Source organism: Tachyglossus aculeatus, chromosome 11 (genome assembly GCF_015852505.1).
Source record: "Tachyglossus aculeatus isolate mTacAcu1 chromosome 11, mTacAcu1.pri, whole genome shotgun sequence".
NCBI lineage: Eukaryota > Metazoa > Chordata > Mammalia > Monotremata > Tachyglossidae > Tachyglossus > Tachyglossus aculeatus.
Genome location: NC_052076.1, coordinates 34,664,246 through 34,925,477, shown reverse-complemented (window position 1 = coordinate 34,925,477; position 261,232 = coordinate 34,664,246). Strand labels below are relative to the sequence as shown.

General features: G+C 49.5%; 4 protein-coding genes across 4 annotated transcripts; 1 reads left to right on the top strand and 3 right to left on the bottom strand.

Annotated features, from left to right (window-relative positions):
• Nucleotides 1–7,443: 7,443 nt before the first annotated feature.
• On the bottom strand, nucleotides 7,444–15,095 carry TLCD5 (TLC domain containing 5). Its single transcript, XM_038754586.1, has 3 exons — nucleotides 15,056–15,095; nucleotides 10,196–10,395; nucleotides 7,444–8,525 (listed from the first exon to the last, which is right to left on the bottom strand). The coding sequence occupies exons 2-3, from the start codon at nucleotides 10,392–10,394 to the stop codon at nucleotides 7,987–7,989; spliced, it is 738 nt and encodes a 245-aa protein (XP_038610514.1). The 5' UTR covers nucleotide 10,395; nucleotides 15,056–15,095; the 3' UTR covers nucleotides 7,444–7,986.
• A 9,278-nt stretch (nucleotides 15,096–24,373) lies between these two features.
• Nucleotides 24,374–99,229, bottom strand: POU2F3 (POU class 2 homeobox 3). The gene is made up of 13 exons (XM_038754423.1): nucleotides 99,148–99,229; nucleotides 87,101–87,169; nucleotides 63,709–63,743; nucleotides 44,388–44,492; nucleotides 44,091–44,193; nucleotides 38,194–38,276; nucleotides 34,834–35,016; nucleotides 32,959–33,100; nucleotides 31,631–31,767; nucleotides 30,624–30,785; nucleotides 28,242–28,308; nucleotides 27,508–27,640; nucleotides 24,374–25,130 (listed from the first exon to the last, which is right to left on the bottom strand). The coding sequence occupies exons 1-13, from the start codon at nucleotides 99,173–99,175 to the stop codon at nucleotides 25,091–25,093; spliced, it is 1,287 nt and encodes a 428-aa protein (XP_038610351.1). The 5' UTR covers nucleotides 99,176–99,229; the 3' UTR covers nucleotides 24,374–25,090.
• A 14,485-nt stretch (nucleotides 99,230–113,714) lies between these two features.
• On the bottom strand, nucleotides 113,715–138,783 carry OAF (out at first homolog). Its single transcript, XM_038754421.1, has 4 exons — nucleotides 138,390–138,783; nucleotides 116,576–116,710; nucleotides 115,320–115,500; nucleotides 113,715–114,765 (listed from the first exon to the last, which is right to left on the bottom strand). The coding sequence occupies exons 1-4, from the start codon at nucleotides 138,630–138,632 to the stop codon at nucleotides 114,491–114,493; spliced, it is 834 nt and encodes a 277-aa protein (XP_038610349.1). The 5' UTR covers nucleotides 138,633–138,783; the 3' UTR covers nucleotides 113,715–114,490.
• A 50,585-nt stretch (nucleotides 138,784–189,368) lies between these two features.
• Nucleotides 189,369–211,907, top strand: TRIM29 (tripartite motif containing 29). The gene is made up of 10 exons (XM_038754459.1): nucleotides 189,369–190,184; nucleotides 198,177–198,272; nucleotides 198,679–198,912; nucleotides 201,559–201,757; nucleotides 202,390–202,392; nucleotides 205,971–206,057; nucleotides 206,755–206,844; nucleotides 208,752–208,847; nucleotides 210,714–210,790; nucleotides 211,845–211,907. The coding sequence occupies exons 1-10, from the start codon at nucleotides 189,369–189,371 to the stop codon at nucleotides 211,905–211,907; spliced, it is 1,761 nt and encodes a 586-aa protein (XP_038610387.1).
• The last annotated feature ends 49,325 nt before the right edge of the window (nucleotides 211,908–261,232 follow it).

Here is a 261,232-nt window from a genome sequence, read left to right as displayed (position 1 = left end):
TTATTTATTGAACACTTACTATGTACAGAGCACTATACTAAACTCTTGGGAGAGTACAGTACAACAGAGTGGGCAGTCACATTCCCTGCCCATAATGAGCTTACGGTCCCACCTGATTATCTTGCATGTACCCCAGGGCTCGGTATAGTGCTTGGCACATAGTAAGCACTTAATAAATACTATTATTATTATTATCCCACTACCTTCAGGAGCCCTCACCAGACTGGGTTCCATAGTTTGTCCACAACTATCCCTTTCCCCTACAACTCCACTGAGGAAGGTCTTCCTCAGGAAGGGACATCCTCTTCATCTAAATGCGACTGTGAGCCTTCCTGTGGGCTAATAGAAAGAGCACCGAGCCGGGAGTCAGGAGACTGGGGTTACTTTAATCATTCATTCAATCGTATTTATTGAGTACCTACTGTGGGCAAAGCACTGTACTAAGCGCTTGGGAAAGTACAATATAACAACAGACCCATTTCTTTGCCCCCAACAAGCTCACAGTCTAGAGAGTTCGAGTTCAGCCCTGCCTCTTACCAGCTGTTTGCCTGGGAAAGACATGTAAGCTCCGTGCCTCAGTTTCCTCATCTGTGAAATGGGTAACATCGCCTGTTCTCTCCCTCCTTAGACGGGAGCCCCTTGTGGTACAGAGGCTGTGTTTGATCTCCTTATCTTGCCTCCAGCCCAGCACTTTGCTGAGCTCTTGACACATAGTAAACTCTTAACAAATACCATCATTATTATTGTGCTAGGAGGAATAGCTATAAAGGAGAAGTTTGAGGTGGAGCCCCTTCTGTTGTTACCAGACTCTAAAGCTTGCCAGCAGAAAATAGAACTTCTAAGCTGTGGTGATTTCTATAGGCGTGACTTCTCTGTGGGGGGAAGAGAGGGTTGGCATGTGCTGTGGTATTTAAAAAAAATCAGTGTAAAGCAGTCCTAAGGGCTGTGTAGAAAGCATTGGAGGTTTTGTAAATACAATAATAGGCTTCAAATTGCAGGTGTGGAAACAAACCTTCATCAGGGAGATTAATGAGTACTATGTGTCCTTGCTTTTGCGTCTTCGAGTCGTTTGTTTTGTGCGTTATTTTTATAATTGCCCCACTTCTTATGTTCAAAATTATTGTGTGCGTGTATGCAGGTAAACAAAGGAGTTTCAGCATTTGGAGAATGTAAAATTGCATTTTCATCAGGAAATAGAAAAGCAGCATGACCTACTGGAAAGTGCACAGGACTGGGAATCATAGGACCTGAGTTCTAACCCTGTTGCCACTTTGCTGCTGTGTTACCTTGGGCAAGTCACTTCCTCATCACTCATTTCCTAAATTAGCTACCTCATCTGGAAAATGGGGATTAAGACTGTGAGCCCCATGGGGTCAGGGACTATGTCCAACTCAATTTGCTTGTATACACCCCAGTACTTAGTACAGTAACTGGCACATAGTAAGTGCTAAACAAATATCATTATTATTGTTATTATTATTATTAATAAGTGTTCAGTACAGTGCTCTGCACACAGTAAGTGCTCAATAAATACAATTGAATGAATGAATGAATGAACCCTGGCTCTGCCACTTTTCTGCTGTGTGACCAGCAGAAAAGTCACTAAATTTTACTGAATTTATCTATACCTCAGTTTTCTCATCTGTAAAATGAGGATTCAATACCTGTTCTCCCTCCTACTTAGACTGTGATTCCCAAATGGGATACGGACTGTATTATCAAATTAGCACTTAGTACCGTGTACAGCAATGATTATTAGTATTAGTAGATAACTACCTTACTTCCTTACAAAGCTTATAGACCCATGTCTTTGAACGCCCTGGGTACTCAAGATGGACCGGATTTAAGGTATTCAAAGGCCCAAAGTCCAAAGATGACTTTGTTCTGCTTGATTCTGAGATCAAGTGGAGGGCCAGCTAATTTTGTAATGTTTGAGCACAGGCCCGGGAGTCAGAGGACCTGGGTTTTAATTCCGGCCCTACCACTTACAGGCCGTGTGACCTTGGTCAAGTCACTTAACTTCTCTAGGCCTCAGTGCCCTTATCTGTAAAATGGGGCTTCAATATTTTTTCAATATCTTATTTAGACTGTGAGCGCCATGTGGGACCTGATTACCCAATAGCTGTCCCTGTGCTTAGTACAGTGCTTGGTATAGAATAAACGCTTAAAAAATACCACAATTATTATTGTTTGATGATGATGATGATAAAAGCATGGCTCACTGGAAAAAGCACGGGCTTGGGAGCCAGAGGTCATGGATTCTAATCCCTACTCCGCCACTTGTCAGCTGTGTGACTTTGGACAAGTCACTTAACTTCTGTGGGCCTCAGTTACCTCATCTGTAAAATGGGGATTAAAGCTGTGAGCCCTATGTGGGACAACCTGATCACCTTGTATTCCCCCCACCAGAGCTTAGAAGAGTGCTTTGCACACCGTAAGTTCTTAACAAATGTCATTATTATTATTATTATATAATTATTATAATATAATAATAATATAATAATAATATAATTATTATAATAATAACAACCAAATTACTTCCTTCCCTGAAGCGCTCATCAGGGCATACCGCCACCTGCTGGCAGGCTCCTGATTGACAAGCCCATCCTTTAAAGCAGTCACTGAACTACGGTGATAACTAAGGTCAAAAATTCACCTAATGCAATCAAACTTTCCTAAAATTCAGATTACAGCATCCGTTTGTTGACTCAGTGTGATGTTCTGAATAGCCCTACGAGTACTTTTTTTGCTACTGTGAAGCCAACGAATTTGACACCTGTCTACATGTTTTTTGTTGTCTGTCTTCCCCTTCGAATAATAATAATAATAATAATATCATTTATTAAGCGCTTACTATGTGCAAAGCACTGTTCTAAGAGCTAGGGAGGTTACACGGTGATCAGGTGGTCCTACGGGGGGCTCACAGTCTTCATACCCATTTTACAGATGAGGTAACTGAGGCACAGAGAAAAGTGACTTGCCCAAAGTCACACAGCTGACACGTGCGGAGCTGGGATTTGAACCCATGACCTCTGACTCCAAAGCCTGGGCTCTTTCCACTGAGCCATGAAGTCTTCTTTGGACTGTGAGCCCGTTGTTGGGTAGGGACCGTCTCTATATGTTGCCGACTTTTACTTCCCAAGCTCTTAGTACAGTGCTCTGCACACAGTAAGCGCTCAATAAATACAATTGAATGAATGAATTTGCCGACTTTTACTTCCCAAGCTCTTAGTACAGTGCTCTGCACACAGTAAGCGCTCAATAAATACAATTGAATGAATGAATGAATGAATATCCCCTTTTCCTCCATTTCAAACTTATTTGAGTGTCTGTCTTCTCACCTCACCACTAGATTGTAAATTCCTTGAGGACAGAGATCGCATCTATGAATTCTATTATACAGTAGGTGCTTAATGAAGACTATTGATTGATTTATTGTCATATAGTGGTGGACTAAATGTGTTTTTTGCCCTGAGAAGATGTGGAAATGTAGGTATCAGATGCATCAGACCACTCAGATCTAGTAACTTACTCTTGTAAAAATGGAATTCTTCTCTTTCTTCCAGCTTTCAGTGTTCTAGAACTAAATTGGGGCCCACAGAGCCCAACTAACGGGAAAAGTTCCTTTTCATATGCCCTAAGTATTCTTGGCTGTATCCTAGAATGGATTTAATTAAGATTAGAGTTCATATGCTGTAGAACTTCAATAAGGGGTGAACCTCTCCAAATTCACCCCAAACTCAGAGTTCAATTATATGGCCCAGGCCCCAGTTGAGAGGTTTAAATCTGCAGCCCAACTCTAAAATATATCAAACAGGCCTAAAGGAAATCAAACAGCAAGCCTAAAAGCAATCAACACCTTTATTCATTCGTATTTACTGAGAGCTTACTGTGCACTCAGGAGAGTACAATACAACAATAAACAGGCACATTTCCTGTCCAAATGGGCTCTTGTCCTATCCTAGGTTGGATTCAGGTTTTGGCTTGTGAAGCTCCTTCTAGACTGAAAACTTGTTGTGGGCAGGGAACCAGTCTGCCAACTTTGTATTGTACTCTCCCAAGTGCTTAGTACAGTGCTCTGCACGTAGCAAGCACTCAATAAATACCAGTGATTGATTGATTGTGAGGAAACTCTGGATTTTGTTGTAGGTAGACAGTTGTTTCTCAACTGAGGGCCAGAGAAGCCACTGGAGAAGAAAGGGAGGGAAAGACTGAGAAAAGCTGAAAGAGAAAATCAGAGACCAAGACCAACTTTTTTTTAAATTTACTGTTTGGAATATGTGAATACAAACTCTGAACTGATAAAAAGTTATTTTATTTTTATAAAACTTGGTACAAAGCTTATAAATCCTTCATGGGTGGGGAGTGAGGAGTCATTACACAGCAATCCAAATATAAATTTGTGTTTCTTACTATTCCCACAGCACACAGGTAAGTTAGCCCTTCTTCCCTGCGATGTAGCACTGCCCTATTGTTTGCCGAGCAGAGATGAAGGGAATTTCTGTTTTTCTACCCCCAATACCCAGGGGGCTGGAACAAAGAATCTTTTCCATTTTCCCAAAGAATCCCCAGCAGAAGGGAAGCAGTTTCACCTAGTGGTACAGCACAGGGTTAGGAGTCAGAAGGACCTGGGCTCTAATCCCGGCACCATCACTTGTCTGCTGTGTGACCTTGGGCAAGTAGCTTCACTTCTCTGCACCTCAGTTCCCTCATCTGTAAAATGGGGATTAAGATTGGGCATTCCATGAGGGACAGGGACTGTGTCCAAACTGATTATCTTGTATCTATCCCAGTGCTTAGAACAGTACTTGACACAGAATGAGCCCTTAACAAATACCCCTCTGCCCCAATCTCGTGCCACCGCCTCACAAAAAAGAGGGCCCCGGCCTGAGGTTTTCCACACATAGCAAGATCCCCCTCCCGGGACCTGGGTGGTAAACTCCTTGAGGACAGGGATTTGTCTACCAACTCTATTGTATTGTTCTTTCCCAAGAGCACACTTAATACAGCGCTCTGCAAACAGTAAGCGCTGAGTAAAGACCATTGATTGATTGATTAAAAGACGATGGAAACTCTATTCCCTAATGGATTCCCTGAGCCAAAAATTAAGGGCCAGATTTTCTTGAACTCCCCTGTCAATTCACTACTCTCCTCTCTCTGAACTTCTGCTGAAATGGTCACTCCTTCCCAACCTGCTTTGTTGCCCACTGTGAGGTAGCTATCTATTGTCAGCAGCAGTATCCGTAGTATTTATTGCGGGCCTGTTGTGAGCGGAGTACAGAACTAAGTTCTGGGAGAGTACCCTAAAAGCAAATGACATAGACACCCTCTGATCTCAGATGGCCACACGGAAGCAAGAAGCATTCATTTAGTCAGTGAATAGTCCCCTCTATACCATAAGCTCATTATGGGCAGGGACTGTCTGCCAATTCTGCTACACTGAGCAAGCGCTTAGTACAGTGCTCTGCACATGGTAATCAATCAAATACCATTGACCAACTGAATTTAGCATGTGCCCAACACAGCCTGGAAACCAGGGAAGCAGTGTGGCCTAGTGTGGCTCCGTGGAAATAGCACGGGCTTTGGAGTCAGAGGTCATGGGTTCAAATCCCAGCTCCGCCAATTGTCAGCTGTGTGACTTTGGGCAAGTCACTTAACTTCTCTGGGCCTCAGTTCCCTCATCTGTAAAATGGGGATGAAGACTGTGAGCCCCCCGTGGGACAACCTGATCACCTTGTAACCTCCCCAGCGCTTAGAACAGTGTTTTGCACATAGTAAGCACTTATTAAATGCCATTATTATTATTATAGTGCATATAGCACAGACCTGGTTGTCAGAAGGACCTGAGTTCTAATCCCAGTTCCACCACTTGTCTGCTGTGTGACCTTGGGCAAGTCACTTCACTTCTCTGTGCCTCAGTTCCCTCATCTGGAAAATAGGGGATTAAGACTGTTAGCCCAATATGGGACAGAGACTGATTAGCTTATATCTACCCCAGTGCCTGACACATAGTAAGCACTTAACAAATACCATTAAAAAAGAAGGGGTCGGGGGAGCAAAGGCGGAGGATCCAGGAGGTCCCGGATTTCCCGTCTGACTGACTCTGCTCACTGCCTGCCTCTCTGAGGGCTTATAACAAGCCATACAGGGCAGTTAGGGAAACTGGACTGAACTGGGATGAGTGAGAGAGGCCCTGGGGGGTGAGGGAGAGGGGTCTTGTTCACATCAAACAGAAAATTTTGAGTGATGGAGAAGTGTGAGCCGTGAAAGGGAGAAGAAGGGAGGATGGAGAGGGGAGATAAAAGGAGCCTAATCCTGTGGTCCACCAGACAATTTACTCTTATAGTAAGTGGCTACGGGAGGCAGGCCCGGATGTTAGAGGTGAATGCTATCCTCCATTTCAACCTCCGTGAAAGCCACATGGTAAATCCCCATGGACGCTATCCAGCCCCACTTAGCCTACAGCCTGAAACGCCTGCCTTCTAATTCACTGGAAAACTAAAGGTTGGGCAAGTCCTCTACACTCTAAGCTTATTTAGGGCAAGGGAACGTGTCCACTAATTCTGTTATATGATACTCTCCCAAGCTCTTAGTACAGTGTTCTGCAGAGTCAGGGCTCAATAAATATCATCAATTGACTAAACACGTCCTGCCTCTGGCCTGGAATGCTCTCCCTCCTCATATCCGACAATGACTCTCCCCCGGTTCAAAGCCTTAATGAAGGCACATCTCCTCCAAGAGGCCTTCTCTGACTAAGCCCTCCTTTCCTCATCTATGACTCCCTTCTGCATCACTCTGACTTGCCCCCTTTACTCTCCCCCTCATCCCAGCCCCACAGCACGTATGTACATATCTGTCATTTATTCACTGATATTAATGTCTGTTTCCCCCTCTAGATGGTAAGCTCATTATGGGTAGGGAATGTATCTATTTATTGTTGTATTCTCCTAAGTGCTTAGTACAGTGCTCTGCACACAGTAAGTGCTCAGTAAATGTGATTGACTGACTGAATAGCCTGGGTGCCAGCAGCATTCTTGCATACATTATCCTCTGGTCTTTAGGAAAGCAGCATGGCTTAATGGAAAGAGCACGGGCCTGAAAGTCAGAGGCCCTGGGTTCTAATCTCATCTCTGCCACATGTCTACTGTGTGACTTTGGGCAAGTCACTTCACTTCTCTGGGCCTCAGTTCCTTATCTGTAAAATGAGGATGAAATCCCCCCTTATTTAGACTGTAAGCCCCATGTGGGACAGGGACTGTGTCCAACCTGATTAACTTTTATCTACCCCAGTGTTTAGAATGGTGCTTGCCACCCAGTAAGCACTTAACAAGTCTCATAATTATTAGATATTATTATTAGGGGATGACTTTCTGGGTACATAGAGAATCAATCAATCATTCATTGAGCGCTTACTATGTGTGCAGAGCACGGTACTAAGCGCTTGGGAGAGTACAATATGACAATACAGTGGGACCAGCCCTTCTGGTGAGATTGTCTAGGGCAATTCCTCATCTCACAAACTCCCTATGGTGCCTAGCAAGGTCAAGGGAAGAAGCAGTCTCAGTTTCCTTAAAAAATGATAGCATAGGATTAAAGAGTTGCTTCTCAAAGTAACAGGGACAGAACAATGTTCAGCCTCTGAAACCACCCTCCTCCCGAGCCCCCTCCTTAACTAAACTTGGGATAAACTGGCATTTCAGCAATTCTGCTCTACATCAATCCAAGCCCCTTCTCCTCCCACCTGTACCTACCCAGCTACGACTGTGCACAGAGAGGTCATGTTCACACTTAATACTGGTAACTATGTGCTTTAGGACTCACCAAATTCCCTGACCAATAAGTTAAGCCCTTTCTAAAAAAAACCCTCACCCCTAAAGTGTACTAAGCTCCTCGCCTCCTGAGGCTCTCCCGGGGACAACCCGGCCCCCGAGCCTGATTTAAGAGCGAAGAGTGCTCACCCCTCCCACGGCCAGGAGCGAGGCCCGGTTAATCGTCCCTGACGTGCCCGTTCGTCTTCATCAGTCGCTCCTCACTTCTCCTGCTCCGCCAAGCTCGGTACTTCTTGCCGCTCTTCCTCCACGCGAAGCGCCAGATGCTGCCCATGAAACACCAGGACACGCCGTACATGGCCACGCCCCCCACCTTCACGAACCACCGAGGCTTGGGGGAGACCAGCTCGCAGAACAGGAGCCGGGCCCCCACCCCGATCCGCACGCCCGTGAAGATGGCTACGAAGAGGAAGTCCACCACATCGCCAGCGAAGCTGTGATAGCGGCCCGTCTCCCGGAGGAACCAGCGGGCCTGCAGCAGCGGGTTGGTGAGCTCGCTGCCGAAGAGGACCGCATTGACCTCAGTGCCCGACTCCCCGAGCACCAGGGCCATGATGATGCCCAGGATGCTCAGCGTGTGGTGGGCCAGCATCAGGGCTCCTTCGGTCCGGAAGTGGACGCACCAGGCCAGGTCGAAGAGGAAGTAGCCCAGGGTGACACAGAGCACGTGTACCTGGAGAGGAGTGTTGGCAGATCCTGAAAGAGATCACACCGGGAGGGCCGAGTCAGTGCCAAGACACTGGACTCAGTGTGGCCTAGTGGACAGAGACCAGGCCTGGGAGTCAGAAGGACCTGGGTTCTAATCCCAGCTCTGCTACTTGTCTCCTGTGTGACCTTCGGCAAGTCACTTCACTTCTCTGGGCCTCAGTTCCCTCATCTGTAAAATGGGGGATTAAGACTGTGAGCCCCTATGTGGGACAGGAACTGTGTCCAACCCAATTTGCTTGTACCCACCCAGGTGCTTAGAACACTGCATGGCACACAGTAAGTGATTAACAAATGCCACAATTATTACTTCCTCTCATCCAGCGCTTAGAACAGTGCTTGGAACATAGTAAGCACTTAACAAATACCATCATCATCATCATTATTATTATTGGGATCCCACCCACCTCTTAGTCACAGCAGGGGCGGGGGTTCTAGCCCAGCTCCGCCACTTCCCTTCTGTGGGACACGGGGCAAATCACTTTACTTCTCGGCACCTCCAATTCCTCATCTGTAAAATGGGGATTCAATACTTATTCTCCCTTCTACTTAGACTGTAAACCCCATGTGGAGCAGGGACTATTTATGACCTGATTGTCTTGTAGCTACATCAGTGCTTGGCACATAGTAGGTGCTCAACAAATACCACAATTGTTATTATTAAGTAAAGCAGATGAAGATGGGAAAGCCAGCCCACCCCCAGGACCCCCCTTCTTTCTTCCAGGTTCTATAGGAAGGCCTACAATAGGTATCAGTTGGTGCTCTTTTGGTAAAGCACTTATACTATGTGCCAGGCACTGTACTAAGCTCTGTGGTACATGTACAACCTAATCAGGTTGGACACAGTCCATGTCCCATGTGGGATTCACAATTTTAATGCCCGTTTTACACATGAGGTGAACTGAGGCCCAGAGAAGTGAAGTGATTTGTCCAAATTCACCCAGCAGACACATGGCAGAGACAGGATTAGAGCGTAGGTCCTTCTGATCCCAAGCCTGTGCTCTGTCCAGTAGGCCATGCTGCTTCTTATGTGGGACCTGATTATCTCAATCTACCCCGGTGTTAGAAACAGCGCTTGGCACATAGTAAGTGCTTACCAAATTCCACAATTGTTGTTGTTCTTGTTAGTATTATTATTATTTTGACACTGTCCTCAGCAACTGGCTCCCAGCTTTCAGCAGAGATGCAGCAGTGTCTTGGGCTCTGTTTTACCACATCCTTAAAACACCTCCTCTGCCCTCCCTGCTATTACTACTACTACCGCCAACTATATGAAAAGTTTCCTTTCTCCCCCAACCACTTCCCATAGCTAGTGGAAGTACCAGTATAGTCTGACTTTGTGGAAAGAGCACGGGATTGAACTCGAGAGACCCAGGTTCTAGTCCCAGCTCAGTTCCTGCCCTGCTGTGCCACTTTGGGCAAACCACCCTCTCTGTACCTCAGTTTCCCCACCTGTTCAAAAGGGATAGGATACATGCCCTCTCTCCCGCTTAAACTGTAAGCCCTACATCTCAATCGTTTACATCTTATATGATTACCTTGTATCTAACCCAATGCTTGGCACACAGTTTTCATTTAAGGAATGACATCATGAAAAAACTGTTATTATTATTATTATTATCTAGTCCATCAGCCCCACTGGGAAAGCCTCCCCAACCTACCTGGGTGGGTGAAAGGCCAGGGGCCATCGATAAAACCAATATAAGCTGAAAGGACGACAGAGAGGACTCCGTGGGTAAACGTAACCAAGCGGCAGTTCCACTCATAGCCGCGGTGCTTGTTCAGGAAGCAGAAAGAGATGTAGAGGGAAAACCAGCCACCCAGGCAGCCCGCCACCCGCAGAAATAGCTCTGCCACCATCCTGCAGTAGAGACAGCAGAGACAGAAGAAACACTCAACCGGAGAAAACCGAACCCACTGTCTTTGGGTTTCGACCCTGACCGACTCCACCACAAGCAGGCCAGAGGGCCAATGAGAAACCAACCAAATCAGTCAGACACCCGGCTGCACGGCCACCGTGTGATTCCACATCTACCAGTCCATCAGTGGTACTTACTGACGCTTATAATGTGCAGGGGACTATACTAAGCGCTTGGGAGAGTACACTATGACAGAATTAGCAGACACGTTCCCTGCCCATAATGAGTTTACAGTCTAGAGGGGGTGGCGGACATTATACCAATAATTTATAATGTATAATTTAAAAATATGTACAGAAGTGCTGTGGCGTTGGAAAGAATATCAAATGTCCAGAGGTCACAGAGCCATGTGCATAGATGAAGCAGGAGGGAGAGTGAGCCAGGGAAAAAAGGGCTTAATAGGGGACGGCCAGTTCCATAGGCACAAACCTTCTAGTCAAGGGGGGTTTGAATGCCATCTCTCCCCAAAGTACTTAGAGTCATGTCAGTGTCTAGAATTGAGGGCTGGGAGCCCCTGTGTCTAGATCTGGCCTGTAGTTTATGCTCAGTAAATGGAAATGTTTCCAACACTGCTACCCAACCATAAAGATGTCCAATTCAGCTGCTGATCCGGCCCTGAACAATTTAAGGAGGCGGTGTGGTCAAATCAGGGAAGTAAGAGACCTGGGTGGGCTTAGACCCCACCACACCACTGGCCTGGGTGTCCTTGAACAAGTTTACCCTTGCTGAGCTTCTTTTTTATGGTATTTATGTGTTGTTGTTGTTGTTGTTGTTTTTAAAATGGTATTTGTTCAGCGGTAGATACGAGCTCAGGTTGGACACAGTCTACGTCCCACAAGGAGCTCACAGTCTTCATCCTCATTTTAAAGATGAGGGAATTGAGGCCCAGAGAAATGAAGTGACTTGCCCAAGGTCACCTAGCAGGCAAGTGAGGGAGTCAGGATTAGAACCCAGGTCCTTGCTGGATCCAGGAGGCCATGCTGCCTCTCACATGCTCCTTCAAGGTCTTCAACTGTAAAATTGTGATAATGACCTCCCTACCTCACAAGGACATTGAGAGAAAATAAAATTTCAAGTACTAGTATTATTAAGCGGCCTTAGCTCCTCTGTGACGGACAAGGAAATTTACATTACCTACATTATCAGAGTGCTGATAGGAAAATGTAACCACGTTTGACAAACCACATTACAGTCCTTTCCTTATGAAACACACTAGATATGAAAGCTGCTGCTATACGTGGTCTCATTATCCAAATTATGTGAAATCTGGCAGTATTCCAGTGGTTTTTAACCAGTCATCAATCACATCCGGAGTTTCACTACAAATCACTAAGTTTATCTGAGCTTCGAAGTCAAAAATCAAAACTCAATGGAGAAGAAGGGGCCAGGCAAAAATCAAGATGAAGATGGAAAGTTCATAAAAGGTAGAATGCTTATAGATATCCTACCAGTCGCTCCTCACTTGCATTTGGAGAAGCAGCGTGGCTCAGAGGAAAGATCACGGGTTTTGGAGTCAAAGGTCATGGGTTCACATCCCGGCTCTGCCACTTGTCAGCTGTGTGACTTTGGGTACGTCACTTAACTTCTCTGTGCCTCAGTTACCTCATCTGTAAAATGGGGATTAAGACTGTGAGCCCCACATGGGACAACCTGATCACCTTGTAACCTCCCCAGCGCTTAGAACAGTGCTCTGTACATAGTAAGCGCTTAACAAGTGCCATTATTATTATTATTATCATTATTAATCGGACTGAAGTAAGATTTGGAGGGGTGTTTGTTTCAGATGTTGTGGAAACATTTTTAAGGAAATTATTTTGGAGAAACAAAAAAGCAGGCTAAAAAAACTAAACATGAGAATATATATATGTACATTCATTCAATTGTATTTATTGAGCACTTACTGTGTGCAGAGCATTGTATTAATATATATTTTTAATGGTATCTAAGCTTTCATTCATTCATTCATCCAATCATATTTATTGAGCACTTACTGTGTGCAAAGCACTGTATCAAGTGCTTGTACTAAGCTCTTACTATGTGCCAGGCACTGTACTCAGTAATGGGGTAGATACAAGCTAATCATGCTGGACACAATCCGTGTCCCACATGGGGATCACCATGTTATCCCCATTTTACAGACAAGGTAACCGTGGCACAGAGAAATGAAGCTGGCTTGCCCAGGATGACACAGCAGAGAAGTGGTGGAGTAGAACCCAGGTCCTATGACTTCAGACTATAAGGTCCTTATAATGGCCAGGGAAAGTGTCTGTTATCTCTGTTGCATTATACCCTCCCAAAAGCTTAGTACAGTGCTTGGCACATAGTAAGCACTCAATAAGAACCATCGACTGAATGATTGACTCACAGCCCTGGGCTCTTTCTGCTAGACCATGCTGCTTTTCATGTATTGCACTGTAAGTAAAGATAAAATCACTATGAGATATTACATCCGAGGGTTTTCATTCATTCATTCATTCATTCAATCGTATTTATTGAGTGCTTACTGTGTGCTGAGCACTGAACTAAGCGCTTGGGAAGTACAAGTCGGCAACGTATAGAGACGGTCCCTACCCAACAACGGGCTCACAGTCTAGAAGGGGGACAACAAAACAAAACATGTAGACAGGTGTCAAAATCGTCAGAATAAATAGAATTATAGCTATATGCATACCATTAACAAAATAAATAGAATAGTAAATATGTACAAGTAAAGTAGCGTAATAAATCTGTACAAATATATACAAGTGCTGTGGGGAGGGGAAGGGGGTAGCATGGGCGGGGAGGGGGAGGAGGAGATTTTCATTCAATTCTACCAGAGACCTTAAAATGATATATACAATTATTTATCAAGTCCATTTAATATGCGAGCCTCTCTCTCCCTCCCGCCCATCCCCACAAGTATGTTCTGCAGATTTAAATTCATTTCCTATTCCCAACCGAACAGGTGGATGTCTTTGGACCAAAGGACACAATTTGCTTTCTTCAAATCCATCAATTCCTGGAATGTAATCGGACCTTGAACAGGGGCCTTTAGAAAGTAAAGTCTCATCCTCCTCGTCTCATCCTGATTTTTGTTCAAGCCAAATATGGAAAAGCATCTGGTCTGTTTTGGGGGTTTTTTTTTTAGTGGCAGGGGGGCAAAAACAAAATATTAAATCGATTTTAGAGGAGGGTGGATGGGAGGTCGAAGGGGCAGGTCGGGGGAAGAAACAGGCATCCTGTTTAAGAGGTGGGTGGCCGGCGCCGACAATCTGCTGAGCTCCTTTGGATCTGAGTGTACTATTTTTATTTATAGAGCCCCCGGCTTCCAAGGAAGGCAGCGGACTAAATCCTTGGAGGAGGGATGAGCTGCCCTTGGGGCCCTGGACGAAGGCCTGAGCCCCGGAGGCCAGAGGGGAGGGAGGTTAGAAAGGAGGGAGGCTGGAAAGGAGGGAAGGCTGGGAGAGATGGTGGCTGGGGGAGGAGGATGGGAGGGAGAGATGGTGGAAAGGAGGGAGGATGGGAGGGAGGAAGGGAAGAAAGGAGGGAGGCTGGGTGGGGGGGGGGAGGGATGGAAGAAAGGACGGAGGCTGGGAGGCCAGGAGAGAAGGAGGATGGGAGGGAGGGAGGGAGGGTGGAAAGAGGGAGGCTGGGAGGGATGAAAGGAGGGAGGCTGGGAGGCCAGGAAAGAAGGAGAATGGGCGGGAGGGAGGGTGGAAAGAGAGGCTGGAAGGGAGGCAGGGATGAAAAGAGGGAGGCTGGTAGGCCAGGAGAGAAGGAGGATGGGAGGGAGGGAGGGAGGGAGGGAGGGTGGAAAGCAGGGAGGCTGTTCGGGGGGGAGGGAGGGAGGCTAGGAGGCCAGGAGGGAAGGAGGATGGGAGGGAGGGATAGATGTGGAAAGGAGGGAGGCTGGGGGCGGGGGAAGGGGAGGAAGACAGGAGGGAGGCTGGGAGGCCAAGAGAGGAGGATGGGAGGGAGGGAGGGACGGATGATGGAAAGAAGGGAGGCTAGGAGGCCAGGAGAGAAGGAGGATGGGAGGGAGGGCCAGACGGTGGAAAGGGGGTAGGGTGGGAAGAAAGGAGGGAGGTTGGGAGGCCAGCAGAGAAGGAGGATGGGAGGGAGGGAGGGATGGTAGAAAGGAGGGAGGCTGTGGGGGAGCGAGGCCGGGAGGGAAAAAGGAGGGAGCCTGGGAGGCCAGGAGAGAAGGAGGATGGGAGGGAGGGTGGGTGGAAAGAAAGGAGGCTGCGGGGGGAAGGAGGCCGGGAGGGTGGCTGGGAGGCCAGGAAAGGAGGATGGAAGGGAGGGAGGATAGGAGGGAGGGATGAAAGGAGGGGGCTGGGAGGCTAGGAGAGAAGGAGGATGGGACGGAGGGAGGGAGGGTGGAAAGGAGGGATGCTGCGAGGAAAGGAGGCCCGGAGGGAGAGGGGAAAGGAGGGAGGTTAGCGAGGGAGGGCAGAAAGGGGGGAGGCTGGGGGGGGGGGGGCGGAAAGGAGGCCGGGCGGGCGGGCGGTCCGGGGGTGGGAGGCCGGCCTCGGGTGGCGCTGGTCCTCCGGGGGGGCCGGGGATGGATGGGGAGCGGGGGGCGGCGGGGCCGGGGGCGGCGGGGCGGGGCGGGGCCGGTACCTTAAGGCCCGGAGAGGGGCGGAGGCGGGCGCGGGCCCGGGGCCCGGGGCCCGGGGCCCGGGGCCTGGAGGCGGCTGTGGGCGGGAGGACGGAGCGCGGCGGACCCAGGCGGGCCCGGCCTCCCTCCCTCCCTCCCTCCTCCCTCCCTCCTCCCTCCTCCCTCCTCTCTCCCTCTTCCCTCCTCCCTCCGCGCGGCCGTTGGCGGCCACGGCCGGAAAGCAGGGCCACCGGAGCGGGTCGCCGCAAGGCCCGGCTCCGGACACCGAAGCCCCCGCCCCATCCATCCATCCATCCATCCATCCATCCATCCATCTATTCATTCATCCATCCATTCATCCATCAATCCATTCATTCATTCATTCCATCGTATTTATCGAGCGCTTACTGTGTGCAGAGCACTGGGCTAACCGCCTGGAAAGAACAATTCGGTCACAGAGCCAGTCTCTTCCCAGCAGCGGGCTCCCAGCCTAGAAGGGGGGAGGCAGACAACAAAACAAATAGGCGTCAATACCATCAGAATAGATCAGTAGAATTATGGCATTAATAATGGCATTTATTAAGCGCTTACTATGTGCAAAGCACCGTTCTAGTCATTCATTCATTCATTCCATCGTATTTATCGAGCGCTTACTGTGTGCAGAGCACTGGGCTAACCGCCTGGAAAGAACAATTCGGTCACAGAGCCAGTCCCTTCCCAGCAACGGGCTCCCAGCCTAGGCGGGGGCAGAAAGACAACAAAACAAATAGGCGTCAATACCATCAGAATAGATCAATAGAATTATATATATATATATATATATATATATAATAATGACATTTATTAAGCGCTTACTAGGTGCAAAGCACCGTTCTAATCATTCCTTCATTCATTCCATCGTATTTATCGAGTGTTTACTATGTGCAGAGCACTGGACTAAACGCCTGGAAAGAACAATTCGGTCACAGAGCCAGTCCGTTCCCAGCAACGGGCTCCCAGCCTAGAAGGGGGGAGACAGACAACAAAACAAATAGGCATTAATGCTATCAGAATAGATAAATAGAATTTTATATATATATAGATAGACACATAATTCATTCAATCATATTTATTGAGCGCTTACTGGGTGCAGAGCACTGTACTAAGCGCTTGGGAAGTACAAGTCGGCAACATATAGAGACAGTCCCTACCCAACAATGTGATCACAGTCTAGAAGGGGGAGGATGATACTAATGATGATAATAATGATAATGATGGCATTTATTAAGGACTTACTATGTGCTAAGCACCGTTCTAAGCGCTGGGGTAGGTACAAAGTGATCAGGTTGTCCCACGCAGGGCTCACTATCTTAATCCCCATTTTACAAATGAGGTAACTGAGGCACAGAGAAGTTAAGTGACTTGCCCAAAGTCACACAACTCATAAATGGCGGAGCCGGGATTAGAACTCACGACCTCCAACTTCCAAGCCTGTGCTCTTTCCACTGAGCTATGCTGCTTATAGAGTAAGAAGTATGTACAAATAGACACAAGTGCTATAGGGAGGGGAAGGGGGTAGGGTGGGGGATGGTGATGGGGAGGGGAAGAGGAGTAGAGGAAAAGGGGGGCGTCTCCCACCTGGCCCACTGGCTCACCTTGCGGGGGGCGGGGGGTCACACTTCACCTGGCTGGGCCTCAGTCACCTCCTCTGGAAAATGGGGACCGAGGTGGGGAGCCCCACCGGAGACAGGGACTCCCTCCAACCCAATTACCTTCTAGCCACCCCAGTGCTTAGTAATAATAATAATATTTATGGTATTTGTTAAGCGCTTACTGTGTCAGGCACTGTTCTAAGTGCTGGACAGTGCCTGACACATAGCAAGTGCTTCCAGCACTTAGAACAGTGTTTCAGTGCTTAGAACAGTGCTTGGCACACAGTAAGCACTTAAATTCATTCATTCATTCAATTGTATTTATTGAGTGCTTACTGTGTGCAGAGCACTGTACTAAGTGCTTGGAAAAGGACAATTTGGCAACAGAGACAATCCCTACCCAACAACAGGCTCATAGTCTAGCAGGGGGAGACAGACAACAAAACAAAACATACCATCATTATTATCATTATAATTATTAACAAATACCACCATCATTATTATTATTATCTTTCATTCAATAGTGTTAATTAATTATTATTTTTATGGTATTTATTAAGCACTTATTATATGACAGGCACTGTACTAAGCGCTGGGGTGGATACAACTAGTTGGGTTGGACAGAATCCCTATCCCACATGGGGCTCACAGTCTCAGTCCTCATTTTACAGATGAGAGAACTGAGGCACAGAGAATTCATTCATTCATTCATTCAATCATATTTTTTGAGCACTTACTGTGTGCAGAGCACTGTACTAAGCGCTTGGAAAGTACAATTCGACAACAGAGACAATCCCTACCCAACAACAGGCTCACAGCTCCGCCAACTGTCAGCTGTGTGACTTTGGGCAAGTCACTTAACTTCTCTGGGCCTCAGTTACCTCATCTGTAAAATGGGGATTAAGACTATGAGCCCCACGGGGGACAACCTGATCACCTTGTAACCTCCCCAGCGCTTAGAACAGTGCTTTGCACATAGTAAGCACTTAATAAATGCCATTAAAAAAAGGTGGGGGGAGAAAGAAAACAAAACAAAACAAGTAGACAGACATCAAGAAGTGAAGTGACTTGCCCAGGGTCACACAGCAGGCAAGTGACAGAGCCGGGATTATGACCCATGACCTTCTGACTCCGAGGTCAGTGCTCTATCCACTTACTGTGGGCAGAGCACTGTACTAAGCACTTGGGAGAGTACACCACAACAATAAAGAGTGACAATCCCTGCCCACAAGTTATTCATTCATTCATTCATTCAATTGTATTTAAGGTCCTACTGAGAGCTCACCTCCTCCAGGAGGCCTTCCCAGACTGAGCCCCTTCCTTCCTCTCCCCCTCGTCCCCCTCTCCATCCCCCCATCTTACCTCCTTCCCTTCCCCACAGCACCTGTGTACATGTATATATATTTGTACATATTTATTACTCTATTTATTTATGTATTTTACTTGTACATATCTATTTATTTTATTTTGTTAGTATGTTTGGTTTTGTCTCCCCCTTTTAGACTGTGAGCCCACTGTTGGGTAGGGACTGTCTCTATATGTTGCCAATTTGTACTTCCCAAGCGCTTAGTACAGTGCTCTGCACACAGTAAGCGCTCAATAAATACGATTGATGATGATGATTTATTGAGTGCCTACTGTGTGCAGAGCACTGTACTAAGCGCTTGGGAAGTACAAGTTGGCAACATATAGAGACGGTTCCTACCCAACAGCGGGCTCACAGTCTAGAAAGCGGGCTCAAGGTCCAGACAGTCAAACCCCTCCCTGCCGCCCATGGGGTGCTTTCCCCTGGGCACCCATGGCCTCCAGTGCCATCTCCTGTCTCACCCACCTGCCTGGCAGAAACCAGGCCTGGCAAGCCGGAAAGCAATGCCCAGGCAGCAGCGAGCAATGGGCTCGGGGGCTTCTTTTTTTTCAATCATTAATCTACCAACAATCGGTGGTATTTATTGAGCACTTACTATGTGCAGAGCACTGAATTAAGCACTAGGTACACCGGAGTGGGTAGATAGCATTCCCTGCCCACAAGGAGCTTGCAGTCTAAAGTGGGAGACATTAAAATAAATTAAGCATTTGTACATAATAATAATGGCATTTATTAAGCACTTACTATGTGCAAAGCACTGTTCTAAGCGCTGAGAAGGTTGCAAGGTGATCAGGTTGTCCCATGGGGGGGGCTCACAGGCTTAATCCCCATTTTACAGATGAGGGAACTGAGGCCCAGAGAAGTGAAGTGACTTGCCCAACATCACACAGCTGACTGTTAGCGGAGCCAGGACTTGAACCCATGACCTCTGACTCCAAAGCCCGTGCTCTTTCCACTGAGCCATGCTGCTTCTCTAAGTGCTGTGGGCTGATTATCAAGTACTTAAAGAAGCAGTGTGGTCTAGTGGATAAGAGCCTGGAGCCTGGGAGTCAGAAGGTCCTAGGTTCTAATTCCAGCTCCACCACTTGTCTGCTGTGTGACCCTGGGCAAGTCACTTCACTTCTCTGGGCCTCAGTTCCCTCAGCTGTAAAATGGGGATTAAGACTGGAAGCCCTATGTGGAATAGGGACTATATCCAACCGGATTAACATGTATCTGAGAAGCAGCGTGGCTTAGTGGAAAGAGCACCGGCTTGGGAGTCAGAGGATGTGGGTTCTAATCTCGGCTCCGCCACTTGTCTGCTGTGTGACCTTAGGCAAGCCACTTAACTTCTCTATGCCTCAGTTTCCTCATCTGTAAAGTGGGGATTAAGACAGTGAGCCCCATGTGGGACAACCTGATTACCTTATATCTACACCAGCACTTTGAACAGTACTTTGCACATAATAAGTGCTTAACAAATACCATTATCCAGTGCTTAGAACAGTGCTTTGCACATAGTAAGTGCTTAATAAATGCCATCATTATTACCTACCCCAGATCTTAGAACAGTGCCTGGCACATAGTAAGCATTTTATAAATGCTATTATTATTTATTAAGCGGCCCAGCGACCACCAAACTGGGACCCAAAGCTGACCCAGGATGGAGGTCTTTGCACTCCATTATGCTCTCCCAAGCACTTAGTACAGTGCTGTCTCTGCACACAGCGCACATTAAATACCAGTGACTGATACATGTTGTAAGCAAATTGGGGTCAACACTTTCCATTCTTAGGAGAACTCAGTCAACCCTAAGGGAACTTGCTGGATTCATTCATTCAATCGTATTTATTGAGCATTCCCCGGAAGCTGAAACTCATCTAGGATGGAGGGTAGACAACCCCATGGTGGGGAAGATGGCATTCCCCATGGGCAGTAACCCCCAGGACCCAAGGAGAGGCCACCTTCCCCAACCCAGTCCATGCTCAGGCCACTTAAATGCACAAAACAGTGTGGCCTGGTGGAAAGAGCACAGGTCTGGGAATCAGAGGACCTGAATTCTAATCCCACCTCTGTCTATTTCTTGTTGTGCGACCTTGGCCAAGTCACTTCACTTTTCTGGGCCTCAGTTTTCTCAACTTTAAAAGGGAAATTAAGTCCTACCTCCTGCTATTTAGACTGTGAGCCCCATGTGGGACAGGGAATGTGTCCAACCCTATAAACTCATTAGAGAAGCAGTGTGGCTCAGTGGAAGGAGCATAAATACGATTGATTGATTTGGAGTCAGAGGTCACGGGTTCAAATTCCGGCTCTGCCAATTGTCAGCTGTGTGACTTCGGGCAAGTCATTTAACTTCTCCGTGCCTCAGTTACCTCATCTGTAAAATGGGGATTAAGACTGTGAGCCCCCCGCGGGACTACCTGATCACCTTGTATTCTCCCCAGCACTTAGAACAGTGCTTTGCACAAAGTAAGCGCTTAACAAATGCAATTATTATTATTATTATTATACCTACCCCAGTGCTTAGAGGCAGCATGGCATGGTGAATAGAGCACAGGTCTTGGAGTCAGAAGGTCATAGGTTCTAATCCCAGCTCTGCCACATGTCTGCTGTGTGCCCTTGGGCAAGCACTTCACTTCTCTGTACCTCAGTTATCTGTAAAAGGGGATTTGAGACTGTGAGCCCCAAGGGGAGAGGGACTGTATCCAACTCGATTTGCCTGTACCCACCCCAGCACTTAATACAGTCATGGCACATAGAGATTAACAAATACCATCATCATTAACAGTGCATGCCACATAGTAAGCAATTAGTAGTAATAATAATATTAAAAATAATGGTATTGGATAACAAATACCATTAAAAAAATGTTAAACAGAACCAAAGTGGCAAAGGATCACTTTCCTCCATTGTCCTGCTCCTGCTCTCCTGCTCTTCTTTATCCTCCCCCTCTTCTTCCCCCTCCTCCTCCCCCTCCTTCCCAGTATTGGCTCTCTGGTTCAGTGCCTGGCACTGCCACCGGTTACCAACGGTGGCTGCAGGCCTGAACTTAAACCCCACGTCCCGCTGATGGCGCTGCTGGATTTCTGACAAGCGGGACCGCCTACGCGTATGCTCGCTGCCCGTGGAAGGGCACGCATGTGCATGCACAATGGGTGGCGTGCAAACCCAGTGGCACCCATACACACATTGGCACGCACGCCAACATAGACACCCAAGACCTGAAGGAATGCTGGAAACCCCAAGGAAGCCAGGCTCCTGCACCCTACCACTTCCAGAACGATGGCAGATGGAGGTGGGGGGTTCCGGGAGAGACGTGTCCATGACGTTGCTCTGGGTCGGAGACGACCTGACAGACAGGACAAGAACTGTGTGGAGCACTGCGCTGGATACCTAACTGTGTGCTGAGCGTGGTACTAATTACAAACCATCTGCAGGTGCCACTGCTTATTGGCAGCAAGGAAAAGCAGCGGAATGTGAGGGTGATTGGAGAAGCAGCAAGGCGTAGTAGATCGAACACAGGGCTGGGAGTCAGGAGGACATTGGTTCTAATCCTGACTCCACCACTTAACTTCTGGGTGACCTTGGGCAAGTCACTTTGCTTCTCTGTGCCTCAGTTTCCTTATTTGTAAAGTGGGGATTGAGACTGTGAACCCCACATAGGACAGACTGTGTCCAACTCAGTTTGCTTGTATCCACTTAGTAATGATGATGATGGTATTTGTTAAGCGTTTACTATGTGCAAAGCACTGTTCTAAGTGCTGGGGAGAATACAAGGTGATCAGGTAGTCCCATGTGGGGCTCACAGTCTTAATCCCCACTTTACAGATGAGGTAACTGAGGCACAGAGAAGTTAAGTGACTTGCCCAAGGTCACACAGCTGACAATTGGCAGAGCTGGGATTTGAACCCATGACCTCTGACTCCCAAGCCTGTGCTCTTTCCATTGAGCCACGCTGCTTCTCATAGTACATAGTCAGCACTTCACGAATATTAACATTATTAGCCAAGGGGGAGGTGCAGGAGGTGGGGCTACCCTAATCTATGATAGCAGAAAGACCTAAGCCATGCCAACCCTTGTGCCCAATGTGCCCCAAGCAATTGAGAAGGAGTGGATAAACTAACCACCCAGGAATGGGCAGCCCTGGCCATTGGTTTTGGTCCTGATTCTGCACCCAGCTCCACACCCCCTATATTTTCTCATCTCCTTACGGTTCAAGGTTGCCTTCGGTCTGGATCAACTGGGTCAGAGTTCATCTCTCCTGGCCTCTTCCTCCCTCTGAGATTGAACCAGAGGCTGAACCAGTGAGTCGTGTGTCTTTTTATTTCTTTCATAAATAAAAAACAAATAGAGTTGGGTAAAAGCCAAATAATTTGTGAAGGGTAGCAGGAGACTTGGAGAGGGGGATGTGGTAAGAAGCAACCATGGGATTACAATTCCGAATTCCGTGACTTCAGCCAGAAGTGTCAGCATAGCCAGGATTGCCAGCTGAAGTGCCCGTGCCGGTGTTTGAAGCAGGCAGGGTGTTAGGGTGAGCTTCATTCATTCGATCGTATTTACTGAGCACTTACCGTGTGCAGGGCACATCCATTCTTATGCATGTATGGGCAGAGAAGCAGTGTAACCTAGTGGAAAGAGCACGAGCCTGGGAATCAGAGGTCCTGGGTTCTATTATCCCAGATCTACCAACTTGTCTGCTGTATGACCTCGGGCAAGTCACTTTACTTCTCTGTACCTCAGGTCCCTCATCTTCAAAATGAGAATTCAATACCTGTTCTCCTTCCCACTTAGACTGTGAGCCCCATGTGGGAACTGATGATCTCGTATCTACCACAGTGCTTGGCACAGAATAATAATAATAATAATAATGGCATTTATTAAGCACTTACTATGTGCAAAGCACTGTTCTAAGTGCTGGGGAGGTTACAAGGTGATCAGGTTGTCCCACGGGGGTTCAGAGTCTTAATCCCCATTTTACAGATGAGGTAACTGAGGCCCAGAGAAGTTAAGTGACTTGCCCAAAGTCACACAGCTGACAATTGGTGGAGCCAGGATTTGAACCCATGACCTCTGACTCCAAAGCCCAGGTTCTTTCCACTGAGCCACGCTGCTTCTCACATAGTAAGCACTTAATACCACAGCTATAATTATTATTATGGGCCGACAGGAGCATTGATACTCGTTCCGTATCCAAGATTCCTGCCACAAGGATTCCCAGGCCCATTCTGCCACCCCACAACCGATTTACTTTTTTTCCTGCCTTAAAAAGAGTCCTCCTTGAGTGGGATGGGCCTTCCCCAGGCTTTGGGACCCAGAAACAGCACCAGCTTCTATGCCCGAGTCCCACTTTCAAGCCATCCTCTCAGAACCTGTTGCAGAAGTTACCGAGTATCTTCTCTCACGGGAAAGCCAGAAGACTATTTCACACTTGGGTATCTTTTTTCACCTTTTCCTTTTTTTTCTTAAAGATGTTAAAACAGTACATAAAAGTCTTCAGAATTCATACCTGAGTTCCACACGTTGTTGGAAAACCTTCTCATTAAAGAGAGAAGAGCATGAGGGCGATAGTAGGGGCAGGGCTATTTATAGATAGCAGAGAAGCAGCATGGCACAGTGGACCAAAAATGGGCCTAGGAGTCAGAAGGTCATGGGTTCTAATCCCAGTTCCCCCACTTGCCTGCTGTGTGACCTTGGGTGAGTCCCTTACCTCCTCTGTGCCTCAGCTATCTCATCTGTAAAATGGGGATCAAGACTGTGAGCCTCACGTGGGACAAGGGACTGTGTCCAACCCAATTTGCTTGTATCAATCCCAGCGCTAAGTAATAATTATCATATTTGTTAAGCGCTTACTAGGTGCCAGTCACTGTACTAAGCGCTGAAAAGTTCCTGACACACAGCAAGTCGTACAAAATACCATAATTATCATTATTATTATTATTAGTCTCACCAGCACTAGTGAGTAGGTGCCAGAGGGAGCCAGATGTGCATTTTGGAAGCGGGGGCAGAAAGGAAGCTTGGGGCCGGGGTGGGCTGCAGGGAAGCCATCTAGTCAGAGAGATCTAACCCGGGGAGCTTGCCAGTACCCCTTGGAATCTCGGGGGTTTGGTCAGAGATATGGGGTCAGTGAGGATGGGGCCCCACCCCAACAGCCATAAGGGGAGCGGCAGTTTTGTCCCCCACAGCTCCATGGGGCTGATTAATGTCTGTCTCCCCCTATAGTTTGAAAGCTCCTTGCGGAAGGGAATGTGTCCATCAACACTGTGGTATTATACTCTCCCAAGTGCTTAGAACAGTGCTCTGCACACAGTAAGGACTCAATAAATATCATTTATTCATTGATTGTTTGACGATGAACATGTGTTACATTGGAAGTCTTCTGAAGCCATGAGAGAAAGAAAGCCATGGAGGCAGAGTGATGGAGATTGAAGGAAAGTCTTTTCCCAGGCCACAGGGGAAATGGTGATGCGGAAGCTTGCTCAGTGTCTGTGGGTTGGAGAGAAAGGGACAGGGTGGATCTGATTGAGGCGGACCAAGGTTTCCCAAGGAGCAGGGCTCATAATTAGGGAGAAGTGCGATTCACACCCCAAACTGTGTCGGGTGGGGTAAGTCCAGGGGACTGGATATCAGCTGGTTTGGGGCGGGGGAGTGCACCAGTTTCAAATTGAGACACAAGTCTCTGCTGAAATGAATTTGGTGACCTCGGCTCAGTTCAAAGTTCAAATCAGCGCCTCCAGGAGGCAGCCTGGGCAAGACCCTTCTCCGGAAAAACCTTCAAAGGACGTGGTACGGGGAAGTGGAAAGGGGGGCCGGGTAGGAGGTGTTCGGAGCCGGAAGGTCGGGGTTCAGGGAGGAAGCTTCCTTCGGCTGGTGATTTCACAGGAGGGGTTAGACTTTTCAAGCTCATTGAGTCAGGCCTTCGTTCCATCTTCTTTTGAGTCTCTGAAGGCAAGACTTGGGTGATTCTAGTGACTGCTCCTCCAGACATCTGGGAGAAGGAGGCTCCGTAACCAGGAGGCAAAGCCTCCCATAGGTGTGTCGACAGGGTGGGGGCCAAGAGGCGGGATGGCAGATTTCTTTAGGCCTTAATGGAGGTAGGTGGGGTGATTCCATCTGTACCAGGATCTGACAAAAACAGAGAAACACAAACAGCTGTCTAGCTTCCTTTTGGGTGGAAACTAAGAGCATAGCTGTTCCACCACCAGCCTGAGAGATTAACATAATAATGGCATTTGTTAAGCACTCACTATATGCCAAACACTGTACCGGGCACTGAGGGAGATACAAGATAATCAAGTCTGGACACAGTCCCTGACCCACATGGGGCTCACAGTCTTCTCACTCTGCCTTCTGCGTCACTCTGACTTGCTCCCTTTATTCATCCCCCACTCCCAGCTTCACAGCACTGATGTACATATCTCTAACATTTATTTATATTAATGTCTGTCTCCCCCTCTAGACTGTAAACTTATTGTGGGCAAGGAATGTTTCTGTTGTATTGGTATTTCGTACTCTCTCAAGCGCTTTGTACAGTTCTCTGCACACAGTAAGTGCTCAATAAATACAACTAAGTAAGAAGGAGACCAGGTATTGGATCCCCATTTTACAGAAGAGGAAACTGAGGCCCAGAGAAGTGAAGTGACATGTACAAGATTACATAGCTGGCAAGTAGTGGAGCTGGGATTAGAACCCAGATCCTCTGATGCCTTGCCCCATGTTCTTTCCACTGGGCCATACTGCCCGCTGCCTTGTCACTCTGCACAATGCTGGAAGAGGCCCTGGGGAGAGTTTCTGTGGGACCCACAGTGCAGAGTTCAACTGAATCCGTGTCTCTGGCCCCATGTTCTCCTGGTTTTCAAACCACTTGGGGTAGGTGTGATTTCCAACCTGGGGCATTTCTAGGATCCGAAGGTCCTAGAAATCTTTGGCACCCAGGTGGTGGGGAAAGAACTGATTGAGAGAATCTCCCTTATCTGCCAAACCCCTCCTCCCTCTTTTATTACTTATCTTAATTACTTAATTAATTACTTATCTTTATCATATTTTATTATTTATCTTTCCCCTCCTCCTCTTTCATTACTATTATTGTATTTTGTTGGTTTTTAAATAATATTTATTAAGCACTATGTGCCAAGCACTGTACTAAGCACTGGAGCAGCTATAGGATAATCAGGTTGGACAGAGTCTCTGTCCCACAAAGGGCTCACAGTCAATCCCCATTTTACAGGTGAGGTAACAAACACAGAGAAATTAAATGATTTGCCTAGCTTTTTTTTTTTTTAAAGCAGTTACTAAGTGCCTGCAGTGCTAGTGTAGATACAAGCTAATCCCATGTCCCACGTGGGGCTCACACTCTTAACCCCCATTTTACCATTGAGGTAACTGAGATGCAGAGAAGTTAAGTGACTTGCTCAAGGTCAAAGTAAACCTGGAAGAGCCAGATTTAGAACCAAGATCCTCTATCAGGCCTGTGCTCTTTCCACTAAGCTACACTGCTCCTCCAGTCTTCCCTGGTTCATCCCTAATTATGTCCACCCAACAGCCACTCCAAACACTGATGTATCTTATTCTTAGCCTCAGGACTCATGTACTTAGGCAGATTTATTTTTAGTGGTAATAGTGATAGTATTTATTAAACGATAGACTGTAGTCTGTAAGCTTCTTACGGGCAGGGATCACACCGACAAACTCTATTTTATGGTACTTTCTCAAGTATTTAGTACAGTGCTCTTCATAGAGTAAGTGGTCAGTAAATAAAACTGATTGATTGATTTCTGTATGCAGAACAACAAATTAAACTTCGGGAAAGAATACACAGGTAAGAATTGAAGCCAGTCCCTGTCCCACACATTCAGGTATTTCTTCCTGATACATCTGAACTGCTTCTTGCTCTGTCTTCATTCTTTCTCCTGCCCCAACTTTCATCTGACTCCCCCAATAGATTCAAAGCTCCTTGAGGCAGGGAATGCCTGTTGTGCTTCTGTTGTGCTTCCCCAAGTGCTTAGTACAGTAATCTGCACTCAGGCGCTCAAAAAAAAAACACTGATGAATTTGTTGATTGATTAATTAGATTGATTTTCCGTTTTCCCAGGAAGCGGCACTCCAAACTCTGTGTCATCCTTGGGTCCTCTCTTCAGGACTAATTCTAAATGTCCTCCGGGAAGCACTTAGTTTCTGACTTGTAGTGAACTGCTCTCCGCAGACCAGCGGGTGACCTGTCCCTTCCCCACAGGAACATTGGGCAATTCCCAGGTGGCGAGTAGGGATGGATGTCCGCCTGCGGCTGGAACCTCTGTCCTTTAGATTCAGCATCTGCCCTTGTTCCTTCGCCCTAGATTTTTTTCCGTGGGCTTGGGTCAACCCTGTCCACCCTCCTGTGACCACAGACATCTCTCCCCATACTCCCTCCAGAACTGGCTCCCCCAGCTCCCCCAGAATCATCCCGGCCTCTCCTTGCCTCGATCCCCTGAGATATCCTTCCTGACTGGCTCCCCCGCCTTACCCAGAGGAGTTAAAACTGGAGGAATTGACTGCTGCTTTGGAGTTATTCTGGGATGCACTGGGATTGCTGGCATGGAGTCCAGAGCAGGGAGACGAGGGTCTGCTGTCATTCCCCGGGGAACAGGATGAGGTGACTACAGATGAGGAGAGAAAAGACCAAGGATGAAATCCTCGTGGTCAACCCTGAGACCCTCCTCACTGCATCTCCCCATCTCCCCTCACCTTTCCACAGCTCCAATTCTCCGGCCTTGTCAGAAAGACCCTTGATGCCGGTCAGTTCAGGCCCATAGTCATCTCTCCCTCCGACTGGGACACACACCCACCTATCCACCTCCCGCCCCTTTCATGCCAGCGCCCCATCCCTGGGGGGCTTCCTGGGAAGGGGCCCTCCACCCTCCAGGCCCCAGGGAGCGGCTGAGCGGGTTCTTCCAGCCCAAGATGTGCCAACGCGCTTCGAAGACCGGTGCCAGATTCATCCCACTCGAGGGCCACACCCGGCCCTGGCTGGGCTCTACCAGTGCCAGGCCCCCCCCGCCCAAGCCAGAGGTGGGGCAGGAAGAGTGCCGAGGCACAGAGAAGGAGAGGGGAGGAAAGGGCGAAGCAGGAGAGGAAGGGGAAAGAATTCTCAGCGGGCAGTGGGGAGAATGGGAGGGCAGGCCCCAGCTGGTATTGAACCAGCCTCACCAGTCTCCCCATCAGAGGGAAGTCTAAACTGGAAAGCCCCATGGTGCTCACCTGCTCCGGGCACTGTGCTGTGGACAGGCATGGTCGTCAGGGGGCCCAGGGACCCTGAGGTAGAGACCTGAAAGGCAACGGGGAACCCTGAACATCCTCATTCCACATGGTGGTGGGCCCAGTGCCCCCCGCCCCGGATCTCTGTCCCTCCCCAGCTCCAGGCAAATATTCTCTGGCCCGGCCAGAAAGACCCTCAATGCTGGTCCTTCAACCTGGCTGGCTGAGCAGCAACCTCTTAATAATAATAATAATAATGATGGCATTTATTAAGCACTTACTATGTGCAAAGCTCTGTTCTAAGCACTGGAGAGGTTACAAGGTGATCAGGTTGTCCCACGGGGGGCTCACAGTCTTAATCCCCATTTTACAGATGAGGTAACTGAGGCCCAGAGAAGTTAAGTGACTTGCCTAAAATCACACGGCTGACAATTGGCAGAGCCGGGATTTGAACCCATGATGTGCATCTAGCTTTACTTCTATTTATTCTGATGACTTGATACCTGTTCACATGTTTTGTTTGGTTGTCTGTCTCCCCCTTCTAGGTTGTGAGCTCGTTGTTGGGTAGGGACTGTCTCCATATGTTGCCAGCTTGTACTTCCCAAGCACTTAGTCCAGTGCTCTGCACACAGTAAGCGCTCAATAAATACGATTGAATGAATGAATGAATGACCTCTGACTCCAAAGCCCATTCTCTTTCCACTGAGCCACGCTGCTTCTCCAATCAAGATGGCAGTCTTAACTCCAATTAAGATGGAAGTCTTAACCAACATGACTCCTTGAAGGGCTGACTTTGGCTGTGTCTGCCACCTTGAGACGCCACCCCTGCGCTGAGGTGATGATGGAAGCCGGATTGGATGGTGCCTGGGCTCGCAGATAGCTCTCTCCTGGGTGCTCGCACGGTGGCCCAAACCAGAGGGAGAGCAGCCGCCAACAACCCGTTTCAGCAGAGACATGTGGGTGAATGCCAGCCCTGCCCATGGGCACATCTCCTCCCCTGTTGCCTCGTCACCCCTGGATGCGCTGAAGACAGACTCTCGTTTTCCTCCTGAGCTAATGCTCCCTGGGGATGGGGGAGAGGAGACTACCTGTTCTCAGGGGGAACTCACTGCCTCCGCAACCCAACCCCTGGTTCTGCCTGGATCCAGGCTCTGAAGCCCCCACCCTGGCAGAAGGCAATCTGGATCCATTTCCTGATCGGAACTCATCACCTGGCCAGGCTGGGAGTACGAGAAGGGAGTGGGTGGACACGTTTGTCCAGGTAGAAGTCATCCTTTGGCCTCCCTGTTTCACCTCTCTCCAACCCATCTGCTTTCCCGAGCTCCCAGGCTGCATTTCCCAGCACCCCCACCTCCTCCCCTCTTGACTCGTGGGATCATGCTCACAGCAGATCAGAAGTCTGGGGCCTGCCCCTGCAGATGGGAGAAGATTTTCCCATCCAAAGAGAAAATTGCCTCTGATTCCCAAATGGCAAAACTGCTTTTCTGGCCTCAAAGGAAAACAGTGGGCAGACCAGACCACATAGGGAAACTGAGGCTCCCTGACTGGGGTTGCTCTGACTGTCAAACTACCTCCTTATTTCCAGTTTCCAATTAGAAATGTCTGGCCTGGCACTTAGAAGGAGTTTACCCTGTTGTGAAATGGGTGGCAGGGAAAACAAAGGACAGCTGTCCATCAAATTCCATAAGAGGCCACTGCAGAGGCCTGAAGGCAGAAACTTCCAAGGAAACAAAAGGAAACCTTTTTGCACCCAGCACGGGGTGAGCTTATGGAATCTGTTTTCAAAGGAAGCTGGGGAGGCAGAAATATCAGCAGGTTCTGGAAGGGTTTGGATAGATTTGGACAAGCGGTCCCTACTGGGTTGCTACAGGGAAAGTTAGGGATGGAGAGATAAGAGGTCAGGTGGATTGGATGTTCTACGCTGGGTCAACTGTGAGAGAATATGGAGGGAGAAGGGAAAATCAGGATCCGTGCTCGATCACTGTGGGGAGAGTCAGGGATGGAGATGGGAGAGTTAGGGGCATTGGGTGTTCTCTGCTGGGTCACTGGTGAGAGAGCAGGGATGGAAAGAGAAGAGTTAGGGGTGTTGAATGTTTTATGCTGGGTCAGTGGGAAGAAAGCAGGGATAGAAAGGGGAGATTCAGGGGTGTTGGATGGTCCATCTTGAACCATGAGGCTGGATGTCCAGGATGTCCTTGTGTCCCTGTCAGTGACAGAATCCTGGCCCGAATGGGCCAACCATGTAATTGACCCAAGATGAATTGCATTTCTATGAGGCTGTTACATTCCACCCCAGAAAAAGCTACCCATCTCCTTCCCCTACGTGGCGGAGATCCCGTCCTCTTGCCTGGTGCTCTCCAGGCTGCTGGCCCAGAGGCCACTCACCAGCCGTGAGCTGTAGACGGGCGATTTCACAGGCGGGGCAAGGGGGCAGTTGATCCTTTTCTCCTTCTGCCGCCGGTTGCAGAACCAAACGCGCACCACCTCCTTCTCCATGGACAGCTGTTCTGCGATCATGGTGATCTCCTCAGAGCTCGGCTTGGGGTTCTGTGGCATTGGGGTGGAGCAATGAACGGCCAATCCAGGGAGACCCCAATCAACCGGTGGGACCCTGTTCTCTTGCCAGTGGGAGCCGGCAGTGGGAAAGAGGCAGGGCCAGGCCAAGGGGGGTGGCGGGGCTGACTGGAAATCTGGTTGTGGAAGGGACGGTCTGGGGGAGATGCTTCATATTTAGGTATGGAGGATTTGAACGTGAAACAGGGCAATGGCAAGGCTGTGAAAAGGTAGATGGAGGAGTCTATGAAATACAGCCCTGCCCTAGCCCCAGAAACTCCAGCCCCAGGATCCCCAGCCCCATCTCAGGGCAGCTGGAGAAGGAGACCACCAGAGGGGCTTCCTGGACCCTCATCTCCTGGGACACGTGATGCTGTGGTGCTTGAACATAATAATAATTATTAATAATAATTATGGTATTTGTTAAGCATTTACTATGTTCAAGGCACTGTACTAAGCGCTGGGGTGGATACAAGCAAATCAGGTTGGACACAGTCCCCGTCTTGCATGGGGCTTAATCCCCATTTTATGATGAGGTAAATGAATACAGAGAAGTGAAGTGACTTGCCCAAGGTCACCCAGCAAACAAGTGCCGGGGTCAGGATTAGAACCCAGGACTTTCTGACTCCCAGGCCAAGGTTCTATCCGCAAGGCCACACTATTTCTGGGCATCTCAGCGCATTCAGCCTGACCACTGAGTTGAGCTCTATCTGTAGGTGGCTCTATCTGTAGCCCCCTCAGACCAACATAGATGGGGAGGTGAAGGGAAGGTGTGTGAGGGGGCTAAGGGGGGGCATTGGCTGGTTTCAGGGGGAGGCCAGGACCGAGGGATTGTTCACCTCTTGAAATCTCTTCTCCAAGGTCAAGCGGATGTTGGTCTCAATGCTGGTTCGCTTCTTTCTCTTCCGTCCAAACACCTCGCTCAGCGAGGGGTAAGAGTTGGGGGTGTTCACGGCAGAGTCCGAAGGAGAGGATTCTGCAGGAGAGGAGTCGGGGAAAACCAAAGCTCAGAGCTGCAGCCATGGGGCTAACTGGGATCTCAGTGGGCTGAACTCAGCCTACAGCTCCTGGTAGCCCAGTGGAGCGGTCCATAGTAATTATAATAATGGTATTTGGTAAGCACTTACTATGTACCAGGCACTGTACTAAGCACTGGGGTAGATAGAGGTAATTGGGATGGGCACAATTCCTGCCCCACATTGGGCTCACAGTCTTAATTCCCATTTACAGATGAGGTAACTGAGGCATAGACAAGTGAAGTGACTCACCCAAGATCACACAGCAGACAAAGGGTGGAGCCAGGATTAGAACCTAGGTCCTTCTGACTCCCAGGCCCGTTTTCTAACCATTAGGCCACGCTGCTTCTCCACAGTCAACAGCCCCAGGCTGCTGCCAGGATGGAAGGTGGGTAGAACCAATTCCAGCAGGGCCCTGCCCACCTTCCTTCCTTCCAGCCCAGGCCAACGATGGCCCCTGCCTCCCTGTAGCAAAGGCTGCTGGCGAACCATCTCTGAGCACATCCCTGGATGTGGCGGCTCAGCCCTTCCAGGTTTAGCCTGCTGGTCCTGGGACACGGGCAGCAGGAAGGGTGATTGAGAGGAGCTAGTGACAGTCGATTACCCTGAATTAGTTGGAGCCAAGGCCCTTTGACCCTTTCTATGTAAATTTATGCACAACATATGTAAACCACCCCAGGGAGTCCTACTAATAATAACAGTAATAATAATAATGATGGTATTTAAGTGCTTACTATGTGCAAAGCACTGTTCTAAGCGCTGGGGGGATAAAAGATGATCAGGTTGTCCCACGTGGGGCTCACAGTCTTAATCCCCATTTTACAGATGAGGGAACTGAGGCCCAGAGAAGTTAAGTGACTTGCCCAAAGTCACACAGTTGACAATCTGTGGAGTCAGGATTTTTACCCATGAGTTCTGACTCCAAAGCCCAGGCTCTTTCCACTGAGCCACATCCTAGCCATTTATTGAGCAGAAAGACAACACTGGTGCCAGGTTAGGCCTTCCCTTCTGCCCAACCCATTCCTCTAACCCTCGCCCACCACCTACTCGCAAACTCGTCTTCGCAAGCTGCTCCAGATTCTCCTCAGATACTGAGCTTCTTTTGGGCTCCTGGAGCCTCCCTCCCCTCTCGCCCCACCTTGCACACCCACCTGCATCACTCAGCCACTTTTCCAGCAATGGCTTCAACTTGCACATGTTCTTGAAGCTCAGGTTGAGGGCTTCAAAGCGTGAGATGGTGGTTTGGCTGAAGTCGTTGCCGTACAGCTTGCCCATGGCCAGCCCCACGTCCCCCTGCCAAGTCAGTCGGAGAGAAAATCATGAGAGCCTCCCCCTAGGATCCCTCGCCTCTCCTGGCATCCTGCTTCTCCCCTCAACCCTCCTGGATTCACTCTGTTCCCTCCCCCCGCCATCACCCAAGTCCCACTGCCCCGGCAGCCTCAGCCCAGTGGCTCCGCAGACCCTTGGAAAGACCAGAGGGCTGCTACTGTAGTGGTTATTGTGGCCGCAGTTATGACCGTGGACTCTGAGCTGAGAAGGGCCTGAAATTCTGCTCCTCTAACCATAGTGCCCTACTGAGCTTTAGATATTGCCTTAGTGTTTTGCATCATCTCTCCATATGTGTCTGTCTCCAGTCCCCTCACCCTCTTTTTATTTTAAGCTTGCGAGCCCCCTAAGGACCAGGAACTTTGTCTAATTCCCACCTGTGCATTCTTTTGCAGCACTTACTACAGTGCTCTGCAGACAATAAGTGCTTAATCACTACTACTACTACTACTACTACTACTACTACTACTACTACTACGACGACGACTACTACTACTACTACTATTCTCTCTTCAGTGGAGGAGATAGCAGCTTTGATGCTGTCTCTCCCTGCTCTGAAACTGTCCCCATCCACTCCCTTTCTCCACTTACAGATTCATTTGGTTATTATTATTGTTATTATTATTATCATTATTAATAATAATATAAAACTATGATATTTGTTGTGTGCCAAGTATGCTATGTGCCAAGCACTGTACTAAGCACTGGAGTGGATATGGCAAATTGGGATGGACACAGTCCCTGTCCCACATGGAGCTCAAAGTCTTAATCCCCATTTTGCAGATGAGGTAACTGAGGCCTAGAGAAGTTAAATGACTTGCCCAAGGTCACCCAACACACAAATGGTGGAGCTGGGATTAGAACGCAGGTGTTTCTGATTCCCAAGCCAGTGCTCTATCCTCTAGGCCATGCTGCTTCTCTTGGTCATGTTGTTTTTCAATCTAAGAGTCAGGGAGAGCAGGGAACTTGTTCTCATTTTATTGGTAAGGAAACAGGCCCAGAGAGAAGGTAAGTGACTTGTTAAAGGCCACACAGCAGGTCAGGGGCAGAGTTGGGGTTTGAACCTGGATCTCCTGATTCCAAATCCCAAACTCTTCCCACTTGGACCATGCTGCCAAATCCAGAGATTGCTCAGTTCCTGGGAGCCCCACCATTTCCCTCCTGGCAGAAAAATCCAGTTTTGAGGGGTTTTAAAATGGTGATTTTTTAAGTGCTTTTTTATGGTATTTGTTAAGCGCTATGTGCCAGACACTGGACTAAGCCCTGGGGCAGATATAAAATAGTCGGGTTAGATGTAGTCCATCTTCCGCATAGGGCTCACAATCTTAATCCCATTGTACAGATGAAGTAACTGATGTCCAGAGAAGTTAAGTGACTTAGCCAAGGTCACACAGCAGACAAGTGCCAGAACCAGGATTAGAACCAGGTCCTCTGACTCCCAGTCCCAGGCTCTTCACTGGACCGCACTCGCTCTGGAAAAATGAACCACTAGTCTTAGTCTTGGCCAGCATCAAGAACCCCAGCTAACTGGTACATCAGGAACCTGCTTCCTGATTTCCTGATCACTTTCAAATTATTTCCTCCTTCTCCACCTCCTCCAATGCCCATCTGCCCCCCCCCCACCCCACATACATTACCAGCTCCAGCCCCACCCACTCCTGTGAGGATTGTTTTTCTCTCCCTCCCACTCCCTTCCCCACCTGAGTGAAACCCAGCTTGATCCGCCTCTGTTTGAACGTCTTGGCAAACTTCTCCAGCTCCTCCAGGTCGCTGGGCTCATCTGTCCCTACGGAGCTGGGCATGTGTTTGGGGCCTGGCAGGTGCTGCGGGACCTCCAGGTGGGGGTCTAAAGATGAGCCTGGCAGTCCGGGGCGCCCCACAGCCTGATGGAAAAAAACAACAACAACCCCCAGACCTCCGGCCACTCCTGCTGCTTCGGGATTACACAGCCCGTGAGGCCCATAGGTGTCCCGTCGCCCCCAGAAGTGGCCACATTTCCAGATGGACACAGTCCAGGCTTCAGACATGGAACCACATGGGTTCAGTGACTGGTCTCCCCCAGCCGGGGTAATAGGCAGAGAGAACACAGAGGGGAAATTAGGATCATATCCAGCACTTAGAACAGTGCTTCACACATAGTAAGTGCTTAACAAATACCATTATTATTATTATCTGCAGAAATCACTAGTAAATTGGAGTGTGGCCTCAGTTTACCCCTCCTCAGTCAATCAACCGATTAATGGTATTTACTGAGCACTTACTGTGTGCAGAGTACTGCAATTAGATTTGTACCCTTTATTCACTCCCCCTCAACCCCATAGCACTTATGTCCATATCCATAATTTATTTATTTGTATTAATGTCTGTCTCCACTTTTAGACTGTAAACTCGTTGTGGGCAGGGAATGTGGCAGCCAATTCTGTTATGTTGTACTCTCCCAAGTGCTTAGTACAGGGCCCCGTGCAGAATAAACACTCAATAAATACCATTGATTGAGTGATGTACTGCGTGTTTAAGACAGCTTGGCAGTTTGCCAAAATGAGGTGAGAGAACAGGGGCTGGATTTCTTCCTGTTTTTTTTTACTCCATTGGGTACAGAGTGGGGATAAGCCAGGGCAGAGGTCAGCGAGATCCCCTGGCAAGGAGCCAACACCCCCTTACCCTGAAAGGTTTATCCTTTGGTTGGATAGAGAGCCCCATCCCCATAAAAATGATTTATATTGTGCCTACTAAAAACAGCTAATGAGGACAGTTAATCAATCAATGGTACTTACTGAGTGCTTACTGTGTACAGAGCACTGTACTGAGAGCTTGGGAAAGTACAGTACAATAGAACTGGTAGACACGATCCCTGCCAACAAGGAGCTTGCTGTTTAGCAATCCAGTCTAGTCTAGCCCCAACACCTTTCTGGTTTTAGCCAGTTTGTGTCAGGGATTTATTGTCTCAATTATACATTATAGGAATGAAAACAAATACCTCCGGTCTCTCTTTCTATCAACCCGGCTTCCTACAAAGGAAGCTCGGCCTTTCCAAGATGTTGTGACTTCTCTAACCTCCTGGTTACAGTTCAGATTGAGTCTTGAGGCCCCTGGGCTCTGTTTTTGTCTATGGGGATGACCACTAGAATTGCCTACCTCTCAGGCCTCCCGCCAGGGACTGTGGTCCTGATTCTCTCTCAGATCTGTGCTTTACGTGGCTGGATGGGAAATGCATGGAGAACATTTGGGAGTCAGAGGAGCCGGTCACTCAGGCTGGCTTTGTCCATGGCCAGGAATTCACTTTTGGGCAACTGAACCTACTGAGGGGTTCCCTCCCTCATTAGCCTTGGTGGCTTACTCCTGGGGGAAACTTCACTGGGGTGCTCAAACTGTCCTGGGTGTTGGGTGGGTGGGGACTGGGAAGCCTTGAGCTCATTTGGATCAATACCCACAAAATAGACTATAAGCTCCCTGTGGCAGGGATCATGTCTACCATTCCATTTTTTTCCGATTGTATTTGTTGCGCGCTTACTTGTATGCACAGCACTGGACAAAGTTGTACTGCACTTTCCTATGTGCTTAGTACAGCACTTTGCACACAGTAAATGCTAAATAAATACAAATCATTGACTGACTGGCTTCCTCAGGACCAGTGGGGATTTGGGTCAGCTACAGGAGGGTGCTTGTGGGATCTTTGCCTCTCTGGGGTGTTCAGAAACAAAAGAGATTCTTATAGGCTCAAGTGAGGGTCTGTTTGGATGCAGAGGGATGATCGGGATGACCTCTCAAAAGGTCTCCCAGCCTGGAGATTCTGGGATCCATCAAAGTGCTCCCCAAATTTCAACTCCCAAAGCCCCACTTGGCACTGATCACCAGGAAGCACTGTCCCCCATTCCCAGATATTCCTGGCCTCCATCCTCCCTAGCCAGCTTTGGGGGGACCTGAAGGAGCAGGGAAGACCTATTTCACCCTTTCAGTCAATCAGTAATATTTACTGAGTGCTTACTGTGGACAGAGCACTGTACTAAGCATTTGGGAGAGTACAAGGATCATCCTGTCCCTTTGTCCAGGTGCAGATTGTCCCTGTGGGGGTTCCCTGGTCTGACCGTCCCACTCACTTGCATAAAAATATCTACTTATTGGGACAGGAAGGGGGTCTGGACGCCCGGGTTATTTTAAGGGAAGGCCACTGATGGTCTCTCAGCTCACCCTCTACATGGCCAAGAGACAGTTTGGGTGACCAGGCCAGCCTGGCCTACAAATCTGGGGCTCAGCTGGGATAAATTCCAGACATTCCCCCGGTGGTGGGTGGTAGACTGTAAGTTTGTTGTGGGCTGGGACTGTGTCTGTTATATTGTTATAGTGTATTCTCCCAAACACTTAGTACAGTGTTCTGCACACAGGTAAGTGCTCAATAAATATGACTGGCTGGCTGATTAGATCAGGGGAAAACTCTTGGCTGGGAGTCAGGTCTCCTGGTATCCTGGCCAGACTCCACCCCCAGATCAGGGTTTGCTTCTCTAATACCAACCTTCTCAACGTGGCTCTATCTCATCTATCTCGCCTATCCCAACCCATAACCGACATCCTGCCTCTGGCCTGGTACACCCTCCCTCCTCAAGTCCGACAGACAATTCTTTCCCCACCTTCAATGCTTTATTGAGGGTGCATCTCCTCCAAGAGCCCTTCCCAAACTAAGCCCCTCCTTTCCTCTTCTCCCACTCCCTTCTGCGTCGCCCTGACTTGCTCCCTTTGTTCTTCCCCCATCCCAGCCCCACAGCACTTATGTACATATCTGTAGTTTATTTATTTGTATTAATGTCTATCTCCCCGCCATCTAGACTGTAAGGTCGTTGTGGGCAGGGAATGTGTCTGTTTATTGTTGCACTGTACTCTCCCAAGAGCTTAGTACAGTGCTCAGCACATAGTAAGCATCCAATAAATATGATTGAATGAATGAATCAGGACAAAATCATTTCCCCTGTCCCTGCCTCAGTTTCCCCCTGCCCTTGTTGCTCCCCCTTGTCCTGGATGGGATGGCCCTTGCACTTCTTGCAGGAAGCAGGAAGGTTGCTGTTTACCTGGGATCCCAGGCCAGGCCCAGTCTGTGGAAGAAGGAGGCTGCTTGGCTGCTGAGAAAAGGAGAGGAGATTGGGCTGGAGACCTGAGAGGAGAGAAAGAAAAAGAAGCTGAAATCTTTCCTGGGGTAGGGGTCAACCAATCAATCAATCAGTGGTATTTACTGGGAGCTTACTGTGTGCAGAGAACTGGACTAAACACTCAAGAGAGTACAATGCAACAGAATCAGTAGACCTGTTACCTGCCCATTAGGAATTTACAATCTAGAGCAGGAGATAATGATGATGATGATGATGATGATGATGATAATAATAATAATAATAGTGGTATTTGTTAAGTGCTTACTGTGTGTCAGACATTGTACTAAGCACTAGGAGGATACAAGGAAACCTGGTTGGACACAGTTCCTATCCCATATTGGGCTCAATCTTAATTCCCATTTTAATAATAATGATGCTATTTGTTAAGCACTATGTGCCAGGCACTTTACTAAGCACTGGGGTAGATACAAGCAAATTGAGTTGGAGATGAGGTAACTGAGGCCCAGAGAAGTGAAGTGACTTGCCCAAGGTCACATAGCAGACAAGTGCCAGATCTGGGATTAAACAAAAACTTCTCACTATTGGCTTCAAAGCTCTCCGTCACCTTGCCCCTTCTTACCTCACCTCCCTTCTCTCCTTCTACATCCTAGTCTGCAAATGCCGTTTCTCTGGTGCTTACCTTCTCACTGGGCCTCCATCTGCCTGTTCCGCCGTCAAACCCCAGCCCACGTCCTACCTCTGGCCTGGAATGCCCTCCCTCCTCAAATCCTCCAGACAATCCCTCTTCCCCGCTTCAAAGCCCTACTGAAGGCTCACCTCCTCCAAGAGGCCTTCCCAGACTAAGCCCCTCTTTTCCTCAGCTCCCCCTCCCTTTCGCATCACCTTGACTCGCTCCCTTTGCTCTTCCCCAGTCACTCTACAGCACTTATGTATATATCTATAATTCTATTTATTTTTATTGATGCCTGTTTACTGGTTTTGATGTCTGTCTCCCCCCTTCTAGACTGTAAGCCCGTTGTGGACAGGGATTGTTTCTATTGCTGAATTGTACTTTCCAAGAGTTTATTACAGTGCTCTGCACACAGTAAGCACTCAATAAATACGATTGAATGAATGAATGAATTAATGATTAGAATTCATGTCCTTCTGGCTCCCAGGTCTGTGGTCTATCCACTAGGCCATGTTGCTTCTCCTTGTGGATATAAGTTTCTTGTGGGCAGGGAACTTCTCTGCCAACACTATCATTTTTTACTCTCCCAAATGCTTAGTACAGTGTTCCACATACAGTAAGCGCTCAATAAATACCATTGATCGATTGATACGGATATGTACACAAATGCTGTGGAGCTGAAGGTAGGGTGAATATCAAGTGCTTTTAGGGAACAAATCCAATGGTGATGATGATGATGGTGTTTGTTAAGCGCTTACTATGTGCAAAGCACTGTTCTAAGCACTGGGGAGGTTACAAGGTGATCAAGTTGTCCCACGGGAGGCTCACAGTTTTAATCCCCATTTTACAGATGAGGGAACTGAGGCCCAGAGAAGTTAAGTGACCTGCCCAAAGTCACACAGCTGACAGTTGGTGGAGCCGGGATTTGAACCCATGACCTCTGACTCCAAAGCCCGGGCTCTTGGAAATGAGGGCTTAGAGAAGGCCGCTTGGAGGACATGTGACCTTAAGCAGCATGGCTTCGTGGATAGAGCACGGTCCTGGGAGTCAGAAGGTTCTGGGTTCTAATCCTAGCTCTACCGTATGTCTGCCATGTGACCTTGGGCAAGTCACTTAACTTCTCGGTGCCTCAGTTACCTCATGTGTAAAATGGGATAAGAGTGTAAGCCCCATTTGGGACAGTGACTGTGTCCAACCTGATTAACTTGTATCTACCCCAATGCTTAGAACAATGCTCAGCATATAGTAAGCGCTTAACAAATACTATTATTATTATTATTATTAAGACTTTGGAGGTGGCAATCTGCATCCCCCATTTCCCTCGGCCCCAGGCTGGAAGCCAGTACCCAGTTGTGCCCGTGTTCGGCCCTCTGCTGCCAGGGGAAGCCATCCCCGGGCGGTAGTGAATCAGACAGCGGGACAAACAGCCTAATCTGATGGGAGCGGCAGTGCCCCAACCAGTCCTCCTTCTCTTCTGGGTGGCCGTGGGGTGAGGGAGGGTCAAGTTCATCTGCTCAGGAAGGTGTAAACAAGGCCAGAGTCAGATAAGCCCCTGGGAAGAAACCAGAAGAGAGAAGGTGACTCCCAAGAACCAAAACTTGGGCCTCGGCTCTGGAATGCCCACTTCTCCCACAAAGGAAGTGTGTGATGGGCTGTGGAGATTCTGGGGGAGGCTTGCAGTTTCCGCAACTGGAACAAGAAACCTGGGGAGAAGAGCTATGGGTTATAAGATGGGAAGTCCTTCAAACTCCCAGTAATCCTGCTGGGGTTGGGCAGCACGGTGGGAGGGGGATTCTGGGTCTGGGATCTTTCTGTTTCCTCTAGGGAATTTCCCATGAAGCTGGTGACTGAGTTGCATCACAGTTGCTGAGATTTCCCACAGCCGGCCTCCCTTTAGACAACACTGGATCCTAACGAATCACCTCGAGGGCTCCCTCCCTCACCACACCATAGTGTGATCCGTCGTCCTGGCCCAGAGAAGGCCAGGGGCTTTGGCTGATGTTGGGAGTGTTTGTGTGGTCAAAACTCTTTGGCCTGGATGAGCCTCACCTGAGTCCAACCTGGTCCAAACTGGGCCTGAGGGTAGTATTGAGGACTGACCCCCAAGGCTTGTCTCCCTCCCCTGGCTGGCAGGGGAGTGTGGGGGGCTTGGTTATGCAAACACCAAGGTCCTCAAGAGGCTGGGATCAGACCTCCCAGGATCATTTGTTCATTCAATCATATTTATTGAGCGCTTACTATGTAAAAAGCACTGTGCTAAATGCTTGGGAGAGTATGATATAACAATGACCCAGATGACTCAGAAAACCTGGCTTTGTCACAGCCATGCTGGATGACTATATTAATTAAAGATTATAGTACTTGTTAAGGGCATATTGTGTGCCAAACATTGTTCTGAGCACTGGGGTAGCTACAAGTTAATCAGGCCAGACACAGTCCCTTACCCCGCCTGGGCCTCATAGTCAAAGAAGGAGAGATTAGCTAGCTCTCTTCCTCCCTTCAAGGCCCTACTGAGAGCTCACCTCCTCCAGAAGGCCTTCCCAGACTGAGCCCCTTCCTTCCTCTCCCCCTCGTCCCCCTCTCCATCCCCCCATCTTACCTCCTTCCCTTCCCCACAGCACCTGTATATATGTATATATGTTTGTACATATTTATTACTCTATTTATTTATTTATTTATTTTACTTGTACATATCTATTCTATTTATTTTATTTTGTTAGTATGTTTGGTTTTGTTGTCAGTCTCCCCCTTTTAGACTGTGAGCCCACTGTTGGGTAGGGACTGTCTCTATATGTTGCCAATTTGTACTTCCCAAGCGCTTAGTCCAGTGCTCTGCACACAGTAAGCGCTCAATAAATACGATTGATGATGATGATGATGATTAGGATTTAATCCTCACTTCCTGTGGCCCAGAGGAAGTGAAATGACTTGCCCGAGGTCACACAGCAGATGCATCCTCTGACTCCCAGCCCGAGATCTTTTTGCTAGGCCATGCTGCTTCTCCAGTGCCCATGACCAAGAGCAAGTGATTATGGTCCCCATTAGCCCCTACCTATATGGGAGAATTCCTTGCCCACAGGCACTATTGGGATCGTCACTTCATGCAAAGGATAGCACAGGTGTCTTGGAAACACCAAGCTGGTATTGGGAGGGGTCTGATCCCGACATGGGGCTGGAAGGAGAGGGAAGAGGGGAGAGCACACTTTTCTCCTCTGATTCCGTCTTCTGCCACCACCCCACATGGGGATCGCCGTCCCTTCCTTTCTCTGGATCTCTCAGGAGCCTGGACTCCTCCCTCCTCCTTCCCTCACCCCCAACGATCTGGCCTCCTACTTCATTAACAAAATTAAATCCATCAGGTCCGACCTCCCCAAAGTCTCTTCCCCCCTTTCTCCAACCCCCCGGCTCTCAACACTCTCTGCTACTCTCCCATCCTTCCCAGCGGTATCCTCAGAGGAACTCTCCTCCCTCCTCTCAAGTGCTACTCCGGCCACCTGTGCTTCTGACCCCATTCCCTCTCATCTTATGAAATCTCTCGCTCCATCCCTTCTCCCCTCCTTAACTTCCATCTTCAACCGCTCACTCTCCACTGGTTCCTTCCCCTCTGCCTTCAAACATGCCCATGTCTCTCCCATCCTAAAAAAACCCTCTCTTGACCCCACCTCACCTTCTAGTTATCGTCCCATATCCCTCCTACCATTCCTTTCCAAACTCCTTGAACGAGTTGTCTACACGCGCTGCCTAGAATTCCTCAACAACAACTCTCTCCTCGACCCCCTCCAGTCTGGCTTCCGTCCCCTTCATTCCACGGAAACTGCGCTCTCAAAGGTCACCAATGACCTCCTGCTTGCCAAATCCAACGGCTCATACTCTGTCCTAATCCTCCTCGACCTCTCAGCTGCCTTTGACACTGTGGACCACCCCCTTCTCCTCCACACGTTATCTGACCTTGGCTTCACAGACTCCGTCCTCTCCTGGTTCTCCTCTTATCTCTCCGGTCGTTCTTTCTCAGTCTCTTTTGCAGGCTCCTGATTGATTGATTGATTGATTGGACTCCAGGCCGGCTTTGGGGGATTGTGGCCTTGTTTCTGGATAACCACTGGCGATGACCGCCCCTGAAGGGAACCTCTGAGGCCACGAGGTGGCGACACAGCCCTTACCCAACATAACTCTGAGCGCATCACCCTGGCATCAATCCTTGGCACGTCAGTCAATCAATCAATCAATCAATCGTATTTATTGAGCGCTTACTGTGCGCAGAGCACTGTACTAAGCGCTTGGGAAGTACAAGTTGGCAACATATAGAGACAGTCCCTACCCAACAGTGGGCTCACAGTCTAAAAGGGGGAGACAGAGAACAAAACCAAACATACTAACAAAATAAAATAAATAGAATAGATATGTACAAGTAAAATAAATAAATAGAGTAATAAATATGTACAAACATATATACATATATACAGGTGCTGTGGGGAAGGGAAGGAGGTAAGATGGGGGGATGGACGGGGGGACGAGGGGGAGAGGAAGGAAGGGGCTCAGTCTGGAAAGGCCTCCTGGAGGAGGTGAGCTCTCAGTAAGGTCTTGAAGGGAGGAAGAGAGCTAGCTTGGCGGATGGGCAGAGGGAGGGCATTCCATGCCCGGGGGATGACGTGGGCCGGGGGTCGATGGCTCCACCCGGGGAAGACGTGTTACCACGGAATTGAGGGTTCCCGGGAACTGGGGTTTGGGGGAATGCCCTCTCCCTGGCAGGATGCGGCCAGGGAGTTGAGAGAGCGAGGCCGAGCGGGCTGACGAAAGCTGGGGAAGGGAGCTGGGAAGGCAGAGAAAAGGGAAATAATCATAAAGATAATTATGGTATTTGATAACGTCGCACTATGTGCCAGGCACTGTGCTAAGCGCTGGGGTGGATACAAGCAAATTGGGTTGAACGCAGTCCCTGTCCCAAGTGGGGCTCATAGTCTCAATCCCCATTTTACAGGCACAGAGAAGCAAAGCAACTTGCCCAAGGTCACAGAGAGGACAAGTGGCGGAGGCAGGATTAGAACCCATGATCTTCTGACACCCAGGCCCATGCTCTATCTACTATGCCATGCTGCTGTGTCAAGGCTTTGGGCCCGCTGGAGCTGCAGTCTCCATGGTCTCTGAGCCCCGCACCCAGCTCCCTCCCTGAAGACCCTGGGCTGCTCACCTGGTTGGCCAGACTGTGACTGGGACAGCAGAAACTGAGAGACAGACTGTAGGTGCCCGGGCACCAGGACCAGCTGTTGAAGTGGGTGGAGGGAAGTCATGTCCTGCAAGAAGAATCCTGGGGTCATCGAGGGCCTGGACTGATCCCTCCCTCCAGCCTCCTGCCTCTGCATCCCCCAAGCCTTCCTGCTGAAATCAGGGACCAGAATCCCTTGTTGGGGGCTTCTGGGGGTTAGGGAGTGATTTCCCTGGTCGGACACCCTTCCCCACCCTTCCCTCCAGCACTGGCCATACTTACCCCGGGCAGCTGGTTCCCCGGCATCATGGCAGGGCCTTGGGCCAGGTGGCAGGAACGGTGGGGCAGGGGAGACTGGAGGACATCGCCCAGGTCTTCTGTTTTAATCTGCAGGTGAAGGCAGGAAAGTCCCATGAGCCCCAGGAATCCCAGAGCAGGGGGAAAAGTGCTCACAGGAGAACAGAAACAGCCAGGTTCCATGACCCTACAGAAGCCTGCTCATTCCTATCCCTTGGGTGCAGAGCTGGGCAAGGGTGAGACCCCCCACCGGGTTGACCTTCCTCCTCATGAGGGTAGGCTGGATGACAGGGAGCAGTTGGGGCATCGTCTCTCCCCCTGGGCACCAGGCCAGATACCCTGTCGGTGCTGCTGTGGGAGAGGGCTGGTCTTGGCACCTGGGACTCATCCTTCTCCCCTCAGCTCTCCAAATGCATTGTGGGAGAAGGTGCCCAAAAGCTGTGGAAGGACCGGACGGACTTGGTCGCTGTGCTCAGCTCAGCCCTGAGGTAAGTATGACCATGTGGCTCATGCCAAGCTTGCCTGTTCCTGAGCCAGGCCACTGATGCATGCTGCTGAACTCAATTCCCAGAATCCCGGTTCTTGGCGGCACCTCCCGCCCCTGCCAACAGTCTACCCACTGAGCCATGAGTCTCAGAGGGGCTGAACTCACTTTGCAGGGAAACATCATGGTCTAGTGGAAAGAGTCCAGGCTTGGGAGTCAGAGGACCTGGATTCATTCATTCATTCATTCATTCAATCATATTTATTGAGTGCTTACTGTGTGCAGAGCACTGTACTAAGCGCTTGGGAAGTACAAGTTGGCCACATATAGAGACGGTCCCTACCCAACAGCGGGCTCACAGTCTAGAAGGGGGAGACAGACAACAAAACAAAACATATTAACAAAATAAAATAAATAGAATAAATATGTACAAGTAAAATAGAGTAATAAATATGTACAAACATATATACATACATACAGGTGCTGTGGGGAGGGGAAAGAGGTAAGGCGGGGGGATGGGGAGGGGGAGGAGGGGGAGAGGAAGGAGGGAGCTCAGTTTGGGAAGGCCTCCTGGAGGAGGTGAGCTCTCAGTAGGGATTTGAAGGGAGGAAGAGAGCTAGCTTGGCGGATGTGCGGAGGGAGGGCATTCCAGGCCAGGGGGAGGACATGGGCCAGGGGTCGATGGCGGGACAGGCGAGAATGAGGCACATTGAGGAGGTTAGCGGCAGAGGAGTGGATGGTGCGGGCTGGGCTGTAGAAGGAGAGAAGGGAAGTGAGGTAGGAGGGGGCGAGGTGATGGAGAGCTTTGAAGCTGAGAGTGAGGAGCTTTTGCCTGATGCATAGGTTGATTGGTAGCCACTGGAGATTTTTGAGGAGGGCAGTAACATGCCCAGAGCGTTGCCGCACTGAGACGATCCAGGCAGCAGCGTGAAGTATAGATTGAAGTGGGGAGAGACAGGAGGATGGGAGATCAGAGAGGAGGCTGATGCAGTAATCCAGTCGGGTTAGGATTCTAATCCTGGCTTTTCCAATTGCTTGCTATGAGACCTTGGGCTAGCCCCACTTAACTTCTCTGTGCCTCAGCTATCTCATCTATAAAATGATTAAATCCTCCTTCCTCCAATTTAGACCATGAGCCCCATGTGGAACAGGGACTGTGTCCAACCTGATCAACTCGTATCTATCAGAGAAGCAGTCCATACTGCTAGTGGATACAGCACGGGCCTGGGAGCCAGAAGGACCTGGGTTCTAATCCCAACTCTGCAACTCATCTGCTGTGGGACCTTGGGCAAATCATTTCACTTCTCTGTGCCTCAGTTACCTCATCTGGAAAATGGGGATTAAGACTGTGAGCCCTATGTGAGACAGGGACTTTGTCCAACCCAATTTGCTTATATCCACCCCAGTGCTTAGTATATCCTGCACTTAGGAAGTGCTCAACAAATACCACAATTATTATTACCTACTCCAGTACTTAGAACAGTGCTTGACACATAGTAAGTGCTTAACAAATTCCATTTGAAATAAAATGTTTCTATAGTACTTTGGAAAGAGAGTTATCTTGAACTGGAAGGAGCTAGTATCCTGCTCCTCTGACTGCCAGACTGTCTCTTCCCCCTTGTTTATAGCCCAGGCCATGGGAAGCCATGGGTTCTAATTCCGGCTCCATCACATATATGCTTTGTGACCTTGGCAAGTCACTAACTTCTCTGGGCCTCAGTTCCCTCATCTGTAAAATAAGGATTAAGAGTGTGAGCTCCATGTGGGACAGGGACTCTGTCCAACCTGATTTGCTTGTATCTACCCCAGTGCTGAAAACAGTGCTTGGCACATAGTAAGTGTTTACCAAACACCATATCTTTCTTTTATTATTAGATTTTTGATGTCTTGGCTGGCAAGAGCACCCAGAAGTTATCTGACCCTCCAGATTGGTTTGGCCCATTCTGGTGATCTGTCTGGGTGGCACCCTGCCCGATTCTGAGAGGATGATGGCCATCCTCCTGAGCCGTGCCAATACACTGTCAGGCAGAGCTCAGGATCCTGGCTGGGAATGTGCCTGCAGTGGCTGGGGGAAGGGGTGGGAAGTTACAGAAGGAGTCAGAAGGATCTGGTTTCTAATCCCAGCTCTGCCATGTCTGCTTGTGACCTTGGGCAAGTCACTTTGTTTCTCTGTGCCTCAGTTCCCTCATCTGTAAAATGGTGACTAAGACTGTGAGCCCCAAGTTGGTCATGGATTGGGTCCAAACTGATGAGCTAGTATGTACCCCAGCACTTAGCACCTAGGCACTTAACAAATGGCACAGACCCCTGGCTCCAGCCTTACTTCATGCCCTTGTTTCCCGCCCCATGAGTTGTGCAGTGGAGCTTGGCTTGACCCTTCCCAGGGGTCTCCTCCCCCTCCCTCTTCCCAGGGCTCAGCCAGGGGGACCCAGGCCGCGATTCCTTGCTCTCTGGAATCAGGCAGGGGTCTGACCCCAGTGCCTCGCCTCTGCCCAGTGCTCAACCCCTGGACCTGGTTGGATGGTGGATCCCCATGTGCCCCCACCAGGTTGGCAGAGACCACTGACTGGCTATAGGAGCAGATCGGCAACCCAGCAACCAAAGAAAGGCTGAGGAAGATATACACCATTGTGCCTGTCTTGGGAAGGGAATAATTAAATGACCAAAGCAATAGTAGCTAGTATCCTCGTAATAGTTCCTCTCCATCCCAACGGTTACCACGTTAGTATAATCACTCACCCTATCCTGCCTAGATTTCTGCATCAGCCTTCCTTCTGACCTCCCAACCTCCTGCCTCTCTCCACTCCAGTCCAGACTTCATTCCGCTGCCCAGATTATCTTTCTACAGAAACATTCAGGACATGCCACCCACCTCCTCAAAAATCTTCAGTGGTTGCCTAGAGAAGCAGTATGGCTCAGTGGAAAGAGCAAGGGCTTTGGAGTCAGAGGTCATGGGTTCAAATCCCGACTCCGCCAATTGTCAGCTGTGTGACTTTGGGCAAGTCACTTAACTTCTCTGGGCCTCAGTTCCCTCATCTGTAAAAATGGGGATTAAGACTGTGAGGCCCCCGTGGGACAACCTGATCATCTTGTAATCTCCCCAGTGCTTAGAACAGTGCTTTACATATAGTAAGTGCTTAATAAATGCCATCATTATTATTAATATTTAGCTTCTCTGCGCCTCAGTTACCTCATCTGTAAAATGGGGATGAAGACTGTGAGCCCCACGTGGGACAACCAGATCACCTTGTATCCCCCCAGTGCTTAGAACAGTGCTTTGCACATAGTAAGTGCGTAACAAATGCCATCATCATTATTACTATTATTGTTCCTCTCCGTATCAAACAAAAACTCCTCCCATTGGCTTTAAAGCACTCCATCACCTTGATCCCTCCTACCTCACTTTGCTTCTCTCCTTCTACCACCCAGCCTGCACACTTCACTCCTCTGGTGCTAGCCTTCTCACTCTGCCTCGATCTCACCTGTCTCGCCGCCGACCCCTAGCCCCTGTCCTACCTCTGGCCTGGAACCATACTTCATGCTGCTGCCCGGATTATCTTTGTCCAGAAACGCTCTGGACATATTACTCCCCTCCTCAAAAACCTCCAATGGCTACCGATCAATCTGCGCATCAGGCAGAAACTCCTCACCCTGGGCTTCAAGGCTCTCCATCACCTCGCCCCCTCCTACCTCACCTCCCTTCTCTCCTTCTACTGCCCAGCCCGCACCCTCCGCTCCTCCACCACTAATCTCCTCACTGTACCTCGTTCTCGCCTGTCCCGCCATCGACCCCCGGCCCACGTCATCCCCCGGGCCTGGAATGCCCTCCCTCTGCCCATCCGCCAAGCTAGCTCTCTTCCTCCCTTCAAGGCCCTGCTGAGAGCTCACCTCCTCCAGGAGGCCTTCCCAGACTGAGCCCCTTCCTTCCTCTCCCCCTCGTCCCCCTCTTCATGCCCCCGTCTTACCTCCTTCCCTTCCCCACAGCACCTGTATATATGTATATATGGTTGTACATATTTATTACTCTATTTATTTATTTATTTATTTATTTATTTTACTTGTACATTTCTATCCTACTTATTTTATTTTGTTGGTATGTTTGGTTCTGTTCTCTGTCTCCCCCTTTTAGACTGTGAGCCCACTGTTGGGTAGGGACTGTCTCTATGTGATGCCAATTTGTACTTCCCAAGCGCTTAGTACAGTGCTCTGCACATAGTAAGCGCTCAATAAATACGATTGATTGATTGATTGATTGATTGGAACGCCCTCCCTTCTCAAATCCGCCAGAAAATTACTCTTCCCCGCTTTAAAGCCTTACTGAAGGTACATCTTCTCCAAGAGGGCTTCCCAGAATAAACCCTACTTTTTCTCATCTCCCACTCCTTTTTGCATCACCCTGACTTGCTCCCTTTGCTCTTCCCCCCTCTCCCTGCCCCATAGCACTTATGTATATATCTGTCATTTTATTTATTTACAGTGATATCTATTTACTTGTATTCATGTCTGTTTCCCTCCCCTCTAGACTGTGAGGTCGTTGTGGGCAGGGACTGTCTCTATTGCTGCATTGTACTTTCTCAAGCCCTTACAATAGTGCTCTGCATACAGTAAGCTCAATAAATATGATTGATTGAATGAATGAAATGAATAGTAGGAGTAGTTTTCAACTCCCTTCTGTTGCTCTGACTTGCTCCCTTTATTCAATCCCCCTCCCAGCCCCAAAGCACTTATGTACATATCTGTAATCTTTTATTTACATTAATGTCTGTCTCCTCCTCTAAATTCTAAACTCTCTCATTCATTCAGTTGTATTTATTGAATGCTTACTGTGTACAAAGCACTGTAGTAAGCCCTTGGTAGAGTATAATGTAAAACAAACAAGACACATCCCCTGCCCACAACGAGCTCACAGTCTAGAGGGGGTAGGGAATGTTTTTGTTATATTGTTATATTGTACTCTTCCAAGAGCTTAGTAATAATAATAATAATAATGATGGCATTTATTAAGTGCTTACTATGTGCAAAGCACTGTTCTAAGTGCTGGGGAGGTTACAAGGTGATCAGGTTGTCCCACAGGGGGCTTCACAGTCTTACTCTCCATTTTACAGATGAGGTAACTGAGGCCCAGAGAAGTTAAGTGACTTGCCCAAAGTCACACAGCTGACAATTGGTGAAGTTGGGATTTGAACCCATGACCTCTGAGTCCAAAGCCCGTGCTCTTTCCACTGAGCCACACTGCTTCTCTACAGTGCACTGCACACAGTAAATGCTCAATAAATGTGATTGACTGGCTGACTGACTGACTGACTAGCCCAGATTTGCAGGTAACATCTGCCCAGCCCCTGAACCTGTCGATATGTGCTGGGACTTCCCGGGAGGGAGTGGGAATGAAGGTGCTTGGACAGGAATGAGCTGCTCTTTGGGTGTTTTCTACAATCCACAAAGGCTCTACCTCTCTGGAGAGGGTAACACTTGATCCAAGAGAAAACCTCCCTTCAACTGTATAGGCTACAGTTAAATCCCGAAACTTTAAGGACGCAGATGAGCATCATGGCCTAGTGTGGTTCTGGCACCCCAGTGCCCTCCTTTCAAAGTCTTATTGAAGGCACATCTTTCCAAGAAGCCTTCCCTGACTAAGCCCTCCTTTCCTCTTCTCCCACTCCCTTCTGTGTCACTCTGATTTGTTCCCTTTATTCAGCCCCACAACACTTATGTACATATCCATAATTTTATTTATTTATATGAATGACTCTCTTCCCCTCTAGCCTGTAGCTCATTTTAGTCAGGGAATGTCTGTTATATTGATATATTAAACTCTCCCAAGTGCTTAGTACAGTGCTCTGCACACAGTAAGTGCTCAATAAATATGATTGACTGACCGACTGATTCTGTCTTCAGAGCAGGATCAATCAATGGTATTGAATGTTTACTGCATGCAGAGTACTGTACTAAGCACTTGGAAGAGTGTAGTACAACAGAGTTGGCAGATGTGATAATAATAATTATGGTACTTGTTAAGCCCTTACTACGTGCCAAGCACTGTTCTGAGCAGTAGGGTAGATACAAGTTAATCAGGTCGGACATAGTCCCTGTCTCACATGTGGCTCACAGTTTCAATCCCCATTTTCCAGAAGAGATAACTGAGGCCCAGAGAAGTTAAGTGACTTGCCCAAGGTCACATAGCAGACACATGGCGGAGCCAGAATTAGAACCCATGACCTTCTGACTTCCAGGCCCCTGATTTATCCACTATGCCTGCCCACAAGGAGTTTACAGTCTAGAGGAATCCAAACTCATTAGGCACTTCAGGAATCCGAATTTGTTAGGCACAGAGAGGCCTAAGGAATCTGAACTGCCAAGGAATTCCTTCGTGAGAGGACCAGGGAGGTGATCCCTGCCCACAAGGAGCTTACAATCTAGAAGAATCCAAACTCATTAAGCACAGAGAAGCCTAAGGAATCTATGCTGCTAAGGAATTCCTTGGTGAGAGGACCAGAGATGGGGAGGCTGGGCCCCTGTCCCAGGAGTCGAGGGAGAAATGAGAGGAGGGAACAGATGGGGAAAAAGAAGCAGGAGGTGGAGTGGCAGAATTACCTAGACTCAAAAAGCAGCTGCTTCTTGGGAGCGTCTGCCTCACACCTGGGGAGCTCTAACCCGGGCCGCCCCTCCCGGCTCCCCACCCCGACGTCGACACCTCCATCCAAGAAGCTCTGAGTAACTTCAAGGCGTCCTGCTCCTGCCCCAAGAAATTTGGATTTCCACATCCAGGATTCCGAGAAGGAATTTGGCAGCAGGTTAAATGAAAAAAAATAAAGGAGAGGGATTTTTTTTCCTACCCCCACAATTTGCCCAAATTCTTCAAGGACAAACTATCTTCCAAGGAGTTGGGATCTGTCCCTGCTGGTCTCTCAGGTCCACCAAGCCCCCACTGAAACCCAGGCAGGAGATACCAGGAGTTTGGGGGGGTACGGGGGCGAAATCACCATCACAGCCCCACCCCAGGCAGGCCGCCTGGTTACAGAGGTGAGTCCTCGGGCTCCTTTCTAGACTCATTAGGCACGTCGAAGAGATAAGGAGGTGTAGGCTATGATGGGGCTTGCGCTTTGACTCAAACCCTCCTGCTATCTGTTAGAATGGCTGCCAGGTCTTCCTGCAAGACTTCATTTCAGAAACTAGAGCCATCATTAAGGAGAATTACCTTGCATCTGGGCCCTGGATCAATCACCCTCTAAATGCTCCATGGCTCCCCAAGGCCTCTAAAATCCCTCCACAAGCTGGGTTTTGTGGTCCCTGAGTTTCCCCAGAGCTGAACCTCCTCCTCATCTGTTTTCATCCCCTTCGCCCCTGACCTAGAGAGGCAGCGACAAGCATGGGCCAGGAGTCAGGAGAACTGATGGCTCACTGTGCGATTTGGGGCAAGTCACCTGGCCTCTCTGGGCCCCTGTTCCTTCATTTGTAAACTGGGGCTAATAATACCCGCCTCTCCCTCCCTCAAGGGATGTTATGAGAATAAAATGAGATCATTGATGTGACAGCAATTTGGAAAAATATGCTTGACAGGGTTGTTATTATTATTATTCATATGATTATTATTGAACATCAGTTATTAAATACTCAGGGGGTATTAGGTGCAAGACTGAGCCCCTGGGGCAGCCCAGGGCCGCTGAGCTGAATGGGCAAGGATGAAGATTCCTGGGCTTGGTATGTGTCTCCAACCCAGCAGCTGGAAGGGGGAAGATTACCTAACAGCTCCCCACGCCTCCAGCAGGTTTTTCTCTCTTGGCTTCCCAGGATCAGGTCCAAACAAGGCACAGGGCTTCACTAAACATGGTCCCTTCCAATAAGCACTCAGTACAGTGCTTAGCACACAGCAAGTGCTCAATAAATATGATTGAATTGAATTGAATGTATGTTAGGCACCAGAAGCCTTACTGTGTTACACAAATCTCTTTGAGAGGGACTCAAAACCTTGATGGAATTGTTTGAGAGAGATACAAATTTTATTTTGGGAGAAGAGGAAGAAATTTGAGTGGATCAATTTATGCAAAAGTACAAGAACTGATGAAAGAAGGAGCATGGCCTAGTAGATAGAGCACAGGCCAGAAATCAAAAGGATCTGGGTTCTAAACCCGGCTCTGCTACTTGTTTACGGTGTGACTTTGGACAAGTCACCTAACTACTCTGTGCCTCAATTCCCTCATCTGTAAAATAGGGATTAAGACTGTGAGCCCCAGGTGGGACAGTGATTGTGTCCAACCTAATTAGTTTGTATCTATCCCAGTGTTTAGTACAGTGCCTGGTACATAGTAAAGCACTTAAATACCACACACACACACACACACAAAAAAAATTTTCCCAGCTGCCTAATGGATTTTCCTGGAAGCCTTCCAGGCATCTGGTGTTCCTGGGGATTCGGTGAATGAGGTAGAATTCCATCCAGGTGGGTCGCAGCCCCCACAGGGTGAGGGTCTGGGACAAGCTGGGTGAGAACCCTCTTTCTCCCCCAGCCCCACCATTCATTTATTCATTCATTCAATCGTATTTATTGAGCGCTTACTGTGTGCAGAGCACTGTATTAAGTGCTTGGGAAGTACAAGTTGGCAAAAACATTTTCCCAGCTGCCTAATGGATTTTCCTAGAAGCCTTCCAGGCATCTGGTGTTCCTGGGGATTCGGTGAATGAGGTAGAATTCCATCCAGGTGGGTCGCAGCCCCCACAGGGTGAGGGTCTGGGACAAGCTGGGTGAGAACCATGTTTCTCCCGCAGCCCCACTATTCATTCATTCATTCATTCATTCATTCATATTTATTGAGTACTTACTGTGTGCAAAGCACTGTAAGCGCTTGGCAGAATACAATACAACAACAAATAGATATATTCATCGCCCACAATGAGCTCACAGGTTGGCAAAGTCATCGGAGAGGACCCCAGCCAGGGTGGCAATGTCCCCTAAATGTCTGAGTGGGGCTGGTTCAGAGCAATAATAATAAACATGGTATTGGGGTTTTTATGGTGTTAAGCATTTACTATGTGTCAAACACCCTTCTAAGTGCTGAGGCGGGTACAAGTTAATTAGGTTGGTCACTGTCCCTACCCTTCATGGGGCTCACAATCTAAGTAGGAGGGAGAACAGGCATCTCTATTTTACAGTTGAGGAATCTGAGGCCCAGAGAAGTTAAGTGACTTGTGCAAAGTCACACATCAAGCAATTGGCAAGAGTAGGGATTAGAACCCAGGACCTGCGGACTCCCAGGCCCGTGCTTTCTCCACTAGGCCATGCTGCTTCTCCAGCATGTTGTTAAGTGTATATTGCTTGTCAAGCACTGTACTAAGCACTGGGGTAGATACAAGTGTTTTCTTTTTGGTTTGGGGGGTTTTGTTATGATATTTGTTAAGTGCTTTACTATGTGCCAGGCACTGTACTAAGCACTGGGGTAGATACAAGCTAATCAGTTTGGACACAGTCCCTGTCCCACACGGGGCTCAACTTCTAAGCATTTGGAGAACTCATATTGAATCTCTGTTTTACAGATACGGGAACAGAGGCACTGAGAAGTCAAGTGACTTGCCCAAAGTCACACAGCCAGCAAGTGGCAGAGTTCGGATTAGAATGCAGCAAGAGATGAGGTTTCAGCCTGGTGGTCCTCACAGGTTCACAGATGGAAGCCTACCTGTTCCTGGGTGGGACTGCCAGGGCTTGGCAGGGCAGGGAAGAGATTGGGGTGGTGAAGAGATAAGAGTGTGATTAATTCTCCCCATGAACTCCATGACCCCACCCATTTGGAAAACCAATCACCTCTTCCAAAGTGTAGGTAAAACTCTTCTTTCTTCAAACAATCCCTCTCAGCTCTGTGTGCCCAGGAGGTTGGGGAGGGGTGTTGGCAACCCCACGAAGAGACAAGGTTTAAAGGGGGCAAGAAGCCAGCCCAAAGCAACCGAATGATCAGTGGCCGAGCCAAGCTGAGGCACAGGCCTGCTGGCTTTCAGTCTGGCAGTATCTCTGTGAAAGCAGGATGCAAACAGACTCTGGAAGCCAGCTCAAGCCTCACTCCAGGGGTGAGGGAAAGGGTGCCCATCTGGGTGATGCGGAGGGTGAGGGCTCGGAGACAACTGCCCCCCAACTTGAGAAGCTGCAAGTCGGGGAGGTGGGGGAAGCAGGATGGGTCATCAAGGGCTGAAAAAGCCAAGTGCTATCTCCACATGACCCTCACAGGTGATAAACAGCCCTACTCCAACAAACATATCACTGACTATGAAAGTGATCAAAGCTGTTGCCCTAGTTGCATAACTCGTTTGTGGAAACTGTTTCATAAATATTTCACAAGCAGGAGAATTTCAAAGAAAGAACATCTCCCAACCTGCCTTCAATTACTGCAGAGGGTTTCTCCTCTGTCTCTTCTCTCTCTCCTCCCGACCACTGAGGACGAGTTTCTGTTTCGTACCTGTCTACACAACTAGGGCAGTGACCTTTCTCCGGAATCTAACCAGCAGTCACATTCATAAATGGTAAAATCCAGCCACCTTCAGGCAGCGAGCCTCCAGGCGGGGGAGTGGGTGGGGATGGAGGGGGCTGAATAGAGATTCAAGTAGCCCCCAAAGACTCCTCTCACTGACCCTCATTTGGTCCTTAGAAGGCGTCACAATGTCTTCTGCCTCTTTCCTTCCCAGGCCCCAGTTCCTCGAGGTGAGAGGTGGAAGCTCTGGGGAGTCGTGCTAGGTCCCCTAACAAGAGCTTGTCAAATGCCATTGATGATGATGATGATGGCATTTGTTAAGCGCTTACTATTGGTGAGGCTTCCCAGTATGCCCTGCGGTACTGGGTCCAAACCTCTTAGGAATGCTTCTGCAATGCATCCTTTTCTCAGGGAGGATAAAGTTAACCTGCTGGTCTCTTTTGTTTTTGTTGGTTTCTGTTTGCTTGTTTGTTTTTTGGTAACTATTGGCCTTCTGAAGTAAAGGGGTTGTTTATTATTCAAGTTTGTTTTGAATCAAGTACTGTTTTAGATCTCCATTCTGGGTCTGTTCCCTGTTTCATCTTCTGGGGAGACCCTGGGAAGGGAAGGAGGAAAGGAAGAAGAGAGGAAGAGGAGGAGTGGGGGAGAATTCTCTTGCTACAGCTTTAATAGAAATGTGACACTTAACTTTTTCTGATTTTGTTCCCAGTGAGAGCACAGATCATGAGTGCTGGTGGAAGTGTAGAAAAATACCATAATTTCTTGCCTATAATACTGCTCCACCCTGGAGGGGTGTCAGAAAACCACCCCAAATGAGGTTCAGGAGGTTTGGGTGACCTTATCTGGAATACATTCAGTGATGTGCTAATGGCATTAATTACCTGAAGTATAACACGTATACACACACACACAGTATGACCTAGACATTACTGATCTTCCAGACCTCACCTCCAGAGCATGGTTCTCCAGAAGAAAACAAGGAATACTTCAAGGAGAAAATATCAGCAGAATTAAGAGGGATTTTGCTAGATTCACAGATTTTTAGAACATAGTAAGTGCTTAACAAATACCATCATTGTTATCATTACTATTATTGTAATTGGTGACCTTCGGGAGACTTTGATTTTTGGTCCATTCTATAGACGTCTAATTTAGATCCATCCTAGCGACTCTGTCACCGCTAAGAGGCAAGCGGCACTTTTGTTGACATCTCTGTCAACGGATGATAACTCATTAGTAATCTTCAATCACCACTAGTCCCTTACATTTCCTGTTTTGGGGGGATTTTACGAAATCCAAGGAAGATACTTCAACATAACCACCATCCCCTTCTACTCCCAGGGCAGTCCCCCTTGATGGCAGGAGGCTGCTGACCTAACCCCGGAACCTCGGGCTGGAGGGCCGGGAATTAGGAGAGGGAGTCTCAGAGCAGGTGGGAAGTTTCAGCAGGAATCTCCGTCCCAGGAGCGGGGAGCAGGCAGCAGTCGGTACTCCCTGCGCAGAAAGATGCTCGTGAAAGATGCAGTTTCTACGTACTCTGTTGTAGTATACTCTCCCAAGCCCTTAGTACGGTGCTATTCACCCGTAAGTGCTCCATAAATTTTCATTGAGAAGCAGCGTGGCTCAGTGGAAAGAGCCCGGGCTTCATATTTATTACTCTATTTATTTATTTGTTTATTTTACTTGTGCATATCTATCCTATTTATTTTATTTTGTTAGTATGTTTGGTTTTGTTCTCTGTCTCCCCCTTTTAGACTGTGAGGCCACTGTTGGGTTGGGACTGTCTCTATATGTTGCCAATTTGTACTTCCCAAGCGCTTAGTACAGTGCTCTGCACATAGTAAGCGCTCAATAAATACGATTGATGATGAATGGCAGATCCATCCATCTCCAACTTCCGAAAGGCAGCCCCTCCTCCTGGAGCATTAGAACCTGCCCATCAGGATCCCAGGGGCCAGACCATCAATTCCAAGTTTTCCCAACACTCGCCATGCAAATTTTCTAACCGACTGTTGCACTGACTGAGATGGGTTTAATCTTTTGCCCTCCCCCTACCTCAACTTTGGGAGAACAGATCAAAGGAGGAGAAAAAGAAGTTGAGAACTTAAAATAAAGCCCCCCTAGCGTTTATCCATCGGGTTCAAACAGATACAAATAAGGAGGAGAGAGAGAGGCCACCTGGATGCAAGGGAACGGGAGCCAGGCAGCTGCCAGGGCCTGAAAGTCAGAAAGTAATCCCAACTCTGCCACTCATCTGCTGTGTGACCTTGGGCAAGTCACTTCACTTCCCTGGGCCTCAGATCCCTTATCTGTAAAACAGGATTAAGTGTGAGCCCAGTGTGGGACAGGGCCTGGGTCCAACCTGATAAGCTTGTAATGATGATAATGATGACGATGGTACACGTTAAGCACTTACTCTGTGTCAATCACTGTTCTAAGCGCTGGGGTAGATACAAGATACCCAGTCCCTGTCCCACAAGGTGCTCACAATCTTAATCCCCATTTTACAGATGAGGTGACTGAGGCACAGAGAAGTGGAGTGACTTGCCCCAGGTCACACAGCAGACAAGTGGCGGAGCTGGGATTAGAATTTGGTTCCTTCTGACTTCCAGGACAGTGCTCAATCCACTAAGCCACGCTACTCTAGCGCTTAGAACGGTGCCTGGTACATATAAGTCCTTAAATACCATTATTATTATTATTATTTTCCCAGTTCTCTGACATTAAGCACAGAGACTGTCCTAGGATCAGGGAGCATCCGACTTCCCATGGGACTCCAGCTGGGAGAAAATAATAATAATAATAATAATGATTTTGGTATTTGTTAAGCACTTACTATGTGTCAAGCACTATTCCAAGCACTGAGGTAGATACAAGTTAATCAGGTCAGACACAATCTCTGTCCCACTTGAGACATGCAGTCTAAGTAGGTGGGTGAACTGGTATTTAATTCCCATTTTACAGATGAGGAAACAGAAGCAGAGAGAAGTTAAGTGACTTGCTCAAGTGACTTAGGAGAATACAATACAGCAGAGTTGGCAGACATTCATTCATTGTGAGAAGCAGCATGGCATTTTGGCTGACGAGACAGAAGGTATCTCAGAATCCGAGGCTGATATGACCCTTCCCCGTTCTTCCTCCCTCCATTCATTCATTCAATCGCATTTATTGAGCATTTACTGTGTGTAGAGCACTGTACTAAGCGCTTGGGAAGTACAAGTTGGCAACATATAGAGACGGTCCCTACCCAACAATGGGCTTACTTTCCACACAGTTAGTAACAAGGCTTTGGTGGGAGGAGGGTCTTCAGCCTCCCCACCCCCATAGTTTTAGAGGATAATAATAATAATAGTAATGGCATTTGTTAAGCACTTACTATGTGCAAAGCACTGTTCTAAGCGCTGGGGAGGATACAAGGTGATCAGATTGTTCCACGTGGGGCTCACAGTCTTCATCCCCATTTTACAGATGAGGTAACTGAGGCACAGAGAAGTTAAGTAATTTGCCCAAAGTCACACAGCTGACAATTGGCAGAGCCAGGATTTCTAGTTATCACCCTATCTCCCTCCTACCTTTCCTTTCCAAACTCCTAGAATGAGTCATCTACACCCGTTGCCTCGAATTCCTCAATGCCAATTCTCTCCTTGACCCCCTCTAATCTGGCTTCCATCCCCTACACTCCACCAAAACTGCCCTCTCAAAGGTCACCAATGATCTCCTTCTTGCCAAATCCAACGGCTCCTACTCTATCCTAATCCTCCTTGACCTCTCAGCAGCCTTCGACACTGTGGACCACCCCCTTGTCCTCAACACTATCCAACCTTGGCTTCACAGACTCCATCCTCTCCTGGCTCTCCTCTTATCTCTCCGGCCATTCATTCTCAGTCTCCTTTGCGGGCTCCTCCTCCCACTCCCATCCCCTTACTGTAGGGCTTCCTCAAGGGTCCCCTTCTGTTCTCTACCTACACTCACTCCCTTGGTGAACTCATTCACTCCCACGGCTTCAACTATCATTTCTACGCTGATGACACCCAAATCTACATCTCTGCCCCTGCTCTCTCTCCCTCCCTCCAGGCTCAGATCTCCTCCTGCCTTCAGGACACCTCCATCTGGATGTTTGCCCGCCATCTAAAACTCAATATGTCCAAGACTGAACTCCTTATCTTCCCTCCCAAACCCTGCCCTCTCCCTGACTTTCCCATCACTGTAGATGGCACTACCATCCTTCCCATCTCACAATCCTGCAACTTTGGTGTCATCCTCAACTTCGCTCTCTCATTCACCCACACATCCAATCCGTCACCAAAACCTGCCAGTCTCACCTCTGCAACATCGCCAAGATCCGCCCTTCCCTCTCCATCCAAACTGCTATAGAGAAGCAGCGTGGCTCAGTGGAAAGAACCCGGGCTTTGGAGTCAGAGGTCATGGGTTCAAATCCTGGCTCCACCAATTGTCAGCTGTGTGACTTTGGGCAAGTCACTTAACTTCTCTATGCCTTAGTTACCTCATCTGTAAAATGGGGATTAAGACTGTGAGCCCTCCGTGGGACAACCTGATCACCTTTTAACCTACCCAGCACTTAGAACAGTGCTTTGCACATAGTAAGTGCTTAATAAATGCCATTATTATTATTATTATTATTATTGTTATTACCTTGCTGGTTCAATCTCTCTTCTTATGCCAACTGGATTACTGCATCAGCCTCCTCTCTGATCTCTCATCCTCCTGTTTCTCCCCACTTCAGTCTACACTTCAATCTGCTTCCCAGATCATCTCTGTGCAGAAACGCTCTGGGCACGTTACTCCCCTTCTCAAAAATCTCCAGTGGCTACCAGTCAACCTACGCATCAGGCAAAAACTCCTCACTCTCAGCTTCAAGACTCTTCATCACCTCACCCCTTCTTACCTCACCTCCCTTCTCTCCTTCTATAGCCCAGCCGCACCCTCCGCTCCTTTGCCGCTAACCTCCTCACTGTACCTCGCTCTCGCCTGTCCCACCGTCGACCCCCGGCCCGCGTCCTTCCCCTGGCCTGAAATGCCCTCCCTTCACACATCCGCCAAGCTAGCACTCTTCCTCCCTTCAAAGCCCTACTGAGAGCTCACCTCCTCCAGGAGGCCTTCCCAGACTGAGCCCCCTTTTTCCTCTCCTCCTCCCCATCCCCCCACCCTACCTCCTTCCCCTCCCCACAGCACTTGTATATATATTTGTACAGATTTACTACTCTATTTTACTTGTACATATTTACTACTCTACTTATTTTGTTAATGATGTGCATATATCTTTAATTCTATTTGTTCTGACAATTTTGACACCTGTGTCCATGTTTTGTTTATTGTCTGTCTCCCCCCCTCTAGACTGTGAGCCCACTGTTGGGTAGGGACTGTCTCTATATGTTGCCAACTTGTACTTCCCAAGCGCTTAGTACAGTGCTTTGCACACAGTAAGCACTCAATAAATATGATTGAATGAATGAATGAATATATTTGTATAGATTTATTACTCTGTTTATTTTACTTGTACATATTTACTACTCTACTTATTTTGTTAATGATGTGCAGATATCTTTAATTCTATTTGTTCTGATGATTTTGACACCTGTCTCCATGTTTTGTTTTGTTGTCTGTCTCCCCTCTCTAGACTGTGAGCCCACTGTTGGGTAGGGACCATCTCTATATGTTGCCGACTTGTACTTCCAAAGCGCTTAGTCCAGTGCTCTGCACACAGTAAGCGCTCTATAAATACGATTGAATGAATAAATGAATGAATGAACCCATGACCTCTGACTTGCAAGCCCGTGCTCTTTTCATTGAGCCACGCTTCTTCTCTAAGGATCTGCAAAGGACTCCGAATTGTCTGGGAGGGGGTGGGTGTGAGGCTGAAGGAGCAGGTGAGAAAGACAGCGAGTGTGCGAGGCAGCGGGCATGTCAGTACCGGCCATCAACTTGCTGCCCTGGGCCCGCTTCCCCTCTCTATTTTAATATCCGTCTCCTTCCTATAGACAGGAAGCTCCTTGTGGGCAGGGATTGCCCACAACTTTATGGTATTATACTTTCCCAAGTGCTTAGGACAGTGCTCTGCACACGGGAATCAATCAATCAATCAAACAATCATATTTATTGAGCGCTTACTGTGTGCAGAGCACTGGACTAAGCGCTTGGGAAGTACAAGTTGGCAACATATAGAGACAGTCCCTACCCAACAGTGGGCTCACAGTCTAAAAGGGGGAGACAGAGAACAAAACCAAACATACAACAAAATAAAATAAATAGAATAGATATGTACAGGTAAAATAAATAAATAGAGTAATAAATATGTACAAACATATATACATATATACAGGTGCTGTGGTGAAGGGAAGGAGGTAAGATGTGGGGATGGAGAGGGGGGCAAGGGGGAGAGGAAGGAAGGGACTCAGTCTGGGAAGGCCTCCTGGAGGAAGTGAGCTCTCAGTAGGGCCTTGAAGGGAGAAAGAGAGCTAGCTTGGCGGATGGGCAGAGGGAGGGCATTCCAGGTCCCGGGGGATGACGTCAATACTATTGATTGATTGATCAACTGACTTCAGCCAGTGGGCGGAACCCAACACCCATCTTGGGGGAGCGGCCACCCGGGACTGGGGCCCCACTGGGGGTGGAGCATGGCAGGGTGACTTCAGGGGTGAGGGCCAGGTCTGAAGGTGGGGGAGAGGCCAGGGGAGTACGGGCCAGAGGGTGGGGGTCGGTCAGCTTGTGGGAGGGAGAGCTGCTGGACGGACACCTGGGGAGGGAGGCTGGAGGGCGTCTGCCAAAACTCCTTTTGGGATCTTTTCAGGGGGCTGGATAGGAGTGCTGGGACATGCTGGAGTAATAGAAACACTGACAGGCTGAAAGCCCTATAGGGCCTTCTTGAGTCTAGGCCAGGGCCGGCCAGACTCACACCCACTGAGGGTTGCCATGCCCAGTGGCCCAACGCTTCAGAGGCCAGGACAATGGGCAAAGGGGCAGGAGCCACAGCCAGCCACCCGCGACGAGATGTCACAGGGCCTCGGGCCCATCATCTGGGCATCAAACCAGAGGTCTCTTTAGCGGGCACTGTGGGGTGTTCTCTGGGCTGAGTCGTGGGTTGCTCTGTGAACTGCTCTGTGTAGTAAATTGTGGGTTCTCTGTGAGGTGAGGTGAGAAGTGCTCTGTGGGTTGCTCTCTGGGGTAATAATATTTATAATGATGGCATTTGTTAAGCACTTACTACATACAAAGCACCGTTCTAAGTACTGGGGAGGATACAAGGTGATCAGACTGTCCCACGTGGGGCTCACAGTCTTCATCCTCATTTTACAGATGAGGTAACTGAGGCACAGAGAAGTTAAGTGACTTGTCCAAAGTCACACAGCTGACAATTGGCAGAGTTGGGATATGAACCCATGACCTCCGACTCCCAAGCCCGTGCTCTTTGCACTGAGCCACGCTGCTTCTCTGAAGAACTCTGGGTAGTGCTCTGTGAGGTGCTCTGTGGGGTGAACTGTGAGATTTTCTGTGGGGTGAGCTATGCAGTGCTTTGTGGGGTGATCTCTGGGGTGCACTGGGGGTGAGCTATGAGGTGGGGAGGGGTGTTCTGTGAGGTGAGCTATGCAGTGCTCTGTGGGGTGAGCTGTAGGCTGCTCTGTGAGGTGAGTTATGGGATGAGTCAGAGTCTTTATCTCCTTCAGGGCTGCAGTGTCTCAGCCTGGGACTGTTAGAGCTGGTGCTAGACCTCTGATTCTGGTTGGGGAACCTCTCCCCCACCAGCATCCAATGCTGCTCACAGTACTGGACTTCTCCATCAAGAAGGAGGTATTACCTGGGGAAAACCTCCAAAACACCAGCCACGTGAGCCCAGCCAATGAGGCTCCCTCTTTTGCCGAGGTCTTCAGAGAGAAGAGGTTGTGAGGACCCCTGGCCACCCGCCTTGTTCTGTCCCTTCTCTCACTTCCTGGAGGCTCTTCCTGAACTCTAGGCTACATCTCTCCTGCTGCGGGGGAAGCCCATTTCTTCTGAGGAGGTGGCAAGCAGCCGGCCCCCTTTCCGGGACATCCCCCCTGTGCACCAGGCTAACCGTCAGGGCCTGTGACTTCCAGACAGTGGTCCCAATCTTGCCCACCCCAATTTCCTTTGCCCCTGGGCCACAGGAGTATATCCTTGAGGTGGTGGCGGGGAGATGTAGCCCAACGCCGCAGACTCGGAGAAAGGAACCAGAATTGCGTCCAGCCTGCGAGCCGGTCCACTGAGAACCTTGTGGCCAGCTCAGCACTCAGCCTGTGGCTGGGCTCACAATCCGCCCGGAACTCTGGGGAAATCCCTATGCTCTCCCAACCAAAACTGCCGAGAAGTTGGGCCCCGGGGCAGGCAGTGGCTGTACCTGTCTGTTGAAGTCCAGGCCGTTCCGCTCACCTCCTGGAGAGTAGAGAAAGCAGAGTCTTGGTCATTGCCCTAGCAGGGGGGCCAGGAAAGGGACTCTGGAGGAGGGGAGGGAGGATGGAGAGGTGCCCCCACCCTTAGCACGTGCAGAGCCCCTCACACCCCTGTACAGCTGGAGTCCCCTCTAGACTGTAGGCTCACACTGTGGGCAGGGAAAGTGTCTGCCAACTCTTGCATTGGACTCTCCCAAGTGCTTAATGTAGCACTCTGCACAAAGTAAGCGCTCAATAAATACTACTGAATGAATGAATGGGGAAGCAGCCAGAGCCCTGCTCCAACCAACTTCTCACGGTGAACATGAGGGCCGAGAGGGGCAAGGATTTTGAGTAGGAGGGAAATGAAGACTGAGAGGGGATGGGCTTCAAAGAGTAAACAAGGAAAAAAACCACCTTTGGGGGGATTTTCAGCCCTGACTGGAAGCTCTCAGACCGTGTTGGAGACCAGAGTGAGTAAGGCGGGGAGTGGAAATTCACCCAGAGATGGGGGTCATCAATCCCAGAGCCCGGAGAAGGGGGCACCCTTGTCCCCTCCCTCCAAGCAGGAAGAAGCCCAAGCAGACCAGTCAGCTGGGGTCTCCCCCTTCCTCCTAGATTCTGAGAGAAGACACCACAGACTCAATCCATATCCCACTCTCCCAGGCCGAAAGCTTCTCCAGTGCCTCATTATCTTCCTTTAATAATAATAATGATAATAATGATGGTATTTGTTATGCGTTTACTATATGCTAGGCACTGTACTAAGCACTGGGGTGGATACAAAAAAATCAGGTCGGACACAGTCCCTGTCCCAAGAGGGACTCACAGTCTTAATCCCCATTTTACAGATGAGGGAACTGAGGCCCAAAGAAGTGAAGTGACTTGCCCAAGGTCACACAGCAGACAAGTGGTGAAGCCGGGATTAGAACCCAGGTCCTTCTGACTCCCAAGTCCCTGCTCTATCCACTAAGCCATGCTGGTTCTAATGGGAGCACTGACCTTTCCTGGTCTTTGTGGGAACACCTGCCTGCCCTGGTCTCTATTGGCACTGCTCAGGAGCAAGGGAGCCACCAGCCAGGCAAGGAGGCCGTGAACCCCAAAGTCAGGAGCCTCCTCCATTGGGATTGAGACATATTAACTCGAAGGGAGAAAATCTGGGTGCGCCTTTGGCCTGTTTGGGGTTCCTAACCCTTGGCAAGTCACTTCACTTTTTTGGGCCTGTTTCCTTATTTGTAAAATGGGGATTGAGACTGTGTCCAACCTGATTTGCTTGTATCCACCCCAGTGCTTAGTACAGTGCTTGGCACACAGTAAGCACTGAACAAATACCATTATTATCTTCCTGGCCCCAGAAGAGAGGCAGGGCTGCCTCTTCTGATCAACAGGAAAGGGGTTTCAATTGCAATACAAGGCACTTGGGGTGGCTGGAAGGAAGAACTTCCCATCTTGTTGGGCCCTAGGATGGATAAATGGAGGAAGACCCCTTCTAGAGTCCCTCCCACTGGCTGGGGTGGTTTGAGGAAGGGGGATAGTTCAGATGACTTTCAGGGGGTCCCTTAGAGGATGTTGTCGGGACTCCCAAACCCTGCCCTCTCCCTGACTTTCCCATCACTGTAGATGACACTACCATCCCTCCCGTCTCACAAGCCCGCAACTTTGGTGTCATCCTCGACTCTGCTCTCTCGCTCATCCCTCACATCCAATCCGTCACCAAAACCTGCCGGTCTCACCTCCACAACATCGCCAAGATCTGCCCTTTCCTCTCCATCCAAACCGCTATCTTGCTGGTTCAAGCTCTCATCCTAGCCCGACTGGATTACTGCATCAGCCTCCTCTCTGATTGCCCATCCTCCTGTCTCTCCCCACTTCAATCTATACTTCACTCTGCTGGCCGGATAATCTTTGTGCAGAAATGCTCTGGGCATGTTACTCCCCTCCTCAAAAATCTCCAGTGGCTGTCTGTCAACCTATGCATCAAGCAAAAACTCCTCACCCTCGGCTTCAAGGCTCTCCATCACCTCGCCCACTCCCACCTCACCTCTCTTCTCTCCTTCTACAGCCCAGTCTGCACCCTCTGCTCCTCTGCTGCTAACCTCCTCACTGTACCTCATTCTTGCCTGTCCTGCCATCGACCCCTGGCCCACATCCTCCCCCTAGCCTGGAATGCCCTCCCTTCACACATCCGCCAAGCTAGCTCTCTTCCACCCTTCAAAGCCCTACTGAGAGCTCATCTCCTCCAGGAGGCCTTCCCAGACTGAGCCCCCTTTTTCCTCTCCTCCTCCCCATCCCCCCCATCCTACCTCCTTCCCCTCCCCACAGCACTTGTATGTATATTTGTACAGGTTACTCTATTTTACTTGTACATATTTACTATTCTATTTATTTTGTTAATGATGTGCATATAGCTTTAATTCTATTTGTTCTGACAACTTTGACACTTGTCTACATGTTTTGTTTTGTTGTCTCCCCCTTCTAGACTGTGAGCCTGTTTTTGGGTAGGGACCATCTTTATATGTTGCCAACTTTTCACAAGCGCTTAGTACAGTGCTCTGCACACAGTAAGCACTCAAATACATATGATTGAATGAATGAATGAACAGCAGAGCAGAGAGGGTGGACGGGGCTCCTTGGGGGTGGTGGGTGAACCTCGTCTGCTTGGCTGCTGGAGGTCCAGGGGGTGGGGAGTGGAGGGCATGCTCTAAGATCCAGCCACAGCTCAGATGTCTTCCTGCCCGCAGCTCGGAGCTGATTTGCATCGCTCTGGCAATGTGGGTCTGGGAGACCGCCAGAGGACTTCTCTCTGGGGGAGGGAGGAGAAGCATGGGAACTATTCCAACCAGAATTTTAACTTTTTCTTTTGATTGATAAACAGGGCAGAGCACGTTCAGGAAGAAGGACTATCTCAGAAAGCAACGTGGTCTAGTGGATAAAGCACAGGGCCTGGGTGTCGGAAGGACCTGGGTTCTAGTCTCAATTCCACCACTTGTCTGCTGTGTGAGCTTGGGCAAGTCACTTCGCTTCTCTGGGCTTCAGTTCCCTCATCTGTAAAATGGGGATTAAGATCGTGAGCCCTATAGGGGACAGGGACTGTGTCCAACCCGATTTGTTTATATCCACCCCAGTGCTTAGAACAGTGCCTGGTACATAGTAAGCACTTAAAAAATACTACAATTATTATTAATTATTATTGGTCCCCTTGCCCACCAGCCACGGCAGCTTCCCGGTCATCTCCGGGCCCCATCGGGGACATGGTGGCCACTCAGAACAACTGAAGCATCTGGAGGCTTCAGGTGACCCTCTCCTCCCCACCTAAGCCCCTGTCACAGCCAGAATGGCTGACTGAGAAGCTTCCAGGTGCCTTCACTCGGGCTTGTCCAATTGGCCCAGTCCCATGCAGGGGGATCATGCAGCCAAACAGAGGGAATACTGGGTCATGAGTCCAGCAACTTGAGTTTGTGACTTGACTCCATCCCTAGAGTATGCTGGGTGCCCTGAAGCAAATGGTTCAACTTCTCTGATCCCTAGTTTTGTCCACCTGGGCTAGAAGAACCAACTCCTCAAAGCGGCATTCATTCATTCGATCTTATTTATTGAGCACTTACTGTGTGCAGAGCACTGTACTAAGCGCTTGGGAAGTACAAGTTGGCAACATAAACATGGCATGGCATAGTGGAAAGAGCACGGGCTTGAGAGTCAGAGGTCCTGGGTTCGAATCCTGGCTCTGGCAATTGTCAGCTGTGTGACTTTGGACAAGTCACTTAATAATAATAATAATAATAATAGCATTTATTAAGCGCTTACTATTTGCAAGGCACTGTTCTAAGCACTGGGGAGGTTACAAGTTGATCAGGTTGTCCCACATGGGGTTCACATTCTTAATCCCCATTTTACAGAAGAAGGTAACTAAGGCACAGAGAAGTTAAGTGACTTGCCCAAAGTCACACAGCTGGCAATTGGTGGAGCTAGGATTTGAACCCATGACCTCTGACTCCAAAGCCCATGCTCTTTCCACTGAATCAGGCTGCTTCTCTAACTTCTCTGTGCCTCAGTTACCACATCTGTAAAATGAGTCCCCAGGCCACTCGGTCCCAATGGGAGCCTCAGACGGAGCTATGGAGCCGCCAAGCCAGGATGTCAGTCAGTCAGTCAATCGTATTTATTGAATGCTTGGGAGAGTACAATATAACACTCTAACAGATGCATTCCCTGCCTACAATGAACTTACAGTCTAGAGAGAGAGACAGACATTAATATAAATAAATTACAGATATGGATGTGAGTACTGTGGGGCTGGGAGGGGGAATGAATAAAGGGAGCAAGTCAGGGTGATGCAGAAGGGAGTGGGTGAAGTGGAAAGGAGGGCTTCATTAGGGAAGTCCTCTTGGAGGAGATGTGCCTTCGATGAGGCTTTGAACTGGGGGGATGTGTGACTCCTCACATCCTGGAGTGACTTCCACTCAGCCCAACCCCAGGAAGGGGAAGGCAGTAAACACACCCTACTGTGGGTCTGTCTCATGATCAGGAATATGCAAAATCCCCAGCCAAAGGCTCACAGCACAGTCATAACAATAATAATAATAATGATGGCATTTATTAAGCGCTTACTATGTGCAAAGCACTGTTCTAAGCGCTGGGGGGATACAAGGTGATCAGGTTGTCCCACGGGGGGCTCACAGTCAACCCCCATTTTACAGATGAGGTAACTGAGGCCCAGAGAAGTTAAGTGACTTGCCCAAGGTCACACAGCTGACAATTGGCAGAGCCGGGATTTGAACCCATGACCACTGACTCCAAAGCCTGTGCTCTTTCCACTGAGCCATGCTGCTTCTCTTATGAGTCATGAGAGTGTCAACCCCTCACAGTGAAGCTCCCCATCTCCCCGTCCCACAGGTCCCCTGGGGCCGGAGGGCTGGCCGTGAGGGACAAGGAAGCAGCGTGGCTCAATGGAAAAAGCACAGACTTTGGAGTCAGAGGTCATGGGTTCAAATCCCGGCTCCGCCACTTGTCAGCTGTGTGACTTTGGGCAAGTCACTTCACTTCTCTGGGCCTCAGTTACCTCATCTGTAAAATAGGGATTAAGACTGTGAGCCCCCTTGGTCACCTTGTAACCTCCCCAGCGCTTAGAACAGTGCCTTGCACATAGTAAGTGCTTAATAAATGCCATTATTATTATTATTATTATTAAGGAGGTGAAGGATGGGAGTCTGTTAAACTCCCCAGTAGGGAGAGAAGCTGTATATCTGCTCTGTCCTCTGGGGAAAACCTCATAGATCTCTTATTCTCCCCTCTCTTCCCTTCCCGCTCCTTTCTCTCTCCTCCTCCTGCCTTCTCCTGTCTTCTCCCGTATTTCTTCCTATTCCCCAGGAGACACTCAACTTTTTTATGGTATTTGTTAAGTATTTACTATGTGCCAGGCATCATAATAACTGCTGAGATAGATATAAACTTAACAGGTTGGACTCAATCCATGTCCCACATGAGGCTCACAGTCTTAATCCCCATTTTACAGATGAGGTAACAGACAGAGAGACGTTGAGTGACTTTCCCTAGATCACAGAGCAGACAAATAATGGATCTGGGATTAGAACCCAAGTCCTTCTGACTCCTTGGCATATAATCTAGGCACTAGACCACACTGCCCCTTGACTTAGAGTACAAGCAAACCACCTACTTACGAACTCAGGCAGCAGATCAGCAAGATGCAATTGCTTCTTTCTTCTGACTTTATAAGAGCCTCCTTAAAGGAAGGCTTAATGCCTGCCCTCCTCTAGCTCTCCTGGTGTTCTCCTTCAAGCATAGCAGAGTGGGTCTGACAATCACTCTCTCCACCTTCACAACCTTATTGAATGCATATCTCCACCAAGAGGCCTTCCTTGACTAAGCTCTTATTTCCTCTTCCCCCACTCCCTTCTGCATCATCCTTGCACTAGGATTTGCTCCTTTTATTCACCTCTCCCTCAATCCTACAGCACTTACATACACATCCGTAATTTATTTATTTATATTAATATCTGTCTCCCCTCTCTACACTGTAAGCTTGCTGTGGGCAGAGAACATGTCTACTGACTCTGTCACTCTCCCAAGCGCTAAATTCAGGGAAGCAACATGGCTTAGTGGATAGAGCACGGGCCTGGGAATCAGAAAGTCATGGGTTCTAATCCTGGCTCTGCCACTTGTCTGCTGTGTGACCTTGGGCAAGTCACTTCACTTCTCTGTGCCTAGGTTCCCTCATCTGTACAATGGGGATTGAGACTGTGAACCCTATGAAGGGCAGGGACTGTATCCAACCTGATTATCTTGTATCTACCCCAGTGCTTAGAATAGTGCATGATACATAGTAAGTGCTTAACTTTTTTTAAATTTTATTTGTACATGTTTATTCTATTTATTTTATTTTGTTAATATGTTTTGTTTTGTTCTCTGTCTCCCCTTTCTAGACTGTGAGCCCACTGTTGGGTAGGGACCGTCTCTATATGTTGCCAACTTGTACTTCCCAAGCGATTAGTACAGTGCTCTGCACACAGTAAGAGCTCAATAAATACGATTGAATGAATGAATGAATTAATTAACAAATCCATAATTAGTATTATCATTACAGTGCTCTGCCACCCAGTAAGCGCTCAATAAATATGATTGTGTGATAGATAATTGTGGTGTTTGTTAATGTCTTTCTATGGGCCAAGCACTGTACTAAGCACTGGGGTAGATGTACGATCATCAGGACAGACACAGTCCTGAGGAAGACAACAGGAGGGTGGATACTGAGGCCTGTTTTAGGTGGAGCTTAGTAGACTCACCTTTCCATTGGTGGGGAAACCGAGTCCCAGAAAAGCTATCTGGTGAGGTAGGAGGTGGGGCAGGAAGCTACATCTCCTAATGACTAGAAGTGAGCCCTTATGTTGCCCACTATTAAGGACTGAGGGAAAGTCCCAGCCCTGGAAGAGCGAGCGAGACTGGCCCTCTCTGCTTCTAGGCCAGAGGCTGAGCCAGGCCCACCCACCCAATGCCATCTCCCCGTGCCTGCCCATGAGGGAGACTGCCAGGTGTGCCAGGAATCATAACCCACCTCTCACCCCAGCTACCCAGGAGCCCAGCTCCAGAGGACGGAGATATGCCAGTGTATGTCCACGGAATACTGCGATACCCAGAATCCCTCGCTTTGTTGCGATATCCAGGATCCCTCGTTTTGTTATGATACCTAGAATTCCTTGCTCTGCTTTCTGCTCGTGCGCGTATATTTCTAACCATGCCACAATGATGTAGGCCTTAGATAAGTCTTTGGCAAGTGGCTACCTTTGTCCGGTTCTGTATAAAAGTCCACCCCACACCTGTTGCAGTGCGGATACTCCACGGACGTCCCATGGAAGGGGGCTGTCCTTGCACCAGGACCTCAACCGGCCGCTGCGAGATTGAAGGTGATATGAACCCCATTGCAAAGGCTCCTCTCTCTTTCTTTGGTCTCGCAGAATACAGAATGAATCTGCTTGGAGCTAAGCTCCTGCGTTACACCATGATCCAACCTTCTCCCGATCCCACCCACCTCTCTGGCATCTGGTCCCATGGTGCGAGAGGGGAGAGGGGGTGCGGGGAGTGGGAACCTACACTGGAGACAGAGGTTAGTGGAGGGGATTGGCAAGAGAAGCCAGTTGTCCAGCGGATGCTATCTGTACGCTAGGCCTTAGGCAGGGCAAGGGACCTTTTAGGAGGGTCCCTGCTCTGGTCTCAGCTCATGCCCACCAGACCCAAGGCTCAGGGAGTTGAACCTGCCCCCGGCCATGCCTCCAAAATCTATACACCCTCTTTACTACTGGGAAATCAGCCAGTCAGTTAATCGGATTTACTGAGTGCTTACTGTGTGCAGAGCATGGTACTAAGTGCTTGGGAGAGTACAATATAAGAATAAACAGATGCATTCCCTGCCTACATAGAGCTTGCAGTCTAGAGGTGGAAACAGTCATTAACTGATCCTTGGCCACCTTCCTCCTCCAGCTGGAGGACTCTGGAAAGCTGCCATTTCATGCCCCACCTCCATCCACCGTCTTCCCTCCAAGGGAAACTAGAGGAACAGAATGGCCTAGTGGAAAGAGCACTACCCTGGGGGTCAGAAGACCTGAGTTCTAATCCCAGCTTTGCCAGTTGCCTGCAGTATAACCTGGGGCAGGTAGCTTTTTTTTTTAATGGTATTTGTTAAGTTCTTACTATGGGCCAGGCACTATACTAAGCACTGGGGAGAAACAAGTCACACAATAAACAAGTGACAGAGTAAGGATTAGAACCCAGGTCCTCCTGACTACCAGCCCTGTGCTCTATCCACTAGACCACGCTGCTTCTCACTTGACTTCTCAGTACCTCAAGTTTGTCATCTGTAAAATGGGGATTCAAAACCTGTTCTCCCTCCTATTTAGACTATGAGTTCCATGTGGGACAGGGACTGTGTCAGACCTGATTAACTCAGCGCTCAGAGCAGTGTTTGATACACAATCAGTGCTTAAATACCATGGTGATGATGATAAGAATAATAAAAAATTCAATACCAGTGTGGGAACTAGAGGCAAGGGGACGCAAGAGGAAGGGGTTGGGGAGAATCTCCATGAGCCTAGGGTTGGGAGGAAAAACAGAGGAACAGAGTACTGTATTGCACTCTCCTAAGTGTTTACTACTGTGAGACTCATGTGGAAAGGCACTCTGTCCCACGTAACTACCCCAGCGCTTAAAACAGTGCTTGCTCGACACACAATAAGCACTTTACAAATACCACAGTTAAAAGCATGGGCTTGGGAGTCAGAAGGTCATGGGTTCTAGTCCCAGCTCTTCCACGTGTCTGCTGTGTGACCCTGGGCAAGCCATTTGACTTCTCTGGGCCTCAGTGACCTCATCTGTAAAATGAGGATCAAGACCGTGAGCCCCACATGGGACTCTCCCCCTCCTCCCCCTCCCCACATCCCCACCTTATCTCCTTCCCCTCCCCACAGCACCTGCATATATGTATATATGTTTGTACATATTTATTACTCTATTTATTTATTTTACTTGTACATATTTATTCTATTTATTTTATTTTGTTAATATGTTTTGTTTTGTCGTCTGTCTACCCCTTCTAGATTGTGAGCCCATTGTTGGGTAGGGACCGTCTCTATATGTTGCCAACTTGTACTTCCCAAGCACTTAGTACAGTGCTCTGCACACAGTAAGCGCTCAATAAATACGATTGAATGAATGAATGAATGAATAAATGAATGAATGACAAGGGACTGTGTCCAACCCGATTTGCTTGCACCCACTGCAGCGATTAGTACAGTGCCTGGCACATAGTAAGTGCTTAACCAATTACCATAATTATTATTAGTATTATTGATTATTATTCTTCTAGACTGAATCTTGTTAGAGAAGTAGCATGGCTAGTGGAAAGAGTACAAGTTTGAGAGTCAGAGGACGTGGGTTCTAATACTGACCCCACCACTTGTCTGCTGTGTGGCCTTGGGTAATCCACTTAACTTCTCTGTGTCACAGTTACCTCATTTGTAAAATGGGGATTAAAATCGTGAGCCCCACGTGGGACAAACTGATTACCTTGTATTTCCCCCAGCGCTTAGAACTATGCTTGGCACATAGTAAGCACTTAACAAATGCCATCATTATTATTACCTCAGCGCTTTTGTTTTGTTGTCTGTCTCCCCCTTCTAGGCTGTGAGCCCATTGTTGGGTAGGGACCGTCTCTATATGTTGCCGATTTGTACTTCCCAAGCGCTTAGACCAGTGCTCTGCACACAGTAAGCACTTAATAAATACAACTGAATGAATGAATTAATGAATGAATGAATGCTTGCCATATAGTAAGCGCTTAACAAATACCATCATTATTATTACCCCAGCGCTTAGAACAGTGATTGGCTCATAATAAGTGCTTAACAAATACCATCATTATTATTATCCCAGCGCTTAGAACAGTGCTTGGCACATGGTAAGCGCTTAACAAAATACCGTAATTATTATTATTGTGGGCAGGGCACGCGTCTACCAAATTGGTTCTGTTGTTCTCCGCCAAAGCGCTTAGCACAGTGCTCGGCACACAGTAAGCGTTCCAGAAATACCCAAAAAGTTGACTGGTGGATGGAGAGGAGCCCTGGTTAGGAGGGTAGGGGGGCGGGGTTGGGCCGAGCCCCTTTTGTCCTCGGTTTCCCCTCTTTATTTGAATTTCAAACGACGGCCCCGCCGTCCGCGGGCCGGGCCTTATGGAAATAATTGGCCCATGCAAATCAGCCCCGGGGTCCTATCGCCATGGCAACCAGAAAGCGCCCCTCCTTCTTCCTCCTCCTCCTTGCCCGCCCCTCCCCTGCCCTCATTCATTCATTCGATCGTATTTATTGAGCGCTTGCTCTGTGCAGAGCACTGTACTAAGCGCTCGGAAAGAACAATTCGGCAACAGATAGAAACAATCCCTACCCTAGCTCACAGTCTAGAAGTGGGGGGGGGATAAACAACAAAACAAGTAGAGAGGCGTCAATAGCATCAAAATAGATAAATAGAATTATAGCTATATGCACATCATTACTAAAATAGAGTAATAAATATGTACAAATATATACAAGTGCTGTGGGGAGGGGGAGAGGGTAGGGCAGAGGGAGGGAGTGGAGGCGATGGGGCGAGGAGGAGGAGCAGAGGAAAAGGGGGGGCTCCATCTGGGAAGGCCTCCTGGAGGAGGTGAGCTCTCAACAGGGCTTTGAAGGGAGGAAGAGAGCTAGTTTGGTGGATGTGAGGAGGAAGGCATTCCAGGCCAGAGGTAGGATGTGGGCCAGGGGTTGATGGCGAGACAGGTAAGAATGAGGCACAGTGAGGAGGTTAGAGTCATGTGATGGCGGGAGCGGGCGAGAAGCTATGTACATGGGCCTGCGCTGGTTTTTAACAATAATGATAATTCTAGTACTTGTTAAGCATTTACTATGTGCCGAGCACTATTCTAAGTGCTGGGGTAAATCAGGTCGGACACAGTCCCAGTCCCACATGGGGCTCACACTCTTAATCCCCATTTTCCATATGAGGGGATTGAGGCACAGAAAAGTGAAGTGACTTACGCAAGGTCACACATCAGAGAGAAGCAGCGTGGCTCAGTGGAAAGAGCACGGGCTTTGGAGTCAGAGGACATGGGTTCAAATCCCGGCTCCACCAATTGTCAGCTGGGTGACTTTGGCAAGTCACTTAACTTCTCTGGGCCTCAGTTCCCTCATCTGTAAAGTGGGGATTAAGACTGTGAGCCCCCCGTGGGACAACCTGATCATCTTGTAACCTCCCCAGCACTTAGAACAGTGCTTTGCACATTGTAAGTGCTTTGGAGTCAGGGGTCATGGGTTCATGTCCCGGCTCTGCCAGTTGTCAGCCGTGTGACTTTGGGCAAGTCACTTGACTTCTCTGTGCCTCAGTTGCCTCATCTGTAGAACGGGGATTAAGGCTGTGAGCCTCCCGTGGGACAACCTGATCACCTTGTGACATCCCCAATGCTTGGAACAGTGCTTTGCACATAGTAAGCACTTAATAAATGCCATTATAAAAAACTGGGGTCACAGTCCAAGGAAAAGGAGCGAAGTGCAAAGGTGGATTGTAGTGGGAAAGTCGTCAGCAAAGCAGAAATCGCTTTGTGGGGGTGGTCCATGCCGCAGCACCCTCAGACCAATTCCATGATGACTGGCCTCCTCTCCAGGACTCCTTAATGTTACATGACTGCTGACTCTTCCCAAAAACTCCCTTAGCAAAAAGACTGAGGGTTTGACTGAAAAACTTCCAATGACTACCAATCTCCCTCTGCTTCAAGGAGAGGCTCCCTATCATTGGCTTCAAGATTTTCCACCAGCTTTCTCCATCTCACAGATTTGTATCTCCCTAACTTGCCTCCAGTAGTAATATTATTTATTATGTGCTACAGTGTGCAGAGCACTGTATTAAGCGTTAGGAACGAGAACACAGGTGGGACTTGGACACGGACCCTGTCCCCCAGGGAGACTGTGAGCCTGTTGTTGGGTAGGGACCATCTCTATATATTGCCGACTTGTACTTCCCAAGTGCTTAGTACAGTGCTCTGCACACAGTAAGCGCTCAATAAATACGATTGAATGAATGAATCATTATTATAGCAGAGACCACATTAGAACCCATGACCTTTTGATTCCAGGCCCAAGCTCTATCCATTAGGCCACGCTTCTCCTGGGCTTGCCCCGGCTGGCCTTCCCGCTCCACCGTCCAAAGGAGGAAGAGGCAGGGTGGGGTAGGAAAGGGGAGGAGGAGGGCCGAGGCCGGGTGACAGCTGGAGATGATCTTGCCCTTCAACGGACGGCTGGCCAGTGGCATGCAAAGCAGCGTGCAAATTAGCCTCGATTTTTTTCGAGTCAACAGTGCGGGCAATTTCTGTTACAAGGCTGCTGTCCTGCTTCCGCCGGGCCAAGACCCCGGCCGTGGGACTGTTGTAAGTTCAACGTCCCCCAATATTATTATTATTATAATGGTATTTGGTAAGCGCTATGTGCCAAGCTCTGTTCTAAGCTCTGGGTTAGACCCAAGGTAATCAGTTTGTCATTCAATCATTCATTCAATCGTACTTATTGAGTGCTTCCTGTGTGCAGAGCACTGTACTAAGCACTTGCACTTTTGGGGCTCACAGAGTATTTGTTAAGCAGCGACTATGTTCAGGGCACTATACTAAGCACTGGTGGTAGATTTAAACTAATTGGGTTGGACACAGTCCATGTCCCATAAGGGACTAACAGTATTAATCCCCATTTTATCGATGAGGTAACTGAGGCACAGAGAAAAATAATTATAGTGATGGTATTAAGTGATTACTATGTGTCAAACACTGTTCCAAGCATTGGGGTAGGAACAAAGTTATCAGGTTGGACATAGTCCCACGTCCCACATGGGGCTCAGTCTTAATCCCCATTTTACAAATGAGGTAACTGAGGCCCAGAGAAGTGAAGTGACTTGCCCAGGATCACACAGCAGACAAGTGGCGGAGCAAGGATTAGAATCCAGATCCTTCTGACTCCTAGGCTCATGCTCTCTCCCTTAGGTCATGCCCAGTCCTAGTCAGTCAGTCAATCATAATTTTTGACCGCTTACTATGTGTACGGCACTTTACTAAGCACTTGGGAAAGTACGATACAACCCAGAAGCCTCTGCTTCTAGGGGCAGGTGATGTCACATCTTCCCAGCCAGCCCACCTTGATGATTCCAGAGGGCACAGAGGGATTCATTCATTCAATCGTATTTATTGAGCGCTTACTGTGTGCAGAGCACTGTACCAAGTGCTTGGGAAGTCCAAGCTGGCAACATATAGAGACAGTCCCTACCCAACAGCGGGCTCACAGTCTAGAAGGGGGAGACAGAGAACAAAACAAAACATATTAACCAAATAAAATAAATAGAATAAATATGTACAAATAAAATAAATAGAGTAATGATTCTAGACTGTCTAGAAGGGAGAGACAGAGAACAAAACAAAACATATTAACCAAATAAAATAAATAGAATAAATATGTACAAATAAAATAGAGTAATGATTCTAGACTGTGAGCCCACTGTTGGGTAGGGACCGTCTCCATATGATGCCAACTTGTACTTCCCAAGGGCTTAGTACAGTGCTCTGCACACAGTAAACGCTCAATAAATATGATTGAATGAATGAATGAATGATGATGATGATGGTGGTCCCTCCCTCCCTCCATCTCTGTGGGGAACCGGAAGTGCTCTCCGCAGGCTGGCAGCCCTGACTTTGGTTCTCCTTTCCCTCCATCTCCGACCTCGTTGTGCCTCCCCCGCTGCCGGCCCCTCGCCCCATCCTCCCCACCTCGTATCCCGCCCACCACCACCACCACCACAACAACAACAACCACAGCCTCCTCCTTCTGGTCTGGTCCTGTCCTGGGCCTTGGGCCTGCTCGCCACCCTGAGGGATCATCCCATGCCAACTTCTACTCCTCCAAACCTGGCAGCCCAGAGCACATCCAAGACATCAGCCCCTGGGCCACCCTGTTTGAGGTTAGGCCACTGCCCGCCAAGTCTAGGACTTGGTGTACAATTGTTAACCCGGTACCCTTGGAGGAACCAAGTGTGGCCTATGTGGAGAGAGCACGGGCTGGGAGTCAGAAGAACCTGGGTTCCAATTCTGACTGCCATTTATTTGTGTGACCTTGGGCAAGTCACTTAACTTCTCTGTGCCTCAGTTACCTCAACTGTAAAATGGGGATACCTGCTCTCCCTCCTACTTAGACCATGAGCCCCAAGTAGGACAGGGACTGTGTCCAACCTAATTAACTTGTACCTATCCCAGAGCTTAGAACAGTGTTTGAGACATAGTAAGTGCTTAACAAATACCATTAAAAAAAAGAAATGATGGTTGTCCTCCTGGTCACCCATCTTCCTCCTCCTACACCCCTAACTTTCCCCCAGTGATGAACATGTCACCCACAGATATATCCAAATCCTCTGGAAACTTTTCCACCAGCTCAGGATTCCCACAGGCTGAAATAGGGCAGGCGGCTTTCTGACTCAACAGGGTGGCGCGTTGAGGACCCAGATTCAACCTTGGCAGTAGCTTGGGGTTCCTGGTTGTTATCTGGAAATTCATAAAAACTCCTTCTCCCCTTTTCTTCCTACAGAGAAGCAGCACGGCCTAGTGGAAAGAGCAAGGGCTTGGGAGTCAGCAGACCTGGATTCTAATCCCAGTTCTGCCTCTTGTCTGCTGGTAACCTTGGGCAACTCACTTAACTCCTCTGTGCCTTAGTTACCTCATCTGTAAATTGGAAATTAAAGCTGTGAGCTGCATGTGGGATATGAACCGTGTCCAACCTGATTGTCTTGTATCTACCCCAGGGTTTACTAGAGTGTCTGGCACATAGCAAGTGTTTAACATACACCTTTTTATTAAAAAAATTGACCAAAACAGCCTTAACTGCGGCAAGAGGGATGTAGGCGAAACCCAAGGGAGCATTCTTGTCAGGAACCATTGAGAAACACTGGAATTGGCTACCTGGGGAAGGAGTCCACTCTTTAACGATCTCTGGATCCAGGAGCATGTCATCTGTCTAGGAGGTGTATAAGTACAGCCCTGGCCAGAGGCAGGGGGATGAATGAGATGAGCACTTGGGGACCCTTCAAGCCCAAGAAGTCTCTGTCATTGCTCCCTTGGGAGTGAGGCCAGGGCTGCCCCTCCCACCTCATCTCCCAGAGGGGGAAAGCAAGGCACAAAGGCAAACGGGAAGAGAGAGGGAGAGACACAGGCATGGAGGGTGGGGAAGAGAAGAGACTGGAGAGTGTGGAGATGAGGGAATGAGACAGAAGAAAGAGAGCTTGAGAGAGAGCCATCAGTTTTCAGCAGTGACTCCTCTGGCCCGCAGTGGGAAGAATTCAGTTCCCATTCTGGATGCCCCTGCCCCTGACACACCTGGGGGATTTTTTACACTGCACAGAGGGCTCTCTCTGTGAGCTGGGGCTTTCTGGCTCGTTTTTGTTTATAGTTCCCCTTAAAAGCTGAAGACAACAGCCCTTTAATTCATACACTGGCGGGACAGTGAATCTGCCTTTTAAAAACCCAAAGGAAGCCATTAAACCAATAGGTAACCATTGTGACTCATAATGAGTCAGAACGACTTTCCAGGAAGTTTGGTTACTTTAATTAGCTCCCTCTTTTCTGTCCTCCTCCAAAACATAACCCAGTGAGCAGCTCAGGCAACGGCCGGGCTCCCCGAGGAGAGGTCCTGGGGATAGTGGCTGGGCCACAGGGATCCAGGGGACCTTAGCAACGAGGACTTGTGGGTCTGTTACGCTAGCAACCGTGAACCGAGGATCTCCCCCAAATTCCAAGCTCATGTTAAGCCCCATCTAACAGAGGGCAAAATCAAAGCCTGGGGCGAGAAGAATAGCAGGCGGGTGGCTGACCACCCTGGTTACAAAGAGGAAAGAGGCTGATGTTGCAGCAAGATGGGGTGTAGGTTAGACACAAGGAAGGACTTCCAGAGATAGAGGCCCAGTGGCCCAGTGAAAAAAGCAAGGGACTGGGAAGCAGGAGACCTGGGTGCTAATCCTGGCTCTGTCACCTGTCTGCTCTGGGACCTTGGGCTAATCTCTTAACTTCTCTGGGCCTCAGTTTTCTCATTTATAATGGGGATTAAATTCCTGCTGTCACACTCCCTTGGACTGTGGGCCCGGGACTGTGTCTGATTGCTTTATTTTATCCACTCCAATGCTTAATACAGGGCTTGGTACAAAGTAAGCATTTCATAAATACCATTCTTCTACTTCTTCTTCTTATTATTAATAAAGGGTGTAAAGTACAAGAATGGAATCTTAAGAAAAATGTGGATGCTCCTTTTTTTTTAAAAAAAGGTATATGTTGAGTACTCGCTATTTACCAGGCACTGTACTAAACAATGGAATAGATACAAGATAATCGGGTCGGACATAGTCCACGTCCCACATTCATTCATTCATTCAATCATATTTATTGAGCGCTTACTGTGTGCAGAGCACTGTACTAAGCACTTGAGAAGTACAAGTTGGCAACATATAGAGACGGTCCCTACCCAACAACAGGCTCACAGTCTAGAAGGGAGAGACAGACAACAAAACAAGTAGACAGGTGTCAATACCATCAGAATAAATAGAATTATAGCTATATACACATCATTAATAAAAAATAGAATAGTAAATATGTACAAGTAAAATAAATAGAGGAATAAATCTGTACAAACATATATACAGGTGCTTTGGGGACAGGAAGGAGGCAGGGCGGGGGAGATGGGGAGGAGGAAAGGAAAAAGGGGGCTCAGTTTGGGAAGGCCTCTTGGAGGAGGTGAGCTCTCAGTAGGGCTTTGAAGGGAGGAAGAGAGCTAGCTTGGCGGATGTGTGAAGGGAGGGCATTCCAGGCTAGGGGGAAGATGTGGGCTGGTGGTCGATGGCAGGACAGGCAAGAACGAGGTACAGTGAGGAGGTTAGCGGCAGAGGAGCGGAGGGTGAGGGCTGGGCTGTAGAAGGAGATAAGGGAGGTGAGGTAGGAGGGAGCAAGGTAATGGAGAGCCCTGAAGCCGAGAGTGAGGAGTTTTTGCTTGATGCGTAGGTTGACAGGCAGCCACTGGAGATTTTTGAGGAGGGGAGTAACATGCCCAGAGCATTTCTGCACAAAGATGATCCAGGCAGCAGCGTGAAGTATAGACTGTAGTGGGGAGAGACAGGAGGATGGGAGATCAGAGCGGCGGCTGATGCAGTAATCCAATCGGGATAGGACGAGAGATTGAACCAGCAAGGTAGCAGTATGGATAGAGAGGAAAAGGCGGATCTTGGCGATGTTGTGGAGGTGAGACCAGAAGGTTTTTGGTGACGGATTGGATGTGAGGGGTGAACGAGAGAGCGGAGTTGAGGGTGACACCAAGTTTGCGGGCTTGTGAGATGGGAAGGAGGGTAGGGAGAGGGCAGGGTTTGGGAGGGAAGATAAGGAGTTGCTCATGGTCTTAATACCCATTTACAGATGAGGTAACTGAGGCCCAGAGATGTTAAGCTAGTTGGCCAAGGTCACACAGCAGACAAATGGTGGGGCAGGGATTAGAACACAGGTCCTTCTGGCTCCTAGGCCCATACTCTTTCCAATAGGCCACGCTGCTCCTCCCTCCACATAACACGGCACATCTTGGGAGACAACATTAAACTGTCCTTCAGATCTTTTCTGTGAGAGCCCTGCTAAGATGGTAACTGGTTCTCATCTGGCCACACCACAGGAGGCATATATCAGCATCTACCCACTACAACAACCCAAGGGACCCAAGGACCTTAACAGGAAACAGCCCCTGAACTTAAAGACCCAACTCATTTTAATGTCTGTTCTCCCCTCAAGAGTATAAGCTCTTTGTGGGCAGGGACCGTGTCTACCAACTCTATTTGATTATTTAATATCTGTCTCCCCCTCTAGACTATAAGCTTGTTTAGGGCAGGGAACGTGTGGCAACTCTGTTGTACTGTACTCTCCCAAATGCTTAGTATAGTGTTCTGCACATAGTAAGTGTTCAATAAGTACCATTAATTGGTGAATTTCTTTTATGGTACTTGTTCATTCACTCATTGAATCATATTTATCAAGCACTTACTATGTGCAGAGCACTGTATTAAGTGCTTGGGAGAGCACAATATAACAATAAACAGATATTTTCCCTTATGGTACTTCTTAAGTGCTTACTATGTGCCAGGAACTGTACTAAGCCCCAAAGCACTGCACTAAGCACTTGTACTTTCACGAGCACTTAGTACAGTGCTCTGCACACAGTAAGCATTCAAGAAATACCATTAACTGATTTATCAAATAGGCAAACAGATCATCCCCTACTCTCTTAGCGAGGATCACCAATGGGCTGGGAAGCCCCACCCTCAGGAACCAGTGGGAAAAGGTTGAAAATATTTGGATTCTTTCTGATTGTCTATCTTTGCTCCAGTTTCAACAGCCCAGATGGAGACGGCCTCCCTTCCCAACCCCAGGAATAGCTGCACAAATCTACAGAATGGCCCTCCCATCCTGTAGGTGGGGCTTCCCAGCGCATTGGCGATCCTCGCTAAGAGAGTAGGGGATGACCTGTTTGCCTATTTGATCAATCAATTAATGGTATTTCTTGAATGCTTACTGTGTGCAGAGCGCTGTACAAATAATAAGTCACTGTCTTCCCCCCTTTCACCCCCACAAGGGTGAGTACAGTGCTCTGCACACAGTAAGCGCCCAATAAATACTATTGAAGCAGCGTGGCTCAGTGGAAAGAGCCCGGGCTTTGGAGTCAGAGGTCATGGGTTCAAATCCCGGCTCCGCCACAAGTCTGCTGTGTGACCTTGGGCAAGTCACTTAACTTCTCTGAGCCTCAGTTACCTCATCTGTAAAAATGGGGATTAAGACTGTGAGCCCCACGGGGGACAACTTGATCACATTGTATCCCCCCCCCCAGCGCTTAGAACAGTGCTTTGCACATAGTAAGCGCTTAACAAATGCCATTATTAAAAAAAAAATGCCATTATTAAGACGGAGCCAGGCTCATATGAAGCTAAGATCATCCAGGATTTCCAGGCAAAAAGTTGTCCAATCCTCCCCGGCCCAGCAGGGGAGAGAGCAGAGTCTTTGTCAGGACCAGAGTCTGTCCCCTGAAACATGACTATATTTCAGAGCCCACCTTAGGACCTGCTCCAGTGAGGAGATAATAATAATAATTGTGGTATATGTTAAGCACTTACTATGTGCCAGGCACTGTTGTAAGTGCTGGGGTAGATAGAAGCAAATCGTTTTAGACACAATCTCTGTCCCACACAAGGCTCACAGTCTTAATCCCCATTTTACAGATGAGGGAACTGAGGCGTGGCTTAGTGGATACAACACGGGTCTGGGAGTCAGAAGGCCCTGGGTTCTAATCCCAGCTCTGCCATGTGTCTGCTGCATGACCGTGGACAAGTCACTTCACTTCTCTGTGCCTGTTACCTCATTTGTAAAATGGGGATTAAGGGTGTGTGCCCCATGCGGCACAGGGACTGTATCCAACCTGATTAACTTGTATCTAACCCAGCACTTAGAACAGTCCTGGGCACATAGTAAGTGCTTAACAAGTACCATAATTATTAAATGAAGTGACTTGCCCAAAGTCACCCAGCAGAGAAGTGGCAGAGCCAAGATTAGCACCCACATCCTTCTGACTCCCAGGTTGTGCTCTTTCCTCTAGGCCACGCTTACCCCCAGACCCAGGAACAGGGTTTAAGTTGTTCCAGTAAAAAGCTGGGCCTCTGAGCCAAGTTGAAGGTGCAAAATTATCTGGACTACCTGAACTAGAATCAGCTAGCCCTGGCCCCACCTGGATCAGTGAAACTCACTGGTGCGCTTTGTCTAGGAGAAGATCAAGTCTGGGTCAGTTTCAAAGTGAGGTCAGAGAGAAGGGAGCTCAGCAAATCCTATATGTTATGGTAACTAATTAATTATGGTACTTGTTAAGCCCTTCCTATGTGTCAATACATGTATTTATATTCATGTCTGTCTCCCCTTCTAGGCTATAAGCTCATTGTGGGCTGGGAGCGTGTCTGTTAATTGTTATAGTGTACTCTTCCAAGTACTTAGTACAGTGCTCTGCGCACAGTAAGTGGTCAATAAATATGACTGATTTATCGTATTTGTCAATTATTTGTTAATCGCTGCTCTAAGCTCTGGGGTCGATAACATGATAATCAGGTTGGGCGGAATCCCTGTCCTACATGGGTCTAATAGCCTAAGGAGGAGGAAGAATAGGTATTGAATTTGCATTTCACAGTTGAGGAAGCTAAGTGATTTGCCCAAGGTCACAGAGAAAGCAGCTGGCAGAGTTGGGATTAGAACCCAGGTTCTCTGACTCCCAAGTCTGTGCTCTTTCCACTAGACCACAGCTGCTTCCCTGTCACCGTGCTGTTGTCCATAATGATATCTTCAGTTTGTTTAGTACTTTTAGTGCTCCAAAGCTCTTTCAAAAAGGGCTACCTCTGTCCACCCAGCAGCCCTGGGAGGCAAAGAGCAGGTATCATTATCCCTATTGTACAGATGAGGAAACTGACGCTCAGGGAGATTAAATGTCTTGCCCAAAGACACAGAATGGACCCATGGCAGAGCTGGGACTACAACCCAGGTGTCTTGACTCCTAGACTAGTGCTTTGTCAGCACAGCCTAGGGGAAAGAGCTCAGGACGTGGGAGCCAGGAGACCCAGTTTCTAATCCCTGCTCTCTCACTTGCCTGCTGTGTGACCTGGCACAAGTCACTTGGTTTCTCTGTGCCTCCATTTCCTCATCTGTGAAACGGGAATTCAATCTGTTCTCTCTCCCCTTTACAATGCGAGCCTCAGTTGGGACAGAGATTGTAATAATAAAGATGACATTTGTTAAGCTGCTTACTATATCGCAAAGCATTGTTGTAAGCGCTGGGGAGGTTACAAGGTGATTAGGTTGTCCCACGTAGGGCTCACAGTCTTCATCCCCATTTTACAGATGAGGTAACTGAGGCAGAGAGAAGTTAAGTGACTTGCCCAAAGTCACACAGCTGACAATTGGTGGAGCCGAGATTTGAACCCATGACCTCTGACTCACAAACCCGTGCTCTTTCCACCGAACCATGCTGCTTCTCTTATTGTATTTACACCAGCGCTGAGCACAGTGCTTAGCACATAGTAAATGCTTAAAAATACCACAATTATCATTACTTTTTTTTCACACAGCCTCTGATCCCTCCTTGTCTTGCCAAATCATTGACAATATGCTGCAACATTACAATCCTGACAGCCCTGCTTCTTTCCTTCCATAGAAGATCCATTTAAATAATTCCGAAGCCATTTGACTCACTGTCCATCCTCCCCTGGCCCCGGCTACGGAGGCTGACATCATTTTTGGAGTAAGAAAATAGGCAAGTCTGTGATTCATAGCGCCAACCTCCAAATGAGCCTCTTTGTTTTCGGTTGGACTGGCTGAGACCTGAAGAAATTAGGACAGGAACTTGTCTTTGGAGAGCCCTGATGGATTAAACAAGAAACTCTTCAACGTCTAATTTCTATCATTCTAATGATCCGGATGAAAGACTAATTGAAGTCTCATTGAGCTGCTATTAAATTTATTTGGTGGCATTAAAATTTATCCTCCTCTTCCCTCAGCCTTTTTTAATGATGTCTTGGAAAGAAAAGTTCACACTCTTTGGCGGAGGGAGGGGGAAGGGAGAGCGGGGAGGAGGGGGTAAAAAAAATCCGCTAGAAAACATTCGCCATCTTCTGTTACAGGAGGTTTTGATCGTCCCCCATTCGATTTTCTTATGGTATTTGTTAAGCACTGGAGTAGGATCAAGGTTGGACACAGTCCACGTCCCACATGGGGCTCACAGTCTTAATCCCTATTTTCCAGATGAGGTAATAGGTCACACAGCAGACAAGTAGAGGAGCAGGGTTAGAACCCAAGTCCTCTGACTCTCAGGCCTTGGTGGGAAGAAGCTTTCTTGAAGGGGCTGGAGAAGACACTAGGTTCCTCTTTCCCTCTCTCAGGAGGCCCGCCACATGGACCATGTAGCCAAGCTGACTGCACAGCCATGCTGTTTCCATGGCCACACTAATGATACGGCCACGTTGGCCTCATGACCACGCTGACCGCACGGCCACACTGACTTCATGACCACTCTGACCACATGGCCAGGCTGACCTCATGGCTGTGTTGACTGCATGGCCATACATCCAGGAAGCCTCTCATGTTCTCTGTGCCAAGCCATGATGTGGCATTTTCATGTCTCCCAATAATAATAGTAATTGTGGTATTTGCTAAACATTTACTATGTACCAGGCACTACACTAAGCACCGGGGTAGATACAAGATAATCAGGTTAGACACAGTCCCTGTCCCACATAGGGCTCATAATCTTAATTCCCATTTTTCAGATGAGGTAACAGCCCCAGAGAAGTGAGGTGACTTGCCCAAAATCACACAGCAGACATGTGGCAGAGCCAGAATTAGAACCCAGGTCCTTCTGACTCCCAGGCCCGTGTTCTATCCACCAGGCAACACTGCTTTTGCAAAACATCCCAAAGCCCCATCGGTCCTAAATTCAGGTCCAGTGACGCCAGTCACCACAGGGGAAATGGATGGCCACAGTTGAGGCCAAGACCCACCAATCGATCCATCAATCAACAGCATTTATCGTGCACTTACTCCATGCAGAACACTTGAGAGGGTATACGATATAGTTGGTAGACACAACCAGGGTTCTCAAGGGGCTTACAATCTGGCGGGGGAGACAGACACTAAAATATGTTAAAGGTAAAAGGGAAGCAACAGACTTTAAAGCTATCAATCAATGGTATTTACTGAGTGCTTACAGGGTGCCAAATACTGTACAGAGAGCTTGGGAGACTATGATACAACAGAGTTGGTAGTCACATTCCCTGGCCACAATAGGCTTTTATATGTGTTACTGGGGATGCTGACAGGTGAGGGACTGTGGGAGCGACCAACAGAAATTGCATTTTTGAACCCAGTTTCCTGGCTTTGCCCCAGCCGGGACCCCTCGGAGCCAGGAGAATGGTCCCGAAGGATGTCTGGACCGGGCTTCCTGACCTGACGTCTCCCTAAGTCCTGGCCTTAGTACTTAGTACAGTGCTTTGTTCAGCACTTTGTACAGTGCTTTACACACAGTAAGTGCTCAATAAATACGAATGAATGAATAGCCAACAAGCCATTGGTGGAAAGGGTGAGAGGTTTCCCTGTGCCTCTGGAAACTTAAAGAGATTCCTCCCTTCTTCCCTCTGTCACTCACCCGGCCTTCCCAAACTACTTGCCACCTCCCCGGTGCCTGATGCCCCCCTTACCTGTCTCCACCGGGCCGAGGCCGTCGGGGCCGTCTGTGGAGTCGGCCCCATCTCTGCTCATCTTGATATCTGCGAGAAAAACATGGGTGCTCTCAATAACGGGTCATCTCGCTCCTGCCCTGACACATGTGGCTTGTGGCTTGGGCTCCACAGTCAAAGCGAATGCGTAATTACACGAACCATCAGACTTTCAAATTCCTGATTTCTGAACATACAACCATTAGAATATTCATAAGCTTGGGAGTAGCAAACCCCTCCATGCCCTCGCTCTCTCTTGCTCTCCTCCTGTCTTCCCCCTTTCTCCCAGTCATTCCTGGGTTTCTCACTTTTTGCATCATTCATTTTTCTCTTCTTTCACCCAAGGGCTCAGTTGGTAAATATTTAACAAGAGAAAGAGAGTGGGAAAGAGGAAATTGCCCCTCTGCATGGGCACTCTATTCCTCCCACCAACCCAGGACTTATGAAATTCAGGATTCTGACCCAGGAGCCAGAAATCACCCTCTTTCATCAAAACGTCCAGGGGGGCTTGGACTAGAGAGATCTGGTCCTTCCCTCCCCCACCCCAGCTAATCTCCCACCTGAAGACACAGGTGGTTGCAAGATGGCCCCAGTGGAAACTTAGCTCCCGGCAGTGGAGCCTCGGTTTCCCCACTCTATTTCACCCCACCGGCCTCTTCCAAAGACCTTTCCCCCCACTCTTCACCCTGTCTTTTCAACCATCTCCAAGAGCCACCCTGTCACCCAGAGTCTAGAGCTGTGCTGAGACTTCCCCAGCCGGACTTCCACATGCCAATCTCTGCCTTCCACCCACTGCCCTGCAAGATTACAGTCAATCAAGCATTTACCCATAACTGACAGCTGCCACCACCTCCGAGACCCTAATCTCTTTCGAGGCTGGCAGAGAGATGGTGACGGGCCAAACCTAGGAGTCAGCTCACCCTGACTCCCTACTCTTCTCCTTATTAAAGAATCCAAGTATTGAATCAGTTAAAGACAGAAGAATATTTTATTCAAATCACCTTAGACCTCCCTCCCCCCCACACCCTTCTCCCTTACCTCCTCCCCACCACCTTTCTCTTGGGACCAGTATTTTTAACTCTTTCCAACCAGGTAAACTCCAGATGACAAATTAACATATGCTGCTCCCAGCAGCCAACCCCACCTGAACACCCAGGACTGATTTGCCTCAGGTAGTCTGCAGCGGGCTGGATCCTGGGAGGAGGGAGGTAGTGACGGGGTTGGGTGGGGGGGGGAGGGGAGGGGAGAGAGAGGGAAGGATGGGGGGCTGGGGAGAGGAGCAATGAGCACTTAGAACAATGTCCAGCGCTTAGAACATTGTAAGCACTTATCAAATACCATTAAAAAAAAGAATGGGGAGAGAGGAAGGGGGTTGGGGAGTGGGAAAAAGAAAAGGAGTGGGGAAGAGAAAGGAAAAGGAGGAGAGAGGGGAGAGGGGAGAGGGAGAAAGGGGGAAGGGAAAAAGGAGAAAGAGGAGAAGGAGGAAAGGAGAGAGGAGGAGAGGGAGAGAGTGGGAGAAAGGGAGAGGGAAAGGAGAATGGGAAGAAGGTGTGCGGGGGGAAGGAGAGAGAAAGAAGAAAAGAGGGGAAGAAAGGAAGATGGGGAGAAATGAAAATATTAAATGAACAGGATGGCCCCAAGGCTAGACCCCTCCCTCTCTTCCCACTTTCATGACCGGGAAAACACAGCTCAGTAAATAGACTTCTTCTGTCCAGGCTTCCTTATGCCCCTGAATTTCTGCCCCCAAAGGATCCCAAACAGGGATGGATTCAGGAGTTGCTGAAATGCAGCTAATTCTGCGATGCAGCATGACAGAGTTCTAACCACCACTCTTCATCCCAGAGCAATCTTTTCCCTGTCTTGACATCCACAAATGAAACATTCCAGGTGAATGGACACTTAGATATTTTGTTGAAGGGGGAAGGTCCTGTTCTACTTTCCCCGGGGTCATTGAGATCCAGGTTGGAATCCAGGCTATTTCCCTACCTCTTCACCGCCCTCACTCTCCAGAGAGAACAGCATGAACAACCTTGTAGTTTGGGAGGCTCATCCTTTCAGTCTAACCTTGTTCCCTCTTGCTGCAGGCCAAGACTTTCACTGATACTCTCCAATGGAGCTGGAATGGCAGAGCACCCTCCTCTTTCAAAACAGGCCTGCATGCTGGAGTTTGGGGTGGAGGCAGGGGGGTCTGAGATGGCCCCCTCCTGGCTTCCTCCCTACCCCATCCCAACCCCAGGGGTCAAAAGTAACATCGCTTGACCACCTTTCTCCCTCCACCCCCTCCTAATCAGTTAGCAGGATGTCCATGTGTCCTGGCCCCCTCCCTCCTTCCTCCCCCATCAGACTGATTTTTCTTTTTATGGTATTTGTTAAATGCTTACTCTGTTCCAGGCCCTTTACTAAGCACTGGGGTAGATAGAAACTAATCAGGTTGGGCACAGTCCATGTCCCACATGGGGCTCACAGTCTTAATCCCCATTTTACAGATAAGGTAACTGGGGCACAGAGAAGTTAAGAGATTTGCCCAAGGTCCACAGCACACAGGCGAAGCTGGGATGAGAACCCAGGTCCTTTTGGCTTCCAGGCCCACGTTCTATCCACTAGACCATGCTGCTTTTCTGATTCACCCTGAGTCGTCACCTTCCTGTCTCCACTGCACTGTAATTTGCTGCTCTGAAAGGAATTGGGACATTCCCAACTGGGCTCTGCTCAAGGGGAAAGTGCATGTCTGGACTCTGAGCCATGGACAGGCAGGGAAGGGGAGCGGGAGGGGGAGGCTGTGGCTGGGAGTCCTGGGGTGTCTGGTTTCTTTACATCACCTTATTTCAAAAGTCTGACTCTCTTACTGGCCTTACAAAACCTTCAGCTTACACCCCCTCACACCTCCCTTCTTCAATAAACTCCCAGGACCACGGAGAAAACCCCTCCCAAGGGTGTGATCATACGCTTTAAGTCCATCCTCTAGATTGGCTTAGAGCTTAGAGCTGGGTTGAGATATCAGGGAAGCCTGCATGAAATTTGAGTTGGGGCCCAAACTCTGGGGCCTAAAACTCAGCTACCCAGAACTCGAGGGCCTGGTACTTAATTATCCAGAACTCAGCACTTGGAACTCAGCTATTCAGAGCTCAGTCATCTAATCCTCCTCGACCTCTCAGCTGCCTTCGACACTGTGGACCACCCCCTTCTCCTCATCCAACCTTGGCTTCACAGACTCTGTCCTCTCCTGGTTCTCCTCTTATCTCTCCGGCCATTCATTCTCAGTCTCCTTTGTGGGCTCCTCCTCCCCCTCCCATCCCCTTACTGTAGAGGTTCCTCAAGGGTCCCCTTCTGTTCTCTATCTACACTCACTCCCTTGGTGAACTCATTCACTCCCACTGCTTCAACTATCATCTCTATGCTGATGACACCCAAATCTACATCTCTGCCTCTGCTCTCTCTCCCTCCCTTCAGGCTTGTGTCTCCTCCTGCCTTCAAGACATCTCCATCTGGATGTATGCCCACCATCTAAAACTCAATATGTCCAAGACTGAATTCCTTATCTTCCCTCCCAAACCCTGCCCTCTCCCTGACTTTCCCATCACTGTAGACAGCACTACCATCCTTCCCGTCTCACAAGCCCGCAACCTTGGTGTCATCCTCGACTTCGCTCTCTCGTTCACCCCTCACACCCAATCCGTCACCAAAAACTGCCAGTCTCACCTTCCCAACATCGCCAAGATCCGTCCTTTCCTCTCCATCCAAACCGCTACCCTGCTGGTTCAATCTCTCATCCTATCCTGACTGGATTACTGCATCAGCCTCCTCTCTGATCTCCCATCCTCCTGTCTCTCCCCACTTCAGTCTATACTTCACGGTGCTGCCCAGATCATCTTTGTACAGAAACAATCTGGGCATGTTATTCCCCTCCTCAAAAATCTCCAGTGGCTACCAGTCAACCTACGCATCAGGCAAAAACTCCTCACTCTTGGCTTCAAGGCTCTCCATCACCTCCCTTCTTTCCTTCTACAGCCCAGCCCACACCCTCCGATTCTCTGCCGCTAACCTCCTAACTGTGCCTCGTTCTCGCCTGTCCCACCGTCGACCCCCGGCCCACGTCCTCCCCTTAGCCTGGAATGCCCACCCTCTGCACATCCACCAAGCTAGCTCTCTTCCTCCCTTCAAAGCCCTACTGAGAGCTTCCCAAACTGAGCCCCCTCCTTCCTCTCCCCCTCCCCATCCCCCCGCCCTACCTCCTTCCCCTCCCCACAGCACCTGTATATATGTTTGTACAGATTTATTACTCTATTTATTTTACTTGTACATATTTACTATTCTACTTATTTTATTTTGTTAATATGTTTTGTTTCATTGTCTGTCTCCCCCCTTCTAGACTGTGAGACCATTGTTGGGTAGGGACCATCTCTATATGTTGCCAACTTGTACTTCCCAAGCGCTTAGTACAGTGCTCTGCACACAGTAAGCGCTCAATAAGTACGATTGAATGAATGAATGAATAAAACTGAAACTTAGATATCCAGAATTCAGGGGCCTAGAACTCAGTTTTCCAGAACTGGAGGGTCTAAAACTCAATTATCCTGTACCCAAGTACCTGGAACTCAACTATCCAGAGTTCAAGTGTCTGAACCTCAGGTATTTGGAATTCAGGGACTTTAAAACTCAACTATCCGGAGCTCCCCTCTAGAATGTAAGCTTTCTGTGGGAGGGGAACATGTCTACCAGTTCTGTTAAATTGTTGTCTCCCAGTAAGCACTCAATAAATATGATTGCTTGATCGATCGATTGATTGATTGATCTAGTGTTTGAAACTCAGCTATCCAGAATTCAGGCACCTGGAATTCACCTACCCAGAATTCAAGGGTCTGAAACCCAGATATCCAGAATTCAGGGGCCTAGAACTCAAAATATTTGGAGCGTAGAGGCCTGAAACTCAGATATCCAGAACTCAGAGACTCCCCCACTCTGCCCCTTGACCAGAGTTAAGTCACAGTGGCCAGCAGCACAGAGATCTTTCTCTAAGCTAGTCCACACCCCCTCCTTCACACACATGCACAAACACACACACAAGCAGGTGCGTACACACACACACACACAAGCACATACATACATTTGCCAGCCTCAGCATGAACCCAGGTTACAGCTAGTTTACTGATATTTCCTAGATATCCATCTTAGCAGATTACAGGTCAACACACAGGGCAATAGGCACGAGAACTGCTTTCGAATGGCCCTTGGGCTGTAGGACTGCTCCCAATAGCCTCTGAGCTATGACCACCCACGATTCTAGGTCAGTGTCTATTCCAGGTGAGCCTGAGGTTTGGAGTCGCTACTGTGGTCTCACTAGCCAAAAGGCAGAGCCACTCAAAAATTGTGATTTTTGTTAAGGGCTTAGCAGCACTGTACTAAGCACTGGGGTAGATACAGCCGGTTGTTGGTTAGGGACCGTCTCTATATGTTGCTAATTTGTACTTCTCAAGCGCTTAGTAGAGTGCTCTGCATACAGTAAGTGTTCAATAAATGCAATTGAATGAATGAATGAGTGAATGAATAAATGAATGAATACAAGATAATCATGTCCCACATGAGGCTCAGATCCTAAGTAGGAGGGAGAACAGGTATTGAATCTCCATTATGCCGATGAGGGAACTGAGGCACAGAGAAGTGACATGACTTGCCTGAGGTCACACAGCAGACTCTCAGGGTTGTGTTCTTTCTACTAGGCCACATTGCTTCTCTATTAACTGTGGCCTTTCTTATGCACTTACTAGGTGCCAAGGGCTCAGCTGGCTACAAGATAATCAGATCAGAAATGTGTCTCACATGGGGTTCACAGTCTAAGGGGTGGAAGAACAGGTATTGTATCCCTATTTTACCAATGAGAAAACTGAGGCAACAGAGGAAGGAAGGGATTTACCCAAGGTCACACAACAGGCAAGTGACAGAACCAGGATTAGAACCCAGGTCTTCTGACTCTAAGGTCCATGCTCTTTCCACTAGGCCATGTTGCTTCAATATCAAAGTCAGGGAAGGCAATAGAGTTTAGCAGATCTGGGAGTCAGGAGACCTGGGTTTTAGTCCTAGCTCTGCCTCTAGCCCGTTGTGAGACTTTGGTCTGGTCACAATCTCTCTGAGCCTATTTCCCCATCTGTGAAATGTGAATAATAAGTCAATCAATCAATCAATCATATTTATTGAGCGCTTACTGTATGCAGAGCACTGTACTAACCACTGCCTCTCTCTACCTTTCAGGAATGTTGGGACAACAAAGTGAGATAAGTATTGACTGATAAGTAATCGAAGTGCCCTTCGGAGAAATACAAGCCCTAGACCAACTCAGGGATTACCACCCCAGTGTCTCCAAATGGAAACAGACCTCGAGAGATAGCCTCATCCTGCCTCTCCCTCCCCAGGCAGCAGGCCTGGGGCAGTTTAGTTTCAAGATCTGACCCACCGGATGGCAGGGGAAGGCCCACTTTCCCCATCATTAGCTCAGCCCAAACCCATCCCCGCCCTCAACACACACAGTGCCTATTCAGGACATTTCACTGCAGACTGTCCCCATCCCTGTAGGGCCCCCACCCTCCCTGGGATACTTGGGACTAGGTCTCTGCCCTGGGCCGAGAGGAGCAGGGTCAACCCCTCCCACCACCCGCCCCAGCCAATAGATTGTTCACTTCTTTGTCGGGTTTACCTGCCAATGTCAGTGGACAGTAGGGTGGCCCCTCCTTTGTCCTTTAGTTTCTGCGAATGCGGGGGTTGAGCCCAGTCCTCCCCATGCTACCTGCCTTGGAGGCCACCCCCAGCCTCACAGCCCCGGCTGGCCAGGAGGGTTCCCCGAAGCCCAAGCCCCACTCCCTGATGCTAAACTTTGGTGGATCCAATGGCCATCATTTTCCCCAGAAGTCTCCCCCTGCCCAACACGGTTCTGGCCTGTTCTCTTTCACCTGCCCCCATATGGCATGTAGGAGCTTGGGCAGGGCTTTGAGAGCACACTTTGATAGGGAGAAACAATTCCCTTGCCCCTCCCAATCCTTATGCTCAGCCATGACCCACGCCCCCTCACCCCAACCCTACCTTTAATGATGGTGACCCAGGCGCGCTTCTCCCTCTTATGAGGTTCCTATTCTCAGTTCACAGTGACGGTATCCAGAACCCCAGGTCCTCCTCGGCCAGGAGGCCAGGAAGAAACCAGCTTGAGCGTAACTCAGTCAACAAGCGGAGTTCCCCTGTGGCTTCGTGACTGTCAAGTTGGGGGTGAGAAGATGGTGGGGACCCTCAGGGGGAGTCAGGGAATGAGAGGAGGCCTGGTTAGGCCAAGAGGCATTACCCATAACCCTCTGCTGCCAGAAGGGGCCTGCCAGGGGGCAGCACGGGAGGGCAGACTGGCCTGGTGGGGCCAGGCAGCCTCACCTACTCTCCCACTTATCTCCCCTAGATGTGGAGTGGGTGGCGGCTCACTTCCTGGGCTCCCAGTTCCTCAGCGTCCCCGGAGAACCCTCAGACAAGGCTCCTCCCCAGCCCCTCACTCCCGGACCAGCCCCAGATGGGAGAGCCATCAGGAGCCACATGGGGCCGCGGTTTGGCAAGCCAAGAGATTCTCTTTCCCCACATGCCCACTGCAAGCACATGCATGTGCGCCTGTCGACACACAACCCTACACGGGCTCCTTCTTCTTGGTCTCCACCTTTGGGGAGAGGCCAACGTCCCAGCCCTTCCCAGGGTGCCGGAGCAGGCAGCTCCCGACCCCTGGGATCCAGCCTTGACTTCCCCCGCAGAGCCCCACCCCAGAATCCGGAATGGGCCTCTCTGCCTGGAGGAGAGGGAGTAGTAATAGTATTTAGTAAGAGCTTGCTGTGTGCAGAGCACTGTACTAAGCACTGGGAAAGAATACACAGATAGGAATTAGACCCAGTACCTGACCCACAGGGGGCTCACAATCTAAAAAACTTGTCCACCCCTCTGCCTCTGGCGGGGACTGCCCACCTGTTCTTGGAAAGATCCAGAGAGAGAAGGCACCGGCTTCTTGGGAAAATTCTACCCAAGGTGCGGTCTGAATCCCTCCAGTTGCAATGTGCTCCTTCGCTCTGGCCCTGCCCCGGGGGAAGTGGAAGTCAATCACCTGAGGGGCCCTGGTGACAGTAGGGAGGGGGCCAGAGCCGAGGAGCAGCAGTAGCTGGGCGTCCCTCTTTCTCGTGATCCAGTTTCTGGGCCTTAGTTTCCCTGCTTCAAGAAGAGGAGGGGGTCCTCTTAGGGATGGCTGTCCCACAATGTATGATCTCACGGCTGCTCAGCAGCTGGGACATCTCGCTGTGAGCGGCTCCTATAAAGTACAAAGTCCTGGTAGCCATCGAGGCAGCCAGCTGCTGTGAATCACAGCTTTAATGTCGGGTTATCAGACAGAGAGGAGCAAGGCGGGCTCCCGAGGACCGAAGAACTTGCCACAATCAGGGGAGTGTGTGTGTGTGGGCAGTTCTGAATGAGGGATGCCCCTGCTCAGGGACTCTGAGATGAAGACTCCAGACCTGCCCAGCCCGGGGCCTTTTGGGGCAGAGAGATGGGAGTGGCAAGGTGAAAGAGACTTGGGAATTTCCACCCCCTTCCCGATCCCACCACAGAGAGGAATTGGGCTGCCAGGGATGGATGAGAGGGGTCCAAGGGTGGTCAGAAAGGGTGGTAAGGAGACCACGAATGGGATTTGCTCTGCTGAGATTCAACACACACCCCCACTTCCCTGCTAAGTGCCTCAGTAGGAGGGTAAGAAATCCCCTCAGTATGTGAGACCCATGTGAGACAGGGACTGTGTCCAATCTATGTTGTAGCTACCCCAGCACTTAATAATAATAATAATGATGGCATTTATTAAGCGCTTACTATGTGCAAAGCACTGTTCTAAGCGCTAGGGAGGTTACAAGGTGATCAGGTTGTTCCATGGGGGGCTCACGGTCCTAATCCCCATTTTACAGATGAGGGAACTGAGGCCCAGAGAAGTTAAGTGACTTGCCCAAAGTCACACAGCTGACAATTGGCAGAACCGGGATTTGAACCCATGACCTCTGACTCCAAAGCCCGTGCTCTTTTCCACTGAGCCACGCACTTAGTATACAGGAATTGGCACATGGTAAATGCTTAACAAATATCATTATTATGATTATGATTATTATTGTTATTCTCTCCCGCAGGGGGTCTTATACTGCAGACCCCCACTCCCTACAGAGTGCTTCAATTGTGGAGGCGGAGGGGTATCAGATTCCTCCCAAGGGGTCTGACTGCATACACACCCCCAACAGCCAAGTGCCTGGACTTGGCCCCCACATCCCACCAACTGCCCCAGGAGGGGTGGTCAGATTCCCCACGGAGGGGCCTGACTGCAGAACCCCCCCTCCCACCCATTGACAAGTGCCTGAACTGCACATACTCCTTCCCTGACCAGTGCCTTGATGGGTGGGGGGGTGTATGTGTGTGTGTCAGATTTCCCCTCAGAGGGGTCTAAACATAAACCTCCCAAACTCTCTTAGAGGGGCCCTACTTGCAAAGACTCTTGGGATTTTCTGAGCCTCCCAGCTGTCTCCGGAGGCCTCCTCCAACTGATAGGTGGATTGGGTATCCAACCCCAAACTGGGCCCTGGGGCCGGCTCCACGGGTGGGGAAGGGGGTCGAGGGGGAGAGAAGGCCCGCAGGGTGGTGGCACCACCTGCTGGGTGGAAAGGTTCGATTGTACGGCTTCGCTCTCAACTTCTGACCAGTCTCTCAGACACTCCATCTCCAACTCTTGGGGCCAAAGCTCAGCCCGGGAACTGAACATCAGAACTCCCTTTGTCCGGCGCCAGGTTGACCGCCAGCCAGAGGGCCTGGTGCCAGGATGATACCCATCTCAGGCCGCCTCCTGCCCAAATGCCAAGTGCTGGTTCAAAGTCTCTAGGACCCACATCCAAAACAACTTGTTCCCAGTTCTCCTCTCCCTGACAAACAGAACATCTCAGCTGGCTCGTCATGACGCCTCTCGACTTCCCACCGTCACCCACCCCTGTGCCTCCACTTGCTGGGTCAGTGGGGAGCAGATGAGAAGTGTGGAAGGAAGTACAGCTTCAGAGGCAGGGACTAAGACTGGGGGAATCCCAGACTAGAGCACCCAGAAGACCTTCCATGACTCTAGCCTAAATTCCTCCGGCTGCATCATTAGCCTTTGACTTCACAACCTGGTGTCAAAGGAAATGGAGAAGGGCCACCTTCTTGGGGCTGGATGGAGGGGAAGACTGGGGGACACAGAAGATCTGCTAGTCCTGTACGGAGAGCAAAGTGTGGAACCTGCTGGATCACACAGCCGTCTTTGTTCCATGCTGGGAATAGCCTGGGCTAAATTAAAGGTGAATCCCTGCTGATCTCGGAGTCCTTCCCCAGTCCCTGGCTTCCCCGTGGGGTTCTTCGGAGGCTTCAGGCCCGCCGACATGAGTCTTTCCCTCCTACGTGGTCTCAAATAATGATAATTCATAATTATGGTATTTGTTAAGCTCTTACTATGTGCCAAGCACCGTACTAGGCCCTGGGGTAGATACAAGTTAATCAGGTTGGACACAGTCCCTGTCCCACATGGAGCTCACAGTCCTAATCCCCATTTTACACATGAGGTAACTGGTGCCCAGAGAAGTTAAGTAACTTGCCCAAGGTCACACAGCAGACAAGTGGCGGAGCTGAGAGTAGAACCCAGGTCCTTCTGACTTCCAGGCTCGAGCTCTATCCATTAAGCCACACTCTTTCTCTCTAGGTTGCTCTGTACACGATAAATATTATTGGTTGATCAATTGGGGAAGGTGCGGAAGTCTGGGAGGCCGAGGGTTAAATACACCCATGGGCTCCAGCTGCCCGTGGGTGGCACCATTCTCCCAGAATGGCCTTGGGCCGGGGTGGGGAGGGGTCCCTCTAGGCGCCAAGAGGGGAGAAGGCTCCCTGGGCCAAGTTCCAGGCTGCTTTCTTTCCTAGATCTTCCTATTTGCTCCAGATCGATTCCCGGCAAGGAAGGAATTGAAGGGTGCATTTTGTCTGGGTCTTCTAGGGCCAGGAACTCTGCAGTTATGGCCCCTGGGGTAGCATCTCCAGGCACCCGGGAGGGAGGCGGCTTCTGTCCTGTGGCCATTCGCAGGGGGAGGCCAGGCTGGGCCAGGTCCCCGGGCTGCTCCCCTCCTCACCAGCCACACTCTGCCCCCCGCCCCCATCACCATGCAGCAGCTTGGAGAGACCAGCTCCAGCCCGGCATCCTGCCCAACCATGTGCTCAGCCAGTCTTGCCATGACAAGATGCCCACAGAGAGCACGTGGGCGGACACACCTCCCATCACATGTGGTCACACCTCACACACATGTGCAGGCCCTTCTGGTCCCTTCAACACACTCTCTGACACACAAGCAGGCATTGCTGGATGCTTCCCTCTACCCGTGTGAGACGGCCATGCCTCAGACATGTGAGATCTCTGCCTCTTCAGACCACTCCAATCTCCAGTTGGAGAAATTGCCCACCTCACCCTGCTTCCCCATCAGTGCAGAACCTAGCCCTACCCGTACACTAAACACACAGACCCCCCCCCTACAAACACACACAGAGTCACACCTCACCAGGCGCACACCTCTCTCTCACCTCCAACACATGAAGAAAGCCGCCAACCTCCCAGTCCTACACGCCCCAACATATGAAGACACGCAGGTATGTCTCATACCTGTGTTTAGACATACCTGCAATGCCCTCCCTTGTGGCGGCATCACCCAGGGTCTCCTAATCCCCCATCTTCATGGTCCTGGACCCTGCCCACTACCCTGGGACCACCCTCCCCCATCAGGTTGGACTTTCTCCCCCCCCCAAGGTCAGGTGGTTTCCTCCTGCCCGGGACTCACTGACAGTAAGCATGGGCAGATACCCATCTCCCCTGCCAGAAGCAGCCACCATACCCACCCCAGCCCCAGGACTGCCACCATCTGGGCCCCATCTGCTGAGCTGCAGGTGCCCGCTGGCTGGCTGGTCCACTGGCCCGCCGGCAGGCTCACCTGTGTGCAAGGGCTCCAGGTTGACCATCCTGCCCAGAGACGAGCCAGCGCTAGCACAGGCCCAGGCTGCCGCTGCCGCGCCTGCCCACCCCGGCCGGACCCCCTGAGCCGCCAGGGTCCGTGGCCCGTGCCGCCCCCTCTGCTGCCCACAGTCTCAGGCTCCGCCGCTCCCAGCCCCGTGCCGCAGACTGCCACCCCGGGCTGGGTGAGCACGCGGTGGCTGGCGGGGCCACACCTTCCCTGGCTGGCTCCCTCCCTACATCCAACCTGGCAGGCCGCCCATGCAAAAGGGCCTATTTGCATATGGAGGAGCCTGAGGAAGTTAGGAGAGACCAACAGAGTGCCAGCCGGGTGTTGGGGGGAGGCTGGGCCCTGCTTCCCAGCTACCCCCTGCAACTCCAACCCTGTTCTGCTCCCCAACCCCCTTCCAAGACAGGCCTCGAAGCCTGGAGCTGAGGACTTCCCTTTCCCCTCTTCCCACCCACCCCCACCCTATTCTTCCTCACCAGAGTCTCGCTCTGTTTGGACACAAGGGAACCACTGACCCTTCAGCCTCTGGGCTGGTGGGCATTGGCGCCCTGCCCTCTCCTCCCTCCCTTCACAGACATCTCCAGGAACTTCCCTCCTTAGAGGCCATATCCCCAGTATGCGGGATCAGATCCAGCCCGGGACAGGCTAAGCCCCCTTATCCCCCCACCCTATACCACACCTCTTGACTTCCAGGGACACTCAGGAAGTCCTCCCGTTTTCCATCTTCCTCCTGTCTGCATCTCATTCATTCAGTTGAATTTACTGAGCGCTTACTGAGTGCACAGCACTGTACTACACTGCACTGTAACTGAGGTGACGGTTGCTTCCCAGGGAAAGTTACTACCTCAAATCACCCAAATGAGCCACAGCCACAGTGTCCACTGGCCTGCACCGAACTCCTGCTACTCCTTCAGCCCAACCCCAATCTGACTGGGGCTCAGGGGCCCAACATTTTCCCCTACCCCCCAGATTCTGTAAGGGTCAAAGGGTCAGGAAAGCAGCATGGCATAGTGGATAGAGTACGGACCTGGGAGTTATAAGGTCATGGGTTCTAATCCCAGCTCCACTACTTGTCTGCTTGGACAAGTTACTTCACTTCTCTGGGCTCCAGTTACCTCATCCATAAAATGGGGAATGAGACTGTGAGCCCCGCATGGGAGAGGGACTGTGTTCAACATGATTTGCATGCATCTACCCCAGAGCTTAGTACAGTCCCTGGCACACAGTAAGCGCTTAACAGATATCACAATTATTATTATTTTAAGGGGCCCGGTCCAGCTGGGAACAACAAAGGGTCAGCCTTTCCCTTAAGGTCCCTGGGCGCCAAAGCTCTGATCCATCAGGCCTGGCCCACTCACCAGCTGAACGAGCAGTGGTCTCTTTCCCAGCAAGTTTTGCTGCTAGGGGATAGGCCTGGAGGACTTGAGGGCATGTCTGGACCTCTGTGAGGCACAATGTGGGTGGCCCAGGCCAGGGGCAAGGAGATTCTCGCTGTGGCTCCCTGAAGTGGATTGGGGCTTTCAGGCCTCTTTCTGGCCATGTTTCAGCCTGGGACTTTGACCTGGGTCCTGCCCTGGGGGCTAACTGGGACCTCCTCCCCACCGTCCACCACAGATGCCCAAGGGGTTGGGGCATCTCCCTCGTTCCCCAAGTGCCAAGGCATTTAAGGCACTTGCTAGCCGGTGGGCTACAGAGGGCCTGGGGCATTTTGGTGAAAACCAGGCAAGGCTGCAGACCAACCAATCATTTTCCCAGGTGGGGCCAGTCCACCCACCACACTAGGGTCAGGGGGCTGGGGGTAAAGGGACAGACAGGGGGACAAAGACCAAATAATGGGGAGACCAACTATAATAATAATAATAATGATGGTATTTATTAAGTGCTTACTATGTGCAAAGCACTGTTCTAAGTGCTAGGGGGATACAAGGTGTTCAGATTGTCCCATATAGGGCTCACAGTCTTAACCCCCATTTTACAGATGAGGTAACTGAGGCACAGAGAAGTGAAGTGATTTGCCCAAAGTCGCACAGCTGACAGAGCGAGGATTAGAACCCATGACCTCTGACTCCCAAGCCCAGGCTCTTGCCACTGAGCCACACTGCTTCGCAATAATGGTATTTGTTAAGCGCTTACTAATAATAATGAAGGCATTTATTAAGTGCTTACTATGTGCAAAGCACTGTTCTAAGCACTGGAGAGGTTACAAGGTGATCAGGCTGTCCCATGGGGGGCTCACAGCTTTAATCCCCATTTTACAGATGAGGTAACTGAGGCACAGAGAAGTGAAGTGACTTGACCAAAGTAACACAGCTGACAGTTGGCGGAGCCGGGATTTGAAACCATGACCTCTGACTCCAAAACCCGTGCTCTTTCCACTGAGCCACACTGCTTCTCTTAACTATCCCTTTGCTCTTCCCCCCTCCCAGCCCCACAGCACTTACGTATACATCTGCAATATTATTTATTTGTATTGACGTCTGTCTCGCCCCTTCTAGACTGTGAGCTCACTGTGGGCAGGAATCGTCACTGTTTATTGCTGTACTGTATTTTCCCAAGCGCTTAGTACCGTGCTCTGCACACAGTAAGCACTTAATAAATTCATTTGAATGAATGAACGAATGGAAGGAGGGCTGAAGAAGGCTCCAGGAGCTGAAGAGATTTCTGAGACTTTTGGCATCACATGCAAATGACAGCACATGCAAATCACATGCAAATAAATCTCTCTGTTGGGGTTTTTTTTTTTTGACTCAGTAGCCCAGGGCCTTTTTCTAACCAGAAGGCAATCCAAGCTCTGAGGTTTGGACAAGGATTGGGAGAGGTCTATCCACCGCCCACTCAATCCCGATGTCCAGAGCAGCCGTGCCCAGCTCGGGGGGCTGAAGCTGGGTGAGCCGGTGGCCGGATGCAGGGGAATGGTGATCGGTGACCGTGGAGAGAGGCCGGGGTCTAGGAAGGCAAGGAAGGCCTCTCGTCTTGGCTCTGGGTGCTGGCGACTGCCTCTCATTTCCTGTAACACCAGGCCGGTTGGGCTGCCAGCACAGGGAGGAGGGAAGAGCTCTGGAAAGCCGCCCGGTGAACAAGTCCCCTCTAGCTTTCCCCACCTGCCTGCCAGCGCTGCAGCTCACAGGGTCCTGGGGGATCCTGGGGGGTCAGTTAGGCTGGCAGAGTGTGGGAGGGTAAATTATACCTGAGGTGAGATCTCCCAAAGGGAGGAGGAGAGGGGGTGTGGCCAGATCCTCAGGGTCAGGGCCTCTTGGAGGCTTGGAGATGGAAAGAGCTCTTTTGTGGAAGATGGAGACCGTGGGGTTTGCAGCCGGATGGATGAAGGTTAGACATCACGGTGGACCGTTTCCCCGACCATCTCGGCAAACAGGAAATCGGGATGTGGTCCTGAATTGCAGTTGGCTTCAGGAGGCTCTAAGCAAATACTTTCACTTCCTATACTGCTTTTAGGGATTTCATTGTTTCAACTTTCCTTAAGCATTTGTTAATAATAATAATAATAATGGCATTTATTAAGTGCTTACTAGGTGCAAACCACTGTTCTAAGTGCTGGGGAGGTTACAAGGTGATGAGGTTGTCCCACAGGGAGCTCACAGTCTTAATCCCCATTTTACAGATGAGGTAACTGCGGCAAAGAGAAGTTGAGTGACTCTCCCATCTCTAGACTGTGAGCTCGTTGTGGGCAGGGAAGGTGTCTGTTTATTGTTATATTGTACTCTCCCAAGCACTTAATACAGTGCTTGACACGAAGTGCTCAATCTTCAATTCTTAGATTGTGGAAGATCAGGAACCGTATGTAATTTCCACCTGTGACTTCTGTCCATCGCTTAATATATAGAAGCAGCGTGGCTTGGTGGAAACAGTCAGGACCTTGGAGTCAGAAGGACCTGGGTTCTAATCCCAGCTCTGGCACGTGTCTGCTGTGTGATTTTGGGCAAGTCACTTAAATTCTCTGGGTTTCAGTTACCTCATCTGTAAAATGGAGGTTAAGAGTGTGGCCCCATGTGGGACAGGGACTGTGTCCAACCTGATTAGGCTCAGTGGAAAGAGCATGGGCTTTGGAGTCAGAGGTCATGGGTTCAAATCCCGGCTCTGCCAATTGTCAGCTGTGTGACTTTGGGCAAGTCACAACTTCTCTGTGCCTCAGTTACCTCATCTGTAAAATGGGGATTAAGACTGTGAGCCCCCTTGGGACAACCTGATCACCATGTAACCTCCCCAGCACTTAGAACAGTGCCTTGCACATAGTAAGTGCTTAATAAATGCCATTATTATTATTATTATCTACCCCAGCATTTAGACCTACTGCAGCTCTTGGCACTTAGTGAGTGTTTAACAAGTACCATAATCATCATTATTATTATTACAGTGCTCAACCCTTAGTAATCACTCTTGCTGCTGCTACTACCACGCTACCACTGTTACCACTATGCAGCGGATAGAGCATAGGCCTGGGAATCAGAAGGTCATGTGTTCTAATCTCAGCCCCGCCCCTTGTCTGCTGTGTGACCTCTGTGCCTCAGTCACCTCATCTGTAAAATGGGGATTGAGACTGTAAGCCCCACGTGGGACAGGGACTGTGTCTAACCCAATTTTCTTGTATCCAGCAACTAGTACAGTGCCTGGCACATTGTAAGCATTTAACAAATGCTACACTTACTGCCTCAGTTACCTCATCTGTAAAATGGGAATTGAGACTGTAAGCCCCACGTAGGACAGGGACTGTGTCCAACCCAATTTTCTTGTATCCAGCAACTAGTACAGTGCCTGGCACATTGTAAGCATTTAACAAACACTATACTTATTGCCTCAGTTACCTCATCTGTAAAACGGGGATTGAGACCGTAAACCCCACGTGGGACAGGGACTGTGTCTAACCCAATTTTCTTGTATCTACTCCAGCAACTAGTACAGTGCCTGGCACATTGTAAGCGTTTAACAAATACTATACTTATTGCCTCAGTTACCTCATCTGTAAAATGGGGATTGAGACTGTAAGCCCCACGTGGGACAGGGACTGTGTCTAACCCAATTTTCTTGTATCCACTCCAGCAACTAGTACAGTGCCTGGCACATTGTAAGCGTTTAGCAAATACTATACTTATTATAACGCACCTGCACCTGGGGTGGAGCTGGAAGGAGAGGAAGATCCAATCGGTTTCACCAGAGGGTGCATTCAAAGAAAAAAAAATCTGAGAAACCTATCCACTGGCAACCCACTGGCCCATTTGTCCTTCCAGCCCAGGGAAGACTGATCATCATTCCCACCCACCCACTACGCACCCGGAGGCCTCCGCGCCACCAGAGCCAATTTCTTGGCTCACAGCGCCTTCCAGCGGTTGTCTGAAGAATGCAGCTAACTCTGGAGAGGGAATGAAGCCCAGCTGGGAGAATAAGGGAATAATAAAAATAATAATAATGGTATTTGTTAAGCGCTTACTATGCGCAGAGCACTATTCTAAGCGCTTGGGAGGTTACAAGGTGATCAGGTTGTCCCACGAGGGGGCTCACAGTTTTAATCCCCATTTTACAGATGAGGTAACTGAGGCCCAGAGAAGTGAAGTGACTTGCCCAAAGTCACACAGCTGACAGTTGGCGGAGCCGGGATTTGAACCCGTGACCTCTGACTCCAAATAGTGATAATAATAATAATGGCATTTATTAAGCGCTTACTATGTGCAAAGCCCTGTTCTAAGCGCAGGGGAGGTTACAAGGTGATCAGGTTGTCCCACGGGGGGCTCACAGTTTTAATCCCCATTTTACAGATGAGGTAACTGAGGCCCAGAGAAGTGAAGTGACTTGCCCAAAGTCACACAGCTGACAGTTGGCGGAGCCGGGATTTGAACCCGTGACCTCTGACTCCAAATAGTGATAATAATAATAATGGCATTTATTAAGCGCTTACTATGTGCAAAGCCCTGTTCTAAGCGCAGGGGAGGTTACAAGGTGATCAGGTTGTCCCACGGGGGGCTCACAGCTTTAATCCCCATTTTACAGATGAGGTAACTGAGGCCCAGAGAAGTGAAGTGACTTGCCCAAAGTCACACAGCTGACGGTTGGCGGAGCCGGGATTTGAACCCGTGACCTCTGACTCCAAATAATAATAATAATAATAATGGCATTTATCAAGCGCTTACTATGTGCAAAGCCCTGTTCTAAGCACAGGGGAGGTTACAAGGTGATCAGGTTGTCCCACGGGGGGCTCACAGCTTTAATCTCCATTTTACAGATGAGGTAACTGAGGCACAGAGATGTGAAGTGACTTGCCCAAAGTCACACAGCTGACAGTTGGCAGAGCAGGGATTTGAACCCACGACCTCTGACTCCAAAGCCCGTGTTCTTTCCACTGAGCCACGCCACGCGGGAATCCCGTGTCTCCCTAGGGCTCAAAGACCCCACGAGGGGAGGAAAATAGGGTGGCCGCCCAAGGGATTGGGTCAGGTCAAGAACTCGTGCCTGGGAGCTTGAGGCACCCAAGGCCAGAACCTAGGAGGCCCCCTGTCAGATCTTCTCAGTGCTGCCAGTGGTTTCATTCCAGAGAGCAAAATTAACAACATTTTAAATTTTATTGTATTTTTAAGCACTTTCATTCATTCAATCGTATTTATTGAACGCTTACTGTATGCAGAGCACTGAACTAAGCGCTTGGGAAGTACAAGTCGGCAACAGATAGAGACGGTCCCTACCCAACAACGGGCTCACAGTCTAGAAAGGGGAGACAGACAACGAAACAAAACACATAGACAGGTGTCAAAATCGTCAGAATTATAGCTGTACGCACATCATTAACAAAATAAATAGAATAGTATATATGTACAAGTGAAATAGAGTAATAAATCCGTATAAATATATACAAGTGCTGTGGGGAGGGGAAGGAGGTAGGGCGGGGGGATGGGGAGGAGGAAAGGAAAAAGGGAGCTCAGGCACTGTACTGAATGCTGGGGTAGATACAAGCTAATCACAAGGGATTAGCTTCTCTGCGAGAAGCAGAGTGGCTCAGTGGAAAGAGCCCGGGCTTTGGCGTCAGGGGTCATGGGTTCGAATTCCGGCTCTGCCAACTGTCACCTGGGTGACTTTGGGCAAGTCGCTTCACTCCTCTGTGCCTCAGTTCCCTCATCTGTAAAATGGGGATGAAGACTGCGAGCCCCCTGTGGGACAACCTGATCTCCTTGTAACGTCCCCGGCGCTTAGAACAGTGCTTTGCATATAGTAAGCGCTTAACAAATGCCATTATTATTATTATTAAGGGACACAGTCTCTGTCCCACATGGGGCTAACGGTCTCAATCCCCATTTTACAGAAGAGGGAACTGAGGCCTAGAGAAGAAGTGACTTGTCCAAGGTCACAAAGCAGACAGGAGGCAAAGCCAGCATTAGAACCCAGGTTTTCTGACTACATGTTGCCAACTTGTAGTTCCCAAGAGCTTAGTACAGTGCTCTGCACACAGTAAGCACTCAATAAATACGATTGAATGAATGAATGAATGATTCCCAGGCCCATGCTCTAGCCAAAAGGTCAGGTTGCTTCTGTTAACTCTGAACACCACCTGAGGCTTACCGGCAGGGTCAGAGGACGCTATCCAAATGGATGCAAATTGTATGCAAATAGTTTTAAAATTAACTATTTTGTACTCTGGTGATGGGTAAGATTACTCTTGGGTTGCACCTTCTAGACCGTGAGCCCGTTGCTGGGTAGGGACCATCTCTATATGTTGCCGACTTGTACTTCCCAAGCGCTTTGTACAGTGCTCTGTACACAATAAGTGCTCAATAAATACGATTGAATGAATGAATGAATTTGCTGGGAATCAGAGACTCCTGAGGAGTGGAACCCTGAGAGTCCTGCAGAGGCCAATTAATCCATCCCCCTGCCTCCAGGCTGGCCTTACCTAAACCATTCCGGGGGGGGCGAATAATAATAATAATGGTATTTGTTAAGTGCTTACTATGAGCCAAAAGCACTGTTCTAAGCACTGGGGTAGATACAAGGTCATTCATTCATTCATTCAATCGTATTTATTGAGCACTCACTGTGTGCAGAGCACTGTACTAAGTGCTTGGGAAGTACAAGTTGGCAACGTATAGAGATGGTCCCTACCCAACAACCAGCTCACAGTCTAGAAGGGGGAGACAGACAACAAAACAAAACATGTGGACAGGTGTCAAGTCATCAGGTTGTCCCACGTGGGGCTCACAGTCTTAATCCCCATTTTACAGATGAGGGAACTGAGGCACAGAGAAGTGAAGTGACTTGTCCAAAGTCACACAGCTGACAAGTGGCACAGCTGGGATTAGAACCCACAATCTCTGACTCCCAAGCCTGGGCTCTTGCCACTGAGCCATGCTACTTCTCTATGTGTTAAGGGGGGCATTGAGAGGAGTGAGTGGAAGGGATTCACCCCTTTGACATGGGGTCCCTCTCCTCTCTCATCTCCCAGACTTTTTCCTGGTTTTCCCCCAATGCTCACTAGTCCAGGCAAAGGAGGAAGGGATGTAACTGGTGGAGCTGTTGAAAGGAGCCTGGAAAACCTGCATCTTTGGGCAAATTGTTGACACAGGAGGGGATGGGAAGGGGGTGGCAGTGCCCAGAAGGCTGGAGGAGCCGAGAATGAGGGCAGAAAGAAGGGCCGGGGGTACAGAAACGAAGTAAAAGATCGTCCATCAGCTTTAAGTAGCCCAGTGCTAACGTAGTGGCCCATTCATTCATTCAATCGTATTTATTGAGCGCTTACTGTGTGCAGAGTACTGTACTAAGCACTTGGGAAGTACAAGTTGGCACAACATATAGAGACGGTCCCCACCCAACAGCGGGGCTCAAAGTCTAGAAAGGGGAGACAGACAACAAAACAAAACATATTAACAAAATAAAATAAATAGAATAAATATGTACAAGTAAAATAGAGTAATAAATATGTACAAACATATATATATATATACACATACAGGTGCTGTGGGGAAGTGAAGGAGGTAAGGCATGGGGGATGGGGAGGGCCCAAAACAAGCTAGCTCAGAGCTAATGTCCTGACCCAAACAGCCTTGCCTAGCACAGAGCCAATGTCCTGGCCCAAACCAGGCTAGCTCAGAGCTAATGTCCTGGCCCAAACCAGCTTAGCAAAGAGACAATGTCCTGGTCCAAACCAGGTTAGACTAGCCCAGAGCCATCATCCTGGCCCAAACCAGGCTAGGCTGCTCTAGGCTGGGAATCCGGTCAGAGGGCCACTACAGGCTCCTGGAAAACCGGCTCCTTTCCTAAGTGCCCTGGCCCGGTGCAGTTGGGATCAGCTCTTCTGCATTCAACACTTGATAGCTATACTTCCCAAGCGCTTAGTACAGTGCTCTGCACACAGTAAGCGCTCAATAAATACGATTGAATGAATGAATGAATAGCCACTCCTCCACCTTTCTGCTCTCTTAAGGGTCTGCCCCAGTCCAAACCAGCACGGGGAGGAGGGTGGAAGGGGGTAGCTCCCTACCCTTTACCCCCTCCTCAGCGGCCTCTTTACCAAAATAATCCCCTCCCTCCTACCTTCCTCATCACTCGCCCCTCTCCAAGGCGTTGAGGTACGTGGAGTGGGGGTGAGTACCAGAGAAGGAAGTCGTGATGATCCCGAGGAAGGAAGAATAGTTTAACCTGGAAATCCACCTGGAATTCCAAGGACACAGGGCATGCAAATGAGAGGCAAATACAGCAGGTACTCCTCCCTCCTTTTTTTTTAAACGGTATTTTTAAAGTCCTTGCTATGTACCAGACACTGTTCTAAACACTAGGGCAGATACAAGATAATCAGCTTGGACACAGTCCCTGTCCCACATGGGGCTCACAGTCTTAATCTCCATTCTACAGGTGAGGGGACTGAGACCCAGAAAAGTGAAGTGACTTGACCAAGGTCACACAGCAGACTAGTGGCAGAGCCGGGATTAGAACCCAGGTCTTTCTGGCCCTCAGGCCGATGCTCTACCCACTAGGCAATGCTGTTCCTCCCCACTGGGCCCTTCCATTTCCTATTTGTGGCAAAGCCAAGCCAAGAACCATCCTGTTCACCCCGGGCTGAGCATCATGGGCAAGTCACTTCACTTCTCTGTGCCTCATTTAGCTCATCTGTAAAATCGGGATTACTACTGTGAGCCTCACATGGGACAACTGATCAATCAATCAATCAATCAATCAATCGTATTTATTGAGCGCTTACTATGTGCAGAGCACTGTACTAAGCGCTTGGGAAGTACAAATTGGCATCACATAGAGACAGTCCCTACCCAACAGTGGGCTCACAGTCTAAAAGGGGGAGACAGAGAACAGAACCAAACATACCAACAAAATAAAATAAGTAGGATAGAAATGTACAAGTAAAATAAATAAATAAATAGATAAATAGAGTAATAAATATGTACAACCATATATACATATATACAGGTGCTGTGGGGAAGGGAAGGAGGTAAGACGGGAGGATGGAGAGGGGGGACGAGGGGGAGAGGAAAGAAGGGGCTCAGTCTGGGAAGGCCTCCTGGAGGAGGTGAGCTCTCAGCAGGGCCTTGAAGGGAGGAAGAGAGCTAGCTTGGCGGATGGGCAGAGGGAGGGCATTCCAGGCCCGGGGGATGACGTGGGCCGGGGGTCGATGGCGGGACAGGCGAGAGCGAGGTACAGTGAGGAGATTAGTGGTGGAGGAGCGGAGGGTGCGGGCTGGGCAGTAGAAGGAGAGAAGGGAGGTGAGGTAGGAGGGGGCGAGGTGATGGAGAGCCTTGAAGCCCAGGATGAGGAGTTTCTGCTTGATGCGCAGATTGATCGGTAGCCATTGGAGGTTTTTGAGGAGGGGAGTAATATGTCCAGAGCGTTTCTGGACAAAGATAATCCGGGCAGCAGCATGAAGTATGGATTGAAGTGGAGAGAGACACGAGGATGGGAGATCAGAGAGAAGGCTAGTGCAGTAGTCCAGACGGGATAGGATGAGAGCTTGAATTAGCAGGGTAGCGGTTTGGATGGAGAGGAAAGGGCGGATCTTGGCAATGTTGCGGAGCTGAGACCGGCAGGTTTTGGTGACGGCTTGGATGTGAGGGGTGAATGAGAGAGCGGAGTCGAGGATGACACCAAGGTTGCGGGCTTGTGAGACGGGAAGGATGGTAGTGCCGTCAACTGATCACCTGGTATCCTCCCTAGCACTTAGAACAGTGCTTTGCACATAGTAAGTGCTTAATGATGTGTACATATCTATAATTCTATTTATTTTGATGCTATTGATGCCTGTCTACTTGTTTTGTTTTGTTGTCTGTCGCCCCCCTCTAGACTGTGAGCCCGTTGTTGGGTATGGATTGTTTCTGTTGCCGAATTGTACTTTACAAGCACTTAGTACAGTGCTCTGCACACAGTAAGTGCTCAATAAATACAAATGAATGAATGAACAAATGCCCTCATTATTATTATTATTACTATTATCTGTAAAATGGGGATTGAGACTGTGAGCCCCACAAGGGACAGAAACTGTGGCCAACTCTATTTGCTAGTATCCACCGCAGTGCTTAGTACAGCGCCTGGCAAATAGCAAATGCTTAACAAATACAATAATAATAATAGTAATTAATAATGATAATCACCAGGACTGGGACCAGGACCAGGACTGAGGTAGGGGCCTGGCTGAAGCTCTGGCCTCCTGGGAGACAGCGGTAGGAGGTTGCTTCTCCCTCCCTCAGCATGGAGCTCAGTTTCTCCTCTCCCCAGGTCGGGTCCCACCTCCCGCAAGTGAGCTGCCCTGGGCAGAGACTGACATGGACTTCTGGAGGGAAAGGGAAAAAGGAGGCAGGAGAGGGCATGGCGTGGGGGGACATTGGATCTCTCACTACCCCCCAACTCCACCTCCACAAATCCACAACGTGGCCACCTGCCTTCACTCAGTGTGACAGGAGGAAGGCAGTAAAGGGGCATGGGGAAATGTCTACCCCTTTGATTTTTTAGTATTTGTTAAGCACTAACTACTTAGTGCTGGGGTAGATGCAAGCAAATCAGGTTGGACACAGTCCCTGTTCCACGTAAGGCTCACAATCTTAGTCCCTATTTTACAGATGAGGTAATTGAGGCACAGAGAAGTGAAGTAACTTGCCTCCTTCAGGAGGCCTTCCCAAACTGAGCCCCCCTTTTTCCTCTGCTCCTCTTCCCCTCTCAATCACCCTCACTCCCTCCCTCTGCCCTACCCCTTCCCCTCCCCAAAGCATTTGTGTATATATGTATCTATTTATTCTTCTACTTTATTAATGATGTGCATATATCTATGATTCTGTTTATCTATTCTGATGGTACTGACACTTGTCTACTTGTTTTGTGTTGTCTGTCTCCCGCTTCTAGACTGTGAGCCCATTGTTAGGTAGGTAGGGACTGTTTCTGTCTGTTGCCGAATTGTACTTTCCAAGTGCTTAGTACAGTGCTCTGCACACAGAAAGCACTCAATAAATACGATTGAATGAGACTTGTCCAAAGTCACACAGCAAACATTAGGCAGACACAGAATTAGAACCCAGGTCCTTCTGAATTCCAGGACCGGGCTCTAACAATTAGGCCATGCTACCCCTTCTCTGGAGTGGTAAACTGAGTCTTTGAAGAGGGACGGGGGAAAGGACTTCCCCAGGCCTCAAAGCCAAGCAGGGAGAACCCAGGAAACCCCAAATAATAATAATAATAATCATAAAATAATAATAATAATAATAATGGCATTTATTAAGCACTTACTATGTGCAAAGCACTGTTCTAAGCACTTGGGAGGTTACAAGGTGATCAGGTTGTCCCACAGGGGCTCACAGTCTTAATCCCCATTTTACACATGAAGTAACTGAGGAACAGAGAAGTTAAGTAACTTGCCTAAAGTCACACAGCTGACAATTGACAGAGTTGGGATTCGAACCCATGACCTCTGACTCCAAAGCCCATGCTCTTTCCACTGAGCCACGCTGCTTCCCAAATGAGTGTCCGGGTGCCCGACTCCACCAAGCTAGCTCTCTTCCTCCCTTCAAAGCCCTGCTGAGAGCTCACCTCCTCCAGGAGGCCTTCCCAGACTGAGCCCCCCTTTTTCCTCTCCTCCTCCCCATCCTCCCCGCCCTACCTCCTTTCCCTCCCCACAGCACTAGTATATATTTGTACAGATTTATTACTCGATTTTACTTGTACATATTTACTATTCCATTTATTTGGTTAATGATGTGCATATAGCTTTAATTCTATTTGTTCTGACGGTTCTGACACCTGTCTACATGTTTTGTTTTGTTGCCAGTCTCCCCCTTCTAGACTGTGAGCCCGTTGTTGGGTAGGGGCCGTCTTCGTCTCTATATGTTGCCGAATTGTGTTTCCCAAGCGCTTAGTCCAGTGCTCTGCACACAGTAAACGCTCAATAAATACGATTGAATGAATGAATAAATGAATGACTCGCCCCGCTAGAGGGCGCCCCAAGAGACACTCGATTTGTAATAATAATAATGATGGCATTTATTAAGCACTTACTATGTGCAAAGCACTGTTCTAAGCGCTGGGGAGGTTACAAGATGATCGGTTGTCCCACGGGGGGCTCACAGTCTTAATCCCCATTTTACAGATGAGGTAACTGAGGCACAGAGAAGTTAAGCGACTTGCCCAAGGTCACACAGCAGACATGTGGCGGATCCGGGATTTGTACTTCCCAAGCGCTTAGCCCAGTGCTCTGCGCACAGTAAGCGCTCAATCAATACGATTGAATGAATGAATGGGCACCCACAGAAGCGGTTCGACCGGCCCCACTTTTCTGGGTCTCAGTTCCCTCACCTGTACGATGGAGATTAAGAGTGTGAACCCCATTTGGGACAGAGACTGTGTCCAAGATGATTATCTTGTATCTGCCCTCCTGTTTAGAACAGCGTCCGGTACAGAGAAGCAGCGTGGCTCAGTGGACAGAGCACGGGCTTTGGAGTCAGAGGTCATGGGTTCAAATCCCTGCTCCGCCAGTTGTCAGCTGTGTGACTTTGGGCAAGTCACTTCACTTCTCTGGGCCTCAGTTACCGCATCTGCAAAATGGGGATTAAGACTGTGAGCCCCCCCGTGGGACAACCTGATCCCCTTGTAACCTCCCCAGCGCTTAGAACAGTGCTTTGCGCATAGTAAGCACAGCAAGATGGCTCAGTGGAAAGAGCCCAGGCTTTGGAGTCAGAGGTCATGGGCTCAAATCCCTGCTCTGCCAAATGTCAGCAGTGTGACTTTGGGCAAGTCACTTAACTTCTCTGGGCCTCAGTTCCCTCATCTGTAAAATGGGGATTAAAGCTGTGAGCCCCCCCATGGCACAACCTGATCACCTTGTAACCTCCCCAGATCTTAGAACAGCGCTTTGCACATAGTAAGCGCTTAACAAATACCATTATTATTATTATTATTAATATTACATAGCAAGGACAGGGGCGTCTCCCCCTTATTCCGCCCCCGCGGCCGAACCGAATTGCTCTGTCTGCGGCCACTAGGGGGCGGCATCGGCTCGCACTCCCGGGCCCGCCAAACGGGAGCGCGCAGGACAGAAAGAGGGACAACTCCCAGAAAGGACAAAATTTTTATTTCCCGTACAAACGATAAATACTTCGGCTTTAAAAATCTGGAATTCAAGTTTTCCCTCGTACTTCATACTTCAGCCCCCCTCCCCACCCCCAATCGATAAAAAAATAATCCTGTCTACGAATGGCAAAATTAGCCGGGGTCGTTTTATTGTCCCCGATAGAAAGGCACATGGTGAAGAAATTGTGGGAATGGGCAGACGGAGAGGAGGGCCGCTCCCTCTGGCCTTCCTCCCCTCCCCGATTTGTCCCAGAGGAACGGCGGTTGGGAGGGCTGATGAGGAAGTATTGGGGTGATGCTTTGGCAAGGAGCCTCTCCATCCTCCAACCCCCCTTTCACCTGACACCCCCTCTGTGGCAGTTTAGCCCAGACTCTCCCCCTGGGGGCTAGAGGGAAGAGGGGGCAACTCCAAGAAAGGACAGACAAGTTTGCCGGTCTTCAAAGAGTTACCATCACATTTGGATTGTGAGGGTGAAAACACTGAGTAGGTAGTGGTGGGAGGTGTCTGGTTGGGGGTCGGAACCCTCTCCTCCTCTTCCACTTCCCAAAACACTGATGTCAGCCTCGGGGGGCCTGGGGGAAGGGGTTGGGGAGGGGGGGGTGTCCCTTCTTGGGGTAACCCCTGCCTCGCCACACCCCTCTTCACAGTCAAAGGGGAAAAGCCGTGGGACGGGGAAGGCCTTTGGTTTAGAGGCGTCTCCCACACACACGGCAGGGAGAGACCTGCCTCTGCCCCCTCTCTCCGCTCTCCCGGGTCCGGCTAGGTATCCTCATCCCACAGACAGAGCTGCTTCTGTGGCACGTAATAGTCGAAGCTGTAGCTCTTCTGGCAACTGCGGATGCCGCACTTGTAGGCTGTGGTGCGTCCACCGGGCTCTCGGCTGTGGCAGTACTTGAGGAGGCAGGGGTACCACTCGAGGCTCAGCCCGTAGCGGCAGATGCACGGCTTCCAGCGGTCTGACACCAGGCCGCAGCGCTGCAGGCCCAGGGCCTCCGCCGGCCGTACCAGGGCTTCGAACATGGAGCCGTCCACGCCTGAGGACAGGGACCCACACAGGGAGGCGTCAGGAGGGAGGGCGGGGACGCCAGGGAGGAGGGTGGGCAGGGGTTGCCAGAAAGAAGGTGAGGGACTGGTGGTGGTGGGCATGGCCCGGTGATGGTCTGGAGTGGAGGGCTGCGGTATGGCTGTGGGTGGCGTAGCCTTATCTAGGGGCATGGTCTGATCCATGGGTTGTGGCCTGGTGGTGCAGGCGTGATCTGATCTAGGGGTTTGGCCCGATCCACAGCTGTTGGCCTGGTGACGGGGCAGGGCCTGTAGCTGGACTCGTGGCCTGGTCGTGTGGGCACAGCCTGATTTAGGGGCAGGGATGGATCTAGGGGTTGTGCCCCCGTGGTGGGGCCTGTGGCTGGGATTGTGGTCTGGTGGTATCAGTATGGCCTGGATCCAGGGCTTGTGGCCTGATCTCAGGGCATGACCTGGATCCAGGGATTGCGCCTGGGGATGGGGGCGAGACCTGCAGCCAGGGATGTGGCCCCAGGGGAGGGTGCAGCGTGGCCTGATCCAGGGGTTGTGGGGTGGGGCCTCTCACCTCTCTCCAGCCAGAACTTGACATCCTCCTCGCGGGTGTAGATGGCCTCCCTTGCCTCAGCGCACACGTTGTGGATGTGGGGGCTCAGCAGCGCTCCTCTGCTGAAGTTCACGGCCACGTCCATGTGGAGCTGCTCCAGGCTCCGCACCTCCTCGGCCTTCCGCACAGCCCGTGGGTTCTTCTGGAGAGGGGGAAGGGGCCGCCCAGTCACCCCCTCCTCCCTGCTCAAGCAGGTCGCCCTTTGCCACGGGACCTGGCTAGCCTGCTCCTCCCGGGGGCTTCTTCAGGCCTCGGCCTCCCGGCATCAGTCCCTGCGCCGCCCACCATCGTGGCTCAGTGGAAAGAGCCCGGGCTTTGGAGTCAGAGGTCATGGGTTCAAATCCCGGCTCCCCCACTTGTCAGCTGAGTGACTTTGGGCAAGTCACTTAACTTCTCTGTGCCTCAGTTACCTCATCTGTAAAATGGGGATTAAGACTGTGAGCCCCCCGTGGGACAACCTGATCACCTTGTAACCTCCCCAGCACTTAGAACAGTGCTTTGCACACAGTAAGCGCTTAATAAATGCTATCATTATTATTATTATTATTACCCTCTGACTCAAAGGCTGCTAGGAAATCAGCTTCGGAGGAGGTCGTGGGGCCTGTAGTCCTGGAGCCGGCATTGATGGGGCTGGGGTCAGACTTGGAGTTGGAGTGGGGAGTGTTCAATCAATCAATCGTATTTATTGAGCGCTTACTGTGTGCAGAGCACTGTACTAAACACTTGGGAAGTACAAGTTGGCAACATATAGAGACAGTCCCTACCCAACAGTGGGCTCACAGTCTAAAAGGGGGAGACAGAGAACAAAACCAAACATACTAACAAAATAAAATAAATAGAATAGATATGTACAAGTAAAATAAATAGAGTAATAAATATGTACAAACATATATACACATATACAGGTGCTGTGGGGAAGGGAAGGAGGTAAGATGGGGGGATGGAGAGGGGGACGAGGGGGAGAGGAAGGAAGGAAGGAGCTCAGTCTGGGAAGGCCTCCTGGAGGAGGTGAGCTCTCAGTAGGACCTTGAAGGGAGGAAGAGAGGTAGCTTGGCGGATGGGCAGTGTTGGGGGTATTGCCCCAGGGCAGATGGAGGAACTGAAGCTGGGGGAGGGGAGTACAGGGGTTGGGGGAGATGGAAGTGGTGTGAAGGTCTGTGGGGGAGGAGAGCAGGGCTAGGACAGTGTATGTATGAGCTGGCCCCCGTGGCCCTCACCTGCCGCAGCTTGGCCATGGAGTCGCTGGGGATGATCTCGCTGCGGTGCAGGCGCGTGACGAAGCAGAGGGCTTGGTACTGGCTCTGCCCCTTCTCCAGCTCCCCCAGGATCAGGGCCCGGAAGATCTTCACATCCTGATGGGGGTAAGGGGGAAGAGGCAGAGTCAGGGCCACCTCTCACCTATTCCCTTCCCCAGGACCCCTCTCCCCAGCAACCTCTAGGTTAGGCTGTCTGGGCTCCAAGGGTAGATTTCTCAGTCCACAAAAGAGTTCCTGCCCAGCAAGGACCGATGATTCCAGGCAGAACTTTTTTTTTTAGCATTTCTGAAGCGCTTACTATGTGCAAAGCACTGTTCTAAGGGCTGGGGGGATACAAGGTAATCAGGTTGTTCCACATGGGGCTCACAGTCTTAATCCTCATTTTACAGATGAGGTAACTGAGGCACAGAGAAGTTAAGTGACTTGCCCAGTCACACAGCTGGCAAGTGGCGGATCTGGGATTAGAACCCATGACCTCTGACTCCCAAGCCCGGGCTCTTTCCACTGAGCCACGCTGCTTCACTCTTCACTCTTTTCTGTCCCTTCTACCACTAGCAGCAGCGGCATTGGCCACTGCAGAGTTGAATGGGCACCTACTGAAGGCAGTGGATTGATCTAGGGGTTAGGGAAGCAGCTCGACATAGTGGCAAGAGCTCGGGCTTGGAAATCAGAGCGCCTGGGTTCTAATCCCTGCTCTGCCGCTTGTCTGCTGTGGGACCTTGGGCAAGTCACTTCACTTTTCTGGGACTCAGTTACCTCATCTGCAAAATGGGGATTAAGACTGTGAGCCCCATGTGGGACAGGGACTGGGTCCAACCTGATTGACTGGTACCTGCCCCAGTGCTTAGAACAGTGCTTGGCATATAGTAAGCATTTAACAAATACCATAATTATTATTAACTATTACAACAGAAATAAAGCCTGAGTCCTGCCCTCAAGTCACTTATCTAATGGGAGAAACAAACAGATATAAATTGCAAAACATACTCTAACTCAATAAATAAATCAATGGTGTTTAAGCTCCTCCTCTAGACTGTAAGCTCCTTGTGGGCAGGACACATGTCTACCAAATCTGTTTTATTGTACCCTCCTAATCCCAGCTCTGCCATGTGCCTGCAGTGTGATCTTGGGCAATTAATTTCACTTCTCTGTGCCTCAGTTATCTGTAAAATGGGCTTTAAATCTGACTTCCTCCCACTTAGACTCTGAGCACCATGTGGGATGTGGGCTATGTCCAACCTGATTAACTTGTACCTATCTACCCCAATCTTACAGCAGTGCTTGGCACATAGTAAGCGCTTAACAAGTGCCATTATTGTTGTTATTATTATTATAATCACAGTGCTCTGCACACAGCAAGAGCTTAATAAATGCAATTGATTTACTGAGTATCTACTGTGGGCAGAGCACTACACTCAGCACATTCATTCAATTCATTCACTCATTTTTACTGAGTACTTACCATGTGCAGAGCACTGTACTAAGTGCTTGGAATAGTACAATATAACAACAGACATATTTCCTGCCCTCAGTGAGCTTCAGGGAGAGCCAAGAGTAGGGTACTGTGGGCAGGGCGTGATCTGGGGAGCAGTGGGAGAAGACTGTCTTCTAGTTCAGCGTGAGGGTTTGAGAGCCAGTCATACCGGACTAAATTGCCGTAAATATACACCTGCCTCTACTTTTCTAATGCAGACACAGTAGTAGTAATAATGCTATTTACTGAGCATGAATAGAGTGTAATGCCTTGTACTAAGTGCTTGGGAAAGTGCAAGAGAAACACTAGAAATGATCCCTGCCCCCAAGGAGTTGCCACTGTAGCGGAGGGAGATAGGACAGCAGTGTTGAGAATGCTAAGGTGATTTTTTTGTTCGTATTCTCTAACACCTCACATCTTCCTGCAACTGTACTCTCCTTCCTTGCCTCTCCCCGATCCTAGTCTCATTTCCCCAGCCCCTTTCCCAGGGCTTGGTGCTTTTGAGCACTTTTCTTCTTTATCAGGACTAGAGGGCACTTCTTTCACAGGGAGGAGCACCTGAGGAGGGGCAGGGTCCTATTGTCAGAGGGCAGGATGCACTTTGTTGGAAGCTCGGGAGATGCCAACCACGAGGCCTACAGCTGTCCTCCCTTCCCCTCCCCCGCCCCCACCAGGGTCGGTCAGTCAGTCAGGGACTCCAGGGACATAGTTGGGAGTGAGCCAGTCCTGAGCCCCATCGCCTTCCCCTCTCCATTTCTCTTCTCCATTGAGATGGGGTTATTAATGGCATTTGGATCCAACAGAGCGCTCTTTCTTGCTAAGGAATCACAGGCTGGAACACCAGGCAGCTTAGAGATGGAGAAGTGGGGGAAGAAGGAAGTGGGGAGGAGGAGGAAGAGGAGGAGGAAGAGGACGAAAGGGAGCATGGAGGGAGGAGATCTGGGGAGACAAATGGGAGGCATTAATAATAATAATTATGGTATTTGTTAAGCACTTACTATGTGCTAGGCACTGTTCTAAGCGCTGGGGTAGATACAAGGTAATCAGGTTGGGCGCAGTCCCTGTCCCACATGGGGCTCACAATCTTAATTCCCATTTTATAGATGAGGTAACTGAGTCCTAGAGAAGTGAAGTGACTTGCACAAGGTCACACAGCTGACAAGTGGCGGAGTCAAGATTAGAACCCATGACTTTCGGACTCCTAGGCTCATGCTCTATCCACTAACGTCCTGCTGCTTCTCTGGTTGCAGAGGACAAGAGAAGCTGGAACAGGGATCAGGGCATCACAGGGCTGGACAGGTCACCCAGTTGATCCCCCTGCCTCTACCCACAGCTCCAACCATTCCATCCCACAACTGCTTCCCTCTGGGATTTGTGGACAGAAAGGGTCCCCAACTGCTGTCCATCATCCCAAGAGATGGGACCCAGTGGCCTGGGCTTCTGCCTGGATGAGAAGCCTCCTGTGACCCCAGGGGACAGGAGAGGGACATGAGTCACGGTCAAGGTAACCCCAGCCCAGTCACAGACGGAAATCCTTTCTCGTATAACTGGTTCCTGGAATTTCCCTGCTAAGCCAGTGAGAGCAACCTGATCTTCTTGCTAAGGAAGCAACCAGAAGATGGGTAGCCAGAATTTAATATATTCCACTAAGGGACTGAGGGAGCTTTCTGCCAGGGTAGCTTCAGGGTAGAAATTCACTTCCCTATCAATCAACTAGTTATAGTTATTGAGTGTTTACTGTGAGCAGTGAATGTACTAAACACTTGGGAGAGTACACTCTAACAGAATTGATAGATATGTTCCCTGCCTTTCAACAAGCTTACAGTCTAGAGGGGGTGACAGACATTAGAAATTGTTTTGTTAAGTGTTTACTGTATGCCAGGCACTGCACTAAGTGTGGGGTAGATACAAGCTAATCTGGTAGGACACCTTCCCCGTTCCACATCGGCTCATTGTCTTAATCTTCATTTTACAGATGAGGTAACTGTGGCACAGAAAAGTTAAGTGACTTTCCCAAGGTCACTCAGGAGACAAGTGGCGGAGCCAGAATTACAACCCAGGTCTTCTGACTTCGGGGCCCGATGTGTACATATGTGCTTTGGGGCTGAGGGAGGGGTAAAGAAAGGGTGCAATAAAAGGATCTGGAGAGAGATCCACCCAGGATCAAAACACTCGGGGCTATTTTCAACTCTATCCCTTTAAAAATATCCCCAGTGGATGACAGTTACTGCATCCTTTCCAATGGCATGCAGGCACATGATAGGTCAGAGTCCCCTGGCCTCAGATTGGCAGGCTCCACTTATGACATCACCCACCCACCTGGACTGCAGAAGATGCCAAGGAGTGTTTTGAGGATTCAAAAATGACCCATTAGATAGATTTTTCCCTCTTCTCCAAAAACCCAAATTTTTTCATAAAAAGGATATGGTCTGGGGTGTGTGGCTCTTGAAGGGGGAAACTGGGCAGGAATAAAGCACCTTTCTGCTGGGGTCACATAACCTTTCCCTTTCTTTCTCCCCTTAAAAACAGGCTGGTCCTGAATAAGTCCAAAGGAGGGGCTGTGAGCCAGGAAATATGACCTCAGCTGCTGGACACTGGGATTCTCTGGAGTCCTGGGTTCAAATTGAGGACTTCAAATTCCACTCCAGCTCAGTTAACTTCCTCCCCTTCCTGGCAGCCTGGTTCTTATTCTGTCCTGAATTTCACCCTCCTAATTTCACCTTCCTTTCCTCTCCCTCTCCTCCTTCATTTCATCCTCTCCAATAGCATGTACCAAGTGCTTAGCAGGTGCAGAGCACTTTACTGAAAATTCTTGGAGGTCATACAAAAGTAGTTCTAAGACTCTCCTGTCTCCTCCAATTTTGCTCCATCCACAAACCATAGCTACCACTACTCAGCCTATCCCTATGGTTTAGTGGATAGAGCACAGGCTTGGGAGTCATAAGGACCTGGATTCTAATCCCGGCTCAGCCACTTGTCTGCTGGATGACCTTGGGCAAGTCACTTAACTTCTCTGTGCCTCAGTTACCTCGTCTAAAAATGGGGATTAAGACTATGAGCCCCATGTGGGACAGGGACTGTGTACAACCTGATTAGTTTACATCTACCCCAGTTCTTTGAACAGTACTTGACACATGCTAAGCGCTTAGCAAATACCATCATATAATAGTTATCACAGTATTTATTACTGTATTATTTTGTGCCAAGCACGGGGTAGATACAATATGATCCGCTCAGACACAGTCCCTGTCTCACTTGAGCCTCACAGTCAAAGGGGGAAGGAGGACTGGTACTGAATCCCCATTTTACAGATGAGGAAATTGAGCATAGAGAAGTTCAGTGGCTTGCCCAAGGATTAGAACCCGGGTCCCCTTCAAAGCCCGACTGAAGGCTCACCTCCTCCAGGAGGCCTTCCCAGACCGAGCCCCCCTTTTTCTCTGCTCTCCCTCCCCTCCTCATCGCCCCAACTCACTCCCTTTGCTCCATCCCCCTCCCAGCCCCACAGTACTTGTGTATATATACATATTTATAATTCTATTTATTTATATTGATGCTATTGATGCCTGTTTACTTGTTTTGATGTCTTTCTTCCCCCTTCTAGTCTGTGAGCCCACTGTGGGTAGAGATTGTCTCTATCTGTTGTTGAATTGTACTTTCCAAGTGCTTAGTACAGTGCTGTGCACACAGTAAGCGCTCAATAAATACGACTGAATGAATAAATGCTTTTTCCAGTAGGCCACATTGCTTCTCAAAATCATATCTCCTCCAAGAAGCCTTCTCTGACTAAGCCCTCGTTTCTCTCCCCTCTGAGTCATCTATGCATCTTAAAGTTCCCTTTAAGCACTATTCACCCCACAGAATTTAGGTACCTATCCATATACCTTTCCCATTTCCCTTCTCCATAATTTTTATTTTAATGTCTGTCTCCCCTTCTAGACTGTAAGCTGCTTGTGGGATCGTTGTCCACTGGCGCATATTAGACTCCCCTCTAGACTGTAAGTTCGGTGTGAGCGGGGGGCATGGCTACTAATTCTGTTACATTGTTATATTATTCTCTTCCAAGCGTTTAGTACAGTACTCTGCACACAGTAAGCACTCAAGAAATATGATTGATTTACTACTGACTCCCTCACTACCTAAACTGGCTGATCGACTAATGACCAAATTCTCACACTCCACTCCTCTAACACCAATATACTCCCTGTACCGCAATCTTGTCCATCAAGCCGCCAACCTCTTGCTCACATCCTCCCTCATGCCAGGAACTCCCTTCCCTTTCATATCCCTCCCTACCTTCAAAACGTTCCTAAAATCACATCTCCTCCAAGAAGTCTTCCCAGACTAAGCCCTCATTTCCCCTACCCACCCTCCCCTCTGCAATAACTTTGAGCTTGGTTTGTGAACACCTGTCCCGCCGTTGACCCCTCGCCCATCCTAACTCTGGCTTAGAACACCCTCCCTCCTCACATCTGCCAAAGGATCCCTCTTCCCTCTCTTCAAAGCCCTACTGAAGGCTCACCTCCTCCAAGAGGCCTTCCCAGACTAAATCCCCCCTCTTCCTCAGCTCCCCCTCCCTCAGTATCACCTCGACTCTTTGCTCTTCCCCTCCTCCCCACCCCACGGCACTTATGTATATATCTATAATTCTATTTATTTATATTGATGCCTGTTTACTTATTTTGATATCTGTCTTCCCCCTTCTAGACTGAAAGCCCAGTATGGGCAGGAATTGTCTCTCTTTATTGCTGAATTGTACTTTCCAAGCACTTCAAACAGTGCTCTGCACACAGTAAGCTCTCAATATAATATACTTGAATGAATAAATGAATGAACCCCTTAAACACTGTGATACTCACCCAGGAACCATAGGACCTATGTACATATACTTTACTACTTCCCCTATCTGTAATTCAATGTCTGCCTCCCCCTGTAGACTGTGAAACTCCCTGTAAGCTGGGATCATATCTACCAACTCATGGGTTTGAACTGATGGGTTTGAGAAGTGGTGTGGCCTAGTGGATAGAGCAGAGAGTCAGAAGGGCCTGGGTTCTAATCTCAGCTCTGTTACGGGACCTAGGGCAAGTCACTTAACTTCTCTGTACCTCAGTTACTTCATCTGTAAAATGGGGATTAAGACTGTAAGACTTCAAAGACTTCAAGACCCCACTTCAATCCACACTTCATGCTGCTGCCCGGATTGTCTTTGTCCAGAAATGCTCTGGGCATGTTACTCCCCTCCTCAAAAATCTCCAGTGACTACCAATCAATCTGCGCATCAGGCAGAAACTCCTCACCCTCGGCTTCAAGGCTGTCCATCCCCTCGCCCCCTCCTACCTCACCTCTCTTCTCTCCTTCTACAGCCCAGCCCACACCCTCTGCTCATCTGCCGCTAATCTCCTCACTGTGCCTCGTTCTCGCCTGTCCCACCATCGACCCCCGGCCCACATCATCCCCCGGCCTGGAATGCCCTCCCTCTGCCCATCCGCCAAGCTAGCTTTCTTCCTCCCTTCAAGGCCCTACTGAGAGCTCACCTCCTCCAGGAGGCCTTCCCAGACTGAGCCCCCTCCTTCCTCTCCCCCTCATCCCCCTCTCCATCCCCCCGTCTTACCTCTTTCCCTTCCCCACAGCACCTGTATATATGTATATATGTTTGTACATATTTATTACTCTATTTATTTATTTATTTAACTTGTACATATCTATTCTATTTATTTCATTTTGTTAATATGTTTGGTTTTGTTCTCTGTCTCCCCCTTCTAGATTGTGAGCCTACTGTTGGGTAGGGACTGTCTCTATATGTTGCCAACTTGTACTTCCCAAGCACTTAGTACAGTGCTCTGCACACAGTAAGCGCTCAATAAATACGATTGATTGATTGATTGATTGATTGATTGTGAGACCTATAGGGGAAAGGGACTCTGTCCAACCCAATTACCTTGTATCAACCCCAGTTCTTAGTACAGTGCCACAGATATACTTAGCACTTAACAAGTACCCCAATTAATATTATTACTCTCCTGAGCACTTAGTTCAGAGCTGTGCACACAGAAAGGACTATTAGATACCATACATTGATTGATTGATTGATTGATTAATTCCTAACCCAGAGACCCTCGCTCTTCACCGTTGGCCAATGCCAGCCAAGCCATCACCTGCCCCCAGCACCTCTTTTCCACTGTGGAGCAAGTGCTGGCTATCTTCCCCAGGAACACTTTCCCTTTCCCTCCACCTAGGTCCCCAACTGGCCTCCAGTCCCACCCACAACCATCTCCTCCCCCTCAGGGCAATCATGTGATGCCCTGCCCACTAGGCATGACTGCTGATGTTGACTCTGTGTCTTTTATCTTTAACACAGTGGGAGCTTCCCTCAGGGCAGGGCTGTACTCGTCCCCCCAACTCTGGGACAGGGCTCAGCCTCACTCATTCATTCATTCACTCATTCAATCGTATTTATTGAGCACTTACTGTGTGCAGAGCACTGTACTAAGTGTTTGGGAAGTACAAATTGGCAACATATAGAGACGGTCCCTATCCAACAGCGGGCTCACAGTCTAGAAGGGGGAGACAGACAACAAAACAAAACATATTAACAAAATAAAATAAATAGAATAAATATGCACAAATAAAATAGAATAATAAATACGTACAAACATATATACACATATACAGGTGCTGCGGGGAGGGGAAGGAGGTAAGGCGGGGGGATGGGGAGGGGAAGGAGGTAAGGCGGGGGGGATGAGGAGGGGGAGGAGGGGAAGAGGAAGGAGGGGGCTCTGTCTGGGAAGGCCTCATGGAGGAGGTGAGCTCTCAGTAGGGCTTTGAAGGGAGGAAGAGAGCTAGCTTGGTGGATGTGCCGAAGGAGGGCATTCCAGGCCAGGGGGATGACGTGGGCCGGGGGTCGACGGAGGGACAGGCGAGAACGAGGCACGGTGAGGAGATTAGCGGCAGAGGAGCAGAGGGTACGGGCTGGGCTGTAGAAGGAGAGAAGGGAGGTGAGGTAGGAGGGGGTGAGGTGATGGACAGCCTTGAAGCCGAGGGTGAGGAGTTTTTGCCTGATGCCTAGGTTGATTGGTAGCCACTGGACATTTTTGAGGAGGGGAGGATTTTTGGGAACTGTCAGTCCCACAGTTAGGAGGTGACAGAGCTGATCCTCTGCCCCAACTCAACATTTCCAGATCCTGGATCCCCCTTTTTTTAATTTTATGGTATTTGTTAGACACTTATTCTGTGCCAGGCACTGTTTTAAGCGCCGGGGTAGATGCATGGTAATCAGGTTGGACTCTGTCCATGTCCCACACGGGGCTCCTGGTATTAATCTCCATTTTGCTGATGAGGAGGCTGAGGCACAGAGAAGGGAAGTGGCTTGTCCGAGGTCACACAGCAGACAAGTGGTGGAGCTGGAATTAGAACCCAAGGCCTTCTGACTCCCAGTCACGAGCTCTATCCACTAGGCCATGCAGCTTCCTTTCCTGCTCCCTAACTTTCTTTCATCCCCCCTTCCCTCGCCATCCCCTCCTCCCCCTGACCAATCTCCTGAGAGCCAGATGCTACCATCTCATCCTAACCCCTTTTTGGAAGGAAATGACAAACAGGCCCATTAGCGGGATCAAAAACATTGGGATTTGAGCTCCTGTTAAAGACTCTTCCCGCAGAGATCATCATCCGGGTTCTGCTACTTCTTTTCCTGGATTAAGATCAAGGGGCCCCAGGACGCTGGAGCCATCTGGCAGGCGAAGTCAGGCCCAAGGCCTCAGCCCCGCCCCTCCCTCAGCCTCCCTGCCATCTTCTCGGAGCCTGCCCACAGCCCCTTGTAGCGGCCAAGGTGCACTGGGATCTCTGAGCCCAGCCCCAGCCTGTCCCCAGCTCCATGCCTGGACCAGCTCCCAGCTCCAGCCCAACCCTAGTTCTGCCCATCCCAGCCCCAGCCTGACCCCAGTTCATTCATTCAATCGTATTTATTGAGTGCTTACTGTGGGCAGAGCACTGTGCTAAGTGCTTAATAATAATAATGACATTTATTAAGCGCTTACTATGTGCAAAGCACTGTTCTAAGTGCTGGGGAGGTTACAAGGTGATCAGGTTGTCCCACGGGGGGCTCACAGTCTTCATCCCCATTTTACAGATGAGGTCACTGAGGCACAGAGAAGTGAAGTGACTTGCCCAAAGTCACACAGCTGACAATTGGCGGAGGCGGGATTTGAACCCATGACCTCTGACTCCGAAGCCCGTGCTCTTTCCACTGAGCCACACTGCTTTTCTGCCCACCCTAGCCCCAGCCAAACCCCAGTTCTGCGCAGCCTAGCCCCAGCGTAACCCCAGTTCTGCCCAGCTCAGCCTCAGCCTAACCCCAATTCTGCCCAGACCAGCCCAAACCCAGTTTTGCCTAGCCCACTCCTGCCCAGCCAGCCCCAGTCCCTCTGGATCCAGCCCAGCCCAGTTTAGTTCAATCCGGTCCCCCCAACCCCGGTCCGGCCCAGCCCACAGCATTTGTACTGATGTCTGTACCCCCACCTTCCCCACCCCAAAACTGTAAGCTCGTTGTGGGTAGGGAATGAATGTATCTGTTGATTGTTGTACTGTACTTTCCCAAGTGCTTTGTACAGTGTTCTACTCACAGCAAGCACTCAATAAATATAATCGAAAGAATGAATCCAACAGTTAGACAGATAGCACCTAAAAGGACCAGCTCCAGTCCCCTTCTGGTCAGCTGGAGCCCCCCAGGCCTGAGCAGGAGGGATTGGGAGCCCTATGTCCGTGGGGCTGGTGGTGGAATCCCAAATTTTGGGACTGGGGAGTGGCAAAGCCATTAGTTTGTCCCCCAAGCTGCTCAGAGAAAAGCGGGCTGCACAGGAGATGGAGCTGTAACCAGGCCCCCGCCCATGGATTTCTCTCCCGGCGTCTTAGAGTCCTCTAGTCCCATTTTACAGATGAGATAACTGAGTACCAGAGTGGAGCTCTGTCCTGCCCGAGGTTCTCAGCAGGTAAAAGGAAAAGCTGGGAACCTTGCTAGCAATACGATTGATTGATTGCAGGCTCTGAGAGCCGCCCCTGCCCTGCCCTGCCCAGGGGTCTGGGGGTAGCCCCAGGCTGCCCCATCTCTGCTGCGGGGGACCCCAGCCGCTGCTCTGACCCCTCACCCTGTCCCACCCTCGGATCTCCCCTCCGCTGCACCTCCTCATCCCCTCAAGATTGCCTCCTGCCCTTGCAAGCCCACCTCCTCCCAGAAAGCCCTCCTTGATTGAGTGGGAATGGGGCAGATCTGTACAGCCTCCCACCCCTCAACCTGAGGCCTTGTGTCCCTCTCCAACTCCGAGGAGAAAAGGGGATCTGGGGCACATGCTCTGGAGAGTTGGGGTGGCGGGCTCACCTGTACCGACAGGGCAGGGGAATCATCATTACTGTTCCATCGTCCCCTCGCCCAGATCCTCATCTTCCTCCGTCTCTCCCCACCCATCCACCCCCAGGGAAACCAAGGCCTCCTGGCCAGGAGACAGCTCTGCCTGTCCTTAGAATGCAGCTCTGCCTTGCCCCATCCACGCCCCTTTCCCTCCACTCACTACCCTCTCAGCAGCCATCTACACCGCCTCTCCCCGATCTTGGGCTCCTGGGAGGCCGTCTACACCACCAGTCCACTGACTCCTTAAGAGTCTCTTCTGTTCCCAAGCAGCGTCTTTCATCATCATCATCATCATCAATCGTATTTATTGAGCGCTTACTATGTGCAGAGCACTGTACTAAGCGCTTGGGAAGTACAAATTTGCAACATATAGAGACAGTTCCTACCCAACAGTGGGCTCACAGTCTAAAAGGGGGAGACAGAGAACAAAACCAAACATACTAACAAAATAAAATAAATAGAATAGATATGTACAAATAAAATAAATAGAGTCGAGCCAGTGCAGCACCAACCTGAATATTTCTCGGGCGGCTATATCCCCCCGGATTTATAGACAGGGAGTTGGGGGCAGGAGGCTACCCGGTGGGGGCAGGGGTGGGGCTTTGGGGCTGCTTGCTTCCTTGGGAAGAAAGCCGGTTGGGGGGAGGTCGGACAAAGCTGCTAGTATTAACTTGTATCCACCACAGTGCTTAGAACAGTGCTTGATGCATGGTAAGCGCTTAACAAATACCGTCCTTATATAGTGATGATGGGATCCCTCGGTGGAGGTAGGAGGGGTTCGGCCCTGCCTGTAATGCCCCAGAGAGACCCCCCTCCCCCCAACCCCCATAATGCCTGGAGCTGAGCTTGGGCTGGCATTCAGCGGGCAAGAACCCAAGACGATGCTTCCTTCTGGTCCTAGAAAGGACCAGGCCTAGAAAGTTGGCGAGGGGTTCACACTTTTGATCCCCATTTTAAAGATGAGGTAACTGAGGTGTAGAGAAGTGAATTGACTTGTTCAAGGTCACTCAGCAGACAAGTGGCTCAGCTGGGATTAAAACTCAGGTCCTTCTAATTCCCAGGCCCAGGCTCTATTCACTAAGCCAAGCTGCTTCTCCTCAACTTCACTCCCACGGCCCATGCAGCGTGACCTTCTCCTCCAGTTCCTCCCCAAGCAGAGACTTGTACATATTTACTATTCTATTTATTTTGTTAATGATGTGCATTTAGATTTAATTATATTTGTTCTGATGACTTGACACCTGTCTCCATGTTTTATTTTCTTGTCTACCTCCCCCTTCCAGACCGTGAGCCTGCTGTTGGGTAGGGACTGTCTCTATATGTTGCCAACTTGTACTTCCCAAGCGCTTAGTACAGTGCTCTACACACAGTAAGCGCTCAATAAATACGATTGAATGAATGAATGAAAGGAGGCCAGCCTCACATTCTGGAGGCAAGTCACTACACAGAGGAGAGGCTTCATTAGCCCCACTCCCATTTGGCTTTGGCTCCACCCCCTTCAGATTTCCCATCTCACTGGACTCCGAGAATGCAGCATCTGTGACCACCCACTCATGGATGGTCCAGGGTCCAGGAAAAAAAACATCTAAATGGGAAAGGGAGATTCCATTTTCTCATAATCACTTGCCGGATTTTCAGGAAACCAGCCACCTGGTTTTTGTTAGGCTGATGTTGACAATCAGATTGGCCACAGTCCCAGTTCCACCCAGCGTTTGTAGTCTATGGGGGAGAGAGAGCAAGTACTGAACCCACAGTTCCACATGGCATTTGCCATCTAAGGAAGACAGAGAGCAAGTATGAATCACTATTTTACAGATGGGGAAACCGAGGCACAGAGAACTGAAGCCCAAGGTCAAACAGCAGGCAAGTGGTGGAGCCAGGACTAGAATCCAGGTCCTCAGATCCCCCAGGGCCGGGCCATTTCCTTCAGGCCATGCCGCCCAGGGTCTGGGGAGGGTCAAGTCTTCCCTGGCAGAGAAATGGGGCCCAACTCAGGCCCCCTGAGGAAGTTTTGGCCAGGGTGCTGGAGTGCAGTGGCTCCCAGCCAGCCAGCTGCATGGGCCCGAGGGGGATGGGTTCATTAATTCATTCAATCATATTTATTGAGCGCTTACTGTGTGCAGAGCACTGTACTAAGCGCTTGGGAAGTACAAGTTGGCAACATATAGAGACAGTCCCTACCCAACAGCAGGCTCACAGTCTAGATGGGATGAGCGCATTGGGCAGGGGAAATCCCCAGGGTCTGAAACAAGCATCCCCCTCATCCCCTCCACGCCCCCAGGCTGCAGCTAGATGTGAGGTCAGCCTGGGAGGGCCGTTCCCTGCTGCTTTTCCTCAGGACAGGGGGCGGGTTGCCGCTGGTAGGTCGGTGGTTTCTCAGAAGCCTTCTGCAGGCTGATCCTGTGCTCCTTGGGCCTTTCTCTCTCCCAGAGACCACAGGAGAAAACAGATCACCACTCTCCCCATCTTCAAAGCCCTAGAGAAGCAGCGTGGCTCAGTGGAAAGAGCATGGGCTTTGGAGTCAGAGGTCATGGGTTCAAATCCGGGCTCTGCCAACTGTCAGCTGTGTGACTTTGGGCAAGTCACTTAACTTCTCTGGGCCTCAGTTCCCTCATCTGTAAAATGGGGATTAAAACTGTGAGCCCCCTGTGGGACAACCTGATCACCTTGTAACCTCCCCAGCGCTTAGAACAGTGCTCAGAACTAGAACATAGTAAGCGCGTAACATATACCATCATTATTATTATTATTACTAAAATAACATTTCCTCCAGGACGACTTCACATTCATTCAACCGTATTTATTGAGCACTTACTGTGTGCAGAGCACTGTACTAAGCGCTTGGGAAGTACAATTCGGCAACATATAGAGAGGGACCCTACCCAACAATGGGCTCACAGTCTAGAATTGGGAGATAGACAACAAAACATGAAAACATGGAGACAGGTGTCAAAATCTGTAGACAGGTTCCCAGACTGATTGTTCACCTCCCCACCCAATCTTCCCTCCCTATTGCATCACCTATGCATTTGGATCCATACCCTCAAAGCACTTAAATACTCACCCCATCCCATCCAACAGCATGCATGACCTTATAATAATAATAATTATGGTATTTATTAAGCGCTTACTTTGTGCCAGGCACTGTACTAAGCGCTGGGGTGGATACAAGCAAATCTGGTTGGACACAGTCCCTGTCCCACATGGGGCTCATGGACTCAACCCCCATTTTATAGATGAGGTAACAGAGCCAAAGGGAAGTGAAGTGCCTTGCCCGAGGTCACACCACAGACAAGTGGAGGAGCCAGGATTAGAACCCATGACCTCCTGACTCCCAGGCCTGTGCTCTATGCACTACTGGAGAAGCAGCATGGCTCAGTGGAAAGAGCCCGGGTTTTGGAGTCAGGGGTCATGGGTTCAAATCCAGGCTCCACCAATTGTCAGCTGTGTTACTTTGGGCAAGTCACTTCACTTCTCTGTGCCTCAGTTACCTCATCTGTAAAATAATGGGGATGAAGACTGTGAGGCCCCTGTGGGACAACCTGATCACCTTGTAACCTCCCCAGCGCTTAGAACAGTGCTTTGCACACATTAAGCACTTAATGAATGCCATTATTATTATTATTTTACACCATGCATATCATACTCAGTTCCTTCCTCTACCTGTAATTAATGTTATTGCCTGTCTCCCCCACTAGACTGTAAGTTTCTTGAGGACAGTATCCTTTCCACTTACTTTGTTGTACTCTCCCAAGCACTTAGGGTATGCTGTTCTGCACCCAAGGGCAGGGATCATGTCTTCTAACTCTACTCTAACTCTCCCAAGTACTTAGTACAGTGATGTGCACACAGAAGACAATAGCTCCTTGAAGTTAGGGTTTGTGTCTACTTACTCTCTTAACTTCTCTGTGCCTCAGTTACCTCATCTGTAAAATAATGGGGATGAAGACTGTGAGCCCCCCGTGGGACAACCTGATCACCTTGTAACCTCCCCAGGGCTTAGAACAGTGCTTTGCACATAGTAAGTGCTTAATAAATGCCATTATTATTATTGTACTCTCCCAAGCGCTTTCTACAGTGCTGTGCACACATTAGGCACTCAATAAATACCATCAATTGATTTACTGATTGACTGACTCGACCCTCCTGGATCCAGGGAAGCCTGGAAGTCTCTGTGACAGGTTCCACTCCTAATCTGGGAATGAGTTCTCTTACAACCCTTTAGATTGTAACCTCCTCTAGGTCATGTCTCCCTACTCTATTGTAATCTCCCACACGTTTAATACAGTGCTCTGTTCACAGTAGGTGTACAATACCTGCTATAAACATGGCCTACCGCTCTCCCGACCTTCAAAGCCCTCCTCAAATCACATCTCCTCCAAGAGGCCTTCCCTGACTTAATCCTCATTTCCCTCCCCTCTGAGACATCTATGCACTCGGATTTCAGGTATGCCCTAAGCACCTAATATGCACCCATCTTTACCCTTTGCCATTTCCCCGCTCGGTAATTTATTTTAATGCCTGTCTGCCCCTCTGACTGTAAACTCTTGGGGGCAGAGGTTGTATTTACAAACTATTGTATTGTACTCTCCCAAGTGGTTAGCACAGTGCTTTGCACACAGCAAGTGCTCAGTAGAGATCATAGATTAATTGATTATTCCTGATTGAATCTTTGAGAGAAGGAGGAGGGGAAGGAAGAAAACATTTGGCATTGAGACCACAGGCAGCGGGATCGAGGGAGCTAAATAACTGGCTGGGAACATGGAGCTTTGCGTTCCCGTCCCGTTGCTGGTGGGCCGTGTGACCTCGCCGCAGCCCTTCACCTCTCCAGTCTTCATCCTTGCTCATTTCTCAGCTGGGACAGATTTGCTGGCGATAAAAAGGGAAAGAAAAGGCTACCTCTTCCCTCTGAACTGCTAGGGGCTAAACTTCAGGCAGAACACGAACAACTCTGTTGTCTTCTAGAATCAGAATGTTGGTGGCTTTTCAAAATCGGTGGAAACAATTTGCTCTTCGTTTCAACTCTGTCGACCAGGCTGCCCTGAGAGTACCTCAGGTTCTGAACCTACTTGGTAGCAGGGCTGCACCACAGCAGATTCTGGCTGCAGAAACTGGAGTCAGTGATCAAGGCTCTTGGGCAGATGTTGAAACTTGCCTGTAGTGCCCTGCAGTGCCCCTGCTCTGCCCCTGCCCCCACCCCTGCCTTTTTTTTAAATGGTATTTGTGAAGCGCTTATTAGGAGCCAGGAACCACACTAAGCCCTGGGTAGTTGCAAGATAATCAGGTTGTTCACAGCCCGTGTCCCACATGGGGCTTACAGTCATAATACCCATTTTACAGGTGAGGTCACTGAGGCATAGAGAAGTTAAGTGACTTGTCCAAGGTCACACGGCAGACAGGTGTCAGAGTGGGGATTAGAACACAGGTCCTCTGACTCTCAGGCCCATGCTCTTTCCACTAGGCCATGCTGCATCCCTGTCCCTGTCCTTTCCCTACCCCACTCTGCCCCTGCCCACCGATATCCTACATTTAATAGCAAAAATAATCATGATATTTATTAAGTACTTACTATGTGTCAAGGACTACGGTAGATACAAAATAATCCAATTGGACAGAGTCCCTGCTTTCCCTGTCCCACATGGGGCACACAGTCTAAGAAGGAGGAAGAACAAGTAGTTTTGCAGATGAAGAAACAAAGGCCCAGAGAAGCTAAGTGACTGGCCCAATGTCACAGCAGGCCGGTGGCAGAGCTGGGAGTGGGCCAGGGACCCCGGTCTCCTGACTCCCAGTCCTGCGCTCCTTCCACTAGGCCACACTGTCTCCTGATGCCTCAGTTTGCCACTACCTGGCCCCATCCCATCCCCAGGGCCCTAGTCTTGCCCCTGCCCTGCTCCACTCTGAGGCACCTGGTACAATCTGACCCAAATGGAACGCCCAACAGGGAACTAGCACCAGCCAGGCAGGCCTCCACTTTCCACTCCAGGCTTTCCCTGGCCTGCTCTCCTCCACCCCCTCCAGCCGGGCCATAAAGAGATTAAAGGTTGGCCACCAACTGCCATAAAAGCCCCCCCCACCTGCCCAGCCAGTTCCGGGCATCCTGGGGATCGTGGGGGGTCTGGCAGACACTCAAGAAGCCTGGGCAGCTGCAGGAAAGATGATCTTGGACCCTAAAACCAAGCCCTCACATCCCCTGTCCCGCCCACCCAGCGGTGACTGATACTGGACCCGGGCTTGGACCCCTCGGCCCAGGCTGGGGCTGGGGATTGGGGGGGCGGGCTTGGCCGGGGTTTGGTGGTCAGGCTGGGTGGTCAGGCTGGGTCGGGGGCTGGACTGAGACCCAGTAGCCCCAGCGGGCCGGACTGGGGAGTGCACAGAGTCTAATCTCCACTCTGCTCCAGCTGCAAAAGGCCATTGACCACCTGAGTAAACAGGGGGTGGGGAAAGCAGGCGATTACCCACCCCTTGCCCTCATCCAGAAGTGCAGTAACCTCAGGTGCAGTGAGAAGCATTATGTCACAATGGTTAGAGCACGGGCCTGGGAGTCCCAAGGTCAAGGGTTCCAATCCCCGCTCCGCCACGTGTCTGCAGTGTGACCTTGGGCAAGTCACTTCACTTCTAGACTTCTAAACTGTGAGCTCGCTGTTGGGTAGGGACTGTCTCTATGTGTTGCCGACTTGTACTTCCCAAGCGCTTAGTACAGTGCTCTGCACACAGTAAGCACTCAATAAATACGATTGATTGATTGATTGATTCTCTGGGCCTCGGTTTCCTCACCTGTAAAATGGGGATTGAGACTGTGAACCCCACATGGGACAGGGACTGTGCCTGACCCAATCTGCTTGTATCCAACCCAGTGCTTGGCACATAGTAAGTACTTAAATACCATAATAATAATTATTATCAATAACCTCCACCGCACTCAGGACTCCTCCCCACAGCCCTCTCTTTCCCAACACCGGCCCTTTCCTGATGCTGGACTGGGTGCTGGTCCTGGAGAAGGGGGGATGGGGGAGCAGGCTGGGAGAGGGCTTGGCAGAGCTCTGCAGACTGGCTCCATCCCTTTTCACCCGTCTCTCTCCAGGCTCAAGGGCCGACCAAGCCGGGCTCTCTCCGGGTGGTCAGCGGCTTCATGGCACGGGGTTGGCCTAGTCCGAGCTGAGGGGGTGGGAAGGCCCCAGCTTGTTGGGGAAGGAAGGGGAGGGGGTTGGGCATGGGGAAGGCCCGAGTTGGGGTAGGTGAGGAGTGGGGGCGGGGGCGTAGAAAGAATATGGTCTTCCCTCTAGCCACAGGGACCATCTGGCTCCAGTCCAGTCATCTCTGGCTGATGCCTCTCTCCTAGTGGGGCAGCCTTCGGTCCAGGAGACAGACGCACGCACACACACACACACACACACACACACACACACAATGTGAGACACGTCCAGAGACAGTGGGCTAGAGAGGCATGCCAAAGACGACGAGAGATAAAGCAGAAGAGAGTGGGAAAGAGACATAAAACTGAGACAGGGACACAGAGAGGGGAAAAAATACGAGAGCTAGGGAAGAAGAGTCACACAGTGACAGGCTGGTAAATCCTTTGAGGGCAGGGAATGTATCAATCAGCTATGAGCCCGTTGTTGGGTAGGGACCGTCTCTATATGTTGCCAACTTGTACTTCCCAAGCGCTTAGTACAGTGCTCTGCACACAGTAAGCGCTCAATAAATACAATTGAATGAATGAATGAATTGTACTCTCCCAAAGACTTGGTACAGTGCTCTGCACAGAGTAAGCGCTCAATAAGTACGACTGATAGGTTGACTGGCAAGAGACAAAGACTTAGGTAGACGCACAGAGATAAGGGGAGACTGAGGCAGTGTCGAAAGCCTGGGATGGGGAGATACAGGTAGAAAGAGACCCAGAGAAGGAGAGAGACAAAAACATAGAGAGCCAGAGATGGAGAGACACACAGAGAGAAAGGCAGAGTCGAGAGACACACAGAGAGATAAAAGACTCACAGAGACAGACGTAGAGGCAGGGAGAGAAAAAGGCATGGAGGGAAAGTTAGCCCCAGCCAGTCAATCTTATTTCATTCAATCATTCATTCAATCGTATTTATTGAGTGCTTACTGTGTGCAAAGCACTGTACTAAGCGCTTGGGAAGTACAAGTTGGCAACATTATAGAGACGGTCCCTACCCAACAGCGGGCTCACAGTCTAGAAGGGCACTATTTATTGAGTGCTTACTGAGTGCAGAACGCTCTTGGCTATCCTAGCTGGGAGAAGAGCGGGGTCCGGGAGTCCAGTCAGTCAATCCTATTTCTTGAGCGCTTATTGTATGCAGAACACTATACTAAGTGCTTGGGAGAGGACAACACAACAATAAACAGACACATTCCTTGCCTTCAGCGAGTGGGGGGTGAGGGCCTCTGGGCTTGTAGACCATCCTAGTTAGGAGAAGGGTGGGGATCCAGGGGTCCAGTCAGTCAGTCACATTTACTGGGCGCTTATTGAGTGCAGAATACTGTACTAAGCACTTGGGAGAGGTCAATCCAACAATAAACAGACCCATTCCTTGTCCTTAGGGAGTGGGGGGTGAGGGCCTCTGGACTGTAGGCCGCCCTAGGTGGGAGAAGGGTGGGGGTCCAAGGGTCCAGTCTCCAGTCAGTCAGTCGTATTTAGTGGACGCTTACTGAGTGCAGAACACTGTGCTAAGCACTTGGGATGGAGTTCATTCCAACAATAAACAGACCCATTCCTGGTCCTCAGGGAGCGGGGGGTGAGGGTCTCTGGGCTGTAGACCATCCTAGCTGGGAGAAGGGTGGGGATCCAGGGGTCCAGTCAGTCAATCGTATTTACTGGGTGGTTACTGAGTGCAGAACACTGTACTAAGCGCTTGGGAGAGGTCAATTCAACAATAAACAGCCCCAATCCTGGCCCTCAAAGAGTGAGGGGTGAGGGTCTCTGGGCTGTAGATGGTCCTAGGTGGGAGAAGGGCCAGGGTCCGAGGGTCCAGTCAGTCGTATTTAGTGGGCACTTACTGAGTGCAGGACACTGCACTAAACGCTTGGGAGAGGTCATTGCAACAATAAACAGACCCATTCCTGGCCCTCAGGGAGTGAGGGGTGGGGGTCTCTGGGTTGTAGGCCGTCCTAGGCGGGAGACGGGCGGGGGTCCAAGGGTTCAGTCAGTCAATCGTATTTAGTGGGTGCTTACTGAGTGCAGAACATTGTACTAAGCGCTTGGGAGAGATTAATCCAACAATAAACAGACCCATGCCTGGTCCGAAGGGAGTGAGGGATGAGGGTCTCTGGGCTGTAGACCGTCCTAGATGGGAGAAGGGCGGGGGTCCGAGGGTCCAGTCAGTCAGTCCTATTTAGTGGGCGCTTACTGAGTGCTGAACACTGTACTAAACGCTTGGGGGAGATCAATCCAACAATAAACAGACCCATGCCTGGTCCTCAGGGAGTGGGGGGAGAGGGTCTGTGGGTTTTTAGCCACCCTAGGCGGGAGAAGGGCCGGGGTCCGAGGGTCCAGTCAGTCAGTCGTAGTTAGTGGGCGCTTACTGAGTGCAGAACACTGCACTAAGCGCTTGGTAGAGATCAGTCCAACAATAAACAGATTATTTCCTAGTCCTAAGGGAGTGAGGGGTGAGGGTCTCTGGGCTGTAGACTGTCCTAGGCGGGAGAAGAGTGGGGGTCCGGGGATCCAGTCAGTCAGTCGTATTTAGTGGGCGCTTACTGAGTGCTGAACACTGTACTAAGCACTTGGGGGAGATCAATCCAACAATAAGCAGACCCATGCCTGGTCCTCAGGGAGTGGGGGGAGAGTGTCTGTGGGCTTTTAGCTGCCCTAAGCGGGAGAAGGGCCGGGGTCCGAGGGTCCAGTCAGTCGTAGTTAGTGGGCGCTTACTGAGTGCAGAACACTGCACTAAGCGCTTGGGAGAGATCATTCCAACAATAAACAGATTAATTCCTAGTCCTAAGGGAGTGAGGGGTGAGGGTCTCTGGGCTGTAGACTGTCCTAGGCGGGAGAAGAGTGGGGGTCCGAGGGTCCAGTCAGTCAGTCGTAGTTAGTGGGCGCTTACTGAGTGCAGAACACTGCACTAAGCGCTTGGGAGAGATCAGTCCAACAATAAACAGATTATTTCCTAGTCCTAAGGGAGTGAGGGGTGAGGGTCTCTGGGCTGTAGACTGTCCTAGGCGGGAGAAGAGTGGGGGTCCGAGGATCCAGTCAGTCAGTCAGTCGTATTTAGTGGGCGCTTACTGAGTGCTGAACACTGTACTAAGCGCTTGGGGGAGATCAATCCAACAATAAGCAGACCCATGCCTGGTCCTCAGGGAGTGGGGGGAGAGGGTCTGTGGGCTTTTAGCCGCCCTAAGCGGGAGAAGGGCCGGGGTCCGAGGGTCCAGTCAGTCGTAGTTAGTGGGCGCTTACTGAGTGCAGAACACTGCATTAAGCGCTTGGGAGAGATCATTCCAACAATAAACAGATTAATTCCTAGTCCTAAGGGAGTGAGGGGTGAGGGTCTCTGGGCTGTAGACTGTCCTAGGCGGGAGAAGAGTGGGGGTCCGAGGATCCAGTCAGTAGTATTTAGTGGGCGCTTACTGAGTGCTGAACACTGTACTAAGCGCTTGGGGGAGATCAATCCAACAATAAGCAGACCCATGCCTGGTCCTCAGGGAGTGGGGGGACAGGGTCTGTGGGTTTTTAGCCGCCCGAAGCGGGAGAAGGGCCAGGGTCCGAGGGTCCAGTCAGTCGTAGTTAGTGGGCGCTTACTGGGTGCAGAACACTGCACTAAGCGCTTGGGAGAGATCATTCCAACAATAAACAGATTAATTCCTAGTCCTAAGGGAGTGAGGGGTGAGGGTCCCTGGGCTGTAGACCGTCCTAGGGGGGCAGGGCGGGGGTCCCCGGGTCCCCTGACCTTCTTGAAGTCAGCGGTGAACGTGATGAGCGTCCCGTCGGGCTTGCGGAGCTCCAGGGCGATGCAGTCCGCCCGGCTGTCGGCCTGCAGGCTCTCCTCCGTCACCCGGCCGTCGGCCAGCCTCACCCGCACCCTCAGCTCCGACGGACCCCCCGCGCCCGCCCCGCAGCCGGGCAGCCCCAGCCCCAGCCCCAGCAGCAGCAGGAGGGACAGCGGCGAGACTCCGGGCGGCCGGGGGAGCATCCCCGGGGCGGCCGTCCCCGCCGGGGGAAGTTTCCCAAGTCGGGCCGGAGTTGGCCGGGCACGTGGACCGGTCCTGGGGGCTTCGGCGGCTCCTCTTTGCTCCTTTTCCCTTCCCAGCCCCCCGCCCGTCACTTCCTTCGGAAAACGGACACCCGAGGACCGGCCTTAAAGGGGCAGGGCGCCCCAACGCCCTTAAAGGGCCAGCGCGGGCCCCCCACCCCCTCCCCGGGGCCGTCATCATCATCATCGAGAAGCAGCGTGGCTCAGAGCCCGGGCTTTGGAGTCAGAGGTCATGGGTTCAAACCCCGGCTCCGCCAATTGTCAGCTGTGTGACTTTGGGCAAGTCACTTCACTTCTCTGGGCCTCAGTTCCCTCACCTGTAAAATGGGGATTAAGACTGTGAGCCTCACGTGGGATACCCGATCACCTTGTAACCTCCCCGGCGCTTAGAACAGTGCTTTACACATAGTAAGCGCTTAATAAATGCCATTATTATTATTATCATCATCATAATGCCATCATTAATAAATGCCATTATTATTATTATGGCATTTATTAAGTGCTTACTATGTGCAAAGCACTGTTCTAAGCGCTGGGGAGATTACAAGGTGATCAGGTTGTCCCAATCAATCAATCAATCGTATTTATTGAGCACTTACTGTGTGCGGAGTACTGTACTAAGCGCTTGGGAAGTACAAGTTGGCAACATATAGAGACGGTCCCTACCCAACAGTGGGCTCACAGTCTAGAAGGGGGCGCTCACAGTCTTAATCCCCATTTTACAGATGAGGGAACTGAGACACAGAGAAGTTAAGTGACTTGCCCAAAGTCGCACAGCTGACAATTGGCAGAGTCGGGATTTGAACCCATGAACTCTGACTCCAAAGCCCGGGCTCTTTCCACTGAGCCACGCTGCTTCTCGCCCCGCTTCTCTACGCCCCGCTCAGCTCAGCGTTTAGAACAGCGCTTGGCACCTAGTAAGCACTTAACAAATTCATTCATTCAATCGTATTTATTGAGCGCTTACTGTGTGCAGAGCAGTGGACTAAGCACTCGGGAAGTAGTAGTCGGAAACATAGAGACGGTCCCTTCCATTTCATTCATTCAATCGTATTTATTGAGCGCTTACTGTGTGCAGAACACTGGACTAAGCGCTTGGGAGAGTACATGGCAACAGAGACGGTCTCTACCCAACAACGGGCTCACAGTGTAGAAGGGGAAGACAGACAACAAAACAAAACATGAAGACAGGTGTCAGTACCATCAGAATAAATAGAATTATAGCTATGCAAATGCCATGATAATAATAATTTGGGGTCAGGACTAAGCCCTCACACCAAATCCCTACCCTTCCAGCATGGGTGGAATGGAAAGAGCAGGGGCTTGGGAGTCAGAAGTCATGGGTTCTAATCCCGTCTCAGCTGTGTGACTTTGGGCAAGTCACTTAACTTATCTGGGCCTCAGTTCCCTCATCTGTAAAATGGGGATGAAGACTGTGAGCCCCACGTGGGACAACCTGATTACCTTGTATCCGCCCCAGCGCTTAGAACAGTGCTAGGCACATAGTAAATGCTTAACAAATGCCATTATAAATATTATTATTATTATTATTATTATTATTACACCCCACACAGCTCAGTGCTTAGAACAGAGCTTGGCACCTAGTAAGCAATTACCAAATGCCATAATAATAATAATCTGGAGTCAGGACTAAGTTCTGGCACCAAATCCCTATGCTTCCAGGACGGGTGGGATGGAACGAGCATGGGCTTGGGAGTCAGAGGTCGTGGGTTCAAATCCCGGCTCCACCACTTGTCAGCTGTGTGACTTTGGGCAAGTCACTTCACTTCCCTGGACCTCAGTTCCCTCATCTGTAAAATGGGGATTAAGACTGTGAGCCCCACATGGGACCTGATCACCTTGTATCCATCCCTCCCCAGAGCTTACAACAGTGCTTCGCACATAGTAAGCACTTAACAAATACCATCGTCATCAAACTTCAGTTGTCTCTGGGCCGCAAATATGAAATAATCCCTCCCTGAAATGGCAAAAAAGCCCAAAACTTTGATTATGTGAGCATCTCTTCCAACACCCTGCACAATACACCCATATTCCCCCCCTCAGATGGCACTGTCAATCATTCATATTTATTAAACACTTATTATGTCTTGGAGCACTTTACTAAGCTCTTGGGAGAGTACAATGTAAGTCCCCACCACCACTTCTAGACTGTAAGCCCCGTGTGGGCAGGGATTGTCTCACTTTAATAATAATAATAATAACGGTATTTGTTAAGAGCTTACTATGTGCCAATCACTGTACTAAGCGTTGGGGCAGATACAAGGTAATCAGGTTGTCCCACATGGGGCTCATAGACTTAATCCCCATTTTACAGATGAGGAACTGAGTCCAAGAGAACTGAAATGACTTGCCCAAAGTCACACAGCTGACAAGTGGCAGAGCTGGGATTAGAACCCACAACCTCTGACTCCCACGCCTGGGCACCTTCCACTAAGGCATGCTGCTTCTTTAAAAATAATAATGGTGACATTTGTTAAGCACTTACTTTGTGCGAAGCACTGTTCTAAGTGCTGGGGGTGAGAGCTCACCTCCTCCAAGAGGACTTCCCAGACTGAGCCACCTTTTTCCTCTCCTCCTCCCCATCCCCCCCCCGCCCTACCTCCTTCCCTTCCCCAGAGCACCCTGTGTATATGTTTGTACAGATTTATTACTCTATTTATTTTACTTGTACATTTTTACTATTCTATTTATTTTGTTAATGATGTGTTCTGACAACTTGACACCTGTCCACATGTTTTGTTTTGTTGTCTGTCTCTCCTTTCTAGACTGTCAGCCCGTCGTTGGGTAGGGACCGTCGCTATATGTTGCCAACTTGTACTTCCCAAGAGCTTAGTACAGTGCTCTGCACACAGTAAGCGCTCAATAAATATGATTGAATGAATGAATACAAGGGGATACAATGAATGAATGGAGTTGGCAGTCGCGTTCACTGCCCATTAGAAACCTATCCCTTTCCTCACCAGGTTTCTCACCCCCACCCTTCACTTCCCCCTCCCCAGCGGACTGCTCTCTCCATCTCCCCTTCCCTCAACTCTCGACAAGGAGCGTGTGATGGGGCAGGGAGGGTCTCAGTGGGACAGAAATATAATAATAATAATAATGGTATTCATTAAGTGCTTATTATGTGCCAAGCACTGTTCTAGCCAATGGTATATAAACAAGGTCATCAGGTTGTCCCATGTGGGGCTCATGGTCTTAATCTCCATTTTACAGATGAGGAAACTGAAGCACAGAGAAGTAAAGTGGCTTGCCCAAGGTCACACAGCAGACAAGTGGCGTAGCCGTGTTTAGAACCCACGTCCTCTGACCACCAAGCCCGTGCTCTTTCCGCTAAACCACTGCTAGCCACCCGTTCCCTGCACGAAGGTCCTGGCCGTCCTCCGCATGCCTGAGTTGGGACCTTGTCATTGAGAAATAAAGCAGCAGGATGGTTTATGTCTCATTTCCAATGGAGAAATAAAACAAAGGGAGAGTTTTGGTACATTTCCATTGGAGAAAAAAGACAGTGGGGTGGTCTGGTTCTCATTTCCACCGGAGAAATAAGGGTGTGAGACAGTACTTCTCCCAGCTCCTCTCCCCAAGCTGACCACCTGACCCTTGTTTGAAGTGGCCCCTGGCCCTCAGAACCCAGACTGGAGCCTCAGGGACTGAAAAATGTAGGGTTTTCAGGCTTTTGGAGAGAAGCCCAGTGGAGTCTGGACTTTCCCCACCCCATTTCACATTTATGGACGATTCAATCTCCTCTTCCTCTGGAAACTGATTGAGAGGGTGCCAAAGCTGAGGGCTGGGGTGTATATGACCCACGTCACTGCCTGAGGATTTTCCTTTTTTGTTTAAGTCCACTGTCTGATTTTAATAAGCTCACTGCCTGATTTCTTCTAGAACCTGAGTCCAGAAGCACGTGTGTTTTTTTTTTAATGGTGTTTGTTAAGTCAGGCACCTTACTAAGTGCTGGGGTAGATACAAGCTAATCAGGTTGGACTCAGTCCCTGTCCCAAATGGGGATCACAGTCTTAATCCCCATTTTACAGATGAGTGAACTGAGGCCCAGAGAAGTTAAGTGACTTGCCCAAGATCCCACAGCAGACAAGTGGTAGAGCCTGGATTAGAACCTAGATCCTTCTGACTCCTATGCCCATGCTCTATCCATTACGCCATGTGGTTTCTCATTGTTTTCAAGGTCTATAACCAAAGGATGGTCCCCAGCCTTTTCTTTTTTATTCTAGTGAGATTCTAGGCCCTCTTGAAGTCTAGCTTGTCCACCCTGCTACCTCCAAACCCATTTCAGGTTGTCAGGCCGACCCTATAGATCCCAGCGCTTAGAACAGTGCTTGGTACATAGTAAGTGCTTAACAAGTACTATTATTATTTTTATTATCTTGAACATATTCAGAAGCTCTCCAGGGAAGGAGCTCCCTCAGTCACTCCTTTTCAGTAGCTTCACTCAGGACCCATTAGTATCAGGAAGTTCTTCTTTCTGCCTAGCCCAAGTCTGTTCTGCTGCAGAGTCATCTTATTTTTTCTTTATTCAGACTTCATCATCTTATTTCTTCTTTATTCAGACTTCAATGAAGAAGATCAACCTGCTGGACCCTCAAACACACACTCACACACAAACACTCACCCTACACAACCCTACACAAAATGTCTCCAGATGCTTACTGTCCCTAATGCCAGGAAACTGACAGCTTAACCTTTGAAAACTTCCTCCTTTTTTGGGGGGGGGGTTAGTGGAGTTATCATGCGGAGAAAGAACAAATGCCAAGAGGCTGTCCAATCGATTGGTCACAAAAAACAAAATCCAGGCATTGCTCGGAAAAGGTCAAGGTGGAAACTCGAGGGCACTTGGGTTACCAGAAGACCAGCAGAGATTCCAATATAGCTCCAGCTTTTCTGACCTCTGAGCCAGAGCTTTTGGATCCATGTCTCTATTGCAACCTGTCTCTTTCTCCTTCCAGGGGCTTTGGGGTAAGAAATTGGATGTCTGACTTTCTGCATCTGGTTTATCTAAGCCAAGTCTCCTAAAACTCACAACCTGTACAGCAGGAGGGCCAATTATATTTATTACAGAGCCTGTCCGCCCTGTTAAAATAAACAGAATGAAGGGAGGAATTAAAAGGAAGAAGTTAAGGAGGAAGGAGATTTGGCCTGAGGCAGGGAGGTAGGAAGTCCACAAACTCTGCTCGGTCAGAGAGAGATTGGAACAAGGCTTAAGCCAGCCTGGAGGACTGAGGGAAATCTATTTTATTATTTGTTTTATTAATGCTGTTTGTTAAGTGCTTACTATGTGTCGAGCACCGTTCTAAGACCAGGGGTAGACACAAGTTAATCAGCTCAGACATGGTCCCTGTCCTACATGGGGCTCACAGTCTAAGTAGGAGCTAGAACATGTCTTTGAATCCCCGTTTGACAGATGAGGAAAATGAGGCCCAGAGAAGTTAAATAACGATATAATAATAATAGTAATGGCATTTATTAAGCGCTTACTATGTGCAAAGCACTGTTCTAAGCTCTGGGGAGGTTACAAGGTGATCAGGTTGTCCCACGGGAGGCTCACAGTCTAAATCCCCATTTTACAGATGAGGTAACTGAGGCACAGAGAAGTGAAGTGACTTGCCCAAAGTCACACAGCTGACAAGTGGTGAAGCCGGGGTTGAACCCATGACCTTTGACTCCAAAGCCCGTGCTCTTTCCACTGAGCCACGCTGCTTCTAATGACTTGGCCAAGATCACATAGCGGGCAACTGGCAGAACTGGGATTAGAACCCAGATTCTCTGACTCCCAGGTGTGTGCTCTTTCCACTAGACCACTCTGCTTCTCCATCAAGAACCATGATAAGATTCTAGAAAGTCAGAAAAAGCCGGGGAGCCACGGGATACTAGGACTAGCGAGGTCATTAAGTCCAGCCCCCTGCCTCCAGGCAGCACCATCCCAAAGAGTCGGTTGTCTCTCTTCCATGACTGGACAGCTCGAGGGAAGGAGAGTCAACAGGCTCCCTAAGAGGAAAGAATGAGAGAAGCAGTGTGGCTCAGTGGAAAGAGCCTGGGCTTGGGAGTCAGAGGTTGTGGGTTCGAATTCCCGCTCTGCCACATGTCTGCTTTGTTACCTTGGGCAAGTCACTTAACTCCTCTGAGCCTCAGTTCCCTCATCTGTAAAATGAGGATTAAGATTGTGAGCCCCACATGGGACAACCTGATCACCTTGTATCCCCCAGTGCTTAGAACAGTGCTCTGCACATAGTAAGCACTTGACAAATGCCATCATTATTATTATTATTAATGTTCCATTACTCAACCCTCTCACTTCATCTTGCTGCCATTTCAGATGTCTGCAGAGGCAGAACCAGGGCGAACCAGGTCCCAGCACAGTAGCCTGGGAGACCTGAATCTATTGCTCCTACTACAACCCAGCCCACAAACTTCACCCCTCTAATTCTAACCTTCTTGCTGTACCTCAGTCATCTATTTCGCTGCCGATCTCTCACCCATGACATGTCTCAGGCCTGGAACATCCTCCGTCCTCATACGTGACGGACAATGACTCTCCCTCGCCTCAAAGCTTTATTGAAGGCATATCTCCTCCCAAGAGGTCTTCCCTGACCAAGCCCTCCTTTTCTCTTTTCTCACTCTCTTCTTGTTCCCTTTATTCATCCTTACTCCCGGCCCCTAAGCACTTATATAAGCTCTTTGTGGGCAGGGAATGTGTCCGTTTATTGCAGTATTGTACTCTCCCAAGCGCTTAGTCCAGTGCTCTGCACACAGTAAGCGCTCGATAAATACGATTGACTGACTGACTGACTGCTCCCTGCTCGAGGCTCCGGGGAGGCCCGTCATCCACTAATGGGGTTTTTGCTCAACTTTTTCCCTGCCCTTGCAAAAAAGAGTACATGTGTCGGCTTGGGTGTGGAAAAGCCGCATTTTCCCCTGCGATTCGGCCAGCCAAATGGGTGCAGCTTTGGCCTGGAAGGCGGCCACTTCTCTCCAGCATCACCGCTTTGTCTACCCTTCCCCGGGGCTCCTATCAGCGTCAGAGCCGAGCCCTCCTCTGGGCTCGGGGGATTATGGGGTGGAGAGGAGCCCAGGGCCCTGCAGGTGGGACTCTGGGGGCCCCTGGCTGGGGAGGGGACCCCTGGGGCATCTTGAGGGGCTCCTCTCTAGTAATAGTAATTATGGTACTTGTTAAGCGCTTACTATGTGCCCAGCACTGTTCTAAGCGCTGGGGTGGATACAAGTTAATCAGGTTGGACACAGTCTCTGTCCCACATGGGGCTCACGCTCTTAACCCCTGTTTTACAGATGGAACTGAGGCCTAGTGAAGTGTAGTGACTTGGCCAAGGTCAAACAGCAGACATGTGGTGGAGGTGGGACCAGAACCCAAGTCCTTCTGATTCCCAGGCCCATGTTGTGCCCACTGAGCCATGCTGCTTCTCACTAAACCACACTGCTTCTCTCTCCCTCCATTGGGGCAAGCATGAGACGCAACATGGCTTAGTGGAGAGACAAGTCACTTGGGCAAGTCACTTCACTTCTCTGTGCTTCAGTTACCTCATCTGTAAAAGGGGGATTAGGACTGTGAGCCCCACGTAGGACAACCTGATTACTTTGTATGTACCCCAGAGCTTAAAACAGTGCTTGGCACATAGTAAGCGCCTAACAAATGCCATCACTATTATTATTATTATTACTGAGGCAGCAGTGGGAGAAGCAGAGGCCTGGAGAGTGTGAGACACATGTTACGTGATGAGGTAGGGGCCCCACAGCAGACCAAAGAGGAAGGTAGCTCCAAGGGGTAGGGGGTGGAATTCTTCCCTCTCTGGTCCTGAGGGTGGGAGGTCCCCTAAGAAGAGCACGACGCCCCAAGATGAAAGGTGGGGGGAGGTTTTTAATAACATTTGTTACTATGTATCAAACACTGTTCTAAGTGCTGGGACAGACACACAAGTTAATTAGATCAGACACAGTTCTGTCCCACATGGGGCTCAAAGTCTATGTAGGAGGGAGAACAGGAGAACTGAGGCATGGAGAAGTTAAGTGACTTATCCAATGTCACAAAGCAAACAATTGGCAGATCTGGGTTTAGAACCCAGATCCCCTGACTCCTGGGCCCGTGCTCTTTCCACTAGGCCATGCTGCTGGGTTTGAAGCTAAATGAGTCAATGGAATTAAACATTTCTAATTAAAGTTTAAGAGGGGGAGTCCCAGTTGTGAACCAGTGCTATTCTGCAGGGGCTGCCTCCCCTCGGATTTCTGCTCAGGGGTTTCCTTAGAAAATCTTTCCATGACAAGTCAGTCAGTAGATCAATTGTATTTATTGAGTGTTTACTGTGTGCAGAGCACTGTACTAAGTGCTTGGTCCATTAGGCCCTTCAGCAAGAAGGACTTCCACAAGTCTAGACTGTAAGCTCAGTGTGGGCAAGGAATATGTCTGTTATATTTTTATATTGTTCTCCCCAAAGTGCTTAGTACAGTGCTCAATAAATACAATTTAATAAATAAATGACATCTAATCTAAATCCTTTTTTGCTGCCATTTAAGTCTTTTTCTCCCAAGTCTTCTCCTCAGTGGGACACTTCTGGTGCTCCTCCATCAGCCCACAGACCATAGCTGTCCTGATTATGGAGCAGTCAGCAGTCTGCGTCCCCTTCTTCCTTCCCATTTTTCTTAAAATGGTGTTTGTTAAGCCTTCTGAGCCTTAGACCTGTGCTCTGTCCACTAGGCCAGAGTCTTGGTCCCATTTCCTCTAAGCCTCTTCCTTGCCGTCTCTCTGTCTCTGCCACCCTCTTGTTAGTTGTCTCTTGTCACCCAGTTTTCTCCTTCTCAGCACTCAGGGACTCGTCTCCCACACCCGTGGACCACTCTGTCTGAGCTGGGGCAAGGCTTTCCACTCAGTGACCTGGCCCACTCCAGACCAGACCACCCAGGACCTGGGAAGGGGTCTCCATCCACCGTTGCAAGGACCAGGAACTAACGGTTTGTGATCCCTCTCTGCACAGGCCTGAGGTGAGCTAATGGTAATTACTACCCATGCAGACACCTGGGTTCCTTGCTGGGAAGCACCCCAGGGGCATTACCTTTCCCCGTGGCCCTGATGAGGAAACCAAGGCACAGTCCGAGGGAGTTAAATTGCAGCTGGGGGAGCAGAATCTAGCAGTCCACTTACCAAGGCAGACCAGCCCCCTCCCCCCTGAACCCCTGTGGCCTCAAATCGGATGGCTATTCAGGCCTGAAAAATCCTTCCAGCATTTTTGTCTGAAATATTCAGCTGGTGGAGTTCTGAGTGTACTGGGAGGAGTGTTGGTGTGAGAAGGTCTGGCTTAACAGAGTTGGTGAAGGGCTATGAGATCCCAAGTGGATTCTTAAATATGATTCCCAGGAGCTCTGCTCTCCCAGGTTGATTTGCTGGTTCTCTGCCCCTCCCTGCTCCATTGCTTGGTTCTCTCTCATCCTCCAGCAACTCCCTCCCCCAGCTCTTCCACATCTGGATTCAACTAGGAAACAACAGCCTGCCTGTGTCAGGCTTTGGCCTCTCACTCTCCACCCCCACCCCCACCTTCTGCTTCATGGTTCAGAGCTGTCGAATGCCAGGAGGGGGAGGGTCCAGGAACCAGGCAGACAGATGGGGCCAGCCCCCTGACTCTACAGCTCCTGTGGGCTGGCGGGCAGCGGACTGGCCTAGAGAAGAAATTCCAGCCTCTCACCTCTCCCGAGCTCGTTACTGGGACTCCTAGACCCACTGCTAAGGTGGCTGCTGACCGCCCTTTGGAGACCCCTCGGCCAACATGTCTCTGCCCCCTCCTCTGTCCTGGGCAGGGGAGAGATCAGTTGAAAACTGGCCTGCGCAGCAGAAAACAGGGACCAGTGTCCAATCTACCTCATTCATTCATTCAATCATATTTATTGAGCTCCTACTGTGTGCAAAGCACTCTTGTAAGCGCCTGAGAGAGTACAATATAACAATAAACAGACATATTCCCTGCCCACAGTTTGAGTTTATAGCCTGGAAGGGATCCTTGTTTGAGTCCCACTACCCCACCCAAATGACACCCTAAACACATCAAATCTGCCCTAGGAAAACCAGGTGGCAGCACGGGGGAAGGAGCACAAGCCTGAGGGTCGGGGATCCCTAGTTCTAAACCCGGATCTGCCATCTTGCCTGCTGTGTGACTTCGAGCAAGTCACTTCTCTGCATCTCAGTTTCCTCATCTGTAAAATGGCGATTTAATACCTCTTCTTCTTCCAACTTAGCCTGTGGGCTCAATAATAACAATAATAATAATAATAATAATAATGGCATTTATTAAGCACTTACTATGTGCACAGCACTGTTCTAAGCACTGGGGAGGATACAAGGTGATCAGGTTGTCCCTCGTGGGGCCCACAGTCTTCATTCCCATTTTACAGATGAGGGAACTGAGGCCCAGAGAAGTGACTTGCCCAAGGTTACACAGCTGACAACTGGCAGAGCCGGGATTTGAACTCATGACCTCTGACTCCCAAGCCTGGGCTCTTTCCATTGAGCTACACTGCTTCATGTGGGACGGGGACTATGTCTGAACTGATTATCCAGTATCTATCCTAGCATTTAGGACAGTGCTTGGTATATAGTAAAGGGATTAACAAATTTCACAATTATGATTGTTATTTTTTTATTATCACATCTGTCATGTTTGCAGCATTTGGAGATGGGGTTGTCTTCATACAGAAACCTTGGGAAGATCCCTAAGAAGGTGAAATGAAACCACTACCAGGTAATGTGGGAAATAAGGACAACAACACAGCAAAGGGCCATGTCACTTTTCCATCTTATCTGTCACTCCTATATCCAAGGATCAAATCTCATCTTCAGTAGTGTTCTCCTTGAACCCAAAGGTCAGTGAGAGATACGTACACGTTTATAGATAGCTGTCCTTCATCTGAGATATTCAGGGGTATAGACATTCATTCATTCGCTCACTCATTAAATCATACTTCTTGTCTTGTTTTATACTGTCGAATCATCTCCGACCCATTGCGACGCCACGGTCACATCTGTCCCAGAATGCCCCACCTCCATCTGCAATCAGTCTGGTAGTGTATCAGTAGAGTTTTTTTGGTCAAAATATGTACCACTGCCTACTTCTGCACAATAACCTTGAGTCTCCACCCTCGACTCTCTCCCATGATGCTGCTGCCTGGCACAGGGGAATTTTGACTTGTAGCAGATTGCCCTCCACTTGCTAACCACTGGTCTAGCTAGGAATGATGATGACGATGATGATGAGAATGATGATAGTATTTGTGAAGCGCTTACAATGTGCCAAGCACTGTTCTAAGCACTGAGGGAGATACAAGGTTATCAGGTTGTCCCATGTGGAGCTCACAATCTTTATCCCCATTTTAGGGATGAGGGAACTGAGGCCCAGACAAGTTAAGTGACTTGCCCAAGGCCACACAGCTGACAAGTGGCGGAGCCGGGATTAGAACCCACGACCTCTGACTCCCAAGCCCGGGCTCTTTCCACTAAGCCACGCTGGAATGGGTATGCCTCTAATTGACTCTCCCTCCTATAGTCGAAACTGGCAGAGTACAGGAAATACCAGGTGCGACCCTGTGTGCAGAGTACTGTACTAAGCACTTGACTAAGCCCTCAATTCCCCTATTTGCCCTCCCTTCTGTATTACCCAGTTACTTGGGTCTACATTCTCAGAGAATTTCATATTCACCCATAGCATCTGTGTTCACATCCATCTGTAATTTATTTTAATGTCCACCTACCCCACTAGTCTATAAGCCCTTTGTTGGCAGGGATTATGCCTACCTATTCTATTGCAGTGTTCTCTCCCAGCATTTAGTAAGTGCTCAGCACACAGGAAGTGCTCGATAAATACAACTGACTGATTGCATAATTAGTCAGAGCAATGTACTAGGTCCTTGGGAACTTCATGATAACAGTGAAGGACACAAGCCTCACCCTCAAATAAACTGCCAGTCTACATGTGATGGGCACAGGAGTGAAGAAAATCAAATTGTCCAGTAAACGAGAGGTAAAAGAGCAATAGCAGTGGGAAGCACCATGGCCTAGTGGACTCTGCCCAACCTGGTATTTATTTGCAGTGCTGGGCACCTAGTAAGCACTTAACAAATGCCATCTTAAAAAAAGAGCAAAGATACAAATGATAGAAAATAAAAGTAATTAAATGTCATGAAATGGATAGATAAATATATAGCTGTACACCCAGTAACAATAATAACGTTGGTGTTTGTTAAGCACTTACTATGTGCCAAGCACTGTTCTAAGTGCTGGGGTAGATACAAGGTAATCATCTCCCACATGGGGCTCAGAGTCTTAATCCCTATTTTACAGATGAGGTAATTGAGGCACAGAGAAGTTAACTGACTTGCCCAAAATCACACAGCTGACAAGTGGTGGAGCTGGGATTAGAACCCGTGACCTCTGACTCCCAAGCCCGGGCTCTTTCTGCTAAGCCACACTGCTTCTCTGTACTCCTATAAAGCCGTACTCCCATAAAGCAGAGATGCAGTCTTGCAAAACCCCTCGTTAAGGAAAATTGACATTAAAGTACTCTCTGTGGCAGGTGGTGATTGACACCCTCTCCTCTGAACAGTTTGTTTCCATATTTAGGTCCTGCCTAGTTTCTTTTCATCCCAAAGAGCCAGGTCTGACTGAACCCCGAGATTCATTCATTCATTCAATCGTATTTATCGAGCACTTACTGTGTGCAAAGCACCGTACTAAGCTCTTGGGAGAGTACAGTACAACAACAAACAGACACATTCCCTGCCCATAATGAGGTCACATTCTAGAAATCAGTTTAGACCTGCTGTGGACAGTTGATGGCCAATGCCTGGAAGGGGGCTTATGAAGTCAATCAGTCTGTCAGTCAATCATATTTACTGAGCACTTACTGTGTGCAGAACACTGTACTAAGCTCTTGGGAGAGTACAATATAACAATATCACAGACATATTCCTTACCCACAATGAGCTTACAGTCTAGAGGGGGAGCTAGGCATTAATATAAATAAATAAAATTACAGATATGTATATACGAAGGAGAATAATGCTATCCTAGATGTGGGCAGGAAAGATACCTTGTTATTATTTGTGATTAATTAATGACTAACTAATGAATGATTGGGTGTCAATAATGTTTGTTATGGGAAAGTTTGGAACGCAGAGGCAGGACCAATCTTCCCATGATTTTTCCTTATGGTCTCACTAGAATGAAATTTGTAACTTTTGTCCCAGAACCTCTTAAAGGTCTTAAAGAAAATGAATCCTAAGTACTTAGCTTCCACATAAACAAAGGTCCACCCAACCTCTGACTGAATTGGGATGGATAGCACAGGGATCCAGGAACTTTTTTTTCACGGTCTGCTTGTTAATTAATCGATTGGGTGGGCAACTCACTTCACTTTTCTGGGCCTCAGTTCCCTCATCTGTAAAATGGGGATTAAGACCATGAGACTCATGTGGGACAGGGACTGTGTTCAACCCGATTACCTTGTACCTATCCCAGCACTTAGTACAGTGCGAGGCACGTAGTAAGTGCTTAACAAATACTATTACCAACATACAAATACCACCATTGTTACTATTAGGGCCAACTGGGGAGTGGGAAAACTGGCTTCCAAATTTGGTTTCTTTGCCAGCTTATCCTCATTCCAAAGGAAGTACACGTTGGCACAAATCTATTCACTCAGCAAAAATCTCTAATACTAATAATAATTATGGTATTTGTTAGGTGCATACTATGAGCCAAGGACTGTTCTAAGGGCTGGGGTAGATACAAGTTAATCAGGTGGACACAGTCCCTGTCCTACATGGGGTTCATGCTCTTAACCCCCATTTTACAGACGAGGTAAGAGGCCCAGAGAAGTTAAATGACTTGCCCTATGTCACCCGGCAGACATGTGGCAGTGCTGGATTAGAACCCAGGTCCTCCTAACTCCCAGGTCCGTGCTTGATCCGCTAAGCCATGCTGCTTCTCTAATGGCAACACATTTCCATCTTCATCAAGCAAAAACTCCTCAGTATTGATTTTTGTTCATGGATTTTGTGGTTTTGTAGTTTTGTGTTATTTGTTAAATGTTTACTATTGTCCAAGAAAAGTAATAACAATAATTATATACTTGTTAAGCACTTACTATGTGCCAAGCTCGGTTCTAAGCGCTGTTCTAAGTACTAAGTACTGGGGTAGATGCAAAATAATCAGATGGGACACAGTCCCAGTCCCATGAGGAGCTCACAGTCTAAGGGGGAGGGAGAGCAGCTGTTGACTCTCCCTATTACTGATGGAGAAACTGAGGCCCAGATAAGAGAAGTGACTTCCTGAAGGTCACACTTTATTCATTCAATCATGTTTATTGAGCACTTTCCATGTGCAGAGCACTGTACTAAGCGTTTGGGAGAGTACGATATCCCAATAAATAGACCCATTCCCTGCCCACAACAAGCAACCCAAGGTCTGTGCTTGGCATCCCTATCTCTCTGAACTCAGGGTGGAGTACTTCTTCAGTGCCAGCTCTCCTGCCAGCACGACATCTAGCTTCTTATTAGCTGGCCAGGGCTGCTACCGCACAGCATGAAACTAACGTGGCTTTCCTCCCCTCCTGCTTCCCACACCCAGGCCCAGGCTCCCAGGCACCCTGACAGACACGTGTGTGGGCACCACAGGCTGCCCACAACCCCACCCATTCCAACCTCTGTAACATGCCTCCCGGGGGCAAACATAGCTCTGACACGTGTAGACATGCCTCCTCTCTGCGTGAGTGCCTCCTCTACCCTCAGTTCCCATCGGTCCTCCCAGGACATGATTTTAGGAAGTCTTCTCCCACTCAGAGTGTGTGAGGCCAGGTGGAGGGAGGGTCAGTGCCGCCTGGCACAGCTGGCATAGATGACACGGTGCCACAGAGAGCAACAGCCCCCCAGGGGCAAGCTGGGAGAAATAGGGGGAAACCCCAAAATGGCCCCGCTCACATCCTGGGCAGCCCAACAGGCTGACTTGCAAAGCCCAGCTCACCAACATACCAGATTTTCTTAACTGGCTGTAGAAGGTTTTTTTTTCCCAAATGGTAGCTTATCCTCAGGAAGATTCAGATCCAGAGGCACATCTGGACTCCAAACCACTGGCTGGTTTCTAAGGCCAGTAATGGACTTTCCATCTGGACAGACATCTCAGGAGATCATATGGGTGTTGGCCTAGAGGATGGGTCTGGAGAAGAGATAATTGAGATGGCAGGGAGCAGCGATGAGGCTAAATGTATAGAGCCCTGATCTGGGAGTCAGAGGACCTGGGTTCCAATCACAGCTCCGCTCTTGTTGGTTGTGTGACCCTGGTCAAGTCATCTGACTTATCTGTCCCTCAGTTTCCTCATCTGTAATTTGGGGAGTCTACAGCTGCTCACCCTCCCTCTTAGACGGTGTGCCCCGTGTGGGACAGGGACTGTGTTTGATCTGATTGTATTGCATGTATCCTAACATTTAGTGCAGTGTGTGGCACATGGTAAGCACTTAACACATACCCAAATACCATTAATATCATTATTATCATTGTTGGTTGGGGATTAGTTGCTATGAGAACTTGGGTGCCAGTTCTGAGGGGGACAATGGAGCCCTCTCTAAAGGTAAGGCAAAGGCATTCTCTCTCCAACAGCTGTCAGGGCTTGACTCCTGGTCTCATTGTCTCCAGACCCCTGGCTTATCAAGAACAACAACAATACTAACAATGATAATAATAATAATTACAGTATTTGTTAAGCACTTATGTGCTAAGCTGTCTATCAACTCTGTTGTATTCTCTCAAACAGTACAGTACTCTACACATTCATTCATTCATTTAATCATATTTATTGAGCGCTTACTGTGTGCAGAGCACAGGACTAAGCACTTGGGAAGTACAAATCGGCAACATATAGAGATGGTTCCTACCCAACAACGGGCTCACAGTCTAGAATGGGGAGACAGACAACAAAACAAAATAAGTAGACAGGTGTCAGTACCATCAGAATAGATAAATAGAATTATAGCTATATATACATTAATAAAATAGAGTAATAAATATGTACAAATATACACAAGTGCTCTGGGAAGAGGAAGGGAGCAGGGCAGAGGGAAGGAGTGGGGGTGATGGGGTGGGGAGGAGGAGCAGAGGAAAAGGGGGGAGCACTTAGTGTCAATCAATTAATGGTATTTGTTGAGTGCTTACTATGAGTTCCCCCATTTTCCTCTGCTCCTCCTCCCCTCACCATCAACCCCACTCCCTCCCTCTGCCCTGCCTCCTTCCCCTCCCCACAGCACTGGAGTGCTGGAGTGGATACAAGATACTCAGGTAAGACACAGTTCCTGTCCCATGTGGGGCACCCAATCAAAAGTGGAGGGAGAACATATATTGAAACCCCATTTTACAGATGAGGACACTGAGGCCCACAGAAGATAAGCAACTCACCCAAGGTCATACAGCAAGCAAGTGGTGGAGTGGGATTAGAAGCCAGTTCTCCTGACACCCAAGCTGGTGTTCTTCTCAGAGTCCCAGGCGGGGGGAGAAGATGCCCACAGTCAGGTCTTTCTGACCCTTTGGCTAGTCGAGGCAGAAGGAGGAGGCATGGCGTAGGGCAGAGTGCCCCTCTGGAAAATGGAAGACTCGGGTTCAAGTCCCCGCTCTGCCTCCGGCCTGCTGGGTTCAATCAGTCAATCAATCAATCAGTCAATCATATTTATTGAGTTCTTACTGTGGGCAGAGCACTGTACTCAGCGCTTGGGAGAATACAATATAACAGAGCTGGCAGACACAAGGAGCTCACAGTCTAGACGGGAAGACAGACATTAATATAAATAAATAAAGTTTGGATAGGTACCTAAGTGCTGGGGGCTGAGGGAAGGGGGGAATGAAGGGAGAGGCAGCATGACCTAGTGGACAGAGGAGGGAGCTGAGCATCAGAAGGACCTGGATTCTAATCCCAGTTCTGCCACTTGCCTGCTGTGTGACCTTGGGCAAGTCACTTCACTTCTCTGTGCCTCAGTTACCTCATCTGGAAAATGGGGGTGAAGACTGTGAGCCCCATATGAGATAGGGACTACTTCCAACCTTACTACCTCGTATCTAGCCCAGCACTAAACCATGCCTGGCACATAGTAAGTGCTTAACAAATATCATTTAAAAAAGAAGGGAGCAAATCCAAGTGCAATGCAGAAGGATTACCATGGGAAAAGTCATTTAACCTCTCAGCTCCTCCGTTCCTCCTCTGTAAAATGGGGATAATTATACCTGCTCTTTTACCCATCTCCCAGAGTTTTTGTGAGAGCAAAAATTCATTCATTCAATCATATTTATTGAGCATTTACTGTGTGCAGAACACTGTACTAAGCGAATGGGAGAGTACAATACAAGAATTAACAGACATATTCCCTGCCCACAACAAGCTTACAGTCTGCGGTTGGTGGGGGAGACAGACATTAATATAAGCAAATAAATTACAGATTTGTAAATGAGAAAAATGATGTGAGACTGCTTTGGGAATCAGAATCAACCAATCAATTGTATTTATTGAGCACTTAGTGTGTCAGTCAGGTCAGACATGCTTGGGAGAGTATAACATAACAGAGTTATGTTCCCTGCCCACCACAAGCTTATACTCTAAAGGGAGATATAAACATCAATATAAATAAAATAAATGACAAATATGGACATAAGTGCTGTGGGGCTGGGAAGGGGGATGAAAAAAGGGAGCAAATCAGGGCAACGCAAAAGGGAGTGGGAGAAGAGGAAAGGAGGGCTTAGTCAGGGAAGGCCTCTTGGAGGAGTTGGGCCTTCAATAAGGCTTTGAAGTGGAGGAGAGTAGGGTCTTGCTTAGCCCTCCTGCCCCCTTGCTCTCCCCATGGAGAGATCCTTCCCTGGGATCCTGGGAGAGGGGGCTCATAGTGCTCTGTTGCCAAGAAAGAGATTCACGGGAAAGCTGCCAAGGCTGAGAAACTTCTCTGGAAAATGCTCAGGCCGCTGACCCAGAGCCTAGGGCCATCCAGAGAAGGGGAAAGACTGTGTTTTGTAACATGACTTATCTTATTTATTTTGGTCTGTCTCCTGGTCTTTGGCAGAACTGAGGGAAGGCAGTATCTGTTACGTGCCGTATTCTTTCTGTGTTGTTTCTCAATTCTCATATGTCCATCTAATTCTTGCCAAAATTCTGTACAATGTTTTTTAATGGTATTTGTTAAGCATTTACTATGTGCCAGGCACTGCACTAAATGCCATATGTTTTGGCAGAAACAGAAAGTAAGGCCTGAACCAGGGCCAGGAGGTCATGACCCTATTTATCTCCACTCTTCTGAGATAGGGGACAGAGAGACCCTCTTAGGCTGGGGGTTATCTCCACTTAAGCTCACTGTGGCAGGGAACATCTACCAACTTTGTTATACTGGACTCTCCCAAGCGCTTAGTACAGTGCTCTGCACACAGTAAGTGCTCAATAAAAACCATTGATTGATTGATTCCTCTTTCCACTGTGGGATCCAGGCTGATCCAGTCAATCATTCAATCGTATTTATTCAATTGTATTTATTGAGTGTATACTGTGTGCAAAGCACTGTACTAACCACTTGGGAAGTACAATTCAGCAACATATAGAGACAATCCCTGCCCACAACAGGCTCACAGTCTAGTATAGGTTCAGTTTGAGGGAAGCAGCAGGCAGATAATAATAATAATAATAATAATAATAATAATAATAATAATAATAATAATGTTAAACATGTACTATGTGCCAAGCACTATACTAAGTGCTGGAGTGGATACAAACAAATCAAATTGGACACAGTCCCTGTCCCATTTGAGGCTCACAGCCTCAATCTCCATTTTATTGATGAGGTAACTGAGGCGCAAAGAAGTAAAGTGACTTTCCCAAGGTCACATGGCAGACAAATTGCAGAGCCGGAATTAGAACTCATGACCTTCTGGCTCCCAGACCCGTGCTATGTCCACTCTGCCATGCTGCTTCTCTAACATAAAAACTAAAATAGGAAAAAAGCATCAAAAGTCTGGGAAATGAAGGCAGCAGGGTGGAGGCAGACAAGAATGTTGTCTAGCGCAGTAAATTTTGGAAGTATATGTTTATAGTTTGGTAAAGACTGTCAGATACTGATGCGACTAGTTCCTCAGTGAAGTATACTGGTGTTTAAATACCTTTTGCCTAGGGTTGGGAGCTGGAATCCTGAAGCATTCTGAAGGGAGTTCTTGGCCAAAGAATCTCGGGGTCTTGAGCTGAGCCACTGTCCCTAACACCGGCCCCCATTTCCCTCTCTTGAATCAGGTTTCTGGTTCCATTTGTGAAGCTGAATTTCCATTCAACCTGGCTTCTCATCCCAAGGTTTTGCAAAGCCTCCCCTCCCCCTAAACCCATAGAGTTTTCATAGGTGAGGATGAAGAGGAGTCGAGATGCACTGACACCCATTTCACAGATGGAGGCAGTGAGGTCTAGAGACCAATGAGTCCAGAACTCTGAAGCAGATCCAGGACTCAGATTCTGGAGCCAAACACTATGCCAGAAACTCTATCCCCTGGCATTTAAGAATGTAAACTCATTGTGGGCAGGGAATATGTCTGTTAGACTATTATACTAAACTCTCCCAAGCACTTAGTACAGCGCTCTGCACATGGTAAGTGCTCAATAAGCACTATTGAATGAATGAATGAAAGTAAGTGCTCAGTAAATACGATTGACTGACTATAACCACCGAAGGGTCACTGATTTCTACTATCCTTCTTGTTTGTCTTCCCTGGCCACAGCACTTTGGGATTATCTGTAGGTTCCACCCACACCTAAACAAGGGTAAACAAGTCCTTTTAATGCTGGTCCCTCTGTGCTTTGGGACCAGAAGCTATTCAGGTCTTTGCTTTTCCCTGTGGGCTGGTATTTGCAGAGTGATAAACACTAAAGTCAAATAGAGAGAAAGTTTGTAAACATGGGTTCAAAAAACAGGCAAGTTCAGCTTCTGTGCTTGGCTGGAATTCTGGGAAAAGGCAGTAAATATTGGGGCTGGATGGGCACTAGTCATAATCATAGTAATAATAATGGTACTTGTTAAGTGCTTACCATGTGCCAAACACTGTTCTAAGTGCTGGGGTAGATAATAGACAGTTAGGTTGGCCACAGTCCCTGTACCACATGGAGAGCACATTCTTAATCCCCATTTTACAGATGAGGTAATTAAGCTTGCCCATGATCATAAAGCAGACATGTGGGAGAGCCGGAATTAGAACTCAGGTCCTTCTGACTCTCAGGCCAATGCTCTATCCACTCTGCCATGCTTCTTCTCTAACTTATAAACTAAAATAGGAAAAAAGCATCCAAAGTAAGCTTCCTGTGGGCAGGGAACGTTTCTACCTACTCTGGTATATTGTACTCTCCCAAGCATTTAATACAATACTCTGCACACAGCAAGTGCTCAGTAGTACCATTCACTGAATGATCGATTGATTGACACATCTCCTTGTCCGGAATCTGCGAGGGCCATCGTGGCCACCCAGGGGCTGAGGATGCCAATCCCCAGTTATTCACAGAAGAGTTCAGTTTGCCCAATCCTATGATCCGGTCCCCTCGCCCACCCAATCCCAAAGTCCAGCCCCTTCGCCCGTGCAAGCCCATAGACCAGTCCCCTCATCCACACGTTCCCAGGGTCCAGTTCCCTCAACCCCACGGTCCAGCCCCCTCACCCATCCAATCCCACAGTTCAGGCCCTTCACCCACCCAACCCAACGGAGGCCCCCCGCCCGCCCAATCCCACGGTCCGGTCCCCCCGCCCACTCGATCCCACAAGCAGATTCCCTAGCCTTGGAACAGTGCTCGAGCCTGCAGAGCAAACTATTTTCAATGTTTTTTTTTTTCCTCTGGAAAACTCCTGGGAGGTCTGTTTATTACTGGTGCAGCCCCTGCCATGCACATCTGTCTGCACTTGGCAGGAGCCTCTCAAAACAAAGGAACTGGAGTGGAGTCTCCAAGAACCGGAGTGGGGAGCACACACACTACGCACAGGCATACCCAACAACACACACCTTCACACCCACACACACATATGTACACATAAACACACACACACATAGTCCACACCTTCCTCCCTCCACCATTATTCTGGAATAAGCCGGCGCAAAGGTGGGCCTCTAACTCCCTACTAAAGCCAGATACAGGTCGAATTTCTCCAGCCTGCCCGTTTTCCTGTGCTGATGTGTCTGTGCACAAACACACACAGACACACACACACACACACACACGGGCATGCACTTATCTGTCCCACGCTACCTATGGTGACACATCACTTAGACAACAGCACACTTTCCCTGCCCCCTCCCGGTGATTCAGAGTTGTCCAAACACACACACACATACACAAATCCTCCCAACATGCAAACACATATGCACCTACATATACTTATATGCACCCCACCCCAATATATGCACACACATACACTCATCCAGATGCATGATTCACTTCCATACAAGCTCTGTTGACCCTGACTCCCCCCTCCCGCCACCAGCTCCTGCAGCCTCAATCAATCATTCAATCAGTGGTATTTATTGAGCCCTTACTATGAGCAGAGCATTGTACTAAGCACTTGGGAGAAGCATGGCTCAGTGGAAAGAGCCCGGGCTTTGGAGTCAGAGGTCATGGGTTCAAATCCCGGCTCCACCACTTGTCAGCTGTGTGACTTTGGGCAAGTCACTTAACTTCTCTGGGCCTCAGTTACCACAACTGTAAAATGGGGATGAAGACTGTGAGCCCCCCATGGGACAACCTGATCACCTTGTAACCTTGCCAGCACTTAGAACAGTGCTTTGCACATAGTAAGTGCTTAATAAATGCTATCATTATTATTATAATACAACAGAATTAGCAGATACCTTCTCTGACAATAAGGAGTTTACAGTCTAAAGGGAGATTCCTTTGCAAAAGGGTGTTAAGCAAGGAAGTTGAGCATGTACTTGCTTGGTGCCCCAGTCGTACTGGCCAGCGGACCAATAAGTGGTATTTATTGAGCGCTGACTATGTGCAGAGCACTGTACTAAGATCTTGGGAGAAAACAATACAACAGAGTTAGCAAACGTTCCCTGCCCAGGAGGAGGTTACAGTCTAGAGGGCATGGACCAATCCTAGGGTCTGGATTTGCCCTGCACTTTCCCGCCCTGCCTCCCCACCCCCGCAACACGCATACACACCTTGCCCTACCTGGGTCTGCTCAGCCCTCCAGGGACTCCAGGCCACCAGCTCTGCAGTTAAGACTAGTTTAGACTGTAAGCTCACTGTGCACAGGGAACGTCTCTGTTTGTTATATTGTATTCTCCCAAGTGCTTAGTACAGTTATCTAGGCTGTGAGCTCATTTTAGGCAGGAATGTGTCTGTTCGTTGCTATACTGCGCTCTCCCAAGCACTTAGTACAGTGCTTTGCATTCATTCATTTATTCAATCATATTTATTGAGTGCTTACTGTGTGCAGAGCACTGTACTAAGCGCTTGGGAGGTACAAGTTGGCAACATATAGAGACGGTCCCTACCCAACAACGGGCTCACAGTCTAGAAGACTGTGCACACAGAAAGAAGACTTTGCACACAGTAAGAAGACTTTGCACACAGTAAGTGCTCAATAAATATGATTGTATGAATGAATGAGTGCTCTGCACTCAATAAGTGCTCAATAAATATGATTGACTGACAGACTGACTGACTGACTGGGCAGAGGTCATGGCTCCTGGACCGCTGAGGCAGTGCGATCCTAATGGGGGAGACTGGGGTGAGGGGGTGCAGGGCAGGGTGCCTGGGAAATTCTGAACTCTGTTAGCTCAGCCAACCGAGGGCCCGCCGGGGAACAGGGTAGTTGGTATCAGATGGGGGGGGGGGGGGGGGGGGGGAAGGAGTGAGTGGGCTATGGGGGCAGGGAGAGGAAGAGCAGCCTGGATGGGTGAGGGTTAACTCGGCCTGGCGGAGCTCGCCCAGCCGGGGCCAGGCCAGGGCCTGCAGGCGCTTCCCAGACTCTCAGCTTCCTCTCCAAAGCCGGGCAGAAGGCTGCCCGCTGCCAGGCCTGGCAGAGGCACCCAGTGCCCTGATCAGAGGCCTGATCCGGGCTGCCTTGGAAGGGGGTCTGCTCCAGCCCTCCCCTCCCTCCAGTCTCTCCCAGCCTCTGTCCCTCGGGCCTCTCTTCTGCCCTGCTCCCACTCCCTTACCAACCCCGATCAAGGTCCTGAGGTTGGCCCAGGGCCAGTCAGCCTGTGAGGCTCCCCCCACCCCCAACAGGGTGGGAGGTGGGGGGGGGGGGGCGTGCTGTTCAGCCTTGGGATCAGCCCTGCATCAGGACCACATGGGGGTGCTAGCTACCATCTCCCACACCCAAGCCCTGACATCTTTCCCAGTTCTGTCTCCCCGCCTGTTGGGAGGGGCACCTCGAAAGGTCATTCGGTCCATCCCCCAGCCTCCGGACTAAGGAGGATCCATTAGAAGTGCCCCGGGGGAGCCCGGCTAAAAGCCGTGGATCGTGTTTGGGGTCTCTCTTCTCCGAAATCTGTCCAATCAGTACACCTCCTCCTTCTCCTCTTCCTCTTCCTCCTCCTCCGCCTCCCTCCCCACCTCTTCGCCCCGTGAAACTGGCACATGGGAAGGGTTAGCAGCGTGGTTCACAAGGGACAAAGGGCAGGCATTTCTCATTAACCAAGAAAGGCCAGAGGACCCACGGAGAACCCTGGAGGAGGCTCACTGAGGGCAAGGAATGTGTCAGTTTATTGTTAGAGGGTACTTTTCCAGCTCATAGTACAGTGCTCTGCACACAGTAAGTGCTCAATAAATACAATTGACTGAATGAAAGAAAGAATGAGGCTGTGGCATGGAAAGCAGCGTGGCTCAGTGGAAAGAGCCCGGGCTTTGGAGTCAGAGTTCATGGGTTCGAATCCCAGCTCCTCCAATTGTCAGCTGTGTGACTTGGGGCAAATCACTTAACTTCTCTGTGCCTCTGTTAGCTCATCTGTAAAATGGGGATTAAGATTGTGAGCCCCCCGTGGGACAACCTGATCATCTTGTAACCTCCCCAGTGCTTAGAACAGTGCTTTGCACATAGTAAGTTCTTAATAAATGCCATTAAAAAAAAATCTGGGAACGTCACCACGTGGCTGATCTGGATTTGCTGAGCTCGCCTTTCCTGCCCCCTGCCCTCCTTTCTTCCAGACCCCTGCCTCCACCTCATTTTGGGGTCTGGACTGAATCTGCCTGCAGATCCCCAGCCTCCCAGCCTAAGGGGGGGAGAGTGGGGTGCCCCAGAGTTGGGGGTCAGGGGGCTGGCCTGGAGGGTGCAGGGAGAGGGAGGGAGGGAGAGGAGTCTCCCAGTGTCCTTGAGTTTGTTCCATCTCTGCCCTCCTCCCGGAAGGCTTATCTCTTCTGGAAGCACTTCAGAGTTGTGGCTTCAGCTCCGGCTCCAGCTCTGGGCCAGGCGTCCGGATCAAGGGTCAACTCCTGGCATGGAGAATCCACTGTGGAAACAGCGGGGAGGGAACAGAGGGCTGGAGACATGGAGCATACCACCCTTCTCTGAGAAACCATGAAAAAGGAAGGACCCTCTGAGGATTGGTCTGGAGATCATCGGCTCCCTCCCCCTGCCTCCAAGTAGGGCTCCATCACCCAAACCTTAGGCTGGGCAAAAATAATAATAATAATTGTGGAATTTGTTAAGCACTTACAATGTTCCAGGCACTGTACTAAGTATGCAGGGTTCACTGTCTTAATCCCCATTTTACAGATGAGGGAACTGAGGCACAGTAATGTTAAGTGATTTGCCCAAGGTCACAAAGTGGAAAATAATAATAATAATAATGAAAATGATGGCATTTGTTAAGCGCTTACTAAGTGCAAAGCACTGTTCTAAGCGCTGGGGGGGATACAAGGTGATCAGGTTGTCCCACGGGGGGCTCACAGTCTTTAATCCCCATTTTTACAGATGAGGTAACTGAGACTCAGAGAAGTTAAGTGACTTGCCCAAGGACACAAAGCAGACAAGTGGCAGAGGCAGGATTAGAAACCAGGTCCTTCTGACTTCCAGGCTCATGCTTTATCCACTAGGCCACGCTCTCCTGGTCTCCACTTCCAAGGATGGAGATTCTCTAACTTAATGATTTCAAGCCATAAAATCACTGAGTCTAACCAGCTCCTTCCCATTGAGGCCCAAGACCCAGCACGGGCTCCTGCCCAAGAATCCAACTTTCTTGGCTGTGCTCCAAGAAATTACCCACGAGGCCCAGCAGCACTCCAGCTCAGTATTCAGGCTTCCAGGCCAGGGACAGAGGAGGATCCAGTCCCCAGAGCCCGGCACTGGGAAAATCCCCAGTGTGTGCTCCCTGCCCCTGGAGGCCAGACACCAGTCAGCGAGACAAAGGCACTGGCCCAGGAGGGGGAGAGCCAGGGGCCCTGTAGAAGAAGGGCCCTTTGTGCTGAGCTGGGATTATCCTCGGTGGCGTTTGGTTGTCGAAATTAGAAAGTTTTCAATGGAGCAGGAGCAGGGGAGGGAGGTTGTCTCAGGAGAGTAAGCGGAATATGGCCCGGGGCCTCTGGGGAGAAGTGTAGGGGGTGGGAAGATGGTTTCTGCAGGGGCCAGGGGAACCTGGAATGGTTGGAAAGGGACAAAAGGAAAAGGAGGGAGGGATAATGGAGCGAGAAGGAAAATTAGGTGGGTTAGATGCCTCTCTGGAGGCTGGGGGTTGGAGGAGTTGAGGTTGGTGATCTCAGGAAGGAAATGGGAAGGCTGGGAGCAGAACCCATGAGTCCTCTCTCCCAGAGAGTGTGAGTAGTTGATGATAGGAGAAGGGGCAAAGAGGGGTGGGGGGTAAGCTGACTAGTGAGGGGCTAGTAGGGGAGGGAAGGAGGAGGGAGAGAAGGGAGAGAAGAAGGTGTGTGTGGAGTGCTCTGCAGATAAGAACTCAATCAATCAATGGAATTTATTGAGAATTTACTATGTGCAAAGCACTGTCCTAAACTGCTGACCCTTTGCCAAGCCTGCATCCTGCCTCTGGCCTGGAACACCTTCCCTCCTCAAATCTGACAGACAGCTACTCTCCCCCAATTCAAAGGCACAGGAGGCCTTTTCTGACTAGACGCAGCATGGCTCAGTGGAAAGAGCACGGGCTTTAGAGTCAGAGGTTATGGGTTCTAATCCTGCTCCACCAATTTTCAGTTGTGTGACTTTGGGCAAGTCACTTAACTTCTCTGTGCCTCAGTTCCTCATCTGTAAAATGGGGATTAAGACTGTGAGCCCCCCGTGGGACAACCTGATCATCTTGTAATCTCCCCGGCGCTTAGAATAGTGCTTTGCACATAGTAAGCACTTAATAAATGCCATTATTATTATAAACCCCACCTTTCCTCTTCTTCCACTCCCTTCTGCATTACCCTGACTTGCTCCCTTTCTTCTTCCCTCCCCTACCACTCCCAGCCCCACAGTACTTATGTATATATCTCTAATTTATTTATTTATATTGTTTTCTGTCTCCCCCTCTCTAGACTGTAAGCTTGTTGGGGGCAGGGATCATGTCTGTTTATTGTTGTATTGTCCTCTCCCAACCCCTTAGTACAGTGCTCTGCACACCGTAGGTGCTCAATAAATACAACTGAATGAATGAATGAATGAGTGAATAAGCACTTAAGAGAAGACAATACAGTAGAATTGGTAATAATAATCATGATGGCATTTGTTAAGCGCTTACTATGTGCAAAGCACTATTCTAAGTGCTGGGGGGGATACAAGGTGATCAGGTTGTCCCACGTGGGTCTCACAGTCTTAATCCCCATTTTACTCATGAGGTAACTGAGGCCCAGAGAAGTTAAGTAACTTGCCCAAAGTCATACAGCTGACAAGTGGCAGAGCAGGGATTAGAACCCATGACCTCTGGCTCCCAAGCCCGTGCTCTTTCCACTGAGCCATGCTGCTTCTCTTAGCCATGATTTCTGCTCTCAGAAGCTTACGATTCTGGTGTGGGGATTGTCCCTTCCCACCTTCCTGCTTGGAGGGGTGATAGTCACCAAAGAGTGATTGGAAACCTGAAAGGAGAGAGAGCCTTCCTTTTCCTGACTGGATTGTGCTTAAGGGACTGCTGGTCTTGAGGGGAGAGGGAGGGGGCATTCCCTCCCTCAGAGACAAGTGATCAGTTGGTGCCTTGTTTCCAAGGCTGAGGTTGGGCCTCAGATCAATCAATCAATCGATCGATCAATCGTATTTATTGAGCGCTTACTGTGCGCAGAGCACTGTACTAAGCGCTTGGGAAGTACAAATTGGCAACATACAGAACGGTCCCTACCCAACAGTGGGCTCACAGTCTAGAAGGGGAAGACAGAGAACAAAACAAAACATATTAACAAAATAAAATAAATAGAATAGATATGTACAAGTCAAATAAATAGAGTAATAAATACGTACAAACATATATACAGGTGCTGAGGGGAAGGGAAGGAGGTAAGGTGGGGGGAATGGAGACGGGGAGGAGGGGGAGAGGAAGGAGGGGGCTCAGTGTGGGAATGTCTCCTGGAGGAGGTGAGCTCTCAGTAGGGCCTTGAAGGGACGAAGAGAGCTAGCTTGGCGGATGTGGGGAGGGAGGGCATTCCAGGCCAGGGGGATGATGTGGGCCGGGGGTCGACGGCGGGACAGGCGAGAACGAGGCACGATGTGGAGATTAGCGGCAGAGGAGTGGAGGGTGCGGGCTGGGCTGTAGAAGGAGAGAAGGGAGGTGAGGTGGGAGGGGGCGAGGTGATGGAGAGCCTTGAAGCCCAGGGTGAGGAGTTTCTGCCTGATGCATAGGTTGATTGGTAGCCACTGGAGATTTTTGAGGAGGGGAGTAACATGCCCAGAGCGTTTCTGGACAAAGACAGTCTGGGCAGTGGCATGAACTATGGATTGAAGTGGGGAGAGACAGGAGGATGGGAGATCGGAGAGGAGGCTGATACAGTAGTCCAGACGGGATAGGATGAGAGCTTGAACGAGCAGGGTAGCGGTTTGGATGGAGAGGAAAGGGCGGATCTTGGCAATGTTGCGGAGTTGAGACCGGCAGGTTTTGGTGACGACTTGGATGTGAGGGGTTAACGAGAGAGTGGAGTTGAGGATGACACCAAGGTTGCAGGCTTGTGAGACGGGAAGGATGGTAGTGCCATCAACAGTGACTGTGACCCTCAGCCCAAGGCTCTGCCACACAGTAGGACCTCCTTCCCTAATGCCCTTTGACCCCGATGATCTATCCCAAAGGGAAATATATGCCCAGAGGGTGCCCCAACCCCGTCTTGACACTTGGCGTTGCACCCCATATTCACCCCTCCCTCAGCCCCACAGTCCTTATGTACATATTTGTAATTTACTTATTCATATAAGTACTTATTCATATTCATATAAGTATATTCATATAAGTCTGTCTCCCCCCTAGACACTAAGCTCGCTGTGGGTAGGGAACATATTCATTAATTCATTCATTTAATCGTGTTTACTGAGCACTTACTGTGTGCAGAGCACTGTACAAAGCACTTGGGAGAGTACAATACAACAATAAACAGATACCATCCCTGCCTACAACAAGCTTACAGTCTAGAGTCTACAGTCTACCAACTCTGTTATAATGTACTCTCCCAAGTACTTAGTTCAGTGCTCTGAACACAGTAAGTGCTCGATAAAGAAGCAGTGTGGCTCAGTGGAAAGAGCACGGGCTTGGGAGCCAGAGGTCATGGGCTCTAATCCTGGCTCTGCCACTCGGCAACTGTGGACTTTGGGCAAGTCACTTAACTTCTCTGGGCCTCAGTTACCTCATCTGTAAAATGGGGATTAAGACTGTGAGCCCCTCATGGAACAACCTGATCACCTTGTATCTCCCCCAGTGCTTAGAACAGCACTTTGTACATAGTAAGTGCTTAACAAGTGCCATCATTATTATTATTATTAATAAATATGACTGATTGAGTTATTGCTTCCTGCTGGGATGACCAGTCTGGGCCATGTGACTTCCTCCCTCCAACCCCACATGGGGACCCCAGGGCTGGCAACCTGGCTGTTAGGTTAGTGCCAGATGTAATTCTGTTGCTCAACTCTCCACCTCCTTACCCCATTTTCTCCCATTTCCCTTCTTCCCCCTCTCTTCCCCTCCTTCTCCTCTTCCTCCCTTCTCTCTTTGGCCCAATTGGCCCAATTCTCATCCTCCTCCCTGCTGGAGCCTCCCGAGTTGATTCCTTTATGAGGTGAAGACCCCATCTGAGTCGAGATAAAGCCCCATCCCATCGCCATGGTGATGCTAATTCAAGTCGAGTTCAAAAGAAATTGTCCTGCTAACACTAACAAGCTGGAACCTGGGGTAGAGACAGGAGCTGCCAGGGACACAGTGACTGGAAAAATGGTAAACACAGAAGGAGTTTCCACCTGTCCCCTACCCAGCCCCATGTGGCTCCCCTGCCTGCACCCCCCACAAACTCTCTGGACTGGGGGTTGGGATGGGGGGCATGAGGGGCTTGAGAACTCTTCTTGTCCATGCCTTTGGCTCTAAATGGGACCACAGTCCACCCCAAGCAGATTTGACTGCCTTGAGTTGAACCGTGGTCTGGAAATCCTTCCTTAGCTCTAACCTGAATCCAGCTTGCTGCAGTTTCAGCTTTTTTCTTATGGTATTTGTAATGCTCTTACTATGTGTCAGGCACTGTAGTGAGCACTGGAGTAGATAAGAGATAAATGGGCTGGACTCAGTCTTAATCAGTCTTAATCCCCATTTCACCGATGAGGTTACTGAGGAGCAGAGAAGTTAAATGACTTGCCCAAGGTCACACAGCAGGCAAGTGAAACATTAGAACCCATGTCCTCTGATTCCCAAGCCCATGCTTTACCCACTAGGCCATACTGCTTCTATGGGGATTGAACCTGTGACCTTTGCTTTGTTAGCACCATGCTCTATCCAGCTGAGCTAACCAGCCTGTCTGATTTCCTCTTTCAGGAAGGGGACTTTTGGTGAGATAAAGTAAAGATTCCAGAGCAGGAGATAGAACAGGATCCTCAAGGATCTTGGGGTCCACTGGGGGAGAGGTGAGGGCAAGGGGCTGGGCGTCAGAGCTCCAGATTTAACCCTTAGAGCAGGAGAATATGCCCAGAAATATCTCCCCAACTAGACTGCAAGCTGATTTTGGGCAGGGAACGTGTCTTCCAACTCTGTTATGTTGTTATATTGTACTCTCCCAAGCGCTTAGTACAATGATCTACACACAATAAGCACTCAATTAATATGATTAATCGACTGATTGATTGATTGGGAACCCCTCCGGAGTGCCAGCATCTTGGTCTGGGCTAGTGTGGACAGGAAGAAGAGAACCTGAGTCGGGCTCTATCTGCCTGGATGACTTTGGATGAAGTATTTAACCTTTCTAGGCCCGTTTCTTCACCTATAAAATAGGGAGAATAATAGCTGGTCCTTCCTTCTTGCCCAGGGTTGTAAAGAGGACAGACCAGAGATACTCCTGAAGCTCTTCAGAGGAAACCCTATAAAGTGGAGGAATAACTATTATCCTTTTATTTCTCAAGTGAGTCTGGTCTTTATATATTAGAACCCTTCGGGTATTTAGTCTGGCATTTTACAATACTCTGTCTTGGAATAAGAAATCTCGAGGCTTGATGACAGGTACCTGGAAGTCCCCTCTCCTTGACTGACATCTGGGATTCTTGGAGACATCTGTCCCCCATTTGGGGGTCTCAGGTGATCTGGGGTCCATGGAAGGGAAATTCCTTCCCTCCACATCCCCCCAGGGAAAGTTCGGGCCCGGCAGGGTGGACTGGAGAGAAGGCAGAGAAGTGACTTGGTGAAGATGGGGCATGAGTCAGGCGGAGAGCTGGTGAGAGGACCCAGGCCCCCAGGTTCCCCAGGCCCTGGCTCTATAATCACTGCAAGCTTTGTACTTCTGACAGGGCCCTTTCATCCAAGAATCTCAAAGCACCCAGTTGGTCCCGCGCCTTCGCAGGCCCAAGGATTGGGCAAGCTGGGTGCTGAATCACATTCTCTGGGGGCAGTGGGGAGGAGGAAAGAAGGCATCAGAGAGGCTTGGGTGATTTTCCCCGTATCTGGGGCTGACTCACTGGCAGAGTCAGGCTGGGAAGCTCAAGCTTGGAGGGCCCTAATCCCTGCCTCATCCTTGTCTGTCTGGGTCAGCCCTCGAGCTCTAGACCCCTACCCAGGGGAAAGGCAGCCCCCCCCCCCCCCCAGCCTGCTATCATTGCTGCTCAGTAAATACTATTGATTGACTGATTGAAATCAAGAAGTTTCTCACCTCTGACTCTCCAGTAAGCCAAGGGTAACAGAGCTGAATTATTCTCAAGTCTTCACAGACAACCCCACCCTGCAACGCAATCTTCCCAATTTGGCCAGAAAACCCCTCTCCCCTCTTCCCAGCCCAACCCCATCCCCAGCTGGATGACCTCTGACAGGGGGCACATGTGGCTCATCCTCCAGCCCAGAGGAGATCAATGAGTCCAAATGAAGAAACTCCCTGATCTGCTCCCAGCAGATTGGGCAAGACCCAGGGGCCTGGGTGCAGATGCCATGCGGAGAAGCCAAGGAGCGATTAGCAGAGGGAATCTAAGGAAGGTCTGTGAGGAGGGAACCCAGGTTGTTGCACAAGGTGGACTGTCAATACGGTGGTAAAAGAGGGAGGGGCTGGGGACCCCTCCAGAAGTCAGAGGCGCGGGCGATGCCACGCTGACCCGATCAAAGCCCAGCACCCCCTGCACTCCCTGGCCCCAGCCCGTGGGAACGGTCCCTGACTCTTCCTCCTCCGGCCCAGGCTGGGCTGGGTCAGTCCAAGGCATTTGTAGGCCACTGCTCTGATCTGTCCGCCTTGATTTTCCCCTCCCTGGGCTACCACGCTTGGCTTGTCTCCGCAGAACCACATGCCCAGCCCTTCTCAGCACCCAGATGCACCAGGGTCCTTCCCGTGACCCCCCAAAAGCAGGGCTCCGGGACTGGGGATGATCATGGTGATCCCTGGAGGTAGATCTCCATCCAATCAATCAATCAATGGCATTTATGGAACATTTACTGTGTGCAGAGCACTGTAATAAGCGTTTGGGAAAGTACAACAGGATTGGTAAATAGGTTGTCTGCCTGCAACGAGCTTACGGTCTAGAGTGGAGGGGGGGAACCAGGATTGAGAGGACGGAGCTCAGAGGTGAGCCACGAGTCCAGCCGGGTCTGGAGATTCCGGGGAACCTGATGGAAGGAAACCATCCTAGTGGTGGTTGGGGTTCGGGGAGGGAGGGTACTTCCCAAGCACTTAGTACAGTGCTCTGCAAACAGTAAGCGCTCAATAAATACGATTGAATGAATGAATGAATGAATGAGAGGAATAGGCTGCTGAAACAAGATTGCAAGCAGAGATCTCAAGCTGCTATGCTTTTACAGATATTTTAGAAAACCGTTTCCTTCCGCTCAGTTGCTATGACAAGTAGCGTGACTTGGGGTTAAAAGCACAGGACTGGAATTCGTGAAGCCTGGGTTCTCGTCCCAGCTCCACTGCTTGCTTGCTATATGACCCTGGGCAAGTCATTTGACTTCTCTGTGCCTCTGTTTCCTCATCTGTACAACGAGGATTAAATATCTCCTCTCCCTTCTTCTTAGACTGTGAGCCCCATACAGGGCAGGGACAGTGTCCAATTTGATTACCCAGGATCCACCCAAGTGCTTGTATAGTAGTAATAATTGTACTATTTGTGGAGCGCTTACTATGGGTCAAGCACTGCTCTAAGCACTGGGGTAGATGCAAGTTAATCAGGTCGGACACAGTCCCTGTCCCACATAGGGCTCACAGTCTAAAAAGGAGGGAGAACAGATATTCTATCCCCATTTTACAGATGAGGGAACTGAGGCACAGAGAAGTGAAGTGACTTGCCCAAGGTCACACGGCAGGTAAGTGGCAGAGTAGGGATTAGAGCCCAGGCCCTCTGACTTGCTGGCCCATGCTCTTCCACTAGACCACACTGCTTCATAATAAATGCTTAACAAATACCATCATTATTATTATTGATCTGCTTGATCTCCATGTCTATGGCTCACTGTTGAGGCACAGGAAAAAAAAAGCAATCTTTCTCCAATAAGATCAGTTATAATGATAATAATAGCAATAGTGGCATTTGTTAAGCACTTACTATATGCAGTGTGGCTCAGTGGAAAGGTCATGGGCCTTTCCAAGAGTCAATGGTCATGGGTTCAAATCCTGGCTCTGCCGACTGTCAGCTGTGTGACTTTGGGCAAGTCACTTAACTTCTCTGGGCCTCAGTTACCTCATCTGTAAAATGGGGATTGACTGTGATCCCTCCGTGTGACAACCTGATCACTCTGTAGCCTCCCCAGCACTTAGAACAGTGCTTTGCACATAGTAAGTGCTTAATAAATGCCATCATTATTATTATTATTATGTGCCACGCGCTTTACTAAGCACTGGAGTAGATACAAGATAATCACATCCCACTTGGGACTCATAAACAGTCTAAGTAGGAGGGAGAACAGGAATTGCATCCCCATTGTGCAGATGAGGGAACTGAGGACCCCAAACCTGGATAACTGAAGAGAATTGGGAGCCCACCTTTCTGGATCACCTTGCCTATTGGGTCCAAGGCACCAGACTTGATACAAATGTGATGGAACATCTCAAGAAGCTGGAGAAACACCTGTGTCGGGGAAAGAACAGAGATGCAGCATGGCTACATGGAAAGAGCCCAGACTTGGGAGTCAGAGGTCTTGGGTTCTAATCCCAGCTCCACCACCTATCAGCTGTGTGACTTAGGGCAAATCACTTCACTTTTCTGTGCCTCAGTTAACTCATCTGTAAAATGGGAATTAAGACTATGAGTCCCACGGGGGACAACCTGATTACCTGCTTGGGACATAGTAAGTACTTAACAAATACCATCATCATCAGGATAGACCTACTTAGGTCATGGCTATCAGTCAATGGTATTTATTGAGCACTTACCGTGTGCAAACCACTGTACTGACTTGCTCCTTTTACTCCCAAAGAAGCAGCATGGTGTAGTGGATAGGACATGAGCCTGGGAATCATGAGATCATGGGTGTGACCTTGGGCAAGTCACTTAACTTCTCCGGGCCTCAGTTACCTCATCTGTAGAAAATGGGGATCAAGAGAGTGAGCCCAATGTGGGACAGGGACTGTGTCCAGCTCGATTTGCTTGTATCCACCCCAGCGCTTATTACAGTGCCTGGCCCATAGTAAGCGCTTAACAAGTACCAAAATCATTATTATTTATTCATCCCCCTCCCAGACCCACAGCACTCATGCACATATCTGTAATTTAATTATTTATATTATGTCTGCCTCACCCTCTAGACTGGAAGCTCATTGTGGGCAGGGAATGTGTCTGTTCATTGTTATACTGTAATAATAATAATAATAATAATGATAGCATTTATTAAGTGCTTACTATGTGCAAAGCACTGTTCTATGTGCTGGGGAGGTTACAAGGTGATTAGGTTGTCCCACGGGGGGCTTACAGTCTTAATCCCCATTTTACAGATGAAGTAACTGAGGCACAGAGAAGTGAAGTGACTTGCCCAAAGTCACACAGCTGGCAATTGGCGGAGCCGGGATTAGAACCCATGCACTCTCTCAAGTGCTTAGTAGATTGCTCTGCAGATGATAAGCACTCAATAAATACAACTAAGCACTTTGTTTTTGTTTTTGTGATATTTGGGAAGCTCTTACCATGTGCTAGGCACTGTACTAAGCACTGGGGTAGATACAAGCTAGTCAGTTGTACACAGTCCATGTCCCACATTGGGACCCTGTGCAAAGGGTACTGGATTGATTGACTGATAAGCACTATTGAATAAATGAATGAATGATTGATTGATTGATTGATTGATTGAAAAATGATTGCACCTGAGGTAGTCTGAGACAGAAATTGGAGGGGGTCAGTGGAGTTGTGGTCTTGGAAGAATGACCTAACCTTTGGCTTTAAAGCAGTCCACCACCTTGCCCCCTCCTATTTCACCTTGATTCTCTCCTTCTACAACCCAGCCTGCCAATTCCCTCCCTTAGTGCTTATCTTCTCACTGTGCTTTGTTCTTGCCTGTCTAGATGCCCACCCCAGCACACATCCTAAGAAGCAGCTTGGCTCAGTGGAAAGAGCACGGGCTTTGGAGTCAGAGGTCATGGGTTCAAATCCTGGCTCCACCAATTGTCAGATGTGTGACTTTGGGCAAGTAACTTCACTTCTCTGGGCCTCAGTTACCTCATCTGTAAAATGGGGATTAAGATTGTGAGCCCCCTGTGGGAAAACCTGATCACCTTGTAACCTCTCCAGTACTTAGAACAGTGCTTTGCGCATAGTAAGCGCTTAATAAATGCCATTATTATTATTATTATTATCCTGCATCTGGCCTGGAACGCCCTCCCTCCTCAAATCTGACAATTACTCTCCCCCGACTTCAAAACCTTACTGAAGGCCCATCTCCTCCAAGAAGCCTTCCCAGTCTAAACCCCACTTTTCCTCATTTCCCACTCCCTTCTGTATCATCCTGACATGCTCCCTTTGCTCTTCCCCACTCTCAGTCCCACAGCACCTACTTACATATCTGTAATTTTATTTATTTGTATTGTCGTATGTCTCCCCCCCACTAGACTGTAAACTCATTGTGGGCAGGGAATGTGACTGTTTATTGTTGTATTGTATACTCTCCCAAGTACTTAGTACAATGCCCTGCACACAGTAAGTGCTCAATAAATATGACTGACTGACTGACTGACTGAATGAATGAATGAATTAGAAATGCTCACCTCTTTCATTCTCCCCTAATCGTTAGCTGGAGTCTAGGGGAGGTGGCGTGGCCTAATGGGCAGAGCACAGGACTGGAAGTAAGGAGACCTGGCTTCTAATCCCTTCCCTTCCTCTGGCCTACCATCTGACTTCTTTGTGCTTCCGTTCCTTCATCTGTAGATGGGGTTTATGTATCTATTCTCTTTCCCTCTTAGACCATGAGTCCTGTGTGGGACAGGGACTGGATCCTTTCTTATTATCCTGTATTCCCCCCCCCCCCCTCGCCCCCACCAAGTCCTTAGCACACAGAGAGCATTTAATAAGTACCATCCATAAAATACCAGGTCAGACTTTGAGAAACTTGATTTCTCTGACGCACAGCGTGGCTTCATATATGAACATGAGGTAGCAGCAAACCAAACTGTCAGCACTTCTGGCCTCCAGACCCTGACCCCTGTGCCTCTGGCCCCCAGACCCTCTGACCCTCCAGGCCCCACCTCAGCTCTCCCTTTGGATGAAACCAAGGGGAGAGGAAGGACGGATAAAGCCGAGTCTTTGCCCTTTTCCAGAAACCTCACCCCACCCCTTCGCTATTCCTGCTCTCCTCTGCTCCTTCCAGATCTTTCCAGCTTCCTTGAGAGAGGAGCAACAGAGAGAAAGCAGGGAGAGGGCGGGCAGGAGGACAGGAAGGGTGGGGGGTTCCAGCCTCTTTTTTCTCCTTCTGGCCTCTTTCTTGGCTTGAGAAGTGAGCAGGGTGGAGACTGGCTGGTGCATGGAGGAGAGAAAGCAAGATGGAGAGAGAGGAAGAGAGAGAGAAAGAGAGAGAGAGAGAGAGAGAGAAAGAGAGAGAGAGAGAGAGAAAGAGAGAGAGAGAGAGAGAGAGAGAGAGAGAGAGAGAGAGAGAGAGAGCGAGAGCGAGTGCAGAGCCTCTCTGCAAAAGAATGAAACAGTTATTAAGGGCCTAAAACCCTAATAAAAACCATGCGTTCTCCAAAAGCTCATCCCAAGGGCCCTTTGAAGCCCGGTGGGTCTCAACACGCCCAAGAGACTCCATGCACTTTATAGGAAACCAAGCCCTGCTTCTATTAGTCCTCCCCTCAGGCTGCTACCCCATCGGCCAGGCCAGGCAAGGCTGGGAGCCTTTCAGACGGAGCTATTCAGAGTCAGAAATCACTCCTGGGTTAAGAAGGGGGTCTCTCCCCCTCTTCCCACCATTCCCACCCCCCTGCCGGTGGAAGGAAAAAGCTTGGCTAAGGACCCTTGAGGAGACTCCTGGGAGAGACAGAGGCTGGGAGTCAGTAAGTCAGTTGTATTTACTGAGCGCTTACCATGTACAGAGCACTGTACTAAGCACTCAGGAGAGTACAATATAACAATGTAACAAACACATTCCCTGCCTATAATGAGCTAACAGTCTAGATAGGGAGACAAACATTAATACAAATAAATAACTGACAGATATGTATATAAGTGCTGTGGGATTGGGAAGGGGGATGAATAAAGGAAGCAAGTCAGGGCAACGCAGAAGGGAGGGGGAGAAGAGGAAAGGAGGGTTTAGTCAGGGAAGTCCTCTTGGAGGAGATGGGCCTTCAATAAGGCTTTGAAGGGTGGGAGAGCATGGGCAGAGGGGATGAGACAGACAGAATAGTCTGGGTCTATCCCAGCGCTTAGTACGGTGCCTGACTCATTGTGGACAGGAAATGTCACTGTTTATTATATTGTACTTTTCCAAGTGCTTAGTACAGTGCTCTGCACTCAGTAAGCACTTACTAAATATGATTGAATGATTTAACAAATACCCTAAAAAACCCCAAAAGACACCCCTAACTTTGCTTCTTAATGTTCATCACGGCCCTCTTGTCCTTGAATGAATTAAATTCCTCCTTGGGTCTATTGATATTTAGGCTTCCACAACTTCCTGCCATAATGTTCTCCAGATGCTAATCCTGCTTTATGAAACAAGAGGAAAAACTGGTAAATTGCAGCAAGATCAACTGGGCTAGAAGCAGAATGGCTTCGTGGAAAGAGCACAGGCCTAGGAGTCAGAGAATCTGGGTTCTAATCCTGGCTCTGCACAGCAGGAAAGTGTTGTGACCTTGGGCAAGTCACTTAACTTCTCTGTGCCTCAATTTCCTCCACTGTAAAATGGGGAGTAAATACCCCTTCCCACTCCTACTTAGACTGGTGATCCCCATTCAGAATAGGGGCTGTGTCAGACCTAATTAACTTGTATCTGCCCCAGTTCTTTGAGCAGTGTTTGGCACATGGTAAGTGCTTAACAAATACCATAACGACAACAAAAAAATGAAGCATAAGGGCTCCTCAGCCAGTCTGCAGTTTCCTTCTCTAAAGTTACACCCGGGGGAAATGGTATCTTTCATTTACCTAACATTTTAGTCATGGCTTATCTCCTTCTGCCTTTACGGCATTCTTGTGAGGTATTATTATTTCCATTTTACAACCAAGGCACAGAGAGGGTAAGCGACTTGCCCAGGGTCACACAGCCGCCCGCTGGAACTGGAAGCCGGGATTCCTGACTCCCAGACTCAAGCTATGTTCATGCTGCTTCCTGAAGAGTCCCTTCTGGTTGTGATGGTTTAGAGGGTGGGCTTGCCTGGAGCCAGGGGGATGGGAGAGATGTCACTGGATCTCCCAATCCCCCCAACCCAAGCCCACCCTGTGGTCTGAGCGCCTTCGAATCTCCGTCGGGCGTTTGAACAGTGGAGTGGAGACACCTGGTGGTAGAAGAACGGAATGGCATGCCACTGCTCACGGTTGGGGGGGTTTCCCATGACCTTTAATAATAATAATAATAATAATAATGGCATTTATTAAGCGCTTACTATGTACAAAGCACCGTTCTAAGCGCTGGGGAGGTTACAAGGTGATCAGGGTGTCCCACGTGGGGCTCACAGTCTTTATCCCCCTGTCTCCCCCTTCTAGACTGTGAGCCCACTGTTGGGTAGGGACCGTCTCTACATGTTGCCGACTTGTACTTCCCAAGCGCTTAGTACAGTGCTCTGCACACAGTAGGCGCTCAATAAATACGATTGAATGAATGAATGAATGGATATCCCCATTGTACAGCTGAGGTAACTGAGGCCCAGAGAAGTGAAGTGACTTGCCCAAAGTCACACAGCTGACACGTGGTGGAGCCGGGATTTGAACCCATGACCTCTGACTCCAAAGCCCGGGTTTTTTCCACTGAGCTGCGCTGCTTCTCTTTAATTAATTCATTCATTCAATCGTATTTATTGAGTGCTTACTGTGTGCAGAGCACTGTACTAAGTGCTTGGGAAGTACAAGTTGGCTACATATAGAGCCGGTCCCTACCCAACAGCGGTCTCACAGTCTAGAAGGGGGAGACAGATGACAAAACAAAACATATTAACTAAATAAAATAAATAGAATTAATATGTACAAATAAAATAAATAGAGTAATAAATCCGTACAAACATATATACATATATACAGGTGCTGTGGGGAGGGGAAGGAGGTAAGACTGTGGGGGGGATGGGAAGGGGTACACAGACACACACAGACACACACAGACACACACACACAGCCCTGGGGGGAGGGGGCTCCCAGGGCTGCACCTCCCCTCCCTTAATAATAATAATAATAATAATAATAATAATGATAATTATAATAATGATTATAGTATTTTTTATAATGACATTTATTAAGCGCTTACTATGTGCAAAGCACTGTTCTAGGTGCTGGGGAGGTTACAAAGTATTTGTTGAGTGCTTACTATGTGCCCCAGATCTACCCCAGATGCAAGGTAATCAGGTTGTCCCACTGGGGCTCACAGTCTTAATCTCCATTATACAGATGAGGTAATTGAGGTACAGAGAAGTTAAGTGACTTGCCCAAGGTCACACAGCAGACAAGTAGCAGAGCTGGGACTAGAACCCATGACCTCTGACTCCCAAGCCCGGGCTCTGGACACTAGGCCCTGCTGATTCTCTTAGGGGAAGAATGGAAAGGGCCTTGGAGGGGAGGGAGGGAGCATCAGAGAAAGAGGGAGAGGGAGGAAGGAGGGAAAGGAGAAAGGGGGGCTGTTAAGGGGCTCCCCCTGCCCCCTCGGATTGGGCAAAACTTAGTAATATTGAAAAATATGGTATTTCTTAAGCTCTCCCTATGTGCCAGGCATTGTACTAAGTGCAGGGATGGATACAAACAAATCAGGTTGGACACAGTTCCTTGTGCCACTTGGGGCTCACAGTCTCAATCCCCATTTTCCAGATGAGGTAACTGAGGCACAGAGAAGTTAAGTGACTTGCCCAAGGTCACACAGCAGATAAGTGGAGGAGTCAGGATTAGAACTCATGACCTTCTGAGTCCCAGGTCCATGCTCTATCAACTACGCCATGCTGCTTCATCTGGACAATGACTGGACAAGATTTCTCTGCAGGTTGGCGGTTGGGTTTTGGGAGTGGAACTCCAGGTTTTGAGAATTGCCCGGAAGGGTTCATCCTCCTCATTTTCCACTTGGGCCCCGAGGGATTTGGCCACCCCTCCAAGGTCACATAGCCTATCAGGACCTCAGCAGATACTACTATTACTACTCCTAATAATAATTATAATATTTGTTAAACACTTACTGTGTGTCAGGCACTGTACAAAGTGCCGGGGTAGATACAAGCTAAATGGGTTGGACACAGTCCCTGTACCATGTGGGGATCACAGCCTTAAGCAGCGTGGCTCAGTGGAAAGAGCCTGGGCTTGGGAGTCAGAGGTTGTGGGTTTGAATTCCGGCTCCACCACTTGTCAGCTGTGTGACTTTGGACGAGTCACATGACTTCTCTGGGCCTCAGTTCCCTCATCTGTAAAATGGGGATGAAGACTGTGAGCCCCACGTGGGACAACCTGATGACCTTGTATCTCCCCCAGTGCTTAGAACAGTGCTTGGCACAGTAAGCCCTTAACAAATACCATCATCATCATTATCATTAATCCCCCTTTTACAGATGAGGTAACTGAGGCACAGAGAACTGAAGTGACTTGCCCAAGGTCACACAGCAGACAAGTGGCAGAGCCAAGATTAGAACCCATGACTTTCTGCTCCCAGGCAGGTTCTACACACTAAGCCATGCTGCTTCTCTACTAGACTTCACTCAGTCTCTCTGTCTCTGTCTCTCTCCCTCTTCCTCTATTTCTCTCTCCAGGCCCCTGCACACAGCTCTGCCATCCAGTTTGTATGTCTGTCCTGCTGTGAATAAGGTTGGAGAGGAGGGAGAAGAAGGACAGAATGGAGAAGCCCCATGGTTTATTTGATAGAACCCAGGCCTGGGTTCTAACCTCAGTTCCGCTTGTAGGTTGTGTGACCTTGGCAAGTCGCTTAACTTCTCTGCGCCTCAGTTAGCTCATCTGCAAAATGGGAATTAATACTGTGAGCCCCATGTGGGACAAGAACAGTGTCCAACCTGATTAGTAGCACTTAGTACAGTGGCTGGCACAGTAAAAGCTTATTCCCCATTCTGCCCTGTGTGTTCTGTTTTTGTCCCTCTTCTTAAAGCTAAACTGTTTGACCACGTTAATTCCTGGAAATAAAAGGAACTTGGGACATGGGAGGTGCAGGGGTGGGGATATGTGCATGCATATGCGTGTGTGTTTATGCGTGCATGTTCCAACCTTGATTTTCTTGGAAGACTGGGTGTCCATCATGTACCCGTTTTGGGCCCAACTTCTTATGTCCCAGCTGTACTTCTAGGTTACAGACCAGACCCACCAGGTTGCCGGCACTCTCAAAGTTAAAGAGAATTCACCTTGGAGTCATGTCGAAGGTCCCTCCCGAGACCACTTGGCTTTTTCTGACCATTAATTGTCAATAGGAATGGCTGTGGAATTGCTCCAACTCCTCTTCTCTCTTCCCTCCTCCTCTTCCAATCTCCCCAACCCCCCTTGTTTTCCTCCCCCACATCCGGGATTAGCAGGTTTCTATTCTCTGCCCCCCTTCTCCTTCAATGGAGGCTCCTCCCAGTTCCAGTGTTTCAGTAATAATATTTGTGGTATTTGTTAAGTGCTTTCTATGTACCAGGTACAGTACTAAAGCTCTGGGGTAGATACAAGAATAATAATAACTGTGGTTCTTGTTAAGCATTTGCTATGTGCCAAACACTGTAATGAGCACTGGTGAAGATACAAGCTAACTGGAGCTCTCAGTCTTAATCCCCATTTTACAGATGAGATAACTGAGGCTCAGAGAAATGAACCAACTTGCCCAAGGTCACACAGTAGACATATAATAATAATAATGACGACATTTATTAAGCGCTTACTATGTGCAAAGCACTGTTCTAAGCACTGGAGAGGTTACAAGGTGATCAGGTTGTCCAACTGTGGGCTCACAGTCTTCATCCCCATTTTACAGATGAGGTAACTGAGGCCCAAAGAAGTTAAGTGACTTGCCCAAAGTCACACAGCTGACAACTGGTGGAGCCAGGATTTGAACCCCTGACCTCTGACTCCAAAACCCAGGCTCTTTCCACAGAGCCACGCTGCTTCTCAGCGTGGTGAGATATGGTGGATCCAGGATTAGAACCCAGATCCTTTTGACTCCCAGGCCTGTGCTCTATCAACTAGGTCACACTGCTTCTCAAGATACTTGGGTCAGACGCAATCCCTGTCCCACATAGGGCTCACGATCTAAGTAGGAGCGAGGACAGATATTGAATCCTCATTTTACAGTTGAGGAAACTGAGGCCCTGAGAAGTGAAGTGACTGGCCCTATCCACTGCCCAGCCTGGCTGTCACCCCATGACCTCTGACATTCAGCATCTCCTGTGGCTCCAGCTCTCCTGTTTTTTTCATCTGTAGATGGACATGTGAGAGGCGGGGCTTGGCCGAGGCGAGAGTGGCCACGCTAAGCCGGACAGGCCCTGTGTATCCCTCCCAAACACCAGCCCAGCCCCTCCCAATGCAGGCTGGCTTTCCTTCTCTCATGCTCTCTATCACCCTCCTCCTTTCCCATTGCCAGCCTGGGCCCGGTCCCTCTTCCCTCCCCCACTCCCTCAACCAACCCCCAGGCCCATGCAGACCTTGGCGCTGCTGCCGTCATGGGGCTGTCTTGTCTGAACTCGTCCCCAGCAGCTCTGAGCCCTGAAAGCAGCCTTCAAACCCTCAAAACTCCCCCTCCTGCTCAGGGGCTACCTCCCCCATTCCTGGGAAAAGTCTGGAAGTGGAGTATCCCCCACCCCCTGGTTTCATTCATTCATTCAATCGTATTTATTGAGTGCTTACTGCATGCAGAGCACTGTACTAAGCGTTTGGAAAGTAAAATTCAGCAATAAAAAGAGACAATCCCTGCCCACATCGGGCTTACAGTCTAGAAGTGGGGAGACAGGCATCAAAACACCCACCTAACCCTTTATTTATTTCACTTGTACATATTTATTCTATTTTATTTTGTTAATATGTTTTGTTTTGTTGTCTGTCTCCCCCTTGTAGACTGTGAGCCCGTTGTTGGGTAGGGACCGTCTCTGTATGTTGCCAACTTGTACTTCCCAAGCGCTTAGTACAGTGTTCTGCACACAGTAAGCGTTCAATAAATATGATTGAATGACTGAATGACTGAACAGCCTGGGCCGGCCCATACCTCTCCCCCTAGGCCTGCTCCCTCCTCTGGGGCATACAACAGAGCAACCTAATTAGCCTATTCCCGGCTGCTCCCGGCTGCTCCTGTGTGTCCCACCCCTGCTTTGCCTGGCTCATAGACACCCCCGCCCAAGGGCTGGGGCCCCGGAATCCGGCAGGGTCACTAATCCATCCCTCTGCCTGCCTACATCCTCCCCCGGGCTTCCAGATCCTCGGGGAGGTGCCACTCCGCCAGCCCCGGCGTCCAAACCCCAGGCCCCGGTGCCCAACCTTTAGCCGTGGCCACTGGCCAGTTCAATCACTTCTGCTGTGTTTTCTTCTCACCCGTGTCTTTGTTTCGCCCCACTGGTGAGCACTTTCTCCATTGAAAGTGGAGTGGAACTGTGTAATTGCCTTTTTGGGGTTCTAAGGCTGAGACTGTTGTTACCCCTTCTTTTGGCTAGATCATTCTACGGCCTCTTTAACCTTCCCTCAGGGGCCCCAGCTTCCAACCCTCTAATCATTTTCATTGCTCCCCTGGACGGTCTCCAATTTCTCCCTGTCCTCTGCCGCAACCCTGAGACTTTGTCCCAAGCGGAGCGCAGACCCCCACCCCTTCCCCACCCTGCCTGGCTCTTTCCCTGGCTCACCCCGGCCTTGCATGTTCCCCCTTCCCCACTGGGCAGCTCTCTGCCCACCTCTCCCATTCCTGGCCTCTGATGTCATGGAGGAGCCTTCATTTCAGCCAAGTCTCCCACACCTCGCTCTCTCCTCGTCTCCCAGTCAGCCACAGGGATCCCTCCATACTGGGCCGGAAGGGAAGACTCACTTCCCCCCCGACAATCTCCCTTGGGGATTCAGGTCAGGGTCTAAGTGAGGCAGAACCAGGCGCCGGAATGTGGCTCAACACCAAGTACGATCTTGACCATGAGCAAGCCCACTCTGGGTCATCCCAATGGTCCAACCAGCAAGGGTGCCGACATCAACCAAGGCACCCTCGTGGTTAGGGAAGGACCAACCACAATCCCGGACTTTTCTGTCCAGTGCTCTTAGTTAATACATGCCATTCTTATTCTTATTATTAGAAATACCATTGATTGATTTTGGGCAACTACTGCTCCGAAAAAAAAGTCCCCATGCTTAGATACCTAGCATATGCATATCCAGAAAGCTTGATTACCAAATTTTTGGTTGTGATAAACATTTAGAGGGGTGTGCTATTTATATTCAAGTCACTATATATATATGTTTGTACATATTTATTTATTTTACTCGTACATATTTATTCTATTTATTTTATTTTGTTAATATGTTTTGTTTTGTTGTCTGTCTCCCCATTCTAGACTGTGAGCCCGCTGTTGGGTAGGGACCGTCTCTATATGTTGCCAACTTGTACTTCCCAAGCACTTAGTACAGTGCTCTGCACACAGTAAGCGCTCAATAAATATGATTGAATGAATGAATGAATGAATGGGATGACGGACTCTCTATCATTCAACTCCTCCAAGGAAATGAACACGAGGTGCGGCAAGAAAGAAGCAGCATGGCATAGTGGATGGAGCCCATGCTTGGGAGTCAGAAGATCAAGGGTTCTAATTCCATCTCTGCCACTTCTCTGCTGTGTGACCTTGGACAAGTCACTTCACTTCTCTGGGCCTCAGTTAACTCATTTGTAAAATGGGATTTGAGACTGTGTGCCCCATGGGCTAGGGACTGTGTGAGCCCCACGTGGGCCAGGGACTGTGTCCAACCTGATTTGCTTGTATCCATCCTAGTGCTTAGTACAGTGCCTGGCTCATAGTAAGTACTTAACAAATACCATAATTATTATTATTAAGATGGATTCAAGAAAGAACTACCCCTGGAGACCCTGGAAGGTGTAGCTAAAAGAGGGGGTGGATTTTCTCTCTGGTAATTTTTAGGGAGCAAAGAGATGCCCCCCCACCCACCCATCCCTTTCCTGTTTGGGTTGGTTTAAATGCAAACTTACCCAGAGGCAGGGGGATGGGTGAAGTGGCCTCCAGAGGGTTGGGCATCTGTGACATGGGGTCTGAAACGTGTGCCCTTTGGGGGAAAGGGCAACAGCAAGAGAGAGGCATTTTGCCCAGTCCAAGCAGAAGCAGTGTGGAGTAATGGATAGAGCTTGAGTTTGGGAGTCAGAACAACCTGGATACTAATCCCAGCTCCACCACTTGTCTCCTGGCTGACCTTGGGCAAGTCGCTTAACTTCTCTGTGTCTTAGTTACTGCATCTGTAAAATGGAGATTTAAGACACTGAGCCCCACGTGGGACAGGGACTGTGTACAACTTAACTTGCCTGTATCTACCCCAGTGCTTAGTACAGTGCCTGGCACATATTAAGAGCTTAACAAATACCATAATTATTATTGAGTGGGGCTGGGCATGGGGCTGGGAGGTGGTATGGGTGGGCAAAAACGGACAAAAACCTGGACCCCTGAAGCTGGAGAGGGTGAGAAGTGTGGAGAGGGAAGATGAGCTCAGGTTAAAAACTCCTTCCTTGATGTGCCCCATGACGCCTCCTTTGGTCACCAGCCCCAGCGTGCGAAGAGTTAAAATCCAGTGGGAGCCGCCTTTGGCTCTGAGGTTCCTGGCAGGTGGAGACAGGCCTGGCTCTTGGGGAGGGGGAAGGCAGGGGGCTGGGTGACTCATGGGAGAATGGGGAAGAGTTGGCAGCTTCCCTAAGCAAGGTGGGTGTGTTCTGGGAGCCCAGTTTTCCTTTAACCCCTCGGCTGCTGGGCAGCTCTTGGGGGCTCCTCCCACTTCTGGCCGACAGGCCACCTGACCCACGGCCTTCGAATGACTCGAGCCAGACCTGGAGTCAGTTGTCTGCCCACCCAATGGCCTTTATGAACTGAACTCCAAGGAAAAACTGGCTGATCAGGTGGTTATCACCCACCCCTTCTCAGTTGACTGGTGAACAAGGCTGGTGTAATAATAATAACAGTGGTATTTGTTAAGTGCTTATTATGTGCAAAGCACTGTTCTAAGTGCTGGGGGGTTACAAGGTGATCAGGTTGCCCCACGTGGGGCTCACAGTCTTAATCCCCATTTTACAGATGAGGGAACTGAGGCACAGAGAAGTTAAGTGACTTGCCCAAAGTCACACAGCTGACAATTGGTGGAGCCAAGCATCATGTGAAGCACCATGGTGTAGTGGTTAGATCATGGAACTGAGAGTCAGAAGGTCATGAGTTCCAATCTTGGCACTGCCACTTGTCTGCTGGGTGGCCTTGGGGAAGTCCCTTCGCTTCTCTGTGCCTCCATTACCTCATCTGTAAAATGGGATTAAGACTGTGAGCTCCATGCAGGACAGGGACTGGGTCCAACCCAATTTGCTTGTTTCCTCCCCAGTGCTTAGTACGGTGCCTGGCACAAAGTAAGCACTTAACAAATACCACAATCGTTATTGTTATTGACAGAGAGACTTGATGGGGTTCCCCAGGTCTTCTGCCCAGACACTGACTGGGCACAGCTAGATTTGGGGGTCTGGATTAGGTTTCAGGTTCTCACTGGGGATGCGAGAAGCAAAGGCCAATAGGTCAGATGATACTGGGATACAAAATTCTTCCTTCTCCCTCTCCTCCTCCCTCTGGTCCCCCCTCCCATTCCCAGCCCTTTCCAAACTCCATGTGGCCTTGGAGAGCTCTGCATTATCCCTTGGAATCCTCCCTATTGGGTCTTTCCTGACGAAGCTGTGTAGCCTAGTTGGAAAGCTTATGGGCCTGGGAGTCAGAGGATATGTGTTCTACTCCTGGCTCTGACATGTGTCTGCTGTGTGACCTTAGGTAAGTCCCTTAACTTTTCAGTGCCTCAGCCATTTCATCTGTAAAATGGGGATTGAAGTGTGAACCTGTTCTGCACTTATTTAACATTAAGAACCACCTGTTCTTCCTCCTACTTAGACGGTGAGGCCCACATGGGACATGGACTGTGACCAACCTTATGCTATGTGTTTGTTTGTTTTTTATGGCATGTGTTAAGTGTTTACTATGTTCCAGGCACTGTACCAAATGCTAATACATGGGGCTCACAATATTGGTAATAATAATAATGATGGCATTTGTTAAGCGCTTACTATATGCAAAACACCGTTCTAAGCACTGGGGAGGATACAAGGTGATCAGGTTGTCCCCCGTGGGACTCACAGTCTTAATCCCCATTTTACAGATGAGGTAACTGAGGCACAGAGAAGCTAAGTGACTTGCCCAAAGTCACACAGCTGACAATTGGTGGAGCCGGGATTTGAACCCATGCCCTCTGACTCCCAAGCCCATGCTCTTTCCACTGAGCCATGCTGCTTTTCTATTATATCTGAGTGACTTGTATCTACACCAGCTCTTAGAACAGTACCTGACACATAGTGAGTGCTTACAAATACCATAAAAACAAAAAACAAAAGAACAAAAAAACCACCCCCAATTCTCAGGGTTGCTATATGCCAGGGACTTCTGGCTTCCCAGTTCAGAAAGCCAAGAGGGACTGAAAGCCAGATTTTGCCTGAAAAATTAATCTCACACAGACATACAACCACAGTAACAGATAGACAAGCACACTCAGAAACATATACAGACGCACACACTCAGAGACACATACACTCACAGACACACCCACACTCAGATATACACAGGCACATACACAGTCACGGACAGGTTCACACTCAGGCACACATAGTAAAAGACACACACACACACACACACACACACACACACACACACGCCAAGTCTCAGATGCACGCCAAGCTTACAGACACACACACAAGCCGTCAAGCACACACATTCACATGTTAGCTCCATGTGAGCAGGAAGCGCATCTACCAACTTCATCATTGTCATCATCAGTGGTATTTACTGAGCACTTACTCATTACCAGTGGTATTTATTAAGCACTTCCAGTGTGCAGAACTCTGTACTGAACACTTGAGAAAGTACAATTCACCAGAGTCGGTAGACATGTTTCCTTGCTCATGAGCTTACAGACAGGAATTAATAAAAAATACTTCATAAAGTATAATTTATAGATAAGTACATGAGTGCTGTGGGGTTGAGGTTGGGATGAAAATCAAGTGACCAAAGATCACGGATCCAAGTCCATAGATGATACTGAAGGGAGAGGGAGCCAGGGAAAAGAGGGTTTGATTGGGGAAGGCCTCTTGGAGATGTGACCTTAATAAGGCTTTGAAGGTGGGGAGAGTAGTGGTCTGGTATATATAGAGGGGGAGGGAGTTCAGGCCATGGGGAGGATGTGGGAAAGGGGTCAGCAGTGAAAGAGATGAGATCGGAACATAGTGAGTAAACTGGTGCTAGTGGAGCTGAGTGTGTGGGCTGAGCTTTAGTAGAAAATCAGTGAGGTGAGGCAGGAGGGGGCGAGCTGATTGAGTTCTTTAAAGTCCATGGTAAGGAGTTTCTGTTTGATATGGAGGTGTATGGGCAACTATTGGAGGTTTCTGAGGAATGGGGAGATGTGGACTGATCATTTTTTCAGAAAAATGATCCTTACAGCAGAGTGAAATATGGACTCCAACTTCTTTCTGCGTTGCCCTTATTTGTTCCCTTTATTCACCCCCACCTCCCCTCAGCCCCACAGCACTTGTGTATATATCTGTAATTTATTCATTTGTATTAACATCTGTCTCACCCTTGGACTGTTAGCTCATTGTGGGCAAGGAATGTGTTTGTTTTATTGTTGTGTTGTACTTAACCAAGCACTTAGAACAGTGCTCTGCACGCAGTAAGTGCTCAATAAATATGATTGATTGATTGATTGATTAGACTGCAGTGACGAGAGAAGGCAGGTGCAGTGTCAAGGGGGATAGGCTAAAGTGCTTGGATCAGCATGGTAGTAGTTTGGATGAAGAGGAAAGGGTGGATTTTAGCAATACTGTGAAGATAGAACAGGCAAGATTTGATGACATTGAAAATGTAGGTTGAATGAGAAGGATGAGTCAAAAAGGGGTTGTGAGAGAGGGAATATAATGCTATTGTCTACAGTGATGGGAAAGACAAGGGGAGCACTGGGTTTGGGTGGGGAGACAAGGATTGCTGTTTTGGACATGCTTAGTTCAGTGCTCTGCACTCAGTAAGTGCTCAATAGGCACGATTGATTGATATAAACGTACATACATTCAGACCCACACAGAGCTATAGACAATATAGGTATATTCACCCAGTCCCAGGTCAGTTCTGGGTCATGCATTCTACCCAGCCCATCCCCCCAGAGCAGAACCCCACCACCTGTGGCTCCCCATCTTACAGGCCACGGGTGGGAAGAAGCTTTGGTAACCAGACTGAGTGACTCTGGGGTTTATGGGAAGTGGCCCTGCCTTCACTAGTCTGGTTCGAAGCTTCTGTCTCGCAGAGACCGAAAACCTCCTCCAGCTGAGAATCTCCCTGCTCTACATTCCCCAATCCTACTCACTGTGGGGCAAAAGATCATCCTGGGGACCCCAGATGAGCCAGATCTGGGGCCAGCCCACCCTGACTTCCACCCCAGCCAGGATGTTCATTCTACTAGCACCTTCCTGGTCTCCCCATCTCCTCCTCCCACTGGAGCCAACCTTCTTTCTAGACCGAATGCCCCCTGGAAGGATTTTCCCTGGTGACTGGCCCTTCCTTTGAGGCTGAGCCTGTCACTTGTGGACCCGGGGACCCTCCAGAGTCAAAAATGGGGGAGAAAAGAGGAGAGGAGGACGGCAAATCTCTTGACTCCCTCCCCCACTCCTGAGTCTCCTTCTTGGAAATACAGACTGTTGTCAAAGACATGGGCAGATGAGCTTTTGTGACCCAAAAAGCAGCCTTTACAACCAGGGGGGATCTCTCTGAACCTCCCCAACCTGGCAAGGGGTGCGCTGTGTCTCTTCTTCATGAGTAGGAGGAATCATGTTTGAAGAAAGCAGCTGGACTGGTTGCCGGGTTGGGGAAAATAATTGAACCTGCCTTGAAAAAAACCTCTTCTCTTCAAAACCCAGGTTAGCGATGAATGTGTCTGGGTGTGGGCCTCCTTTCTAATTAGCTGTCCAACAGGGTCTCTGATGACACTGCTGACTGAGGTGCTTCTCCTCCCCTTCTCCTCCTCCTGGTCGCCGTCGTCCTCCTCCTCCTCCGCCTACTTCTCCTCCTCCTCTCCTCCTTCTCTTCCTCCTCCCCCACCAAGCTTCAGGTGTGTCCTCCTGGCGTCTCTGCTCCCGACTCCATTCTCAGCCGACAGCCGCCTGGCCCGGTCCACTTCGCCGCTGACAGAGAGTCTCCCTCCCCCGCGAGAGCCAGGATGGAAACCGGAGAGGCCACGAGGGTCAACGGGGCCGGAACAGAGGCCCGAGATGCCCGGAACCCACCAGGGCCCACTGGGGGCCTCGAGAATGGCAGCCAGGCAGATCTCAAGGGGGCCCAAGCCTCCAACGGGGTGGGAGGGGAGGCGGCTGAGGTCCAAGGCTCTGGAAGCCCACTGAAGCAGGGTGAGGGGAAGAGCTCACTCTTCTTGGGGAATGAGTGGAGGAGGCCCATCATCCAGTTCGTGGAGTCCGTGGACGACAAGACCTCCAACTACTTCAGCGTCGAGTCCACGGAGGCCAAGAGGAGCCCTTATGCCGGGCTCCAGCTGGGTGGGTCCAAGAAGCCCCCCGTGACCTTCACCGACAAGGGGAGCCTCCGCAAGCCCCTCTTCTCTGAAACCAAGGAGGGCCGGAAGCCCACGGTGTCCATCGTGGAGCCCAGTGGGGAGGGGCGGCGGAATAGCTTCCCCCGGGCTGAAGCGGGGCTCCTCTCCCGCTCCAAGGCCAGCCAGGAGGAGATCCTCTGCGACTCCTGCATCAGCAACAAGCAGAAGGCAGTCAAGTCCTGCCTGGTGTGCCAGGCTTCGTTCTGCGAGGTCCACCTCAAGCCCCACCTGGAGGGCGCAGCCTTCCGCGACCACCAGCTGCTGGACCCCATCAGGGACTTCGAGGCGCGGAAATGCCCCATGCACGGCAAGACCATGGAGCTCTTCTGCCAGACGGACCAGAAGTGCATCTGCTACCTGTGCATGTTCCAGGAGCACAAGAACCACGGCACTGTCACCGTGGAAGAGGCCAAGGCTGAGAAAGAGGTATCATGCTCCCTCTCTGCCCCCTCACACCCGCCCTGCCCTCAGTCCCTTCCAACCTCTGATACCCCAGCGGCTGGCTCAGCCTGGGTGAGGGACTGGATTGGGAGGTCAGGTGCTCAGTGTCTGGGGCATCCTTGGCTGGAGCTGGGATCCCAGAAAGGGGAAGCTCAGAGTGGGACCGGGGGACCCCCCACCCCTTAGTCACACAGCAAATTTGAGCTTGGAGGCATACCACCCTGGGCCCAAACTTGCCACCAGGCCACTTCTCTGAGGGGCCTGAATCTCCCAAAGCTTTGGCTCTGCTACTAGGAGAGTGGGGATCCAGGGGTATTTGGTGGGAAGACTGGGAGCAACCTGGGAGCCTCTCAGGAATGATCTGGGGTCCTCTGACTGGGGATGGGCATGAATGCCTCTGTGTGTGTGTGTGTGTGTGTGTGTGTGTGTGTGTGTGTGTGTGTGTGTGTGTGTGTGTGGTGGGGAAGGGTGCCTAACTGAGTGTCTGCATGTACATATGCATACAAGGGTGTCTGTGTATGTACATGAGTGAGTCTCTGTGCGCTTGTAGTTTGTAAGCAGAAGTGTGTAAATGTTTCTGTGTGTGTGTGTGTGTGTGTTTTTCCGGTGGGGAAGAGTGTCTATACAAGTGTTTTCATGTATGTATGTGTGTGAGGGTGTTGTGTGTGTGTTAATGAGTGTGTTTGTGTGCATGTGCGTGTGTTTGTTGGGGCAGGATGCCTGAGTTTGCATATATGTACATGTGTGATGTTAACTATGTATGTGCAGGAGTGAGTCTGTGTGAAGGTGTAGTGTGTGTGTGTTTTTTGGAGTGAATGTGTGTCTGAGGGTGTCAGTGTTTGTGCATGTGTGAGTGTGTGTGTGAATATGTGTGTGTTTATATAAGTGAATATATGTGTGAGGATGTCAGTGTGAAGGAGGGTTGGGGGGCGAGGGGGCATGGAGGCTGGTTCAGAGACCCTGCTTGGGAGCTCAGGTGGAAGATGCTGGGTTTTCACTCCCCTTCACTGAGAAGCCAGGTTCCGCGTTAGACCCTCCCATCCCTCACCCCTGTCCCACCCCAGCCAAGGTCCCTGTGGATGAGCTGAGGGATCAGCCTGCATCTTTCAGAGGAATCGGATCCGGGCTGGTTCAGGTCTCCTGCTGGGATTTCTCCTGGGGATGGGGAGAGGCAGAGGCCTCCCAGACAGTTGGGATCTTCACCGTCCTCTCCCACCCCGCTACCCTGGCCCCAGAGCCCTGGCATCCCCTGCCTTAGAGAAGGTCCAACTCTCAGTATCAAGGCCCCTGGCAGGAAGGGGTTCAGAGGAGACTGAGAGCAGAGTCTCTCCCACAGTCTCCTCCTCCTCTTCCTCTTTCTCCACTGTGGCTGAGGGCCAATCTAATTGCTTTGAAAATCTGTCTGTCTGCCCTTGTTGTTGGTATTGGCATCTTCCACACCCTGGTTCCACCCAGCCTATGGAGACTCATCCCCACCCCCTGTCCTGGCCTTCTGGCACCAACTCTAATACCTGGCTAACCCACCTTCTGACCACTGTGCCTCCTCTGAATGCCTTCAGCCCAGAGCTCAGAGCTCTGCCCGCTGTGCTTACTCTGGGTCCCCTCAGCCCAGGGCTCACAGCTCTGCCCACTGCCCTGAGCTGTCCTCAGTCCAGAGCTCACAGTTGTGCTCACTGTGCCTTCCCCGGGTGTCCTCAGCCCTGAGCTCTCAGTTCTTCCCCCCTCACTCCTCAAAGCTGTGTTCAGCTTAGGACTCACAGCTCTGCTCACTTGCCCCCAAGCTGCCCTAATAATAATAAAATGATAGCATTTATTAAGCACTTACTATATGCAAAGCACTGTTCTAAGCACTGGGGAGATTACAAGGTGATCAGGTTGTCCCCCAGGGGGCTCACAGTCTTAACCCCCATTTTACAGATGAGGTAACTGAGGCCCAGAGAAGTTAAGTGAGTTGCCCAAAGTCACACAGCTGACAATTGGCGGAGCCAGGATTTGAACCCATGACCTCTGACTCCAAAGCCCGTGCTCTTTCTAATGAGCCACGCTGCTAGAGCTCACAGCTCTGCTCACTGTGCCACCCTCAGATGTCCTCAGCCTAAGGCTCCCAGCTCTGCCCACTGCCTCTGAGCTGCCCTCAGCCAAGAGCTCACAGCTCTGCCCCCTATGCCTCCATTGGGTGTCTTCAGCCCCGAGTTTACAGGTCTACCTACTGTACCCTCCCTGGGTGCCCACAGTCTAAGGATCACAGCTCCGCCCGCCCCCACAACAAAGTTACAACCGCTTCTGAAGCAAGCCCAGGCGGTCAAAGGCAGATCTGGGTACGTTTGGCTGGTCTCCCACCTCTGTTTCTCCAGCTAAAATGATTCCCCAGAGCAGGGTTCAGGACGGGTGAGTCCTGCTATGCAGTCAGATTAGTGCTTAAGTGCAGACTGTCAGTCAGCTTAGGGTTCCCGGTGGGAGAAAGTCCGGTTTCTCCTTCATCATGAGGGCAGCTCTGGCCTCACCTTGTCCCTGGCTTCGGGAGCCGGCCTGGATGGTGGGAAGGTCAAGGCCGGGGGAGGATCGGGATCCCTCCACTCCTGCTCTCTCCAGTTCCCAACTGCAGCCCCGTGTCCGGGTCCCAGAACAGGTTCTGCAAGCCTGGCTGCACAGGCCCCGGGATGGGGCAAGGACGGAAATAGCTGTGAATGTGGGGCCCATGAATCCTGCCATATCCTCCTCTGAGCCCCAGAAAACTTCCTGATGGATCTTGAACCTGTGCCGATGTCCCTGAGCAAGTCTTTAGCAGTAGTCATAGTGGTCGTAGTGGTAGTAGAAGTGGGAGTAGTAGCAGCATTTATTGTGCCCCTATTTAGTAGTAATAGTATTTATTAAGCACTTACTGTGAGCAGAGCTCTGTATTTGTGCACTCTGTGACCTTGGACAAGTCACTTCACTTCCCTGTGCCTCAGATAACTCATCTGTAAAATGGGGATTAAGACCGTGAGCCCCATGTAAGACATAGACTGTGTCCAACCTGGTATCTACCACAGTGCTTAGTACAGTGCCTGGCGCATAGTAAGCATTTAAATACCATTATTAATTATGAATTAATCACTAAGCACTGGGAAAGAATACATAGTTGGGAATCATCATCATCATCATCAATCGTATTTATTGAGCACTTACTATGTGCAGAGCACTGTACTAAGCGCTTGGGAAGTACAAACTGGCAACATATAGAGACAGTCCCTACCCAACAGTGGGCTCACAGTTGGAATTAGGCAGAGTGTACTGTTCTAGGCACTTGAGGAGTACAGAATAGCAATGTGACACGTTTCCTGCCCACGAGGAGCTTACAGTCTAATGGGAGAGATGCACATAAGCACATTTGCAACTAGAAAGTCAAAAATAGTGGAGTACAGACCCCCAAGATTGGAGAATTGAATGGTGCAGGGCCACGAATGTACTTTGGGGTCTGGAGATGAAAGTGTCTGATCCAGATCTGAGCCCTTCCATGTGGCAAAGGCTTCCCCTGGATCCCTCCAGGGTCACTGCATCCATCCCCCTGCCCCATCCAGTAGCAAGAACCCTTACCCTCTCTAGAGGTGTCTGGCATCCTCATCTGGCCAGATGACTTTGGGGTGGGCACTGCCAGCCCCCTTCTCCCACTTTCCCCTGAGATCAAAAGGATCTCAACTCCATCTGGTAACAAATCAGTTTAGCATCAGCCCCAGGTTCCCAGGGTCAACAGGTATCCCCGGGGGGTGGATAGAGCAATCCAGCCTACTCAGGCCTCCAGCCCACAGCCTGGAGGTCAGAACCACCAGCCGACACTGCCTCCGCTTCTGGTCCGGCAAGTCATGACCACCCAGGATGTCCAGGGGCCGCTGAGGGACTTTGGCACTAGCCCGGGTCTGGCCCATATGTCGGGGCTGGGGTCATGGCTAAGCCGCAGGGTACCGAACTGGGATGAGGTGGGATCTAGACTGTGACCCCGTTGTTGGGTTGGGACTGTCTCTATGTGTTGCCAACATGTACTTCCCAAGCGCTTAGTACAGTGCTCTGCACACAGTAAGCGCTCAATAAATACAATTGAATAAATGAATGTGAAGGCGGTGGAGGGCGGAGTGGCCATCGTTGGTAAGTGTGGAAGAAGGGGAACAAAGACAGCATTTAGAGACAGGCAGGCAGGCAGGCCCAGGCAGGGCCCAGAGAGGGAAGCGGGAAGGGGGAGATCAGAAAGAAGGAGTAGGCTGGGGTGGAGCGCAGAGGCCTGACACCCAAGAGCCAAGAAAGAGATTCCAGGCAGGCGGGAGTCCGGAAGGGAGAGTGCGGTTGGGGCCGAGAAGGGCAAGAGAGACGAGAAACAGCATAGCAAAGAGGAGTGAGCCCGGGCCTGGGAGTCTGATGGAACTGGGCTCTAATCCCGGCTCTGCTACCTGTCTGCTGTTTGACCTTGGGCAAGTCACTCCATTTCTCTGGGCCTCAGTTGACTCATCTGTAAAATGAGGAGCCCCATGTGGGACATGGAGTGTGACAACCTGTTTAGCTTGCCCCAGTGCTTCGTACAGTGCCCGGCATATCGTCAATGCTTAACAAATGCCATAAATACTAAGTGGGGGTGGCAGAGGCTCAGGCTTTAGCTCCTTGATGGGAGGGAGGACGGAGGAGGGGAGCTGAGTGATGTCGACCCCAGCACGTTGTTCAGTGCTTGGACCATAGTAAGCATTTAACAAATATCACAATGGTTATCATCATCATCATCATTATTGTTATTACCATTATCTCCCAAGGGACCTGCCAGATTCCTGATGCAGCCAACTGGCTTTTCTCTCAGATTCAGGCAGAGATGTGAGTCTGGCCCAGAGAGACCATGGAAATAGTCAGGCAGGATATGGAGCTCTTTATGGAAGGAACAGAATCATTTTGTGGCAAGAACAGGAGGTTTGGGAGTCAGGACACCTCAGTTCAAGGCCCAAGTCTGCTGTCATCAGCCTGCGTTGTAACCTTGCACAAGTCACCCAACCTCTCTGGGCCTCAGTTTTCACCTCTGTAAAATGGGAATAATAGTGCCTGCTCCACCCTGCCTCATGGGGATGTTTGAGGATAAAATGAGATCATTGGTGTGAAAGTGCTTTGGGAAAATAAAACAAGCACACTACACATGGCTCCTTTTATTACTACTGGGGACAGGGAGCTAGTCCTGGCAAATTCAGGCTGGGTCGGGACAGGGGCATTCAGGGTGGGAAGTCTTTGCTCCTGCAGGCCAGTGTGGGAGGGGCAGAAAGAGAGGCTGCACTTCTCCTGGGGTGGGAGAGACCACCCATTCAGCCCCATTAGGCCAGGCAGATTTTTCTCCTGGCTGGGGAGTGAAAAGAGGGGTCCAGGTTGTGGGGTGGGACAGAGAGCCATGCCCTGTCTGCAGGAGTCACAGTCATCATTTTTATTGAGTGCCCATTAGGAGTAGGGCATTGAACTGAGCACTTGGGAAATGCCAGACAAGCAAGGGACATGTTCCCTGCCCACAAGAAGCTTCCAGTCTCACAGGAACAAGGTGACAGTCCACCCCAGCCCATCTGGCCAAAGGGTCCAGGTTGTCCTTTGAACCCTGGACTGGGCCACTTGACTCTTCCCTTTTTCTCCTTTTCTCTGGCTAATGCCAGGGATGGGGCCTATGCCAGGGTCTTGTGACCAACACTGACCTACAAACAGCCTCTCCTGCAACCCCTCGCTCTCTGGCAGAGTCTGGAGATTTTTCAGAGGAAGCGAAACTTCAGACTAGGGCTAGGGCGGCCTGCTGAAGAGGAGGCAGGGGTAGGGACAAGTGACCTCAGACAGACCCCCGGAACCCCATGATCTCCCCTAGCTTCGGGTGGGAGGCACTTGTTTTCTGAGCTAGGCTCTCTGGTACCCACTCTGTCCTCCGGGCCCTGGGACTCACTTCTCTTGCATCTCTTATCTGGATCAGCTGAACAATTAGAGTTCTTGCTCAGCTGGTCTCTCCTTGAGCCCAGGAGGCTGGAGTTTATGGGAGAAAGAGCAGGGTCTCCTCCCCCACTGAACCCCCAGTGATAGCCTGGGGCAGCCTAGGGTAGTTCTCATTCCTCGTGGTTTGTATCTTTCCTGGGTTGGGCTTCCATGCTGCCATGCCCCAGCTGTGGTGGCAAAGGACAGGGAAGAGGGAGGGAGGAGAGAGATTCCCAGACTAACACGGGAGGTGTGGGGAGAGGGGAAGGGGGGCGGTGGACGATTAGTAGCCCCATAGGGCCCTTGACTTGGGCCATCTCCAGGGGCCAGCAGGCTAATGCTTTGGGCCAATGGATAGCCAACCTCCATGAGTGGGGGTTGTGGAGACTGCTCCATCTTCCACAACTACCCAAATCGTGCCATTCCCTATCCCCCACCAGGCCCCAGCAGCCTCCTCGCCCCATCGCACCGCCTTCGTCCCCTCCCCACCTTCCCAACCTCCCCGACGGATGCCAAAAGTGCCGACACCATCAAAGCTGGATAACATGTGTCACCTTCCCATTAATGGGCTCCCCGTCTTGCCCAGACAGACTTCCAGTACGCCAGCAGGCAAGCCCAACACCCTGTTTCCAAACTCCCCAGACGTCATTCCTCCATTCCACCAGAGACTGTTATTGCTGAGAGCCCCTCCCTGGGCTGGGTCTCTGAGCCTCGCAGCGATGGCGGGGGGGGCGGGGGGGAAGGGGTACAGCTGGCCAGGCAAGCCTGTAAACAAGGTCCTTCTCTCCCAGCCCTGTAAAGGCTCCAAGCCCTGTTTTGGGAACCACGTTCTGTGCAAGATGGGGGGAAAGTCACAGTTTTCTTTCTTTTTCCTTCCTCGTAAAGTCGATTCTTGGCCCATCTTGGCTTCTCACCTCCCCCACCCAGGAGAGAATAGGTCCAAACTGCCTCTGCTCCATGAAATAGGTCAACAGTGAAGCCGCGTGGCCTAGTGAAAACAACCCAGGCCCGATATTCAGAGGACTTTTTTTTTCATGGTATTTTTTAAGTGCTTACTATGTGCCAGGCACTGTGCTAAGTGCAAGGGTTGGACCCAGTTCCTGTCCCACATGGAGGTAACAGTCTTAACCCCCATTTTACAAATGAGGTATCTGAGGCACAAAATTAAATGACTTGCCCAAGGTCACATAGTAGACAGGTGGTGGAGGTCAGATTAGAACCCAAGTCCTTCTGAATCCCAGTGCTTCATCCAGTAGGTCACACAGCTTCTCTGGGTTCCAACCCAGTTTCACCACTTGCCTGCTGTGTAAACTTGAGCAAGTCCCTTCGCTTCTTGGTGCCTCAGTTTCCTCATCTAAACAATGGTAATTCAATGCCTGTTCCTCCTCCTTAGACATGGAGTCAGGGACTGTGACTAATCTGATTTGCTTTGTAGCAACCCCAGAGTTTAGTGCACAGCGTGGTTCAGTGGTAAGAGCACGGGCTTTGGAGTCAGAGGTCATGGGTTCAAATCCCGACTCTGCCAATTGTCAGCTGTGTGACTTTGGGCAAGGCACTTAACTTCTCTGTGCCTCAGTTACCTCATCTGTAAAATGGGGATGAAGGTGTGTGACAACCTGTTCACCCTGTAACCTCCCCAGCGCTTAGAACAGTGCTTTGCACATAGTAAGCACTTAATAAATGATATTATCATCATTATTATTATTCTCTGTGCCTCAGTTCCCTCATCTGTAAAATGGGAACTAAGACTGTGAGCCCCCTGTGGGACAACCTGATCACCCTGTAACCTCCCCAGCAATTAGAACAGTGCTTTGCGTATCATCATCATCAATCGTATTTATTGAGCGCTTACTGTGTGCAGAGCACTGTACTAAGCGCTTGGGAAGTACAAGTTGGCAACATATAGAGACAGTCCCTACCCAACAGTGGGCTCACAGTCTAAAATAGTAATCGCTTAAAAAATACCATCATTATTATTATTATTAAGGTGGGCAGCTGACTTACCATGACTCTTGACTTCCCATCTAGACCGAACTGGCCCTTCAAAAGGAGCAGCTGCAGCTGAAGATCATCGAGATAGAGGATGAAACGGAGAAGTGGCAGAAGGAAAAAGACCGCATCAAGGTGAAGACAGCCAGTCTGTGCTCCCTTCCCCTGTCCTCTCCCCTGGAGCAGGCGAAGGAGGAGGCACCTCTCCTTGCCCTCCCCTCCCCTCAAATTTCCTCTCCTGCTTTTCCCAACCTCCAACCTGTCTCCTAATTCCATTTCCCATGGGGCCTGGCAGAGCCAGGGGATCTTGATGCCGCCCCGGGTCTTAACCCAGCCTTGCCAATAAGGCCCCAGTTTATCAGCCTGCCCTCCCCTTTCAGCAAAGGAAATGAAATCAGCGGCCATTTTCCTTCCCAATGGCCTGACTCGACTTTGCTTTGGGCAGCAGCCAGTGGTGGTGTTGAGTTGTGTTGATTCTGGCCCCTGGGCTCCCTTCAAGTGGCTGAGTCCATCCCCCAACCTCCCTCCCCTTTCCGCCCAGAGTTTCACCACCAACGAGAAAGCCATCCTAGACCAGAACTTCCGCGACCTGGTGCAGGACCTGGAGAAGCAGCGGGATGAGGTGAGGCAGGCCTTGGAGCAGCGGGAGCAGGACGCCGTGGACCAGGTCAAGATCATCGTTGATGCTCTGGACGAGCGGGCCAAGCTGTTACACGAGGACAAGCTGACCCGAGAACAACTACAAAGCATCAGTGACTCGGTGCTGTTCCTGCAGGTAACCGAGGAGGAGCCCCCCGACCCCGGCCCCCACGGGCCCGAGGGGGGCCGGGGCCCAGAATCTCACCCTGCTAATGACAGCACTGGAAAGTAGGTCTTCAGAGAAGCTGTGAAAGTGACTGGGGTGTTTCACCCAGAGAAAGAGGTTCTGAAGGGAGCCTTCTCCTCGTCTATGAAGAATTCTTTTATGAAGGGAGGAGGCAGTTTATCAATCAATCCATGATATTTAAGTGCTTGAGAGAGTATGATTCCACAGAATTAACAGATACGTTCCCTGCTCATAACAAATTTATAGTCCTGGATTTCTCGGGTCCCCGGAGGACTGAGTCACAGGAAATGGGATGAATTTGCAGTGCGAGAGAAAGAGAGATTTGGTTTAGCTAGGAGGAAGGGAAGCAGCATGGCTCAGTGGAAAGAGCTCGGGCTGGGAGTCAAAAGGCCCTGGGTTCTAATCCTGGCTCATGCACTTGTCCCCTGTATGACTTTGGACAAGTCACTTAACTACGCTGTGCCTCACTTACATCATCTATAAAATGGGGATTAAGACTGTGAGTCCCACATGGGTCAACCCGATAACCTTGTATCTACCCCAGTGCTTAGAACAGTGTAAGCGCTGAACAAATACCATCATTATTATTATTTTTATTAAACTCCCTGGCAATTAGAAGGATTCAGAGAAGCAGCCAAGTCTAGTGGGTAGAGTACAGGCCTGGGAATCAGAGAACCTAGGTTCAATATTAGCTCCATCACTTACCTGCTGTGTGACCTTGGACAAGTCACCTGATTTCTCAGAGCCTCAGTTCCTTCATCTGCAAAATGGGAATTCAATCCCTGTTCTCCCTCCTACTTAGACTATGAGTCCCATGTGGGACCTGGTTATCCTGTACTGGTCCCAGAACATGGTGCAATGCTTGACAGATAGTAAGTACTTAACGAATACCATAATAATGATAATAATAAATAATAATAATAATTATTCAATCCTGGATTGTGAGCAGCCACAAGGAACAGGGACCATGCCTAATTCTCACCTGTATATTCCCTCCCAGTGCTCAGTACAGCACTCCTCACACAGTAAGCACTTAATAAAGACTATTACTACTGGAAACGGAGACTAAGTGGATCTCCAACTCTACAGAGTTTTAAACCTAGACTGAGATGTTCACTGGCTCTGACTTCATCCTCCCTCCCTCCCAACCTCACAGCATTTATGTACAAAACTTTAATTTATTCATTTCTACTAATGTCTGTCTCCCCCTCTAGGCTGTAAGCTGGTTCTGGACAGGGAATGTGTCTATTTATTGTTATAGTGTACTCTCCCAAGCTTTTAGCACAGTGCTCTGCACACAGTAAGAGCTCAATAAATATGATTAATTGAATGAATGAATGAATGACTTGTACTTCCCAAGCGCTTAGTACAGTGCTCTGCACACAGTAAGCACTCAATAAATACGATTGAATGAATGAATGAATGAATGAAAAGGCAGGGGACTGAACTATGTGATTCTTGGGCCCTGGGATCTCTGACTCCATTGGTTCTCAAGATTATTCTCTACCCCAGAGCTTAGCTGGCTCCCCGAATCAATTAATCAGCCAGTGGTTCCTCTCAAACCCTTCTTAAGTGTGGTTTGAAGCACTTAGGAAAACCCATTTCCTGCCCTCTAGTTGCTTGTCTGTTGTGTGAGCTTGGGAAAGTCACTTCACTTCTCTGTGCCTCTGTTACCTCATCTGTAAAATGGGAATTGAGACTGTAAGCCTCACGTCGATCGGAGACTGTGTCCAACTCAATTTGCTTGTACCCATCCCAGAGCTTAGTACAGTGCCTGGCACATTGTAAGTATTTAGCAAATACCATCATCATCTTACAAGCCAATGGGGTAGACAGACAACAATGGTTTACAAACAGAGGGAGAAGGAAGAACCAAAGTCAGATAGATAGTGAAGTGAGGGGATCAGGATGAAGTTGCAGGAGATTCATTTATTCACTCAATCATATTTATTGAGTGCTTACTATGTGTAGAGCACTGGACTAAGTGCTTGGGAGAGTTCAAAACAACGGGCACATTCCCTGCCCACAATGAGCTTACAGTCTAGAGGGTGAGACAGGCATTAATAGATATTCATGTATGCATAAGTGTCCAGGACAGGGGCGATCCAGGCATGCAAGGATGTGGCTGACACGTTAGTGTGATTTAGGGGCGCTGGAGATTTATTGGGAAAGGCTCCCTGGGGGAGGTGGAGTTTCAAGAGGGCTTGGAAGACAGGGAGAGCCATGGTCCAGGATTGGGGAGTTCCAAGCCAGGGTCAGAGATGGCAGAAAGTGGGGGTTTAGTTGTTGGTAAAATGGGGAGGGTTGATGATGGGTGAGGTTGGCGAGGAGTGGGGGAAGAGACTGGAGTTGGAATATGGGGGGATCAGGAGGAGAGTGCTTAGTACAAGGCTCTGTAGATAGGAAGGGCTCAAGCACTTAGAACAGTGCTTGGTACATTGTAAGCGCTTAACAAATACTATTATTATTAATAATGATAAATACCATTGATTGAGTGCCAGGAAGCCTGTGTGGACCGGAGCATCTGCTGGATGGGAAGGGTGATGGTGCCAGGGTCCACCTCTACCCCCAACAGCCATCCTTTCTCATTTGCAGGAATTTGGGGTGCTGATGAGCAATTACTCCCTCCCCCCGTCTCTGCCCACTTACAACGTCTTGCTGGAAGGGGAGGGTCTGGGCCAGGCTCTGGGCAACTTCAAGGACGACCTGCTCAACGTCTGCATGAGGCATGTGGAGAAGATATGCAAGGCCGACCTGAGCCGCAACTTCATCGAGAGGAACCACATGGAGAACGGTACTTTCTTGCACCAAAGCCGGGCCCCCAGCCTTACCCCCAACCTCCCAACCCCCCACCCTGCCTGTTACCTTGCTCACCCGGAGCCTGGACTCAATCCAGCCAAGCCTCCTGGGGCCCCCATTCACGCTACCCCAAGAATCTGGATTCTACATTCCAGCTCTTCCAGCAAAATCCAGATTCCGAATCATCTGATTCGAATCCGGATCCAACTAGACCTAAGGTCTTGAGAAGCAGCGTGGCTTAGTGGAAAGAGCATGGGCTTGGGCGTCAGAAGTCGTTGGTTCTAATCCCAGCTCTGTCACTTGTCATCTGTGTGACTTTGGGCAAGTCACTTAACTTCTCTGTGCCTCAGTTACCTCATCTGGAAAATGGGGATTAAGACCATGAGCCCCACGTGAAACAACTTAATTACCTTGTATCCCCACTCCCAGCACTTAGAACACTGCTTGGCACATAGTAAGTGCTTAACAAATATCATTATTATTATTATAAGATGGGGCCAGGTGGATTTGTTTTCCCAGATGTTCATTGCTTATTCCTCTTTTAGCCTTTCTCTTTCTCTCACCCTTTCCTTCTCTTTTCCTCCTCATAGCCCAAAATGACTCTATTAATACATGCTAATAATGAAGGTGGTTCTTATTTAAACATTTGCCCTGGCTCAACCACTGTGCCAGATGCAAGGTAGTCAGATTGGACATGGTCACTGTCATACATGAGGCTCACAGTCTGAGAGAGGGACAGCAGGTGTCTTTTTTTTCAGTGGTATTTGATAAGTGCTTATTATGTTCCAGGCACTGTACTAAGGTCTGTGGTAGATACCAAGTTGGACACAGTCCTCGTCCCACAATGGGCTCACAGTCTGAATCCCCATTTTACAGATGAGGTAACTGAGATGCAGAGAAGTGAAGTGATTTGCCCAAGGTCACACAGCAAACAAATGGCAGAGCCTGGATTAGAGTCCAGGTGCTTCTGGCTTCCAGACCCATGCTCTATCCACTAGACCACACTGCTTTGGGGCCAGCCATATGCCACAGGGCTTTGTGGCTGGACTGATTAGGAGAATATCTGGGTAGTGTAGATGACTGAGTCAGATCTGCATCTGGATGAGCAGCCTGAATTGGTGCCCGTTTTGAGGCTGTCATTTGATTGTGCTTTTTGTTCAGTGCTTTCTGTTTGCCAAGCACTGTACAAAGCGCTGAGGGAGATAGGTACATGATTATCAGCTCAAACATGGTCCCCTGTCCCACTGGGGGCCACAGTCTAAGGGGGAGGGAGGACAGGTATTGAATTCCCATTTTATAGAAGAGGAAACAGAGGCACAGAGAAGTGAAGTGACTTACCCAAGGTCACACAGCAGACAAGTGGTGGTATCAGGATCAGAACTCAAGTCCCCTGACTCTCAGACCCGGGTCCCTTTCCACTAGGGCTCAAAATGAATCCCGACTTGGCTGTTCCACTGGCCAGAATGAGAGGTTTACTGGAAAGCAGCTGTTCTGCTAAATTGAGTTGAGTCAGGGGAGGAAGCAGTTTGGGAGCTGATGGGCAGGACTCTCAGGGTGACTCATCGCGGTCTCCCTGTCCCCCAGGTTAGGGGATGCTGGGGAGCTCTCTTCATAATGTGAGAAAGTGCCCGTAATGATAACTGTTCTGCTGCCCTTAAAAACCCAGCCCTCACGGACTGCTGCCTCAGCGCTTTCTTCTTGACCGCTGGGCCACATGCCCAAAGCATTTATGGCTGAGATTTCTCCTTTAGTCTGGGCCCCTCTGCCAGGAGACTGGGCCCCTCTGTCTGCCTCTGCCCAGGGCTCAGGCCCTAGTAGTGGGGGTGGTTATGGGGGCCTGCCTTGGTGGTGGTGGTGGGGGTCAATCTGCAGTGTCCAGGAGAAATGACTTTTTCAAAATCAGTGTCACCCTGAAACAGGTTTCTCTTTCCTCCCAGATGGGCCTGCATTTCAGGTGACTCATTCTATAAATGGGACTCCCTGATTCTACCAACCATGTACAGCCCAGTCCATACTCCTTGTAGGGGGGCAACTGACCAGACTGGCCCGGGGACCAGAAGGGGAGGCCCGGTGGCGGTCTTCACTGAGTCCAGGGAGCTGGCTGCGTTTGGTGTCTCATCACAGGAGTGAGAAACTGGGTTCAGGAGGCCCCTTCTCCCTCAAGTAGTCCAGAGCAAAGGATCCTGCAGTGGGGCGGGTGAGGCCTGGGGTCCCTCGGGCAGAAGCTGCTGGTTTTCTAGGTCAGGGTTGTTGGCCTTGAGTCAGTCCAGGCGTGGCTGGCCCACCCCCAGGAACCTTATAAAGGCACACACGATGATGATGACGATGAAGATGGAGAATGCTGGCTGATGTCAGCCCTGCCGCCCCGGGGCTCGGCGTTGCCTCCTCATTGCTGTTTTTTCCCACTGGGAACTGGGGCTGTTCACAGCTGGTTGTCAGCAGGTTCCTCAGCCAGAGCCTGGGGCTGCTGGAAGCCCGAGGCTCAAAGCCAGCCACCGGTCAGCGAGGTAGGAAGGTCCACCTCCTCCCTCTCCTCCCTGATGGCTGACTGAACCCGGAACTTCATTCCCCTAGGGACCAGCAGGTCAGTCAGTCAATCAGTTAATGTACGTGTGCAGAGAACTGCACTAAGCAGTCTGGCCTAATGGATAGAGCACGGGCCTGGGAATCAGAAGGTCATGGGTTCTAATGCCGGCTCCGCCACTTGTCTACTATGTGACATTGGGCATATTACTTAACTTCTCTGGGCCCCAGTTCCCTCATCTGTAAAACGGGGATTAAGACTGTGAGCCCCACGTGGGACAGGGACTGTGTCTAATCCGATTTGCTTGTCTCCACCCCAGAACTTAGTACAGTGCCTCACACATAGTAAACGCTTAACCAATACCATAATTATTATTATTATCGGGAGAGTGCAATGTACCACCCAAGTTTCCATCTGTCCCAGAGCACCTGGTTCTGGGTAGGCTTTGCTCCCAGAAGGCAGGCTGAGGAGGCTCCAGGGAAAGGCGTTGGTGGCAGGAATGGGGTGTGGTGGGGAGGGAAGGGGGAAGCGGGGTGTGAAGGCTGATGATCCCAAGGGATTAGCAGTGCCCAGCCTTGCAGGGACCTGGCAGCTGTTAACTCCGGGTTTTCTGGTTTTCCCTTCGAGGTGACTCCAAACTCTTCCATCTAGCAGGGAGGGGCAGAGAGAGGACCAGAGGGGGGCCATGGGAGGAGCAGAAGGAGGAGGAGAAGCACAGATACCCGATCTCGAGGGGCTGCCAGTCTTAGTGGGGCGGGGAGAGAGGACCAGCTCCCACCCCCACCACCTATGCCTGCACTCTGTACTGGGTGCCGGGGGAGGGTTCCTGCCCTCAGTCAATCAGTGATATTTCAGTATTAATCAAGAAGCAGTGTGGCCTAGTGGAAAGAGCACGGACCTGGGAGACAGAGGAGCTGGGATTAAAATCTGCCACTTGTATACTGTGTGACCCTGGGCAAGTCATTTAACTTCTCTGTGCCTTAGTTTCCTCATCTGTAAAATGAGGATTTAATACCTGTTCTTCTTCCTACTTAGCCTGTGAGCCTCGTGTGGACAGGAACTGTGCCCAACCTGATTATCTTGTATCTACCAAGTACTTACTGTGTACAGAGCACTATACTAAGGGCTTGGGAAGGGACGGTATAAAAGAATTGGTAGACATGTCCTCTGCCCACAACGAGTTTACAGTCTAGAGGAGGGACTGCAGGTCTGGGGTTGGGGAAGACCTAGAGGGCCGAGGCCGTGCTTATCCGCTTCCCACAATCCCTAGTGCCGGTGCCCAGTGAGAGACTTGTGCCAGTCAGGTGGGGGAGCTGTGTCTATCAACTCTATTACATTGTCCTCTCCAAAGCGCTTAATACAGTGTTTTGCAAACAGTATGCATTCAGTAAATACCACTGAGTGATCGACTGAGAAATAGTAAGTACTGAAGGGAAGGGTGAAAGTCCCTGAAGCACCAAAGCCTCCAAAACAGAACTGGGCAGCAAAGCCCCCTGCAGTGAAGGGGTGAGTGGAGGGACTTGGGGCACCTGTAGGCAGGAAGTGGGTTGAATGTGGGTTCCTTTGTCCTCCGGGAGAGGAGGAACACCACAGGCAAATGGGTGCCCAGCTGGACGCCCCAGGGCAGACCCTTCCTCAGCCCCGCCCAGGTACTGAGCCGGTCACAACCCATCTGTTCCCCCAGGAGATCACCGCTACCTGAACAACTACACAGCAGAGTGGAGCCAGCCCGAGAGCATGAAGCGCTACTCCATGTACCTCACCCCAAAAGGTGTGTAGCAGATTCCCTTCCCCCTACCACCCACCTTCTCTGACCAGGGACTGCTCCTATTGGGTCATCACTGCCCCTTTCACTGCCTGTCACCCCTGGCCTCTGCAACTCCATCTTCAAAGCCCTTCATCTTAGTGTCGCCAGTTCCCTGCTGAATGGTGGCTGCACCCACCCTCTCGAGCCCCAAGGGAGGGAGACAAGAGAGCCTGGCCTGACCTAGGGGAGGACTACTGGTGAGGAGTCTGTGCTCTCTGGGGGACCTCCTGCCCAGGTTAGACAAGAACAACTGAGCCTATGAGGGTGGGGTGGGGGCCAGCAGGGGGAAAGGCCTTGTCCAGGGACTCCTAACCAGCACCCGGGAGGGCACCTGGCCTTGAAGAGGCGGCCCTCAGAGTGCGGAGGTACCAACCTTGCCGAACCCTCTATTTCTGGTCCAGCCCAGCTAGATTCCTCTTCATCCTCCATCCTTTTTTCCCAGCCCTGGAAATCCTGGTCCCAGAACCTTCCCCATCCCAACCAACCCCGCTGCTGGTTGATTCCCTGATGGCAGGTTCCAATCACCAGCCTCTGCTTGGGGGCTCATCTCTATCTGGGCAGATAGACCCACCACCTCAGCCCCCATGGCCGTTCCCGGGGACCCCAGCCTGCCCCCCAGGTCCCTGCCATCCCCCAGAGCTGATGGCTATTCCTATCCCAGGTGGCAGAACCTCGTACCAGCCCTCTTCTCCCAGCCGCCTCTCCAAGGAGACCAACCAGAAGAATTTCAACAATCTCTATGGAACCAAAGGTAGGAACCGGAAGGGTGAAGAGAGAATATCTGAGGAGGAAGAGGAAGTGGCTGTGGGCTGAGGGGACTAGCTCTATAAAACAAACATGAAGCAGTGGAATGGGTGTAGGGAGAGTGACTCCCCCTTCAGATGAGCTTTAACCAAGAAGATCCCCATCCCTGTTAGCCAGGGGTGTAAAGGGGGAGGTTGAGGTGACCCCAGTAGTACCTTACAATCCCTGTCTTGAAGACACCAAGGGAGGAGGCCCTGAGGCATTTTAGAACTAAGAGGTCAGCGAGGACCTTCCCCTCCACCCAATCCTAGGTCCCCAGCACTTTCCCCCAGAGGTGAGGGGCTGGGGGATCACGGGATTTGCAGGAAAGAGGGGAGGAGTGGCAGCTCTAGCCTCATATTATGGGGATGCCCTGGGCCTGGTATTTTGCTCCCCAGATTGAAGTTCCGTGTGACCTTGGATAAATCCCTTAATCTCTCTGGGTCTCCTTTTCAGGAGAAGAATCCACACCCTAACACATACCCCAGGGATGTTGTGACAGTGAATTAGTTGGCTGGTACTCCAGGAAACGGGTTTTTTTTTTTAAATTCAGCAGCGTGGCTCTACAGAAAGAGCACGGGCTTGGGAGTTGGAGGTCATGGGTTCAAATCCCGGCTCCACCAATTGTCAGCTGTGTGACTTTGGGCAAGTCACTTAACTTCTCTGTGCCTCGGTTAATGGTGCTTAACAAATGCCATTATTAGTTTTTAAGCGCTTAGTACAGTGCTCTGCACACAGTAAGCGCTCAATAAATACGATTGAATTTCCTAAAGTAAAGGGTTTGGGCCCGGTGAAACTGAGCACAGGTGTGCTGCACTCAGAGACCACTCGAGGGCAGTAGTCCCAAGGCGAGCAAGCTGGGTGACCATTCATCATCAATCGTATTTATTGAGCGCTTACTGTGTGCAGAGCACTGTACTAAGCGCTCAATACTTGTACTTGGGAAGTACAAGTTGGCAACGTATAGAGACAGTCCCTACCCAACAGTGGGCTCACAGTCTAAAAGAGTGGGCTCACAGTCTAAAAGACTGCTTTCCATTCCTTCCAGTGGTATTTATTGAGCTCTTCCTGTGTGCCCAGCACCGTACTAAGCACTTGGAAAGTACAATTCAGCAACAAATAGAGACAATCTCTACCCAACAACGGGTTATTGGACCGTCCAGTTTTCAGCTAATCTGTGTCCTCTACTGTACTGGTATGGCTCTGGATGCCTTTATGTCCGGGCTCGTGCCACCGAGTTCCACGGCTCAGAAGTGGCGCTCGTGTATTCATGGGGACCCGGGAGAGGAGCACACTGGCTCTGAGCTGATTGCCCAGTCTGCCCTCAGTCCCTCAGCCTTTTTCTTCACTCTGCTCTCCCCTCAAGTTCTTCCGGAGGTGCTGGAGCAGGAAACTGAGAGGACCTTGGGGCTGACCACAGGCGGGGCCTTCAGAGGTTAATGGAGAAGTCTGGTGGGGTGGAGGCGGGGAGGGGAGGGATGCAGCAGGGGGTCTATCCAGCTCTCAGCTCTCTATATTGTCCTGGATGCCCAGTCAGGTGAGTTCCTCGCATTAGTAATAATAATGATGTTGGTATTTGTTAAGCGCTATGTGCCAAGCACTGTTCTAAGTGCTGGGGGATACAAGGTAATCAAGGCTGTCCCACGTGGGGCTTACAGTTTTCATCCCCATTTTACAGATGAGGAAACTGAGGTGCAGAGAAGTTAAGTGACTTGCCCAAAGTCACGCAGCTGACAAGTGGAGGAGCCGGGATTAGAACCCATGACCTCTGACTCCCAAGCCTGGGCTCTTTCCAATGAGCCACACTTCTTCCCACGCTGGTTGCATTAGGAACAAGTGAATCAGCCTTTGATTCCTACTCTCCTTGTCTCCTAGGGAACTACACCTCCCGTGTGTGGGAATATTCCTCCTCCATGCAGACCTCCGATGACTTACCTACAGTCCAAGGCAACTCTTCCTTCTCCCTGAAAGGTAGCTGTCTCCCTGCTGGCCTGGCCTCCGCTGACTGGGTCTCTGCCTCTGACCAGATGTTCTCTCCACCTCTCCCTCTCTGCCCCTCCTGAAAGCCCTCTCAGTCAATCAGTGGGGCTTACTGGGCTCCTCCTGAATGTGAAGCACTGTGCTGAGCACTTGGGAGAGTATATTAGAAGTGAAACCCACATTCCCTGGAATTAGGGAGTTTACAGTCCTGCCTTGCCCCTTCCCAGCAACTGGCAACTCCTTCCTGACCTGCCTCGATCCAACTCCCTGGTGAGCACAGGCTGGCACTCTTTCCTCAGAAGCGGGACCCATTCTTGGGTGGAGGATGGACTCAGGAGTCCCCCTGTCATCTAGAGACTCCTGGGTCTCCCCTGAACTGGCCCCAGCCTCTCCAGGCCTCGTGCAGATGGACCCAGGCCCAGGTCTGCTTTCCGGAGCCTCCCTGTCCCTCCCCAAAGCAGGCTGTGCTGGGCCTGCTCCGTGGCATGTGGGCCCAGAGTGGGCATCCTGCCCAATCCTTCCCGTCGCCCCTCCTGGGCTGGCAGTGGCACGGTTCAGCCAGCCCTAACCGGCTCTCTCTTTTCCAGCAGGCGGAGGCGGTGGTGGCAAAGTCCCGTATCAGTTTGGCACTCTGGGACAGGCCGCCTCCGAGTTTGCCAAACCGCTGGACTCCGGCCTGTTTAACAGTAACGCCGGTATCACCTGTTTGACTTTGCTTTTCCCTTCCCTCTCTCCAGCAGGGACGTGGGGGAACCTTCCTTTCTGCAGCCTTCCCCTCCCTCCCCACCACACCAGTTCCCGGGGGTCCCGGTCCCTTCTCCCCCCAACAAATATTCCTCATTCCTTCCCCACCTGGACTCTGGTTACTCGTGGACATCCCTTTCCCGCTGCCCCACTAGGTGCCCCCTCCCCACCCCATTTCCACCCTTCCTTTTGGGAGATTTCTTTCCCAGCTATCGTCAAGGATCCCCCCACCTCACCCTCCCTCTGTGAACGGACCCTAAATATGAGCTTTGGGAGGGAGGTAGCCGGGTCCCTGTCCACTGTCTGCGTGGTTCCCTGACCCCAGCCAGCCTGGAGCTCCAGTTGCCCATCTGAGATCCATTTGGGCCACCCCCATGGACATCACATGCCACAGGTGCCTTTTCATTTTTCCAAGCAGTTCAGAGCTCCTGCAGAGTGAAGCTCTGTGTGCTCACTGGTGACTCTGAGAGGGCCAGGCTGGGCACCATGGAAGGGACATGGCTCTACCAAAGCCTCAGCTTAACTGCTCAGATGCCCCTGGACCCGGACCGGCTGGTGCCTCTGCCACTCTGGGCCTCAGTTTCTCCCTCTGTAAAATGAAGCACTGGGAGGCTGTGGCAGATAGTGTCCCCCGAGGAGGGGAGCGGATGGTGGGGATTCTCTCCGAAAGCTGCAGCAACCCCCAGCCCTTCTCCCACTTCCCACTCATTCCACAAACTGGTCAGAAACCCCAACTGAGGCTGGACTCTGGGGTAGTTCAGTGTGGTGAACTTTAGGTGAGCCCCATCTCCCCTCTTGCTGGGCCAGCCCTTCCTCACAGATCAGATCTGGGAGCTGGGGAGAGCCCCAACCCCTCCGCTTCTCACCCCCTCTGCCTCTCCCACATCTCCTCTCCCTGGCTTGGACCTCAGCTCCCCTCCTTCCCTCCCTTCCCGGACCGGTGCATCCCACCCGACAGGTGGTTGCATTTTGGTGGTGGTGGTGTGGAGTGCAGCGATCCCTCAGGAGAGGCTGGCTGACCAGGCCCATCTCCTGATCTCGGTACGAAGGGCCCCCAGATGCCCCAGCCCAGCCGCCGCTCCCCTAAACCTTGCCTGCTGTCTCCCCTCCCAGGATACCCATCCATCATTAGAAGCCAAAGCCCTAAAGCACCGCCCCAGACCTGGAAATCCAACAAGCAGACCCTGCTGGTGAGTCTGAGACCCTGGAGGGGTCTTCGTTGTCCACCTGGAGGCCCCGGAGCCTGGGGAGAGCGAATTGGGGACCGGGACTCATATTTCCAATGGCAATTCCATTCGAGGCCTTTAGTGCAGCAAGCTTGGTCAGTGGCACCAGTTGTGGGGCACCTATGCGGTGGGATCTTGGGTAATCACATCCTCTTGCCAGGTGCCGAGGTTTCACTGGCAAGGAGAGAAGAGGCCATTTCTCACTCTCCAGACCCTGCTGGGAGAGAGGTTTACCAGGGTGGGATCTGGGATCCTCAGAACTATAGGAGAGGGAGGGGTCAGGGAGTGAGCAGGGCTGCCCTGCCCACCCTGCTCTCCCCAGGCTGGACCAGGGCTGCCCAGAGAGGCCTTAGCCTAGATCACATGCCCATGTGGGGAACAGGAGGGGGATATATGTGTGTGTGTGTGTGTGTGTGTGTGTGTGTGTGTGTGTGTGTGTGTGTGTGTGTTGGTTTGTGTGGGTAGGGACCATCTCTATATGATGCCAACTTGTACTTCCCAAGCACTTAGTACAGTGCTCTGCACACAGTAAGCACTCAATAAATACAATGGAAAGAATGAATGAATGTGTGTGTGTGTGTGTGTGTGTGTGTGTGTGTGTGTGTATGTGTGTGTGTATGGTGAGGGGAGGTGAAGAGTACTTTGAGCTCCAGAGGGAAAATAGGTTGCTCTTTGACCCTAGGAGATTTGTCACTTAGTCATTCCTTCCTGGTGGCAGATGGGGAAACTGAGGCAAAGACAGCTCGAGTTGCCAGGACAGGACAAGATAGGCATGTGGAGCTTCCCTACCCTTCCCTAGTGCTGTGGGGGCAGGGCCTTTCTGCCCATTCCTGCAACCTGGGCCAGCCACCCATCCAGGCCGGGAACTGGAGCCGGGAGAGAATTTGGGGGCAGTGGTGGCACTGGCAGTCTGGACCAAAGGGGCAGGGTTCAGGGTGCAGCCCGGTTCTCAGGAGCAGGTGGGGGAAGAGGATGGACCAAGGACTAATGGATCTTTGCCTCACTTTCTCTCTCGCAGTCTCACTACCGTCCATTCTACGTCAACAAGGGCACCGGCGTCGGCTCCCACGAGGCCCCCTGAGCCCAGCCCGGCCGCTGGAGCCGGAAGCCCCGACCCCTTTTCCAGCTGTGTCCGCTGCTTCTCTCTATTCAGTTGCTGCTCTATCTCTGGGGAGGTCTGGGGTGGGCTAGGGGGCTGGGCTGGTGGAGCCACGGGCCCCTCCCCCCGCGGACCCCCAGACCAGCCCCCTCCAAGCTGTGTCCTTCACAGTCCCTTCTGCCCCTTCCCTGCATCCCCTCCACCCTGCCCTGGCACTGCTCCCACAAAAGCTGGTCCTCTTCTCCCGGGAGAAGGAAGGGGTTGCAGAGTTGGAGGTGGGTAGAGGTCTATCCTGCCCTCTCCCACCAAGGCTGACTCAGGACCCCCAGCTCAGAGCACCCCCTCCCACCATCCACACCACTCCTGATTTCAACAGACCCACCTGGGCCACATGAACGTGGTGGACAGCCCCCTCCTCACACCACTTCCCTGCTCCCACCTAGCTTGGCTTCTGCTGCCTGACCCATGATCGACTGTTGGAAAGGAAATAGGGAGAGACCCAGTGACCCTCCCACCTCCGTGGCTCCATTCCAAGGGATAAACAGTGGTTGCCCCTTTCAGGGCTTCCCAGCAAGTTGCCCCCACCCTGTCCTCTCCAATTCTCTAAAGGAGGGCTGCAGATTAGTACTTGCCTAAATCAGCCCAGGGATTGAATTCAGATTTCATGTTTCCTGCCAGACAGGGGCATCCCTAATTCTTGGCTCCCAGAGCCCCACAGCCCCTGGTCAATGGAGGGAGGTCGTCCCACAGAACCCGATGGGTTTATTAAGGGGGGTGGGGTTAAAGGACCAGAATTCAGCACAGGGCTGGGTTCCCTCCCGACCTCCCCTCTCCCAAGCCCCAGTGCCGGCAGGGACAGAGCGGGCCTCCATCGCCCCTGGAGCCGGTAGACCAGGCTGGGTGTTTAATAATAATAATAATAATAATAATTGTGGTATTTGTTAAGTGCTTACTATGTGCCAGGCACTGTACTAAGCGCTGGGGTGGATACAAGCAAATCAAGTTGGGCACAGTCCCTGTCCCTCATGGGGCTCACAGTCTGAATCCCCATTTTACAGATGAGGTAATTGAGGCACACAGAAGTGAAGTGACTTGCCCAAGGCCACATAGCAGGCAAGTGGCAGAGCTGGGATTAGAACGCTTGTTCTTCTGACTCTCAGGCCCGTGCTCTAGCCGGCCCCGGGTTCTCAGCCTCTCTGCTTGTACGGAGTTGGGGGTGGGAGGACGCTCCCTGAAGCCACTCGGGGAACCAGCTGACAGTCTGTACATATTGAACTCCCACCAACGAGCCCCCTACCTTTTCCTTCTCTTCTTGGCTACATGACATCTCTCTTCCCTCCTTCCGCTACAACCCAGTAGAGCCCATTCAGGGCTGGGGATGGGCCTGTAGATGCACCCCCCAGCAGGGGGAGGGGATGAGCCCCCCACTGGGGGTCGGGGAGTAGTGCGGGGGGTGGGGTGGGGTGGGGGTGGGGGTCATCTGTAATGCAGAGCGAGCTGTGGGGATAAAACAAGGATCTTGACCCAAACCGGCCCAGATGGGGCATGTCAGCTGTCATTGTGTGGGGATCCGGGGATGGGAGCCTGGGGAATTGAGCACCTTCCAGTCTAGGCCTGGGAATTGGGTCTCCCTCAGCTGGACCTGATTGGCTTCTTCACGTCCATCCCCTGCCTTCGCTTCCCCAGTCCACAGGCAAGGCAGTGGGGGACTCTCCTGGTCGCCATCTCCACCGGACCACACAGCAGGTCTGGCCGAGGATGAGGACCCTCAAATTAACCTATCAGTGTCTCTCCCACCCACTTGGGCCAGCAGTTCCCTCCCACCCCTCCCTCCAACCCTTCCCAAGTTTCAAGACAGATTGTGAAATGGTGAGGCCTCTGCCTGTTCGATTGCCCCCCAGGGGTCCGGCCCTGATAGAGGACAAGGAGGATTCAGTAGCAGCCTGGAGTCAGCTCCAGCATATGCTGTCTCTCTCTCTCTTTCTCTCTCTGCTAGGGCCCACTGGCTTCTTGGAGGAAAGCACCGCTCAGCATGCAGGGTGGAAGCCAATAAATCCTGGGCCTGGGGCCCACATGGGGGTTTATGGGAGAGAGCTTCTCTCTGCTACTCCATCAATTCCACCGGCTACATCCATCCTCATTATTGCTGTGATTATAAGGCAATCGGGGGAAATCTTTTCTTCCCAGCCCCTGGAAACATCTCTGTGTCCTGGATTCCCCTCAGAAAAGGAGATCCTTGGACCAGGGGAGGTGGTTTGTCGACGAGATGGCTGAGAGAGCAGGAGAGGGAGGTGGGTCTGTTCCCTCCCAAGCCTCCAGAGCAGAGGGAGGGACAAGGTTCTGCTTCCAGTTCCCTCCAGACCGGCCCTTCAGATCCTCCTTTCGGACCCAGCCATGCCAAAAGAGTGGCAACTGTGGCACAGAGAATTAAACGACTTGCCCACAGTTACACACCAGGCAGGAGGAAGAGCCGGGATTAGAACGCAGGTTCAGGACTCCCTGTCCTATGTTCTTGCCACTAGGCCATGCTGCTTTCCAACTGATTCTTCAGCATCAATTTTTTAAATGGTATTTGTTAAGTGCTTATTATGTGCCAGGCATTATACTAAGCACCAGGGTAATAGTAATAATTGTGTTATTTGTTAAGGGCTTTACTATGTGCCAGGAAACACAGTCCCTGCCCCGCATTTCACATATGAGGCAACAGAGACGCAGAGAAGTGAAGCGACTTGTCCAAGACCACACAGCTGTCAAGTGGCAGATTAGACCCCATGACATTCTGTCTCTTAGGCCCGTGCTCTATCCACAACACCATGCTGTTTCCCCGAAGCTAATTATGTTGAACACAGTCCATGTCCCATATAGGTTTAGAGTCTCTACCCCCATTTTACGGATGAGGTAACTGAGGCGCAGAGAAGTTAAATGACTAGCTCAAGGTCACACAACAGATAAGTGGCAGAGCTGGAATTAGAACCCAGGTCCTTCTGGCTCCCAGGCCTGTGCTGTATCCACTACGCCCTGCTGCTTCTCAATTCACAGTAACCACGGGTAGCCTGGGTCACCTGGGCCTTCAAGGGTAAGAGAAGAGGAGCTGGAGGCTGCGGATTAAAGAGGGGAGGCAGATGAAGGGCAGAGCCAAATTCTAGACCTTTGTGTGACCCCTGCCCCCTGCTCCTAGCCCTCCTAAAGGTCCTGGAAACAACCAGCTGCATATTTGGCTCCAGAAGGCAGGTGTTAGCATCCCTCTGTGCTGAGCGGCCCTTGTGGATCTGGGGATCCCAAATACTTCCATTAGCCACTGGGGAGACAGGGGACCCATGGGGTTGCCCAATCATAATACAGGGACCAGCAGTCTCTGACTCCACAGGCAACTAGACAAGAAGGACCAAATTTAGTCTATGTCAGGAGGAAACCAGGGAGCAGAAAAGGAAGCGGAAAGATCATGGGTTTGGGAATCATTCATTCATTCATTCAATCGTATTTATTGAGTGCTTACTGTGTGCAGAGCACTGTACTAAGTGCTTGGGAAGTACAAGTTGGCAACATATAGAGAGGGTCCCTACCCAACAGTGGGCTCACAGTCTAGAAGGGGGAGATCAGTCAGTCAGTCATATTTATTGAGTGTTTACTGTGGGCAGAGCAGTGTACTAAGCGCTTGGAAGAGTACCAATATAACAATAAACAGACACATTCCCTGCCCGCAGTGAGCAGTCTAGAGGGGAAGACAGGCATTCATCTATTATATACATATATATATGACAGATATGGACATAAGTGCTGTAGGGCTGGGATGAGGGAATCAATAAAGGGAGTAAGTCAGGGTGATGGAGAAGAGAGTGGTAGAAGAGGAAAGGAGGGTTTAGTCAGAGAAGACCTCTTGGAGGAGATATGGCTTTGAAGCGAAGGAGAGTAATTGTATGTCGGATACGATGAGGGAGGGCGCTGTAGGCCAGAGGCAGGACGGGTAAGAGGCTGGTGATGAGATTGAGATATAGTGAGAAGGTTAGCATTACAGGAGTGAAGTGTGCGGGCTGGGTTCTAATAGAAGAGTAGCCAGGTGAGGTAGGAGCGGGGCAAGGTGATTGAGTGTTTTAAAGCCAGTGGTGAGGAATTTCTGTTTGACGTGGTGGTGGATGGGCAAACTTGGTCTTCCCTCCAGGGGAGGTGGAAGGCTTGTGAGCGTGTGATCCCTCTGAGCCAATTTTCTCATTCCCCGGCTTGCAGAAGGAGCAGCCAAGGGGAAGGAAGGGAGGGAGTTTTCGGTCCTCACGGCCCTCCAGCCAATTTCTAAAGGAGTCAGGCAGAGCGGAGAGCTGCCAGAGTACAAGGGGAGGATCTCCGAGCGCTTAACTGCACTTTGGTAGGGGGGCGGGAGAGGCGGGGAGAGGAGATCCTTGGTTTATAGTCTCAGTAGAACTCCCCGGTTAAATAATCCACCACTTCGTCGGCGTTGGCAGCCAACCGCATGGATGGTTTGTGCATCAGCTTTGCTAGAGACAGGGGACTGGACTCGATGACCTCCAGCTCAAACAGGCTTTGTGACTTTATCAAGTGAGCAGTAGGGCCTAAAGTCACCTGCTCCTTTCAGAGCCCTCTGGTTCTCTAAATGATCGCTTTCACTGGCACCTTCAACTCAGCCCAATGCCACTGGCAAGACAACACCTTCAAAATCTCCCACTGGAAGTCCACCCTCTCCACTTGGTCCTTCCGATCTCCAAAGCCCGCCGACCCCTGCCCAACGATTTCTCCCTCAGCTTCTCTCCATCCAGGCACGGAGGGAGGTTCAGCTGGGGTTTGCATTCAAGAGGTCGGGGACTGTATGATCAACCACACGGTTCTCATCATCATCATCATCAATCGTATTTATTGAGCGCTTACTATGTGCAGAGCACTGTACTAAGCACTTGGGAAGTACAAATTGGCAACTTATAGAGACAATCCCTACCCAACAGTGGGGTCACAGTCTAAAAGGGGGAGACAGAGAACAAAACCAAACATACTAACAAAATAAAATAAATAGAATAGATATGTACAAGTAAAATAAATAAATAAATAGAGTAATAAATATGTACAAACATATATACATATATACAGGTGCTGTGGGGAAGGGAAGGAGATAAGATGGGGGGATGGAGAGGGGGACGAGGGGGAGAGGAAGGAAGGGGCTCAGTCTTGGAAGGCCTCCTGGAGGAGGTGAGCTCTCAGCAGGGCCTTGAAGGGAGGAAGAGAGCTAGCTTGGCAGATGGGCAGAGGGAGGGCATTCCGGGCCCGGGGGATGACGTGGGCCGGGGGTCGATGGCGGGACAGGCGAGAATGAGGTACGGTGAGGGGAACGAGGTATGGTGAGGATTTTCTCACTCCTAGAAAATCTACTTCCTGCTTCTTAACAATCATCCGGGATCAGAACCCCCTGCTCCTGCTCTCCCAGGAGGCCAAATAGGCGGGAAGAGGTGGAGGACTCTCCTGGCTCCATGCACGGATGAGGGCAGCAGGGGGCGCTATTCACAAGTCGAAAAAAGGAGGAAAAGTATCCCGTCGTTGGATGGAACCCCACTGCCTTTTCGTGACCTGTGAAAAGCGTCCCCTGCTGTCCAGCACCTATGCATACCATCCCATAATAATAATAATTAGTATTTGTTAATACCAATTGGTAATAATTGGTAATAGTAATTTGGTATTTTGGTATTTGTTAAGCGCTTACTATGCGTTAAGCACTGTCCTAAGCTCCGGGGAGGATACAAGGTGATCAGGTTGTCCCACGTGGGGCTCACAATCTTAATCCCCATTTTACAGATGAGGTAATTGAGGCACAGATAAGTGACTTGCCCAAAGTCACACAGCTGACAAGCGGCAAAGCCGTGATTTGAACCCATGACCTCTGACTCCCAAGCTCTTGCTCTTTCCACTGAGCCACGCTACTTCTCTGATAATAATGATGGTATTTGTTAAGCACTTAGTATTCATTCGTTCCTTCAATCGTATCTATTGAGCGCTTACTGTGTGCAGAGCACTGTACTAAGTACTTGGGAAGTACAAGTTGGCCACATACCGAGACGGTCCCTACCTAACAATGGACTCACAGTCTAGAAGGGGGAGACAGACAACAAAACAAAGCATATTAACAAAATAAAATAAACAGAACAGTAAATATGTTACAAGTCCCCCTCGTCCCCCTCCCCACCCCCCCATCTTACCTCCTTCCCTTCCCCACAGCACCTGTATATATGTATATATGGTTGTACATATTTATTACTCTATTTATTTATTTATTTATTTATTTTACTTGTACATTTCTATCCTATTTATTTTATTTTGTTGGTATGTTTGGTTCTGTTCTCTGTCTCCCCCTTTTAGACTGTGAGCCCACTGTTGGGTAGGGACTGTCTCTATGTGTTGCCAATTTGTACTTCCCAAGCGCTTAGTACAGTGCTCTGCACATAGTAAGCGCTCAATAAATACGATTGATTGATTGATTGATTGAAGTAAAATAGAGTAATAAATCTGTACAAACATATGTATAGGTGCTGTGGGGAGGGGAAGGAGGTAGGGCGGGGGGGATGGGGAGGGGGAGAGGAAGGAGGGGGCTCAGTCTAGTATGTGCCAAGCACTGCTCTAAGTGCTGGGGTAGATACAAGGAAATCAGGTTGTCCCACGTGGGGCTCACAAGTCTTAATCCCCATTTTACAGATGAGGTAACTGAGGCACAGAGAAGTCAAATAACTTGCCCAAGGTCACACAACTGATCAGTGGTGGAGCTGGGATTAGCACACATGACCTCTGATTCCCAACCCTGTGCTCTTCCCACTAAGCCATGCTGCTTCTACCATACCATACCCACCAAAGTAAGGCAGAGAGAGAGAGAGAGAGAGAGAGAGAGAGAGAGAGAGAGAGAGAGAGAGAGAGAGAGAGAGAGAGAGAGAGAGAGAGACAGAAAAGCAGGCCAGGCCCCCATGGAAGACCAAGTTGGGGGCTGGTCTCCATTCTGTTGAAACGCCTCAATACACAGTTCGACCCATTTAAACTAACGCATATTGGAGGTGAGCCAGACTGTAAGCATTAGCTGCCCTGTCAGGTGAATCACCTGTGAGAAGAAGGAATTTTTTCCCCTCTCCTTCTCCGGCATACTGGACTGAGAGTTCGCATGGTAACTCCTTCCATGCTCTGAGCTCCTTGGCAGCCTGGAGGGGACTTGGTGCTCTGCACACAGTAAACGCTCAATAAATACAATTGACAGAGTGAATGAATAAAATGGGGATTAAGACTGTGAGCCCCATGGGGGACAGGGACTGTGTCCAATCTGATTATCATGTACAATGCCTGACACAAAGTCAGCACTTAATAAATACCATAAAACAAAACAAAACAAAAAACCAAACACGTTTCCTGCCAGAACAAGCTTATGGGTCTAAAGGGGGTTACAGTCATTGCTGACCATTTTCTCCCTTTGCAGTCTGTAAACTCAATGTGGGCAGGGAACGTGTCTGCTAATGCTGTTGTATTGTACTCTTTCAAGTACTTATTACAATGTCCCACACATAGTAAGTGCTCAATAAACACCACTGATTGATTGCTGCCTGTCTCCCCCATTCTCCCTTGATGGCGCACAGGAGATGGGACAGGTTGAACCTGAAGCACTAGGAACCCAGAATCTTTCTATCCCTAAGAACTTCCTGAGCAGAGGCTTCTGCCTCTCCCAGCTTCTGTCTACTTACGGATTCCTCTTGTTCGCTCCTCGTCCAAATCCTGCAGGATTTAATATCCACTCTGTAATCTACTGGCACCAACAGGCATTATCTAACTAAACCTTAAATTGAAAACGCTAGTCTTCCATTTTCCCCCACCCTGCAGGAGTCCAGGTCTCTCCTGGACTGATAGCATTTACTCTTTCTTTAATTAAAAGCCATCCCTTGGCCGTCCCGGGCCGGGCAAACGTGTGGGGTCCAAATTCCCAGCAGTACTGGAGAGAGTCGAGGGCGGAGACTCAGGTTTATTGCACAGAAGGAGGTAACAGACAACCATTTCTGTATTTTTACCAAGAAAATTCTATGGATACACTGCCAGAATGATTGCAGATGGAAGTGGGATGGTCAGGGAGAGACGTGTCCATGGCGCCGCTGTGGGTCGGACACGACTCGACAGCATAAGACAACAACAAGAAGTAGTAATAAAAGTTATAGTAGAAGGAGTCATAATAGTAGTAGCAGTAGTAGAGGTAGAAGTAGAAGTAGTAATAGTAGTATTAATTCATTCATTCAATCGTATTTATTGAGCACTTACTGTGAGCACAGCACTGTACTAAGTGCTTGGAAAGTACAATTCAACAACAAATAGAGACAATCCCCACCCAACAACAGGAAGCAGAGAGACAGACAACACAACAAAACAAGTAAACAGGCATCAATAGCATTAATATAAATACATGGAATAATAATAACATTAATAATAATAATGATGATGATGGCATTTAAGTGCTTACTATGTGCCAAGCACTGTTCTAAGCACTGGGGGAGATACAAGGTAATCAGGTTGTTCCACCTGGGGCTCACAGTCTTAATCTCCATTTTACAGAAGAGGTAACTGAGGCACAGAGAAGTTAAGTGACTTGCCCAAAGTCACACAGCTGACAAGTGATGGAGCCAGGATTAGAACCCATGACCTCTGACTTCCAAGCCTGTGCTCTTTCAACTGAGCCACACTGTTTCTTTATAGATTTATATACATCATTAATAAAATAAATAGGATAATAAATATGTACATATATACACAAGTGCTGTGGGACGGGGAGGGGGTAGAGTAGAAGGAGGGAGTCGCATTAGTAAAGTAGTAGGAGGAGGAGGAGGAGGAGGAGGAGGAGGAAGAGGAGGAGGAAGAGGAGGACTATGTGTTGAGCACTTATGAGGTGTAATACACTGCCCTAGGTGTAATATGAGCAGCATCGTGGTTTAGTGGCAAGAGCACAGGCTTCTAATCCCGGCTCTGCCACTTGTCTGCTGTGTGACCTTGGGAAAGTCACTTAACATCTCTGGGCTTCAGCTACCTCATCTATAAAATGGGGATTGAGATTGTGAGCCCCACGTGGGATAGGGACTGTGTCCAACGTGATTACCCCGTAACTACCCGAGTGCTTAGAACAGTGCTTGGCACATAGTAAGCGCTTAACAAATACCATAATTATTAACATGAGAGGTTCATATTTACAGTGACGGTTTCCCTGCCCACAAGGAGTTCCCACCTAGGAGGGTCCAAATGAAGACACACATGAGTCCTGAGGAGGTTGTGAATAAGCTCAAAAGCGCTAAAGACGGGCTGAAGGGAAGGTGTGTTATTAGGGTGCTGGGGAAGGAATCAGAGACTTGTTGGAGAAGGTGGGATTTAAGGAGGCCTGTGAATGTGGGGAAAGCAGGGGTCTGTCTGTTGGGCAAGGAGAGAGTTTCAGGCTGGGGAAACAGGGTGACTGAAGGAAAGAAGCTGGGGGGCATCAAATGTATTCTCGGGCAAAACTCTGGAGAAAGTATATCCACAGACCTGCACCATTTTTCGGGAAGCCCATCTCATTCTTCTCCCCTCTAGACTGTAAGCTCGTTGTGGGCTGGAAATGTGTCTTTCATATTGTCATAGTGTACTCTCCCGAGCGCTTAGTACAGTGTTCTGCCCACAGTAAGCACTCAATAAATATGACTGACTGACTGACTTGTTGACGAGCGCCATTTCCTAATCTACTCTGGGTTCCCAGATCAAATCGTTCCCACCCCCACCTCCTGGAGCCTGGAGTTTCAAAGTCCCACAGTATTTTATTTAAGCCTGCTATTAATGATAATTACTACGACTCCTCATGGTCCCATTAATGGCTGGTGTTTCCGTGAGGCCCTGTCTCGGCCGAACTCATATCCCTAGAAAATGTGACCTTGGGTGGCGAGAGGCGGGGATGGTTGCCCTGTTTAAGTAAGGTGTGGGGGGCGGCCCAAGGGCCCAGAGAGGGAAAAGGGTTCGCTTGGGGTCACACAGCGGGAGCAGGGGAGGGGGCTGGGGGGCCCAGCGCTCACTCCTTTCCTGGCCCGGCCATAACCCAGGTGCCGTGAGGGAGCAGGAGTGATTTATCGGGGAGGGAGCACCCCAGCAGGGAGAATTATAAAGTCAGCGATTCCCTCTCCCAGCTTCCTGCTTTTGCCCTCCCTGGTGTTTGCCTTGTCTTCCCACCCAGTCCTTTCTCCCACCTCTCCTTCGCAGCATTCTCTCCCCTCACTGGTCCCTGGTGCCACTCAGAGAGATAATAATAATAATATTGTTAATATTATTAATAACTAATAATATTAATAGTACCACTAAAACATCTAATAATAATCTTAGAGAAGCAGCGTGGCTCAGTGGAAAGAGCACGGCCTTTGGAATCAGAGGTCATGGGTTCAAATCCTGGCTCCGCCAATTGCCAGCTGTGTGACTTTGGGCAAGTCACTTCACTTCTCTGGGCCTCAGTTACCTCATCTGTAAAATAGGGATCAAGATTGTGAGCCCCCTGTGGGGCAACCTGATCACCCTGTAAGCTCACCAGTGCTTAGAACAGTGCTTTGCACATAGTAAGCACTTAACAAATGCCATTATTATTATTAATAGTATAATAATATTATAATAATATTAATAATAATAATGATGGCATTTGTTAAGTGCTTACTATGTGCCAGGCATTGCTCTAAACGCTGGGGTAGATACAAGCAAATTGGGTTGGATGCAATCCCTGTCCCACAAAGGGCTCACAGTCTCAATCCGCATTTTACGGATGAGGTAAATGAGGCTCAGGGAAGTGAAGTGATTTGCCCAAGGTCACTTGGCGGCCCAGGTGAGCTGATGAAATTTCCCATCTAGGCTACACAGGGAGAGGAATCTGGGCAGTTGATCTAATCAAGATTCAGCTACCTTGAAGAATAAAAAAATAAATAATAATAATAATAATTGTGTACTAAGTGCTGGGGTGAATAATAATAATAATAATGATGGTATTTGTTAAGCACTTACTATGTGTGAAGCACTGTTCTAAGCACTGGGGGGATACAAGGTGATCAGGTTATCCCACGTGAAGCTCACATTCTTAATCCCCATTTTACAGATGAGGTAATTGAGGCCCAGAGAAGTTAAGCGGCTTGCCCAAGGTCACACAGCTGACAAGTGGCAGAGCCGAGATTCAGACCCATGACCTCTGACTCCCAAGACCCGGCTTCTTCCACTGAGCCACGCTGCCTCTCTACAGGGTTAGATACAGTCCCTGTCCCAAATAGATCTCAGTTTTAATCCCATTTTACAGATGAGATAACTGAGGCACAGAGAATTAATAATGATAGCATTTGTTAAGCACTTACTATGTGCAAAGCATTGTTCTAAGCGCTGGGGAAGTAACAAGGTGATCAGGTTGTCCCACGGGGGGCTCACAGTTTTAATCCCCATTTTACAGATGAGGTAACTGAGTCACAGAGAAGTTAAGTGACTTGCCCAAAGTCACACAGCAGATAAGTGACTGAGCTGGGATTTGAACACTGCTCTTTCTGACTCGCAGGCCCGTTCTGTATCCACTAGGCCACACTGCTTCTGGCGCCCCTAGACACCTAGTTTGGAGGCTGCTGTGAAATGACTAGTTCTCCCCAGGGGAATGCAGCTGCTTCTGGGACGGGGCACTGAGCAGTTCTGTAGGCAGCATGGCTCTGTGTGAAATCAATCAATCAATCGTATTTGTTGAGCGCTTACTGTGTGCAGAGCACTGTACTAAGTGCTTGGGAAGTACAAGTTGGCAACATATAGAGACAGTCCCTACCCAACAGTGGGCTCACAGTCTAGAAGGGGGAGACAGAGAACAAAACCAAACATACTAAAAAATAAAATAAATAGAATAGACATGTACAAGTAAAATAAATAGAGTAATAAATATGTACAAACATATATACATATATACAGGTGCTGTGGGGAAGGGAAGGAGGTAAGATGGGGGGGATGGAGAGGGGGACGAGGGGGAGAGGAAGGAAGGGGCTCAGTCTGGGAAGGCCTCCTGGAGGAGGTGAGCTCTCAGTAGGGCCTTGGAAAGGAGAGAGGAGATTCTGGGAAAGACAAGGCCGGTACGGGTGGCATTGGGAAGGCAGGATGGAGGGACAAGATTGACTGTACAAATGAAGTGAGCATCGTCACCAGACCTGGTCTAGGTGGGCAGGTCAGCATGGCCTAGTGGATAGACCCCAGGCCTGGGAGTCAGAAGGACCACGTTTCTAATCCCAGTTCTGCCTCTTGTTTGCTGTGTAACCTTGGTCAAGTCACTTCACTTCTCTGTGCCTCAGTTACCGCATCTGTAGTTTGGGTATTAAGACTGTGAGCCTCATATGGGACATAGACTGTGTCCAACCTGATTACTCTGCCTGAAAGGACAGATCTGAAACCCAGGGATGGGGGGTTAACTAAAAGAGTCTTCTCCATCCCCTCCCCACATCTGGCCCGGTTCCTTCTGCCCCAGTGCTCCTCCTCTCTCCTTCAAAACCACCCCTTCTGGTAAGTCTCCCTGGATTAACTCATGTAAGTCTCTTCACTGCCATATCAATCAATCAACCATATTTATTGAGCGCTTACTGTAAGCAGAGCATTTTACTAAGCACTTGGGAGAGCACTTGGAGAAGCAGCATGGCTCAGTGGAAAGAGCACGGGCTTTGGAGTCAGAGGTCATGAGTTCAAATCCCGGCTCTGCAAATTGTCAGCTGTGTGACTTTGGGCAAGTCACTTAACTTCTCTGTGCCTCAGTTACCTCACCTGGAAAGTGGGGATTAAGACTATGAGCACCCCGTGGGACAACCTGATCACCTTGTAACCTCCCCAGAGCTTAGAACAGTGCTTTGCACATAGTAAGCGCTTAATAAATGCCATTATTATTATTATTATCATTATTACTACAGTACAACATAGTTGCTAGATACATTCCTTGCCCATAGAGAGCTTACAGTCATCACCCTTGGCCGGACTGGGGAGCTCCAGAAACTGTTTTGTTTTGTTTTTTTAAGTCGTTTAGGGACTTGAGAAATGAACCAGAGTAGGCCCAGTGGAGATGGATGGGATCTGTCACACGTGAGCGAAGAAGGAGGTCGTTGGCAGGACCCGCTGAGAAAGCGAGCCTGGGAGGAGTGGGGAGTGTGAGCTGGGGTGAAGTGGGAGAGCGGATGGGTGAGGATGGAGTCTCCCGCCAGGAAGAGCGGCCGAGCCTTGACCCTAAATCTTCCAGCCTGAGAACCTGCACGGAAGAATTGTGCAGCGTGATTCGCCGGCTCCCTTTCAGCCAGTGGTGTCCCCACCGGGGCCCAGAGTGCAACGAGCAAGACGGTATTGACACCTGTCTCCATGTTTTGTTTTGTTGTCTGTCTCCCCCTTCTAGACTGTGAGCCCATTGCTGGGTAGGGACTGTCTCTATACGTTGCCGACTTGTAATTCCCAGGCGCTTAGTACAGTGCTCTGCACACAGTAAGCGCTCAATAAATATGACTGAATGAATGAATGAATCTTGGCTTTCAGCTCATTCATTAGTGTGTGTGTGTGTGTGTGTGTGTGTGTGTGTGTGTTGTGGTGTGTACTCCATCTCCCCCAGCAGACTGTCATTTCCTTGAGGGCAGGGACAGTGTCACCTCTTCCCTCTGTTCTTCTGCCCAGCCCTGCCGCAATCTCCCCCAGGCTGCCTACTAACTGCCGGACCAGACCGTGGGCCGTCCAACCCACTTTCCCCTGCCTCCTCCCCTGTACCTCTCAGGGTCAGAATCTGGAACACGCATACACGAGGAGGAAGGAGCTGGCGGGTTTCCACCATGTGGACACACTTGTTATTTAGCTGGATTGGCACATCATTCGCAGCTAATTTATCAATCAGGAACAGTCATGTGTAGGCTGACTGGGGCAGAGCCCACTAACGGTTCAGCTGCCAAAAGAAATTCTAGAATCCCAGAGCTGGAGGGGACCTCTGGAGGTCACCTGGTCCAGTCCCCTGCCTTCGGGCTGGTGAATGCCCATCCCATGCAGATAGACCCTGGCTGGCAGAAGCTAAGATGTGTCTCTGTGGTACTGAATCTACCAACTCTTTTAAATTGTACTCTCCCAAGTGCTTAGTACAGTGTTCTGCACACAGTAAGTGCTCAATAAATATGATTGACCGACTGACTTTCCATTTCACTTCTTCCCCCGCGTCAATGCTGTGCAATGGGGCTGTTTCCTAGTTGCAGACCAGCTCTCCTCTTCCCTTCTGCTCCTCCCTGACCCATCACTCCTATTAATAACAATAATGGTACTTGTTAAGTGTTTACTATGTGCCAAGCATTGTTCTAAGCGCTGGGGTAGATACAAGTTTATCAGGTTGGACACAGTCCCTGTCCCACATTGGGTTCACCCTCTTATTCACCATTTTACAGATGAGGTAACTGAGGCTTGGAGAATAATAATAATAATAATAGCATTTATTAAGCACTTACTATGTGCAAAGCACTGTTCTAAGCGCTGGGGAGTTTACAAGGCAATCAGGTTGTCCCACAGGGGGCTCACAGTCTTCATCCCCATTTTACAGCTGAGGTAACTGAGGCCCAGAGAAGCAAAGTGACTTGCCTAAGGTCACACAGCGGACAAGTGGCAGAGTCAGAATTAGAACCCAGGTTCTTTTGACTCCCAGGCCTGTGCTTTATCCACTGAGCCACGCCTCCCATCCGGGCCCTCATGACAGGAAGGGAATTCCTCTCCTTGGAAATAGGATGCCTCCGGTGAAACTCTGAGAAACACTTTCCTTCTCCACCCCCTTTCCACCACACCAGACCCTGAGGGTTTTGGCCATTCTCCTGCCTCCATGCTGGCTTATCCTGTGACCACCCCGGGGCCCAAATCTCCATTTTATTTTATTTTTTACGGTATTTGTTAAGCGACAGTGCTCTGCACACAGTAAGCGCTCAATAAATACGATTGAATGAATGAACTAAATGCTAAAGTAGATACAATAATAATCATAAAAATAATAATGATAATGATATTTGTTAAGTGCTTACTAGGTGCCAGGCAGGCACTGTACTAAGCACTGGGGTGGATACAAACAAATCGAGTTGGACACAGTCCCTGTCCCACGTGGGGCTCACAGTTTCAATCCCCATTTTACAGCTGAGGTAACTGAGGCACAGAGAAGTGAAATAACTTGTCCATGGTTACACAGCAGACAGTGGCAGAACCAGAATTAGAACCCATTGCGTTCAGACTCCCACGGTTGGCCAGGCTGCTTCTCCATAAATCAAGCTCCCCCCTCAGCCAGCTCACCCTCTCCCTAGTCAGTCCTTGGAAAATCACCGATCAGTCGAGCGGAAGAAGCACGAAGCACAAAACACAACAGATTAAAGATTCCTGCTTCTTTCCTTGCCTCTGCTCCACGGGCCCAGGCTCAGACATCAGACTCGATTTGCTGGCAACAAACTTCTCTACATTCCAAACTGTACTGGGGGTAGCATCGCTCCATAGCGTCCAAGTTAATTTTCGACCCCTAATCGGGCCCCAGAAATAATCAGCCCCAGGTAAAGCTAAAGACCCAAGCTCACCCAAATTATGCTAATGACAGCGATTAAACTTCGGTTGATCAGAAGAATAACAATGAAAGAGAATTTTTCTTTTTTCCCCCTCACCAATCCCCTTAATGCCACTATCTCTGCACCAGCTGAAGCTGCGATTAAATATAAATAAAATACCATTTTAAAAAGCCGAGCTAAACCCTTTGGACATATTCTATTCTCTTTCCAGGCACACGGCTCCCGCTGGTGTTGACAGAGGCTTAGGAAACATGTCTCCCGCAGCCAGAGATTGCTGGGAGATAGTGCAGGAGCTGGGGTGGAATAGAGCAATCCTAAATCCGTGAGAGATTTTCCCACCTCAGGGAAGCACCGTTTCAACCCTACCTCCTTTCATTCATTCAATCGTATTTATTGAGCGCTTACTGTGTGCAGAGCACTGTACTAAGCGCTTGGGAAGTACAAGTTGGCAACATATAGAGACGGTCCCTACACAACAGTGGGCTCCTTCCACTCACCAAGCAGAAAATGGTCATTACGGAACTCTGACAGGGCCGGATTTTGCCCACCTAGCCCTGACAGACAGAGATTTTCCCTCCTCAAGGAGACACCACTTCAACTCTGCCTCTGTCCAGCCATCAGGCAACTAGTGGGCATCGCAGAACCCTGACAGGGTCGTTCTTCAGCTACCTAGCCCTGAGGCAGGGAGACCCAGGCTTGTTCTGAATTCATTCATTCATTCAATCGTATTTACTGAGCGCTTACTGTGTGCAGAGCACTGTACTAAGCACTTGGGAAGTACAAGTCGGCAACATATAGATACGGTCCCTACCCAACAACGGGCTCACAATCTAGAAGAGGGAGACAGGCAACAAAATAAAACATGTAGACAGGTGTCAAAATCGTCAGGACAAATAGAGTTGAAGCTATATGCACATCATTAACAAAATAAATAGTAAATATGTATGTACAAGTAAAATAAAGTTATAAATCTGAATCCTTCTGGCCGTTAGCAACATGGCTAAAATTTGCCCTTTCCTCTCTTTCCAAACTGCTACCATGTTGATCCAAGCACTTATCATCAGCCTCTTCACTGACCATCTGCCTCTTGTCTCTCCCCACCCCAGTCTTTAGTTCACACTGCTGCCGGATCATTTTTCTGAAAAACCATTCAGTCTACATCTCCCAACTCCTCAAGAGCCTCTGATCGGTGCCCAGACACCTCCACATTAAACAGAAACTCCTTACCATCAGCTTTAAAGCACTCCATCAGCTCTCTCCCTCCTAACTTACCTGGCTGATTTCTTACTACAACCCAGCCCGTACACTTGGCTTCTCTAACACCAACCTAATCACTGAATCTTGATCTCATCTATCTCACCCCCAGCTTCTCTCCTAAGTCCTCCCTCTGGCCTGGAACACCCTCCAGACCACCACTCTCCCCACCCTCAAAGACTTATTAAAATCACATCTCCTCCAAGAGACCGTCCCTAAGTCCTCATTTCCCCTACTCCCTCTCCCTTCTGCATCACCTTTACTTGTGAATCTGGGCAAATGGAAAGCATCACAGCTTAGCCAATACAGCTCGGGCCTGGGAGTCAGAAGGTCATGGGTTCTAATCCTGGCTCTGCCACTTGTCTGCTCTGTGACCTTGGGCAAGTCACTTCACTTCCCTGTACCTGTTACCTCATCTAGAAAATGGGGATTAAGACTGTGAGTCCTGTGCGGGATAGGAACTGTGTCCAATCTGATTTGTTTGTTTCCACCCCAGCACTTAGTACGGTGCCTGGCACATAGTAAGCGCTTAACAAATACCATAATTATCATTAATCACTATTATTATTACCCTTTAAGCATTTGCTATTCACCCCACCCTCAGCTCCGCAGCACTTATTTACATGTCCATAATTATTCTTAATGTCTGCCTTTCCCTCCCCACTAATCTGTAAGCTCCTTATGGACAGAGAACAAGTCTACCAACTCTGGTGTACTGTTCTCTCACAAACACTTAGTACAGTGTTCAGCACTCTGTAAGCGATCAATAAACACCAGTGAATGATTGACTGACTGACTGTGGTCTTGTGAGTCCCTGGTCTGGTTGCCTGACCGCTCTGACCTTGGGCCTTTCTCTCATTTAACAATTTATTTACACTCTCCTTGTCACTCGTGCATATATGTGTACTCATTTTTAATTTTTTAAAGGAATTTGTTAAGTGCTTACTATGGGTCAAGCCCTATTCTAAGCCCTGGAGTAGATACAAGTTTATCAGGTTGGACACAGGCCATGAGCTCACAGTTTCAATCCCCATTTTACATTTGAGGCAACTGAGGCACAGAGAATTAAGTAACTTGCCCAAGATCACACAGCAAGCATTTGGCAGAGCCAGGATTAGACCCCAGCTCCTCTGACTCCTAGGCCTGTGTTCGTTCGACTAGGCTAAGCTGCTTTTCCATTTTGATGAAGGGGACCTAGTTGGGAGAGGGCCAGGAGCAGCTCAGCCCCCAGCTGGAGTCACGGGGCAGACTAACTCTGGATTAATCCATCTATCAATCAATTGTATTTATTTAGTGCTTACTGTGAGCAGGACACTATACTAAGCACTTGGGAGAGTACAACACAGTATTACTGACACATTCCCTGCTCACAAGGAGCTTTATTACTCTATTTATTTATTTTACTTGTACATATCTATTCTATTTATTTTATTTTGTTAATATGTTTTGTTTTGTTCTCTGTCTCCCCCTTCTAGATTGTGAGCCCACTGTTGCGTAGGGACCATCTCTATATGTTGGCAACTTGTACTTCCCAAGCACTTAGTACAGTGCTCTGCACACAGTAAGTGCTCAATAAATACGATTGATTAAGTGGGAGGCAGACATTAATAGAAATCAATAAATCACAGATTAACCCCTGCTGAGTGGAGTGAGCGGGTACTTAATTTATTCATTCATTCAATTGTATTGAGTGCTTACTGTGTGCAGAGCACTGTACTAAGTGCTTGGGAAGTACAAGTTGGCAACATATAGAGACGGTCCCTACCCAACTGTGGGCTCACCCGCTTCCATCCCCACCCTAGGCTTGCTCCAGTCATGGGCTCCTCATCTCTAGACCATAAGGTCAGTGTGGGCAGGGAATGTATCTATTTATTGTTATATGGTACTCTCCCAAGCACTTAGTACAGTGCCCTGCACACAGTAAACTCTCATAAATATGATTGACTGCCTCCCCTTCTCTAGACTGTAAGCTCATTGTGGGCAGGGAATGTATCTATTTATTATTATACTGTGGTCTCCCAAGCTCTTAGTACAATGCCCTGCACACAGTTAAGTGCTCTGTAAATACGATTGACTGACTGACCCCACCTCACCCAGCCCAGGGCTCCCTCCTGCGGGGGTGACCAGCCCTGGGGGTTTGAGTTTGGGACTACAGACAGCCACTGTTTGGCTGGTTCCAATTTCATTGTCATGACAACCTGCCGAAGTGATTGCCAGAGTCGATGCTTCACGCGGGGGAGTGGAGGGGTGGGGGGCGGCAGGGGGGAGAGTGTCCCCGTGCAGAGTCCCCTCTGCCACTTCTGTCTGTCTGATGTGCTGACAGCAGATTGCTGGTTTATTGCTGCGGCTCCTTCCCCTCTCTCAGCAGAGTGCTTTCATTTTCTCCTCTTCGCTCAGTTATCTCTCGAAAACGTCCCATTTATTTGGTGGGAGGGGGAGGCGGAAGGCGAGACTCTAACCGGAGCCCTATCAATCAGTCATCAATCTAATTTATGGAGCACTTACTGTGTGCAGAACGCTGCACTGAGTACTTGGGAGAGCAATAATAATAATAATAGTACTTGTTAAGTGCTTATTATGTTCTAAGCACTGGGATCGATACAAGTTTCTAGACTGTGAGCCCGCTTCTAGACTGTGAGCCTGCTGCTGGGTAGGGACCGTCTCTATATGTTGCCAACTTGTACTTCCCAAGCGCTTAGTACAGTGCTCTGCACACAGTAAGAGCTCAATAAATATGATTGAATGAATGAAGTTAATAAGGTTGGACACAGTCCCTGTCTCACCTGAGGCTCACACTCTTAATCCCCAATTTTTACAGATGAGGTGACTGAGGCAGAGAGAAGTGAAATGACTTGCCCAAGGTCACATATCAGACATTTGACAGAGCCCGCATTAAAGTCCTGGTCCTTCTGACTCTCAGGCCTGTGATTTACAGTACAATATAACAGCCCTAATCTTCCCCAGCCTGGATGAAAGCCCTCTTCTTGGCCCTGAGTGGAGACTTTCTGAATATCACCTGGAATGGCATCTCTCTCTCTCTCTCTCTCTCTCTTCAAAATAGGTCCGAAAGGCCATCTCCTCCAGGAAGCCCCCCAAGATTAACCCTTCATGGCTACAGGAAGTCCAATCATTTCTGCTCTCCTTGCTTCACATGCCCCCAGCCCCCACACTAGAAAAGCAGTGTGGCCTACTGGACAAAGCACAGGCCTGGGAATCAGTGGATGTGGGTTCTAGTCCCAGCTCTGCTACGTATCTACTGTGTGACCTTGGGCAAGTCATTTCACTTCTCTTTGCCTCAGTTACCTCATCTGCAAAATGAGGATTGAGACTGTGTCCAACCTGATTACCTTGTATCTACCCCAGTGCTTGGCACATAGTAAGAGCTTAAATACCACAATTATGATTATTATTACTACTCCCCCATGGAGTCTATGTACAGGTTACGGTGGTTCATGCTGGAGTATGTATGGATCTCTTCTATTCTAAGTGTGTTCATTTGTGCTTTAGGTTTATTTGTATGTCTGTCTGGGGTGACCTGACCTTCCGGCCTCCAGTACATTGTCAGGTCCGCAAGGGCAGGGACCATGTCTCAATCAATCAATCATATTTTGTCTAGCGCCTACTGTGTGCAGAGCACTCTACTAAGTGCCTCACACCATCCTCTCCCCTGTGCTCAGCACAGCAGGTGTTCATGACTCTGTGTGTATGTGTGTGTGTGTGTGTGTGTGTGTGTGTGTAAAAGAGCATGAGGTAATAATTATGATGATGATGATGATAACAATAATAATAATAGTAACTGTGGTGCTTGTTAAGCACCTACAGTGTGTCAAGTACTGGGTTAGATACAAGATCATCAGATCCCACATAGGACTTCCAGTTTAAGTAGAAGGGAGACTCCCCCATAAGACTGCCAACTTCTACAGGACAGAGACTATGTCTCCTCCTCTCTCTGTCTCTCCCCGGAACCCAGCACAGCATAGATGTCCTTCCCTCCCCTTCTCTCCCTTCCCTCCCTTTCCTCTCTTCTCTCCTCTTCTTTCCTCCCTCATCTCCAATCCCTTTCCTTCCCTCCCTTCTCTCCCCTTCCTTCCCTCCCTCCTCTCCCCTTTCTTCTCTCCCTTCTCTCCCCTTCCTTTCCTCCTTCCTCTCCTCTTCCTTCCCTCCCTCCTCTCTTTCCTTTCCTCCTGCCTCTCCCCTTCTTTCCTTCCTCCTCTCCCCTTCCTTTCCTCCCTTCTCTCCTCTTCTTTCCTTTCTCCGCTCCCCTTCATTCCCTCCTCTCCCCTAGTCTCCCTTCCCCCTCACTCCCACCGACTGGCAGAAGCTGATTGATCCCTGGCTTTTCAGCAGGGACGTCTGTGCTGGTGCAATGGTCTGGGAATGAGTGAAACGGCCGAGCAGACTAGTACTTCTACTAGCAGTTGCAGAACCCGAGCAGGGACCATTATGCTTTTGAACAAACCGAGGTTGGGGGCTCTCTCGGGGAACAGTCCACTGGCCTTTCAAGTTCTTCCAGGACCAAGGGTAGGGGCTGTTGGGAGACTGTGGCTTGGCCCACACCCTGTGTTGACTTCTGAAAGTGTGGTCTAGAAAGGCCAGGTAGGTGGGTGGGTTGGAAGTGGCAGAAACCAATGTCTCTTCTAGATTTCTGGCTGCCTTAGAGCGCAGGCAGTGACTGAGCTCTGGAATGAGGAGGTGCCCGAAATGAACTTCCCATTGGATTGATCTCAGGGTGGGAGGGACTCTTTGTCGCAGTCAATTAATCATATTTATCGAGCACTTAAAATGTAACAATATAACAGACACATTCCCTGCCCACAACGAGCTTACAGGGACTGTGTCTAACAACTCGGTTATATTGTTGTAATGTACTCACCCAAGCACTTAGTACGGTTCTTTGCACACAGTAAGCACTCAATAAATCAGTTCAACTGGTTGATTGACCTGGCCTAGAACTGGGATTGCCAGTGCTCCCCATGTGCCAAGCATGGGGCTAAGCACTGGCATAGATACCCGATAATCAGGTCGGGCACATTCTCTGTCCCACATAGGACTAGCAATCAAAATGGGAGAGGAAACCGAGGCCCAGAGAAGTGTCTGACCTGATTATCTTCTATCTATCCCAGTACTTAGTCCAGTGTTTGGCAGAAAATAATTGCTGAACAAATCCCACAGTCATTAATAGGTGAAACCAGGGTTTCCCTGGAAGCAGGTAGCAAGGGTGACACAAGGGCTGTTTTGGTAGTGAAAGTCAGTTTGTCCAATCTCCAGCTCTGATCACCCGGTTATGAGGTGGATTTATGGACGATCCCGCTGGCATCTCCTTCCCTAGACCCCAGTGGGGAGGGGATTGGAGACCTGAGGAGAACTGAGGCAGCTGAGGTTGGAAGGAAGCTGTTTTGGGAAAAGCTCCAAATTGTACTGAGAGTGAGCTCCTGCCCCCTGCTTTGAGCAGACAAATTTTCCATCTGATTGAATCAGCCTGTTCTCAAAGATGCGTTCCAAAACTGAAATAGAAAGCAAATCCCTTCAAATAGGATGGTGCCTCGTCTTAAACCCCCAGGGGATTGGGAGATTCTGCCATCTAACCCTCTGCCCAGAGCTTCTAGGCAGCTCTGGGCCGGACCAGGGCTCCAGAGCCACTGACCCCTCCTACCTTCAAACAGGAAGTTATCCCCTCAGCAACCCGGACAAGTACTGGGAAGCAGCGTGGCTCAGTGGAAAGAGCACGGGCTTTGGAGTCAGAGATCATGGGTTCAAATCCCAGCTCCGCCACTTGTCAGCTGTGTGACTTTGGGCAAGTCACTTAACTTCTCTGGGCCTCAGTTACCTCATCTGTAAAATAGGGATGAAGACTATGAACCCCCCGTGGGACAACCTGATCACCTTGTAACCTCCCCAGTGCTTAGAACAGTGCTTTGCACATAGTAACTGCTTAATAAATGTCATAATAATAATAATGATTAATAATATAATTATTATTATTATTACTCAAAGCTTCCCCAAGCTCAAGGCCGACCAGATGAGCCCGTCCCCTCCCCTCTGGTTGTCTCCAAATCACCAACTCTGCAGTGCCTTCTCCACTTGCATGCCCTCCCCCTGCCACTCCTTTTCAGCCTACTCCTTTTCTCCCTCCTCCAAGAAGCCCTCCTGGATTAGCTGGGAATGAGGTGCTAGAGTTCACCTCTCTGTGCAAACAGAACCACAACCTCTCTACTTAAGGGGAAGAGAGGACAAAGTGAGGGGAAAGAAGAGAAAAGAATGAAAAACCCCCAAAGCATAAATATAATTTTTTTCTCCTTCACCCCTCATTTCTTGTGGCCTAGTGGAAAGAGCCTGAGATGGAGGGTCTGGAGACTAAATTGTAACTCCAGCTCTACCACTTGCCTGCTGTATAACCTCAGGCAAGTCACTTACCTTCTGGTGGGCAGGGGTGGTGGGGAGGCTCAGTTTTCTCATCTGTACAAAGGGGATAAAATAGCTGTACTCCTTCCCTCTTAGACCTTGAATCCAGTATAGGACAAGGACGGTGCCCTATCTGATGACTGGTATCCTCTCCAGTGCTTGGCACAGAGTGACTGTGAACCCCATGTGGGAGAGGTCCTGTGTCCAACCTGACAAGCTTGTATCTACCTCAGTGCTTAGTACAGTGCCTGGCACATAGTAAGTGATTAACAAATATAAAGAAGACCTTAATAAATGTCATCATAAGTTAACAGCCTCTCTCTACTCCCTCTAAACCAACCTACTTCCTTCTTCCTGTAGGTCCCCAACTATGCCCTCTCCACTATGTAGCAGAGTGAGGTGGCCCATTCTAGAAGAAGCAGCCCATTCATTCATTCTTTCAATGGTATTATTAAGCACTCAATGTGTGCAGAGTACTGTATTAAGCACTTGGGAAAGTACAGTATAACAATAAACAGACACATTCCCTCCCCACAATGTCACTGTCTAGAGATGAGGGGAAATGAAATGAAAGGCTGAGAAGCAGCATGGCCAAATGGAAAGAACCCAGGGCCTGGGGGTCAGAAGGACCTGGGTTCTAATCCCGGCTCTGCCACTTGCCAGCTCTGTGACCTTGGGCAAGTCACTTCACTTCTCTGTGCTTCAGTTCCCTCATCTGTAAAATGGGGATTAAGACTGTGAACCCCATGTGGGACTTGGACTGTATCCAATCTGATTAACTTGTATTTACCCCAGGACTAAGAATTACCTGGCACATAGTAAGTGCTTCACAAATACCATAAAAAAGAAAATGAAAGGCTTGTGCCTCCTCCTTGCTGGGCTAACTCTCCCAAGAGCCTAGCTGATTATATTCCCCAAGGAGTCATCTGGCTGCAGCTCAAGTCCTCATCGGCCGGGTCACTGACAAATGTCTCAAGCCTCAGTCGGTCTTCTCCCTGCATCTTCTAGACTCTAAGCTCCTTGTGGGCAGGGAATGTGTCTTTTGTTTTATTCTATTCTTCAAAGCACTTAGTATAGTGCTCTGCATATGGTAAGTGCTCGATAAATACGATTGAATGAATGAATCTTGCCCAGTCTCTGTGCCCAACTCCCAATCCAAACCCCTTTCCAGAGTGCCTGCTTCTGCTGTGGGTGGGATCTGGGGGCTGGAGGTAGCCTGGCCTGGGAGTGACAGGAGATGGTGGTGAATGGGAAGGTATTTACTCTCTAACTATAATAATAAAGATGATGATATTTGTTAAGTGCTTACTATGTGCCAGGCACTGTACTAAGCACTGAGAGGGATACAAGCAAATTGGGTTAGACACCTTCCCTATCATTCATTCAATCGTATTTATTGAGCACTTACTATGTGCAGAGTACTGTACCAAGCGCTTGGGAAGTACAATTCAGCAACAAATAGAGACTATCCCTGCCCACAATGGGCTCACAGTCTAGAAAGGGGAGACAGACCTCAAAGCAAGTAAGCAGGCATCAGCAGCATCATTATAAATAAAAAGAATTATAGATATATATATATGTATACATAATTTATAAAAATAAGTACAGTTATAAGTATGTGTATACATAGACACGTGTCCCATGTGGGGCTCACAGTCTCAATCTCCATTTTACAGATGAGGTAACTGAGGCCTAGAGAAGTGAAGTGACTTGCCACTGATAAAGCTCTTCTGTATTTTTACCAAGAAAACTTTATGGATCCACTACGAGAACAATTGAAGATGGAGAGTGGGGCATTCTGGGAGAGATTTGTCCTTGGAGTCGCTATGAGTCGGAAACGACTCGATGGCACTGGACAAGACCATGACATGTGACAAGACCCCAGTGTTTAGTACGGTGATTGGCACAGAGTAAGCACTTAACAAATACCATAAAAAAAATAAGGAGGGAAGAAGAGGGCTGTCTCAGCTCCCCAAATCACAGGCACCCAGTGACAGCCAAATACACAAATACAGTTTCACAAAGAAATAGTCTCACAAAGAAACATGCTGGCAATATCACAGTCACATCAAGGCAATCACTTCAGCCACACACGCAGGCCAGAAAGTTGTACATTAACTGACAGCTACAAACACAGATAGGCACACAACAAAGTCACAGAGAACAGCCACCCGCACAATATCTGTCTTGCCCTCTAGACTGGAAGCTCCTTGTTGGTAGGGACTGTGTCTACCAACTCTATTGTATTGTATCTCTCAAGTGCTCAATACAGTGCCTGGCATACAGTAAATGTTCAATGACTACCATTAATTGATTGATGCTGAAGGTGACACAACACACAAGATGTGGGAGGCTATCTCCCCACTGCCTTCACAGTGTCCAGGGGCTCCTCGGTAGAGGCAGGGGACCTTAGGGGGTCTTCTGGATGGCAGCCATCTCCCCACTGCCCGGTCCAGGCTGGCTAACTGCTCTGGCAGAGGCTTCAGGCAGGTGGAGGCTCTCTTTCATTCATTCATTCAATTGTATTTATTGAGTGCTTACTGTGTGCAGAGCACTGTACTAAGCGCTTGGGAAGTACAAGTTGGCAATACACAGAGACGGTCCCTACCCAACAACGGGCTCACAGTCTAGAAGATAATGATGGCATTTATTAAGGCACTTACTATGTGCAAAGCACTGTTTTAAGCGCTGGGGAGGCTACAAGGTGATCAGTTTGTCCCATGGGGGGCTCACAGTCTTAATCCCCATTTTACAGATGAGGTAGCTAAGGCACAGAGAAGTTAAGTGACTTGCCCGAAGTCACACAGCTGACAATTGCTGGAGCCGGGATTTGAACCCATGACCTCAGACTCCAAAGCCCGGGCTCTTTCCACTGAGCCATGCTGCTTCTCTTCTCACCAGCTCCAGGAGAGCCGTGGGGGAAGGGAGGGGAGGTTCGGTCCAGACAGCTCAGTCCAGCCCTGCAGCTGACCAGCTCCAACTCACCCTATTGTGGGGCTGCCCACCGCAAGGTGAAGGTAATAATAATAATAGTAATGATAATTATAGTATTTTTTAAGTGCTTACTATGTGCCAAGCACTGTTTTAAACACAGGGGTAGACACAAGGTAATCAGGTTGTCCCACGTGGGGCTCACAGTCTTAATCCCCATTTTGCAGATGAGGTAAATGAGACACAGAGAAGTGAAGATCACACAGATCACGGATTAGAACCCAAGGTCTTCTGTGCCATCTTTCAGGGGCGCCTCTCTCTGCTCAGGGGAATGTGCAAGAGTCCTCAGGGTTGGTGGGGGTGGGGGGACCTTCCCCACAACCAGCATTTCCCAACCCTCCCACCACCCAGAGCCTGCCTCTAGCTCCAGATAATCCCATCAAATGCTCTTACAGCAGCCATAAAACCCTGTTGTTGTTTTTTCCCTCACGTGTGTGACTCTCTGCATTTGGTAGTGTGTGTGCCTGCCAGGTGACATGTGGCTGTACGTGACTTTCTGTAGGCAACTATCTTGAGTGCTGTGTCACTGTCAGCATCAATCAATTAATGGAACGTTTATTGTGTGCTGGACACTGTACTAAGCACTTGGGAAAGTACACTATAACAGACACATTCAGATTAGGCCATGGTACCAACTTCTTCTGGTCTCAACTGGTCCTGGGCATCCCCCCTATTATGACAGCATGGCACAGTGGATAGAGGCTTGGGAATCAGAAAGTCATGGGTTCTAATCCCAGCTCTGTCACCTGTCTGCTATGTGATCTTGGTCAAGTCACTTCACTTCTCTTTGCCTCAGTTACCTCACCTGTAAAATGGGTATTGAGACTGTGAGCCCCACATGGTATAAGGACTGTGTCCAACCCGATTTGCTTGTATCCACCCCAGTGCTTAGTTCAGTGCCTGGCACATAATAATAATAATAATGATGATGGCATTTATTAAGCGCTTACTATGTGTGAAGCACTGTTCTAAGCACTGGGGGGGGGGGATACAAGGTGATTAGGTTGGCCCACGAGGGGCTCACAGTCTTCATCCCCATTTTACAGATAAGGTAACTGAGGCACAGAGAAGTTAAGTGACTTGCCCAAAGTCACACAATGGACAATTGGCGGAGCCAGGATTTGAACCCATGGCCTCTGACTCCAAAGCTCGTGCGTTTTCCCCTGAGCCATGCTGCTTCTCTGTAGTAAGCATAGTAAGTAGTAAGCGCTTAACAAATATAATTATTATTATTATAATGTGTGGGTGTGAGAGAGGTCCTGGTCCACCACTACCTCTCCCATCAAGGAGTCTCCGAGCTTCCTGACCCACAGCCTCTGCTGGTATGCCACGGCCTGGATCTCGGGTAGTAAGCATGAGGGGATAAATTCTGGCTGACAAGGCTGCCTAGGAGAGAGGCCTATTGAGGCCTGCCTTTCTCTAGAGGAATAAACAGAATTCTCCTCATCGGGTGCCTCTCCCGGGTTTCTAGGCTGGCAGGTTATTTATATGTAAATTTGCCTGCTTGTGGTTGCTGCTCATAAACGCGATAGCAGAGGATCCCTTTGGGGTGGCTACTACAGGACTTGGGAAGGGGAGGGGAAAGGAGAGTTAATATGGGATTAGTCACAACCAATTAGATGGTATCTGACACAGAGGGAGAAGGGGTCTTGCTTCCAGAAATTAGGTGGAGTTGGGGGAGAAATATAGCCAGCACGACCAGACAGACCCCTCCCCTCTATTCCTCTCTCTTTCACCCCCCCACAGATGAAGAGTGTGGCCTAGTGGAAAGAGCACAAGACTGAGAGTTAGGAGACTCTGTCACTTGCCTGCTATGTGACCTTGGGCAAGTCATCTAACTTCTTTGTGCATCAGTTTCCTCATCTGGAAAATAAAGATTACATATCTGTTCTCCCTCCTTAGACCGTGAGCGTGGAACAGGGACTGTGTCTGCTCTGATTGTCTTGTAAGTGCTTCAAAATAATATAATTAGTTTTATTAATAAAATGAGAAGAAGTCTGGTTTACTGGAAAGAGCAGGGGCCTGGGAACCGAAGGAGCTGGGTTCTAATCCCAGCTCTGTCACTAGTGTGATGTGTAATGTTGGAAAATCAATCAGTTTCTCTTTGCCTCATCTGTAAAAATGGAAACTTAGTACCTATTCTCCCTCCCCCTTAGAATGTGAGCCCCAGGGTAAGACAGAGACTGTGTCTCATCTGATTATCTGGTATTTCCCCCAATGTTTAGTACAGTGAGTGGCACATAAATCAGACAATAAGGTCGCCCTGTGTCAATGTACCTTAGAAAAACAATAATTGTGATATTTATTAAATGCTTACTATGTGACAAGCACTGTTCTAGGCACTGGGGTAGCTACAAGATCATCTGGTCTCACATGGGGCTCACATTCTAAGTAGGAGAGAGAACAGGTATTGAATCCCCATTTTCCAGATGAGGGAACCAAATCCCAGAGAAGTTAAGTGACTTACCCAAGGTCACACAGCAGACAAGTAGTGCAGCTGGCATTAGAACCCACGTCTTTTGTATCCCAGGCCCGTGATATTTCCACTGGGCCATGTTGCTTCTCAATTATTAGAAGAGGGTCTTTTTCCAGATTCTGGGGCAGGAAAATGACTTGAGACAATAGAGCCATTGGGAATCACAGGAAGACTGGATGATCTTGGATAATTCAGTCAACCTCTCTGGGCTTGATTTTCTTCCTGGGGACAAGAATCTTTAGTCCCCTCCCACCTCCCCACTGGAGAATGAGATGGGACACATGAAGCCCTTTGGGGCAACTCAGCAACGAAAAGACAGATGAGTCTGAGATGACAGTAAGAGTCCCCAGGCGAGGAGCTGGCAGGAAGCAGTGATGGGAATTCATAATGACTGTCATTTGGTGGGTCAATCAGTGGTATTTCCTGAGTGCTTACTTTTGTGTAGAGCACTGTTCTAAGCACTTGGGCCAAGCAGCCCAGGAGCCAACCAGCTTACAGGAAGGAGATGAGGGGGGACCAATTGTGAGGATGTGCTCCATTGAAAGGTGGGCAGGGAGAGTGGATTTGGAGCTGCCTAAACAACCAGGTCTGACCCAGGCCCCCAGTCACCCATGGCCACCTGGTATCTTTTACTTCCTACTGACATCACTCAGTGCACCGGACATTTCTTAGGCTCCGTCCCCACCCCCGTTATCCCCTCCCACAACCCCAACCCAACACCCCAGCCCTTCATGCTCACCCATCTCCCAGCAGGAGACTGGAGAAAGACAGGACCAAGCCTGGAGATCCCCTGGAGCAGACTGTAAGCCCGTTGTTGGGTAGGGACCATCTCTATATGTTGCCAGCTTGTACTCCCAAGCACTTAGTGCAGTGCTCTGCATACAGTAAATGCTCAATAAATATGATTGAATGAATTAATGAATGGAAGCCCCTACAGGGTCTGGGGTGAACAAGGCCAGGGGGCTGTCTGTGCAGATGCCTGCAAGAGCCATCGAAGGTGGATTGGGACCCCTTTCAATAACTCACCAAACACCTCCACTACTCTTCCCCTCTCCCTCCCTCTTTCTCCCCTCCCACTGGGCTCTAGGCCCTCAAGTTCAAGGCTTCGGACATGGAACAAAGTTGTCTTTCTTGTGACAGGAAGTAAGATGACCCAGGAGATTGCCCGCATAATGGAGGGCCGATGGTCACAGGCTGCATTACCCTGTCTATCAATTCAAACCAGAATTGAAGAGGGCTTGGCCCTTTGCTAGTGATGAGGGGTTCAAAGGGAAGAAAGGGGGGTTGCCCCCAGATCCAGTGAGCAGAAGAAGCTGCAGCCCCCAGAGGGGCTTCTTCAGGCAGCCAAGAACCAGGAGGGGGCGGGAAGTCTACAGAGGACTTTCCTTTGGAGGGATGAGGGAAGATTTGGGGCAGGAGGAGAAGAGGCAATGTTATTCCTCTAACAGGGTCATGGACTGCAGAGGGCATGGGGGGCCTTGGTGCTCTCCTCTCTTGATAGTGGGTCATGCCCCAGCTCCAGGACAACAGTCCAGGTGGGCATTCTCAGGGTTCCTAGGTCCTCTTCCCAGGGTGCACAAAGCCAAAAGGAGAGGAGAGCACTGTGGCCCCCCAGGCAGTAACCCAACCTGGTCATGAAGATGACCCCCACTTCACTCATGCCTCCCACCCACCAGACAAGAGCAGGTCTGGGTCACATCCACGCAAAGAAACAGGAACCAGACTCAGATGTGTAGTAGAAAAGAGGGATGTTCTGTGGCCCACCAAAGTCACAAACCAATAACACATATTTGTCATTAAGGGGAGAGAAGGGGGGAAGGGGAGGGAGGGATGGAAGACAGGGGAAAGGAAGAGAGAGAGGGGAAAGGGGGAGGGGGAAAGGGGGAAAGGAGGGTAGGGGAAAGGGAAAGGGGAGAAGGGGAGAGAGGGGAGAGGGTTAGAGAGAAGGGGAAGAGAGAAGGGGAGGCAGGGGAAGAGAGAGGGGGAGACAGAGGAGAAAGGAAAGGAGGAAAGGGATGAAGAGGGGAGAGAAGAGAGGGAGAGTGGGTAGAGGAGAGGGAGGGGAACAGAGAGAATGTGTGTGTGAGTGTGGGCACATGTACAAAATTGGAACTTCTCCTATTTAAATCCACTGTCCTTGTGAGCAGATTTTCCATGGGGAAGGGGCACATCTCTCCTATAAACCCGAAGCCCGTGTGGCTGCTACCAAATTAACCATCATGAGGCTGAGCACTGGACAGGCCAAGAGGATCCCCTCCACCCTGTCCCCTCCAATCCTGGGTCTGCTGTCACTGCTCCGAGGCAGGCAGGGAGGACATCTAGGTGGGTACACCTCCCTACCCGAGCCCCCTTCCCAGACCCTAGGGAGGGTCCGGCCTGGTGCTGTAGGAGGGTTCCAGAGAAGCCCTCACAGCAGGGTTGGGGGCTATGGGAGGGGAGAGGCAGCCTTCAATCAGTCAACCAATTAATCAATTGTATTTATTGAGCACTTACATTGTGCAGAGCACTGCACTAGGCACTTGTATGATACAACAGGTGGTAGACATGTTCCCTGTCCACAATGAGTTTGGAGTCTAGAGGAGGAGACAGACATTAACAGAAATAAACTACGGATATGTATATAAGAAGCAGCGTGGCTCAGTGGAAAGAGCCTGGGCTTTGGAGTCAGAGGTCATGGGTTCAAATTCCTGCTCCGCCAATTGTCAGCTATGTGACTTTGGGCAAGTCACTTCACTTCTCTGTGCCTCAGTTACCTCATCTGTAAAATGGGGATTAAGACTGTGAGCCCCCCGTGGGACAACCTGATCACCTTGTAACCTCCCCAGCGCTTAGAACAGTGCTTTGCACATAGTAAGTGCTTAATAAAATGCCATTATTCATTCATTCAATCGTATATATTGAGCACTTACTGTGTGCAAAGCACTGTACTAAGCGCTTGAGAGAGTACAATGCAACAATAAACAGTCACATTCTCTGTGCTCAATAAATACACTGTGAGCCCCCCGTGGGACAACCTGATCACCTTGTAACCTCCCCAGCACTTAGAGCAGTGCTTTGCACATAGTAGGTGCTTAATAAACGCCATTATTATTATTATTATTATTATTATTATTAAGTCCTGGGGGGCTGAGAGAGGGGTGAATCAAGATGGCACTGACCCCCACTCCTTCCTCCCTGCCCCAAGCCTCCATCTTGGCTCCTTGCCGATGCAGAGAAGGAGAAGTGACTGACACTGCAAGAGGACTCGTGTCAATCCATCTGCTGAACGGGGGAGAGGGGACAGACAGAGCTGGGAAATGAAGGGAGGGAATCAGGACAGCATTCTGTACACACAGCTGGCGGCGGCTGGGGGAGGAGGTGGGTGGCAGAGCTGAGCTGGGGGTCTGGGAGGACCAGATCCCCGGAGTCCCCGGGGGCCGGGGAACCAAGCAGAGAATGAGGCACCAGGTGGGAGCTCAGGAAATCAAACCTCAGCAAGACCGTGGGTTCCCTTGGCTTAGTGAAAACAGCACAGGCTTGGGAGTCAAAGGACATGGGTTCTAATCCCAGCTCTGCCATTTGTCTGCTGTGTGACCTCGGGGAAGTCACTTAACTTCTCTGTGTCTCAGTTCCCTCATCTGTAAAATGGGGATTGACTGTGAGCCCCACGTGGGATAACCTGATTACCTTGTAACTACCCCAGCACCTAGAACAGTGCTTGGCACATAGTAAGCACTTAACAAATACCATAATAATTATTTTTGCTATTATCTCTGATCTGCTGTGTGATGTTGGACAATGAGTCTCTCAACCTCTATGGAATTTGGAGGCCCACCTGCCCCAATGCAGTCACAGGGCAGAAAAGAGTGAAAGCACTGAGCCAACATTCAAGTTCTCAAACCATCAGTCAGCCAGTCAGTCAATCATATTTATTGAGCACTTACTGGTCACGGAATACTGTACTAAATACTTGGGAGAGTACAGTATAACAGTGTAATGGATACATTCCCTGCTCACAGTGAGCTTACAGTCTAGAGTCTACAGCTTCAAACCATCCACCCACAGCATTTCCTTCCACTGGGCCCACATCCCCAGAGTTAGGAGATGCAGTGTCATTTTTTCTGCGTAGCTGGGCTAGTAGTTAGCTACTAGGTCAGAGTACAAGCCCTGCAGTCTGTTGTGGTAATAATAATAATAAAAAGCAGCATGGATCAGTGGAAAGAACCCGGGCTTTGGAGTCAGAGGTCATGGGTTCGAATCCCGACTCTGCCACATGTCTGCTGTGTGATCTTGGGCAAGTCACTCAACTTCTCTGGGCCTCAGTTACCTCATCTGTATAATGGGGATGAAGACTGTGAGCCCCATGCGGGGCAACCTGATCACCCTGTATCCTCCCCAGCGCTTAGAACAGTGCTTTGCACATAGTAAGCGCTTAACAAATGCCAATTATTATTATTATTATTATTATTTGTAAAGTGCTTACTATGTGCAAAGCACTGTTCTAAACGCTGGGGTAGATACTAGGTGATCAGATTGTCCCCCGTGGGGCTCACAGTCTTCATCCCCATTTTACAGATGAGGGAACTGAGGCCCAGAGAAGTGAAGTGACTTGCCCAAAGTCACACAGCTGACAAGTGATGGAGCCGAGATTAGAACCCATGACCTCTGACTCCCAAGCCCGGGCTCTTTTCACTGAGCCACGCTGCTCAGTGGTAGGGGGGAGGGAGCACTTCCCACTTTAAAGAGAGGGAAACTAAGGCTCAGAGAGCCATCAGGTGGGAGGCAGAGATGAGATCCTGACCCTCGAAACTCTCCCTCTAGACACTAAGCTCATCGTTGGCAGGGAATGTGTCTGTTATATTGCACTCTCCTAAAAGCTTAGAACAGTGCTCTGCACACAGAAAGCGCTCAATAAATACAACTGACTGACTGATTCCTGCTCCAAACCAGACCTCTAATCAGTTTTAGAGTCCATGTTGAACATTATTTACCAACACAAGCCCTGTCTCCACAGCTCTGAAAATCCCACTTCCTCCTTCCACCTCACTTCTGCCCAGGACAGACACAAAATAGGTCCAATCAGTGAAGCAGGGTGGCTCAGTGAAAAGAGCCCGGGCTTTGGAATCTGAGGTCATGGGTTCAAATCCCGGCTCTGCCAACTGTCAGCTGTGTGACTTTGGGCAAGTCACTTAACTTCTCTGGGCCTCAGTTACCTCATCTGTAAAATGGGTATTAAAACTGTAAGCCCCCCCCGTGGGACACCTTGATCACCTTGTAACCTCCCTAGCGCTTAGAACAGTTCTTTGCACACAGTAAGCACTTAACAAATACCATCATAATCATAATTATCCCCCATGAACCCCTTTTTCTTTCATGAGCATTTTCATTGGCCTAGGTCAGCATACACTCTGAACCCATCCATACTCTGCAAGTGTATTTAGGCTAGTGAATAAAGCACAGGCCTGGAAGTTAGAGGACCTGGGTTCTAATCCCATCTTCACCACTTGTCTGTGTGCCTTTGGGAAAGTTGCTTCACTTCTCTGTACCTCAATTACCTCACCTGTAAAATGGGGATTGAGGTTGTGAGCCCTATGTGGGACAGGGATTGTATCCAACCTGATTAACTTTTATCTACCCCAGTGCTAAGAACAGTACTGGATACATAGCAAGCACTTAACAAATACCATAAAAAAGTGTCTGGACGAGTACTGAGAAACATTATTAATTAGCAAAAATCTAGTGTTTCAGATATAAGGTCAGGGAGGGCTAGAAATATCTAGATAGAAGCCAATCACCAAGGGGGTAGCTTCAGGAGAGCTAAAATCAGGCGAAGGTCAGATGGATCCTTAGGCAATTACAAGTTGGGCCATTTCAGCTGCTGGAAAAGCGCGAATAATGGAGGGCAAAAATTGGGTTGAGGAAAGGTCACAGGGCAGTGGGATGGGTGGGGGGGAGACAGAGTGGGAGGAGGGAAGGAGGAACCTTTGAAATTAGTTGTGTTCAATATTATAGTTGCTTCTCCTTAGAGATTTGTTTTTGACCTGCCTCAGCCCTAAGTACCTTTGCTTCACACACCCTTGTCAGGTTTCCTGGGAAAGTGCTGAATTAGCCCATCTGGGGGCAGGAGAGCTGGTTAAGGGAGCTTGGAGAACAGCCGGTCACCAGGTCAGTCTGTACCCCCTGGATTTCAGGATCTTGGAAAATCCTGGAACTGCTCCCTGGCTCTAGAGTACTGGTCTCAGGTACAGGGGAGAGAGGAGGCAGGAAGTCAGACCCATCTAACTGCCCGTCTCTCTTGCGAGACTGTAAGCTCCTTAAGGGCAGGGATCATGTCTTCTAATTGTATTGCCCTCTTCCAAGGTCTTAGTAATAATTATAATAATAATAATTGTGGCATTTGTTAACCACTTACTGTGATCCAGGCACTGTACTAAGTGCTGGGGTAGACATAAGGTTTGACACAGTCCATGTCCCACATGGGGCTCATATTCTTAATCTCCATTTTACAAATGAGGCAACAGAGGCCTAGAGAAGAGAAATGACTTGCCTAAGGTCACACAGCAGACATGTGGCAGAGTTGAGATTAGAATCCAGGTCCTTCTGACTCCCAGGTCAATGGTCTCTGCACTAAACCATGTTGCTTCTTACTTTGAACACAGTAAATAATGATAATAATGGCATTTGTTAAGTGCTTACTATGTACAAAGCACTGTATTAAGTACTGGGAAGGATATAAGGTGATCAGGTTGTCCCACGTGGGGCTCACAGTCTTAATCCCCATTTTACAGATGAGGTAACTGAGGCACAGAGAAGTTAAGTGACTTGCCCAAAGTCACACAGCTGACAATTGGTGGAGCAGGGATTCAGACCCATGACCTCTGACTCCCAAACCCGTGCTCTTTCCACTGAGCCATGCTGAAACAGAACTTCAATCAATAGTACTTATTGAGGAAATGTTCAATAAGTACTATTGATTGAAGTTCTGTTTATCTCTAGGTTTGTTTCTCTGATGGGTTTGATGATAGCGAGAGCCAAAGGTAGGTGAAAATTTTCTTCAGTTGAGGACTTGGAACAGGGTAGGGAGGAGGGCCAGACCCGTCATCAACCCATGCGGAGAAGAGGATGTAGGCTCCAGAGAGCAGAGTCCTAGAAATTGAAGGGAAAGACCAGCAGTGGGACAGAGAAGAGTCTGGGGTGATGCATTCGTTCCCCTAGACCTGCGGTATCAGGTCTCAGAAAAGGCTGAAGCTTGAGGAAGTCTGGGAGGGAGAGCAGAATATCAACTGCAAGATACCAGCATGTGACCCAATATACTAGAAAAGGATCCGACGGTCAGAGTGGACCCCAAGCTACAAAATTTCCAACAAGACATGGACCTGCAGAGTCGGGCCTCTGGTTTAAATGCAGCAGACTGTGCTGAGGGGCTCCAATGGGAGTCTGGGGAGAGAGATCTGGGGGCCCCACCCTAAAGAGGATTGGGAGGGAGTTGGAGAGGCCCCTGAGAGTCAGAAAGAAGATTAAAGGGTTGACAGCCTGTGAGGTAAGATGAAAGGAGCCGGAATTACTAGCCTGAAGAGGAAACGGGCTCTGGGGTGATATAATTACAGCTTTCAAGCCTCTGAGGGGTTATTAATGGTGGGGGGCTAGGGGGTGTCACTCCCTTCTCTCCATCTCTGCTGAGGCCTCAACAAGAGGAAACAAGCTCAAACTTCAGCAAGAGGGAACTGGGGCAAGATGGGTTCCCGTCTCTTAGCCCAGGAAGGTGGAAGACTAGGCAGAAGGGAAACTTTACCACTTATGGACACTAGAGACTTCACTTGGTTCTTAGGAGAGGTGCGGCCTAGTGGAAGATGCAGAGCGCTGTACTAAGCGCTTGGGTGAATACTATTCAACAGAGTTGGCAGGCGTGAACCCTCCCCACAATGATCTTACAATCTTCAGCACACAGACTACTGTCTTAGAAGTCCATGACTATGTAATATGACCCGATGATAAATCTAAATTAAAACAAAATAATGTATGCGCCTGTGCCAGGAAAGCGAGACCCACAACCAAATATCTATATAGGTGACCCAGAGCCAAACCCTATCGCAGAAATCCGTGACTTAGGCAGTACATAGACTACCGATGCAAAGATTGACAAGGAAGCAGACAACTGAATCAAGAAGACCCACCCATCCTTGGGGAGACTGTCAAATAGAGTGCAGTCGCCAAATGGCACCAGGCTCCAGATCAAAACTGGAGCGTTGGGCAGGCTTTTCTACTGCGGGGTCACCTGGTCGCCCCACAGACATTACACCGAAAGCCTGAAGCTGTGTCACTTTAGGGCTCTACTCAACATCAAATGGCAAGACTGGATCACAGGCAAGGAAGACTTTCAACCGAGCCAGCCTCCAGACCCCGAAGCTATTCTCACCCTCCTTCTCATTGTGCTGGGGAAAGTGAGGAGAAGTGCCTGAGAAAAGAAACAGTACCTCCTCTTACCTTACCTCACTGCTTTCCTACTACAACCCAGCCCACATATTTTGCCCTACAAATGCCAACCTATTCGCTGTACCTCGATCTCATCTGTCTCGCCGCCCACATCCTGCCTCTGGCCTGGAACATCCTTCCACTTCATATCCAATGGACAATCACTCTCCCATCTTCAAAACCTAATTAAAAGCACATCTCCCCTAAGAGGCCTTCCCTGGCTAAAACCTTTCCTCTTCTCCCACTCTCTTCTGTGTCACACTGATTTGCTCCCTTTAGTCACCCCTCCCTCAGCCCCACAGCAATTATGTCCAAATTTGTAATTCATTTATCTCTGCCCCTCTAGACTGTAAGCTCGTGGAGGGCAGGGGATGTGTCTATCAACTCTACTATATTGTACTCTCCCAAGCGCTAATACAGTGCTCTGTACACAGTAAGGGTTCAGTAAATATGATTGATTGATAAACAGCTGCTGCACAGAGGGAGAGCTGAAACTGGAAAATCGAAAGCCAGGAGGGCAGAGGAAGCATTTTAAGGATGTGGTAAAACAAGGCTTCGAATGATGCTGTTGCCCAGCAGAATGCTGGGAGTCAGTGTCCATAATTAGACCTGCATAGCAGGTTATGATATGTTATATTGTACTCTCCCAAGCACTTAGTACAGTGCTTTGCACCCAGTAAGAGCTCAATAAAAATGATTGAATGAATCGCTGCCAAGAAAGGGGCAATTCTTTTTGAGCAGAAACTTTAGAAGGATCAGAAATGGGCAAAACAGGGATGGAGTCCAATCTGCTTATCTTGTCTCAACCCCAGTGCTTAACACAATGCTTGGCACTTAGGAGCTTAACAAACACCACAAAAATTATTATTATTACAATTACTATTACTATCATCAATAGAGATGAAAACAGCTCCTCGAATTGCAAACTACCCACTACTTTATGATATCTGTTAAGCACTTACTACGTGCCGGATACCTTACTAAGCTTTGGGGTAGATACAAAAAAATCAGGTTGGACACAGTCCATATTCCAGATGGGGCTCACAGTCTTAATCCCCATTTAACAGATGAGGTATCTGAGGCCCAGAGAAGTGAGGTGACATACCCATGATCACATAGCAGACATAGATGTAGCCGGTATTAGAAACCCAGGGCTTGACTCCCAAGCCCCTGCTCTTTCCACTAGACCAAACTGCTTCTTTCCCACCCAACAAAGGGCAGCCTGTGTTTGAGGACAAAGCAGTTGGAGTGGAAACTATGCTATAAACTCCTTTAATTCATTCAACTGTATTTATTGAGCACTTATTGTGTGCAAAACACTCTACTAAGTGCTTGGGAGAGTACAACAATAAACAGACGCATTCCCTCCCCATAAGGAGCTTAGAGTCTAGAGGAGAGCAGACAGACATCAATACAAATAAATAAATTGCAGATATGTATACATAAGTGCTATGGGGATAGGAGGCGGGAAGAACCAAGGGAGCAAGTCAGGGAGAAACAGATGAGAGTGGGAGAAGAAGAACAGCAGCATGGCTTAGTGGAAAGAGCTCGGGCTTGGGAGTTGGAGGTCATGGGTTCTAATCCCAATTCTAATCCCAACTCCACCACTTGTCAGCTGTGTGACTTTGGGCAAGTCACTTCTCTGTGCCTCAGTTACCTCGTCTGTAAAATGGGGATGAACACTGAGAGCCTCATGTGGGACAACCTGATTACCTTGTATCTACCCCAGGACTTAGAACAGTGCTTGGCACATAGTAAGCGCTTAACAAATACCAACATTATTATTACTATTAAGAAAGGGGGAGCTTAGTCTGGGTAGGCCTCTTGGAGGAGATGTGCCTTAAGTAAGGCTTTGAAGTGGAGGGAGTAATTGCCTGCCGGATTTGAGGACTGAGGGCATTCCAGGTCAGAGGGAGGATGTGGGCGAGGGGTCGGTGAGATCAAGGTTTAGTGAGAAGGTTAGCACTAGAGGAACAGAATGCGTGGGCTGCGTTGTAGAAGGAGAGTAGCCCCGTAGGAGGGGGCAAGTTGGTAGAGTGCTTTAAAACCAATGGTCAGGAGTTTTTGTTTGATGCAGAGGTGGATGGGCAACCACTGGAGTTTTTTGAGGAGCAAGTTGACATGTCCTGAACGTTTTTATAGAAAAGTGATCCAGGAAGCAGAGTAAAGTATGAATTGAAATGGGGAGAGATGGGAGGCTTGGAGGTCAGCAAGGAGGCTGATGTGGTATTCCAGATGTGAGAGGGTAACTGTTTTAATGTGGTAGTAGTTAGGATAAAGAGGAAAGCGTGGATTTTAGCGATGTTGTGAAGGTGGGACCGATGGGATTTAGTGATGGTTTGAATACGTGTGTTGAATGAGAGATAAGAGTCAAGGATAGCACCAAGGTTATGGGCTTGTGAGACGGGAAGGATGGTGGTGCCGTCTACAGTGATGGGAAAGTCAGGGGGAGGACAGGGTTTGGGTGGGAAGATAAAGAGTTCTGTTTTGGACATGTTAAGCTTGAGATGATGGGAGGACATCCAAGTAGAGATGTCTTGAAGGCAAGAGGAAATGCAAGACTGCAGAGAGGGAGAGAGTTCAGGGTTGTGGGTATAGATTTATATATCTTCCACAAAGAAGTGGAATTTGAAGCCATGGGAGCAAATGAGTTATCCAAGGGAGTGTATGGGCAGAGATCATGCCTACCAATTCTATTATATCATACCTTCCCAAGCGCTTAGTACAATGCTCTGCACAAGCGCTCAATAAGTCTCACTGATGGATTGATTGTGAGGGCCTCACTGACCTTTTCATCTACAAACCCATCCACAGGTTGATTTTACCATCAGTTTTTTTAACATGAAGGACATACGTATGGATAAAAGTAATATAGTATAACCCACTTGATCCAAATCTCGGCAGAACAGTGCTTGGCACATAGTAAGCGCTTAACAAATCCTATCATTATTATTATTATTTGCACAGTGATCACCTCCCTTAGAGGCCCAGTAAGTAGCCTGAGTGTACAGAACCCAATGGACAGGGGCCTCCATTCCCTAGCTTAATGGTAGAATAAGAAACATTCCAAAGCAGCCCCCTCACTCCTCTCTTCCCCCGACAAGATGGAATTTTCTGAGGGAAAAAGCAGGCGGCAAAGTCTACAAGTCAGGGAAAGAGATCTCCAAGTTTTGGGCTCTGCCTGGCATGTTCTAGTGGAAAGAACATGGGACAGGAAATCAGGAGAGTCGGGATCTAGTAACCCCAGCTCGACCACTGCCCTGCTATGGGACCTTGCACAAGTCTCCTGACCTCTCTGGGCCCCAATTTCCCCATCTGCAAAATGGGGGCAAATAGATTGTAAGCCCCGTGTGGTAAACAGTCTGTGCCCAATCTGATAACTTTATATCTATCCCAGTCTTAGTACATAGGAAGCCTTTAACAGATTGTGGAGTAGTATTAATAGTAATGCATAAGTCTCATCTGTGTGTTCTATAATTCCCATCTGTGCACTCTCTCCCAGGGCTTAAAACAGTGTTTTCACACAGTAAACATTTAATAAATACAATTGCTATTACTGCTACCACCCAAATTTCTGAAAATGGCAACTAGGTCTCTGTGTTCTAGTTAGAAAAATGGCATGATGGAGGCAGAACTGAAATATTTCTGCCTCTGGAACTGGGCAGCCAAGAGATTCGTTCGTTCTTTCAATTGTGTTTATTGAGCACTTACTGTGTGCAGAGCACTGTACTAAGCACTTGAGATCTCACATTGGTACATATTCCACAGCAGGACAAACTTTCCAAGCCCCGCCAAATTTTCCAGATAAGATGGAATTCGCACAGGGAATAAGCCAAATTCAGGTAAGACCTAGAGCCCTGCAGTAGAGTCAGTATTGGGGAATTGACCACATCACCGAATCAAACCAAATCTTCGCATTGCAAAATGGGTTCCTGCCTCTTAGTCAATAAATAATTCTGGAATTTATTAAGCAATCACTGTGTGCCAAGCGTGGAGTAGATACATGGTCATGAGATCATACCAGGCTTCAGTTCCAGCAGTATCTTAGTCCCATTTCCACACCATCATCATCATCAATGGTATTTACTGAACACTTACTCTGTGCAGAATACTGCCCTAAGCTCTTGGAAGAGTATAATCAACGGAGTTGGCAGACACGTTCCCAGCCCGCAATGAAGTTACAGTTCACAAACGGGGAAACTAAAGTCCAAAGAGGTCAAGTGACTTACCCAATGTCTCCCAGCAGGGCAGTGGCAGAGTTGAGGCTAGAACCCAGCTCTTCTTACTTCCAGGCCCATGCACTTTCCACTAGGCCATACTGCCTCACAAGGAAGTAGTTAAAGTGCACAAAACTGAACTTTTCCTACAGCTGGATGTGAGATTCAAAGAGGTTTCCTATTGATCCACTTAGAATAACAGCAAAGAAGCCTGACAGACTTTCCAAAATGCCGGTTCCATTTCCAGACAAGATGAGATTTTCGGCATTCACAGGAAAACTCAGGCCATTCCTCTAATAGCAATAATAATAATAACAATAATAATAACGGTGGCTTTTGTTAAGCACTTGCTATGTGTCAAGCACTGTTATAAGTACTGGGGAAGACAAGAAAATCAGATCAGAACCAGTTTATCCCACATAAGACTCACAGTCTAAGCAAGAGGAAGAACAGGCTTTGAATCCCGTTTTGCAGTAAGGCAACCGAGGGGCCCAGAAACGTGAACTGACTTGCCCAAGGTCACCCAGAAAGCACATGGCTGAGCTGGGATTAGAACTCAGGTCCTCTGGCTCCTGGGCCTGTGTTCTTTCCACTAAGCCTTGCTGCTCCCAATCAATCAATCAAGCCATCAATGGCATTTATTAACTACCTATTGAGGACTAATTGAGCACTGCACAAAGGCCTTCTTGGGAGAATGGAATTAAAGCAGAAGACACAGTAACTACTCTCAAAAGTGTTCTAATCTAAGGGAGGGGACCAGTAAATTTACCAATAGCAGAAGCAGGAGGAAATACCGGGAAGGACTGGGAAACTCAGGCATCAAAAGGATTTTGCGTGAGAAGCAGTGTTCTTTAGTGGATAGAACACGGGCTTGGGAGGCAGAAGGACCTGGGTTCTAATCCCAGCTCTGCTACCTGTCTACTGTGTGATCTTGGGCAAGTCACTTTGCTTCTCTGGGCCTCAGTTCTCTCATCTGTAAAATGGTGATTAAGACTGTGAGCCCCATGTGGGACAGGGACTGTGTCCAACCTGATAAGCTTGTATCTACCCAGTGCTTAGTACAGTGCCTGGACTGTAAGCACTTAACAAATACTATAAGAAAAAAAGGATGAGGTGGTGGGTAAATAAGTGAATATACAGATAAATATACAGATAAATATACATATCCAGGATGGCTGTAGGGTTGACGCTGCTTAAGGAGTTGGAAATTAACCTGGGAAGTCAGCATGGTGGAGGCTGAGTTCATCCAGGACTCCAGAACTCTTAGAACACTCTCTAGACTGAGAAGCTGTTGGAATAGTGGATAGAGGATGGAGCAGGGAATCAGAAGTCCTGTGTTCTAATCCTGGTATCATCACTTGTCTGTTGTGTGATCTTGGGTAAGTCACTTCACTTCTCTGTGCCTCAGTTACCTCATCTGTAAAATGGGGATTGAGGCTGTGAGCCCCACACAGGACAGGGACTGTGTCCAACTCAATTTGCTTATATTCATCCCAGTGCTTATTACAGTGCCTGGCACCTAGTAAGTGCTTAACGAATTCTGTAATTATTATTATATTAGACTGAAAGCTCGTTATGGGAAGGGATTGTGTCTGCTTATTGTTCTATTATACTCTCCCAAGCTCTTAGTACAGTGCTTTGCACACAATGAGAGCTCAATAAATATAATTGAATGACAGAAGTTCCCAGGGACAGGCAGGGCAGAGGAGAAAGGCATCATTCCCTGCTTGTGGCATCATTACCCATCCACCATTCCTCTCCTTGGGTCATCAGGCCCTGGAGAATAGGAGCACAAATCTCTTGAAAAGAATAAGGCAGGCTGGAGACCCTAGACTGATGAAAAAGGGCGTCCTGAGCTGGACTACCTGGAGGCAGGGGGATGGCCCAGATGACCCCTCAAAATCTCACCCAATCCCAGAGCCTGGGGACTAGGTCTATAAAGGCACTTTTCTCCCTCTCCACTGAAGCCGGCACAGATGGTCTAAACTCCATTACCCTAAAAGGGACTTAGGCTCCAGATAAAGGACTTCTTGATTATACTGTTGCTAAGCACTGGAGTAGCTCGTTGAAGGAATCTCCTCCCCTGGAGGTGGGTCCAGATCGGCCAGACACGGATCTGTCCAGGATGAAGCTGAGGCCCAGACCATTTTGAGGTCACACAGCAGGCCAGTGGAACAGCCAGGACCAGAACCCAAGTTTCTTGGCTCCCGGGTTAAGGCTCTTTTTTTTAATGGAACTTGTTAAGTGCTTACTATATGCTCAGCAATCTACTAAGTCCTGGGGTAGATATAAGATAATCAACTTGGACACAGTACCTGTCCTACCACGGGCTCACAGTCTAGGTAGGAGGCTGTAGGATTTAATCCCCATTTTCCAGATTAAGTAACTGAGGCCCAGAGAAGTGAAGTACTTGCCTGAAGGTTACACAGCAGACAAGTGGTGGAACAGGGATTGGAACCCAGGACCTTTGACTCCCACGCCCAAGTTCTTTCCACTAGGCCACGCTGCCCCTACCTGCCTTTCCCCGAAGCATGAAGATGCCAGGGTCCCACCCTCTCCCATTCTAGACTATAAACTCATCGTGGACATGGAATGTGTCTATTATATTGTTCTATTGTACTCTCCCAAATGCTTAGTACAGTGCTATGCACACAGTAAGCACTCTATAAAATTGACTGACTGACTGACTCTGCCAGAGCAACCTCACCCTCAGGTCTAGACAGGAGCCCCCACTGGGCTCCAGCCCCCTCCTATCTCTACCCTCAGGCATGAACCTCTCCACTGCCCATCCTCTCCTTCCTCCTCTGGCACCTGATTTCCAGTTTGTTGCTGTTTCCTATTTCATTTCTCTCCCTCTCTCCTTTCCCTGCTCAGCATAGTTTGGGGGATTCTGATCTCCCTCTGTCGCAATGAGCATTTCCTATGGATTATCCACCCCCGTGCCATCATGTCATTCAGCTGCTTCCTGCACCTGGCATCCCCCTGCCCGGAGCCAGCCAGGCTCAACCACCGCCTGGCGGGGCCCCCTCTGCTGAAGGCAGAAGAAATGAGGTTAGATTACTGCAGCCCTGCTGAGCCGGGCCATGCTGATGCCAGTGACTTGGAATGGCGGGGGCTGGGGGCAGCGGGGGTGGGGTGAGGAGCCACTCAGGCTCCAGGACCTGGCCAGGGGACCACTTCCCCCTAAACACAGGACTGAGAGTCATGAAACCTTCACACTCTACCTCCATCTCACCTATTTCGCCACTGACCACTCACCCACATCCTCTCTCTGGCCCTGGAAGGCCCTCCCTCCTCAAATCCCACATCCCATTTCCCCCACCCACCAAAGCCTTATTGAAGGCACATCTCCTCCAAGAGGGCTTCCCTGACTAAGCCCTCCTTTCCTCTTCCCGCCACTCCTCTCTGTGTCGCCAAGTTGCTCCCTTTATTCATCCCCCTTCCCAGCCCCAAAGCACTTATGGATACATCTGTAAATTATTTATTTATATTAATATCTGTCTCCCCCTCTAGACTGTAAGTTCATTATGGGCAGGGAATATGACTGTTTATTGCTGTATTGCACTTTCCTAAGTGCTTAGTACAGTGCTCCGTGCACAGTAAGCGCTCAATAAATACAAATGAATGATTTAATGAGGCCTGAGTTCTAATCCCAGGTCTGCCACTTCCTGGCATGTGACTGTGGGCAGATCACATCACTTCTCCAGACCTCAGTTTCCTCATCTGTAAAATGGGGATTAAATACCTGTATTGTTTTGTTCATATTGGTATTTATTCAAGTGGGGTTACTCTGTGCCAGGCGCGGTACTAAGCGCTGGGGCAGATACAAGCTAATCAGGTTGGACAGGCCGGTTCTCTATCCACTAGGCCATGCTGCTTCTCACTGGCCTCACTGCTTCTCTGGTTACCTTGCATCCGTCCCAGTGCCTATCACAGTGGTTGGCACATAGTGTTTAACAATTACTGGGGCTACACCTACCCCATCTGCATAAGGTATAAAGGTGTGGCGTTAGGGGAGCTCTCTCCTTTCCTTAATGCTTTTTAGAGAAATCAGTCCAACCACCTCTTGGCTAGAGGGCAGTGCTGCCTAGTGTCTGAACTCAACCATTCCTGCTGCATTGCTAACCCATCTTCTCTAATTCTGGGGAGATGAGAAGCAGCGTGGCCTAATGGATAGAGCCCAGGCCTGGGAGTCCGAAGGACCTGGGTTCTAATCCCAGCTCCGCCACATGTCTGCTGTGTGACCTTGGGCAAGCACTTCACTTCTTTGGGCCTCAGTTACCTCATCTGTACAAAGGGCATTGAGATTGTGAGCCCCACATGGGACAGGGACTGTAACTAACCCGGTTTTCTTGTATCTACCTCAGTGCTTAGTAAAGTGTCTGGTACATAGTATGCTCTTAACAAATACCATGAAAAAAAAACAGATGCTGAGGCTCCACTTGGCGATCTAAGCGATCAGCTGCGGCTGCGTCTCCACCACCAGATCCAGAAGGTCTGAGCCAAGATCATGTGCAGGGGGTTGTTTTGAGGTGAGGGGGTTGGGGATCGACAATCCCAGCCCCTATACGAGGATCCGGGCACCCTGCAAGCCCAGGCCTATAAGCAGATTCCACCCTGGCCGTGATCCTGCCAGTTGGCTGGATCAGGGAGCCTGGGGATCCAAATGGGGGTCAGAGGCGGCCCCTCTAACAACCCCACACATCCACTGGGGCTCAAATAGGGTTGACTCTGCCCCCCTCGATGCTGGGGAGGCCCCGGGGGCTTCTGGTCAAGGTGTTCTACAGCAGAGGCCCCCTGAGCTCATAGGGTATCTGTGATTTGGTGCCGTTCCACCCTCGGTTGGGTGAGGAGGATTGGCCGGCAGCCGAGAGACAACAATGGGGTGAGAACACTGGGATGCCGGCCATGGAGCTGCCTGCGGCTGGGGAGTTTTGTACAGGCTCCAGACACGTGGGGCCGGGGGCACGGGGGGGGGACATAATAATAATTGGGGTATACTACTAATAATAATAATTATTATTGTTATGGTATTTGTTAAGCACTTACTATGTGCCAGGCAGTATACTAAGCACTGTGGATACAAGCAAATCAAGTCGGACACTGTCCCTGTCCCACTCACAGTCTTAATCCCCATTTTACAGATGAGGTAACTTGGGCACAGAGAAGTGAAGTGACTTGCCCCAGCTCACACAGCTAAGTGGCGGCACGGTAATTAGAACCCATGACCTTCTGACTCCCAGCCCCGGGCTCTATCCACTAGGGCATGCTGCTTCTCAGTGTATCTGTTAAGGGCATAACATGTGCCCTTATTATGTGCCTCGTCCCCTCTAGACTGTAAGCTCACTGTGGGCAGGGCATGTCTCAGTTTATTGCTATTTTATACTCTCCCAAGCTATTAGTACAGTGCTCTCCATACAGTAAGCACTCAATAAATACCACTGAATGAATGACACTGCCAAGCACTGGGCTAAGCACTGGGGTAGATACATGACAATCAGTTGGGACCTAGGTCCTCCCAAGCATGGGGCTCACAGTCTCAGTGGGAGGATGAACAGTACTGAGGCTCCATTTTACAGATGAGGAAACTGAGGCTCAGAGAACAAGGACCTTGCCTAGAGTCAGTCAGTCAGTCAACTGTATTTATTGAGCACTTTCTGTGTGCAGAGCACTGTACTAAACTGTTGGGAGGGTATAACAATGTAAAAGTCACATTTCCTGCCCACACTGAGCTTACAGTCTAGAGGGATCACCCAGCAGTCAAGTGAAAGAGCAGAGATTAGAATCCAGGTGGCCCCACTCCCAGCCCTGGGTGCTAGCCACAATGCCATGCTACTTCAAGGTACTAGTCAAGATAATAATCGGTTACATTTGGAACAGTACTTTCACACTGATTATTTCTGCTTGCCCACACAGCATCTCAGGGAGGTAGGGAAAGGCAGGTCTCATTATCCCCATTTTTCAGACAAGGAAACTGAGGTCCACAAGAGGTGAAGTGGCTTGTCTAGGGTCACCCAGCAAGCGCACATCAGAGGTAGAACTCCAACCCAAATCTCCTCACTCTTTCCACTAAGATCACCTTACAAGGGTGAGAGAGTATCCTCCAGAGACCTGCCTCTAAAGTTTTTCTGGGTGGGCTTTGTCAAATTCAAGCCTAAGGAGCCCAGCAGACAGTTCCAGATGGGTGACGGGACTGTTCTTCATTGATTCATTCATTCGATCATATTTAATAAGCACTATACTAAGCACTCCGAAGAATACAACTATAATAATAATAATAATAATAATGGCATTTGTTAAGTGCTTACTATGTGCAAAGCACGGTTCTAAGCTCTGGGGAGGATACAAGGTGATCAGATTGTCCCATGTAGGTCTCACAGTCTTAATCCCCATTTTACAGATGAGGTAACTGAGGCTCAGAGAAGTTAAGTGACTTGCCCAAAGCCACACAGCAGATTATAAATGGTCACATTCCCTGCCCACGATGAGCTCACAGTCTAGAGGTAAGGAGGCAGATACCAATACAAAGATTGATATCTGAGAAGCAGCGTGGCTCAGTGGAAAGAGCACAGGCTTGGGAGTCAGAGGTAATGGGTTCTAATCCCGGCTCCGCTGCTTGTCAGCTGTGTGACTTTGGGCAAGTCACTTAACTTCTCTGGGCCTCAGTTACCTCATCTGTAAAATGGGGATTAAGATTATGAGCCCCATGTGGGACAACCTGACCACGTTGTATCCCCCCAGGGCTTAGAACAGTGCTTTGCACGTAGTAAGTGCTTAACAAATACCATTATTAATATTATTAAATAAATAAAATTGCAGATATGTAAATAAGTGCCGTGGGGCTGGGACGGGAAGGGGAGAGCAAAGGGAGCAAGTCAGGGCGAGTTCTGTCCGGAGGCAGGGGGTTGGACCATATGACCTATTGGAGGCCCAATCAGAGGTGCTGGAATTCTTGACCTGCCTGGGCCAGGGACTTCCCGCCTGCTGTCCTGCCAGGCTGATGTTATCTGTCAGATGGACGTGCTCGCTGTCTCTTCTTTCCAAACAAATAACAATGTGATATTGAAAATGATGTGTGGGTGTTGGAGGTATCAGGACATCAACGCTCAATCCAGCTATTGTGTTAAAGCTCTGGGTAATTAGTGTCTGATCGTTTTAAACAGATGGGTCTCCCTGGCAGCCGGGACTGAAGCTTGAAATCAATCCTGAACAAATATTATATTAATTTCCCAACTCCATCCCTCTTCTGGACCCATCTTGCTGCCTTCTTCAGTTCGCTGTGGCCGAAAGCGTGGTGGTATTGGATCGTCTTGGGAGTGGACGAAGGCTGGGGGGAGGCAGAGAGGGGGATATGATTTACAATCCACGAGGGTCCGAGTCGGCAAATTGTTTCCTTCACTCTTTGCACTGGAAACCGCTTAGCAAACAGGCAGGGGCTCTGAAAGTCTGCCCTTGATTTCCTATTTCCAACTGTGGACCGGCTCTGGAGGCAGGTGTGGGAGGGGCACCCACTGGGTTTCCTCCTTCAACCAATCGATAGGATTGATTGAGTGCCTCTGATGTTCAGAGCACTCTACTAAGCATTTGGGCGATACAACAAAATTAGCAGAATCGACCACTACCCATAAGAAGCTTGCAATCTAACGTGGGGTATAAGATGCAAAGTAATTTACAGACCGAAGGTAAGAAAGGAAAAACTACACACTGCTGCACTCATTCCCACCTCCAGGATTTATTTATATGTCAGTCCACATACCCAACAACTTGAGCAGCATGAGAAGCAGAATAATAATAATAATAACTATGCTATTTGTTAAGCACTTAGTATGTGCCAGGGACTATCCTAAGCACTGGGGTGGATACAAGCAAATTGGGTTGGACACAGTCCCTGTCTCACACAGGCCTCACAGTCTTATTCCCCATTTTACAAATGAGGTAACTGAAGTACAGAGAAGT

What these genes read in the sequence shown, in the direction of transcription:
- TRIM29 (XM_038754459.1), top strand. Translation starts at nt 189,369, where the DNA reads ATGGAAACCGGAGAGGCCACGAGGGTCAACGGGGCCGGAACAGAGGCC. An exon ending in AGGCCAAGGCTGAGAAAGAG is followed by an intron (nt 190,185 to 198,176) that starts GTATCATGCTCC and finishes CTTCCCATCTAG; the next exon opens with ACCGAACTGGCCCTTCAAAA. An exon ending in CATGTACCTCACCCCAAAAG is followed by an intron (nt 206,058 to 206,754) that starts GTGTGTAGCAGA and finishes TTCCTATCCCAG; the next exon opens with GTGGCAGAACCTCGTACCAG.
- POU2F3 (XM_038754423.1), bottom strand. Translation starts at nt 99,175, where the DNA reads ATGGTCAACCTGGAGCCCTTGCACACAG. An exon ending in AAAGTGGCTGAGTGATGCAG is followed by an intron (nt 31,768 to 32,958) that starts GTGGGTGTGCAA and finishes CCTCTCCTGCAG; the next exon opens with AATCCTCTCCTTCGGACTCT. An exon ending in CCGTCTACAGCTCACGGCTG is followed by an intron (nt 28,309 to 30,623) that starts GTGAGTGGCCTC and finishes GTTGCCTTTCAG; the next exon opens with GTCTCTACCTCAGGGTCCCT.
- TLCD5 (XM_038754586.1), bottom strand. Translation starts at nt 10,394, where the DNA reads ATGGTGGCAGAGCTATTTCTGCGGGTGGCGGGCTGCCTGGGTGGCTGG. An exon ending in CTGGCCTTTCACCCACCCAG is followed by an intron (nt 8,526 to 10,195) that starts GTAGGTTGGGGA and finishes GATCTCTTTCAG; the next exon opens with GATCTGCCAACACTCCTCTC.
- OAF (XM_038754421.1), bottom strand. Translation starts at nt 138,632, where the DNA reads ATGCTCCCCCGGCCGCCCGGAGTCTCGCCGCTGTCCCTCCTGCTGCTG. An exon ending in TCACCGCTGACTTCAAGAAG is followed by an intron (nt 116,711 to 138,389) that starts GTCAGGGGACCC and finishes TACCCCCATCAG; the next exon opens with GATGTGAAGATCTTCCGGGC. An exon ending in CAAGTTCTGGCTGGAGAGAG is followed by an intron (nt 114,766 to 115,319) that starts GTGAGAGGCCCC and finishes CCCTGTCCTCAG; the next exon opens with GCGTGGACGGCTCCATGTTC.